The 273,776-nt window shown below is 42.0% G+C and overlaps 1 protein-coding gene across 6 annotated transcripts; it reads left to right on the forward strand.

Annotated features, from left to right (window-relative positions):
• The first annotated feature begins 4,972 nt into the window (after window positions 1-4,972).
• CDIN1 (CDAN1 interacting nuclease 1) lies at window positions 4,973-240,980 on the forward strand. 6 transcript variants are annotated; one of them, XM_069949763.1, is made up of 13 exons: window positions 4,973-5,061; window positions 8,351-8,427; window positions 16,623-16,725; window positions 52,667-52,712; window positions 55,420-55,484; window positions 56,564-56,624; window positions 78,030-78,102; window positions 122,698-122,777; window positions 123,980-124,029; window positions 131,676-131,743; window positions 136,553-136,618; window positions 137,816-137,921; window positions 240,235-240,980. In XM_069949763.1, the coding sequence occupies exons 3-13, from the start codon at window positions 16,625-16,627 to the stop codon at window positions 240,425-240,427; spliced, it is 909 nt and encodes a 302-aa protein (XP_069805864.1). In that variant the 5' UTR covers window positions 4,973-5,061; window positions 8,351-8,427; window positions 16,623-16,624; the 3' UTR covers window positions 240,428-240,980. The 6 variants fall into 6 exon arrangements, with proteins under 6 accessions (XP_069805864.1, XP_069805860.1, XP_069805866.1 ...); XM_069949759.1 differs by lacking the exon at window positions 4,973-5,061 and adding an exon at window positions 5,177-5,286; XM_069949762.1 differs by lacking the exon at window positions 4,973-5,061 and adding an exon at window positions 5,542-5,615.
• Window positions 240,981-273,776: the final 32,796 nt, after the last annotated feature.

Below are 273,776 nucleotides of genomic sequence, written 5' to 3' on the forward strand. Positions count from 1 at the left end.
TGTACTGTGACATGACTGTGTGCATAATGTGTGTACCATGATATCACTCTGAGCATTATCCCTGTACTGTGACATGACTGTGTGCATAATGTGTGTACCATGATATCACTCTGAGCATTATCCCTATACTGTGACATGACTGTGTGCCTTCTTCCTGTACTGTGACATGACTGTGTGCATTATGTGTGTACCGTGATATCACTCTGAGCATTTTCTCTGTACTGTGACATCATAGTGTTATCTTAATGGTTTTACATACAAAGATAAAATATTATATACCAGGGTGTATGTGGAAATGTCTGGCTAATTTATCCAACGGTCACAGTTCACACAACTTAAACCAACAAATAAATGATTATAAGAAAAATATAAGCGAATAATTCCTGTTTCATGTGGATTAGCCGCGCACCTTGTTTTCCATTAAACCAGAAAGTAGTTTCATTACATTTACTTAGTTGAAGCCACTTTCTGTTCCAAATAGGAGCCAGGCTGCTTCATTAAGAAACCTGATGGCTTCACTACATGAGATCTGAGTAGGTTTTATTGGCTGAATCCATCTACAGGTCTCAGGGCTTTCTCTGTACGGACGGCACAGGTGAGGACAGTAGGCTATTGAGGAGAGAAATCAGAAAACTATAGGGGTACACAACCTGATATGGATTTTACTTTTTGTGCACGTTACTGTAATGTTAATTGGTGTTAGCACAGTAGCAAAACCCTGCTTAACATACACAAACACACATTATTGACATAGACACTGACATACAGGATTTAGCTCTCAGTCTTCTCCCTCTTCCGCTCTGTCGGGTTGCTCTCCACACTGTGAGGTTGAGGACCTTCCGGACTTTTAGGTGTTAAGTTAGTCGCCTACTTATTAAAACTTAACACTAAACTACCTCTGTCTATGCACCAAGTGGCACAAGTAAATCAAGCATCATGTGACCTGTGTCTATATACACCCAGGTCATCTGAAGCAACCGACCAATCACTGCTAAGCCAGAAGTCAACATGGCTACGGCATAATAAGATAATGGCTAATTTAAGCTGCCAAACATGCGGGGAGGAGACTTGCTATTCTATACAATTACCTGGCGGTACTTGTTACAGTATCGAGTACTTTCGAGCACCCTGATACTCAAGCAAATAGTATATTCGAACGAGTATATTAGCTCATCTCCAGACATATGCCAACCGCTATGTTAAATTTGCCAATTTTCCTCCGCTATACCGCACCTAAATTTTGATGATTAGTTATATGATTTTTTTTACTATTTTTCCAAGAGTATAATCAGCTTGGGTCTCCACATCCTTTCAATGTCCATCCTATAGATTTAGTGTCTACACAGGTAACTACTGTATGTCATTAATAAAATAGTCAAATATGACCAGTAGGTTGCTCCTAAGAGAAGCAGGAAATGAGAACAATGGATTTGTTAACAATGCTAGATGTAAGAATATACAGTAATTGTACCATGAGAATTTTTAGTTTTTTTTCATTATTTAAAACAGGTCCATTTTGAAAAGGAAATGGACCTTGTCAAGAACCAAGGAAACAGGAAGAGTTGTATCATTCGCCCACCAGTACGACCCTGTATTGTGTACAACCCCAACCACTACAAATAGAATATTTTATCTCCAGGCTTTTTTTTCTTGTTGACGCATTATTAAAAATAACCATTTCGAGAATTGTGGAACAGATGTGGAGATTGTTCAATACAATGGTTCTAAAACTTTCATGGGTATGATGACCAAAATAAAAGTTACAAGCGGTAATTTATTCTGCTTAGCGGAAGTCACCAGAGGGCGTTTCTTTTAATTTGAAATCTACATTCAATGTAAGGAATGGTGATGGGCCCAGGAAATAACAAGAATAAGAGATTGGGTAATCTACTGTCTTAGTACAGGCCCAGACAGGAAGCCTCGAAACCTATTAAAGCTTTACCAAATAAATAATTTGGAAAAAAATATTTTGTTGGGTCCTTTTCCTCTTATTTTTTTTTTTTTTTTTTTAGCATTGAGGGTCCTTGCATGAGTGATTCTCTGCTATCCCTTCACGGATTTATTATATAATATTTTTAAATGCCATCCCTTCACGGATAAAATATTTTATATTCATTAATTTATTTTACTATAAATTCTGTATACAGACAGATGCCAGTTCACACGTGCCGTCGGCCGGGCAGGAAGTCAGCTATCACATAGAGTAAGGAAGCAGCAGGAGGGGGGAGCGGAGGGGGATGATGGCTGCAGTGATGAGCGGCTCCCCCTGCGCGGCATCGCGGCGGCGATCTCAGCCATATAACCCGGCTACTACTCTCCCATCACCTGCACATGCTATGAGCAGGTGGGGAGAGTAGTAGTTGAGAGTAGTCCACAGCGGCGGCAGTGGCGGGCGTTCGGTAGCGGCGGGCTTACTGTGATGTACTGATTGCTTACATTTATGGAATACTTTGGGGAGCAAGGACACTTGCTCCCCAAAGTATTTCATAAATGTATTCAATCAAAAACACTGTATATTACATTACATACACATCCATTGTAATTCCAATGGAGTGTCCAGCAGGGGCGCACTATATATAGAAGTCAATGGTACTCATTGACTTCTATTTATAGTGCGCCCCCTGCTGGACACTCCATAGGAATTACACCTTTCGTCGTGACGTCACTGCTTCTGAGAGAATTCTAACACTTCCTGGTACACTAAATTAAGGGAAATAGCAGTATAGGAGCATTTCCCATAATTAATGTACATTAGAAAATTGTATAACTTTCCATCAGTAATAACATATAAAAAAATTATTTTCGCCGGACTTCTCCTTTAAACACAGAAGGTCGCAAGTAAGGTCCCACAAGTGGACTTCTTATAAGATATCCCAGTCCAGAGCGTGATTGGACCAGCCCTCTGACATCCAGACCACACAGAGCAAAGACTGACAGGCAAAGGCAACTGTCAATAACTACTCAGTCTAAGGGTGCCTTTACACAGACAGATTTATCTGATAGATTCTTGAAGCCAAAGCCAGGAATGGATATGAAAAGAGGAGAAATCTTAGTCTTTCCTTTGACCTGTTCTCTGCGTATAGTCTGTTCCTGGTTTTGGCTTCAAAAATCTGTCTGTGTAAAGGCACCCTAAACCAGTGCTTCTCAATTCCAGTCCGCATGGACCATCAGAAGGTTATGTTTTGAGGATTTCCTTAGTATTTCACAGGTGATATAATTATAGTGCGTCAGGTATTATCACAGGTGTTCTTTATATGGGATATATCTAAAATATGACCTGTTGGTGGGCCATGACGACTGCAATTGAGAAGCACTGCTCTAAACCATCTGCAGCCCAGCACTAAAGCTAGGAGAAGAAACCAGACGGGTGTGGTGGAACCTGTCAATCACCATACAGCAAGTGCTAGAATAATGGTCCTTTTACACGGAACGATTTATCGTTTGAATTTGCACGATAACGATCGAATTCGAACGATAAGCGATAAATCGTTCATTTTGATCTTTCAACATGTTCACAAATCATCGTTGATAGTTCGTAAAAAATTCGCAGATCGTTCAGTGTAAACAGTCTTTCAATGATTTCACCTATGTGTGAGATAGGCTTAAAGGATCCCAAAACGATCGCATAGCGAATTTTTCCGTCTAAACGCTGATCGTTATAAAAAAAACATCGTTCATTCAAAATCGTTAATCGCGCGATCAGGCGAATTATCGCTCCGTGTAAAAGTACCATAAGATTGGTGCAGAAGAGGTCCCGCCTCGGCTGCTGACTGGCTGAGCGGTCCTAAGACATCACGTCCCGGGTCCGCACTCAGACCCAGAGGCCGGTACTGGAGCTGCGGGATACCGGCATCAGTGTTGGAGCAGGGGAGGTGAGAGGTGGCGTTCAGCAGCGGTAAGCAAATGCTAAATGTGATCCAGGGTGTTATCCAATTGCCACTTGTTGGATCAGGAAGGATTTTTTTTTTCCCTGACAGTCAGATCTCCAGGGTTTTTCTTCACCTTTCTCTGGATCACTCAGCAGTGACTCCTCAGGTTCACAGGTATTATTGGCACATTATTTAACAATATATAGGACCTCTGTCTGTCACTGGGTGAGTCGGGGGCTTAGAGGGATGTCAGCTTTCATGGTTAGCACTTGTGATTGTCCTATACATTTGTCTCTGTTATATGGCCCCGGCCAGGTGCAATTCCTAACACCCCTGTAAGACCTCCTTAATAAAATCCTAATAAAGTTCTTTTTTTTTTCCTTTAAGACTGAATAGATATTAGACATTCACATGTTGCAAGGAGCTCCAAAACTGTTTAAAGCAAATGTACCATCAGGTACATTCGCTTAAAATTTTGCCCATGGTTAGAACGGCACCAGTGCTGTTCTATTCACAGGCAGCGGCCGGGGGTAAAGCACCCGGCCGGCCCACCCCGTTGGAGGAAACCCTCGCCCCTCTATGACGTGGCTCCATTAGAATCAAAGTAGCCGCATCATAGAGGGGCGGGGGTTTCCTCCCACCGGTAGCCCACCTCCAGTGCTTCACCCCTGGCCGGTGCCCGTGCATAGAACGGTGCCGTACAGGGGAACCAGCGCCATTCTATCCATGGGCAAAACATAAAGCGAATGTACCTGATGGTACATTCGCTTTAAACCTTTGCGCTACTGTACTATGTCAGTACAGTAGCGCAAAGTTCTAAACCGTTTCAGAACTCCCAGCATCACAATGAATCATGATGCCGGGAACTCTGTCCCGTTATACACCGTCCATATATACGGATGTTAATAAATGCTTATTGCTGCGTCTTAGAGCGCCCTTGGAGTAAGAATGAGCGGTATTGCCCATGGCAACCAATCACGGTTCGGCTTTCACTTTGCCACAGCTCATTAATATATGAAAGCTGAGTCCTGATTGGTTGCTATGGGCAACATATCCAAAACGACCCTGTTGTCTATGCAGCTAGGCTGCCCCACCAGTGCCGTTCATTATTCGGGGTTTTAGTTTGCCTTCACACATGACTACTTGGTTGCAGAAATTTCTGAAGTAAAACTAGCGCCATTCATCCCTATAGGTGGTCAGCTCCTATATCTTTGTAAACCCCATCCACATAACTAGGACGCCGCGCTAACGTCTCTACTACTCTGAGCCTGACTCCTCCCACCGCGGCACGTGACTGATCACGTGGTTGTGACGTCACGGCAGGTCCTCTGGCGGGCTGGCACTGTGTACGCGTCCCGTGTTGCGGCTGTCAGTCCGGTAACCGGAGGGTCCACGTGTGTGCTGGGAGAGGACTCAGGTATTCATCCTGCTGTGTGATGGGGAAACTTCGGACGTCCAACTGCTGCAAAACTACCATTGGCTGCCGGTGCATGATGGGAATTGTAGTTTTTCAGCAGCTGCAGGGCCGCTGGTACCCCATCCCTGTATAATGATGTGGCTAGGGCAGGGGGCCGGCCTCGGAGGGGTTAATAAACATTATACATGAGGGCGCGTTCTTATTGGCCTGTTTTTGCTCCTGCTGATGCTTCTGTATCACGTGATCTCTGATCAGCTGGTGGAGAACCAGAGCAGCCACAAACGGGCTAGTCAGGAACCTGGGAGAGCTGGATGACAGCTGCAGACATGGTGATCAGGAACCTGGGAGAGCTGGATGACAGCTGCAGACATGGATGACAGTAAAGCTGCAGACATAGTGGTCAGGAACCTGGGAGAGCTGGATGACAGTACAGCTGCAGACATGGTGATCAGGAACCTGGGAGAGCTGAATGACAGTACAGCTGCAGACATAGTGGTCAGGAACCTGGGAGAGCTGGATGACAGTACAGCTGCAGACATGGTGATCAGGAACCTGGGAGACCTGGATGACAGTACAGCTACAGACATGGTGATCAGGAACCTGGGAGAGATGGATGACAGTACAGCTACAGACATGGTGATCAGGAACCTGGGAGAGCTGGATGACAGTACAGCTAAAGACATAGTGATCAGGAACCTGGGAGAGCTGGATGACAGTACAGCTGCAGACATGGTGATCAGGAACCTGGGAGAGCTGGGTGACAGTGCAGCTGCAGACATGGTGATCAGGAACCTGGGAGACCTGGATGACACTACAGCTGCAGACATGGTGATCAGGAACCTGGGAGAGCTGGATGACAGTACAGCTGCAGACATGGTGATCAGGAACCTGGGAGAGCTGGATGACAGTACAGCTAAAGACATAGTGATCAGGAACCTGGGAGAGCTGGATGACAGTACAGCTGCAGACATAGTGATCAGGAACCTGGTAGAGCTGGGTGACAGCCAGTACAGCTCCAGACATGGGGACCAGGAACCTGGGAGAGCTGGATGACAGTACAGCTCCAGACATGGTGGTCAGGAACCTGGGAGAGCTGGGTGACAGCCAGTACAGCTACAGACATGGGGATCAGGAACCTGGGAGAGCTGGGAGACAGCTGGTACAGCTACAGACATGGGGATCAGGAACCTGGGAGAGCTGGGTGACAGTACAGCTGCAGACATGGTGATCTGGAACCTGGGAGAGCTGGGCGACAGTACAGCTGCAGACATGGTGATCTGGAACCTGGGAGACAGCCACTACAGCTACAGTCATGGTGATCAGTAACCTAGGAGAGCTGGGAGACAGCCACTACAGCTACAGTCATGGTGATCAGTAACCTGGTACCGCTACGTGACAGCCAGTACAGCTACAGACATGGTGATCAGGAACCTGGGAGAGCTGGGTGACAGCCAGTAAGGCTACTGACATGGTTATCAGGAACCTCGGAGAGCTGGATGACAGCCAGTACAGCTCCAGACATGGTGATCAGGACCTTGGTAGAGCTGGGTGACAGCCGTACAGCTACAGACATGGTGATCAGGAATCTGGGAGAGCTAGGTGACAGCCAGTACAACTAGTAACATGATGATCAGTAACCTGGGAGAGCTGGGTGGCAGCCAGTACAGCTACAGACATGGTGATCAGGATCCTGGGAGAGCTGGGCGACAGCAAATACATCCACTGGCCATGATGATCAGGAACCTAGGAGAGTTGGATAACGGCCAGTGCAGCTACTGATGTAATTGGGAACCAGGGAGAGCGGGGTGACAACCTGTAAGGATACTAAGGTGGTGATCAGGGATGTAGGAAACCATTAGGGCCTATGTGATTGGGTATGAGAATGCTGTACATGTACCTGTCAAAGCTTTTGATCAGTCTGAGAGCTGAGATCCTCACCAGTCTCTAGGATGAGCGGGGAGAAGCTGCAGGGAACTGACTTCCTAAGCTTTCTGCAGTGAGGAGAGAGACAGTGAAGCACTTGGCTGAGCGCTTCTCCCTTCTTATTTTAGTGACCTGTGAGGGTCCTCATACCCAGACCCCGAGTGATCATGTCTCTATCACATATCAAGTTTTTTTTTTTTAAGTGAAAAATACGCGTTAAAGCGACTCTGTACCCACAATCTGTCCCCCCCCAAACCACTTGTACCTTCGGATAGCTGCTTTTAATCCAAGATCTGTCCTGGAGTTCGTTCGGCAGGGGATGCAGTTATTGTGCTAAAAATTTACTTTTAATCCGGCAGGGCTGTGTCTAACGGCCGGGGCTTATATTTGTATATGCATTAGGCTGGCACCACCTCTCTGTCCTTCCTCCCCACCCTCCTCATCATTAGGAATGCTCCAGGCAGATTGCTTCCTATTCCTCACCTGTGTGTATAATGAACCTGGGCTGGATCGTTAATACACCTGTGCAAAGCTCAAACAGCAGTAAATGTTCCTGGATCATTCCTAATGATGAGGAGGGTGGGGAGGAAGGACGGAGAGGGTGTGCCAGCCTAATGCATATACAAATGTAAGCCCCGGCCGTTAGACACAGCGCTAGAGGATTAAAAGTTGTTTTTAGGACAATAACTGCATCCCCTGCCGAACGGACCCCAGGACAGATCTTGGATTAAAAGCAGTTATCCGAAGGTACACGTGGTTTGGGGGAAAGATTGTGGGTACAGAGTCGCTTTAAAGTGGTTGTCTTATCATGACATCACTGTCGGGGTGCCCTTTTCTGGGGACAAATGAAGATTTATCAAAACTGGTGCAAGAAAAGAAAAGTGGTGCTGTTGTCCTTAGGAACCAGCCAGGGTGCTGCTTTATGGGGGTCCTCTTAAAATAACCTCATATATTGGGATACATTGGATGCAGCCTGATTACGGTTTTTTGCGAGCCCGAACTTTCGGCCAGTTTGCTCATCTCTAATGGTAAACACGGCCGCGCTGTATGGTAAAATATACGAATAGATGGGAACTCTGGTTTTAGCCAATAATGATACATTCTGCAGATTTGTCATCTCTCTGTATCCGTTTCTTTGTAGCGAGCTGTGTAGCCGTGCGATCGTCACATGACCTGGACATAGAAAACAGCGAAGACTACAAGCGGAGCTCTCAAAAGGTGTGAGATAGTGAAAGTATATAAAACCTATATAATGGATAGCTAATAAAGGGAGACTCCGGAGTCAAAAGGTATCAGATTTATAAATTATTTCTATTTAAAAAAACACAAGTCTTCCAGTACTTATCAGCTGCTGTATGCCCTGCAGGAAGTTGTGTATTCTTTCGTCTGACACAATGCTCTCTACTGCCACCTCTGTCCATATTAGGAGCAGTAGAAAATCCCAATAGAAAACCTCCCCTGCTCTGCACAGTTCCTGACATGGACAGAGGTGGCAGGAGAGAGCACTGTGTCAGACTGGAAAGAATACACCACCTCCTGCAGGACATACAGCAGCTGAGAAGTACTGGAAGCCTTGAATATTTTTTTTAAAGAAGTAATTTACAAATCTGTATTACTTTCTGACACTTTTCCTTTTCATTAAAAATTAGTTTTTTAGTACCCCTTTAATTGCCGAAACTGGAAGACCCCTTGTGAGCACTATACAGAGGGGAGTACAGATGATTTGTGCTGATCATGTCCAGGGTTATAGACTTCTGGTGAAGCTGTTTGGCTGCATAATTTAGTTGTTTTGGGCTTTTTTTTGCTTAGTATAATATAACAAAGGTTGTATAAATTAGGTATCACGGTAATTGTACTGACTGGTAAGAGGCCTCTTAGTAAATCCTGCGGGGTGTATGGGGGCAGGTAAGACGGTCTTGATAAATTCCACCCCCCCTTCCCTATGTAGCCTGGGCTCTGAGTGAGCTTCCCCTTTAACTGGAAAACATATGATCTTTGCAAGGAATGGACAAAATTCAGCTAATGTTACTAATGTGCTGACAAATTACAGCCAGTGTCTAATCCTGACAGTTCTTTTTTATTCACATTCACTGAAATCGTATCTTCTCTAATGGATTTTCTGGATCCATAAAGGGCTTTGTCCTTAAACCGCTGTCTATGTAATGTTACTGTCTGCACACTTCCTTTACACAGGGAAATTCAATTAGATTAAAAGTTTTCTCATATATATATATATATATATTGTAGGGATCTTCCCGGGGGATGGTGTGTTTGGACACAGTTCACAGCAGACTTGGACTTGTAAAACGTCGTTTATTTTCAGCATAAACAGTCCATAACAGAAATATAGCAACACTGTGCTTTAAGAACAAAACAAAAAGGTCTTGCCCGTCTGGGCGCTAACTAACAACGCAGGTTACCTCTCTGGCACTTCAGTGGTCAGTTTTGCGGGGTGTGAACAGGCCCCAGCAGCGGCTGTCTTCCCAGCTCTCACCAAACAGCATGCAGGCTGTTCACTCCTGGCTGAGAGACTCCCCTGCACACTGAGCTCACCTTTTGCCTTCTCAGGCTGATTGGGATCAGAGCTCACCTGATCCCAAAACCCATACTGGATCGAGGGGGAGGGAATGGCAGATCCCACTACCAACCTATCCACCACTCCAGTAAATCCAGGCCCGGTAAAAATAAATAATAACTCAGCAGCATAGCACTGCTGAGCAACAGATCCTTCCTGGACTTACCACCTCACACTACGCATCAGCCTAGGTGAGATGTACACCCCCTCGAACACATCTCCAGTGACATGTCCACATATCCCCCCCCTCTTCTTCAGACCGGAGGGCTGAGCGTTTTGTCCCCACAGGCAGTGTACCCTTGATAGGGCGTCAGCATTCGCCTGTAATTTCCCTGGCCGGTGTTCTACAGTGAAATTGAAGTTTTGTAGGGACAGAAACCATCTAGTCACCCTTGCGTTTTTTTCTTTGTTAAGCTTCATCCATGTTAGGGGGGCATGGTCTGTCACTAACTTGAATCTCCTGCCTAGCAAGTAGTACTTCAGGGATTCGAGGGCCCACTTCACTGCCAGACACTCTCGCTCAACTATGGCATAGTTTTTCTCGGCCGGGGATAGCTTCCTACTTAAGTACATCACCGGGTGCTCCTCGCCATTCACGACCTGTGAGAGGACGGCACCTAACCCTGTGTTAGAGGCATCTGTCTGTACTAGAAACTCTCGCCTAAAGTCAGGGGTAACTAGCACAGGTTGTTGGCACAGGGCAGACTTAAGGCTTTGAAAAGCCTTCTCGGCCTCTGGAGTCCATGTCACCATTGCGGACTTCGCACCCTTTGTCAGGTCAGTTAGTGGGGCTGCAACTGAAGCAAAATTCGGCACAAACCTTCGGTAATAGCCCGTAATACCCAGGAAAGCTCTGACCTGTTTCTTTGTGAGGGGTTGAGGCCAATTCTGTATTGCCTCAATTTTATTTAGTTGTGGTTTCACTAACCCCCTCCCAATAATGTAGCCCAAGTATTTGGCCTCCTCTAAGGCTAGTGCACACTTCTCTGCATTGATGGTTAACCCCGCATCACTTATGGCATCTAACACCGCCTGGACCTTACAGAGGTGACTTTCCCAATCCGGGCTAAAAATGACCACATCATCGAGGTAGGCAGCGGAGTAATCACGATGTGGTCGCAGAATCAAGTCCATCAACCTCTGAAAAGTGGCAGGGGCTCCATGTAACCCGAATGGCATCACTACGTATTGGAAGAGCCCATCAGGGGTGGAGAATGCAGTCTTCTCTCTAGCCTTAGGAGTGAGTGGGATCTGCCAGTAGCCCTTAGTGAGATCGAGGGTAGTTATGTACCTGGCATTACCCATCCTTTCTATCAACTCATCTACCCTGGGCATGGGGTAGGCATCGAACTTGGAGATCTCATTTAACTTTCTAAAATCATTACAGAACCTCCAAGTTCCATTGGGCTTTGGGATTAACACAATCGGGCTGGACCACTCGCTCTGAGACACCTCAATGACTCCTAGGTCAAGCATACGTTTTACCTCGGATGATACCGCCTCCCTCCGTGCTTCTGGTATCCTATAGGGCTTAAGGTTTACTCTGCTTCTAGGCTCAGTTTCAATATGATGACTAATGAGATGCGTACGCCCTGGTAGGTCAGAAAACTTGTTTTTATTTTTCTGCAGGAACTCCTTAGCTTCCTGCTTCTGGGACACTGATAGGGTGTCACCAATCCTGACCGGAGGGATTGGTGGTGACAGATGACCAACAGGATTTGTCGCCACCAAGGATTCCCTGTCTTTCCAGGGCTTGATCAAGTTTATGTGATAAACTTGAAAAGGCTTCCTTCTACCTGGTTGGTGTACCTTGTAGTTGACCTCACTGATCTTCTCTACAATTTCATAGGGACCCTGCCACTTTGCTAAGAATTTGCTTTCTACCGTGGGAACAAGTATGAGTACCCGGTCACCTGGGCTAAATGTCCTGATTCTTGCAGAACGATTGTAAATTCTGCTTTGGCCCTCTTGCGCCCTCTGGAGGTGTTCCCTTACTAGGGGCATTACAGTGGCTATACGGTCCTGCATTTGTGCTACATGCTCTATAACACTCTTGTATGGGGTGGACTCACTTTCCCATGTCTCTTTCGCTATATCCAACAAACCCCTAGGGTGACGACCATAGACTAATTCGAAGGGAGAGAACCCTGTGGACGCTTGGGGTACTTCCCTAATAGAAAACATCAGGTAAGGTAGTAAGTGATCCCAATCCCGACCATCTTTTTCCACTACTTTCTTTAACATATGTTTCAGGGTTTTATTAAACCTCTCCACTAACCCGTCTGTCTGTGGGTGATATACAGAGGTTCGTAGGTGTGAGATTTTAAACAGTTTGCATAGCTCTTTCATTACCTTTGACACAAATGGGGTACCTTGGTCGGTCAAGATTTCCTTGGGGATCCCCACCCTGGAAAACATATAAAACAATTCCCGTGCAATTGTTTTAGAGGCAGTGTTTCTTAGGGGTACAGCCTCAGGATAGCGGGTCGCGTAGTCCAACACAACTAGAATGTACTGGTGTCCCCTAGCCGACTTTACAATGGGGCCCACCAAGTCCATTGCGATCCGGTCAAAAGGTACCTCTATGATGGGGAGTGGGACCAAAGGACTGCGAAAATGCGACACTGGAGCGCTAAGCTGACATGTGGGGCACGACTCACAGTATTTTTTTATGTCAGCATAAATCGCAGGCCAATAAAACCTCTGGAGGACTCTCTCCTGTGTTTTATCTGTCCCCAAGTGGCCCCCAAGGACATGATTATGGGCCATGTCGAGTACCTGACGCCGGTACGACTTAGGCACCAGAAGCTGTTCCACAACCTCATCATTAATCTTAGTGACTCTATAGAAGAGATCATTAGTCATAGAAAAATGTGGAAATTTTTTCTCAGCTTCTGGCTCCTGAGGTACCCCATTCATAACAATGACCTGCTCTCTAGCATTTTTGAGAGTGGGGTCCTGTAATTGTGCAGTACCAAAATTATCCCTAGACACCTCTAAGTCTGGAACATTCTGCGCAGTGGGAGGAGCCTCTTCCTCACCAGCCAGGACCTGCAAAGGAAAAGCATCATTTTCATCCTGTACATTTTTATCATTTACCGTGGGTAATGCAATAGACTTAGGGGTCTCCTCACTCCTTTCAGGGGATTGTTGTTTTCCCCATAGAGCCCAGAACAAAGGAAAATCCCGCCCCAATATCACATTATGCATAAGGTTTTTAACCACACCCACTTCATATTGTACAGCGCCTAGTTCAGTCCCGACATTAGCCAGCACTATAGGGTAAACCTTTGTATCGCCATGTATGCACACCACACTCATATGTCTTGTTGGCACAAAGTCCCCAGTCACCAGACTGGCATGCACCAAGGTGACAAGGCTTCCTGAGTCCAGCAACGCCTTAACAGGAAAGTCATTTACAGTAATGTTGCAGACTTGTGGTTCAGTCTCTAGTCCAGTGACTGCAACAAAAGACGGCTCCGCAAATAGCGACTGACGCCGGCTAGCGTCACACTCCATGGGCTCAGTGGTAAGAGGGCAATGGGCAGACATATGTCCCGTCTCATGGCATCTCCAGCACTGGATAGGGCCTGGTCTCCTTGGCAGGGAGTCCTTTTTAGGGCCACTTAGCCACCGGGGACCACCACCAGTCTTTTGCCCCTGAGACACCTCCTGAGCGCTCTTCCCTCTATCAGCACCCCTCCACACTCCCCCAATAGATGGAAGTCTCTTACCAGCTGAAGGCACAGGTCTGGCACTCCGGGGAGGTGACGGTGCTGCAGGAACATCACGGAGGTAGTCCTCGGTCGCCTGGAACCTCTCCACAAGGCTGACGAGTTCGTCGGCACTCCTAGGGTCGCCTTGTCCCACCAAGCGTTGCAGATCAGCAGGAAGTGCGCGGAGGTAGCGATCCATCACGACCCTCTCTAGGATCTGTGCAGGAGTAGAGGTGTCGGGCTCCAACCACTTTCTTGCCAAATGAATCAGGTCGTACATCTGGGACCTCGCTGACTTGTCCAGACTGTAGCTCCAGTTGCGGACCCTCCGGGCACGGACAGCAGCAGTAACTCCTAGTCGGGCGAGTATCTCTGCTTTTAGCCGAGGATAGTCCTTGACCTCTTGCTCACTGAGGTCATAATAGGCCTTTTGAGGTTCGCCTGTTAAATAAGGCGCAATCACTTCTGCCCACTCAGTGGAGGGTAGCTTTTCTCGCTCAGCCACACGCTCAAAGACAGTTAAATAGGCCTCAACATCGTCATCAGTAGTCATCTTTTGCAGCGCACGCTGCACGGCTCTTCTCACAGACAAAGTCTCTGGCGCGGCTGCTGCCACCAGCTGGGGATTAGCACCTGCAGACGCCTCCTGCTTTGCTATCAGGTGCTCAATAAGTCTCTGTTGTTGAGCCATCGCTTGTTCGTGGCGCAGATTAGCGGCTGCCTGATCCTGTTTAGCGGCTGCCTGAGCCTGTTGTTGTGCGGCCAATGCTTGCTCATGGCGTAGGTTAGCGTCTGTCAGAGCCTGTTGTTGCTGCATATTAGCCTGCTGCTGTTGCAGACTCAGTTGCATTAACTGCTTCATCATCTCCTCCATGTTGCTTGACTGTTTTTGGAGTGAAGCCGCAGCCTTCACCCAGGACATAAGCAGCTGTAGCCAAGTTGATGCACACCGTTGCCCCTAGCAACCGTTTTGCCCGCATCCTCCACCAATTGTAGGGATCTTCCCGGGGGATGGTGTGTTTGGACACAGTTCACAGCAGACTTGGACTTGTAAAACGTCGTTTATTTTCAGCATAAACAGTCCATAACAGAAATATAGCAACACTGTGCTTTAAGAACAAAACAAAAAGGTCTTGCCCGTCTGGGCGCTAACTAACAACGCAGGTTACCTCTCTGGCACTTCAGTGGTCAGTTTTGCGGGGTGTGAACAGGCCCCAGCAGCGGCTGTCTTCCCAGCTCTCACCAAACAGCATGCAGGCTGTTCACTCCTGGCTGAGAGACTCCCCTGCACACTGAGCTCACCTTTTGCCTTCTCAGGCTGATTGGGATCAGAGCTCACCTGATCCCAAAACCCATACTGGATCGAGGGGGAGGGAATGGCAGATCCCACTACCAACCTATCCACCACTCCAGTAAATCCAGGCCCGGTAAAAATAAATAATAACTCAGCAGCATAGCACTGCTGAGCAACAGATCCTTCCTGGACTTACCACCTCACACTACGCATCAGCCTAGGTGAGATGTACACCCCCTCGAACACATCTCCAGTGACATGTCCACAATATATATATATATATATATATATATATATATATATTAGCCCTTTAGATAGGATATATATATATATTTTACCCCTTTAGGAAGGATATATATATATATATATATATATATATATATATATTAGCCCTTTAGGTAGGATATATATATATATATATATATATATATATAATCTCCTACCTAAAGGGGTTGTCTACACATGTAGTACATTTGTCTGACAGCTGGGAAAAAATACCCAATGATGTTAGATTCCTACAGCTCTAGCACTGATGCTCTCCACCAGTCTATGTGCTGCTGTGATGTGGTACCCCTATAGACATGTGACCATGGCAGATGATTGTCTGTCTCAGCAATCTCATGCCATACATGCAGGTATTCTCAGTATCATTACCAGTGATTGGCTGTGCCCGTCATGTGGGTTTATGGGCACTTCATCACTACAGCAAAGAAAACAAGTGAGCATTAAAGGAGAAGGCAAGTGAGAATTAAAGGAGAATTAAAGGAGAAGTCTGGCAAAAAAGTATTGTATTACCCCCCCCAAAAGTTATACAAATTATCAATATACATTTATTATCGGAAATGCTTATAAACTGCTAATTTCCCTGCACTTACTACTGCATCAAGGCTTCACTTCCACATGGTGATGTCACTTCCTGGATAATATGGTGATGTCACGACCCGACTCCCAGAGCTGTACGGGCTGTGGCTGCTGGAGAGGATGATGGCAGGGGGACACTGAGGGACACAGGGCACTAGAGAGACACTGAGCATCCCCCTGCCATCATCCTCTCCAGCAGCCACAGCCTGCACAGAGAGTCGGGTCGTGACATCACCATGTTATCCAGGAAGTGACATCACCATGTTATCCAGGAAGTGACATCACCATGTTATCCAGGAAGTGACATCACCATGTTATCCAGGAAGTGACATCACCATGTTATCCAGGAAGTGACATCACCATTCTTTCCAGGCCAAAGCTCTTTATAAGCATTTCCCGTAATAAGTGTGTATTGGTGATTTGTATAACTTTTTTTGGGGGGGGGGGGGGGGGGGGGGCAATACAATACTTTAATAAAAATTTTCGCCAGACTTCTTCTTTAATATAGAATGAATTGTCTCACCATGGACAGCAACATATGAAAAGTTTTGTTTGAGAGGACTACCCCTTTTAAAGACAGTAGAGGTAAAACAGAGAATGAATGGTACAACCTTTGCACAAAAATCACTGTGGTGAGTATGGAGCTGTAAAATAAATCCACCCCAATTACTAACATCTGTTTTATGAAAAATAACACCCCCACAAAGATGCCCACCAAGTGCCCCATGTGAGCCTGGCCCTCTACGGTATGTTCTGCTCACCTGGTTATATTATATATATATAAAATAGAATAAAAATTAAATAAATAAAAAAATAGCTTCAACTGCTTTAAAAACTAAAAAAAAAATATTTATGGTGTTAAAAGATGGATATTTGCTTTAAGATAAGACCCATAAGTTTGTGAAAACCTGAATGTCTTTTTTTACTGCTTTTACTTCTTTTGAACTCATGTTCCGCTTTGTCACAGAAATGAAGCTGAGTAAAGCCCAGTACGAGGAGATCGCCTTCTTCATTACTACCCTGAAGTCCACCAGACAATGCATGAAACTACTCAAGGCAAGATTCCCCCGGTATGTGTGGCTTATGTCCTCCATTCACTGACACAATAAAAGCTAAAGTTTTGTTCACATGTGTTTCTACAAGGGTTATGCAGGCATGTAAATGTATGGCCATTGATATTAAATTGCTGGTGGTTTAACCTTTGCCCCATTCTCTGCTGATCAACCGCTTAAAGGGGCTACAGCGATGCTACATCCCTTACCAGGCACAGCAGTGTACTATTTCTAGTAGCTTTTCCCGCTATTGCTGGCGTTTGCTGAGCCTCCTGCCCTGTACATTAATTATCAAGGAAGGGAGAGGTGGGGGAGGAAGGAGGTGTGCATGCTGTGGCTCAGCGTTGAGCTTCCAAGGAAAAAAGCACATTCTTAACTTTGCAAAGGACAATCAGACAAAGGCACCATCTTTTTTATCTCCCTATCACCTATCTGCTTGTTTAGGCAACTGCCTCAACCTTTTTTCTTTCTTAAAGTGTAACTATCATGATGGCCTGGGTGGAACCCCCATTGGATCCGGGGGGAAGGTGGGGGAAGTGCATTATGCTCTCATGACCGTCATGACAGGTACACTTTAAAATGGGCTCTTTTTGTTCCATTTAATGTGATCAATAAAATATTTATAAATCACTTAATGTACCTAAATGCCTCCTTAGCCTGGAAAAATAGCTCTTAAGTCTCTGCCACTAGGTGTCTCCCTTCTCTGCAATCAGTCATTAGGTTTAAGGCCACATAAGAAAGCCTGACCCATGGGTCTAGCAGATTGGCGCTCGCCTACAAAGCCTATTACCCTACTTGATAATCGTGCTGGCAGGGCTGCATGGATCTCATTAGTGATGTTCATGCAGTCTATGCAGTTAGTGCTGTCTGATTATGTGTCTTGCCACCATACTGTACTTGAAAGGTATATCAAGGCTTCCCTCTCATCTCAGCAACAGCCATTCACTGCTTGGTTTATCCCCTTCCTTGTTCTGCCGCAGTCGTTTTTTTCCATTCCTCCTCACTATTGCATTAGTAGCTCCTTCTCCCTCCACATGCCACCCATAGTAGTGTACTATAACTCATCCCCCAGTGACAGTGACAGCACTAAAATCACCTTGTTACCACTCTGAAGGGGTAAAGCAGGCAGGTGGGGGGCAAAAACCATTACAGGAGGGGGTGGGGGGAGGAAATAAAAAAAAACAAAAAAAAAACACAAATCTAACCTGTCCCTATGCCCGCCTTGTGCTGCATGACAGAGCTCCCATACCCTGCTAGGTGTCATCTTTTCAAGGGTTCCAGGTACGGCACAACCCAGCTGAAACATCGCAAGCTGGTAGTATTTAGCCTGCTCAGCCAATCAGTGACTGCAGCGGTGTCCTGCCCAGGTCCCTGACTGGCTGAGCGGGGAATTTGTCTGCCGGGTCTTGATGTAGTGGGAGTGGAGCTAAGAAGACAACCAGCTGGGGTCCAGGAGCGGGACGCTGCACTGCATGGGCACTGGGCCAGGTGAATATGACCTCTTAGGTCCCCTCCCTAAGACCGAAAAATTTTTTTTGCCCCGCGCTGAACTTTAATCTAACAAAACAAGAAGGGTTTATAACAACAGGCCTCAAGCTCAATAGGGGCCAACCACATAAAAAGAGTCTGGATAACCACACATATATTACTCCCTGTGTTTTCTGCTGTGTATTTTGGGTCAGTGTTGTCTTTTAACGTGATTCTATTCTTGTTACAATTTGTCCTTTTGCGTAGCTGCATTTACGGACAGTAAACCGTTGTATAGCTGAGTACAATAAATAGCACACCGCCATTACACTCCGTGCCCACAGGAAGAATTTTTTAATCCGACTGCTACTTAAGCTAATGAAAAATACCATTCAGTTATTTAGCATTGGCGGAGTTACCGCGGAAGGGTTAACAGCGACGCTTTGGATTGTAAGTGTTATTATGCAAATTGCACCCAATGGCTAGTGATTTTGTGGAGGTAACCACTCTCTGGCAATGCCCAGACGCTATGAAACCGATGGGTTATGTGCTCAGTGATAATCTCCGCGTTGCAGAGTGAAACTCTTCTCTGTTCTAGTGCCAGGAAAATGTTGGCAAGGGCCGAGCTTGTGTTTGCTCATCCAGAGTATTTGAAGAGGAAGCTAATATCATGTAGCATTAGCTTGCACTTCAGGGTCCATTTAGCTAAGCTGGCAAACGGGCCAAGCCTATACCAGTAACTAAAAGGTACATGAGGGAGTCAGTGTGGTTTTCCTGGCATAACAGGCTGCTTGGTTGTAATTATCAAATTGGGAGCCATTGACTGAGCTAACAGTCTCCGAGCGTCACACTGGATGTGATGTGAAGGGAGGAGAAGCTACAGCCTCTGTGTCTGGCGTATAGTGACAGTACCGCGTGTGCTATAACCAGCTCAATAATGCTCCTAAGTGTCTGATGCAGAATTGTTAGATTATATACACAAATAGGGGGAGATTTATCAAACAAGGTGTAAAGTGAAACTGGCTCAGTTGCCCCTAGCAACCAATCAGATTCCATTTTTCATTCTTCACAGACTCTTTGGAAAATGAAAGGTGGAATCTGATTGGTTGCTAGGGGCAACTGGGCCAGTTTCACTTCACACCATGTTCGATAAATCTCTACTTATATAGTATTCAGAGCATCCAAATAACGGACTATTCTTATAAGCATTGGACGTGTATGTGGTTCTGATAGGAATATGACTAGAAGCATGGGATATGGTCCATGTAGTCCGCCCTTATATTATTTCCTTTCTTATTACCTTAAGATAGATATATGTTTATCCCAGAAAGGTTTACATTCAGTTATTGTAAGTTTACCAACCACACCTGCTGGAAGTTTGTTCCAAGCATCTACTTCTCTTTCAGTACAGTAATATTTTCTCATGTTGTTTCTGATCTTTCCCCCAGATGACTCTTCCTTCCTGAACCTTTTTTAGTCCTTTAACCCTTTCACGACCATGGCTCATTAATTCCTCCATGTCCAGGTCGTTTTTGGGCATCAGCTTATGAGATCATAATGATCCCATAAGCTGTTGTCACTTTGTCTGCCCCCTCTCCTCTGTTCCCTGCCGCTGTTACAATCTTGTGACAGCAGCAGGGGAGAGAGGGGAGGGGGCAGAGCACCCGACTCTCACCCTGCCTTCCCTCCCTCCCCCCAGCACGCGCCCTGCCTTACCGCCCTCCCCCCCGGCACGCGCCCTATCTTACCTCCCTCCTCCCGCCAGCCTCAGTAGCCAGGAAACTGGAAGCCTGAGGCTTCCGATTTCCATGGCTACCATCAGGGCTCTGTGTTCACTTTGCAGAGCCCCGATGGACACCGGACAGAGAATTCTCCCTCTGTAGAGGGAAAACTCTCTGTCTGGAGCCCTATAGATGCTGCAGCCATGCTGACCGCAGTATCTATAGGGTAAACTCTCGGCACTGGAGCGCGGCTCCGGTGCTGAGAGTTGCGGTGGGTCCCCGGCTATTAGTGACCCACGGGGGATGACACAGGCGCAGCTTCTGCGCATGTGTTATCCTTGATCGTAAATTAACGTCACTGCAGCCTCAGGCATAGGCTGCAGCGAGGATTTACTGTGCAGTGGCCGGAGGAGGTTAACATATATAAAGGTTTTGATCATGTCCCTTTTTCCCTTCTTTCCTCCAGACTATACCGATTCAAATCCTTAAGTCTTTCCTGATGTGTTTTATGCCTCAGACCATCCACTATTTCTGTAGCCCATCTTTGGACCGGTTCTATTTTATCAATATGTTTATGTAGGTGACGTCTCCAGAACTGGACACAGTATTCCAGATGTGATGTCACTAGAGCTCTATACTTCCTACTGGCTAAACAGAATTAAAGAAAAAATTGGTAATCAGCTCACCTCAAAAATGCGTCTGATGGCCAGGGGATATCCAGGAGTGTGCACGGTCCCAACAGTAGCCAACCGCTAATTCATGAAAGACGTAAAGTGATAAAAGGCCCCTATTGGTGCAGATGAAACCAGCTATACAGCCCAGCATACGTTTCATTTTCCCTATTAGCTGGTTGCACTTGTAACTCATTTTAAGACATAAATCACTACCCCTAAATCCTTCTCTTCTGAAGTCTTTGCCAACACAGAACTACCGATATGATACTCGGATAGAGGGTTCCTTCTCCCTAAGTGCATTATTCCATTCCATTGTTTTGACCACATATCTAGTAAAGCTAAATCATTGTCCATTACAGGTACCTCCAGGAATATCAACCCGATTGATTTTCTATTACATAAGTTTCTATGACAAATCTGACACATACAAGAATGATACGTGGGATGGCGACTCAAGGGATATAACACCTGTGATCACTGATGTCACTCTGCAGCTTAGGCCTTGAAAAAAGTATGTCACTAGATAGAAGTAAGCTGGTGAGGCCACTATAGGAAACAAGCCATTGAGAGCTTCTGGACCTATTGAGCAATGCCAATGGGTCCCGTTAACAAGAATGGTTGTGTCTGGCTGCATCCATGGTACTTTAGGCTAGGTTCACACACTATATTTCAGGCAGTATTTGGTCCTCATGTCAGGTCCTCATTGCAACCAAAACCAGGAGTGGATTGAAAACACAGAAAGGCTCTGTTCACACAATGTTGAAACTGAGTGGATGGCCGCCATATAACCAAATATAACTACCGCCAAATAACTACCAATATTTCAATACAACAGCCGTTGTTTTAAAATAACAGCAAATATTTGCCAATAAATGACGGCCATCCACTCAATTACAACATTGTGTGAACAGAGCCTTTCTGTGTTTTCAATCCACTCCTGGTTTTGGTTGCAATGAGGACCTGACATGAGGACCAAATACTACCTGAAATATACTGTGTGTGAGCCCAGCCTTAGTATGTACGGTGATATGGATGGAGCCACATGGTTCAGCTATTCATGTATTTCGAGGAATAAGTAATATTTTTCCTGATGTATTCCTCTGATATATACTACTGTATAAGCATACGGCGGCATTTGTCGTCTTTATGTTCTCATGTACGAAAAAAAAACAAACATGTTAACATGACCAATGACCAATGGAGATGATTTTGGTGGCCTCTTCTTCCTTCTCCTTGGTTGGAATCGGTTCCTTTTGCTCGGTGCCTTTGGAGCATTTGCCATTCAAAAACTTTCCTTTGCAATCATATTTTCCGCTAGAGATGGACGTTCCATCAGTGAAATGACCCTGTTTACTTCCCATCCGCAGAACAACTCATTGTGGTAACTTTTCCATGGTTGTTGCACAGCATTACATTATCTTCAATGTAGCCACTCTAATAAAATCTATCAGCGATTGTCTCCGTATCGTACATGAACCTGGAATGGCCCGTGTCAATTACTTTGTGAACGCCGGTGTCCTGAGGGACTCAAAATTTCCAGACCAAGTTGATTTCACTTTGGACAAGTCACTTTGTCACGTTACACTGAATTAGATTGTATACTCCTTAGGGTACAGATACAGGCACTGGCTTTGCTATTAGTCCGTGCCTCCATTTGTTCACAATGGCAATCCATAGTATAGCGTCGGTGGCGGCGACTTGGGTATTGTTCTGTTCCACACTTCTCATTGACTCCAAATTAGGAGGAGCTGACGTGAGGCATCCATCATACGCTAGCCAGGCTGTGGTGTGTGTGAGGAGCACTCACTTAGTAAATACTCGCCTCCTACCGAGAGAAGCATTTGATGGCAGCACGTCTATAAGTGGCCTGTCACAGTCATTGCCTCCCTGCCATATACACAGCATTTTTAATATTTTATCCAACAGAAAGATAATGGACTGTGTGTTTTTTTTTTCTTAGCTGGAAGCTTTTAACTCATCTGTATCCTTAGTAAGATAAAGCTTTCTAGTATACATGTATACCAATAGCCGCGTTCCCGCTTCATTTCACCTATCTCCAGGTAGGGCAGCATTCACATCATTGCAAAATTCAGCAAAAAAGAAAATAGCACTACATATAGGGCCACTTTGTCCAATCAAAAGATGGACACAATGTCATAAACCCCAGTGGACCCCATTATAGTCAAGCACCGTCCTTGTATAATGGAGCAAATAACAGAAATACGTAGTGCATATACGAGCATGGCCTTTGTAGCCATTATACTGGTGGTTTTATTTTATGCAGACTACTTTTTTTGGGTTGTTTTCTGTTGAGATCTATGAGAATCCTCATTCCCTGGTTACTAATAAGATGGAACTCTCGTCGGCAGTGGGTTAGCTGAAAAGTCTACACTAATTTGGCTGTAATGCTTTACGAGTCTGATCAATTCCCAGGTAGCCAATCCTAATAAATTAGTTGCTGATGCCTAAATGGTTTGTTCTCTTTCAGTGATGTCTATTGAAGTTCTTATTCTCCGACTGCTTAAAGTTAGCTCCTTAAAGGGGTTGTGTCATCAGAACTGTTGTTATTGTTTAAATAAAATTTTTATGGTTAAAGGGGTTATCCAGCGTGGGGGGACCGGGAAGGAGGTGGCTGAAATAAAAGACGTCCACTTACCTCGCCGGTTCCAGCGGCGGGTCCCGCATCACGGCGCTCCGGTGCCCGATTCCCGGCCGCTTCCAGGTGTCTGACGCCGCCCGAGACGCTACGTCTTAGGGCCGCTCAGCCACTCATTGAAGGAGGCGGGATCCGAGCGGACTTCAAACGGATCCCGCCTCCTTTACTGAGTGGCTGAGCGGCCCTAAGACGTAGCGTCTCGGGCGGCGTCAGACACCCGGAAGCGGCCTGGCACCGGAGCGCCGTGATGCGGGACCCGCCGCTGGAACCGGGGAGGTAAGTGGACGTCTTTTATTTCAGCCACCTCCTCCCCCTCAAAAAAGTGCCCCCACGCTGGAGCACCCCTTTAACTTTTTAGAATTTTTATTTTTTTAATTCTAATTTGCTATCTATAGAAAAAAAATATCCTGATCTTATGGAGTTTTCGCTGTGCCACTGAACCTCCTAATAGGCTGTGTTGTTGTGTAAAGAAAACCTTCCAGCAGTCTCCTTATTGTCACAGACAGGATTACAGAGTATGGTGACACCAATAAATAAGTAAAGCCTCTATTACACGGGGCGATGAGAGGGAGCAAGCGGGGCCGACCTGTTAGGTCAGCGCTCGCTTGCTCCTTGTTCCCCACTCGCTGTCGGCGCGGGTAAGTGCTGGGGTTGGGGGAGGCTTGCCACGGGGAGGCTTTCCCGGGAAGCCCAAAGGAGATAGCTGCGGTCTGCTGCCATTACTCCTATTACACAGAGCGACGGCAGTAGACTTTCAACATTGCTATCTGCATTGTTGACTTTCAACATGTTGAAAAACTTCTATTACACAAAGTGATTATCAACCGTAACGGACGATAATTAGAGATGAGCGAACCTGCCGAGGTTCGTGTTCGTGTGAACCTGAACTCTCGGCGTCTGATAACCGATGTCTGCAGCCTCCGTGAAGAGGGTGGACACAGCCGAAGGACCGCCTGGAAAACTGGGATACAGCCTATGGCTAATACTGGGGTAGTTATTCATATGTGCCGCAGATCCTGACTGTCCGTGGCATTTTATGTTGAGTCTGGTCTCAAGTTACGATGGTCCAAAAAGGACCATTGTATGTTGAAAATATTGTATCTTGAGGCCATTACAAGTTGAAGGATCACAGTACTATAATATTACATTGGTAACTAGAAATTTTTATCCAATTTAAAGGGGTTGTTCTCAGCCCCCCTCCCCCACACACACACACTAGCACCACAAATTCGTAGCTTGTGGGTCTTCTACAATAGTGTTTCTTATCTCTGGTCCTCGGGTACCCCTAACAGATCATACCTATAACTATAGTGAGTGCATCAGGTATTACCAACGGTGTTCTTTGTGTGGTCTATCCTTAAAGGGAATCTGTCGCTAGGTTTATTCCACCTTAATTGAGGGCAGCATAAACTAGTGACAGAAATTCTGAACAGATCGGTGTAATACTTACATCATTTTGTTCATCCGTTCTCCTAATATGCAGGAGAATAGGATTCTTGCCACACCCCTTCCCCCGCCCTCCAGCTGCTGATTGACAGTTGACTGCCTATACTCAGCATGGGTAGATAACTGCCAATCAGCAACTGGTGGGCGGAGTTTTCTGCTTCTCATGAATATTGAGGACTACTCGGCTCACGCACATAATGGAAAGGACTACTTATTGTCCATGTTATTCAGGAGGATATCTCTGGATCTAGTCTTTCAGTATAGAGAGCCACATCGGTCACACTTCTAGTGTCCGAGGATTCCTCTAAATAGATGTTATGTAATTTTATATATCCCGTCCTTGCTTCTACTGCAACATCTTTCTTATTGATCAGTTTGCACCAACATGGTGATAAGTGCCCATAGGCCCTGGCGGGGCAAACAGATGGAGGGGGGGGGGGTAGGCTGGCTTCTAGTAAGTCCTTATGTTCTTGGCACATTTTTGCGACCACTGTTAAATATTAAATGGCTGGATTGATTTTGTTTTCTCTACAAGCACTAGCAGTTACGTTTAAGTACATAAAGAGCGCACTTCTAACTAGATTTGCCAGTAACATCTGCTGAGGGAGTATGGCATTGATCCGTGCAGAATAATGGCTCACATGAGTTGTGAGTTCTGATGTCCAGCTGATGTACTGCTGTGACTATTACTTTTACAATTAAATCATCTTTATCGTCCTAGACGTCACACCTACTAACCGGAAAGAATTTGTGTTTTCGCAGCGATTTCAGTCATTCCGGACGCTTTCCGAAGAACATTTTCTAGAATACAGGGCTGTAAACAAACGCTTTGTAATTCATCTAGATCCAGGGACTGTCTTAGGGTCCTATTTAAGGAAGCGATTTTTAACAATTAACGATAAACGATCGCAAACGAGATTGTTTATTGTTAACCTGAAATCGTTCACCGTATTACACAAAACGATAGTCCTTAGTTATGATCGTTACTACAATCGTTTAATCCATCTGATCCCAGCAGAAGGAACAATGTGCAATTACACTGAACGATTAATGAACAAATGCAGAATTACAGTGAACAATTAACGATTATTTTAGGGTCAGATCTAAATCAACGACACACGAACAATTTTTTGATCGTTGTCTGCAATTACACAGGACGATTATCGTTTGAATTTGAACAATATAACGATTTTTCGCATGTTCCGTGTAATAGGGCCCTTACAGATCCGTATTACTGAACTTCTCTTCAGTGTTGTTATTTTTTATGTCTTAGCTATGAGCTGTTTAAACCAAAAAATGCAAAGGAGACCGCACATCCAAAGAATCCTCACTTGTGTGAAGATCTTTTTGGATGTGCGGTCTCCTTTGCATTTTTTGGATTCCGATACGGTCCTGGGTCCGATCTGGTGAGACGTGCACTCTCCTATACTTTATGCTACATATAGTCTGGTGCTGCTTAAAGTGTCACTGTCGTTAACATTTTTATTTATTTATTTTTTTTGCAGAAATCAATAGTACAGGCGTCTTTAAGAAACGTTGTAATTGTGTATATTAGCCGAAAAATGCATTTTTATCATGAAAAAGCAGTTTGAAGCTTTCCCCCCTGTCTTCATGGTTTTCTAGAGGGAGAAGAGGGAGATGAGGCACCAAAACAGGACAACATAGAGTTAATTTACAGCTACATCACCGGGCTATCTTCTCTAAAGTCAGCACTGATCTCTATACGGCTTTTACACAGCTCCCACTGTGTAATTCTTTTGTTCTCTGCTGGTGACTAATCTCCCTCCTCCCCCCTCCCCTCTCCATAGGTTACGAAGGGCTCGACTGATGTAAAAAAGTCAAAATTTCCTGATAATGAGCAGTGAAGGAGAGAGGGGGGGGGGGCTGGGGAAAGGCTTTTTGAATGCAGATAATGGCATATTTGCCTAATAAACCCAATTAAAAAGTTTCTTAAAATTGCCTGGACTATTAATTTCTGCAAAAAATAAAATGACAGTGACACTTCTAAGTTTTCTCCTTTTTGGATTACTGTTTAAACCAAAGAGACCTAAATTACTAATTTAGTGTGATCACCACACTTCCATACATCACCATAACAAATGGAAAATAGAATAACTACAAACTGAGCATTGTCTCCAGCTCCTCCCTCACTCCTGTGACAACGCATCATCCTCTGATGTCACAGAAGGCTTCGCTGGATCTTGTCTCTGACCTCTAACCCTACCTCTTTAAGCAGTGTCATTATATCTGACCAGCCCCTCCAGCCTACATCACCACCTCCCTAAGCAGACAAGGAGTGAAAGAAGCAGGTGCTGAAGCCTCGGTACAATAGTCTGCAGTTAAATGAAATGTGGGTTTAAGGGATTACTAATTCTTTTTAAAGGGGTTGGCCACTTCATTGTAATAATAAGTGTAATACCTGCACTTACTGACAGCAGTTCCTTGTGTACCCGATTTTCCTGAGCAAAAATCATGCTCCCCTCCAGGCTGTGCTGTCCTGCTCTGTAGTGAGTCTGTCCCTGAGATGGTGGAACTTGGAGGAGCATGTGACCGTGTACCACCCTCTGTGTCCTTCATAGGCATATACAGGCTCAGTGGTGGACACAGGGGACGGGGCATAGTCACATGCTCCTTCATGCTCAGACATCTTATGGACAGACTCACCACAGAGCAAGACCACACAGTCTGGTGGAGGGGAGTTTAATTTTAGCTCTATGAGGTACACAGGATGCAATGTGAGTACACTTACTAATACTGTATACTGAACTATTTTATTATAAAGTGGCCAACCCCTTTAAGCAGAGTCGGTCATAAAGACGTGTGATATAAAAATAGCTCTTAAACCTTTTAGGCAAAAAGATGTCCTTTCAAGTCAAGTCTCACTCTACCTAGGAGTCTTAGAACATTGACTGGAGATTTGAGATATATCAGCTTTGGACAGACATCTGGCAGATGTGCTGGGGGAGGGGAGTAGGCAGAGTGCGAGGACTATAATCAAGGGCTGAGGGAAAGCAATGCGTTCTTGTACTTGTAGTACTAGGCAAATACTCAACCGGTAAGTACAACACCAAAGTACAGAACTTAATTAGTATGAGTATTCACTGCACTTACTGACAGCAGCTCCCTGGGTACCTCATAGAGATAATATCAGATTCCCCTCCTCCAGGCTGTGCTGTCCTGCTCTGTGGTGATTCTGTCCATAAGATGGGCGAGAAAGGAGGAGCATGTAACCATGCCCTGCCCCCCCAGTGTCCACCACTGAGCCTGTATATTCCTATGGAGGGCACTGGGGGGGGGCATGGTCACATGCTCCTCCATGTCGGCCATCTTATGGACAGAATTACCACAGAGCAGGGCTGCCCTGCCTGGAGCAGGGGAGTCTGAATTTAGCTATATGATGTATACAGAGAGCTGTTGTCAATAAGAGCTGTGGGATAATGTACTAATACTGGACACCAAGATATTTTAGTATAGTGGCCAACCCCTTAAGTTTTTTTTTATAAGAGCGGCAACATATAAAAATTTGTAAGTGCCGGATAACCCCTTTAATTCTTATTGCTAATCCATCAAGTACATTCTGTATTGTTTATACGTAATTTAGAGGTCCGTTGTATTTAGTTTGCAGTTTCTCTTTGAAGCACCAGTCCCGATAATGGATATGGAATAGATAGACATCTAGTAGGTAGAATTCTTGGTTGTTAAATTTCATGTGATGGAGAGATAAAAAAAAATGGTCCAAAAATATTGGTTATGATTAATTTTCAATAAATTACACACACACACACACATATATATATATATATATATATATATATATATATAGTCTTTAATATTAAAGAGGGCCCTGCCTTTTGTAAGGCCTGAGCTGTCCCAGACATTACAGGGTTAACCATTAAATAGTAGTTCCATATTTTTCGCGGCAGTTAACCAGGCGAATGTGTAAACTGGGCGGCAGCGGCGGCTGTAGCGGATTTCTTTTCCCTGCTGCTTTGTTTTTCGCCCTCCGTACACCACGCTCATATTGTTGGCAGGGTTTCAGAGGACCCCGTAATATAAATCATTGATTCTAGCAGCATGGGGGCAGCTGTAATGTGGCCTCTGGCTTCTTCCTCTCCCCAGGAAAGGATCCAATTGGCCTCATGGTGCAGTTAGAGGGAACGACCTTACCGGTGACACAAAGGATCAGACTCCAGGTTCTTAAGTGCACTATTTACTCTTTAACCTGTAACATCTCCAGCTCCCTGGTGGCGCCTGAAATTACACTGTACAGAGCTGTCACTTCTCGCCTTCTCTAATTTGATGTTCTTACAAAAAAAAAAGCTGTTTTGGTTTCTAATTAATCTGTTGCTTCCACCCAACCATGTAGCCGTCCTGTGAAAACATGTCATTACGTGACTAGATAGGGCTTCACATTGTCCGCACTGTACGCCCCTGGGTTCCTGCCTGATCTCTCTGAATATTATAGTGTAAGTATAGATAATGGATCTCTTAGGCTGCTTTCACACCAGCATAGTTTGCATCTGTATTTTATCCATTTTTTTACCTAACCATAATTTGTGGTGGGGGGAGTAATAAGCCCATCTGCTTTTCAGATGAAAAATTCACATTAAATTTATAGTGAGAAATTAAAATCAGTATTTACTGTACAGAAATACTGTATTACGTCCGTATTTTGGATTATAGTAAAGGCTCAAGTAAAACTGACCTTATCTGTCAATATGAGAAAATATTACTTTTCTGAGTAGTAGATGCTTGGAACCAACTTCCAGCAGATGTGGTTGTTAAAAATCTACACTTTGGGGACATTCACACATTCCATGCACAGTCCATAAATATGGACGATGTGCTACGGAACAGAGTTCGGAGCTCCCGCCATTATCATTCATTATGATTCCAGGAATTCCAAAACTCTGTAAATCTTCGCACTACTGTACTGACACAGAGTTTGGAGCTTCCGCCATTATCATTCATTATGATTCTAGGAATTCCAAAACTCAGTTCTGTAGCTCATTGTCCGTGTTTATGTAACGTGTGAATGTCCTCTACATTTCTGTGAGAGTGACAGTTTCTGTTTCAGTCTTCTGTAGACATGGGCAGATACAACTAGCGATACCGTTCTTTGTCGGCTGTTTACTTATATGTGCAGTTTTTATGCCTTCTCCCTTTTCCACCCTATTTGCCCTGCATGATGAATGTACAAGGCTAAGTGCTGGAAGCCAAACCCTGTAAACCAATCTGCCAAGGCAGTGAGGAGTGGGGGAGATAGGAGGTGTGCATGCTGCAGCTCAGCACAGACTATGTGACACTTGGGCTTAGAAGGAAAACAAAGTGATGGCACTTTGTTGGTGACGACTCTTAGATGACGGCCATTTGCAAAGTTAAAAATTGTGTTGTACTTTTACGGCTGGGTTTACACTATGTTTTTGCAGTTGCTTTTTTCATCCATTTTTGTAAAAAAACAGATGAAAAAACATATCCTTTTTGATCCATCGACTTCCATTATAAAAAAAAGAGGCATCTGTTTTTTAAAGGGGTACTCCAGCGGGGGGGGGGGGATACTTTTGTGCTGGGACCAGTGGCGCTTCCTGGTGTCTGACGCGGGCCCGAGACGATACGTCTCAGGCCCGCTCAGCCAGTCAGTGACAGAGGCGGGATCCGTTTCAAGTCCGCTCGGATCCTGCCTCTGTCACTGACTGGCTGAGCGGACTTGAGACGTCACATCTCGGGCCACGTCAGACACCAGGAAGCGGCCGGGGATCGGAGCGCTGCAATGTGGGACCCGCCGCTGGAACCGGGGAGGTGAGTGCCCCCCCGCTGGAGTACCCCTTTAAAGTACACAAAAATGTAGTTGGCCGTTGTGATCCTGTTTTTTTTTATTTTTTTTTAGAATTGAAGTCAATTGAAAAACTGAAACAAATGCATCCGTTTTTCCATCCGTTTTTTGCAAAAATGGAAAAAAAAATGATTTGCAAAAAAGCTGTAATTCTGCAGCATGCATGCCTCCTCCCTCCCCTAACCCTCTTCACCCTGAATGATTTATGTACATAGCTCAGTGCTAAAAATAAAGGTGGAGAGGAGGAGGGAGGAGGTGTGCATGCTGGGCCCATGCTTGCCTACAGCAAGACGACTTGACTTACTCCCTTACTTATGCATGGAGGCAGGAGGAGGAAGTAACAGATGATCCGCTTCTGCGTTATGTAGCGGACCACAGTGCCACGGCTGTGCGGCTTATCAGTACTTGGCATGCAATCTTGACATGACTCTCCGGGTGGTCGTGAACTTATTTTCTCTGTGATTTCACAGTTATGTTTATGGTTATTCTTAGGCTTTGTTTTATTGTCACAATGTAATAATAACAACAACAATCTGTCTCTTTATTTATATACGAGTGACCGTGCCTGCCTTTGCCTCCAATACTGTTTGTCTGCATTTGGAAACAGTTTGATGCAGTATCCAATACGTCATAACGCTGCTTGAATTATATAATACGTTTCGATTGATTTCTAGACTGTATTTTATGGTTGTTATTAGAGATGAGCGAACCTGGAGCATGCTGGAGTCCATCCGAACCCGAACTTTCGGCATTTGATTAGCGGTGGCTGCTGAACTTGGATAAAGCCCTAAGGCTATGTGGAAAACATGGATATAGTCATTGGCTGTATCCATGTTTTCCAGACAACCTTAGAGCTTTATCCAAGTTCAGCAGCCACTGCTAATCAAATGCCAAACGTTCGGGTTCGGATCAACTCGAACCCAAACCAGGTTTGCTTATCTCTAGTTGGAATGTGACTAGTTACTTTGGGCACATTCAGACCAGTTTTAGTCCTCAGATTGAGAAATCCGGGTCATGTCTTTATAGGCTGTGTTCTGTCCAGATGGCGTACTAGTAACTGTTTTAGTATTCTTGTTTTATTTTTAGTTACATTGATGTCACAGAGGTCAGGGGTTATCAGTGCAGTGAAGCAGAGATCTTTGTCTTCTGCTTGTTGTTGCGTTTTTGAGTTGCAGCATGTAAGTAAACACTGGGTCACTTACACACTGCAGTACATAAGGGCTTAAGCAGAAGGACACAAACTCTTACCTTCTCCCCCAGGCCCCCCTCCTGCATGGGCCCCATAGCAACTGCCTACCCTGCCTCTATGGTAGCTACGCCACTGGGTCTTGGCTATATCCCTTAGAGATGAGCGAACTTCAAGCATGCTCGGCTTCGTCCAAACCTGAGCGTACCGGTGGCTGCAGAAGTTGAATGCAGCCCTAGGGAGTCCTGGAAAGTATAGATACAGCCATATCTGTATACATGTTTTCCAGCCAGCCTTATGGTTGCATCCAGTTTCTGCTGCCACCGGTAATGCCGAGCATGCTCAAGGTTCGCTCATCTCTAATATCCAAATAAAAGCAAAAGAAAACAGAATATTTGCAGCAGATATGATCCAGCCTCTACTGTCGTGCTGAAAGTTTACTTACAATACCGGACTGGTTCACAGTAATATCTGCTGTTGGGATTGATCTGGGATTGTTTTTAAGAAGTTGCGTTGCGCTGTGTGAACTCAGAAATTGCTGTCCTCCCCATCCGCAGGTCTCTCCTCATTTGTGTATAGCACAACATACTCATTATCAGAATGCCGATAATTAGTATCATTAAGCCGCGCTCCGTGCTCATTATCAGAGCGGATGGATACATTGTGCTGAGGAGGGATCACCGCATGTGTACTATGCTACTTTGTGTATAGTTATGTTACTCAGCATTTACAGCCGGCCCTGAATGCACACAGAATTGGCCAATGCTAGTGATAATGTTCTGGCTCCTGTTACCTCTCTCTGTTCTTGCAAACAGGTCCTGACCAATGGAAATATAGTCAGGCAACGGGAACCTTTTTCTTAAAGGGGCACTCCAGAGGGGAAAAAAATTTATTCAAGTAGTGATAGAAAGTTATACAGATTTGTAAATGTCTTTTGTTTAAAAAAAACAAACAACTCTCAGTCCTTTGAGTACCTGTCATTCTTATCTTATTCTTTCATCTCAGGTATGTTTCTTCCTGCTGCCACCTCACTCCATGTCAGGAAGTGTCAAGAGTGGTAGCATCTCCCCAAAGCAAACCTTTTCTGCTTCAGTTCCTGTCGTAGGCAGAGGTGGCAGCAGAGAGCACCAAAGATCACACCTCTTCCTGCAGGACATACAGCAGCTGATAAGTACTGGAAGACTTAAGATTTTTAAATAGAAGTAATTTATTGTTTACATATGGCATATTGGGAACAACTAACATCTTCTGCTGCACCTCAGTTAGCATTTCCACCTTTAAGAACTTTTATAACCCTCCTTTATGATAGAATAGACATCTCTGGGTAGTGCCATGTTTTTTCTCAATAAACCAAGTCCCTTAATTATTTACAATTATTAAAATTTATTTTCCTTTATTGACATACAGCTAACTGGGAACAACTAACATTATCTGCTGCACATCAGTTAACATTTCCACCTTAATAAGCAGTTTTATAATCCTTTTTTTTTATACAATTGACATGCCGGGGTGGTGCCATGTTTTTTTCTTAATTAGCCAAGTCTCTTAATTATTTATAATTTTTTTAAATGTATTTTCCTTCGTTGTTTCGTTGTTTTTTGATACAACTAATAACTCTATTTATATATATATATATTATTATTATTATTATTATTATGATTATTATTATTATTATTATTATTTCTTTTCCTCTATTATTTCTCAGTAATTGCTACCACACACAGGCCTACCCAGTTGTGAACAGACCCTAACAAGCAGACATATTTTTTATGTCCTCCTTCCGGCTCTTATAGCTCTTAAGTGTCTGAATGAGCACCTACTAGAGGTCTAGCACGCTATCATCTGTAGTGGACTTGTCCCTTAACCCAGTAATAGATGTTTTTCACCATCTTACCAGGCCGAGAAGCTTCACTCTCCTGATGTATTGTTATAATTACACCTCGTATAATCTCCCATAATAATCTCTCCCCAGTATATATTGATTTCACACTTTTGAGTCAGAGGGAAAATCCATTTGTTAAAAGTGGTTTATCCACCGAAAGCCGGTCTTAGTAAATATTCATTTTTATGTTTTTGTCTACGAGTCTCGGCAATGGGAACGTGTAGACGGAAGCCGGCTACCGATAAAACACGGTTTTATTAATGTAACAATGTATTCCAATAGATGATTCATTCTGGTGTGATAAATAATCAGCTCTGGTCATATATATTGTGGTTTTTGTAGTGATTTGCTTAATATTGTTTACTGAGTCAGACGCTATATTGATGTATGAAAGGAGACAGGAGCGTGCTAAAAATGTCTTAATTGTGTTATGTTAAAATTAGAAATCCCTCCGTACATGTGACACAATGCATTAGTTCACTGATGGGATGGATGCCTGGTATATGGAGCATTCACGTTTACACTGTATATTCCTTAGAATGGTTAGATCATAAACCGAAGAGACAAATGTACAGCACTCGTCTGTCTCCGGCGGCTCTATAGAGAATGAATGGAGCGGTGGGTCACGCGCCGACCCGCGGCTCCATTCAAAACAAAGGAGTTGGGGCGCCGTTCTAGAGGTCCCTGGAAGACCCCGAGGTCTGATCCCCCGCGATCCCTTACTTGTCCCCTATAATTCCCTTCAACAAACCAGAATTTTTACAGATTTTAGGCTACAGGACAAGCAACTAGAAGGGGGGGCGTGGAGAGTGCATTGCTAAAAAGCCTGGATGATACTGTGACTAATATATAGTTAGGCAGGGTTTACATATATTTGGCGTCCTTCGTTTTTGACAACTGATGCCACGGCAGAACGCAACACGGCTTGGCCGGTCACCAGTGGCACTATCAACACAAAAGATTCTTTAAAGAGGATGTACCATCAGGATGTACAGAGGATGTACAACCTCTTTAATGTGAGCCAGGGATAGAACAGCGCCGTCATGGGGAAGCCGGTGCCGCGGTCCGTTTTTTGAACCATGGCCCGGTTCCCGTGTACGGCGCTTTTCTATCAGCGGGTCCCGGCTGGCGCTGAAGCACAGGAGATGGCCTGGCCCGCCCCCAGTGGGAGGAATCCACCGCCCCTTTATGATGCAGCTCCATTGTTTCTAATGAAGCCGCGTCATAGAGGGGAGGGAATTCCCGCCCCGCCTCCTGTGCTTCAGCTCCGGCCCGGGACCTGTTGATAGAACGGCGCCGTGCACGGGAACCGGGCTGCGGTTCAAAAAACGGACCGCGGCACCGGCTTTCCCGTGACGGCCCTGTTCTATCCCTGGGTCACATTAAAGAGGATGTACCTGAGGGTACATCTGTCCCATTGAAATGACTTAAAGGATAAGTTCAAAGATCCGTTTCCCTCACGTGGCGGATTGCCGGGTGAGTGTAAACCCGACTTAAAGGGGTTATCCAGGGCTACAAAAAAACATGGCCACTTTCTTCCAGACACAGCACCACTCTTGTCTCCAGCATGAGCGGGGTTTTTGCTTCTCATTTCCATTGAACTGAATGGAGCTTAATTGCAAACCGCACCTGAACTGGAGACAAGAGTCGTGTTGTCTCTGGAAGAAAGTGGCCATGTTTTTGTAGCACTGGATAACCCCTTTAAATCACGACCGATCTGGAGAATGAACTGGGGCAATGAATGGGTCCCGAAGTACAAAAGATCCAGCTTATTGCGTCCAGCGTCCCCATCTATTCCCTTTAGGGAGTTCCCAGACATATGTAAACCCAATTGTATGGACATGGCTAAAATTACTGCTTGCATCCAGCACAATAACTTGCGTCAGAATTCCCCCAAATGAAATGTGAACTTACACTAAATCCGAGAGAATATAGTATGTGTCTGGGAGATTCACATCACGTTCCTTTAATTTCATATTACATTGGCCAATTGATTGATCCCTTTGCTACAATAAAAACTCTATACAAGATCATGGCTTCTCCACCCTGGAATGGGTCATGTGTCAGGGTCACAAATGCAAAAGGGATCTCACTAGATTACAATTTAGTAGCCATAGTAGTGGAAGTAGCTGCAATAGTAGTGGGAGTAGTAGTAGTAGTAGTATCAGTATTGGAAGTAGTAGTAGCAATAGTAGTGGAAGTGGTAGTATCAGGAATAAGGGCCCTTTTCCACCCAACGATTATCGTTCAGATTAGCGTTAAATCGTTCGAATCTAAACGATAATCGTTCGTTTGAATAGCAGTTAACGACTAATGACCGAACGTGAAATGGTTGATCGTTTAATAAGACCTGGACCTATTTTTATCATTGCTCGTTCGCAAGTCGCTCACATTGAATAAGAGGTTGTTCGCAGTAGTGACGAATGCAATGGCGACGACTAGACGACCGTAAGAAGGATCATAAGTAACGATTATCTTTCCATGTACATGGACGAACGATTTCAGGTCTTTCGTAATAGCGGTCGTTTGGATCGTTTATCGTTAACGATTATGCGAACGATAATTGTCCCATGGAATAGGGCCCTAAGAGTAGTAGTAGCAATAGTAATGGAATTAGTAGTACCAGGAGTGGGGGTAGTAGTATCTAGACGGGGTAGTTGTAGCCATAGTAGTGGGAGCAGTATTGAGAGTAGTAGTATAAGGAGTGGGGGTAGAAGTAGCCATAGTAATGGGGGTAGTAGTATCTAGACGGGGTAGTAGTAGCCATAGATGTGAGAGCAGTATTGAGAGTAGTAGTATAAGGACTGGGGATAGAAGTAGCCATAGTAATGGGAGTAGTAGTATCAGGAGTGGGGGTAGTAGTATCTGGACAGGGTAGTAGTAGCCATAGTAGTGGGAGCAGTATTGAGAGTAGTAGTATAAGGACTGTGGGGGTAGAAGTAGCCATAGTAATGGGAGTAGTAGTATCAGGAGTGGGGGTAATAGTATCTGGACAGGGTAGTAGTAGCCATAGTAGTGGGAGCAGTATCGAGAGTAGTAGTATAAGGACTGGGGGTAGAAGTAGCCATAGTAATGGGAGTAGTAGTATCAGGAGTGGGGGTAATAGTATCTGGACAGGGTAGTAGTAGCCATAGTAGTGGGAGCAGTATTGAGAGTAGTAGTATAAGGACTGTGGGGGTAGAAGTAGCCATAGTAATGGGAGTAGTAGTATCAGGAGTGGGGATAGTAGTAGCCAAAGTAATGGGAGTAGTAGTATCAGGAGTGGGGGTAGTAGTAGCCAAAGTAATGGGAGTAGTAGTATCAGGAGTGGGGGTAGTAGTAGCCAAAGTAATGGGAGTAGTAGTATCAGGAGTGGGGGTAGTAGTAGCCAAAGTAATGGGAGTAGTAGTATCAGGAGTACTGGTTTTAGTTAGGTAGATGTGGTGGGGGAGGGGCGGGGCACCATGCCAAATCCTCCCCCGTACTCTCCAGTCCTCTCCAGTACTGCCCCAGGGGCTGCTCAGTGCCCGGCTACTGCTGCTGTAGGCTCTGTTGCAGGCGGGCCAGCAGCGATTGCGTGGGTCTGGGCATCTTGTGGCTGCGGGCAGCCAGCAGTGATCATATAAGTGTGGGTGGGTGAGTGTCGCCTGGAGCCCCACTGCTCCCCCTACAGGTCGGAGCGCAATTTTTTTTTTAAACTTGAAATCGGTTCACAAATTCTAGACAAATTAATCAAATTAATTTGATTAATCTCCCAGCCCTAGGGTCCATTTACACAGAAAGATTATCTGACAGATTATCTGCCAAAGATTTGAAGCCAAAGCCAGGAATCAATTTGAAAAGAGCAGAAATCTTAGGCTTTCCTTTATGACCTGATCTCTGTTTATAGTCTGTTTCTTGTTTTGTCTTCAAATCTTTGGCAGATAATCTGTCAGATAATCTTTCTGTGTAAATGGACCCCTAGTTATACCATTAAAAAGCACTTTGGTGAAACCTGTCTATGGTGCCGGAGATCTTTGGTTGTCTATTTGTCTATTGCTCGGAGAACGCGTTTCCTTCTCTACACATCTACATTCAGCCACAATGATGTCCTTGTCGAGGCTTTGCCTATTATTCCAGTTCTCTCCGCAATGACACTGACAGCAGAATCATCCAATGTCCAATGTAAATTATATAGTGATTGGTTCTCATGGTCGGCGTCTTTTACTATGACGCATCTTCATCTTCGCTTCCAGGCTGTTCCACTGCTTTCTTTTTTGTTTGCCTATTTGTATATTTTTTTCCTTCTCATGAAAGAGTGTCAACATCTACTTAACCCCGAATGGCTTTACGTCCCCATTGATTCCGATCTGCGTTGAGGGAGTTAGTTAAGTGAATCCATGGTTTTCCATTGTTCTACTTCATTTAAACAGCAGGCGAGGATCAAAATAGTGAGTAAATGTGAGTGAGGGCTGGAGAGAGATGACAGCTTATGAGCAGGAGCCTAAGCGCAGCCGGCCACATAACACAGATGTCTAAGGGAGTCATCTGCCAGCCAGGCCTATCCCATGGTGCTGTACTTTCCCTAGGTGAACAATTCGACACGGTGCTGTCAGTGATGCAAATGACACAATAGAGTAGGATGCAAATTGTGAGCCCCTGCCGGGTAACACTGCCCTATTAGCTACTGACGGCAAGTGAGAGGCTATGGAGGAGTGCTACTCCAAGAGCTCTGGGGGCCACCAAAGGTCAAGCAGGGCCCGGCATTAGAATTGGAAATTGTCTGCACTGATTCAGAAGGAGAGCAAACTCCAGGGACTGACAGATAGGGTGCTGTGTATACTGATGTATCTCTGTAATAGCTCCTATCTATCTATCTATCTATCTATCTATCTATCTATCTATCTATCTATCTCCTATCTATCTATCTATCTATCTATCTATCTATCTCCTATCTATCTATCTATCTATCTATCTCCTATCTATCTATCTATCTATCTATCTATCTATCTATCTATCTCCTATCTATCTATCTCCTATCTATCTATCTATCTATCTATCTATCTATCTATCTATCTATCTCCTATCTATCTCCTATCTACCTATCTATCTATCTATCTATCTATCTATCTATCTATCTATCTATCTATCTATCTCTCCTATCTATCTATCTATCTCTCCTATCTATCTATCTATCTATCTATCTATCTATCTATCTATCTATCTATCTATCTATCTATCTATCTATCTCTCCTATCTATCTATCTATCTATCTATCTATCTATCTATCTATCTATCTATCTATCTATCTATCTCTCCTATCTATCTATCTATCTATCTATCTATCTATCTATCTATCTAGATATCTATCTATCTATCTATCTATCTATCTATCTATCTATCTATCTCTCCTATCTATCTATCTATCTATCTATCTATCTATCTATCTATCTATCTATCTATCTATCTATCTATCTATCTATCTATCTATCTATCTCTCCTATCTATCTATCTATCTATCTATCTATCTATCTATCTATCTATCTATCTATCTATCTATCTATCTATCTATCTATCTATCTATCTATCTATCTATCTTCCATGCATCCATATAACCATTCTAATATCTTTGTTCTATCTATATGTCCATGCGTTCATTCATTTATCCATCTAACCAACCTAATACCTCTGTCTCTCTGAGCTTTTCCTCTTTTTCTCTGTATACCTGTATAACTTTTAGGCTATTTTCCCACACAATATTTTGGTCAAAACCAGGAGTGTCTTGAAAACACAGAAAGGCTATGTTCACATACTGTGTCAAATAACGTCCTATTAAAATTACAGTAATTATTTGTCATTAAAGGGGTTATCCAGCGCTACAAAAACACGGCTACTTTACCCCCTTCCTAGTCTCCAGTTCAGGTGTGGTTTGCAATTAAGCTCCATTTACTTCAATGGAACTGAGTTTGAAACCCCACCCAATCTAAAGAGACAAGAGAGGGGGAAAATGGCCATGTTTTTGTAGTGCTGGATAACCCCTTTAAATGGCGGCCATCGACTCAATTTTCAACAATGTTTTGCAACCAATACTTTTGTTTTTGGTTGCAAAATACTGAGCAAAAATACTGTGTGAGAACATAGCCTGGGTAGATCTTCAGATTGTGTCCTGTCTTAGGAAGTGTGGAAGGACCACACACAAGCGATGGCTGGATCGTTCATACTCTCATGTAATTTTACTATTGTCCTCTTTCCTGTTTCTCTAGTTTATGTGTTTGATTCACTTTTCTCACTTTTTGATCATAAATTCTACTTTCACATTTTCAAAAATATTCTCAAAAACCAGTAAAGATCCACCACGCTTCTCGTCTATAGTGTACAGCGGTCATCCAGCACTGTGAACAAGCTTTCCCGTATTCCTATTCATATGTCCCTAAACACTTTGCACAGTCACTCACTTAACGTGTCATTTTTTTTGCGGAATTCATTAACCGTGGTGTTTTGTTTTTTTTTGGTCCAGGATGGGAAATGACTGATTTGTGCACGAAGCGTTAAAATAAAGGAACAAAAGCTAAATCTGGCATCATTTTAGGTGCAAAGAATATAGAACCACAGATTTGTCACAGCTCATAGACAATTCCGGCTACAATTACTCTTTTGTAATAGGGGCAGCCCACAATATGGACATGTATATTAATAGTGCCGGGATTTAAATGAGAACAAACACCCAATGAATATTTTGAAATGTAATATTCAGAGTTTATCCGGCTTTCATTGACACAGAGCTGAATATTCATTTTTCATGCCTGAATCTGCATTATATTATATGGGGTCGGGGGGGTTCCAGATGATCTGGGCTTTCAATATTTTTTGGAACGGTCGAATTTATATCTATTGTAAAACTTATTAAACATGTTAAAAGGCTTGGATGCAATAGAACAATGAGACAAATGATGAATACTAAGCCGACTAGTTCACTTTATCGCAGCCTGGAAACTCCGAATAAAATTTGTGTTGCCCCTGATTTACTTTTTGTTTGTTGGGTGAAACATTTACCAGCAAAAGGTAGAATTTTAATTTTATGTTGCTAACTATACGGTTTACTTTAGTGTTGAGTAAGCACTAAAATGCTGAAGTGCTTGAATAACAAATTCCATTGAACTCAATGGGAGACTTGGAAGGTGTCTGGTTCACCTTTAAGTAACCTTTTGCATTGTTTCGTTCAAATTTTTGTATATTTCGTAGACACATCCCTTCAAGGGAAGAAATATACCAGTACAGAGGTAGTAGAAGTGAGCACCTTGTCAGACTGGAAGTTATTAAAATATGTCCAAATTTTTGCCCTGAAAATGACATCTGTCTAAAAATACGTCTGAAAACGGACATTGTGTGAGCATAGCCTGAGCGTTATTTTACAGCAGAACGTACCGTAAGGCCTTATTCACATGTCCCGTAATCTACGGATCCGTATTCGAGTTAGTGCACATTGTTGTATATTGGGCTATTCACACGATCAGTAGAACTACGTATGCACAATGTATGCCCAATCCCTAATTTTTAGCGGATTATACGGGTGGATAGAGGGAGGAATCTATGGACTTGAAAAAAATACTGAAAGTGTGCGTAAGGCCTAATTTTAGGTTTGTGCGAACCTGATCCTTCTGCATTTTAATCCTTCAGTTTAGAGAGGATGGATGCAGCCCTGGGGCTTTTTCAAAAACATGGATACAGCCTATGGCTCCAGAGCTGCATCCATCTTCTCCCAACTGCCTAACGATCTGATTCGCCCAAACGAGATGTACGTTTGCTCATCTCTATACATTTTTTTTATTTTTATTTTGTAAATATATTATAATAATATTTTCTTCTTTGACATCTAAAGTAAGGGTCCGTTTACACTACGGAATCAGCACCAAAAATTCTGTGCGGAACCCTGCCTGCTATCTGTTTGAATGCAGAGGGGGTTTTGCACAGAATTTTGGCGCTGATTCCGTAGGGTGAACGGGCCCCTTAAATCCCAACCATTTGAACCAAGTATTGTATTGCCCCCCTAAAGTTATGCAAATCAACAATATACACTTATGAGGGGAAATGCTTATAAATTGATTTTTCCCTGCACTTACTACTGCATCAAGGCTTCACTTCCTGGATAACATGGTGATGTCACTTCATGGCTAACATGATGTCATGCCCCGACTCCAAGAGCTGTGCTGGCTGTGGCTTCTGGAGAGGATGATGGCAGAGGGATGCTCAGTGTCCCTCCGGTGTCCTGTGTCCCTCAGTGTCCCCCTGCCATCATCATCTCCAGCAGCCACAGCCCGCACAGCCCGGATCGTGACATCACCATGTTATCCAGGAAGTGACATCACCATGTTATCCAGAAAGTGACATCACCATGTTATCCAGGAAGTGACATCACCATGTTATCCAGGAAGTGACATCACCATGTTATCCAGGAAGTGACATCATCATGTTATCCAGGAAGTGACATCACCATGTTATCCAGGAAGTGACATCACCATGTTATCCAGGAAGTGACATCACCATGTTATCCAGGAAGTGACATCACCATGTTATCCAGGAAGTGACATCATCATGTTATCCAGGAAGTGACATCACCATGTTATCCAGGAAGTGAAGCCTTCATGCAGTAGTAAGTGCAGGGAAAAAAGCACTTTATGTGCATTTCCTGTAATAGGTGTATATTGGGGATTTGTATAATTTTGGGGGCAATACAATACTTTCATAAAAATTTTTTCTAGACTTCTCCTTTAATTTTCCCAGTGCTTTATCTTTAGTCTCGTTCTGCAGAATCAACAAGCGACATCATGGTAACGTATCATAGGCTTAATAAGTGGAACGTTATAACGTATAATAATCTTTAGTATTGATATAAATCCAGAATTGTAACGGATGAGGCCAGACAGCCGACGTGCCTGACATCTTGGGCGGTGTCGTGGTGGAGAAGAGAGTAGACTTCATCTGGAGGAAGGACAGGGATACAATATGCTTTGTGCCTCTCTCTAGGGGCACATGAATGCAGATGAAGAATCCTCCCAGGCTTAACGTTTTCCGAGCAGTGTCAGAATAATGGATGTTGAGCACATGTCAAGCATTTGTTAATTTCTCTGTTATTTGGAGTTTATCTACCATGATCAATCTAGTAAACGAGCGCTTGGCTCCGGTGGCATGTGCCATTGAAATGGTGATTAGGCAGGCTGGCGAAGCCTTCTGCCTTCTAGTTTCCCCCTCTTTGCCAGGTAACCAGCTACGTATGAATAGCAATCGCTTTCCAATTAAGGGCCGGTTTACAGTTTAAATTGGTGGAAATGTATTTGGAAACTGCCACATTAACTTAATGCTTTGCGGCTAACAAAAGTCCTCGACTCGATTTTAATTCCGCACTTAACAAGGACGAAATGAACCCGGGATAATGCGATTAGGAAGGAGATAAATACGGATACCTCCCTCCGCTCTTCTCTTTCATAATTGCAAATATAATGCTGTTTTGTCTTTTGAAAATGTAAATGATGATTTCGGTATTTGCCAGAGGGAGATCAGTTTCAATTTGGTTTACACATGACAAAGAAAAAAAAAAAAAATGAGAACAATAAAAATAGAGTATGTATAATGCATATTAATTTACCTGTATTCTCCAATTTTTTCGATGAACCGGAGGAGTTCTAGTGAGGTGTGGATATAGGCCAATCAGCCATAACTTTAAAACCACCTGCCTAATATTGTGTACGTCCACCGACTCTTCAAAGCTGCTATCACACAACGAGGCATCGACTCTTAAGGTGGCCATATTGCTTTAATAACTGACGGCTTAATAATCGTTTATTCGTTATCTTTATAGACCAGTGCCATTTATGTGCCCAACTTGCAGTGTATTTGCCCTATAGTGCCACACAATAATTCAGGCTCTTTGCTTTGAGAGGCCACATTTAACAGTCATTGACAGACGTAGGCAGGGGCCTAGGCCTAGGGGTCTGGTTCAGTCTCATAGAAGACAAAAATTTACAAAAAAAACCACAATCTTACCATGATGGAAGAGTGTAATGGTGCGTTTACACGGAACAATTATCGTTCAAATTTCCACGATAACTCGTGTAAACACAGTGGATGATCAAGCGACAAGCAAGAAATCGTTCATTTCAACATGTTCTTAAATTGTCGTTGGTCGTTCGCTAAAAATTTGCAGATCGCTTACTGTAAACAGTCTTTTACCGATTCACCTTATGTGTGAGATAGGCTTAAGCGATCTTAAAACGATCGCAAAAACGGTTTTTCCAAACGACATATCTTTCCGTCTAAACGCTGATTGTTATAAAAAAACACATCGTTCTTTCGAAATTGTTACTTATTCGATTTATCGCTCTGTGTAAAGGCAGCATAAGAATGATTGCCAGCTTTCTGCGTAGCCACAGGCCTGTCAGATACCCATACTGACCACTGTCCTGTGAAATGCTCATACAATGACCACATGAGTATCATAATCGAACCATGGAGCTTAATAGATTGGCCTGGCCTGATCGTTCAGATCATTTTGGATCTCATATGGACACTCAGGTGACCAGAAAAAATGGGCAGGTGTAAGAGTATGAGCATTTCTTAAACATCAGGTCATTACAATCTAAGAAAGGACAGTTGGCAAACCGGCGACAGGGATATGAGTTGTCAGAGAGGACACAAAGAAGATGATTTTAGACGTCCGGTAAGTATGAGAAAAAACAGGGAAAGGGTGCAAGAAAGGTTATACATGTGTATTAGAAGTAGGGTGGTATTGAGAAAGGCGATAATTTAGAATATTGTTTTTGTAGGTAAAGAGTCAGAAGATCATATGTTACTGATTTAAATTCTGATTATTCTGAGTTTAGGAGTCCAGTGGTTGGTCTTAATTGATGGTAGTTGAATCTCGGATTTGGTCCACCCGCTCGACTCCCAAGCCCAGTATAGGGTTAGAGCTATAAATGACAAGTTCTACAAAATGTTTCCCCACATATCTATAAATGAATCCACTGAGCTCCTCCTGTTCTATATAATGTCACTGGTTGATTGTATTGCTTGTTCAGCATGACAGGTTCCCTTTAAATGGCCAGGCCCTTAAAATACCAAGGCTTTTAGGTCCCTATAGCCTTTCACACATCCTATCGGCATGGCTTATCTAGAAATAGATTTTGAAGGATAGTATTATGGTTAGCACTTGTGATACAAAGTATATATTTCAGTGTATTGTTGAAGTTAGCAATGACATCTGTGATCAGCTACTATTCCCTTGTGAAATTTCCTGTAAGGTTGTTGAAGCTCCACTGAGTTTTATGGCTCTGACACCACTAAGAGTCTACAGGTAAAGCAGAGCTGGTTACAGTGTGTTATAGCTTCATACTGAGTCCCCAGAATAGATGGCAGCAAATCCTAATCCTGTAAAATGATTAACATGTAAGGTTTATTCCAGCATCATTTTGTTCTGTGTTCAGAGCTCTTGTTAGATTCCTTAAAGGGAGTCCACCAGCAGGTTTGCCTATAATAAAATATATAAAAAACAACTGATCAATCAAAAAATTCCTCATGACCTTTCCAAGTGGCTTCAACATATGCCACATCTTACCTTCTCCGATTTGGTCAGTACAATATACAGGGCATACAAATTCCTTCTTGTCGCACCCTACTGGGTAATGTCGATCAACGATCAAGATCACACACAGGGCATATATATCTTCACATGGTAATCGCTTTATGGGATGGTACCGTCGTCCATGTGTCCCAGATGTCCTGCACTAAATGCTGATTTATACCATTGTTCCTGGGATTGTCCCGAGATCCAGGTCTTCTGGAAGCGGGTTAAAATTTTGCTGTATCCACCTACTCAACTTTGTACCCCTAGCCTAGTATGGGCCATTTCCGGTCCCATTGTCTTTGCTGCCCGCTCTTTCTCAAAAGAAGCCAAAAAGCCTCTCTATATCGTATCTGCAGCTGCTAGAAAGTCAATTTTACAGGAATGGCTCTCCCTGACCCCCACATCTCTGCAAGCTTCATGCAAAAACTAACATTTCTTTTTAGAATTGACTGGGTAGAAGCTACCCTACATAAAGAGTGCAAGGTTAAAAAAAAATTCAGGTAAAACCAAATGGTGCCAAAAATGACACAAAAATGACCTGGAGATTGCGCTCACCACCAAACAACGTAGTAGAAACCGATGTTCACATAAAACACGATTTATTCAGTCCAACAATAACGCGTTTCAGGGCTATGGCGCCCCTTCGCCAGATTCAGGACAAAAAAAAAATTCAGGCCTATCAGACTTAAGGCCCTATTCCACCAACAGATCTGATGACAGATTATTTGCCAAAGATTTGAAGCCAAACCCAGGAACAGACTATATTCAGAGAACAGGTCATAAAGGAAAGACTGGATTTCTCCTCTTTTCAAATCCATTCCTGGGTTTGGCTTCAAATCTTTGGCAGATAATCTGTCATCAGTCGTCACATCTGTTGGTGGAATAGGGCCTTTAAACAAAAACTATGGGACACATTCCAACATACCACCTGGTACTTAGGAAAATCAATTTCCTCCAACCCCCTAATTTAATCAAATTTGATGAGGAAACCTTGAGCATGCTTGAGCTAGTCCGATCACGAACTATCAGCCATTGATCACCGGTGGCTGAAGAAGTTGGATGCAACCCTAAGGTTGCCTGGAAAACATGGATACAGCCATAGACCATCCAAGACTCCTTAGGGTTTCTTCAGCCACCGATGATCAAGGCCAAGAGTTTGGGTTCAGAAAAGTGGAAACTGATGGTTGCTAGGGGCAACTGAGCCTGTTTCACTTTACACCATGTTTGATAAATCTCCCCCATAATCTTTGTAAGGGCTCACCATGACCATCTCAGGATACTGCACAGTCTGTAGGTACATCGCTTTAAGATTTTTACATCAATAGACCAGAACGGGGATGGATGCGGCATTAATTCTAATGGAGCCGCGTCACAGAGGGGAGGGCAAAACGTCAAAATGGGGGTGGGTGGGTCTGCCTTCAGGTTGGTGATTGGGAATAGAACGGAGCTGCATGGGGGAACTGGGCCGTGGTTCATAAAAGGACCGCCACGCTGGCATCCCCGCGTCGACGTTGGTCTATTGATGTAAAAATCAATCAATCAGCCACTGTATGTCCTGCAAGAAGTGGTGTATTCTCTCCAGTCTGAAAGCAAGAAGAGAGCTTCGGCGCCCTAGACCTGCAGCAGAAAGAGAGAGTCTAGGGCACTGTCTTTGACCCATCGCTGCCTGAATAAAAGATCTTTTTTTAACGGAATGCCGGCACTGGATGGTAAATAGACCCTGGCATTGGCCATAGATTTGTTAAAACTATATAACAGTACTGGTGGTTCACTAACGTTATCAGTTTGTTGCACATGGAGCCATGGTGGTAGTAGTAGTATTTTTATTGCCTGTCCTGACTTAAACATGTCTACAATACAGCTGTAAGCTAACCCCTCATTATTTCGAGACTTAGAAATACGTCCTGGTCATTAATCATCTTGAAATGGGTCGGGCCGATCCTGGTAACATTCATTACGTGGCCTAATGTTCTCCCAGACATGTCATTTTTTTGCAAATAAATGCTGATCAGAATTGACCTATTGCATTAACATATGTAGTGCTACCACTTTGTTAATATTATTAATACATTTGGATGGCGAGAGCGTATATCCTGTTCAGCTGGTTTCACTTCCCAAGTCTCCCACTGTCCAACCACCATACATATTTATCTCAATACATTTCCACGCTCTGCTGCTCCTTTTGATGCATGTCCCACACCAGGCTTGACAGAGCACTTATGCCCCCAAGAAGACAGTTCTGTACTCCTACGCACATTTGACACATGGTTATGCTAAATACTGAAGCAGCATGAGGCTCGTGTCATTAGCAGTAATTAACGTAATGAAAGCCACCTGGCCCTAAAAAAATAATTAATTGGTTGTAAATAATAAACTTAGATATAATTTATAGGTTCCGCTATTTGGTTTAGCACACAGACCCAAGAGGAATTGGTTAAAAAAAAAATACTCCTGAAAATCACAACACAGTCGTTAAAATCTTGCACGTCTATAGGAACCTTTTATAGGCGCTTGTTGCAATGTTGTTAGGATCAATTTGTCACCCGTGTGTTGCACTTTTGTGTTTTGTTAAGTGTGGTGCGTGTGAAAGTCTACATGGTGGGGATTTAGGAATAGCCATACTGCTTGTATTGCACACCACAGGTCTGTATAGTAGCCTGTTATTTGTGGTGTTTGTTTATTTGGAAGGTAGACATGAGCGAAACAACATTAAGGGGGTATTTATATGTTTAGTGATTACAGTCTGTGCATGGAAGATGTGCTACGGATCAGCATGCGGCACTCCTGGCATCATTATTCAAGAGAGTAGCGCGAAGGTTTAGGGTGCCTTTACAAGTACAGCAGCAAAATCCTCCGCTATACTCTGTAGTGTCTTTTAGTATGGCTCTACATTCTTAAAGCAGATTTTCATTCCGTTACAAGAATGTAGCCCCTACCCACTTAACCCACCAGCTGCCCTCCTAATAGATTAATAGTCTGCACTCCCATTTGCTTTTCCAGCTCCTGTCTCCCGGCTCCCTGATGTCCTGGTGAGCCAATTGGTGCGTTGTTCTGCCACACCAACTCATTGGCTGAACAGGACAGCTCGGAGAAGCAGACGGGAGCACAAACAGGTAATGTATTAGCCTGGCAGCAGTGGGTTAAAGCGACTCTGTACCCTCATTCTGCCCTCCCCAAACCATTTGTACCCTTGGATAGCTGCTTTTAATCCAAGATTTGTCCTGGGGTCCGTTCGGCAGGTGATGCAGTTATTATCCTAAAAAACTACTTTTAAACTTGCAGCCCTGTGTCAAATTGGCGTGGCCTCGAGTGTCTATGCTCTAACCTTGCACCGTCTACCCATCCCTCCTCCCCACCCTCTTTACCATTAGGAATGGCCCTGGCAGAATTTCTTCTATTCTTCACCTGACTAAACACTGCACAGGTGCCTTAACAATCCAACACATGTGCAGTGTTCACACAGGTGATGAATAGTAGAAATCCTGCCTGGAGCATTACTAATGATAAAGAGGGCGGGGAGAAGGGACAGAGAGGCGGTTGAAGCCTAATGCACATACACTTTAGGCCACGCCAATTTGACACAGGGCTGCAAGATTAAAAGTTGTTTTTTAGAACAATAACTGCATCACCTGCCGAACGGACCCCAGGACAGATCTTGGATTAAAAGCAGCTATCTGAAGGTACAAGCGGTTTGGGGGGTCAGATTGTGGGTACAGAGTCACTTCAAGTTGGCGATGGCTAAAATTACATCGTATTGTTTTAGAGCTTCCAACATCATATGAATTATGATGCCGTGAGTTCCGAGTCCGTAGCACATCTTTCATGCATAAACTGTAATCACGGAAATGTGAAACCCCATTGACCCCAGTGGCTGTATCCATGTTTTTCAGGCAGCCCTAGAGCTGCATCCATCTTCCTCAGCTTCTGGAAGTGAAATGCAGAAAGTTCAGGGTTTTGTTAACCCGAAAATACTCTCTGAACCCAAACTTACTACTCTCACCATGACAATATGGCTATATATATATATATATATATATATATCTATATATATATATATATATATATATATATGAATTAGGCGAGTGCCGTGGAGTTTCTCCTTCACCATTCGACCACTGTGTATACACATTGCTTACATGCAGTGTTATTGTGCTGACTTCACAAGCTTCCGATTCAGCACAAATGACAATCGCACCTTTAGAAAACCAGAGCATTTTTTGATATATACTGACATTGAGTGACATTTGTGCCCACAGCAATGCATTCTGATATGGGTGTTGGCCACAACAGGATTTTTTTTCGACATTACACGGCTACCATATAGCACAGGACGAAACGGTATAGTATCTGGAGGTACGGAGAATGTCGGCATGTGAACCAGGGCCATGGCTGTTGCCTTCTTAAATTATTGAAATGTCTCTATTAAGATAGATTTATATATATTTTTAATACTTATCTTTTTCATGTGAAAACCACAGTTTTCCATGTTGGTTATAATTTGTCTGATCAATTTGTATTTTATTTTTCGTTTTTTCAGATTTCCTACAGCCCTAAATTCTGTGTAATATCATAACAGAGGAGCCACCCATGGCTCTCATCCATTATAAATAAAAAGTATTGCTTGTTCCGTATACATGTTAAGGTGGACATGCACCATCAATAGCTATTGACTGGACATTATCACCCAATCTCTCTATACACATGAGCGTTCTGTGAGTTGGACTGTAATCTAACATGCCTGGTCCTTTTTCTTTCCTTGCACCCTCTGTCGGGGGAAAGTCAAGATGCTCCCTATATACTTTAGACCAAGCATGGGGAACCTTCGACCCTCCAGCTGTTGCAAAACTACAATTCCCATCATACCTGGACAGCCAAAGCTTTAGCTTTGGCTTTCTTGGCATGATAGGAATTGTAGTTTTGCAACAGCTGGAGGGTCGAAGGTTCCCCATTTCTGCTTTAGACAGTTGGCAGTTTTGGAAATTTTTGACTAAAGTTTATGGGGGCATTTAGTGGATTACATGGACAGCCCATTGATGTCAGTGGCTCATTTTTGTTCTGGTTCTTCAGGGAAAAACATTTCCCTCTCATTACCCCCGAGAATAACTGCTGACCTCTGAGGGTCTTATGGTCAGCTTATTTTCTCAAGATCCTTGGGCATGTTCAGCCATTGCAGCATTGTTGTCAGTACAGTACAGTGCTATTGGATGAAATTTTACAGAACTTTATTGATATGTATCACTTTTATTGGCCGCAGAACTTGAGTGTGCCCTATACATTATGGATTTACAGCCGATTTTACAGTGCAGTGAAGACGCTCTAACTGTTATTCAATTAGCTTAAAGAAGTCCGGGCAGACCTATTTTTTCATATGTTTCGGGGAGGGGAAGACTAAAAGAAATAACATGCATATACCTTCCTGGCTCGAGCGCTGCCAATCTGAATCCTGGGCTCTGGCAGCTTCCTGGAGACATGGGTCATGACCTGTCAAGTCTGTTCAGCCAATCAGCGCCCAAGATGGCACCCCATTACTGCCGCTGACTGGTTGAGCGGACCTGACACTTCACCACCCGGGTCCCTGCTCAGACCAGGAAGCGGCTGGGGACCTGAATAACAGAATACGACCACCAGCGATGGAGCCAGGGAGGTGAGAGCATGTTATTTCTTTTATCCTCCTTGCCACTTGTAAAAAAAAAAGAGGTCTAACTAAAACTAACTTAATTTAACACCTGTAGATAGGGGATAAGGGTCAAATTGTGTAGCGTCCGACCGCTGGAATCGGACCCCAGAACGGGGCGCTGAGTCTTTGTTATGAATGTAGTGGAAAATCGCTCATGTGCGCCGCTGCTTCATTCTCCCTCTATGGGAATAGCTGAAGGTAGCCGATTATTGTACCCTGCTATCTTTGTCAGCACCATAGACATTAAGGAAAGACCCATGATTTGAGTTTTTCTTTACCGTTCACACCTGCGTTGTGAGTTCCTTGCTTCTGTCATGTCATGCCAATGGTCGCTGACAATCCCTATTGACTTATAATGGAGTCTGTCAGGTTCCGTTGTGGTATAAGGCGGATTATTGTGTTGTTATTTGTGTACAATTTGATGGAGTGATCAGAACCTTAAAGCCCTCATTGATATGCACTAATATTGATCATCACCTAGAGATATGTATGATAAGAACTATCTGACTACCGATCCATTTATCCCTGTCTACATAGTAAGTATTCTATCAATCTGTCCACATAGAAGATCCCAGAGGGCTTCATGTTCTTTCCGGGAATTTTACAAACTGAAGAAGTGCTTCTTTGATGTGGTCTAAGTGGTACAGTCTTTTTTTTTTTTTTTTTGGACATGTGCGGAGAAATAAAACTTGGGGAACAAGATAATTAATCCTATAGAAGGCAGCGCCGAATTTTGTTTGCAGATGAGACGAGAGAAAACCAAAATATGCTAATGCCTCTCTCTCTTCTGCCATACGCTAAAAGCAGATTTATTGGAAATGTAATTTGTGCAAGTTGTGTCCAGTAGGAAAATATATCAGGAGTAATGAATTGTGTTTTAAGATGGGGCGAGGGGGTAGATCTCCACAGAGGACAATTGAGCCGAAGCAGTAACAATCGTTCTTATTGATCAGCATGAGAAGTTAGAGACTGTCCCATGTCTGCCTGGTAACACATTAGGTGCCGGAGCGGCTCAGCCTTGACCGATATATTGTGGAGGAGTTAACCGTGCCGTAGTCTGAGAAGTGCAAGAGAAATGAGATACAGGTTGAGAGGAAATCCCTGTTGGAGAAGCTGCTTCACTGCCAGGTGCCTGACACCGAGGCGAGTACTGGATGGATGAAGCCTTGGAAATGACCGACTGGAAGGGAAAGAAGCCCTCCTGCTGGGAAAGTTTCTATTTTCAAAGCCCCGTCAGTTTCAGTGGGAATGTTAGAGTCCCATATGCCGCTACTGACATTGAGTTAAGCCCCCCTCCGCCTCCCCCCCCCCTCTTCTGCTTTTTTCCCTGCTACCCTTTAATAAGGCACAGCTACCAAAGAGGTTTCCCTCACTGCTCACAAAATGAATTTCAATATGTTGCCAATGAGCTAAGCGGCATGTTCCCAACTGCTAATGGATCTGAATTTCCATCCATTATTAATAGGAAGTGTACTCTGTTTTCTTTTCAGCCCCCCCTTCTCCCTCCTGCTCCTTGTGTTTTACCAGCAGGACATGCCACTAATACAGCTTTGTGGGCCTGGAAAGTGAAAAAGGATCCTGCCAAAACATGAGCCTGCTGTATGTGCCTCTCCGCTTCGTTTCTTCAAAGTTTTCTGCTCCTTCCCTTCATCCCTTCTCCCTCTTCCCCGTTCCTTGACCTAGCCTTTGTCTGAGGTGTCCGTCTGGAACAAGTTTTGCGCACTTGTTTTCGTGTTCTCTTAGATTACAGGGCAGCGGGGCCTACCTTTGAAACTGACTAGCCTTTTGTCTCCCCCCATGCACTCCAGTAATTAACTTTGTCCATCTTTTATTTTGTTCCAGTCAATCGCAGTCCACTCTGCTGAGCATCTTCTCCCAGGAGTACCAGGTTAGAAGTTTCCTCTTTTGTGAAGCTTGACAGGTGCTTAATTGAATGATGAATGTCCCTTTATTTCTTTGTAATTGAACTGCCAGCCTGGTGATTGGTTTGGAAGATGTAAACCCCTCCGCCTCCCTCCCCTCCGCAGTACCCCCCTCCCCTTATCAAGCGTTGCCTGATCCTGAGTGGATGGCTGCCAAGCTTTACCCATCCATCTGTCTAATAACATCTATCCTTTGCTTATTTGGTGGACCCGTAATAAATTATGCTAAACCATTATTATTCTGACAATAATAATTTCCCTGCGTTGCACGGTTCCGTGTGCTAAATGTTTGCTGACTTGCACTGTCAGGGCTACTTTCCCTCGCTGACAGAGATTATGATAAACGACCCTCTCTTGGACTGGCAGAAGGCAAGAGAGGCAGAAAATGGAGTCATTTATCATCCGCTGACGGGTGTCACTCATATGGCAGCTCTCCAAGGAACCGTCACTGTTTTCTTTTCCCTTTTTTTTCAGTTTTTTTTTCTCCACTACTCCTACTATATATCTATCTATATATGTGCGTGTTAGTAAATGTATAATTTATAGATTTATTGAATCCAATATAATATTTGTGTTCTGATATATGTTTATATAAGTGTAAATATAAATATTTAAATTTAATATGTAAATAGAAGTTGTGTGTATCTATCTATCCATCCATCTATCTATCTATATATATATATATATATATATATATATATATGTATATGTATGTGTTTATACCGGTTTGTATGTATACTTGTATATATGTGTATACCTATGTGTGTATATACTGTATATGTTTATACCAATGTTTTTGTATGTGTGTTTTATATATATATATATATATATATGTATTATATGTACTGTGTGTGTGTGTATATATATATATATATATATGTATATGTGTGTGTTTGTTTACTGTATATATATATATATATGTTTATGTATACCTATATACAATATGTCATATATATATATATATATATATATATATATATAAACTGCATGTAGTTTTCTATTTTACACGTAGTGCATACGCTTTATTAGAGTCCCATTCACACACTTTAAAAAAAACAAAAACTAAAATAGCTCAAGTGTATTTATCATGAACAAATTGTTTATACACTTATTTATACACTTATTGTTTATACATCTCTACGAGGCCTTAGGATACAGTCACATATGGCCGCACCATTACCACACCACACGAAGAGAGAAGTTGTGAGAAATGATTATTGATGTATACCATGCAGTGGTCATGGTGTTTTAGTAAGGGATTAGTCCCGGGAACACTTCTCTATAACTGTGGTTTTTACATGTGGTTTTCAAATTTGCAATTTTCCCCATTAAAATCAGTTGGGAAAACAACAGCTAAAGTGCAGCCCTTAAGGAGTTGTCCAGTGAAAATCTTTTTCTTTCAAATCAACTGATATCAGAAAGTTATATTGATTTGTAATTCACTTCTATTAAAAAATCTCAAGCCTTCCCATACTTATTAGCTGCTGTATGTCATGCAGAAAATGTTTTATTTTCAGTCTGACACAGTGCTCTCTGCTGACATCTCTGGCCGAGACAGGAACTCTGTCTATGAATCCCCATAGAAAACCTCTCCTGCTCTGGACAGTTCTTGTCTCGGCCAGAGGTGGCAGCAGAGAGCACTGTGTCCGACTGAAAATAACACACCACTCCCTGTAGGACATACAGCAGCTGATAAGTATGGGAAGATTGGATTTTTTAATAGAAGTAAATTACAAATCTATATTACTTTCTGACACCATTTGATTTGAAAGAAAAATATTTTCGCCGGATACCCCTTTAACTTACTGAATGCCAAAGCCTAGCATCCAGGGGGCAGCTGCTGCACCCGGTGGGGGGCATCCAAAACTTTAAACTGTCACTGACATCTAAACAGAGTTGTTTTTGGAAATTTTGATTGACCAGGTTTTGAGTGCTAAGATCCTCACCAGTGCTGGAGGGAGCAGAGAGAAGTGCTTAGCTAAGTACTTTTCTCTCTGTCTCTCCCGCTGCATCTATGGAGCTTTATCTAGTCATTGATGGGGGTCTCAGCACCCAAAACATACTGATGAGCTGTTTACAGAATAGGTCATCAGTCACCTTCGCTGATCAACATTTTGACAGCTGCACTACGCAGTGGCCGTCTGTTTACTGTGCAGTGGTGGCTACACGTAACTGCAGCTCAGGTCCTGTTCAAGTGAATGGGAGCTGATCTGCAGTAGTTCTGTTTTAAAAATTTTTATAGAATTTTTTTTAAAATTTTTAAAATTTCAAAAAAAAAAAAAAAAATAATAATTTTAAACAGAACTACTGCAGATCAGCTCCCATTCACTTGAACAGGACCTGAGCTGCAGTTCCGTGTAGCCACCACTACACAGTGATATGCAGTAGTTCAGCCATCACACTGCTTCTGGCCCTGTTCATTGTGTAGTACGGGGACCAAACAGCTGAACAACATGAGTACTAGGTGCCCCGTTCAGTGACTGATAAGCTATCCCTTGGATATCCCCTTTAAGAAGAATTTCAGGGTTGCCTTACCGTATTTGGACAAAACATACAGACACCAGCCCACTCTATACATAGTCTTTCATGTGTTTAGTGCTTGCTTTCTTATCTTCATATCTGTGGATTAGAAGTTTGGATTCCTTTAGCTTCTGTGTTTTATTCCCATTTTAGAAGTTTGTAAAGAGGACCCATGCAAGACATCATGCTCCTGATACCATAGAGCTGTACTACAACCGGTACGTTGTTAAGCTTTTGACCTGTAAGTCACAGTAAAGGCCCTATTATACCAAGCGATTAGCGGCCATATTCGGCTAATCATGGCTTGATGTAATAGCTACTGTTAAATGGCAACGATCATATATACCATATACCGGAGCAGGGACCAGCAGTAGTATACAATGAAGAGGCTGCAGCACTTACATGAATGCTATGGTCCTCTCAAATAGATGATAGGCCCAGGTACCATGAGTCGGACCCCTGTTGATTGAATGTAGATGGGTTATCACTAGTCATAAAAAGGCTGAACAACCACTTTTAGTTATAAGTCTATGTATTTATATGACAATATACCATATTAATAACATTTATAGCAGATGGGAGTCCTGTATTCTGATACAGAACTGCATATCCTTCTTGTTGACATACAGATAACCTGCTTATAACATTGCTTTGTGGTCATTCTTACTTTAGGTAAAAAGGGAAAAATCGGCAGCACCCCTATGCCTCTGTACACACTGTAGGTTGCATGCTGCATGTGGCTTAAGTACAGACAAAAAAACTGAGATTGCAACAGCAACCTACAGGTGCAAGTGCTTACCGTACATACTCCCCCCGATGTACACCCGTTAAAAACCTGCTCTGTCGATGTTAAAAATTTTTGGATCTTAGCAAACTATTTCATCAAACAGAGTGTACCATGCCACCACGTTAAGGTGTCCTCAGAGACATGGTCCCTACTCTAGCATTTTTACACTAGCAATGGCCTCTCCTGGGCTAACAATGAGCCTACAACTGGGGAGCTAGGAGCCAAATCTTTATTTATAGCACCCTTGGGACAACAGAAGGAAGTCGTCCCCCCATTCAAGAAAAAAAAAAAAATTAGCAGTACTCCTATGCCTCTATTCACACCGTAGGTTGCACGCTGCATGTGGCTTAAGTACAGACAAAAAACAGAAAGTGTAACAGCAACCTACAGGTGCAAGTGCTTACCGTACATGCTCCCCCAGCATACACACGATAAAAACTTACTCTATAGATATTAAACTATACTTTACTAGATTTAAACCGTTACTTTAGGTGTCACTTTGTGTTGTAGGTACATACATGGTATAGCAGTGGATCCATCAGCACCTGTCTTGCTAAACCTGGCCAATGAGGTAAGACCACTGAATAAGTCACAGGGGTATCAAATGTTATTTTTATATATAAGGACCAGAAAATTTTCTACTGACAATATACATTTGCAAAAAAGACCTGGTACTTTATACCTCTAAGCAGTGTCTAAGACTTAGTTAAATGTATATGTTGTGTACAATAGCCCATGGTATTTGTCCCCTTGGTGAACATAGTTTTACAGCGGTCACTAAGGGGCTTTTTTCTGCCGCGGAGCCATTTTACACCTTATGACATCTAGGTCCCTGCTGTGACACCTTCTCATGCTGCACAATTAACCCCATAGGCTGAGCTCACACATGTTATTCTGCTCAGCACTTGCTCATATTCTGGATCCTCCCACGGTGAAACGTGTAGAAAGAAATACAAAGGGATTAAAAGGTTGTTCTTACCCCTAAATGTCACCCTTGAAAACTACAAAGAAAGAAAAAATCCCTCACTCAGCTCCATCGACAAAAAAGAAGACAAAAACAAATATTTTTAACCCTTTGAGGACCAGACCCAAAATGACCCAGTGGACCACGCAAATTTTGATCTTAGTGTTTTAGTTTTTCCCTCCTCCCCTTCTAAGAGCTCTAGCACTCTCAGTTTTCTATCTACGACCCATGTAAGTGCTTGTTTTTTACAGGAATAGTTGTACTATGTAATGGCATCTTTCATTTTACCATAACATGTATGACGGAATCCCAAATATATTATTTATGAAGATTTAAATTGGTGAAATCGTAAAAAAGAATGCAATACGGTAACGTTTGGGGGGTTCCTGTGTCTGCGTAATGCACTATATGGTAAAAGCGACATGATACCACTACTCTATAGGTCAGTCCGAACACAACCATATGCAGGTTTACACAGATTCTCTAATGTTATATATATTTTTAAAATGAAATCCTTCTTTTTGGCAATTAATTATAAATAAAATAGCCCTATTGTGACGCTTATAACGGTTTTATTTTTTCACCTACGCGGCTGTATGGGATGTCATTTTTTCCGCCATGATCTCTAGTTTTTATTAATACCATATTTGTGAAGATCGGACATTTTGATCACTTTTTATTAATTTTTTTTATATATAATATAACATTAAATTGGTAATCCGCGCACTTTTTTCCCTCTTTTCGTCTACGCCGTTTACCGTTCGCAATGACGCTTATTATATTTTAATAGATTGGACAATTACGCACGCTACGGTATATTATATGTTTATCTATTTATTTATTTTTATATGTTTTATTTATATAATGGGAAAGGGGGGTGATTTAGACTTTTATTGGGGGAGGGGTTTTGGGGTAGTGTGTTAGTGTTTTTAACTTTTTTTTTTACACATTTGAAGTCCCTTTGGGGGACTTTTACGTACATTTGTTTGATTTCTTCACTGATCATTGCTATGCCATAGGCATAGCATTGATCAGTGTGATCGGTGATCTGCACATTGAGCCTGCCTGTGCAGGCTTAGTGCAGCAGATCGCCGATCGGACCGCGCGGAGGAAGGTGAGAGACCTCCGGCGGTCCGTTTTAACGATCGGGACCCCCGCAGTCACACTGCGGGGGTCCCGATCGGTAAGTGACAGGGGACTCCCCCGTCACTTACACTTAAACGCAGCGGTCGCCGTAGCGTGTTATTACCGGTGAGGTGCCGGCTGCTGATTGCAGCCGGCCCCCACCTGCTATGAAGCGCGCTCCGCTCCGGAGCGCGCTTCATAGCCGGAGAAACACCCAGGACGTATAGTTACGCCCTAGCTCGTCTGGGGACAGACTTCCATGACGTAACTATACGTCCTGGGTCGTCTAAGGGTTAATTTTTTTTTTACATTTTTAGTAAGTGCTTATTGTGCAAAAATCAATTAAGTAAATAAAATAAAATAAAATATATATATATATATATATATATATATATATATATAAAATTCCCTGCTGTTCTTGTGCTGACACTTCCTCAATCCTCCTCCAATCTTCATCCGTTTGGCTGTAGTGATGTCTTGCCTTCTGAACTTGTACTGGCAGAAGTTCTGATGTCATTGTTGTTGACACATCATTATACTGCCTCATTATCATTTAAAGGTGTACTCCGGAGAAAAACATTGTTTTTAAATCAGCTGGTGGCAGAAAGTTATACAGATTTGTAAATTACTTCTATTTAAAAACTCAAGTCTTACAGTTCATATCAGCTGTTGTATGTCCTGCAGGAAGTGGTTGATTCTGTTCAGTATGTCTACAGTGCTCTCTGCTGCCACCTCTGTCCATGAAAGGAACTGTCAAAAGCAAGATTTAAAGTGTACTTGTTATTATAAGTTTTAAAATCTAAATCAACAGTAGATGTGATATAATGCAGGTTTGCCATTAACATTCATGATTATTTTTTAGTTATCGTGGAAAACACAGCACTTCTTGTGTTTGGAGTCTTAACCCAGGAAGTCCTGTGTTTCCCAGGTCATCTGCGCTCACAGAGATGGCAGTCATGTGACTGATAGACACATTGAGCCGTGACTCTTTGTACAGGTCAGACTTCATGTGTTTAGTCTCTTTTTTTCAACCAGCATAAGACTAAGGCTGGGTTCACACTACGTATATTTCAGTCAGTATTGTGGTCCTCATATTGCAACCAAAACCAGGAGTGGATTGAAAACACAGAAAGGCTCTGATCACATAATGTTGTAATTGAGTGGATGGCCGCCATTTAATGGCAAATATTTGCTGTTATTTTAGAACCACGGCTGTTATATTGAAATAATGGCCGTTATTTACTGTTATATGGCGGCCATCCACTCAATTTCACCATTGTGTGAACAGATCCTTTCTGTGCTTTTAATCCACTCCTGGTTTTGGTTGCAATATGAGGACCACAATACTGACTGAAATATACGTAGTGTGAACCCAGCCTAAAAATGGAAAACTTGCTTGATTTCATATCCCCTGTTGATTTAGATTTTAAAAATTATAATGACAGTGACACTTTAAGGCTGGGTTTACACTTTGTTTTTGCTGTCCGTTTTAAGGAAAAAAACGAATGAAATAACTGATGCCTTGGTGCACTTCTGTTTTGATCCGTTTTTCCATTGACTTTCAATATATAAAAAAAGGGATCAAAATGCATCATTTTTTAACGACCATGTTTTCATCCGTTTTTTCCATTAAACAGATCCGTTAAAAGGACAGCAAAAACGCAGTGTGATCCCAGCCGAAGGATATTACTTTATTTCTTATTTTATAAGATTGTCAGCTGTTTGTGCAGGATTTCCATGGTGCTGGAAAAAACTCCTCTAAATGGTATATATTGCCAAGTGGGATCACTTCATGTCTTCTTACCTTGTAACCGTTCTATAGATTAGTGCACAGTCCCTTCAGCCTTTGCTATGAAGCTTTTTTGCTGTGTTTAATACACTAAGCACATTCGCCTCCATCTCATTGGGAAACGCTTTAAGGGTTTAAAGTTTCTCGTAGGCCGATCAAAATAAAAATCCAAACAGGCTGGAAGGTTTTTTATTTTTAAGTTTATTTTATTGCAGTTATAAATATAGATAACACCTCAGAGTTTTATTGAGTGAAGCCCACGTAAAAGGTGGAGGAGGTGCGGTATACAAGAAGAAATCATTATGTGGAAAACTAAAATATTTATTTACAATAATAATATGGCTACTGTGTGTAGTCCCAGAACCGGCATCCCCCGGAGGATGAAATCACTGCGCAGGTACTGTCAGACTGGTTTCATTACCAGCTTTAATATGGGCGAATAAATGTTTAGCCACCAGTGTGATAAAGGTTGCAGATTGTCACCATTTTGATGTATTGTTTTTGATTATAAAATGAATGAGAGGATGGTTAGTTTTTACCATGGGGTTATCGAAAACTGGAGAAAAAAAATCCACAATTTTACTGCATGAGAATAAAACAAGCTGCAAATAAAAAAAAATGCTGTAGTATGTCCTGTAATAGTTACATACTTGATATGGTTGGGAAAAGAAAAAAAAGACAAGGGTGCATCATGTCCTACCTACTGTATTACACTACTGGTTGAAAAAAGACCTGTACATTAAAGCGAATGTACATTTGTTTTAAATTTTTCCCATGGGTTGAACGGTGCCGTCACGGGGAAGCCGGTGCCACTGTCCTTTTTGAGCTGCGGCCCGATTCCGGTGTACGGCATCGTTCTATTCCCAGGCACCAGCCGGGGGTGGAGTACTGGAAACCCCCTCCCCTCTATGACGTGGCTCCATTAGAATCAGGAATAGAACAGCACATTATGCGGGAACCCGGCTGTGGTTCAAAAAAGGACCGCGGCATCGGCTTTCCTGTACCGGCGCCGTTCTATACATGTGAAGGACTTAAAGCGAATGTACCACCTGTACATTCGCTTAAAGTCCAACCTAAGGGCCCTATTCCGATAATCGTTAAATCATTCGGAGCGAAGCGATAATCGTTCGGTTGAATAGCAGTTAAACGACCAACGAGAAATCGTTGATCGCATAATGAGACCTGGACCTATTTTTATCGTTGCTCGTTCAAAAATCGTTCGCATGGAACAAGACGTCGTTCGGTCGTTCACAGTAGCGACGACCGCAAGAGCTATCATAAGTAACAATCATCGTTCCATGTAATTGGGTGAACGATTTCAGGTCATTCGCAATAGCGGTAGTTTGAGGTCGTTAACGATTAACCGAACGATAATCGTCCTGTGTAATAGGGCCCTAAGGCCCTACTGTGTTGATTCAGACAAAGGCAAATATCCCTTATAAGGAGGATACCAGCTGTCCCCTATTAGGCAGAATCCCTTCCCAACTCCAAATATGACAGTAAGAATAAGGGTCCTATCAGACAAACCGATTTTTACCGATTAACGACCAACGATAAACAATCGCAAACTAGATTGTTTATGGTTAACCTGAAATTGTTCACCATATTACACAGAACAATAGTCGTTATTGCGATCGTTACTACGATTGTTTACTCCATCTGATCCCAGCAAAAGAATGAATTTGTGCAATTACACTGAACGATTAGTGAACGAATACGGAATTACAGTGAGTGATTAGCGATGATTTTAGGGTCAGATCTAAATCAACGATCGACAACACACAAACGATTTTTCGATCGCTGCCTGCAAATACACAGAACGATTATCATTTAAATTCGAACAAACGATTTTCACGTGATAATCGCCACATGTAACAGGGCTCTAAGTCTCTGGATCAACGTCCAATTGACAGAAATCTGGCAACAATAGATCTATTTATATGTTATATTTCTGCTTGAAAAGCATCCAGGCTCCTCTTGAAGATGTTCAATGAATTGATCAACATCAAATTGCTTGATAGAGCATTCATTATGGGTACAAGTCAAAGTTTCAAGTGTCACTGTCGTTTTATTTTTTTTCAGAAATCAATAGTATTGGCGATTTTAAGAAACTTTGTATTTGGGTTTATTAGCGGTAAAATGCATTTTTATATTGAAAAAGCAGTTTGAAGCCCTACCCCGTCTTCATGGTTGTCTATGGAGAGGGGAGGGTTGGAGGGAGATGAGGCACCAAAACAGGACAACAAAGAGTTAATTTACAGCTACATCACCGGGCTATCTCCTCTGAAGTCAGCACTGACCTCTCTGTCCTCTGAATACCGCTTTCATGCAGCTCCCTGCTGTGTAATGCTTTGTTCTCTGCTCTCTGCTGCCGTCTATTCTCCCTCCTCCCTTCTCCATAGAACAGACAGAGGCATGTCTGATGCAACAAGACACAATTTCCTGATAATTTGCAGTGAATGGAAAAGAGGAGGGAGGGGCGGGGACCTAGGGAAAGTCTTTTTAAATGCAGATAATGGCATATTTGCCTAATAAACCCAATTACAAAGTTTCTTAAAATCGCTTGGACTATTGATTCCTGCAAAAAAAAAAAAAAATATGGACAGTGACTCTTTAAAGATTAGACATGATCGAACCTGAGCGTATGGTATTTGATTATCAGTGGCTGTAGAAGTTGGATGCAGCCCTGGGGAGTCTGGGAAAACATGGATACAGCCTATGGCCTTAGGGCTGCATCCATCTTCTTCAGCCACTGGTAATCAAATACCACACGCTCTGTGGTATTTGATCGTGTGTGTGTGAATTGACCCTAGGGCTCCTTTTTTCACATGACGCTTGCTTGCAGTTTTTTTTTTTTTTTAATTTTTTTTTTTACAATGCAAGATTGCATGGCAAGGCCGCACGAACAATAGCTGTATCGTTCATACAGCCATCACATCACTGTATCGTTCATGCGCCTGCACATCTCCGGTTTACAATGAGAGATGTCTGGGCGATTCTGATTTTACCAGACGCACAAAAGATGAATAATAATAATTTTTATTTATATGTCGCCAACAGATTCTGCAGCACTTTACAATTCCGCAGCACTTTACAATCATCATACATGAAATCAGCCTATATTTGCTCATTCGTCCGCTGATTCCTGTCACATTTATACAACCCAGTTATGGGTTGAATGAGCGTTCCTAGGAACAATAATAATCAGCCTATGTAAAAGGGCCTTTAGCCTGTGTTCTGATTACTAAAATGATCTACGACTGGGGTATATGTGGCATACCAGCAGAAAGGTATACTGATATATACTGAGGCCAATGCCCTCCCAGGCCCATTGGGATCAGTGTATGTATCATCCTTCTTCTAAACTAATTTCCCCCTGACTTGATAACCTATCTTGGTACTGTAACCCACCCATTCCCTTGGTTTCCATCCTCTTCATCTTTTCCAGTTTAGTGTTTGTTTTTTTCTTGCCATAGGAAAAACAAACCCCTCTTCTGAATGCTTACTGTTGTTAGTATCCTTTGTACAGCTTCCACACCATGGCTATTCAGGCCTCCCACCAGTCTTCTGTTCATAATGGTATCCATACTGACATTGATTGGCAGTGACACTGTGTCATTTTGTTAGGGTTCCTTCACACCTACTGGATCCGCAGCAGATCTCATGCTGTGGATTAGCAGCGAGATCCGCTGCGGATCCAATCCCATTCGTTTCTATAGAGCACATACTCGCAGCGGGATCGACATCCCGCTTTGAGTATGTGCTTTAACCCCCTGTTGCCCGCAGCCCCGCCGCCAAGATCATACATTACCTGCTCTGCTGACGCAGCTGCATGTCAGGCTCCCGGCTCCCATCAGTCCCGCTCAGCGAATCAGCACCACTGATTGGCTAAGTGGGACCAGAGGGAGCCTGACATGCAGCCGCGTCGCCAGAGCAGGTAATGTATGATCTTGGTTGCGGGGCTGCGGGCAACAGGGGGTTAAAGCACATACTCAAAGCGGGATGTCAGTTCCGCTGCGAGTATGTGCTCTATAGAAATGAATGGGACTGCATCCGCAGCGGATCCACTGCGAATCCGCAGCGTGAAATCCGCTGCGGATCCGGTAGGTGTGAAGGCACCCTTAACGTAAGTTATATTACAATTAAAGTGTCACTGTCGTTTAAACTTTTTTTTTTGCAGAAATCAATAATACAGGCGATTTTAAGAAACTTTGTAATTAGGTTTATTAGCCGTAAAATGCATTTTTATCATCAAAAAGCAGTTTGAAGCTCTCCCCCTTGTCTTCATGGTTCTCTATGGAGAGGGAAGGGGTGGAGGGAGATGAGGCACCAAAACAGGACAACAAAGAGTTAATTTACAGTTACATCACAGGGCTATCTCAACACTGACCTCTCTGACCTCTGAATACTGGCTTTCACACAGCTCACACTGTGTAAGCCTTTGTTCTCTGCTCTCTACTGGCGACTAATCTCCCTCCTCCCCCTCCCCTCTATAGATTAGAAAGGGCACATCTGATGTAAACAAGACGCTATTTCCTGATAATTAGCAGTGAATAAGAGAGGGGAGGGGGGGGGGGGGGGAGAGACCTGGGGAAAGTCTTTTTGAATGCAGATAATGGCATATTTGTCTAATAAACCCAATTACAAAGTTTCTTAAAATCACTTGGACTATTGATTTCTGCCCCCCCCCCCCCCCCCCAAAAAAAATAAAAGAAAACGACATTAACACTTACAAAAGTTTTAAAGTCATCATAAATGTCATCTGATCAAAATTATCTTGAACATTTGCAAATAAAGTTACTGTCTAAATTTTCTACCACGGTATATGTTTCTAGTTGGGACCTTATTCTTTGAAGAAGAAAAAAAAAGTTTGACACGTCAAAAATTTTGATTGGTGTGGTGGTAAGATCGCCCACCGATCTTTAGAGCTGGGAGAAGTTTGAACTGAGCTTTCTTTTTTTATTATTATTTCTATTTTTAAAAAAATTTGTATTGTAATATTTATTACATTTTTCATAAAGTACAAAGAACAAACAATGAAAATATGGTAACAATAGAGTTACAGAAGATACAAAACATTCAAATTGTCTGTCCTTTTAAGAATCGGCAGTAAACTAGCGATAAAATACAGTAGAACAGGTGAATAAGAAATCATACAAGGAAATTGGAGGCGCATCTTAGTATTGTCAAAGTGGTAATGGGAATCTAAAACGTCAGGGATAGGGAACGAACCAAGAAGAAAGACGAAAGACATGAGGGACGAAGAGGAGAAAATAGAGGGCGGATATGGGTAAGGGGAAATTAGGTAGGGTATAATTCATATAGCATCAGTGATTGACAGGGAATCCCATGCATCCAAAATAGATAGGAAGAGGTTTAGTTTATCATTCCAGGAGGTTGTAAGAAATTTAAGTGACCGGATCTCTTTAATCCTAGTATAGAGGTATAGGCAGCAGGGAGTCAAAGCTTAGCCGGGCACTTCCGTAGGCCCCTAGCAGGGACTTTAAAGGAGAAGTCCGGTGAAAATTTTTATTAAAGTATTGTATCCTACAATTACGTCATGCATGTGAAGCGGAGGGGGAGGTTCTTGTGTCGGGGGTACAATATCTGCCGCCTATGAATATTGTTGGGGAATCGGATTCCACTAAGGGACTTATTTCCTGTCTATACCGCCACATTATCTCCAAGTATTTAGATAGGTACCCACTTACATTGAGGGAAAAATGGGAGGCGGATGTTGGCCCTATAGAAGAAGGTCAATGGAAAGAAATACTAGAAATGACACCTAAGCTGTCCCTGGGGGAGCATCACCGACTCTCACACCTATACCTCTTACACCGTGTGTATCGCACGCCACAATTCCTTTTCCGTATTAATGTCAGAGATACACCCATGTGTCCCAGGTGTCATGTCCATGAAGGGGGTCTTTTACATATGTTTTGGCGATGCCCCAAGCTGTTCCGATACTGGAGAGGGGTGGCGTCGGCCATACATAAAGCCTATTCAGTAGAATTACAGCAATCTCCACTGGTGTATATATTGGGCTACGTGGAGGATCTGGCATTGAATGTGGGGGAACAGACTGCAGTAGCTCGCATCCTGTTTATGGCACGTAAGCTTATTGCCCAACACTGGCTTGATGAAGCCCCTCCCTCGGTATCGGAATTTGTGAGAAAGGTTAATTGGTTAATTGGTATAGAAAAATATGCATATGAGAAGCAAAAAGCTAGCAAAAAGTTTGATAAGATTTGGGGTAGGTGGATGGCTGTGCCTGAGCTCGCACCCCCAGGGTCCCGCACGTAGGTTGCGTTGAACCGCGCGTAGATGGGAGAAATGGTATATATCTTTATCCTATGTTCACCACCTGTCAGTGGGCGTTCTGTACATTTGAGTTCAGAGAATTTTCTAACTATTTTCTTTTTGAACTACAGCTCAAGAACATTCACGGTGTGCATGGGCACATAAGGTTCTCGGAAAGTTGCACTTGATTTATGTTTACATAGTGTGTGGAGTTGGACGGTTTAAGGGGTGGGAGGGAGGTATGGGGGTTGGAGGGGGTGATTGGAGGGTATACCCTCCAGGGTTTTTGCGATTGTACGGGGATAAAATCTGTTTTGTGAAAAAGTTTTTTCAATAAAAATTATTCTGATTAAAAAAAAAAAAAGTATTGTATTGTGCCCAAAAAGTTATGCAAATCACCAATATACACTTATTATGGAAAATGCTTAAAAAATGCCCTTTCCCAGAACTTACTACTGCATCAAGGCTTCACTTCCTGGATAAAATAGTGATGTCACGACCCGACTCCTATAGCTGTGCGTGCTGTGGCTGCTGGAGAGGATGATGACAGGGAGACACTGAGGGACACAGGGCACTGGAGGGAGACTGAGCATCCCTCTGCCATCATCCTCTCCAGCAGCCACAGCCCACACAGCTCTGGGAGTCGGGTTGTGACATCACCATTTTATCCAGGAAGTGAAGCCTTGATGCAGTAGTAAGTTCTGGGAAAGGGCATTTTTTAAGCATTTCCCGTAATAAGTGTATATTGGTGATTTGTATAACTTTTGGGGGGCAATACAATACTTTAATAAAAAGTTTTGCCGGACTTCTCCTTTAAGTAGATAAATTAGATGGTCGATGGGGATGGTTATATGGAACTGAGCTCTTTCTATTATTCCTGTTATCATATTGGAAACTTAGGGTGCTTTTACATGATCCAATGTGCGGCTAAGCATGGATGAAAGTGAGCAGCTCTTTTACACTGGCCAGTTATCGGCTGAATGATTGTTCCTAGGAATGCAAATAAGCAATAATCGGCTGGTGTAAAAGGGCCTTTAACATTTGCTAAAAATTTTTTTTTTTTTTTCCCCTCTCATGTAATAGTGCAAGTAAGAACAGCACTCATGCAGCTTTGTGATTAGAACAAATAACGTTGCAGTTTTCATAATGTGTTGATGAAGAAGCATACTCATACCCGGCATAGGTGTCTCATTCCTGTTGGCGGCAAGCTTTTCTCGCCTTTCGCCCCTTAGATGCTGCAGTCCACTCTAACCACACCACCTAAGCAGTCTTACCAGTATTTTTGAGCCTTGGTAACTATTAGTGTAATCTGTTGCATGCAATGTAATAGGCAGTTTAAAGCACTGATATTTTGCTTGGACCCCATAGCCTGCTGGATAGAGTTGAGCTAACTTCAAGCACTGTCAGGTTCAACTAAACACGAGTGTGCGGCGTTTGGCTGTATCCATGTTTTCCAGGACTTTCTAGGGCTGCATCCAACTTCAGCAGCCAATGCTAATCAAATGCTACATGCTTAAAGGAGAAGTCCAGCGAAAATTTTTATTAAAGTACAGTGGTACCTTGGTTTAAGAGTAACTTGGTTTAAGAGCGTTTTGGTTTAAGAGCTCACAGTTTTTCAAAATTGTGACTTGGTTTAAGAGCATTACTTTGGTTTAAGAGCTCCCTGTACTGGGTGGGAGCGCGAGTGGGGGAGGGGCAAGGCCTGCATAGCGGGGTCTACAGCACTGTACTCTGACCCAGGAAGTCTCCCACACCTTCCAAATCATAGCAGATCCACTTCAGGCTGGGGCTTGCATCAGGGGACAGGACTGTGGGGGTAATCTCTCCATAGCTGTAACCCCTCTCTCACCGGACAGAGAGTGCTGCTATACTGTGCCCACATCTGCCCTGCTCATTCCTTCATGCTCCCTGCAGTCTGTCAGTCCTGATTGGTCCATGCTGAACACACACCCCTTCCCCATTGCTGTCATGTGAGCACACAGACCTCTGACAGCAGCCCTGCTTCTCTATTCTACCCTGTTGTACTACGCTACTGCATCATAGGGATCTGCAGTTTCATCCTGTATTTACAAACTGCTGCTGTTTTTCAGGTTTATACAGTTACTATACATTATACTCCACATGCTGATTGCTATACTGTATAGTAACTCGTAATATCACATATTCAGCTGTTTTTCATTGTTTGTTTATTTGTTTTACATGTTATTCAGAGTATTAAATCATTACTTTTGGGTTGTGTAACCAATTGTCTGCATTTCAATGATTTCCTATGGGAAAATTTGCTTTGGTTTAAGAGTGGATTTGGATTACAAGCATGGTCCCGGAACGAATTATGCTTGTAATCCAAGGCACCACTGTATTGTATTGTCCCCCAAAAGTTATACAAATCACCAATATTCACTTATTATGTGAAATGCACATAAAGTGCTTTTTTTCCTGCACTTACTACTGCATCAAGGCTTCACTTCCTGGATAAAAATGGTGATGTCACTTCCTGCATAACATGGTGATGTCACTTCCTGGATAAAATAGTGATGTCATGACCCGACTCCCAGAGCTGTGCGGGCTGTGGCTGCTGGAGAGGATGATGGCAGAGGGACACTGAGGGACACAGGGCACTGGAGGGACACTGAGCATCCCTCTGCCACCATCCTCTCCAGCAGCCACAGCCCGCACAGCTCTGGGAGTCGGGTCGTGACATCCCCATGTTATCCAGGAAGTGACATCACCATGTTATCCAGGAGGTGAAGCCTTGATACAGCAGTAAGTGCAGGGGAAAAAGCTCCCATAGTAAGTGTATATTGCTGATTTATATAACTTTTTGGTGGACAATACAATGCTTTAATAAAAATTTTTGCCGGACTTCTCCTTTAAGTTCAGACGAACCCAAGTGTGCTCGAAGTTCACTGAACTCTACTGGACCCTTGTTTACTGTGCAGGTTGCACATATTGAAAGCCTGTCTGTCTCTGGTTGGAGCCCAGTTGAGCTCAGTAATCTGGTCATCTACTATGTCCATTGAGTTAAGTGTTCTTTGGTCAGATAGTAGCTTTTAGGTAGATTTTAACTAATAATACAAATAAATGTCATTTTCGACCAATGGTTATTGGTTACTTATTCTTTCTCTTGTATCCTTTATAATCACTGCTTATAGACCGCCAATGTGAAGTCGAGTATACATTCACCTTGGATACCTTCTCGGGTCATGAAGCGCAGGGTGAGAGGTCTCAGTCAGATGATTACAAGAGCAAGGAAAATCTCTATTCAGCATTTACAACACCTTTAACAAATCCAACGCGAGCGAACGGCACTTTGCGGTGATCAATAACATTTAACCATCAGCTGAGTTGTAGAGGTGGCACCAACCTCCGCCGCCTATTCCTGTAATCTTATCCTGCCGGCTTCATACATGAATATGGATTACGTTGAAATTGAGAGTGCTCATAACATAAAACAAGGGAATATTTAATATCGGCATCACCTGAAAGAAAAACACAAGCCGGGCATGAATTATACAGAGAAGTTTATGTTTGGATTTCATTCTGTTTCCGAGGTCTTATTTTTTTCATTTTTTTTTTTATTTTTTCCTGCCACCATCTAAACTAGTCGGCATCTTTTCGCCCCCCCCCCCCCCCTTCTCCCTGCCCTGGGCCTTATTGTGTCCTCAATGTGAGCGCTGCTTAATGCATTAGGGAAATGTTGCAATAACCAGTAGCACATTATTACCTCCAAACAATCAAGCTGCCATTTTTATATGATACTTAATATTTAAATGACACCTCGCTGCATCTGCTGACGATTGATGTAACGGCGCTACTTTATGAGTCAATATATATTTAATCAGTGGAAACTGTAAAATCTGATGAGAGATGTATAACATAGTGGCAGGGTATGGTTGCAGAAGGCCAGTTAAATCGGCTGCTCTGTCCTATGATGCTGCTTTGCATGCAGCCCGACACACTGGTATATTTCTTACCTGAGCTCCTGTATATATTTGTCTGATTATATCTCTGTACACACACCAGGCAGTAGTGGAGCCGTAGACCGGGTTATTAATGTGCGCCAGAGTCGACTAACAAAGGAGGAAAGATGAATATGTCCGAGCGCCATAAACAGAAATGATAACTCAGTCTGTAGTTATGTTGTGTCCTTCCTTTATTTAGTAGCCTTCTTCCCAGTGGAGATAGGGCCTCATCATATTCATTTATTATCATCATGGCGTTCACTCTGGATATTGGGCTACTTCAGGGTAAGACTGGGGGAAAAAATTAACATGTTTTCCTGATTAATGATCCGGATTGTATTTGGTCCCTACAGTATAGTATTAAAATAAGACTGTAAGCTCACGGGTTGTTTTATCATCTGTTTTTTCGCAAATCCCTGACAAAAAAAAACTCTGGTTTTGCAAAAATTGGTTGTCAGCATAAAAGAAGTAAATGCCACATATACCCTTATAATGCTACATGATGCAGATTAAAGCTGTAGTATGGATTTTATATTATACAGTGGTACCTTTGTTTAAGAGCGTGTGGGTTTAAGAGCTCACAGTTTTTCAAAATTGTAACTTGGTTTAAGAGCATTGCTTTGGTTTAAGAGCTCACTGTACTGGGTGGGAGCGTGAGTGGAGGAGGGGCATGGTCTGCATAGCGGGGTCTACAGCCCTGTACTCTGACCCAGGAAATCTCCCTCACCTTTCAAATCATAGCAGATCCACTTCAGGCTGGGGCTTACATCAGGGGACAGGACTGTGGAGGTAATCTCTCCATAGATGTAACCCCACTCTCCATGTTGAATCACAAAGATCACAGTACCGCCGGTCTAATGATTGGCTGGGAAGCCCCTCCTGCAGCGCCCGCCCCCCCTAGCTGTCTGTGCGTGTAATAACACAGACAGTGAGCGGGGAATGAGGAGGAAGCAATCGTTCCTCCTCACATCGTACCATGTAATACGGCCTAAAAGGGGTTATCCAGTCCTTCAAAAGCATGGCCACTTTCTTCCAGATACAGCACCTCTCGTCTCCAGTTCCGTTGTAATTTGCAATTAAGCTCCATTCACTTCAATGGAACCGAATTACCAAACCTGCACCCAAACAAGAGCGGTGCTGTCTCTGGAAGAAAGTGGCCTTGTTTTTATATGGCTGAATAACCCCCTTTAAGATTTTCCATCAATCTGAAGATCTTTCTAATACATTCAAAGTCATCAGATTGACTCTTCATCTTTTATCTGTGGATTTTGCAATGTTACATTATTGTAAACCCTTAGTGCTTGCTGAAGTCCATAATGACGGTGGAATTTAAGGGAGCTGGTGGTGCCAGTGGGATATCATAGCAGCCAGCAGCCTACCTAGGCAGGGCCCAATAAGATGGCCATCAGTGTTATAGTTACAGGCCTGATATATTACAGGAAATATTGCAGTGTATTATGTGGGTAAGCTCATAGAGGTTCAAGACTAAAATGAAGAACATAAAATAACTCAAATTTCCCCATTAAAGGGGTTGTCCTGATTTATAACATTGATGGCCTATCCACAGGGTAAGCAGTCAATGTGTGATCGGTTGAATGCAGACGCCTGGCACCCCCATGCCGATCTGCTATTTGAGGGACTGGATTGGCCATCAATGTTATAAACCTGGGCAACCTCTTTAACTCGAATGTACCATCGGATGCATCGCTTGTGTTTTTTACCAAAATTCCCAAGCAGCGGCCCGGCATGAAGCACTGGAGGCGGGTCTGCCAGCCCCCGGTTTGACGATCTCTCCTCCCCTCCATGACGCGGCTCCATTAGAATCAGTTGAGCCATGTCACAGAGGGAAGGGGGTTTAGTCACAAAGGGACTGGCGAGCCTGCCCCCAGTGCTTCATGCTGGGAATAGATTGGCGCCGTGCGTGAGAATCAGGCAACGTTCAAAAAAAGGACTGCGTCACAGGTATCCCCGCACCGACACCAATCCATTTAGGTAAAAAACACAAAACCATGTACCTGATGGTACATCCGCCTTAAGGATGGAGGGGGGTCTGGAGAAGCGCTGTAAAGCGCAAAACAGCTGTCACCTGACATCATCATGACCGATTGGCATCTTCCCTGCTGAACTGTATGTAATCATGGACATACTGAATTAAACCGAGCACAAATTCTGCACAGATTGATGGTGAGTGCCGCCCCTTCTTTACGTCGATATTATTGTGGACATACATATTTTCTGGCCGAGCACCCCATCTAGCAGATCTACCTTTACACACCACTGCACCCAGCAATCCCCCTGTAATAGCAGGATCAGACTCCTAGAGGAATCACCAGCTGTGCCGGTCTGTGTCTTTGTTGTTTTAAGTAAATGTATTTATGTGTATAGTAGGCCAAAGCCAAAGCTAATAGACGTAGCCATTTATGTGTGGTCCGGACTGGAGTGTCTTAGCACCAGCACATGCCGCATGTATGCATGCATGCATTTTTAGTCGCTTTGATAAAAGTACCGTGAGGACCAAAGGCTACTACAGCAAGACGTATGAACCACATTGAACCCCTGAAGACAGGCATACAAAGTGCTGGTTGGCAAAAGTTTTTGGAGCAATTGCGCAAAAATTTTCAACAAATGTACACAGGTTCGCAGTTAAAGTGACACTGCCGTTTAAATTTTTTTTTGCAGAAATCAACAAGTACAGGCGATTTTAAGAAACTTTGCAATTGAGTTTATTAGCTGAAAAATGCATTTTTATCATGAAAAAGCAGGTTGAAGCTCTCCCCCCTGTCTTCATGGTTCTCTATGGAGAGGGGGAGGGGGGGTTGGAGGGAGATGAGGCACCAAAACAGGACAACGGTGAGTTAATTTACAGCTGCATCACCGGGCTATCTCCTCTGAAGTCAGCACTGACCTCTCTGACTTCTGAATGTAGGCTTTTACACAGCTCCTGCTGCGTAATCCTTTGTTCTCTGCTCTCTGCTGACGACTAATCTCCCTCCCCCCCCCCCCTCTCCTCTACATAGGTTACACAGGGCCCGATTGATGTAAAAGAGTCGAGATTTCCTGATAATGAGCAGTAAATGAGAGAGAGGAGAGAGCAGGGGACCTGGGGAAGTCTCTTTGAATGCAGATAATGGCATATTTGCCTAATAGACCCAATTACAAAGTTTCTTAAAATCACCTGGACTATTGATGCCTGTACTTAAAGAGGACCTGTCACCCCCCCCGTGCCGGGGTGACAGGCTCCCGACCCCCTGTTAGATCCCCCTATACTTATGTGATCCTGCGCGCTGAGAGATGAGTCCGATGCCTATAGAGAATGACGGAGCATCGGACTCCCCATTCATTCTCTATGGGCATCTGACTCTGCTGTCAGCGCGCGCGCCGGGCTTCGGGCGCTGATATCTCCGTGATCCGACCGGCTCAGGAAGCGGGACTCGGCGGGATCACGCGAGTATAGGGGGATCTAACAGGGGGTCGGGAGCCTGTCACCCCGGCACGGGGGGTGACAGGTGTCCTTTAAGCCTCATCTCTGGTGATTACAGCATTCTGCCTAATGCTGAACAATGCCACACGCAGAGGAGCAGTTAGGGAATACATCAGCTTTTGCAATCTTGCTCAGTGGAAAGAGACTTTGCAAATTTTTTGGGGTGGGGGAAATGGCAGGAGTGCCATAGGAAAGGGGTGGGAAGCCAGTGATAACCAGATGAAGGAAGGCAATGCATTCTTGGATTTGTTATACTAAGCTACTGCTCTACCAGAAAGCAACATGATTACCTGACATAGGAAGAGACACATAAAATAAATGACATTTTGGTTATTTTTGAATTCGGGCAGCAATGCTATATGCATCTGATGTATTTTTCCTGACATTGATATACCCTTCTGCTACATTCTGTAACCACATTTATATGGGCCAAAATGTAATTGGAGAAATAAAAAAATAATAATAATAATAAAAAAAAAAAAAAACTAGACTTGACCAAGTAATCTGGATAAGTGTCCATGAAATACTCAAGCTAAGATTTTTGTCTAGCTCCCGTACGCTTCTCCACGTCTCAGATCTTTACCATCTGCAAGAGTTTAGCCTTTATTTCTTATACCGCCGCTGAGTCGAGATTTCTCGGCAGTTTTGCCTAAATAGCGCATAGATATAATTAGGTTGAACAAATACTTTTTCTTGTGACAGGTTCACTTTAAAAGATGATATTCTAATTGTACTTGATGGTCGCTTTGAACACTGCTTGTCTAGACGCTGGGAAAATAAGACTCATTAAATGTGATACCTCGTTCTACGGTAAAATTGGTCGATATCAAAATAAATACCTGTGCTGGTTCCAAGCGGTATAGAAACGGTGATGTCACCACCACCATTAACTCATGTATGTGCCGGAAACCATTCAATACCTGTTAGAAGTGAAGATGGCGGCCAGGTCAACATCTGGTGGGTGACAGGACTAAGTTGAGTAAGTGATCATTTACTCCTCTCGGAGCTTTCTCTGTAGTGTCTAGATCAAGATGAAAGGTGAGATTATTAGCTCTGAAAAGCTGTCAGGGTATTCATTATACAAGTCCATGTCTCTACTTACAAAGAAGTCAACTAGAACTCCAGGCTTCGAGGATGGTGATTACATTTCAGCCTCATTCCAGAGTTGAGTATTTTGTATTAAATGTTTTTTTAGTTTTTTTTTTTCACATCATCTCCTCTTGTCATAGATGTCATGGTAAATCAATACTTTTATTGGGAAGATCAGAAGTTATCCAGGATCACCTCTATGTCTTAAAGGGAATGTGTCGCCTAAACTGTCTTTTACTGATTAGAGCCAGATGTTAGGTTTTTCCAGTTTTTCAAATTCAAATTTTTTTTTTTTTTTTGGGGGGGGGGGGGGGGGGGCATCTCTACTAAACTGTTTTTAACAGCATTCATTTACAGCAAGACTCATGGACATAGATGACAATTGACAGATTCTGTCCCCTTGAAATGTATGTGAAACATTACTGCGCATGCTTTGTAAACTTTAGGTAATGTTGCCACAATGTCGAAATGATGGCTGTTTTTTGGTGTTGTGTGAACATAGCCTAAAAAGACCAAGGGCAACATCTGCAAAGAGTTGGTATGTTCTCTCCGTGTTTACGTGGGTTTCCTCCGGTTACCTCCTACACCTAAAACATACAGATAGGTGAATTTAGATTGTGCACCCTATTAGGGAAAGGAAGCAATAATTGGCCAAAACCATGTAAAGGGCTGCGGAATCTGTGTGCGCTGTACAAAAAAAAATAATTAAAAAAAGCATTCCACATGGAGCTGCTGGTCTGTCTTGCAATTGTTCATACTTAAAGTGTCGCTGTCGTTTAAATCTTTTTTGCAGAAATCAATAGTACAGGCGATTTTAAGAAACTTTGTAGTTGGGTTTATTAGCCGAAAAATGCATTTTTATCACGAAAAAGCAGTTTGAAGCTCTCTCCCACCTCTATGGAGAGGGGAGGGGTGGAGGGAGATGAGGCACCAAAACAGGACAACAAAGAGTTAATTTACGGCTACATCACCGGGCTATCTCCTCTGAAGTCAGCACTGACCTCTCTGACCTCTGAATACGGCTTTCACACAGCTCCCGCTGTGTAATCCTTTGTTCTCTGCTCTCTGCTGGCGACTAATCTACCTCCTCCCCCCTCCATAGGTTACACAGGGCTCGACTGATGTAAAAGAGTCAAAATTTTCCAGTGATTGAGAGAGAGGAAGGGGAGGGGGGCTGAGAAAGGTCATTTTGAATGCAGATAATGGCAAATTTGCCTAATAAACCCAATTACAAAATTTATTAAAATCGTCTGGACTATTGATGGACGCAAAAAAAAAATAAAAATATGACACTGACACTTTAATAAAATTACAATATAATAATAACTTCCTTTAGTATTCCAGTATAGCTGATTCAAAAGTTACACAGATTTGTAAATTACTTTTATTTAAAAACACTCCAGCCTGACAGTACTTATCAGCTGCTGTATGTCCTGCAGGAAGTGGTATATTCTTTCTAGTCTGACACAGGGCTCTCTGCTGCCATAGTGGTTTTTTATGAGCTTTGCTATTTGCTACTGCTCTGGACAGTTCCTAATATGGACAGAGGTGTCAGCAGAGAGCACTGTGTCAGACTGGAAAGAACACACCACTTCCTGCACGACATGCTGCAGCTGATAAGTACTGGAAGGCCTGCGTTTTTGAGTTAAATAGAACAAGTTTACAAATCTGTATAACTTTCTGACACCAGTGGAGTACCCCTTTAACTGACAGTGACTAGAAATACATCCAGTTTACCCATAGTATCATTCTGTTCACTGACAACAAGCCAAAGGAAGAATTAAAATGGAAAATACTGTATATTAGAAATGGCCTATTAATGGGCTGTTCAAAGTATAATCCATCCATCTGATCTCCAGTAAAAGCACTTTATGGTTCATATAGTACATCTACAAGACTAGACAGTCCCTTTAAGTGGTAAGTGCTGAGTGGTGAGTTAAAATTAATAATGTGGTATGGTCACATATGGTTAACCTTGTGAATAGGAGTGATGGGCGGAATAAAGCTGATGTGTGGGAATGTACAATTACTTGTCAGACTGCTGCTCATCATTAATAATTAGTTACTACGTGGTTTTTGCCTGCATTACTGTATATGCTGGGAATCTTACTAACTAACTATGGGGCTGAAATCTTTGTCAAGTTATATCAATCTTACTGACCAATTTTTTTTTTTTTTTGTGCTTCACTGCTTCCAAAACTACAAATATAGCCATTTTCCAATTCGTCCTCAGTGTATACCCCCTACTGACTTGTTGCTACAGCTACCGATCAGTCCTGTGTGCTCATATACGCTGTCAGGCTATGTTCACATAACGCTTTTTCTGGCTGTTGTTCGATACTTAAAAACTGCCGTTGTTTTGAGTATCAAAAAATATCCGTGGTTTAGCATGTTTCACCGTCATTACAGTGGAGGCCACTGGAACGTTATTCTAGTTCAGGTGGACTAATAGGCCATTGTCTGTGTCTTTGTATTTAAAGGTGTACTCTGGGCTGGGGCTATTTTTAGTGTACAGCCGGAGAGGGGGTGGATATAGACGCCGCCGGGCACTTACCTCCCCGGTCCACCGCCGGGTCCCGGATCACGCTGCCTCGTTCTCCCGTCCCGCTGGGGCTTGAGACGTAACTTCTCAAAGCAGCTCAGTCATTCAGTGGTTGTAGCGGAGTCCCGCCACGACCGCTGAATGGCTGAGCCTTCCTTGAGACGTCGCGTCTCAAGCCGCAGCTCAGACCAGGAAGCGGCAGCGAGACGGGAGAACAGAGCGGCGTGATCCGGGACCCGGCGCTGGAACCGGGGAGGTAAGTGACCAGCGGCGTCTATATCCACCCCCTCCCCGGCCATACAGTAAACATAACCCCCGCCCGGAGTACCCCTTTAATAGTAAAGATGTAAATAATGTGAGTTAACACCTAAAAAAAAATAACATTGTTTGCCAAGGACGTCTGCGAATAATTGTCACAATCGTTATTTTGAGGTATGCGCTAACAACGTCCGTTATTTAATACACTGTGCACATTGGGCAGCCGTCATTACATTGACTTTAATGCATTTTGTGGAGGTTAATTAAAATGTGGTAATTTTAAATGTAAATGTGGTCTTTTTAAAAAGAAGTAGATGCCTTTTCTCTTTTTGTGTGTGAACATAGCCATACATTGATCCTACTTTTATAATCCCTCACCCACTCACATTCAGAGAGGTAGATGGAAAGGATTGCGAGGAATGCTGAGAAATCCTACTAAAAATAATCGCTGCATTCTCTTCTGCAGGTAGACTTTTCTCCAGCCTTGATCGCACGGACAATTTTGGAGCGGTTTCTTCAAGAACAGGATGGAGTCTTACGTAAGTCCTTGGCAAATTAATATAGATTGTAATTTATTTTTTAAAAACATAAAATATTTTACACCCCCCCCCCCCCAATGCTTATCGGTTGCCCACTTTAATGCTGTATGGTAGCACCATGAGATTCACATGGTGTAAAGTCGAATTGTCTCAGTTGCCCCTAGCAACCAATCAGATTCCACCTTTCATTTCTCAAAGAATCTGCGAGGAATGAAAAGTGGAATCTGATTGGTTGCTAGGGGCAACTGAGTCAGTTTCACTTTAAGCCGGTTTGATAAATCTCCCCCAAAGTTCTTTGTAACAAGCGAAAGCAAAGTGCATCCTGGGTAACTGTGACCATGTAAGGGGTTAAAACTGGGTTTGAAGCCTCTTGGTGAGTGCCGCACTTTGCTTTTACTTGTTACAAAGAATCACTACTTGGGACTATGTATTTCTGTCTCTGAGAACGACGACCGAAGATAGATTGTCTATCGCGTATATGTGAATAGTGCCAAGGTAGCTGTTTTCCATTTGAATACAAATATAATATAGATCCATCTCCTTTTTTGTACAGCTTTCGACTTGGCAACCAATAGATTGAGCTATTCATATGTGATTATTCAGCCTTTCATTGTCTTAGTGCATAGTATTAAGACAATATTCTGGAAAGGCCCTTTTATATTTTAGGAATGATCATTCCAGATAATCGGCCCATGTAAGAGGGCCAGCGACCATCCTACAAATGAGCAATGCTGTGTAAACAGATTATTTGCGTACCGTAAGAATGAATTTGACTGTGGCCTTGGTTTATATGTGAGGTTACCCCTCCCCCAAGGGTACGGAAGGTCAGCTGGGTACAGATTTACCTGACATCCCCTGTCCACACAGGCTGAGGAACCTCCCTTTCCACTAACAGCAGTAAAATGGTTTGATAATATTGCCACTAGCTCTTCGTTTAGATCTAATAATATATTGGGTCAGAAGCCAGCCCGGTTGCCTGTAGCTGTATTAAAGGGGTTTCTAGCGAAAATCTTTTTCTTTCAAATCAACTGGTGTCAGAAAGTTATATAGATTTGTAATTTACTTCTATTAAAAAAATCTCAAGTCTTCCCATACTTATCAGCTGCTGTATGTCCTGCAGGAAATGTTGTTTTATTTTCAGTCTGAGACAGTGCTCTCTGCTGGCATCTCTGGCCGAGACAGAACAGGAGAGGTTTTCTATGGGGACTCATAGAAAACCGAGACAGAGTTCCTGTCTCGGCCAGAGATGTCAGCAGAGAGCACTGTGTCAGACTGAAAAGAAAACAATACAGTGGTGCCTTGGTTTAAGAGTAACTTGGTTTAAGAGCATTTTGGTTTAAGAGCTCACAGTTTTTCAAAATTGTGACTTGGTTTAAGAGCATTGCTTTGGTTTAAGAGCTCCCTGTACTGGGTGGGAGCGCGAGTGGGGGAGGGGCATGGTCTGTATAGCGGGGTCTACAGCACTGTACTCTCTCCCTCATCTTCCAAATTATGGAAGATCCACTTCTGGCTGGGGATTGCATCAAGGGACAGGACTGTGGAGGTAATCTCTCCATAGCTGTAACCCCTCTCTCCCCGGACAGAGAGCGCTGCATGTATGTGTCCACATCTGTCCTGCTCATTCCTTCATACTCCCTGCAGTCTCTGTCCGCCCTTGTGTTTCCCATCCTCTCCATTACTGTACAGTAACCTATAATATCACATATTCTGCTGTTTCTGAATGTTTGTTTCATTAATTTTACATGTTATTCAGAATAATAAATCATTATTTTTGGGGTGTGGAACAAATTGTCTGTATTTCTATGATTTCTTATGGGAAAATTTGCTTTGGTTTAAGAGTGGATTTGGATTACAAGCACGGACCCGGAACGAATTATGCTCGTAATCCAAGGCACCACTGTATTTCCTGCATGACATATAGTAGCTGATAAGTTGGGGAAGACTTGAGATTTTTTAATATAAGTAAATTACAAATCTGTGTAACTTTCTGATATCAGTTGATTTGAAAGAAAAAGATTTTCACTGGACAACCCCTTTAAGAACAGAGGTATGGATTCAGGGATCAAAATAAAAGAACGACTCAAGATTAAATGGAATATAAGGTTATAACTAGAGATGAGCGAACCGGGTTCGGGTTCGAGTCGATCCGAACCCAAACGTTCGGTATCTGATTAGCGGGGGCTGCTGAACCTGGATAAAGCTCTAAGGTTGTCTGGAAAACATGGATACAGCCAATGACTATATCCATGTTTTCCACATAGCCTTAGGGCTTTATCCAACTTCAGCAGCCACCGCTAATCAAATGCTGAAAGCTGGGTTCGGATGGACTCGAGCATGCTCCAGGACCAGGTTCACTCATCTCTAGTTATAACTTACCAAAAGAGGTCATAGAGTGACAGTTTTGGTACCATCTGATCTGGCTGGGCTTTCAGAATGTTTGGAGACAAAACATGGCTTCTCTACGCAGCTTCGAATACTAGTTCCGCATATGCCCATACCCCGGGTCCTAGAAGGGAGTGAGACACAGGGGGGCATTCGGTCCAGAGATCTGCAAAATGTATCTCTTATGCGGCTAAGTCGTACTGTAACTCCATACCTCATGGACGTACGGTTTCAGGGCGTCTACATGTGCTCGCTGATCCAGCACAAGTTGGTTGAAACACCCGATCATCTAAATCTTGCTGCCTTTCAGACTATGAGAGTTGCGAGAGTTAACACCTGGAGAGTTAAAGATAACTGGCCCTGAGCGGAAGGCCTGATCTGTACAGCACTAAAACACTAAGAGTAGCATTACATGGGAGGATTTTTTTGTGACGGTAATGACTACTATGACGAACGGGAAGATGATCGTTACTTACGGTCGTTCTTGCGCTCGTCCTTTCCTGGCTGATGGACCAGGGAACGACTGAACGACGTGTTATTACACCCAACCCGACTTGTGAACGATCAACGATGAAAATAGGTTCAGATTCTATCAATCAATCAACGATTTCTCGTTGGTCGTTTAACCGATGACTGCTATTACATGAAACAATTACTTAAATCCGAACGAAAATCTAACGATTTTTCGAACAATAACCGTCCCATATAATACTGTCCTAAGGGGGAGATTTATCAAAGGGTGTAAAATATATAATGGTGTAAACTGCCCACAGCAACCAATCACAGCTCAGCTTTTTTTAGAAACAATATTCCCTACTCCTCCTCACATCGCCCATGTAAAAGGGTCAGTGACCATCGTACAAATGGTTCGACGCTGTATGAACAGGTGATTTGCGTCTGGCAAGAACGAATTCGAATCTAGCCTTTGTTCATCCCAGCCTGTATTTGTGTGTCAGTCACTTCTCTGGTCGCCCATTCTTTTTACACATTCGAGTCCTGTTATTATGACCATTTCATACTTTCATGAAGGAAGTATGGTCACATGTTGATGTGCAACAGTTCACCGAACACCGAAGTGCATGCAGCTCTTAAGCAGATGAATGGACACTCTACATTTGTTAAACGTTGCGTCGGCAGAAGAGGCTTCCATTTTCACAGCAGCATCGAAATTGAACCTCCACTGATTGACAAAGGGTTGTCTTCTCTGATGAGTCTAGTCTTCTTTATGGAACGGGTTGACGTTGGTGTATCAGATGAGTAACATCAAAGAACCAACATCCTCTTGGAAGAACACAAAATGGTGGTGGCAGCAGCAATATGGATTGTTTAGTGTTTTGGGGGATTTCTCTGGATGTACTCATCCATGTGGGGGGCACTCTCACCTGATCTGGGTATAAATCCATCCTTACAGATCACATACACAGAAACATTTAGGTTGTCTTTCCTAGTATGGATGGGATCTTCAAGCAAGTCAATGCAACGTCACACAATTATAAATTTCCAATGTTGGTCGGTAGAGCATCACCAAGATTTCCAAGTACTACCATGCTCCCCTAATTCCCCAGGCCTAAATCCATCTGTGGGACCACCTAGATCATCATGCCCTATGGATCCTTCGCCACACCCTCCAGCAGCTGTGGGATACACTGCAGTTAGCATGGCTCCAGATACCCTCAACAGCCTATCTGGATCTTATTGAGTCACTCCCAGACCATCGAGCTGAATACTGTGGATATTAGCTGTTGGTCATAACAACTTTTCAATCTCCAGCCATTCCTCTTTCCTTCTTCAGTATGCTGAGCTACTTTAAGACAGATATTTAGCGTTTTTTTTTTTTTTTCATAATGAACAATGTTAAAAAGGAAGTAAAGGAAGAGTTGTTTTTCTAATTGTTTTCAAAGTTTAGTATAATTGTTTATGCTATCGATTTATGCATGTTTTTTGTTTTCTGGCTTCAAGAGAAAAATATATATACGTGATCATAGTGAAAAGCCTTATGTTAGTATTTTACTACAAAAACTTTATTATAACTAATTTATTGTAGCCAGTCAGTTGGAAGTTTAGATGATCGCTCATTTTCCTTGTACCCCAATGCACAGTAAAGGTCCTATTACACGGAACGATTATGATCCAGCGATCACCCGGGCAGCCCTCCCCACGCCCCCTCCCTCCCCCGACTCACCCACTGACAGCGCTTGTTTGCCCCTCATGGCGCCCCGTGGAATATAGCCTTTACTTTCTGGTGACTGGGCTAATGCGGCTTTATGTACACTACTCCATTTACTGTAAAATATAGCTGGACTGTTGTACAAAACTAGCATTGTAAGCTCACATGAGCAGCACCCCCCCGCCTCTTTTTAGAGCTGATAGTTTTTTTGCTGTATAATGTCTGATTTTATTTAATTTAAGTTAATATCCACTACAAAGTGAGTCCCCTGCTCTGGAAGACTTAAAGGGAACCTGTCACCCCAGTTGCCGGGGCAGAGCACGCCCGACCCCCCCGGTGGAGCCCCATATACTTACCCCTTTCACGAATTCCCGCTCCTGGACCCATGCTCCACCGGGGTGTCGGGTGGTCTCTGCCCCATCAGACAGGGTGACAGGTCCTCTTTAAAAGGTAAGTCCCATGAAAGTAAAGGAGAAGTCCCACAAACTATGAAATCTGCAGACAGGTGAAATGGGTGTGAAATAATAAAAGTTAAATCACCCGTCCCCCATGCCTCGTAGAACCACAGCCGGGGTCGTGCAGGTCCGCTAGCTGTAACATCATAACCAGTGATTGCCCGCTCGGCCAGTCAGTGATTGGGGCTGGACACCGCCACAGTCACTTACTGGCTGAGCGGACAATCGCTCAGCAACACTGTGAAGTTGCTGGTGCAGGAGCCGGGTACATGGCGTACCCAGTTTCCTACAGAAGATGATGTTTGCTGGCAGTGCCACGAGGCACGGAGGAAGAGTGAGTTAGGTTGTTAGTTATTTTCACCCCCACCCCCGCCTGCATGCAGATTGAAAGGTTGGTGGGACTTCTCCTCTGAAGAAAGGCGGGGTGTGCGAGAGCACAATAAACAAAGTACCCATCCCTGTGCCTCTCACAGACGGCTGTCATTTTCTGCTGTTGTCCGGCTACTTCATTTACCCGACTCCCTCAGCTGCAAAGACACTGCCTGGCTGATCGATTGGCTGCTCCGCCAGTCAGAGACTGCAGTGGTGTTCTGCCCCAGTCACTGATTGGCTGAGCAGGCAATCATCATCTCGGACGGGACGTTGCAGCTGGGAGATTGTCTGTACTTTCACCACCTCTGGTGCGCTATTCATTCTCTATGTAGCCGCTAAATGCATTGGCTAGCGCAATAGACAATGAATGGAGCATGTTTGTGCTATCACCACCTCTGACTGTGGCAGATGTGCTGAGCACTAGAGATGAGCAAACCTGGAGCATGCTCGAGTCCATCCGAACCCGAACTTTCGGCATTTGATTAGCGGTGGCTGCTGAAGTTGGATAAAGCCCTAAGGCGATGTGGAAATCATGGATCATGGTAATAGTTACAAAAGTTTCAGCTAAAATTAAGATAGTTTAAATATATAGTTTAAAATATAATATAACGATACATGAACATAAATTAAAATCCATAGCGGTTAAGCGGTTGTATAGTTTTAGAGAAACCTGCCAATCTCATACATGTTTTTAAGTTGTATTGCAGTTAAAGGAGTTATGTGGTAATGGGTCGTGACTGGTATTGCAGCCCAGGCCATTCAGGTTTATGAGGCTTAAAGGGTTACTCCAGCAAAAAATCTTTTTCTTTCAAAGGAACTGGTTTCAGAAAGTTATATAGATTTGTAATTTACTTCTGTTTAAAAATCTCAAGTCTTCCCATACTTATCAGCTGCCGTATGTTCTGTTCTGCAGGAAACATTTTCTTTCTAGTCTGGCTCTCTGCTGCCACCAGCAGGAGAGGATTTCTATGGGGATTTGCTACTGCTCTGGACAGTTCCTGTCTCAGACAGAGGTGGCAGCAGAGAGCACTGTGTCAGACTGAAAGAAAAACAATATTTCCTGCAGGACATACAGCAGCTGATAAGTATGGAAAGACTTGAGATTTTTAAATAGAAGTAAATTACAAATCTATATAACTTTATAAAACCAGTTGATTTGAAAGAAAAATTTTTTTGCTGCAGTACCCCTTTAGGCCTCATAAACCTGGGCTGCAATACCAGTCACGACCCATTACCAGACGTGGCACTGTTTCCTAACCCCACTATAATTATGCAAGACTATTTTTTTTTTCTAATTGCTCATACCTTGTGCTTGTTTTTGCTATAGCCATTTTATTTCAATATTTTAACTCCAATTTATTTACTTTGTAGTGGAAATATTTCCCCACAGCCCGCCCATCACCAGAAATCAGACCTCGTCACCATTAAACGCCTTTGTTCTGCTTGTGAATTCTTTTGCTTGTGTTGTTATGTTGTCCTTCTGCCCTATCATCCTCCTCCTCCTCCTTCCCCGCACAGTATAACACCGGGCTCGGCGAGAGAGTAGGAGGAAATACTCTGCTGCTACTAATAATAATAAAAAAAAAATAAAAAAATAAAATGAGGGGAGATGAAAAGAGCAGCGCTTCAGGAGGAGGTTCAAACTTAAATTAATTTGCCACTGAAAAAATACATTTTGTTATTTTCTCCGTGTCAACTGCATGATTAAAACTGGCTGTTAAGTGAGCTCAGGGGATCTTCTCGTAAAAGATTTATGAGTAATGTTCAGTGCAATATTCAAAGTGAGCCATGAATATCAGGGTAATTGCTCTCTCTGCTGCTTCTTTTACTAGGCACGAGTTTGTCAACTACGCCATAAATATTTGCCTAGTCTGGTGAAAAAAAGACAGTTCCATCGCCTGCATTTTTTATTACCTGGTGTTATGTTTACCTTTTGAGTCCCGCCTTTAGGCACATAGGTAATCTAACAATAAAGAAGAAAGGCAGCAAATAATTCTTTGTGGGTTTCATCTTTCCCAATTTTTTTAGAATTCCGTTCGCTTTTAGAGCTCCATTGTGCTCGCTATACCATGCACGCTTAAACCTGGCTCGCCTGTACATCAATGGGAGACCTATGCTTAGCACTTGGCTTTTTATAGGCAACTAAATTACGCTTGTGGAACACGATTAAAGAGACATTTTGAGCTTTTTCCTTAATTTCTTAAATCTTTGTTTTATTTCCATACAAAAATTATATCTTTTTACTTTTTTTTATATTTTTTTTATTATCATCATTACTATTATTTTATATAAAATTATTTATATATTATTATGTATTTTATATTCTTATTTTATGTAGTATTATTTATATATTATTTTATTATTTATTTTATATTCTTATTTTATATAGTATTATTTATTTATTATTTTAAATTATTTTTATTATTTATTTTATATTCTTATTTTATATATTCTTATTTTATATTATTTTATTTTTTATTTTATATAGTATTTTATTAAAATAATTAATAATTAAAATAATTACAAAAAATTATATAATATATATATATATATATATATATATATATATATATATATATATAATTTTTTAAAATTATTTTTTTTTAAATTATTCTATAGTGATTGTTAGCCTGTTTGCCTCAACTGCACTATTATCTGCGGTTTTATATCAGACTGCAAGTAATTATTGTTAGCAGAGAAGGATTACTATAATGTGCAAACAATGCAGCCTCAAAAACTAAATCACACATTAAGATCTGCTACATCTGTTTGCGTCCATTGGATGTTTGTTATTTTTTTTATTGTTATCTTACTAAAAGTGCCTATAGTTTTTATTTTTTTAGGGTAACTCCTAGTCATTTCATCCTGGCTCGTTTTTTGCCTTCTTTTTTAAGGACCTGGATATGTAACATTTTATACCCAGCATGGCTGAAACGCGCCGACGCTTTGTGAGCAAATCACATGATGTCAGAACAGCACGGCTTTAGATTTAATCAAGAAAGAGATTAAAGTGAATGTGTCTCCACTCCCTCCCTCTCCACAAGTCTGCCGCAGCATAGCCATTTGTCAACGTCAGGCAGTCTGATTGCTTTGGACCTACTTCTATCCGACTCCCGTCAGCCAGCACAAGGGCAAAGCAGGCAGATTAGCCTGTATCATACCCAGTAAAGCAAAATTCATTGAGTGGGGTAATTGTAAAGTTAATAGACTGACCGTAAATGTGATGTCTATTAATATATTTCTTTTTCTATTAAATAGTGCTCTTCTTTTATTTTTGTGTGTATTTTTCACAGTGAGCATCCCGCAGATCTTTTTATTAGTCTTTTTTTACGCCTATTTTGAGGATTTTTTTTTTTTTATATTTCAGTTGATAACATAAAATATACTTCTTTTTTTTGGATTTTGATGCCTGTACATTGATCACGGCTTGTATTTGTATTGATTCCTATTAAATAGGGGTAAACAAGGCTTCGCCAAGCTGGTGACGTGGCCTGGTTATTTTTTATTTTTTTTAAAAAGGCTGTTCCAGATCACTAGCCTATAGTCATGTGCACTGCATACTGGCTTCTAAAGCCCCTATTACACGGGGTCAGGTCAGCGCTCCTCGCTTGCTGCCAGCGCTAATACACGCATTGGCAGCGAGCGCGTAAGTGCAGGAGGGCCGCAGGGAGCTGTGTGTGTGTGTGTGTGGGGGGGGAGGGGCTGCCCGGATGATTGCTAGATTGTCCGAGCAGCCCATAAGAGATAGAGGTGGTCTGCTGCGGTCGATCCTATTGCACAGAGCGACGGGAGCATATCGCTACTATCCTGTTGCATATTCTATCCTATAACATGTTAAAAGACATTGTACATGTCGGCTGATTGTTGTCTTCTATTACACTAAGCAATTATTGGCCGATAATCGCTAGTGATTGACTGCAGTGGTCATGCCTTGGTATAGCACATCATCACTCCAGGCATTTAGAAAAAAGATTTCCGGGGAATAGACATGGCCGCAACTTAAGCACGCTCAGGTCTGATAATTTGGCATTTGATTACCGGTGGCCAAAGAAGTTGGATGCAGCCATAGAGTGTCCTGAAAAACATGGATACAGCCTGTATCCGACTTATTCAGCCACCTGTATTCAAATGCCATATGACCGGACTTGAGCATGCTCAAGTTGCCCTCATCTCTAGTAGGGAACCCTCAGGTCATTTACAAACCTAAAGGGGATATCAAGTCTTAAAACTGAAAATTCTGAATAAAATTGATGAGTTGGGTGGGGGGTTTTGATTTAACTTTTTGGGCCTTTCTTGAGAATAAGCCATTAATTTTTAAAGGATGAGTAACTCCTCAAATGCCACTGCATGTAGTATGCAAATAAGAGTCCGTGGAGCCTCAGTTATGAGTCTCAAAACACGGAAATAGCCAGATATCCCTCCAGGGAAGGAAAACCTGTTGCCAAGCGGTGCCTCCCAGTGGGGAGATCACCAACCACCCTGATACATAGCCCCTTAAGTCCCACTCAGTTATGAGTATTGCTCCGACCGCTTGCTTCACTGTGTGCTATGGGAAGCTCTGATGCGGCCGGAAAGATCACCTGGCCAGTACTTATGTACCGGCCGAGATGATCCGGCCAGACACCGGCCGTTCCATGACCCGGCCGGGGTCAGGGAACGGCCGGTCTCATACAACGTGTGAACATAGCCTAAAGCTGCAAAGTAGAGTGACTAGAGTGCTAGGAAATATTTCTTCTAAGGTAGACGATCTTAATCTGAAGATGTTACTAGTGTGATACATGGGGTTCTTATTGTTACATCCATAGGGTTATTGACTATTCATGTGAGCGGTCAATGTGAACTGAGGCCAATTACTTTGGGACACCAACTACTTAGAGCTCTACAGGACAAATCCCAGTCCACCCAGGATCACATTAGTGTTTACCTAAATTATAGGGAGCAAACTCCCAACATCCCGGAGCTCTACATCCAGCAACTCTAAAGTCACTAAATGCAATAAATAATTCCAAAAGGGGCCACAATGTGATATCAATGACTACTTGAGTTCCAATTATCTAGGGCAGAGAACCGATACAAATGGGCTCTTCCATTTGAAGAACCTGACCTGCCCATGTATCCACAGCCATTGATTTCAGTAGCACACATATAATGTTTTGATGGTGCTGCATTGATATTGAACAGTTGCTGCAGGTTCCTTGGCTTCTCGTGATCAGCTGGAACCAGTCTCTTCTGCAGTGCTTCTCCAGTTACCTTAGTATGCGTGTAGCAGAAACATTTACTCATTTTAATAATAACAATGTGAATGGCCATTATTTCTCTTGGCTTTGGTTTGGCACAACAGTTCTTGATATCCTCTTATTAAAGTGAAACTTTACAGAAAATACCCATGTAAGGGTGCCTTCACACACCGGATCCGCAGCGGTTTTCACGCTGTGGATTTGCAGCGAAATCCTCCATTGCCACTTCATCCCTATGAGAATACATACTCATGCGAGTATGTAAGTTAACCCCCCAGCGGACAGAGCATACATCACCTCCTCCCCGCTCCGGTTTGCTTCCAGGGTGCCTGGCTGGACGTCCTGCTCAACCAATTAGTGGATGCAGCGGGGCAGCACACTGATTGGCTGACTGGCACGAGCAAACGCTGGGAACCCCTGAAGCAAGCCTAAGCAGTGAGCAGATGATGTATGCTCTGTCCGCTGGGGGGTTAACTTAGATACTCGCAGCGAAATGTCAGTCCCGCTGCGGGTATGTATTTTTAGAGGGATTAAGTGGCACTGGATGCGCAGAGGATTTTGCTGCAAATTCACAGTGTGAAATCCGCTGCGGATCCGGTGTGTGTGTGAAGGCACCCTAAGGCTGGGTTCATGTAATCATTCTGCCCTCTATGTCATGTACACATCATCAAAGTGTTAATATTATTGTTTAAAGGGATATTCCCAACTCAGCATGTTATCCATAGTATATGGGTTAACAAGCTGATCACTCAGGGTCAGACCACTGAGACCACCACTGACCCCAAGAATAGTAACGCAATCTCCCCACAATGAATAGAGCTCATTCCCTTTCAATGTGACTACACTGTCTGGCAGGAACTGTCCAAATCAGTAAAGTTTTACTATGGGTATTTACTGTTGCTCTGTGCAGTACCTGACACCAACAGAGGTGGCAGCAGAGAGCAATCTCAAGTCTTCCCATACTTTATCAGCTGCTGTATGCAGTAGTGGATTATTATAGGTCCATTTCGGACGGTAGCCTGGGGCCCTGAGCTCCTGGGGGGCCCATAGCCCCCCAAACAGACTTACTTACACTGGTGTATTTTCTTCGGGCTATAGTTCTGCCATGATTTGCATAAAAATCACTGCTTTTTACCACAAGTTTGCACAAATCAGGGCAAAACTGCAGCCGGTAGATAATGCAGTAACATTAGAGAACATACTGAAGGTTGCTTTATGGAGGAAAAAGACTAAAGCTAGTGCTGCCATAGTTACAGTGGGTTGAGGGGGCCCAAGCTTGGTGAATAGCCCGGGGCCCATGGTAAAGTTAATCCGCCCCTGGCTGTGTGTCATATAGTTATATGCTATATGGGAGGGTAAGCACAAGGGAGCTTTAAAACTGGGGGAGCACACAGCAGGGGTGCTATATACTACTGGGGGAGCACAGGGGGACTATATACTACTAGGGGAGCGCACAGGGGGGCTATATACTACTGGGGAGCACAAAGCGGGGATCTATATACTTCTGGGGGAGCACACAGCGGGGGGCTATATACTACTGGGGAGTGCACAGGGGGGGCTATATACTACTGGGGGAGCGCACAGGGGCCTATATACTACTGGGGGAGCGCACAAGGGGACTATATGGGAGGGGGAGAACACAGGGGGTCTATATACTACTGGGGAGCTTAAAGTGGGGGCCTATATACTACTGGGGGAGCGCACAAGGGGACTATATGGGAGGGGGAGAACACAGGGGGTCTATATACTACTGGGGAGCACACACGGGGACTATATACTATTGGAAGAGCACACAGGGAGGCTATATACTACTGGGGGAGCTCATAGGGGGCTATATACTACTGGGGGAGCGCACAGGGGACTATATACTAATGAGGGAGCGCATAGGGGACTATATACTACTGGGGGAGCGCACAGGGGGTCTATATACTACTGGGGGAGCACATAGGGGTCTAAATACTACTGGGGGGGCAACAGTGGTGCTATATACTACTGGGGGAGCGCAACACGTTTACTAATGATGTTCAGTTCGGACCTTCACCTGACAATAGACCCCAGTAAGTGGACCTTCACTTAAAGTTGTTAAGTACCCCTGTCATATGGGTTCCTATGAATAGGGGATAACAAGGTCAGATGAGATTAGATAAAAAGAACTTTACTAGTCTTTGATGCTCCTATTCTATTAAGTATAGCATCTTTGTCCGAAAACAAACCAGGACACTGCTCGCAACAGCTTTGTTACAGCAATCTTAACACCCACCATAGCTCGGGCCTTAGATAACAAAGCCCTTAGAGGAACCGGCCAATAATATCCTTCCACATTCTTACCATTTCAATAATTTCTATTTCAACTTCTGCAGAGATTCCTAATAACAATTAAACACAATGCAATTAAAATGATGAATGTCTTTCCTTTCAGTGCTTGCTCAGCAATGTGTAGACCGTATCTGTCCCAATTATGGAGCTGCTAAAGCAGAAGTGGCAGTGGAGGCGGCTGTATTTCCAGGAGTTTAGCTTCAGCACCCAGCCTTAGTATTTCTCTCCCTGGAGATGACATTTGCTGCTTACAATACAGTTTGGTCCATTTTAGTTTGTTGAGCGCTTTTGTGTGCCTTTACTTTGTACTTTTACTATATGTATATATATATATATATATATATATATATATATATATATATTATATGTATATTTTTATTTTCCCATGTGTTTCTTTGGCATGATCTGCGTAAACACATGAATAATCACATCTCTTCACAGAATGATCAATTAATGAATGAAACTGATTACGTACTTCATTGAAAGTGACATGTATTGAACATGTTCTAAGGGGTTATAGATTAACACCACAAAGGAGACATTAGAATTAAATTGTACATATTGTTTCTCATTTTAATCTGTATAGATCCAGTGCAGATTAAAACCAATATATATTTTTATAACTTTAGGTTCTTTTTTTTCCCCTGTTTTTCCTAATCTCCCATCTGATCATCACACAGCTGTACACTTACTTGATAATATTCCACTGACTAAAGCCACCACTAGGGGGAACTCTTTGTGACGACAGATTTTTATTTTTATTTTTATTCACTGAGGTTCTCCTTACTGAATGTTTTAAGCCGCATGGATTTTTCTCATTTGAATAGGCAAGAACAAATTAAAGGGGAATTATTAGCAGGTTATTCTAACCTGCTGATAGCCCCCTAATGCGCACAGGGCGTTGATGAGGAGGGTTTGCGGTTGAAACCACGACCCGGAGCACCTTTAGGAGCACTGCCCAGCCCCCATCGTGGTGAGCTTTCCCGCTTCTTCTAATGATAATCAATGGAGTGGGTGAACCGGATTGGCGTGATGGGGGCGGGGCAGTGCTCCCGGCCGTGGATTCAACTACTAAATGCATGGGACTGCCGCTAAGGAGGGAGGTAAGAGACATACCTTCCTCCTTGATGCCCCTTGCACATTAGGGTGCTATCAGCAGGTTATATTCGTCTAAATATGCAAAACAAGAGTCCGTGGAGCCTCAGTTACGAGTCTCAAAACACGGGATAGCCAGATATCTCTAGCCTGTTGCCAACGGGGTGCCTCCATGATGGGGAGAGCACCACACCACCCTGATAAATAACCCCTTAAGTCCCACTCGGTTGCGAGTATTGGAACATAGACAGGGAAACAACAGGGTGGCCCCTTTTGTCAATGTCTAACTCAAGGTGCGAGTATTGCGATCATGACAAGGGCTTGCAAAGGCAGGCCTCCACCCACAGACAGCCGTTTCGGGGGTTTTTGCCCCTCGTCAGTGTGGGGTAGGATTCTGGCTAGTTGGGGCAATGAAAAATCAACCAACAAAACACAGTAATCACTGAACTCAAGGAGAACAGCGAAAAAAATTTCAATGAAGTACTCAATCAAGAGTCTCCACTGATGCCCCCAAAAATTTAAATATGCAAAACAAGAGTCCGTGGAGCCTCAGTTACGAGTTTCAAAACACGGGATAGCCAGATATCTCTAGCCTGTTGCCAACAGGGTGGTGTGGTGCTCTCCCCATCATGGAGGCACCCCGTTGGCAACAGGCTAGAGATATCTGGCTATCCCGTGTTTTGAGACTCGTAACTGAGGCTCCACGGACTCTTGTTTTGCATATTTAAATTTTTGGGGGCATCAGTGGAGACTCTTGATTGAGTACTTCATTGGAATTTTTTTCGCTGTTCTCCTTGAGTTCAGTGATTACTGTGTTTTGTTGGTTGATTTTTCATTGCCCCAACTAGCCAGAATCCTACCCCACACTGACGAGGGGCAAAAACCCAGAAACGGCTGTCTGTGGGTGGAAGCCTGCCTTTGCAAGCCCTTGTCATGATCGCAATACTCGCACCTTGAGTTAGACATTGACAAAAGGGGCCACCCTGTTGTTTCCCTGTCTATGTTCCAATACTTGCAACCGAGTGGGACTTAAGGGGTTATTTATCAGGGTGGTGTGGTGCTCTCCCCATCATGGAGGCACCCCGTTGGCAACAGGCTAGAGATATCTGGCTATCCCGTGTTTTGAGACTCGTAACTGAGGCTCCACGGACTCTTGTTTTGCATATTTAAATTTTGGGGGGCATCAGTGGAGACTCTTGATTGAGTACTTCATTGGAATTTTTTTCGCTGTTCTCCTTGAGTTCAGTGATTACTGTGTTTTATATTCGTCTAACCTGCTGATAGTTCCCCTTTAAGAGTTTATAATATATCTTATGGGAAAAAAAATGTTTCTTCATAATAAACAGAGAATCCCCCAAAGCTGACTGCCCCTTTATTAGTTCAACTGGCCTTAATAGGGCCTATTAAAAGGGATTTTAATTCATATAGCCCCTTTAAGGCTTGCGGAGCTGAACACTGATTAATATTTTATCCTTACAGAGTAAATAAAATAAACAAAAGCTTGTAGACTGTGAGTGCAGACGATTACCCGATCAATACACAATTAAAGTTGTTTGTATTCGGAATAGAGCCGTGGAATCAGATTTGTGTACACGTCCCGCATGTCGTAGCAGCCATATGTATCAGGGATTCTGTGCAGTGCAAGATAGTATACGAAAGATGAGTGCTTAGCGGAGGGTCTTATGTGTAGTTTACCGACCATGATGAGCTGTCACCACAGTGCACCCACTTCCCCCCCGGAGTTTTCTATCTACTATAAAACAGCTGATATAAAGCAACGTGGTCTAATCTAAAATGGATAGGGAACATCCCACCAAGCAGATAAATGTTCTAGACTCATGTAGTGTGTATGTAAGGCCAGGTTCACACCATGATGGTGCCGTCTGGCACATGTACGTTGGCACCCTGATGCTGTAGATGTGCATAGACAGACACAGGCCCTATTAACTTCAGTGGCCTGAATGTAGGGACTAGGGACCAAAGGCATACTGTACATTGGGCTTTTATTCCTACAAACACATATACAGTAGACCTTAGGTAGATGTATGAAGATCCTGAAACGCGTTGCTATGTACTGTATCAATATACACTTTGTCTCTGCTGCTTGTTGAAGGTCTGCTGTGTCCTCACTTTTGGAGGTGATCGTCTTCTGCCATCCTGGCTTCTTCGAACCTCTGACTGGAATCTTTTGCTCAGATACTTAGGCATATAGATACATTTGCCTATACTTGTTATCTATACACTTGTTTTGCTGCAAGAAGAAATGTTACGATACAGTCCGCAGATCTGCCTTGTTAAGGTGGCCATACACATTAGATGATTGTTGGTCAAACCTGTCAATTTCAGTAAGCAAGGGTATAGGAGCCTCCTGACTCTTCCCCGATGGTTGCTGTCTAGGAGATACACTGGTGCTAGGCTTGTTCCACTCTCCCTATGGAAAACCCATACACAGTCCACCAGTCTTATATGTATGCCTTACGCTGGTGACAAGCAGACATTGGTTCTGCAATATGGAAAGGTGTCCAGTATTAAGACTGTAATACATGGCATGATCTAAAGTAGGAAGCAAGGGCCGATCTGTAAGGTCAGCGGCCGCTTCCTTCTTGTTCCCTACCCACTATCTTTGCTATTAAACATACAGACAGCATGCGGGAGGAGTTGTGGGGGCTGCGGGGAGCAGCGGGCGCGGCTGCCCAGGTGATCTTTAGATTGAACGGGCTGCCCATTGAAGTCAGTGGCGGTCTGCTGCGATGGAACAATGTGCAGGAGACCACTGCTGTCATTATCGGGATTTAGCAACCTGTTGAAAGACCACAATCAGCCAATGTGGATATGGTCCTTTAACAGGTGCTATTACACCAAACCATATTTGGCCGGAACAAGTATGGCCGATAATCTTTTGGTGTAATAGGGCCCTTAATGTTTTAAAGAGTTTTAGGTTAAAAAAAGTCCTTTGAAATCTAAATAAATTATAGGAAGGTAGGGACTGCTGGAAGATAATAAAGTATACTTACCTATCCTCGTGCCCTTTAGCACCGCTACTGGGTCTCCCTGGCAGCCGCCAGCCTCCTGCAGCTGCAACAGCACATACCGGACTGATGAATTGCCCACTCAGCCAGTCAGGGACTTGGTCAGGACACCATCTTAGTCACTAACTGGCTGAGCGGGCATTTAGTGGGGCTGTGACGTTGCAGATGGACAAGTCGGCACCTGTCGGCGAGATCTGAAAGCAGCGATACGGATACAGGTAAGTATACTTTGTTTATTATGTTCCCGCACCTCCCTGCCCTCCTGTCATTTTTATTTTCACAGGATGTCTCTTTTAATAAAATTGTTAGGTTTACTTTATATTTACTTTAAAAGCGATTATCCAGGATTAGAAACACAGCTGCTTTCTTCCGAAAAAGCGCCACCCCTATCCTCAGGTTGTGTGTGTGATATCTTCTGCTCTATTCACTTCAATGGAACAGAGCTGCTATACCAAACTGAGGATAAGAGCGGCGTTGTTTTTGCAGGAAAGTAGCCATGTTTTTCCAATCTTAGTTTCATGCCAGAAATTTCCAGCTACTGAATGGATTTTAATTGCAAACCGCACCTGAACTGGAGACAAGAGTTGTGTTGTCTCTGAAAGAAAGTGGCCATGTTTTTGGAGCACTCGATAACCCCTTTAAAACATATCCCCCTTTGTAAGTATATTGCCAAGTTGTGTTCTCAAAATCCTAAATAACATTCAAAGTTTTTGGTGTGACTTAAATATGTCCACCACCTATGGTGTACTAGTTTATTAGATTGCATTCTATAATTAATAGCTTATTTAGTAGGCTCCATGTTTGAATTCTGCCATGCCATTTCCTCACTCCTTTCAAGCTGGTATCAAGATTTAACCCACTAGTCCCTCCCCTGGCACCATCCATCACTCTGTCACTTAACGGCAGGGTAGGTCGGAGTAGGACTCTTGTTACTCCACTAGGATGTGCACTGAAACCGCTTCATATATGCTAAATGCCTCTTTATTTTATTTTTTGAGTAATGAGTCAGGAGCAGTTCATTAGCTTCTGGGGACAGGAAGACAAGTGCAGCGAGGAGAAGAGCCGCCTCGTATTTGACAAGTAACACTCATTTTTTTCAGCTCTGTGCTTGGATTCAGGTATAACTGGAATCTAAGGTTTTTTTTTCCCCTCTTGTTGTTTGAACATGTTATCCAAAAAAATTAGTCCAAAAATATGAAGACTGCCATAAATATAAAGAAGGGAGTCTGTCAGCAGGTTAGGTATTGAGTGCACTGAGGGGAAATACTTTGGCCTTTATTGCATCAATCTGCCAACTTGCTGGCCTCTACAAAACATCAGTCAATCTTCAGTGATGTCACATTAAGCCGCCAGCTGAATAATCATTATTAGATGTTCTGCAGGAGTCAGTGGGCGGGGGAGTTGGTGTACAGGAGCACCAGTTGTGCACCCAAAGCTCTAATTTACATAGAAACAAAAGTTAAAGGAAATCTGTCACTAGGTATATACTGCTTTAAATGAGGGCAGCATAAACTAGTGACAGAAATGCTGACCAGATTGGTGTATTACTGACATCATTCTGTTCAGCTGTTCTCCTAATATGCAGGAGAATAGGATTGTTGCCACACCCCTCCCCCCAGCTGCTGATTGACAGTTGAGTGCCTACACACAGCATGGATAGATAACTGCCAATCAGCAGCTGGTGGGCGGAGTTTTCTACTTCTCTTGAATATCCTGGACTACTGGGCTCATGAACATAATGGAGAGGACTACTTATTGTCCATGTTATTCAGGAGGAGATCTCTGGATCAGCTGCACAGAACAATGTAAGTGATCCATCATTCTGCTCAGTTTATACTATCGTGAGATAGGACAGCAGAAACCTACTGACAGTGTCTCTTTAAAGTTTCTCAATAACACCACAGCACACCAACATAACCTCACCTTTATTTAAATATTTTTTTTACAAAACAAGTTCAGAAATAGAGCTACAACCAACGCATTTGAAATCTTTTGAATTGTGTTGAATCTATAACATAAAGCGCTATTTCTCAACTTGTTTTTAAAGTTACCTGCATTTTTAGAAAGCTGTTTAAATTGTCCCTGTCGTTATAGCTTTCACAATCTAAAGAGTAAATGAGATACAAAGCAAGTTTGCAATATAGTTTTTTTTTTTGTAGTTATCTTGGAAAACACTGCGCTTAATGTGTGTAGACTTCTGTTTTTCTATTTTAAAGTGTCTAAACATTGGTAGTCCTGTGTTTCCCTATCCCATAGACTCAATGATATTTGCCAGTGAATTTCACTGTCTGCCCAAAGAAAATATCAATGAGTCTATGGAACTGGGGAACATAAATCGGAGGCTGTGCAACGGGCTCCACTTGAAGTCTCTGTGCCTATTCCGTAGTGGGAACATACCCTCACAGAGAAGGCAGTTATGTGAATGACAGACACATTGAGCTGTGACTCTCTATACTGGCAAGACTTTGCGTGTTTAGTCTCTTTTTTTCAATGGGAGGATGAAGCTGTGGGGGCGGGACAGTGCTCTTAACGGTGCTCCCGACCAAGGATTACGCCAACTAACAATGTGAGACCTGCGCTGAGGAGGAAGGTAAGACACATACCTTCCTCTTCATCGTCCGAGCACTATATACTATGTCATCATCTAACCTGTTCATTTTTTTTTTTTTTCAAAGTGGCCAGAACATACACTCATGTGCCTTATCCCTTCTGCTGGCGCCTGTTGTTCACCACTTCCCGGACATGAGGAAGTTGTAATATTTATACATAATTATCCTGACCTCTATTCAGAGGCACAACCTAAATCTCTTGGGGTTGGTGCAAGAGTAATAAGAACTTAACCATGCCCCGTATGTAATAATGATAATATATATATACAATCTATTAATACCTTGTAAATATATTTTGTCTGGTGTCTGGTATAGAAGATAGGAAGCTGATTATTGTCTTTTCACCATCTTTTTGGATGGCCGGCTTGGGCCCTCACGGTGATTGGGGCCAAGTTGCAATTGGTTCCTCTTCAATCCCTGTAGCTACACCGCTGCCTACACCAATAAGCTAAGGCCAACAAAAGAATTCTACTGAGATTGGCGTACATTTTTATTGATGGTTAAATTGCGCAGTGTGTACAGTTGTGTGCAACACATAGCTGTGAGCATACAGGTCTTTGCCATGATCCCGTTTGCCAGGTGAGCAGTAGCAGGTGGAAGGGGATTAGTTCTGCCAGAATAGCTTCCCCCCCTCCCGTGTCTGTCGCCTCCTGGAGCAGCACAAGGGAAAAATATCAGCACTTTTTATTTTTAGTGGGAAGATAAATTTAAAAGGAGTAAATTGGAAAATCAAATGAGGGCTGTGGAAGCCGGGGAGATTTGCAGAGCTGTCTCCCGGCGTTTGAATGAGCCATTCATCATCCCTTAGAAGTAGTCAATTCCTCTAGTATCTGTAAATGTTTTCAGATATTAGCCAATTTATATGCTCTGAGATTCATCATGGAAAATCAGCTTTACCGATGCGCATTATCTCCATCGGAGATGAAGTTTGATGTATGGGCATCTTTGGAACTCAATGAGATGTGCGTTCCGAGAGAGGGAAAAAAAATAAAGGGGAGGAATAGGAGGAAGAAAAAAAAACGTTTTTTAATTAATAAACAAATTTGCTCAGGAGCTCATCAGTGTCAGAAACAATAAGGAGCGTCGTTCATTACTGTTTATTGCGTTCCACCCTCAACAAATGTTGCCTTCTAATGAGATTTTGTTTCCTTTTCCCCCCCTTTTTTTAATTTGGTTAATGGCATTCTCGGAAGAGAAAAATGCAAATTTTTCCGGAATGAAAAATAAAATTGAGTTGAAACTTCATGTTTCTGGAACGAGAGTAAGATTTCTCATAAGGCTTCACTTGTCGCGTGGACAGAATGACGACGGGGTCAGCGGAGGTTTCTCCAACTGATGGGCCCTCCCATGAATGGACATCGGACTTTGATTGATTCTCTTGGCTCTTACGTTACATCTTTTTACCTCTTGTCCGTTGTAATAGATTTCCTGTAAACTTATTAAGTTGGCTATTTAATATGTACAGACAATGCTAATAATGAAGAATTACCGGATCACTCTGATATCTGGAAAAAGTCACCTCTATTCAGCCATGTTTAGGTAATATATGCAACGTATCTATTGAGGTATTGTAGATAATTTTGACATTAAGGAGGCTAATGAGAGAATAGACTTAAAGGGACTGTATTGTCTATGTTTTTTTTTTATTTTTTTACTACTTAGAACAAGATACTGAAATATTTTTTGTTATCTAATCTGTTTTTACTTTCCGATTGTAGATTATGGGGGGGATGTACAAAGGGTACGCCACAGTTTCACCCCTTCTCCCTGGCATACGCCTCCCGTGCGCCCTGCTCACCCGATGAGCGGCCTCGCAGAGCTTGCGGGGGTGGTGATGAGGCGGGGAGGAGGCGTGGCCTCCTCCCGCGCCTGATTTATCATGATTTACCCCTGCTTGCAGGTGCAAATCATGAAGCAAATCTACACCTGCTGGAAGCAGGTGTAGATTTGGTACGCTGGGCGCCCGCTGGCCGGATTCACTAAGAGGCGTACGCCTCTTAGTGAATCCTGCCACAAAAAAGGGGGCAGGGCAGGGCTGCTCCTCTGATAACAGCACTTAGAGATATGCTTTACAGCAGCCTCATGGACATGTGAAATCAGTGTCTAGTTGATGATTCATTGACTTCTGTGGGAACGTGATGTGTACATGCCTGTGACTTTTGCAGGGGACATTGTGCAAGCCTTAGCAGATCTTGTGTTATTGGCATTGGACTAGTGGTGGATGGAGCCCTAAGGAGTCCTGAAAAACATGTATACAGCCTATGGCCTATAGCTGTATCTATGTTTTCCAGGCAGCCTCAGGAATGCATCCGACTTCTGCAGCCACCACTAATCCAATGCCGCACACTCAGGTTTCGCTCATCTCTATAATACATATGTTATCTATAATAAGATGACTATTGAGAAGTGATCTCTACAGAACTGGAAGCATCAGCTTATTATAAGGCTCAGATTTCAGGATTATTTTAAAATATTGACAATTACATAAAAAATGGGAAAAAACACCACCAAACTTAAAGTGGTATACCTATATTGTACACTTTTATACTTTAGCTATGCCAAACCACAGAGTCTAGAAGCTATTCCCGAGATGTGCACTAATAAGTTTAGCAATAATGCTAATGCCCTATAGTAAAAATGTATACAGCGCTCTTCCACATAATATCATGCAGTAACACTTATGGCTAGTCATAAGCCACTAGTAGTAGCAATGGTCAGTAATCTATGATGTTTTAAATGGCTTCCGATCCTGTAGACTATGTAGTCTTCATTAACATATAATTGGCTATATGGATCAGAATTAGCAGCCAATCCCAAATGAGAGCGATGCACTGAGCAATAGAAATGATGTCAGACAATATTGTCTACATAAGTAGTAATCTCCGTTTATCTAGTAACCACCGTAATGGCAATACAGACTAATCGGATAGCCTGACACTTCCTAAGCCAGTATTGTTGGGGTTGGAGCACCTTTTCTATTGTTTTTTCTTCTGTTTTGTCCTTATCATTCCCGGTTATCCCTGGTAAATCACAAGGCACTTTGAGAATCCAGCACTTGCCTTGCTACTATGGCAGTGTACTTTACTGCAGACATTGTCGATTCCTGCCTGACCTGGACTTTCATCTGTACATTGTTACAAATTTACATAGTTTTTTTCTTCAAAAGACTTGTCAGTAATAATAAAAAAAAAGCACTCCTGCATTTCCCCCCATATAATGTAAACTTACCATCACCATAGTTGCTGTGTCATCTGTTTCATCACAGCTCTGCTGCAATAATACTTAAATTACTGTATATGGGTCATGTGACCTCCAATCAGCCACCATCTTTACTGTCACATTACAAACTGCATCCTCTCCCTTTCAGATTTGCTCTCAGTCCCATGATGCATCAGCTTAGCATCACATGGGCAGCTAAAGCCTTTACCAATTTTGCTTTCTACGAGGACAGTGTGACAATCCTTATCTCTGTATATCTCCTAATATGCCAGGAGACAATGGATACAGCCAGGGAAACTAAACTGTTATTAGAACCTGTATAAGTATCATCAGTAACTGTGGATGGACATTACGAAAAGTGTTGATTCTTATGGGTTTTGGATTGGCAATAATCAGAGATAAGCGCAACTAGACCATGCTCAAGTCAGATCGTTCGGCATTTGAATATCGGTGTCTGAAGAAGTTGGATGCAGCCCTAGAGAGTTTGTGAAAGGAACCTATGGCCTAGGGCAGTATCCATGTTTTCCTGGACTCCCTAGGACTGCATCCAACTTCTTCAGCCACCAGTATTCAGATGCCAAATGATCTGAGTTGAACATGCTTGAGTTGCGCTCATCTCTAGTAACAATCTAGACTCCTAATTTAACATGGACATCCTTGGCAAAATGTAACCAAACCATTAATTATATTAGGTAACATATTAGGAATAAATAATCTAACATTTACCTTGGAAAAGGCTAAGGTTGAAGATAAGAAGTACTAGGCTATGTTCACACTGCTGGATTTTTCAGCTATCAGTGCCGATGGACGTCAAAAAGACGTCCGATGTTTGCTTATGATGGCTCTCTATAATGATCTTGATCTTGATTAGTCTTTTTGACGTCTGTCGGCAATTACACCCAAAAAATCCTGCAGTGTGAACATAGCCCCACAATGTAAAAAAAAAAGACATTGGGGGAGATTTATCAAGCATGGTGTAAAGTGAATCTGGCTCAGTTGCCCCTAGCAACCAATCGGATTCCACCTTTCATTCCTCACAGACTCTTTGGAAAATGAAAGGTGGAATCTGATTGGTTGCTAGGGGCAACTGAGCCAGTGTCACTTTACCCCATGTTTGATAAATCTCCCCCAATGATTGTGTTTTTTTATTTACCGTTTTTTTTGTACATTGTTAAAGAGGCAGCCATCATGCCTATGCTGTTTTTAATAGTATTTAGTGACATGCTTTACAGCAGGACTCATGGACACAGACAACAATAGACAAGACCTGCTCCTTTGATATGAATGTGAAACATTACTGAGCAAGCTCTGTGACCTTTAGAGTGGTAATTCCACAAGGAGCTGCTGTTGTCTGAGGGCTGTAATAAACAGCCTGATGATTGGGGTAAGAGAGCACCAATCTGCTAGATCGACGGTCGCATACAGAGCACATTACACAGCTCGAGAATTGTCCAGCAAGGGCGTAATTGGCGATATCTTGTTTTATATAGAAAATAACAAAGTATACACTTGCTACCCTGGTGTCTTGCTGCCTTTTCCTTGCTCACCGCAGCCACCACTAAAGCTTCTGAAGCAGTGTCTGAAGTGACAGGCCGCTCAGCCAATCACTGGCTGAGACGGGATAGCACTGCAGCCAGTAATTGTCCGAGCGGCCTGTCAGTTCAGACATCACTTCAGAACTTTCTTTAGCAGCTGTGGTGAGTGGGGAAAAGGCACCAGGACACCGGTTTTGCATTTAGAGGTAAGAATATACTTTATTACTTTGTCATCAGTTGTTCGCTGCGCATTACTATTACGTGACTACAATGATTTTTAAAAATGTTGAAAGACAACGATCAGGCGACGATTGACTCCTCAACTGACCGTTGTCCACAGAGCTATATCTGCCCAAATTTGCCTGATTCAGCCCATAATCACTCTGTGTAATCAGGCCCTTATACTGATGCTATCTATCTACCGCTGTCACCTGTCGCTGTAATGCTGTACAGATCACTTTACAGCAGCCTCCTCTTTATCATCACACACAGACCAGGAATTCTCAGCTAAATTTAAAGCGATTCTGTACCCACACATCTGCACCCCCCAAACCGCTTGTACTGTTGGATAGCTGCTTTTAATCCATGATCTGTCCTGGGGTCAAATTGGTGTGGCCTAGAGTGTGTGTGCATCGCCTCTCTGTCCCTCCTCCTCACCTTCCCCTCATCATTAGGAATGGCCCTGGCAGGATTTTTCTTATTCATCACCTGTGTGAACACTGCTCATATGTTCACACAAGTGATGAATAGGAAAAATACTGCCCAGGACATTCCTAATAGTACGGAGAGGCGGTGCAGGCCTAGGGCACACACACTCTAGGCCACTCCAATTTGACACAGGGCTGCAAGTTTAAAAGTTGTTTTTTTTAGGATAATAACTGCATCACCTGCCGAACAGACCCCAGGACAGATCTTGAATTAATAGCAGCTATTTGACGGTACAGGGGGTTGGGGGGGGAAGGGCAGATTATGGGTACAGAGTCGCTTTAAGACCTAGTGGTGAGAATAAAAACTGCAAAATTTCAAGATTATTTTATAATATTGATAGTAAAATGGAAAATTAAAAAATATCACCAAAAATTCTTAAAAAATCGGTTTAACCTAAAAAGTCTAATTTAAACAGTAGGCCATTTTCTGCTGACACATTCCCTTTTAAGTTTGCAAAATTGTCAGTATGATGTGGATTATTACATCATTATTGTTGGTAATTTCTGATGTAAAGAGGAGTAAGCAGAGGGTGAATGAACATATGCATATGTATGTACACAGAGATTACACCGGTGATTATGTATAATTTATATTGAGAGATAAAGTGTACGGCAATCAGTTTTGCTTATTATCCCCCTCTCCCTATGCAGTTTATTTCCATAAGTCACGGCAGGAGATATTTTACATCTTGGGCTGACACCTGGCAGGGACTGCCTTCACCGTGCATGTTTGCCAGATCCAGGTGCAGCTCCTATTTACATCCCACCGTGTTGCTTCTTGCTTCAAATAATCCAGCTCCTGCGGTTTGTCATCAGTATCGTACAGGTCAGAGAGAACGCCACAATTTATATGTACAGGTGGTGCGGTGTATTTTCAGTTTTCTTTTACGTGAGCATAAAATGGAAAGCAGTGATAAATAGGATGTTAGCCGAGCTGTGGAGGGTATTATGTAATGCAGCATGCTGGGAAATAATATATAATGTCATAGGAGCCTATAGAGAATAATGCAGAGCTCGTTTTTCCATTGCAGAAACAAAATCATTTCTTCTGTTAAAGGTATAATGCTCTATTTAAAGAGATAGAGAAAATTCAGTTAAGGGCAATCTACCCTTCTAGATATTAGTTAAAGGGAATTTCCAGGACTATACGATTGATGGTTTAGCCACAGGATAGGTCATCAATCTCTGATTGGCTGAGTGCTGACGTGCGACATCCCTCCGTCAACCAGCTGTTCAGTACTCCGCACTACAGAGTGAATGAGGCTGGAACCCTACACTGTGCATTGTACTGTATAGTTGTGGCCAGGGGCGTAACTAGAAATCACTGGGCCCCATAGCAAACTTTTGATTAGGCCGACCCCTTCCCGACTGACCACTAAGCCGTTATGTGTAGCCACAACCGCATGCGCTCGCCAGTAGTGCTTTCAGTTAAAGGGACATTTGCAGATCACACTTGGTGCTGCGAATGATGACAGCTCAGGAGGCCCAATGTATTGCAGGAGCAGGCCATGGGGGCCGCCTGATTCGGTGGGCCCCATAGCAGCCGCTATGGCTGCTACAGTGGTAGTTACACCCCTGGTGGTGGCTCATAGAGATGATCAAACAGCGGAAAATCATAGGTTCTATAGAATTCGAACCTTGTCGAACCTTCCGCATTTGATTCCCGATGCCTTCCCGGTAATAGGCTGTTTCCCGGAATTCCAGGCGGTACCCGGGCTGTCTCATCCTTCCCCACGGACCGGGAAGGCATCAGGAATCAAATGCGGAAGGTTCGACAAGGTTCGAGTTCTATAGAACCTAAGATTTTCCGCTGTTCGATCATCTCTAGCAGCTCAGCCAATAACCAATGGCCTATCTTGTGCTACTATCTGTGCCCAGTGCAGTTGCCTGAAAAAAATTTCTCTCACTGTGAGCATTTATGGATCTGTAATCCAGTGACCGTAAAAATATATAGGCCCATACCGCACCTCTATGTGCCCCATATTTAAAATTAAAGTGATACTGTCACACCCTTACTCTATGTGTGGTGGACAATTTCGCCTAGGCAGGGCTTCACAGTAGTTGGGCCCCTCTCCCCAGCTGCCCTGAAGCTTTACCTGGTTGACACTGTCCACCGATGAAGTGAAGCAATTTTTTTTTTTTTTTTTTTTGCAGAAATCAATAGTACAAGCAAATTTAGGAAACTTAGTGATTGGGTTTATGAGGCAAATATGCCATTATCTGCATTCAAAAAGACTTTTCCCAGCTTACACCCCTCCCTCCCCTCTCTCATTAACTGCTCATTGTCAGGAAATCTGGACTCTTTTACATCAGTCGAGCTCTGTGTAATCTATGGAGAGGGGAGGAGGGAGATTAGTCTCCAGCAGAGAACAAAGGATTACACAGAGGGAGCTGTATGAACGCCGGTATTCTGAGATAGCCTGGTGATGTAGCTGTAAATTAACTCTTTGTTGTCCTGTTTTTGTGCCTCATCTCCCATCACCCCTCCCCTCTCCATAGAGAACAATGAAGACAGGGGGGAGAGCTTCAAACTGCTTTTTCATGATAAAAATGCATTTTTTGGATAATAAACCCAATTACAAAGTTTCTAAATCGCCTGTTCTATTGATTTCTGCCAACAAAAATTTAAACGGTGAAAAAGCAGTGCTGTGTTATACAACTATTCTTCTCTAGAAGCCTTACATGTGCCACTGTGTTGAATTTGCAGTGATTTTTACTGTCTGTAACTCCAAAATACATAAGTATAGTACACAAATCACATGCTTAAAATGATCTCTATGTTATAAAAAAGATTAGTGGAATTTAGGGGGAAAAAAACTTTCCTATAAACCTTATTAAGGGTTTCTGAATGAAATAAGAAGTCTGGGTCATATAATGCTAACTCGCCACTAGTATTTCTGCAGTGCCATCTGTTTCATCCCTGCTTAGCTGCATGCATACATTTCATTACTATAGCTTTGCTCTGCAATCCCCATTCTTATAACCAGAAAAATACTTTCTCTAATGTGTAGACAGGATGTTGTATAACTGATTTCCTGTGTATTACAGACTTACATCATCACTTGTCTGATCCCTTCTTGCATCTCACTCCTCCTCTTTCTGACCCTTTCATTCTTACACTACTGCTGAAGAGCTTACATCTGCTCTAGGAGACAAGAGGTGCCACTATATACAGTAGTTGAGTCCAGTCAGAGATTAGCTGCATGGTTATAGTACTCCCCTGATCACACTGCCTGCCTATACCTGCTGTAAGCCTATTTTTTGTGTCCTGTGCGATGCATCCTGATATCTGCACTCCTATGTGTATAGTTACATTCACATCACAAGTTTTCTGTCCGTTTCACAAATACGTCAGCAAAATCCCACAATTGGCTGCTGACTTCGGTGTGCATGTAGAGGCATGGGCCCCATTGCCTTTAATGGTCTTTTGAGATATTGCTGATGTACATGTGGATTGGTAGGCCGAATCGTAACGTGAACATAGAATAGGAGCTGACGGGGAGAAAAGGAAACAGACCAAAGCTGTATCTTATATAATACTGTATTGTGTGACTTAGAGGACACATGTCACTGATCAGGTGCTGCAGTAATATAGGTCTCTGGGCAAATGCATGGATGAGACTTTGCAATCCCTGTCTCTCAAAGCCAGGGGCATCATGAAAAATGTAGGTTGCATTAGGAAACCATATCAGAGAGGCAATAGGAACCAGGGTGGTAGACAAATCATGCACTCATATTACTTTAAATAGGTATGTACATCATATACACAAGAACATCTACATTGTTCTCTATTAAAGGGGTTGTCCAGCAAAAATCTTTTTCTTTCAAATTAACAGGTGTCAGAAAGTTATATAGATTTGTAATTTAATTCTATTTAAAAATCTCAAGTCTTCCCATACTTATCAGCAGCTGTATGTCCTGCAGGAAATGTTGTTTTCTTTATAGTCTGACTGGGGATTTGCTACTGCTCTGGACAGTTCCTGTCTTGGACAGAGGTAGCAGCAGAGAGCACTGTGTCAGACTGAAAAGACATCATTTCCTGCAGGACATACAGAAGCTGATATGTCCTAGGTATGGGGAGACTTGAGATTTTTAAATAGGAGTAAATTACAAATCTATATAATTTCCTGAAACCAGTTGATTTGAAAGAAAAAGGTTTTCGCTGGAGTACTCCTTTAATAGCCTAAGCTGCATCATATAAACAAAAAAAAGCGTCTTTAATAATATTAATCTCTTCAGAATTCAGGTATAATACATAAAACTGTGCTTCATTTGCCCATAACAAGTGGTTAACTTTTCTACCCAGAATCAATACATGACATAAACCAACATAACTATGTAGAGTGTTGATGGGTTAATTTTTATAACATTGAGGCCTCCCATGTTAGGCAGAGGATTGAAAAATAATGGATACACCCAGACCTATAGGGACGCTATGTCATGGAATAAATGATTGTTGCACATGGTAGTGTTGTGGGCTTGTACCCTTTCTATGGGACGTATTGTTGCTGGGTATACTTTGCTGCATGCAAAGACACGGGAGGACATTTATAAATGTTCCAGGGGCGTATACCAGGGAGAAGGTGCAGATTCGTCCCTTCTCCCTGGCATACGCCTGCCATATCCCTGCTCGCCCGATAGGTGGGTAGGGGAAGGTGTGGCCTCCTCCCGCTGCATTTATCATGAGCCAGGTGCAGGTTCGGTCGGCCGGATTCACGACGTGCGCCTTTTAGAAAATTCGGCCACTATGAGCACGCCGATCTTCAGAAATCCCCCCATGATGTCCAATTCCCAATATGATAATGTTGTGATTTGTTGCAGTGTAACCTAGTTGTCAATATTTTATTGTCCTCGTAATAAAGACCACTATTTTTGGGTGTAGATACATGGGTCTCCAAACTGCGGCCCTCCAGCTGTTGCAATACTACATTTCCCATCATGCCTGGACAGACAAATCCAAAGCTTTGGCTGGAGGGCCGCAGTTTGGAGACCCATGGTGTAGAAGACCTAGGCTTGACCATTGACTGGAAAACTTTTGCCTACAGAATCGAGCATTCTGCAACCTTCTGCACTCACAATTTAATTTGTGTTTCCGTCGTTTTGATTTGTAAACCAAGAGGCTGAAGGATAACCTGCCGGAGAAGGTGGCGGAAGGTGATGGCACAGATAGCTTAATCCGCTGCTTTACACCGCAGGATGTTTGTTGCACTCGACCCCTATAGGTTAATGAACCACTTTCCTTTTAAGAGGCCGAAGAAGAAGAAGAAGAAAAAAAAAAAAAGAATGGGTTGTGATTCGCACTGGGGACCACTTAAGTCATTTAACCTTTTAAGTGCCGAGAGACCTGCAATGCATTAAGTGAAGGTGTTAAATGGTTTTTATTTGCTTCAGGGTTAGTAAAGGCTAGACAACTTTCCTCCCCCTCCTTCCTCTTCTCTTCTGCAAATGGCATTGCAGCTATGATGAATGAGCATTAGGGTAACTCATTTTAAGACGTACTTGATTTATTAGCGCCAAGGTCTCCATTTTCCGGCAGGTCAGTGCTTTACTGAAACACCCAAAGTCATTGCCAAGGTCAGCCTGTTTATGATTTTTTTCCATTTTACACAAATATCTGAAAAGCATCTTCGTCTTCGTAAGCCTTGGATGCACTGATGAGATTCAGAGGGTGACCAGAGAAAGGGAAGGTATTTTGTATGTTTTTTTTTTTTTTTTTCTTTAACAAATCGAAAAAAATATATATCTTAAAAAAAAAAAAAAAACGAAAAGCCAGCAGCTGTGCGGGCCATGCTTCAATTATGACTCCCTAGTAAGACAAGGGCCTTAATGGTCAGTGTTTGCCTTCAGGGATGTTTATTACACACACAACTATTTTGCAGGAGCAGCGTCAAATCTATAAAACTACCATTAGGCTGAAAAATCAATCAAAATGCCATTAAAGTGGAATAAGTTGCCAATATTGCTGATGTGGTAGCAGCTCTTTCGATTTTCCTTCAGATTATTAGGTACAGCCTAGTAGTGACTTTGTTAAGGAAAATAAGTGTTGTTCAGAAGTAATACGTCTCTTTGGCTTCATAAAGTTTGTGGCCTCATATTTCCCACTTTATTGATTACCCATTATCATTTCTCACAAGGCGTCCTAACTCAAGGGGAAAATATAACTCTCTCTCTCGTTTCTCGCTGAACGGCCATGCCATTATAGATCGGGAGGAAGGTATTTCAGATGAACCAGTCTAGGAGAAAAATGAGCTGAAAATAATATGAGGAGTGTGCCTTCCAGGTTTTAGCAGTTAGAAGTAAGAACAAAGCTTTGTCAGCAATCTTCCCTTCAGTCGTCCCCCACCACTACCTCCTTTCTTCTTTCTTACCCTCCTCTCCTTGGTATACCACCCCCATACTGCTGCTGCTTCTCCATCCTATCCTCTCTTGCAAAACAATGAACAGCTGGAATGGAGTTCTGGAGCTATCCGTAACCTTAAAGCGTTTCTCTGGATGTTGTAAATTGCTCGGAAGGAGTTAGTGGGTTAACGATTTATACAGCTCCTAGAATTCTAAGTCAGCGGCTGTGATCTTTGAAAGGATTTTTTATTAATTTTTTTTTGTGTTTTTGCTATATTCCTTCCTTTTTTTATTTACAAATATATATTGGTTCATACCGCTCCTCTGGATTTCCCTACCTGATAAAAAAAAACAGGCGGTCAGGGCGATCAGAGGGTCTCCATAAAACACTTAGCAAATGAGATAATAGATTCATTGTATATTCATGATAAAGTCTTTTCTGGATGCATATGTATTGGTTCATCCATACCCATCTATGAGATCCAGCCTCAATAGATAACCGACTGTATATCCCAAAAAGTCTAGGATGTATATGAGAATACAGTATATGCCTCTACAATCGAGAGTTGTGTATAGGGCGAAGGCACTCGGCCTCTCATTTGGCTTCAGTATGGGGCTGTTCAATTACTTTTTTTTCCTCCCTTATGCTCGGGCTATATGTTAGGATCCTACCAAAATATGCTGCACGTACTGGTAACCCCGCTTGTCACTTTAATTTAAAGAACCGAGTTAAGTAGTGACTGTGGGGGACATTTATGAAACTTAAGGCAGGGGCGTCAGCCAGGGAGAAGGCGCAGATTCGCCTCTCTCCCTGGCATATGCCTGCTGTGTCCCCCACTCCTGATGGATGGGCAGGGGGGCTGGGGGGGTGGGGTTCGGCAAGGTGGAGAGGAGGCATAAATCATGGTACAAATAAACACCTCCTGGAAGTTATCCACCGTTTGCTGGAAGAAGCTATTGACTGAGCACTTCTCTTGCCACAGTCCTTTGATCGTCTATGGCACCCGCATCAAGCTGGGGAAAGAATCGCTAAGGTGAAACACGTAGGCCTAAGAAAACTTTTGATATTTTCTTTGACATGTTATAAAGAAAAATGTCCAGAAACACCAATTACAAGATTGTGGCAACATTTCAACCCCACTGGGTCTCCGGAAGCTTCCTATGAGAATGCATAGTGTGTTGATAGATGAATATGTTTTCCACCAATCCATTTTAACAGGAGTTAGATCCTATAGATATCCCCTGTCCTGAGGTTGGAACAACACCTTTAAAGGGGTTATCCAGCATAAGAAAAACATGGCCACTTTAACATGACCCACAGATAGATAGGCGCAGGGAAGCCGGTGCCGCGGTCCATTTTTTTAACCGCGGCCCGGTTCCCTTGTACGGTGCTGTTCTATCCACAAGTACCGGGCCGGGGCTGAAGCACTGGAGACGGGCTGGGCCGTCCCCAGTAGGAGTAACCCCTCGCCCCTCTATGACGCAGCTCTGTTAGAATCAATGGAGCCCCTTCATAGAGGGGCGGGGATTCCTCCCACTGGAGGCGGACAGGTTTGCCTCCAATGCTTCAGCCCCGGCCCGGTACCCGTGGATAGAACGGGAACAGGACCAGCTTCCCTGCGCCGGCGCCGATCTATCTGTGGGTCATGTTAAAACGAATGTGCCTGATGGTACATTTGCTTTAATTGCAAACCACACCTAAACTGGAAGAAAGTGGCCATGTTTTTGTAGCACTGGATAGCCCCTTTAAGGCAACACCATAGAGCCTAAATATTTTTTTCTAGCGGCCATTAGACAATCTACTGGTTTTTTTTAATATTGTTTGTACATGACGGTCTTGTAGTCCGCTGGGTATCCTATCTCTCAGGCCTGATCCATATATCATAGACTTTTCCTTCATCTAGTCCCCCTGGTATTGCCATCATTAGGTATGCCAATATAGCTATCCAATGGTTAACAATAAGGAAAGCCTGTTCTTTCTAAAGAGACCATCATTTTTTTGGGGAAATCGATGACATGACTTATTTATATATTTAGATTAAGCTAAAGTGTCCATTGCTTATATATGTAAAACTTTTAAGAGACAGACTGGCTCCCTGCATTGGCTAGGCTTGAGGATTTCCAGCAGCCAATGGCATTATGTCAAGACATTAATATACTGAATACATCACATTTAATGATTCTCCAAATACAATGACCTTAAATGTGATCAGTTTGTCATATAAGATTGACATAAAAGCTGTAGATGCTAGGCTGACATCATCGGGCAGGACTGCGTGCATCTCTATACAGTATGTAAGTATACAGTATACATGTACCCGGCAGATCAGCTCTGTATGTGCGTATTTTGCATGTTGCCGTGCAATGGGGCCAGTAGGTAATGTAGAAGAGCTGGTATTGTCCTCATATGACATATATAGCAGTGTGAATTATCTTTCTCATAAGGGTTACTAGACAGAACTTCATCAGTAGAAAAGCAGCCACTGTGATAGAATGAGTCCAAAAATGCACTCTCCGGCACTCGGAGGCAGTATATTTTTAACATCTCATTTTATTTTGCAATGATAAAGTGCCTGGATCCAAAAAGCAAGAATACCGTAATAGCGATGGAGAAGTCACCCAATATGAAATTGATTGTCTCTTCAGGTGTGAGATTTTTTATTTTTTTTTTTATTCATAGAGGCAACCAAAGTTTTTCTTTTCTTTTCTTTTGTACAAATTGGGGATTAAAAATAACTTACAGGATAAAGCTAAATTCACACGGTCAGTAGGTTCCCAGGACTGTATGTTATGTCTGCGGTCTTCTTCCGCAATCTGCAAAAAATTTGTCTGTAATCTTTGTTTTTTGCGGATCAGCAAAAAAAAAGGGAAAGTGATAGTTAAAGGAGATATCCAGCGAAAATCTTTTTCTTTTAAAGCGACTCTGTACCCATAATCTGTCCCCCCCCCAAACTGCATGTACCTTCGGATAGCTGCTTTTAATCCAAGATCTGTCCTGGGGTCCGTTGGGCAGGTGATGCAGTTATTGTCATAAAAATAACTTTTAATCCAGCAGCGCTGTGTCTAATGGCCGGGGCTTACATTTGTATATGCATTAGGCTGGCACACCCTCTCCATCCTGCATCCCCACCCTCCTCATCATTAGGAATGCTCCAGGCAGATTGCTCCCTATTCACCACCTGTGTGTATAATGAACATGGGCTGGATCGTTAATACACCTGTGCAAAGCTCAAACAGCAGTAAATGTTGAGGAGGGTGGAAAGGAACGACAAAGAGGGTGTGCCAGCCTAATGCATATACAAATGTAAGCCCCGGCCGTTAGACACAGCGCTGCTGGATTAAAAGTTATTTTTATGAAAATAACTGCATCCCCTGCCGAACAGACCCCAGGACAGATCTTGGATTAAAAGCAGCTATCCGAAGGTACAAGTGGTTTGGGGGGGTCAGACTGTGGGTACAGAGTCGCTTTAAGTCAACTGGTTTCAGAAAGTTATATAGATTGGTAATTTACTTCTATGCCATCTCCAGTCTTCCCATACTTATTATCTGCTGTATGTCCTGCCGGAAGTGGTTTATTCTTTCCAGTCTGACACAGTGCTCTCTGCTGCCACCTCTGTCCATGTCAAGACCTGCCCAGATTCCCATAGAAAACCTCTACTGCTCTGGACAGTTCCTGTCTCAGGACAGAGATGGCAGCAGAGAGCACTGTGTCAGACTGAAAAAAAAACTCCACTTACATACAGCAGCTGATAAGTACTGAAAGACATTACTTTTTTAAACAGAAGTATATAAATATAAATCTCTATAACTTTCTGAAACCAGTTGATTTGAAGGAAAAATATTTTCACCAAAGTACCCCTTTAAATACGTGGGAATGGTTAGCGTTACTAACCTTCCTTAAAAATTATGTATCCACAGAAATTACAGACACTTCCATTGACTTCTATGGGAGAATCTGTCCTGCAATTATCGTCTGTACTAGGGCCTGTCATTATTTTTGCAGCAGTAATTTTTGCAAATTGCGGACCAGTGTGAACAGTGTGTATTAAAATCAATGGGCCCTAAATTTGTCTGCAATTGTGAATCCTCAATAACGGACAAAATTACGGAACTTGCGAATGTAGTATAAAGCAACAATTCCAGCTTTTTGTATCCAGCAGCTACACTATTTCATGCAGCAATAAAAAAAGTGTACTATTTTAGCCTCCAGATTACGTGTCTTGTTTGATCCACAAGGCCTAGATAAGTTGCGGTTATGGGATCAGCTAGTGGAAATCCACCGTAAAAGCCAGATATAAGTTCATTATAAGTTAAGATCATATTATAAGAAGCCTAAAATCTGTAGAAAAAAGAGAAAAGAAAATACTAGTAAGTAAAGAAACAGCATGTACTGTAAAAAAAGAGAGCTTTGAAATGATATTGTAGCTACGGAACGAGTGGGGCTCCAGTGAGGGGGTGGTCATGTATATCTTATCGTATACATCCAGGTGAGACTGGTGAGACCCAACCAGGATGGAGGTCGGGCCCATATGCTGGGCTCATCTCGGGGATGAATGAAAAGGAGGATGGGGAGCAGGAATAATATTAAGTAATGTTTGAAACTTAGCCTGGAAAAAAATACTGTTTTGACTTGTCAAACTAGTGGAGGTCCACACTACTGGTTGGGGAAATAGGAAGCTATTTTGCTTGTAGAGGCTGGAGGGATCGGAGGACTTGTTGGTAATAGTCAATAATAGAACAATATAAGGTGTATGGGGGAGGGGGAAGTTGCATAAATAAGATCTGTATAGTTGTAACGGTGTTTGGGGAGAGGGGGGGGAGAATATTGTATTTATGAAACAAAAAGGAGATCAGTAAAATATTTTATGCTGGATAGGTAGATTTTTTTGTTTTGTCTATGCTATGTCCATTGTAATATAATTGGAATCAAATGAAAAAGATCTGTAAAAAAATTGTATGAAGGCCTATGGATATGCTTAATGAAGGCCTATGTGGATATTCACAAAAAAAAAAATCATCTGTTACATCAAATTACATCCATATTGCATCTGTAATCCGTATTTTTTGCAGATCAGCAAATAAGAGAAAGGTGATGGTTAAATAAGTGGGAATGGTTTAAAATGATTACTCATCCGTGTTTTTGGTGGATTCGCAGACCTTACAGACGATTCATCTGCAAAAGTTCTGAACATTTCCACGGACTTCTATGGGAAAGTCTGTCCCGCAATTATGGTCTATACTAGAGCTTGTCGGAAATTTTTGCGGATCTGTAAAACATGGATTACAGATCCATAAATCTATGGACAGTGTAAACAACAAAAAAGAAGTTAATGGGCTCTAAATTTGTCCATAATTGCAAATCCGCAATTACGGGCAAACTTACAGTATGCGTGAATGTTACCTAAGGCCCAGATTTATAAGGCTGGGTTCACACTATGTATATTTCAGGCAGTATTTGATCCTCTTGTCAGGTCCTCATAGCAACCAAAACCAGGAGTGGATTGAAAACACAGAAAGGCTCTGTTCACACAATGTTGAAACTGAGTGGATGGCCACCATATAATGGTAAATAACGGCCATTATTTCAACATAACAGCCGTTGTTTTAAAATAACAGCAAATATTTGCCATTAAATGGCGGCCATCCACTCAATTAAAACATTATGTAAACAGATCCTTTCTGTGTTTTCAATCCCCTCCTGGTTTTGGTTGCTATACATCCTCAAATATACAGCCTCAAATATACTGCTTTTTAATTTTACCAGAGCTTAAAGCTGAGCTGTGATTGGTTGCTGTGGGCCGTTTACAACAGTGTATATTTTACACCCTCTATGTATAAATTTATATATATTTTATTTTTATTTTTTTATATTTATACTTTATCTTGAAGAGCCCTTTTAGTAACTGTAGTATTTAGACATTATATATATATATATATATATATATATATATATATATATATATATATATATACACACTTTTTTTTTTTTACAATATTTATGCTTTTTCTTTATTTGTTTATATTATTTTAACTTTTTCTTTTATTATATATTTAGACTTTTTTTATACTATTTAGACTCCGGTAGAGCACCTTTGAAGCTGTAGTATTTGATTTTTTATTTTTTTTCTTGGGAACAGTTTATAGGATCTTGGCTTTCAGTTATTATAAATGTGGCTCTTTAAGTATCCTTGAGAATGCTCGGAATAGAGAAATTACAGCAACATTGCTACCGAACCTATAATCCAAATGAAATTACACCTTTATGGTTATGTAGAAACAACTTGGTATTTGAACATTTTTGTCTGTCAAGGTAAATGTGCATTTTTGCTCAGCAGTGAAGGATTTATCTATCACCAGTTTCTAATAAGATTGCCCTCTTAGTAAAACAGATAGAAACCCTACTGGGCATGCAGGATGCCAGAAAGTAATGCTTTACAGCTCTGTCATTTTAATAGAGAGAATCTTCCTTTAGTACAAGCTGAAAGGCTGGGAGATACATGGGTAAATGCTTACATTTGATATGAAGAAATACAGTAGCTACTTTATTTTTTTGCAGCCATGTATTTTTGAATGGGAGTCAACACCAGTGGCTCCTGCATGTGACCGTGTTGTTAGAGTGGCTCTCACTCTAGCCGAACATAGGGTACTCCTTTGAGCTGTGATCTGTATGTTCAGTTTCCCTGCAGCGCCTCCGCAGTAAAGATGAAATATTGCACTATTTGAATAAATTATGCAAATGTGAACCAGAGAGGATCACTGGACCCAGGACAACTCAAGCAAACAGTCGGGCGCAGGTATATAGTCTCAATGGTGGGTAGAAGACACCATCCGTAATCCGCAGGTAGAATATAATAGGCTTATTTCATACAATGACATCTAAGGGGGCCTTTCTCAAGCTAGCTGATGGTTTCCTGAAGGTAAAAACGGATTACTGTCAGGAAATCCTGATACTTTCCTGATGCCATTTGATGCCTCCTGATCAGGATTTTCTGACAGTAAAAACTGACACAGACGTGTAAATGAGGCCGAACAGATCGGTGTATTACTTCATTCTGTTCAGCTGTTCTCCTAATATGCAGGAGAATGGCCTTTTGCTGTGCTACTCCCTCCACCCTCCAGATGTTTATTGACAGCTGTCTGCCTATATCCAGTATAGATAGACAACTGCCAATCTGCAGTCGGTGGGCTTAGTGTGCGGGTGCTCATGAAAATCAAGGGCTACTAAGCACACGCACATAATGGTAGGAGAGTTGTTATATAGAAGGATATCTTCGAATCAGCTGAACACAACAATGTAAGTCATACAGAATTCTGTTCTTCTCTGTCACTAGTTTATCCTGCCTTTAGATAGTGAAGCACAAACCTACTGACAGAGTCAATTTAACCCATTCACGACCAGGGGGTCATTGACTCCTCAATGCCCAGGTTGTTTTAGGACATCAGCCGATGGGATAATAATGATCCCATAAGCTGATGTCCCTGTGTCTGCCCCCTCTCCTCTGCCTACTGCCGCTGTCACAATTTTGTAACAGCGGCAGGGGGCAGACCTCACAGGCTCAAGCCCCGCGCACCGAGCCTTCCCTCCCTCCCCCCACCAGCTTCTATAGCCAGGAAACCGGAAGCCTGAGACTTCCGGTTTTCATGGCTACCATCTGGGCTCTGCGATCACTTCGCAGAGCCCCGATGGACAGCAGACAGAGAATTCTCACTCTGTAGAGGGAGAATTCTCTGTCAGAAGCCCTATAGATGCTGCGATCGTGCTGATTGCAGTATCTATTGGGTTAACTCTCAGCACTGAATTGCGGCTCCGGTGCTGAGAGTTGCAGCGGGCCCCCGGCTATCACTGCTAGCCGGGACCCGCCGCGGATGACACAGGCGCAGCTCCTGTGCCTGTGTCATCTTGAATCGTAAATTAACGTCCCTATTGCATCAGGCATAGGCTGCAGCGACGTTATTTACAGTGCGGCAGTGGGAGGGGGTTAAGGAGCATCACCCATTTTAATTGTTGATCTCCACCAGTGATTATATATAAAACATAGAAGATTCTCGAGAGAAAAAAAAACACATGTCCATCTTGTCTGCCCCTTATAATATTTCCTTTTATTTTTTTTAATTTGTTAGGATGGATATATGCTTATCCCAGGCATGTAGAAATAACCTATATATATTCACCGAGTTAATGGCCTAATACAGGAATGTTACATGCATGGGTGACCTAATCGTGGTGGGCCCCGTATGTACCATGAGTTATTACACCAGCTAACTGATATAAATGCTGTTACTATTTCTATTCGCGTTCTTCAGATAATATTGGTGCGGCACAATTTCTACAATTATTACAAATGCCTGTTGTCGAGGTTTCTGACTTATTTAATAATTAATCCGGTACTTATACAAGTTTAATTAAACTTCAGATTATCAGTCCACCGACAGTGACGAGTAAAGAACATCTGCAAGATGTGAGGACGTCTTCTTTACTGGCAACTTATTAGCTTAATGAGAAAGGCATTAAACGCATTATATCACCAGCAGGATCGTCTCTTTCTTCTTCAAAAGAGGCTTCACCCTTCAGATTGAAGCTTTGGTATACAAATTATTTGTTTATGAATTGCTTTCAGCAAAGACGCTTCTTGACCAATTAAGTCACCAGATGATTTCACTTTATGTCTTTGCATTTGTTGTGTTGTTTTTAGTCTTGTATGTATTTCGCTTTACTTATCTCCGAGGGGGGGAGGGGTGTAATCCTCATCACGCTATGGTCTACTTAACAAGATTTATGGCTATGCCATGTGGTGTCTGACTAGTGCATGAGAGTAGAAGAAAATTTATGATTCGGATCATGGTGTCATAATTTTTCAGACCTATTTGTATATATACATCTGGATGACATTGCCCACTCCCAGTGTTACTGTCTGAGTCAATCAGTGGTCAACCAGTCAAAAGAATTGCCAATGTAGACAGTTGTTCGCCACCACCTTGGTTATATTATATAGATCATAATCAATGACATTTCACTAAACAGCTGTGTACACAGGTAACCGTTAGGAATTGTAAAGATTTTTGTAAAGGGTAAGGGCCCTATTCCACAATAACAATAGTCGTCCGGATCGGGCCATTTGGCCTGATTCGGCCGATTATCGTTCGGTGAAATAGAGAGAACGATCAGCCGATGATCGTGTCATCGGCTGATCGTTCATTTAGGGCCAGACCTAAAATCATTGTTCCCCCACCGCGCATCGCTACGGTTGTATAGCAGTGCGTGGCGGGCGACCGACGATTTGACAAGCAGCAGCAGTAATACATTACCTGTCCAGGCTTCTTCTCCGCGCTGTCTTCCTCCCCATGTCCCGCGCGCTCTATCTTCAGAATGGCCGGTCAGCTGACGGAGCGCTCAGCCAATCATAGGCCGGGACCGCCACGGCCTGTGATTGACTGAGTGTGGCCTGTCAGCTGACCGGCCATTCTGAAGATAGAGCGCGTGGGACCCGGGGAGGAAGACAGCGCGGAGAAGAAGCCTGGACAAGTAATGTATGATGCTGCAAGGACATCGGTAACGATGTCCTTGCAGCCCTCGCTCAACGATCATCAGGCCGTGGAATAGGCCCAGTAAACGAGCGGCGATCTGGCAGATCGCCACTCGTTTACATGGTTGATCGGGCCCTCCTCGGCCCGTGGAATAGGACCCTTAGTACTATCAATCCAATACAAGAATTGGGTCAAAAACACAGAATAGGTGCATGTATTTTCATTACAAATTTTCTCTGTACTTCACTCATGGTCAGATCTGTATTTAGAGATTACGACTAATGTTGAGTGGTCCTGTCAAACTGTTCGGGATCGGCAAAGTTCTCCGAACCTGAATGCTCATCGTTTGATTCCCCACGGCTGCAAAGGTTGGTTGCCACCCTAGCGAGTCCTGTAAAACATGCCACCTGACAAAGCCCTCTGAACCCAAACAGTTTGATAGGTCCGCCCAATACTATTAAGAACCAAATGCAAATATTACTAAAGAAAGGTTTCGGTGGTTATTTAGATCCTTGTTTGTTTGCACCTGTCACCACATCGCCTTCTACTCGTTGGTATGATATGATCGCTGTTGCCGATGGATTTCCATGTCCCCCACTGTCTGTCATCCCGAAAAGCTGGATACACAGCACTAGAATACTGTGTTTCCCTGAAAATAAGACAGCACCTTATATTATTTTTGCTCAAAACAAGGCACTGTGTCTTATCTTCAGGGTATGTCTTATTTCTCTCCCCCCCCCCCTTTTTTTTTCCTGGAATGGCCCTTTGACTTTAAAAAACTTTTGACATGTTATGTCAAAAGTTTTTATTTAGTCGAGGTCTCCGTGTTTAAGGGGGGTGGTGGAATTTATTGAAAGATCCTCTCCTTCAAAGAGATGAGGAGACAAGCACTGCAAGAACCTGATATGTCAAAAAAAATTTAAACAAAAATTTTAAAAAAGTTACAGCTTTTGGAAGACGACAGTGGAAAAAGGTAAGAAGTTGAGATGAGCGGACCTTGAGCACGCTCGAGTCGATCCGAACCCGAACTTTCGGCATTTGATTAGCGGTAGCTGCTGAACTTGGATAAAGCCCTAAGGCTATGTGGAAAACATGGATATAGTCATTGGCTGTATCCATGTTTTCCAGACAACCTTAGAACTTTATCCAAGTTCAGCAGCCCCCGCTAATCAAATGCCGAACGTTCGGGTTCGGATCGACTCGAACCCGAACCCGGTTCGCTCATCTCTAGTAAGAAGTACTTGGACATTAAGGCCCAGAATACATAATGGGGGAAGGGGTTTGATAAATGAAGCTGAGCTCATGGAAAAAGCGGCACCTTTTCTAATCTAGACAGACGCATTAAGGTTTTACTTGGCCAATAACTAATGTGATTGGCTCGGAATGCTGTGATATATGTTGTCACTTCATTTAAAAAAATGAGTGTATTATGTGTGTTTACAGTCATAAAAATAGATGACACCCACTCTATACTGAGCCATATAGAGTGTTACCTCTTTTACTTGTACATGTAATTTCAGTGGTTGGCAACCTACAGTCATTAAAAAATATAAGTTAGTGATTTTTTTTTTTTTTTGTCAGGAACTGGATGTTCGTCTATCTGCCTCTCGGGAGGTGACCTTGATAGCTCTTTACGTGTTTTCAAATGGGAATTGATGATTAGTCCAGGAAGGCAGGAAATAAGTCTTCTCACAAACTTAAGTGACACCTTCCTTTGTTTTGACTTCCACTGTCAACTGGTTGTAAGGCAAGGTCAGCCATGTACCGCTTCCCTTGATACGCTGCTCTTAATGAGCCCCTAAATGCTATATTAGAACTTCTCAGCAAAACAAGATTCGTATATGACAATTAGAGATGAGCGAAACTCGTTCGGCATTTGAATTCCGGTGGTTGAAAAAGTTGGATACGGCCCTAGGGAGTTCAAGGAAAGCATGGATACAGCCTATGGCTGAAGTCACAAATGGCAGAATTTTTGAGCTTTTTTGAAATTCTTCAACATTTACAACATGGGGGAGTTTATCTATGGTTTTTGTGTATGTTTTGGTGTAAAACTTTTGAATTTTTTTTTTTTGCTTTTAATTAACTGTTTCAACTTTTTCTGTGTTTGGCCAGGTTCACACTACGGCTGTACCTCATAACAATGACCGTTGTTGTGCAAACAACGGCCGTTATTTGTGAACTAACGTCCCGTTGTTTGCACAACTACGGCCGTTGTTATTAAATACAGTCGTTGTTTTTACATAGTGTGAACCTGGCCTAATAATGTGTTCTGTAAAGTTTATGGAAAAGTATACTGGATTGATATCTATGGAAAAGAAGCCATCAGTGATCACATTGTAATTCTTAGTGTTGGAATTACAGCTGTTTTTTTTTATACAGTATGTGCACAGACAGCTGCTTTTTCCATAGACTTTGATACAACGAAACTAAAACTAATTAAATATAATTCAACTATTAGATTTAAAAACAGCCGCTTTTTATACCTATTTTACAACTGTTTGTATTGCTGGGTTTACACACAGTAAAATAAAAGTTATATACGACAGTGAATGAAAATAAAAGCAATAAAAATTGCAAAAGCAGGTGGTAAATATTGCGCGTGTTCATTATTTCGACAGAGCGTCGGACAATTTCCCATTGACTTCAGTGGAGCACATTATTATATTGAAAATATGGATGTATTTTTAGCTCAAAATTACAGCTGTATTTAATTTTTACGGTGTGAGAAAACAGCCTAAGGCTCTGTTCACACACTGTCAAAATAACAACGCTCGTTATTATACGAATAATAGTGGTTGTTAAAAAATAACAACGTTAATTGGTGGCTGTCCAGTAGAAACAGCCGTCATTTTTTACGGTTTAAGAACATGGCCTGAGGCTGTGTTACCACTAAGTAATAATGTCAGTGGAAGGTGCCCATCTCGTTAAATAGATCACGATCATCATCATTATTAGTGGCCGTCTATATTACAAGACAGCTGTCTTCCCCAATGTTTTCATGAAGTGGGAATGTAGCCTAAATGTGAATACTTCCATACTTGGGCTATGTTCACACTACGTAAGTTTCCGGACGTAGGGCATTCCGTGAATAAGCGGCCGGAGATTTACGTAGTTTGCGTACAATGGAAAGTATACGATCTACGGCTGCACAGTTCACACTACGTAAGAACTTACGCCAGGATCGTACGCGGCGCCGTAAAAAATTACCCAGACCATTGTTTGGGGACGAAAATGCCGTAACTTACGCCTGTAGCGTAACATGTGGTCCCGTACGTAGTGGTGATTTCTTCATTTTTGCACTTTTCTTTGGCGATCCAAAAGGTTCTGTGGGGTGTCCGGGGCTAGCCGAAGATTTTCAAGTAAAAGACCGCGTAAGTTCGCGGACCGTACGTAGCCGGCTGCAACTTAAGTAAATCCCCGTCCGGAGTTTAACACGTATATGTCCGGCCGCGAAAATATGCGGCCGGACATATGCGTAGTGTGAACATAGCCTTATAGTGCGAAAGTGCCTTTACATACAGTATAAAACCTGACCTCAACAATATATATATATATATATATATATATATATATATATATATATATAATTTCTTTTTCTCTTTTTGCAGCCACAAAGCCTCTCCTGAACAGTATGCTGCGGGACCCTTCTCTTATTCCCGACCCTGTTCTTGCCAATCAGGTCAATCAGGTAACAAAGACTCGCTAACAATACAAAAATACAAATTTGCATGTAAAACAATGGGATTGCTCACCTCAGGTCTTTTAAGCACGATGGCACTCGTGGTGCTCTGCATGTAATAACGTAAAGTCCATGTATAACAAAAACCGTACAAAGGATGATCATGCAGCACTCACCATATCTTTGTGCATATTCTTTTATTATTTCATAGTAACAAAACAACCTCAAGTGCTGTACTGGTTACGTAGCAGGTGCAGGTGTACTCCACTAGAGCTCTACACCTGCACCTGCCATATAACCTGTACAGCACTTGAGGTTGTTTTGTTACTATGAAATAATAAAAGAATATGCACAAAGATATGGTGAGTGCCGCATGATCATCCTTTCTACAGTTTTTGTTATACAAGGACTTGCTAGCAATGTTTGTTCAGTTTTGTTGATATACTAGGTAGGGTCCGAACCGAGTTCGGTTTGGGTTCGTACAAACCCGAACCCTCGGTAATGATTCCCGCTGTCTGCCCGCTCCGTGCAGCGGGCGGATCCAGCAAGAGGACCGCCTGGAAAACTGGGATACAGCCATAGCCATAGGCTGTATCCCAGTTTTCCAGGCGTTCCTCCCGCTGCATCCGTCCGCTCCACAGAGCGGGCAGACAGCGGAAATCTGAGGCCGAGCGTTCGGGTTCATACGAACCCGAACCTCGGCAGGTTCGGTCCATCCCTAATACTAGGTATATAGATATTTTCTAAAAGGTTGCCTATGTTTAAAGGGGAACTCTGGGGCAATGTAAAAATATTGGGAGGGTGGGGGGACTATGCTTAGCCTTTCCCCTGCAGCACAGCGTCACCAGCTCATGGACCCCCACCAGTCTCCTGTTTCTCCCGGCTTCCTGCATCGCCACGACCCCATAGGAACTACCCCCTCAACCAATCAGTGGCTGCAGTGGTTTCCCACCTCAGTCATGGACTGGCTTAGCGAACATTTCTGAGCTGGGATGAGTCACTAAGAAATTATGCTACAAATGGGACATGGGGACAGGTAACCCTACACCCCTGCTGTTTGGCATTTTTACATTTCCCCGGAGTTTTCCTTTAATTGTGAAAACAAGAAGACTCCTTATTTTTGGTGTACATATATAACAGCTGTATTATTATTTGCTTTCTTTATCCAGTTTATGTTTCTTGCTGTTGTAATATCTTCCTTTCCTTTGTAGTGTATTGTCAACGACTGCTGCAATGGACCCTTGGTGGATTGCATCAAGCAGTATCCTTTACAGTTTGCACATCTTCCTCAAAAAGCAAATTCAGACAAATGTGCTCAGGCTTATACTTTGTCCTTGGAGTACAGTATTATACTATTTTGTGCTGAGGTAGTAAAGGTATTTTCTTTGGTTTGTCAGCTCGCTACAGAATAAGCTTAAAATGAGGCAACGTCTTATATCAGATGGTAACAGGGCAGTTGTCAGTTGTGCTCCTCCTCCCTTCTATCGGTCATGTTAGGTATATTAGACTTTGTTCACATTTTGGCTTTCGGATCATATATTTAATTTCTTACGTTCTAGCACAGCACTATTACACAAAGCAATTTTTTAACCATAAACGATCTTGAACGACCTGAAATTGTTTGCCCCATTACACGGGACGATGATCGTTCTTGCAGTTGTCTTGTCGTCGCTATTGCATTTGTTGCTACTGTGAACGACGTCTTATTCCTTGCGAACGATCAACGATAAAAATAGGTCCAAACTCTATCAAACGACTAATGATTTCTCGTTGGTTGTTTAATCGTTGTCTGCTATTACACTAAACGATTATCGTTCAAATTTAAACGATTTTTCAAACAATAATTGTCCTGTGTAATATGGCCCTTAGCATATAAGAAGACCCAACCGATTTTCAGGTTTTGATTGGATTAAATCCTGTGTTTCTCAATGAGTTTACATATTAAATTTAAAAAAAAATGCACGTTAACCCTTTGCCCCGCCCCAGTTAAAAATTTGGGCTTACATTTCTTCCTGCTCACCATCAAAGACCCAAAATGTTGTTGTTTCTTTTCTTTATTTTCATATTTTGCTAAATAATGTATTTCCAAACCAGAGGAAAAAATATTTGTAGGACAAATGTAGTTATACAAATTTGAGGGGAAAATGTTTTAACATACAACAAAACCGACATTCTAAATTTTTGCTACGTCAATATGAATCCAACATAACATTACCAAACTTAGGTAAATTAATTTTATTATTGGAGAAAAAAATATATTGAAAATAATAAAAAATCTTTGCATCCCCATGTTTTGACCCCTATAACTTTAGTATTTTTCCAACTACAGAGCTCTGTGAGTTCTTATTTTTCGAGGTAAAGAAGTGGTTTTTGCAGCACTTTTTATTCTGTTTTTTTTTCTGCAATGTGTTGTGACCAAAAATTTGGGACTCTGAGGCTGAGGGATCTTTTTTATGTTAACGAGTGTAAAAAAAACAAAAAAAAAAAAACTTTTTTTTAAAGTTCTCCTAGCAGACTATAATCATTCAATTACTTAAAGTGTTCCTGTCATTTGGATCATAGAGACATGTCAAAAGTTTTGATTGGTCCAGGTATGAGTGTTCACGATCAGGAGAATGAGCGGGAAGAAGACCGTGCTAAGCTCATCCTCTCCCGGCTTTGTGTAAGAAAAAAAGAGTTAAGCTCATGATGTAAGTCTATGGAGCCAAGCTATCTTTTTTCCTATACAGAGCAGCGTGGCCTTCTCCTCGCTTGTTCTCCTGATTGGACCCGTAGCAATCAAAACTTTTGACTTGTCAAAAGTTTTCCTAAACAACAATGACACATAAGTCTATAGTAGACCAGCAGACTAGTAACAGATTGGTGCCCTGAAAATATATTGCAGGGGGTGCCGATCAGGCTGCTGGACCACCAGTGACTTAGGCAACAACTGTTCAGATGCTCTAATCAATATTGATTGAAACAGGGAAATGACCGGCATTAGTGTGATCTCTGATGTCTTCAGATGGCACCTGCTAGGTATGATTTGGGTCTGGCACCCAAATACATGTCAAACTCCAGACCACGGCTGTTACGGTACTCCATGGGTCAGAAAGGGCTTAAAAAGCAGCAAAAACACACAAATACAGCATATAAATGTGCCAAACAGCCTAGGCCACTCTCATAAGTGCATATTTGGACTGTGTAGTCTACAGTTTACATTGTCTGGGCCTTACAGTATTATGTGCGACCACTTTGCTTTAGCCGCCTGAGACCTTAAATTTAAAAATTTGACAAAAAAATTGACTTAAAAAATTACAAAAATGACCCAAAAAATTTTACAAAAAAAAAGTACAGAAAATTTTTACAAAAAAAGGGTGTGTTTGAGGCATGCGTGGTGCCCTATACAGAGTTCAATGTGCAGAGAAGGACCCAGTGAGAATCCCACCACATGCCTTGTCTTATGTGGCTACTTGATATGTAGCCGATGGTAATGCACTATCCATGGAGTAATAGCAGCTTACTGGCAGCAGAGATTGGTCTCTTGTGCCTTTAGCTGGTTGGATCACTGGGATTTCCGCCACTCCATTGAAGAGACAAGTGTTTAGTATATTAGTTTGAAGTATTAATGCACTTCTCTTATGCCAAATATAGTACTCCTCCAGTGACCCTGCCTAAGCCTGTACACAGCCAGCAAACTGCTAGCATTATATCTGCAGCTATTGGCAGCGCACAATGACTTATAATGGGTCATAATGGCTTTGTGGTTTAAAAAAAAGCCTCCAGGCTGGTGAGGAAATAATTGATTAGCATTTGATAGAAACTATCAGGGAAATGCTTGATTGGCCTGTGGAGATATTGAGAAATATCATCCCTGTGATATGAAGTGGCATTACCTTGCTAGCTTTGACTTTGTGCATACTCAAGAGATTTAGCTACAGAAACTACATGTGACAGGCCATTAATAAATGTGTGTATTTGTACTCTCGCTAGCGTTAGTTGGACCTGATAACAAGGAAGACGTGCGGTTTACACACCGAACGCAAGCAATGAAGAATGAGTCCGTGAAACCTGTCTTGCTTGTGTAAATAACGGAGATTAGAGACGTTTTTTACTTATGAGCTTATGTCGGAGATCAAGTAGACGACAAGCTGCGTGTATGGTGTCTAGGAGCCGTCTACATTTGACTTACGTATAGGCAGTCTACAGTAGGTACAATGCTTAATAGAGCTTACTCTGGTCTGCGGGGTCCGGAGGCCACAAGGTTGGAATAGGGAGCATGACTTCTTCTAAGAGATGCCCTATGCCAGCTTGGCTGTCTCTTGTCAATTTTATGGGTATGAGTATAGATTGGAGAGTCAAGCGGGGGCGAGCGGCGGAATCCGTGGCAAGTTATCTACAAGAATTCCTCAGTGTGCATATACCCTTAGGGTGGGTTCACACTACGGAACCTGAGTGGAGAATTTCTGACGGATTCCATAGCTCGTACCCGTTCACAGCCGCGCGCCTCTTTGCCCGTGCCATAGACACCATTCTATGCACGGGCGGATTCCACATTCCGCCAAAAGAATTGACGTGTCAATGGTGTTAATGGCACAGGCGGAGAATCTCTAATTCGTAGGCTGATCAGATTTTTTGTGCATGCATAAAACCACTGGTAGTCGACTATCATCAAATCAATAGGCAGCAGGAATGATACAGTGATTATATGTGCATAGTCTCTGTAGTATATTATAGTCTATGTGCATCTCTGGATAAACCAAATCCTTATTTCGGCAGTAATAAGATCTCCTAGTGACTAACCCTTAAAGAGCTAATGCACAAATTAATTAAGTACAAATTTTTTTTTAATAAGAAAACACTTCTAGTTTGTTATAGTCTAAAACAAAATACTATGCATATTTAATATTGCTGTAGTCACACACACCCAAAGACTAGCTGGTTGATGGGACCCCCACTAGTCATGAGATTAGTTGTCCTTTTCCCTCACATGAATGAAGCAACAGCACATATTGCTTGTTGCTTCATTTCCTCTCTGCAGGAATTGGGAACATAGGTAAGTATACTGCTCAGGTAGGTTCCTGTGTGTCCTATAGAGAATGAATGGAGTGGTGACCGAGCATGCACACTACCCTTTCATTCACTTTCAAAACAAGGGGCCTCCGTTCCTACAATCCATGTGGGTGTCAGCAGTCAGACTCCCACCGATCCGCTACTTATGCCCTATCCTTAATGTGTGAATGTCATCATCATCATCATCATCACATTGCTTGCAGCTCTTTTACAAAAGACTAGTTTCGGCAGGCAGGAACATACATCGGCCAGCAATGAGCCAATGAATGATAAATTGCTTGTTCATCGTCAGAACGCATCTTTTGTGTGGGCATTTAAATCATTCCTAGTCAGCCGCACGTCTTCCTATGTGAACAGGAATCGGTGGCCCACTATGATGAATTAATAGGTTGCACAAACGATCCAACGATTGTTTCTGTGACCCAGCCACACACTTGTCTGTGGTCGCACATCCATGACCATAAAGAATATTAAGGCCCATTAAAACCAATGTGTGCATTCATACTATCCGTGCCGTGATCCTTGCCGTCTCTCACCGTTCCTGTCACCGATCCCGTCTCTCCCTGCTCCTGTCACTGCTCCCGTCTCTCACCGCTCCTGTCACCACTCCCATCTCTTTCCGCTCCTGTCACCGCTCCAGTCTTTCCCTGCTCCTGTCACTGCTCCCATCTCTCACCGCTACTGTCACTGCTCCCATCTCTTCCCGCTCCTGTCATTGCTCCAGTCTCTCACCGCTCCTATCATTTCTCCCATCTCTTCCTTTTCCTGTCACCGCTCCCATCTCTCCCCGCTCCTGTCGTTGCTCCCGTCTCTCACCGATCCTGTCGTTGCTCCCGTCTCTCACCGCTCCTGTCGTTGCTCCCGTCTCTTCCCGTTCCTGTCACCGCTGCCATCTCTCCCCGCTCCTGTCACTGCTCCTGTCTCTCACCCCTCCTGTAACTGCTCACGTCTCTCCCACTCCAGTCACCGTTCCACATCTCTCCCTGCTCCTGTCAGCCCCCCACACCGCCCCTGGACAAACCCAGCACCTCCCGACCCCCAACCCAGTCCATCCAAATGGATGAAATCAACAGACGGAGTGGACAAAATCACCCTCTGTGAAAAACACTGGACTAGAGCAGAATGAGGCCTTATAAAGACTTCGCAAACAAGCTCCGATCTCTCTGATCAGCACTTTATAGAAAATATCATTTTGATAAATTTCTAAACGTATAACTTACAAACCTGAGATGACAAAAGACATAAAAGCGTACAAGTACATTGAAATGTGACAACTGTTTTGAGTTCAACCGCTTCAACCCTGTAAAAGATACAGCCGGCAGGATATTTTATGGTCCCCCCCCAGAGCCTTTGCTGGCCAGAGCCACATAAGCCCTATGACTTATGGCAATATGAAAGTGTTACATCAGGGCGAAAGTTTTCAGAAATTACATGTTAATTTCAGGGCACGTAAAATAGTTAAAAATCAATGGAAAGTTTAAGGTTTTAAAAGCATAATGTCTTCTGAAGGATTGTGTATTGATTTTAAATATAACTCTCTAATTATATATGCACAGAGTAAAGCACGGAGACAGGCTCTTTGCAAATGGCAGGGGGCTATTTCACAGGAAGGGTTCTGAGGATTACGGGAAGCCAGGCCTCAGATTTTCGCTGGGCGGAAAATGGCCTGTGAGATTATTTACAAGTTTTGCCTTTTGGTCAGCGGGATACATCAATAACAGGTAGTAACATTATAGACCATCTCTAAGTGTTTCGGCCACCATTACATTAGGAAATCACTTTGAAGCTCCTGTATTAATCCCTGTTTGTCCTCACCCTCCATCCACTTATCTTCTTCCTCTCGCTTCTCCTCTCCCCATGGATCCATTTATCTATTTTTATTTTTCTGCTCTTCGGCCTGGTCAGGACTGAGAGTTTCATTGGGCAGTGTGCATACTATTCGTGGAATAATTTACTGTTACACAAGGAATTCATCGTCTAGCGTAACAGTTGTAATAAAATATTTTACTAGACGTCTTGATGGCAGGATTGTTTTTTTAATCATTGGATATGTCTTTACAGTCTGTTCAGTGGATTTGATTTATACCCATCAGCCACAGCATTAAAACTATATGAAATTGTATACCCCCCTCCTTGTGCCACCAAAAAAGCTCCGACCCACAAAACCATATGATATTGTATGGCCTCCTCTGTGTGCCACCAAAACTGCTTCGACCACAAAACCATATGATATTGTATGGCCTCCTCTGTGTGCCACCAAAACTGCTCCGACCACAAAACCTTATGATATTGTATGGCCTCCTCTGTGTGCCACCAAAACTGCTCCGACCACAAAACCTTATGATATTGTATGGCCCTCTCGGTGTGCCACCAAAACAGCTCTGACCCACAAAATCATATGATATTGTATGTCCCCCTCTGTGTGCCACCAAAACAGCTCTGACCCACAAAACCATATGATATTGTATGGCCTTCTCTGTGTGCAACCAAAACAGTTCCGACCCACAAAACCATATGATATTGTATGTCCCCCTCTGTGTGCCACAAAAACAGCTCCGACCCACAAAACTATATGATACTGTATGGCCCCCTCTCTGTGCCACCAAAACAGCTCCGTCCCACAAAACTATATGATATTGTATGTCCCCCTCTGTGTGCCACCAAAACAGCTCCGTCCCACAAAACTTTATGATATTGTATGTCCCCCTCTGTGTGCCACAAAAACAGCTCCGACCCACAAAACCATATGATATTGTATGTCCTCCCTCCTTGTGTCGCCAAAACAGCTCCAACCCACATGGTGACATGGACTTCACAAGACCTATGAGAAAAAAAACACATAGTATCTGACATTACGACAGTCGCAATCCTGCCTTTAAGTCAGGAACGGGGGAACCTTCGGCCCTCCGGCTGTTGCAGAACTACAGTTCCCATCATGCTAACTAGTAATATGCATGTACCACCTGCAGTAACTATGCAGGAAATATAGGGCAAAAGAACCTTCAATCAATATAAAGAAGAAGCGGGAGCGGGGGGGCTTCTAATACAAGATCCTTGGGAACTCCTCCCTGTAAATATAGTTTTCTGAGTTTTAGCTTTTTATTTAGGCTATTTAGTATTTCATATTAAGTCTGATGAATAGCGGCCATTCCAATAGTCAAAAAGGTCACCCCGTTTTTCCCAGAAAGTCTTGGAAACCTGCAATAGGTGACAAACCCTGCAAGAACCTCAGTGGTAGTAACTAGAGATGAGTGAACCTATAGTATGCTCAGATTTGTCTTCTGCATTTGAATACAGGTGACTGAAGAAGTTGGATGCAGCCCTAGGGAGTCCTGGAAATCATGGGAACATCCTATGGCTGTATCTATGATTTCAAGGCCGCCTTAGGGCTGCATCCATCATCTTCAGTCACCAGTAATCAAATGCAGAAGACGAACCCAAGCGAACTGGAGGTGCACTCATCCCTAGTAGTAACGTCATTATAATATAATAGCACTATACTGTACCAGATCAATCCCTGCTCCTGGTGCCAGGTAAGTAGTCATGCTACTAAGCTCAGCACTTAGGATGTTTATCAAGCCTGAAAGAGGAGCACAGAGGCATCATGACTCCTTACCGCTGCAGCTCCGCCCCCATGTCTACTTACTGGGAATCGGGGTTAAAGAGCGATATTTTGAAAATGCTGCTGTACCCTACCGGGCATAGTGTCATAGAGCCGTGCCAAGCAGCTTTAGAGTACTAAACTGGGGGGTGGGGGTTACATAGCACCAGTCATGTGACCAGTTCCCTGTAAGATGTGCAGCAGGACTAGTAATTGATAGTTGTACTGTTATTGATCCTTGATCACTTGTGCAGCTCCATTGGCCATGAACATGAAGTCATTTTAAGAGAAAAACTATTGGAGAAAAACTTAGCCTTTCTAGGTAAGACACATGAGATCTGTATCATATTTTCTAAACAAATCATGCTACTTCCACAGAGGTATTTGATTTTTTATTAGGATAATTTATTAGGATAATATTTGGATAATGTTTAGCTGCAAAATGTCCTGTATTCTGTTGTGCACGAAAAGTAAGTGAACCCTTTACCTTTTCTCTGTGAACTGTAGATGTTTACAATTGAACTCTCTCTCTCTCTCTCTCTCTCTCTCTCTCAATATATATATATATATATATATATATATGTGTGTGTATTCTTTCCAGTCTGCCACAGTGCTCTCTGCTGCCACCTCTGTCCGTGACAGGAACTGTCCAGAGCAGTAGCAAATCATAACAGAAAACCTCTCCTGCTCGCCAAATTTGAAAAAATACACCACTTCCTGCAGGACATATAGCAGCTGATAAGTACTGAAAGACTAGAGATTGAGCTCCAGTTGATTTCAAAGATTTTTTTTTCCCCGCTGGTGTACCCCTTTAATAAAAAAAACCCTCTATATACCTCACCCTCATTCCAGTGAAACCACCTGTTTACCGGGGCGTGTAGTGTAGGTTGAGATCTCTGCTTGCTGACTGTGAATGAAAACTTTTTAGTTCCTTCCAGACTCTAAGAACATATATAACAGTTACAATATACAAAGGGAGGGGGGAAAAGGGAGCTGAGCATGGTCAGAGTGAACCAAGAGTAGAGGATTTTAGACATCCATAGCGCATGAGAATGAGGAAAAAAAAGGGAAAGGGTGCAAGATAGGTTATACATGTATATTAGACATAGGGTGGTATTGGGAAGGATGATTGTTTGGATTGTTGTTTTGTTACCCAGATAACAAGCAGTTTTCAGTAAAAGGTGAAAATCCTGTTGTGTTGGTTGTAAATGTGTTTTTCTGAATGTCAGTAATTTATTCTCTATGAATGAGAAGGTGATGGATATCCTTCTCCTGTGCTGGATGCTTCAGGTTCGCCACTAATGGCATGGCTGCCGTCTCTGCTATTGCTGCAGGTAAGTTTTACGTATAAAGGGAAATGATCATTGTTCTGCCTGAATATTGGGAAGGAGAGAATTGGGGATGATTGATGCTGAACAGACTCTTATTGATTTAGGGCCAAGCAGGAACTCTGTTATCTAATCCGCTGTATAAACAGCACACCCTTGCTGCCGTGTAATTAATATTTTATACAATAAGTAGCTGGAGGAAGACGCTTCACTATGTGCTGCAGTATTCCTTTCCCTATGTAGAGATAAGACCCATCGTCTTAGTCATGTGACACCGGAGGAGAATAGGAAGAAATGCCAGACATGTCAGATCTCTCCCACCTCCACCCATTTTCATTAGCGAATTTTTGCTTTCCTTTAAAGCAGGATATGGCTGATAAATGCTGGTCCCGCCTCCTGGACCTGAGCCTATCAGGGGGCCCCCTGCATCCTCTGGCCTGCTTGCTGTGGTGGTCAGGAAGCCAAAAACTCCTTAGCGGGCTGGCAGTGCTAGACTGTTATTCAACTCTCTAAAATTAACACATAAAACAGCTTGTTCGGTTGTTTTCAGTTTCCTCATCACCTCCGGCTGCTGCAAGCTAGAAATCAGGGTTTCGGGGTCTGGACATGTACAACCATGTCAGTACAGTAGCACTGAGACTTAAAGGGGTCGGCTATTTTATAGTAAAAAAGTTCAGTGTACAGTATAAGTAAGTGTATTCCCATTACTTACTGGCAGCAGCTCCCTGTGTACTTCATAGAGCTAATATCAAACTCCTCTCCTCCAGGCTGTGCTGTCCTGCTCTGTGGTGAGTCTGTCCATAAGATGGGCGACATGGTGGAGCATGTGACCATGCTCCGCCCCCTTAGTGCCCTATGGAGCAGGGGGGGGGGTGTGGCATGTTACATGCTCCTCCATGTCGGCCATCTTATGGACAGACTCACCACAGAGCAGGACAGCGCAGCCTGGAGGAGAGGAGTTTGATATTAGCTGTATGAAGTACACAGGGAGCTGCTGTCAGTAAGTGCAGTGAGTACAGTTACTAATACTGTACATGGCCAACCCTTTAACTGTTTCAGAGCTCAATGCATTGTAATGGATTATAATGTACAGTAGTGAGTTCCGATAGTTCAGTTTGTAGCACACAGTGCCTGCACGGACCTTATATACAGAATTTGGGAATGTGACCTATAGCACTCTATGCGTTTGGCTAAAAACAAAAGAAAAAACTTAAAAACTGCTATAAAACACTTTAGAGCAAAATTTTTTTTTTTTTAAAAAAGTATGTGCCCTTAAAGCGGTATTCCAATATAAATCCCTTTATCCCCTGTCCACAAAGTAGATTGTGCGGAGTCCGATCGCTGGGAGTCAGAAACTGTTGTGAGAAAGTTATACAGATTTGTAAATGACTTCTATTTATAAAATCTCAAGTCTTCCAGTACTTATCAGCTGCTGTATGTCCTGCAGGAAATGTTTTCTTTTCAGTCAGACAGTGCTCTCTGTTGCCACCTCTGTCCATATCAGGAACTGTCCAGAGCAGTAGCAAATTCCCATAGAAAACCCCTACTTATTTGGACAGTTCCTGACATGGACAGAGGTAGCAGCAGAGAGCACTGTGTCAGACTGGAGAGAATACACTACATCATGCAAGACATACAGCATCTGAGAAGTACTTTAAGACTTGAGATTTTTAAATAGAATTAATTGACAAATCTGTATAACTTTCTGACAAAAAGTGAAAACTTTTTTTTTTTTTTTTTTTATTGTATTCATGTATAATTTTTTTTCCCAATCAAATTTTTATTAGATAAAGTGATACAGCAAAGAGCATGTCATAAACATAGAGGTCACGCAGGACCGTATGGAAACATGTATTCATATATCATAAAGGGGTTCTCCGGTGAAAATATTTTTCTTTCAAATCGATCGGTTTCCGAAAGTTATATAGATTTGTTATTTACTTCTATTTAAAACTCTCAATTCTTCCTATACGTATCAGCTGCTGCATGTCCTGCAGAAAGTGATGTATTCTTTCCAGTCTGACACAGTGCTCTCTGCTGCCACCTCTGTCCATATCAGGAACTGTCCAGAGCAGCAGCAAATTCCCATAGAAAACCTCTCCTGCTCTGGAAATTACATTTATACATGAAAAATATAATTTAATTGACAGCTACTTTATAGTGCTTTTTTGTTAACGAGTGTATGTAATAAATATATATATATATGTGTGTTTGTGTGTGTGTGTATATATATATATATATATATATATATATATATATATATATTACTGTATAAGATATATGTGTATATATATATATGTATCATTTCCTGTATGGACGTTCTGATGCTTCAGTGGTAATCCTTTCTGCTGTGTTTGCCCTTTACCTCAGATGGTTCGTATGTGTGGGGTGTATTAACACGAGGGAAGTTAGCAAATGGTCTCTGTGAAATCCTTGTCCCAGGCTGATAGATGGATGGGAAGCGAGCTTACTACCTCTGGGAACCGTCATTAATTCTAATCAAAGGTGAAGCAGAAAGAGCACGGGGAAGGCAGTGTCAGCAGCCCAGCAGGTGTTAGGACAGGACCACACAGCCTCCTGCCTTCCACATCCAGGTCATTAGTTAAGGATGGATGGAGACATGAAGCAAGGCCGTAATGGGTCTCTACAAAATGCTATTGCGTACTCCAGGGTTTCAGAAGTCAAGGGCAATATGTTATGACATACTGGGGGCTCCTGTGATCATGCAGTGACGCCTGGTAGGGATAAGATAACACTGAACGCTGTCTGATTAACCTTGTCATAGACAAACACTGGAGGAACAGTTATGTAGCAAGACAGATCTGGTCTTGGGTTGTTTCCTATGTGATCCATAAAGATATAATTAGAAGTGCCACTCTCCTGTCCTAAAACTAAAGCAGTAAAAAGAATAGGGGGAGATTTTTATCCTAAAATAAGTCCTTGAGACACCCGTCACTTAGACTCATGGAGTTCACCCAGCTTTTCCAGACACCAGATTTGCCTAGATTTTCTGTTTGTCTGTGCAGGTAGGCATATGTAACATTGAGGCTATGTTCATGTCCAGTAAAATAAAAGTAAAAAATATAAGTAATTTTGAGTGAAAAGAAAACAAAACAAAAAAAAAATGTTCGTTTTTTGCTAAAGCAGGACGGTCATCATCAATTATAGCTGTTCTATACCAGGGGTAGGGAACCTTGGCTCTCCAGCTGTTGCAAAACTGCAACTCCCATCAGGCCTGGACAGCCAAAGCTAAAGCTTTGGCTGTCCAGACATGATGGGAGTTGTAGTTTTGCAACAGCTGGAGAGCCAAGGTTCGCATCCCCTGTTCTATACTGTGTGTGCACTACTGACCGATTTCTCATTGACTTCAATTAAGCGCATTATTATATTTAAAATACGTCTGTATTTTCCCCTCATAATTACAGACATAATTTGCTTTTGATTTTAAAATACGTCTGTATTTTCCCCTCATAATTACAGACATAATTTGCTTTTGATTTTACAGTGTGTGAACATAGCCTCAAGATACTAAGAATCTGACAGATTTTTTAAGCCAAAGCCAGGAATGGATTCGAAAAGAGGAGAAATCTCAGTCTTTCCTTTATTACACATTCTCTGTTTATAGTCCGTTCCTGGCTTTGGCTCAAAAAAAAAATCTGTCAGATAATCTATTGGTGTAATAGGGCCCTTACTTGGGCCTGTTTTACAATATAGTGGACAAAGTGATAACAGTATAGTATTATATTTTCAGATTATTTTTTTTTCTTTTTAAATAACACGCTAGTTCTTTCTATTCTTTGTAGACGAAGACCAGCTGCGGATAAAAGGCTACGATAAAACTCCCGACTTCATTCTGGAGGTGCCAGTAGGTGAGTCTGACGTGGAGCTATTATAGAGCACAATGTGATATTCAGCTGAATGGGTCAAGCCCTTTTGCAGTTGCGGATATGAGCGTATACAGTTACAGTATACATATTGCTGTCCAGGGGAAGCAGGCATCATGTGACCTGAGCTGACACTGCTGAGAGTACACCAATGCTGACGACACCCCTGATACTTATACTAAAGTAGGCCTATGGATTGAGGAGCTCTTAGATGATCTTCCCTACATACATGGCAGATACTAGTATCTGCCACAAACTTCCTTGCAGATACAGATCACATTAATCTGGACCGTGTTACCAGGCCCGATATTGAGGAGGAAGTGAGCGCCAACCTGTCAGGCGCTCACTTCCTCCTCATTCCACGCTAGCTGCCTGTGCTATTATATGTACAGACAACGAGTCAGAGAAGGGGGGGTTGCAGGGAGCTGTGGGAAGGAGTGCCCGGACGACCCTTAGATTATCTGGGTCGCCCATTGAAGGGAGCGATGGTATGCTGCCGCCGCTTATATCGCAATCGTTATAGTTTTGAGAGATCATGTTTAAAGACAATGATCAGCCGATATGTCATGTGCATGTCTGCTGACTGTTGCCTTTTAACATGACCTATAATGTCCGATAATCGTCTGGTGCAATAGGACCCTTACTCTCATTGACCTCAATAACTGAGTATGATTGAAGATACTGACTGCACCTTCCTTAGGCTGGGTTCACACTACGTTTTTGTAATCCGTTTTTTTTTAATCAGTTTTTTGATGAAGTTCATCCCAACCTGTCATCCCCCGTACCGGGGCAGACCTCCCCGCTAGAGACCCTTATACTTACCCCGGGCACGAAGTCCCGCTCCTGGACCTGCTCCCGTTGCCGAGATATCACCGTTAAGTGCCCGGTGCGCATCAGAGATGAGTCCGACACTCATAGTGAATGACGGCTCCATTCATTCTCTATGAGCGTCGGACTCATCTCTGATGCGCGTGCCGGGCTTCAGACGATGATATCTCGGCAACGGGAGCAAGTCCAGGAGCGGGACTTTGTGCACGGGGTAAGTATAAGTGTCTCTAGCGGGGGGTCGGCGGGGCTCTGCCCCGGCACGGGGGGTGACAGGTTCCCTTTAAAAAAAATACATGAGACCAATGGCCGTTGTAAGCTTTTTCTTTACTAAGTTTGTTCTCTCTTGTCCTTTAGCTGTTGAGGGCCATGTCATTCATTGGATAGAAAGTAAAGCCTCATTTGGAGATGAGTGTAGTCACCGCACGTATCTACAGGATCAGTTCTGGAGTTACTGGAACAGGTAAGTCTTCCCTCATAGGACTTCATTAGGACTATACTGTATACACCGATCAGAAATTAAAAAGGGAAAGCGAAATAAATAATATTACAGCTGCAAGAAAAAGGTAAGCGAACCCTTTGGAATCACCTGGATGATAAATAAACTATGATCTGTTGTCTGCATCACAATCATGGACAATGTACCTCAACTAATAGCATTCAAACCGTTGTTCAATCCATCTTTTTTATCACACACATTTTGGCACTACTAACATGTTTCCGTCATCAATTTGTCTTTTTTTCCCCTATGTTTTCCCCATCAGTTTCTTGTTTCCCCACATTTACTAACGTTGTGCTCCACAAATATCTTTGAAAACTGACTAACTCGTCATTTTGTGCTCTAAAACCGAATAGTGGGTGTGTTCCTTTAAAACTGATATAACCGGCATATTTATTAAAGACACCATCATTTTTTATGGGTTTTGTATTGTAAGAATCTGGCACCACTGGTGAGGCGGTAAGGTCTGGTTTTGGTTTTGTCATGTAAAAAACCCTGCCAAATATACTAAGGGCAATCGGACACCTTAGTAAATGTGTTGGTATAGGTTATTATAAATCCTGACAATCTCAGTTACATAGTGAGTATGGTTAAAAAAAGACAAATAAACATCAACAATGCAGGGGAAAAATGAACTTCAATTCTTCTTCAATAAAACGTTTGGCAGCATGGTGGCTCAGTGATTAGCACTGTAGCCTTACAGTACTGGGGTCCTGGGTTCATCGAAGAGTTTGTATGTTCTCTCCATATTTGCCTGGGTTTCCTTCAGGTACTCCAGTTTCCTCCCACACTCAAAACATACAGATAGGTCAATGTAGATTGTGCGCTCTAATGGAGACAGGAACCAGAATTGACAAACCATGGTAAAGTGCTGCGGAATCAGTTGGCTATACAAATAAAAGCATTATTATTATTATTTTTATTATTTTTAAAGTGACACTGTCACCCCCTTCCTGTACGAGGACTTCTCTACACAGCTGTAAAGCCTAAATTCTGCAGTTTTCATGTCTTGCTTTATAATAGATTTATTGGTGCTTGGTCCAGTGAAAAATGCTTTTTATCGTTGGTGGATTGTGCCACCGGGGCGCGGCTTCAATTCTGATGTGCCACTTTTCCCCGCCCACATCGGTGGCAGAGGCCCTGCCCCTCTGTGACATCATCACTGTCTAGGCCTCGCCCTTTCAGCTGCATTTGGAATAGCCAGACTAGACGTCTAGGCCCCACCCCCTCTAGGTGGGCCCATTCCAATAGCCGCCGAGGGAGCTTTAAAGTTGTTTTATAGAGATGAGTGCAACTCACGCACGCTCGAGTTAGATAGTTTGACGTTAGAATACCGGTGGCTGATGAAGTTGGATGCAGCCCTAGGTAGTCCAGGAAAACATGGCTACAGCCAACTTTTTTAGCCACCCGAGTTGCACACATCTCCGGTGTTTCAGTAAAACCGTGGCTACACCGTGACTTACTGTAGTGCTACTAATTGATTTTATCCATAGAACTACAACTGTTGTCCAGATCAATACTTTAAACTATAAGCAATCCGGTGGACTTCAGCCGTCACTCAGTAGTTAAGATCAATCAGTAGCGCTACAAAAGTTGTCGTGTAGCCCCGACCTTAAGATGAGATTAGAAGTCTCTGTGTTTCACAGGTGTTTTACCCATTAAATAAAGGCACCTAAAGCCTGGTTACTGACAGATCTGGTTATCTCAAGAAAGACTGGTTAGTGGGAACCATGCTTCAGTGCAAACCACTTTCACGGGACCTTAGACAATGTTTTATAGCGATGCGGGAAAGTGGAGAACTCTACTAAATCCTCGCTGAAGATCTGGGTGTACATCTATCTGTGAGAACAAAAGAAAAAAATCTGGACAACCCACCACTATAGAACTATAGAAAAACACTGAAACAATGTTGTAGAAAATACATATAGTAACATAAAAAGAAAGGTGTACATGTGTTAGTAAAGATACAGCACAGTAAAGCAGGTGATACAAAAGCTGTAATTTCTTACACCATACTGAAAAAGAAAACATGCTCCTATACTTTAACCCTACCAAGAACCAAATAACATAGTAACAGGAAAATAAAAGCAAAAGAAGAAATAAAAATGATGACCAGTATCTGGGGATGGTTTTATATAGTAATACGCCTCTTAGCCTTAGGCCAGTGTTTCTGCTCATTTTAATAAATGGATACTTTATCAAAAAAAAAACCTTTCAGATGAATTAATGTCAGAAAGTACCAGATATTTGTTATTTACTTCTATTAAAAATCTCCTGTCTTCCACTACTTATCAGCTGCAGTATGTTCTGCAGGAAGTGGTATTTTTCTTCCTGTCTGACACAGTGCTCTCTGTTGCCTCCTCTGTCTGTCTCAGGTACTGTCCATAGATATTCTCTCCTGTTCTCCAGACTGGAAAGAATACACCTCTTCCTGCATTGGAAGTACTGAAAGATTTTTAATAGAAGTAAATTACAAGGATGACCCAATAATGTGATGCAGGGGCGTAGCTAAGATTCACAGGGCCTGCTTTACTGCTCCAACATTGATAACCCCTGACCTCTGCAGGGAGCTCTGCACATTTTCCTTTCCTACTTGATTGCTAGGAGAACAGAGGTAAGGGGTTACCAGGGCAGTGAGGCAGAGATCTCTGTCTTTTGCTTTTTAACCTTTTTTGTGTTGCATCATGTAAGTAAACATTGGGTCACTTACACACTGCAGTACATAAGGGGTAAGGACACACACTCTTACCTTCTCCCACAGGCCCCATAGCAACTGCCTACCCTGCCTCTATGGAAGCTAAGCCACTGATGTCATGGCTGGTTATCTCAGAATCATATGAATTGTATACTATCACGCTGTAAAAATCGCTTTCTCGCCCTGTGAGAGTATTGCTTTTTATAATTATTACTAACAAAGTTTTTTGTGTATTGTGGTGAGAGTTTCTACATCTGCAGCTTCCAATTTTATAAAGTGATTTTATGAACTCTTATTTTTTTTGTTTAAGGAAAAAAAAAAAAACTCAAATGTTTCTAAAATCAAGTTGCCATTTTGACATGAGTCCACAGCCAGCCAGGACTTCTGCCAACATTGTAACTGCTTTCATATGAAGAAGCCGATGCAGTTATGGCTCCCCGGTAATGTCTCTGCTCCTCGCCATAAGGAACACTTCATTTGCAGTAATTAAGAGCACTCAAGCATTTTCATTGCCCTGTTGATGAGAGACCGGGCACTGAAGTATCATGAAGGCCATGCTGTGGCTTCGCTAGGCACTTTACGTGCGGCTGACCGGGGTGTCTGTCTCCATCACTTACAGCTCTGTTGGTTTTTCTTACTAAATATTTTACAGCTTAAAATCTAATTTATGCAAATTATACATGAGGTGTGTGTATTAGATTTCGGTAGAAGATAAAGAATACGTTTGTTACTGTTGCGCTTAGACGTCAACATGCTTCACTGACACACAGGGCTATGCAGTGATCCGTCCCAGGTATCATCACTGTGGCTGCCACTGTTGGCATTGCTGTGTAGAGTCTGGGGCACGGTGTTCTTTATTTGTGGTAGAAGCTGAATTGATTTGGTAGGAATAGTAATGATTGACATGAAGCTTTCCTTTCTGATTATAAAGGCGTTATGCAGCAGGTGTGTAATTCACAACACTGTGTGCCAATACCCTCCAGCATTCTGGAATCTATGTAGGGGAGGGCATACATTGTTGTCTTTTTGTTGAGGTCCTATAAAGCGCCCATGTATATGACTCTTACAACCATTCTGACTGTCACTCAGTTCTCAGAATCTCAGTTTCTCATATATATATATATATATATATATCACTCAAAGCATTCCCATATTTTGTTGCCCTCAGCCCCATAATTTTTTTATATTATTTTCTATTTTGCCATGCTGCCTAAGACCCAAATCAGCCATAGTGCCTCCTGTATCCCATTGTAAGGGATTTTAGGGTTCTTATTATTGATGGCTGTATTTTAATAGCCTTTCTGGGAAAAAATTAGCAGTGTAGCCAGTAGGGAAGGCATACTTGTGCATAGCTAGAAGTATAGCCAGTAGGGAGGAGAGGGTGAGACCCCGTAACTGGTATAAATATTTAAAGGAGTTTTTCAAGTTAAAAGAACTTATAAACTATCCAAAGGATAAGGAGATAAGTCTAAGATCATAGGGGTCCTGACCTGACGTCTCTGACCCCCCTAACTATTTTAAGAAAGGGCTCTGACTCCTATGTATTCAAAGTGTAACAGAAATCAGCAAAAATAATCTGGAAAAAGAAATTTGTGGGCGGCATCTGAAAGGAAAGGGCTGCATGAACATTGCTAGCGATGTTTGTGCAGCCCTTACCATGCGATTATCGAGCTGTGTAACAGGCTCAGTAAGCGAGTGCCGATCTAGCAGAATGGTTCTCGCTTACCTCGGAGTTTGGACCACACATCCCTTACCCAACTGATTTTTAGGGTCACACAGTCCAAGCGATCATTTATCAACTGATCAGTGAATCTTTTATTTGGGGCAATAATCAGCAATAATTTAGGGAGGGAGGAAAAGGGAAAATGGGGTAGAGGGTGGATGCTATCTGTTATGAGAATACTCATAAGATTCTGAGTGTTCTGAAGAAAAGATAGAGAATGTTATGGGCCTATTACATGGAAAGATTGTTATATTGTTTGAATTTAAGCGATAATCTTTACGTGTGTATGCAGGTAACGATCAAACCTCTACCGAAATTTCATTCGTACTGTATGTCACCGATCGCAGCTTTTGGGCTGACCCTAAAATCGTCGTTAATCGTTCGCAATTACGATCACTCATTTACTGGAGTATATTCGAATGATCGAAATTGCACTTGTAATTAACACTTTGTAATTGCACTTGGAATTGTTCCGTGTATTATGATGAATGATTTCAAGTTGTTCCTAAAAGCGCTCTTTTGCAATCGTTTATCGTTAATCGGAGAAAACGAAAACTCACTTTAAGACCCTTACAATATAGAGTCTAGACAAGTTAACCAAGCTCTCATCTGTGACCAGTCACTCCATATCTTTGACAAAATAAAATGTCTTCTCAGTCCCCACTGGGATAGCTCTTGTAATTTGTTCATTAAGGTTTATTAGTTTATTATCTGAGGAGTGCTGCTTTGGGGTAGATGGGCGTTTTGTTTTGTTGTGAGTAAACTGTTGCCAAAATGCTCGTAATTCTATCATCCGTGCTAGGTGGCGCTATTTCTTCTGTATTTTAGCATATAGGGAGGTAATCGTTGGTGCCTGTAGCACCCCAGCAGCATTTGCTGGAGATAAGTTAATCTTTAGGTTTCTCGGAAGTATTCCTACTGTTAGAGACATGAAGCTCCCACTTTTCCTTGAGCTATAATAGTATATTGGCCCATGGGCTTGTATTATTGTGAATTTCTGGGACATATACCTTATAGTTGTATCAGTCCCCAAAATCTATATAACATTTTCATGAATCAACCTACCGAATCTGCTACAAGTAGTTGCATTTTATTCCTCGGCGGGTGGCTTTATTTCCTATGTAACTTCACATAGCCATCAAAAGAAATTGAGGAAGAAAAGCGGCCTGTGTGTAGTGTAAGTGTATATCCTCGGTGGACTCTAGAATATGTCTCGCTCTTATCCCATACTGAGTCATGGGTCACCTATACAATCAGGGAATCATTACAGCTAGAATTACATTTGGCCCATTACCGCTTCTAAGGGTTACTGTATGGGTGCATTGATTCCTTGCTTGTTCATTTCAATATCTCATTCTGTTCCTGTTAACTCTTCTTACTGTGATATATACTTTATTAGGGTTTTCATAGCAAAGTATCTCCATTCTATTCTGTATAATTTGTAGAGCACCAACATAATCTGTATAGGCACCAAACACAAATTGTAATTATTCTCATCAGTCCCGGACCTCCAACATACACCATGACCACCAGTATAGGAGACATTTAATCTGTTTGACTATGGAAATTTATGTGAGCCGACATTACAGTAGCTGTGTGACTAATACCCAGATAGTGAATGCATAGCACTGTAAATGGTCTTCTTCCGGACTATTCTATTAGGTACAGTCTGTACCAGCAGATCAGTCCTGGCAGGCACAGAGGCCTAGAATACAGGCTGCTGTGACAAGTGGTTACTATGTTACATTTGGACTTTTATTTCTCTGGGCTCCAGGTGACCACAGCAATCTTGCATGTGTTTCATTTGCAACCCAATTCTTTCTTCTTTCCAGCACTTGGCAGTAGAGATAAGGGAACCTCAAGTGCGCTCTGGTTCATCCGAACCCGAGCGTGTGGCTTTCGATTACCAGTGGCTGAAGAAGTTGGATGCAGCCATAAACCTGCCTGAAAAACTTGGATACAGCCATAGGCCATAGGCTGTATCCATGTTTTCCATGACTCCCCAGGGCTGCATCCAACTTCTTCAGCCATTAGTAATTAAATGCTGCACATTCGTGTCTGGACGAACCTGAGCTTACTAAAGGTTCGCTTATCTCTACCCAGCATTGGTTGTGGGTGGCAACCCTCATCTCCTTTGAGGTTGCCAAGGTGACTGGTGCCACGAGATTACGTCAGACTAGTTAGAAGCCACCCTTCAAACCACAACCTGAGGATCCACCTTCTGCACAGGCCACATCTGCCCACAAAGTCTAAATGGTGTAAACTAGAAATGAGCGAAATCGAGCATGCTCTAGTCCAATCTTTCAGCACTTGATGACTGGTGGCTGAAGAAGTGAGATGCAGTCCTTGGGAGTCCATGAAAACATAGATATGGCCTATGACTGTATCCATGTTTTCCTGGACTCCCTAGGGCTGAATCCAACATCTTCAGCCACCGGTGTTCAAATGCCAAACGATCGGACTCGAGCATGCTTGAGTTTCATTCATCGGATCGCCCTGGGCAATCTTGTATATGTTTCATGTGCAACTCGATTTTTTTCTTCTCTCCAGCACTTGGCAGTAGAGATGAGTGAACCTTAAAGAGGTTGTCCAGCGAAAAAATGTTTTCTTTCAAATCAACTGGTATCAGAAAGTTAAATAGATTTGTAATTTACTTCTATTTAAAAATCTCAAGTCTTCCCATACTTATAAACTACTATATATCCTGCATGAAGTGTTGTTTGTTTACATTCAGAAACAGTGCTTTCTGCTGACATCTCTGGCGGAGTCAGGAACTGTCCTGAGCAGGAGAGGTTTTCTATGGGGACTTGCTGCTGCTCTGGACAGTTCCTGACTCCGCCAGAGATGTCAGCAGAGAGCACTGTTTCTGAATGTAAACAAACAACACTTCATGCAGGATATATAGTAGCTAATAAGTATGGAAAGACTTGAGATTTTTAAATAGAAGTAAATTACAAATCTATTTAACTTTCTGAAACCAGTTGATTTGAAAGAAAAAATTTTTCGCTGGACAACCCCTTTAAGTACACTCGGGTTTCAGTGAACCAGAATGTGTGCGTTTTGAAAACTGGTGGCTGAAGAAGTTGGATGCAGCCATGAAGCTGCCTGGAAAACGTGGATACACTGGATACATCCATGGGCCATAGACTCTATCCATGTTTTCCATTACTTCCCAGGGCTGCATCCAACTTCTTCAGCCACCAGTTATCAAATGCTGCACGCTCGGGTTTGGACGAACCTGAGCATGCTCAAGGTTTGCTTATCTCTATTCAGCAGCCCTCATTGGTTGTGGGTCACAATCCTCATTTCCTTTGAGGTTGCCAAGGTGACTGGTGCCACCAGATGACGTCAGGAAAGTTAGAAGCCACCCTTAAAACCACGACCTGAAGATCCACCTTCTGCACAGGCCACATCTGCCCACAGTCTAAATGGTGTAAACTAGAAATGAGTGAAATCGAGCATGCTCCAGTCCAATCTTTCAGCACTTGTTGACTGGTGGCTAAAGAAGTGAGATGGGAGTCTGTGAAAACTTAGATATGGCCTATGGCTGTATCCATGTTTTCCTGGACTCCCTAGGGCTGCATCCAACATCTTCAACCACCGGTAATCAAATGGCAAACGATCGGACTCGGGCATGCTCTAGTGTAAACCAGGGGGATCCCATAGACTCCACACACCTGCTTAGCCAGCATCAGACAGATTGCAGAAGATAAGGCATATCTCATAGCATCTGCAAGTTTTATAAACATTTCCCAACATATTTTACAATGATTTATATTCTTGGAAAATGTTCCCTGGCACATTGACCTTAAAAGTCCCTGAATATACTAGGCATTCTTTCTTGACGGAGGTGAAATTACAGTAAGGAAGCATTTTTGCCCATTGTGATGCTTTTTTCCAGAACACGATGTAACATTTTCAGCTTTTCCTGCTTCATCTTCTTCACGTCAATATATTTGTTTGCTGATTTCTTTAAAGAAATTGACTAAAGAATATATGCAGCTTTCAGGTCTACGAGTGGCATCTGGGGTAAAGTACACGTAGTGGCACACACATGGTGCCATCGACAAGGGATGATGAAATATACAGGGGCGGCTAGATTTCCAGGAATCTGTCAGGTATGGAGCCGGTCATGCACAGGCAGTTTCCACTTCTCCACAGGCAGCCAAGGCTAGGCCACCAAAGGTCAGCCTTCATGTCACAGTACGTCAGCTGGTTGACATGTTGTGATGCCAGCCTGCCACGCTCTCCAGTTCTGACCCTGACTGCACTGGAGGATGGCACAATGAATATTCATGGGCGAGGACAGCCTTTTGTTAATGATCTTGTGACTGCAGCAGGTAGTGACTCTATACTACAAGTAATGGATAGGTGCCTCAAGATCTTCAACTACAGGTCTCCAGACTGTAATAAAATGAATGTAGTTTGCATGAGTTTGGGGCCTACAGGTAATTGGGAAACATTAATATTGTAAAAGCATTGATCATGCTAGACATGTGTTTGTGTATCCAAGTTGTGTGCATGCTGTATGCTGCCGGGAATAGGTTTCTTATACTAGTGGTTTAACAGTTTGCAAATCCTGAATAATAGAGATGAGCAAACTTGTCGAAAGTTTGGGTTCACACGATCCGTATTTGATTCCCGATGCCTGCAAAAAATCGATGCAGCCCGAGTACTGCCTGGAAAACATAGCTGTATCTCTGTTTTCCATGCAGTCTTTATGCTGTATCCACCTTCTCCAGGCAGCGGGATTCAAATACCCATCGTACAGGTTCGCGCGAACCCAAACTTTTGGCAAGTTCGCTCATTTCTTCTCAATAACCTTCAATGTCTTTGTTCACCACTAAGACCATATTTCAGCATAGCTTAAAAAGGGTCATCAGCTGATCAGCAGAGGAGAGCTGCTTGGAGTCTGCCCCCTTTAAATAATGTACAGTACCTCCAAAGCTGCTTTCCGGTCAGTTCTGCAAAGTTCAGCATGGTGAGAGGAAGCCTCTTAGGGGGGCATTCATGCGTTCCCTGCACAGTCCATATATACGGACAGTGTGCAATGGTACAGACTTCAGAGTTCTCTGCATGTCAGTACAGTAGCGCAAACAATTAAACTGTTTTTCAGCCACTGGCATCATAATGAATCATGATGCCAGGAGTTCTGCATTCCTGTTAATAGCCCATTTTACGGGCTGTAATCACAGAACATGTGAATGCCCCCTAAGCTTTTACACTGTTGAACAGGTTAATGGTCTGCCTATGTGTAACGCTAGGTTATTCTGACCAGGTCAGCTTACAACCAACAGGTACAGAAACTCAGAGGATAAAAACAATTGTCATGTCTTTAGCCGAGACATAAGAAAGACATATAGGCTATTCTGAAGTCTGTGAAGGCCCTATTACACCAAGCGATTATCGTCCGAACTTGGCCGATAATCACTTGGTGTAATAGCTAGTGTTAAAAGGCAACGATCAGCCGACATGCATGATGTTGGCTGAACCTTGTCTTTCAACATGTTGAAAAAAATTACAACAATAATGGCAGTTTGCCAGCTGGCGCTCTGTGGTATAAGAGCGATGGCAGCAGACCGTCGCTATCTCCAATGGGCCCCTCGGACTATCTAAAGATCGTCCAGGCAGCCCCTTCCGAAGCTCCCCGCGCCCCCCGTCTCTTACGCGCTCACTGTCGGTGCGGGGAACGAGGAGAAAGTGAGCGCTGATCTGACAGGTTGTCGCTCGCTTGCTCCCCCAGTTCGGCCCGTGTAATAGAAGCTTAAGAATGCAGTGACTGTGGCAACAACCTCCTATAGCCGAGGTCTGCCTGCTTGCCAATACCACATATACAGCTGCATAAACATAAATGCATAGAAAAGAATTTCTGTTTAGTTTCTACATTGTCAGATTTCTTTATCGTTCCTGTTTTATCCTGGTGATCCTTTTCCTTACATCAAATTATTTGTATAGTGAGCAAATTATTATAGTCATTTGTAGAATTTAGCATGTTATTTTTATATGTCATTTATTACATTGCTGTTTTACCATAGCAAGAAGAGGTTAATGCACCTTCTCCCTATATTCCCCCCATTGACTGGCTCAGTGTACGAGGAGCCGTCAGATTCTATCTAGTCTCCAGCCTTGGCCGTCTAAAGATGTAGGCCAGTTGACAATGCAAATGCTGTTTTTTTTTCCTTCTCCGTTTAATGTCCCTTCACCCAACCCTCAATCCCCCCCACCCCATCTCACTCTTTCAAATATTGTTATATCACCCAAGAGCACCGCGCCATTCCGACAGTGCTTTCAGCACCTATCTACTTTACCGCAAGGCTTCTACTCCACATCCAGCGTGGCCCCCACCAAACTCACATTCGACAAGCATCTCGCCTCACAAACGATAAGAGCTGACAGAGCAGATCTTGAAATTTCTTTATTTTTTTTCCCCCCTTCCTTATTTTGCCAAAGGCCCTGGTCAGATGTTCTCCTCCATGTCAGGAGAATGTCAGCATCCACAAAGCCTACCTTTCAGAACTCCTTGTAATTTCTTAATTGGCATTTACAAGTGACATTTCCAATGTGTGCTCGGGAACTGACCAGACAAGCTACTAAAGAAACATTTCATACACTGAACATCACAGACCTCTTCTCATCTGTTCTTCTAATGTCCAGATTTTTGTTCACATTACTTTATATTCTGTATAGTATAGTTTATATACTAAAATATTACTTTGTCTAGAATGTTATGTACTGAGACTGCACCAAAGGAAAGAAACCTTCAGGTAGTATTGGCACACAGAAAATTGTAGACATTGGTATTATAGGTGGCACATGGGGGGTGCCCTGGTACTGGTTTTGCGTTGCATTACACCTTATTACACTTCTGGAGCAGTGATTTCCTATGGACGTCTGACTTATCTCTGGTCATTTACACATCGGTCGTGGAGACCATCGGGCAACGATTTCTCAGCAGTAGAATCGGCTTCTGGAACGGGACTTGGAGGGCGGGGTAAGTATCCGGGACTCTACCCCAGTTCGAGTTAGCTCTGCCCCAGGTGTCGGGGTTAAAGGTTCCCTTTAAAGGAAAAGTTTGGCTGATTATAAAAACCAGCAGGGGGGAAATTCATGACAAGTACTAACTTACCCCTCCCCGTGCCCACGATGAGCGACGGGACCGGCCGTGGGACTCCCACCAGCCTCCGGGATCTCCTGAGCTGACATGTCACGACCCGCCTGATGGACTGTCCAGTCAGTGACTAGAATGGGTCCCCGCTCCAGTCACTGATTGGCCTTGTTATCACAACTGGGGGGGATATTTCTTGCAGCGGGGGGCACCACGGTTGGCTCTGCCTCTCACCGCGGCCACAGGGAGAGGTAATTTAGTCCCAGTTATATATCTTTTCCTGCCCCTGACGGCTGCAGGATCTTATAATCTGCAGGATTTCTCCTTAAGGGTGAGTTCACACCTACAGGATCCGCAGCAGATCTGCAGCAGATTTGATGGTGCAGATTTGATGCTGTGTTCAGTTATTTAAATGAAATCTGTAGTGCATCCGCAGCATAAAATATGCTGCGGATCCGGTAAGTGTGAACATACCCTAAAGGGGTATTCCAATCTCATCTAACATAGTTATACTTGTAGGACTAGTCAAGATAATTTTTTTTTTTGCAAATACATTCCTTTACCAATCTTGCCTCCTTCTCCAGATATCCTTCTCTTTTCCTCCCATTGTTAATAGCTTATTGTCTAGATTATCAACCACTACTCCGCTCTAACAGCAGTGATCTGGTGGTTAGTAATAGGGATGGTCCAAACCGAGTTCGTACAAACCCGAACCCTCGGTAATGATTCCCGCTGTCTGCCCGCCCCGCGGAGCGGGCTGATCCAGCGGGAGGACCGCCTGGAAAACTGGGATACAGCCATAGCCATAGACTGTATCCCAGTTTTCCAGGCGTTACTCCCGCTGTATCTGCCCCCTGCACGGAGCGGGCAGACAGCGGGAATCTGCTGCCGAGCATTCGGGTTCATTACGGACCATCCCTAGTCAGTAACCTAAACAGTAAGATGCCAACAATGGGAGGGAAAAGATCGGGTATATCAGAAGGAGGTGAGTTTGCCAAATAAATGTATTTAGGTCGATGAGCCCTACCAGTTTAACTATGTTAGCTGAGATTGAAATACCCCTTTAACTTCGATACAAAGACAAGATATTTATACTTTAGTGGTAATGGCTTGCATACTATCCAATGTAGCATTGACTTACTTGTCCTTGGGCATGACACAACACAAGTTTTGGGGGCTCCACGCTGCCACCAGAGAGATTTTGGTATAACAGTAAAGTATTTTTTTTTTTCTTTTGTGACCTCTCTTCCTCGCGACTTGCATTGTCTATAACAGGGATGGGAACCTTTGGACCTCCAACTGTTGCAAAGCTACAATTCACATCCAGTCAAGATGGGAATTGTAGTTTTGCAACAGCTGGAGGGACGAAGGTTCCCCTTCCCTGGTCTATAAGAAGAATCAAGGGTGACTTTCCTGTTTAGTGTTAGGTCTCTTTTACACAGGACGATTTTCGTGCGAAAAATCGTTATATTGTTCGAATTTAAATGATAATCGTTCTGTGTAATTGCAGGCAACGATCGAAAAATCGTTCGTATGTCGTTGATCGTTGATTTAGATCTGAACCTAAAATTATCGTTTATCGTTCGCTGTAATTCCATATTCGTTAGCTCAAGTTCCGCATTTTTTCACTAATCGTTCAGTGTAATTGCACATTGTTCATTGTTTTGCTGGGATCAGATGGAGTAAACGATCTTAGTAACGATCGCAATAACGATCGTAACTAACGACCATCATTCTGTGTAATATGGTGAACGATTGCAGGTTACAATCTCGTTTGCAATCTGGGGTAAAATAAGCTACTTCTCCAGTCCAGTTGTAATGCCCATTTACCAAATGTTGTACCAATACTATATACTGTACTACAACTACATGTGCATTTGTATTCACTGTTTGTGCTACTTCTTTCTAATCTGACATGGTGCTCTTTTCTGCCACAGTACTACTTTAAAGCGACTCTGTACCCACAATTTGACCCCCCCCCCCCCCCCCAAACCACTTGTACCTTCGGATAGCTGCTTTTAATCCAAGATCTGTCCTGGGGTCCGTTCGGCAGGTGATGCAGTTATTGTCCTAAAAAACTTTTAAACTTGCAGCCCTGAGTCAAACGGCCGTGTCTTGGAGTATCTGTGCCCTAACTTTGCACCACCTCTCCGTCCCTCCTCCACACCCTCTTCATTATTAGGAATGCCACTGGATCATTCACTAATGATGAGGAGGGACAGAGAGGTTGTGCCAGCCTAATGCATACACAATCTAAGCCCTGGCCATTGGGCACAGGGCTGCAAGTTTAAAAGTATTTTTTTTAGGACAATAATTGCATCACCTGCTGAACGGACCCCAGGACAGATCTTGGATTAAAAGCATCCATCTGAAGGTACAAGCGGTTTGGGGGGGGGGGGGGGGGTCAGATTGTGGGTACAGAGTCGCTTTAAGCAAAAGATTTGTACCAAAATTTGGCACATTTTTATTTCCTGTCTGACTTGAAGTCCCACCTCCTTTTTACTGAAGCCACTTCCACTTTATTTTATAAGCCACACCCTCTTGCCAACGTAGCACACATCTTCATTCTTTTTAATTTCAAGTGCATTGTGTTTAATAACGTGCGCCAGATTTAAACAAAAAATTTGGCACAAATGTTGCCAAATTCCAGCCCACGCGCTTTAATTTATCTCCGTCACTGTCTATATAAAATGGTCTGACAGTAAGAGTTCCCCTTCACCCTCCCACCCACAGTGTCAGCCCGAGCGCTGACAGAAACATTCGATCCTTTCCTCGAATTATGTGCTGTTTATGCCGCCATAAATAAAACCAACTTCCCTTATTGTCCCCTTTGTATGAAAAATTAACCGGACACCTAATATATTTAATATTCGCCAGCGTGCGAGAATAATTTTTATGCAACTCTGATAGTTAGAAAGATAGATAACTCAATTATTCTGTCATCTATCAAAATATTCAGCTCACTAGAAAGATTGATGGCAGGCAAAGTCCACTGGCTTCAGAGCCCTTAGAATATTCACGCATTTGGCTCAACAACTTTTTTTTTTTTTTACTTTTTTTTTTCCATGACTCACATTTTTTTTTTTTTTTTTTTTTTATCTCTATTGCATTCACAAGCAAGCTTCATTACCCATCACTCTACCGGAGAGGTTTTATTATAAGGATGCCATCTTGGCAAGGCTGTTATTTAGATGATAAATGTAAGGAAGAAAGAGTATGTCTAGAAATTCCACTTATTTATGTGTTTGGGTATAAAAGAGAGAGAGCGAGGAAGGGAGTGAGCTTTATTTTTTGACAGGTAAAACAAACAGCATCTACATTCCTAATGAACCTCGATTTTACAGATACAAATACAGGTCACTTAACTCCGTGATGTATGGGCCGGCTTTATTTTCCAGCAGGAATTTCATCATTAATTTGTAAAATGTAAATTAACTAATTAGAAAGAATATGTTTTATTTGTGACAATTTGCTGTTCATTCCTCTTCTCCCTGATAGATTTACCTCCCCTTTTATTTATTTATTTAAAAAAATTTTTTTTTGCATTTCCTTGTCTTGATATTATTACAATTAGCGCTTCCGTATATTTAATTCACAAGGTAATGGAGTACATGAGAGAGAAAAGGGGCTTTATATAAAAAGATTAGACTATATATATATATATATATATATATATATATATATATATATATATATATATATAATCAGCCATAAACATTATATTATTATGTTAGGTGCAGGAATTAAAGGGATACTTCAACAAAAATCATTTTCTTTTAAATCAGCTGGTTATAGAAAGTTATATAGATGTGTTATTTGCGTCTGTTTAAAAATCTTCCAGTACTTATCAGCTGCTGTATGTCCTGCAGGAAGTGGTTTATTCTTTGCTGACACCTCTGTCCATAATAAGAACTGTCAAGGGCAGTAGCGAATCCCCATAGAAAAGTTCTTCTGCTCTGGACAGTTTCTGACATGGACAGTGGTGGCAGCAGAGAGCACTGTGTCAGACTGAAAAGAAAACACCACTTTCTGCAGGACATACAGCAGCTCGACGGCTTAAGATTTATTTATTTTTTTAAAGTAAATCTATATAAGAAATCTATATAACGTTCTTAAGCCAGTAGATTTAAAAGAAAATTATTTTCTCCGGAGTACCCCTTTAAGGACAGGAGAAAGAGATGACTGATGAGGGCCACATAGAAAAACAGAAGATTGTCTGCAGAAAAAGACCTTCTTGTCTGCCCTTTTAGTTATTACTTTCTTATTATCTTATGATAGATATATTGTGATGGCTAGGTGGCTGGGTAAAGCTGCTCCAAAATGGGCGGTTTTGTAGGGTTTTCCTAATATGTTGGGATTAGTATCTTCGAGAAGTGGTCCAAGGGAGCACAGGTGGTGAACCAGTCACCCAAGACTCATTGTTGGAGACCACCACTTGCAGCTAACATGTCTCACAGCTTTTGCCACCTAGAACAGGTCACCCAGAGCACCCAGAATGTAGTGGCAGTGAACACACTCAACCACGGCAAGCCTGCACCATAAAAAAAGGCAACAAAACACAATAGATATATTTACCAAACTTCAAGCCAAAATGGAAGAGCCTCATGTGAAAAATTAAGTACACCCCGTTACTCAATAGCTTGTCGAAATACCTTTAAAAAAAAAAATCTTTAAGGGATACTCCCACCAGGACCCCTTTTTCTGGCATCCCCAGGGGGTGAAAACAATAACATCCGCTTACCTCCCTGACTCCATCGCTTCAGCCCCCATTTCACCATTACTGTCCCCTGGTATCTGCTTTCTGTAACCCCACCTCCAATCCACTTGATCCAAACACAGGGAAGTATGTGCAGGTCATCCACCACAAGGGGTTAGATAATATAGAATATAAAATTGACATTTTGTTGTGGGTTTTCTGGGGTGCTCGGTATCATTGTCCGATAGATGGTCTCACATACGGTTTAAGAATACTTTGTTATAATAAGGAGTCAACTTAATGACCAAGGTTATGTGGCTCCAAATAAGCCCAAATCATGACCCCTCCTCCACCATGCTTAATAGTTGGTAGAAATTTGTACTGATATGCTGTGTTTGGTTGTTGCCACATGTGGTGCTGTGCATTATGGCAGTCATCTCCACTTTGGTCTAGTCTGCACAATGGACATTATTCCATGTCGTTGTTGACAGTCTGTTTACGCAACGGGTGGCCGTTCTCACATCTGTACATTGCACTGACTTCTATGGCAATTTGTATTATAGGCCTTTTTTCCCCACTCTATGCCAGTCCCATCAAGCACAGATAGCACTGAACTGGCTTCGCAGTGCCTCATTTGCAGCCATAGTCTTCAAGATCAATCTTACACAATCAGATTTCATGAATTTAGTCCAGTAACATAATCCTAACTTGTGTTTGGTGTCCAGAAATCTGGTCTCTGTCTCAAGACTTTGCTTCTTTAGTCTTTCCATCATTCTTCTCTCGCACAACCTTTATCTGTCCTTCTACAGACTGGCAGTTCAGATGCAGCCTCCTTAGTTATATAAAATAGTACATAGGTCACATACAAAGGCACCCTGGTCCCGCCGCCTCGGAGAGCCCAAAGGTCCCTCCACCATATAAGACGACACTGGTATTATAAATGGTAGACGGGATGCCCTGTTATATATTTTTCATTCTTGGGTCCTTAACAGGTGACAACAAATGTTCTTTTTGTCATCTTGGTGACCACAGTAAAAAAAAAAAAATTAACAAAAAAGAAAAATCACAAAATGTCGGCATTCTGTAAGGTAATAGAACAGGACTCCCAATGTAATTTACCAATATATGGTCTTTTATTATATTCTGGTTAGAAATCAGATATTTGTGAGTAATCGGTTTGACGAATCATCTAGCAGGCCATGCATCACCACGATGGATTTATCTCGTGTCACCTAATGTTCCTGTTGGAGTGTATTTCTATCGTCAGTATTGACCTGCACGGTTTCTTATACCTTCTTGTCGTCCTGCTTGCACCTCATGCATCACTGGCCCGCTTTTAACCTGAAGAAATTGTTCATTGCAATTATTTCATTTCTAAAGGGTAATTCCACCCATTTTTCATGGTCACATTAGTACATTGAGTTGATGTGGTCGAAATGTTGTGTAATCTGTATAGTAAAAGCGCCAAATGATATGTCCAGATTAAGGTTACCGTTTGCGGTGTTTGCCTGTTTTATCTGGGCTACCTAAATGAAAATCATGATTATTTGAACATTTAACCTAGATTATTATTACTAAAAGACTATTTAGCCACACTTTTTTTTTTCATACCACACCACTATTTGCATACCACACGTTTATGTGCCACCCCATTAAATATTGGTTTTGATTATTTGTGATTAATTGCCCTGCTCTACTATGCCCCTTTATGGTCCCCATACAGTATAGTGCCCTATTATGGTCCCCATACAGTATTGTACCCCCTTATGGCCCCCATACAGTATAGTGCTCCATAATGGCCCCCCATTCAGTATAGTACCCCCTTATGGTCCCCATATAGTATAGTGTCCCATTATGGCCCCCCATACAGTATAGTACCCCATAATGTCCCCCCATACAGTATAGTACCCCATAATGGCCCCCATACAGTATAGTACCCCCTTATGGCCCCCATATAGTATAGTGCCCTATTATGGTCCCCATACAGTATTGTACCCCCTTATGGCCCACATACAGTATAGTACCCATTATGCCCCCCCCCATACAGTATAGGGCCCCCTTATGGCCCCCATACATTACAGTGCCCCATAACAGCACCCCATACAGTATAGTACTCCTTTATGGCCCCCATACAGTATAGTGCCCCATTATGGCCCCCGTACAGTATAGTGCCCTATTATGGTCCTCATACAGTATCGTACCCTCTTATGGCCCCCATACAGTATAGTGCCCCCTTATGGTCCCCATACTTCATAGTGCCTCCTTTTGGCCCATATACAGTATAATACAGTCTCCTTTAGTGCCCCCTTTTGGCCCCTATACAGTATAATACAGTCTCCCTTAGTGCCCCCTTACTGCACACTTACATTGTATAATGATATCAGGAGATATAACTCTTATTTCAGTCCATTGCTCCAACACTGAGATATTTAGAAGGTTTATGCATTCTAAACCTATTCTATTCTCCTGGGCGGCAAAAGCCCAGCAATGTTAAGACCCTTCTCTCCTAACTAATGATGCTATGCCTGTATGTAAACACCCACTCTGTTTACAGTAAGTTAACAATCTGGGGGAAAATCCAGAGAAACATTCCTGGGTATTATCTCTTAATTTACATACAAAATCCAAACTTAGTGCCCCCACAGCGCTGCATCATAGGCCACCAGGCTACTGGATCTGCCACTCCTGCAACGTCATGACCTGGGCTCAAGAATGCCCGCTCAGCCAATCAGTGACTGGGGCGGGACACCACTGAAGTCATTGACTCATTCACTGGCTGAACGGTCCCTTCCCACCATGTATTGACAACAACAGAACCCGAGAGAAAGTGAGCCTGTGAGGCGGCGCTACGAGTGAATTCGGGCAAGTAAGTAGAGCTTCTTTATTATGTGCCCCCTATCCCCTGGCTTGAGCTGATTTTTCACTTTGGCCGGAGTTCCCCTGTAACAGTGCTCATCTATTGGTACTGTCCATTGTGCCCATAAAGTTACCAACCACAGTAATCAAACAATACTACCATTGGTAATACCTATATATAGACTACAGCCCATAGCCATATAGAGTTCTCTGTCACTTATATGTGATGTCCTGTTGACTTCAGGAAGAGAATACTGCTTGATAGAAAAGGTAAGGTCAGTGGCATTACTGCCATTATAAGACACTGCGGTATATGTTGTATATATATATATATATATATATATATATATATATATATATATATATAGTTATAACATCATAGTGTGTATCTGTTCTTCATCTATCTATGATGACTGGAAGGAGCTGAAGTTGTGCTCACCTTGTGTTGTTATACTTTCTTCTACTTCTTCTTCTTCTTCTTCTTTCTTTTTTAAGGATATCTTAATGTGCCATCGTCTTTATTTTCCCACCAGCAATGAAAGTAGGGTTCTACCACTACTCCAGCAAATCTGCCATCCATTTCTCATCATATATACGCGGGGAAGTGATGTCTGGAATATGGTAAATAAGGCATGGGGAACTCCAGACACTGGAGAGGCTTAGTGCAAAGCCGCTGGAGTGCAGAATGAGGTGTGAAATGAAATAGCCACGGAGGCACCAGCTTAGCTAATAGACAGCAGTCAGATACAATATAGCGTCGTCTTCCCTGATTGAAACGTCTGTGCTTGAGAGCGTATGAGAGGCTCCTGCACATGTACCTGCTAGGAAATACATTTGCTGGGCACATGAGCAGAACACAGGCAGCAACCCAACAAGACGCATAATTGAATGCAGAGGCGTAAAAGTGAACAAAGCCGTTAGTGGGATACTGGATGGCAGCATCAAGAATTATGGCTCACCGTCCCGATTTATTAAAAAATAAAATGCTAATGGCCCTTCAAAAGAAGTGTATAAATAGTTTCTTCCCTCTGTACAATTGATTAACAGAATTGTTCATTTCCTGCGAGGGTATTCAGCATTCTTACTGTGACTTATGTTCTGTAGACATCTATTTACCCTTGGTCTTCAGGCTCTTAACCATTTGTAGTTGTTTATTTTTTTTTGTGTTCCTAATAAAATGGCATCACGAAATCATATGTAAATTAAAATATGCTCTTTGGTCACTCTTTTGGTAATATCTTTACATCTACACCACAGATTTGCCACTTTTCCGTGGCTTACGCCAGCTGTATCCTCCCGCTTGCCCAATGGGCAGGCAGGGGCGGCAAGGTGGGGAGGAAGCGTGATCTCCACCTATGCCCCCCATTTTCCATGGCTCCAGAGCAGGTGTAAAATTTTGTGTACTTTCTGCGTCAAGTGTAGGTCTAGGGGTTAATTGGGGGCAGGGCCTAATTTAAGACTGATGTGCAAGTTCGCCAGTCTAACTAAATTTTCCTATTGTGACCAGCAGTACGATTGAGCTTCATCCTCATTGTGCCCAGTGCTCCCAGTTCTCTGCCACTTACTTCTGTGTTGTAATGTATTCTGCCTGTCATTGTTACACTGACAGGTAGCTTATTGGGACCTACTACTGGCAAGGGCTTAGGTTCACAGCTGCTATGGGAACCCATAGGCATCTGAAGAAGCACCCTCCTTGTGTAAAACCACTTAGGTGCTGTGGTCACTATTGACTGGGGCATGAAAGGGGTTTAATGGGCAAGGTTGAATTTCTCTTGTGTCCCGGTTCCCACGCACAGCGCCGGTCTTTTCCCAGGCATCTGCCCGTGTTAAAGCACTTGAGGTGGGCCGGCCTGCCCTTAGTGTGCCAAACACCTCCTTTCTGTGACGCAGCTCCATTGATTCTAATGCAGCCAGGTCACAGAGAGAAGGGCAGAACGTCACACTGGGGAAGGCGGGCCAGCCTCCAGTGCTTCAGGAAACACACAGGAACTGGGCCACAGTTCAAAAAAAGGATCGCAAAACCAGAATCCCCGCACTAGCGCCAGTCTTTTGATGTAAAAATCTTAAAGCGATGATATTATTTATTATTTTTATTATTATTATTATTATTTAGAATTGTATTTGGTTTAATGTTCCTTCCTAGTTTATGTATTTACACTGCATTTTAATCCTTTAAGTGTTGTTTATTTTTTGGAGCAATTTGTTCTGGAATAGTCATGGCTAAGAAGAAGCCATATGAGAAGTGCATACAGTTCTCTTCTGAGTTTGTAAGCAGCGGGACACATTTCTCAGTTCAGTTGTCTTGCCTGCCATGATGCGGTGACACCCTTGCACTCCCCATTCTTTCTCTGCTTTACAAGCTCTGTCATTCAGCAAGAGGCAGTCTGCCCTAGGAGCGCTTCTACGGACCCTGAATGCTTGGTGCAGGCTTGTCTCTTCAAGTTTTGTTATTGTGACCTGATGCCTAGTTAGTTCTTATCAGGACTAATACCATGTGAAGCACTAGCCTTCCACTCGTCACACAAACCTACATCAAGATCCCCGCCGTCTGACGGAAATCGCTCAAGGCAGCGCAGCGTTTCCTCCACACAGCCAGAGATTTATCTTCCATAACTCCTTCCTTGCCACTTCCAACTAGGCTCACCAGTTCCAGCTCAACGCATAGAGCGCTGGTTTCTCCATCTGCATCGAACCACTTTGCAGAAATTGTTCTTCATGAAAATGTGGTTTTTGAAAAGAGAAAGAAATCAGTATGGTTCTACATCCAGCAAGGCTTCTTGGACACTTTATGTATAGAACACTGTTGCCAATAAGTTATTAAGAATATCAGGGATTCTTAGAGGAATTGTTATGCTTCTACAATAGAAAAAAAAACAGTGTGACTTTAAGGAGTCACCTGGGGACAGTTGTTGTGTTTGTTTATTTTTTATTTTTTTTATAATTGAGTCCAGTTGCTGCAAAAATAAAAAAGGGAACAGTACTCACCTACCCTGATCCCCTGATATTTTCCACCTCATCCTGCTTCCTACAATATTTATGCAGAAACTGATCACTAGGTGAGACAGGTCACCACTTAGGCCAGTAACTGGCTGAGCAAATGCACAAATAGGTCATCAAAAGAAGCAAAGAGTGCCAGGGACAGGGTGCAGTCTTGCAGCAGTGGTTGAGGATCAGTGCAGGTGAGTATTTGTTTTTATTTTTGCAGTTAAATGTAATGGAGAAATCAAATACTCAGGGTTGAAAATATAAATAACAAGCAAGCCAAGCCCTTCTACTGTTTCATCCTACATCCCTTGATACTTGAGGCTTATGTGGTCCTTTGCTTTCAGAATACAGTCTTTGTGAATACACCTCTATAGTCACACCATTTTGGGTTTTTCTAGTGATCACTATATTATCTTTGGAATACAAACGGTGAAACATACACCATTCGCTTTTTGCAAACACACAAGTGAAAAACAACTATTGATAAATTGTTTGTAATAGAGGATATAGTTTAGCATTTACGTGTATTAGGATTCCCATACCCACCCCTCCATAAAAACATATCTTTTAAAAAAAACCCTGAAGAAGCCGGATATGGAAATAAGCATCGGGGGGGGGGGGGGGGGGGGGGGGGGGTATAGGTGAGCGCCAGATACCAGCATGCCTACATCAGCTGTGATATACATGTCTATATATAATATTATGCAATAGCACAGAGGACTAGACATATGCCGCAATGTTTAGCTGATATGATGTTTGTTTCATAACTACCTTTTCTGCTATGTGGGCTCCCCATTGCTTTTTTGAGGGGTATTTGTTGTTTTTTTTTTATTGGGAGGGTTTCTGATTCATGTTGTCTATTGTAAATTTTATTGAATAAAGGTATTGTTTTCACTATGTTGTTGATGTAGGTTTTGTGATACTGTAAGGTGACTTTGGATGGTGAATCTGGAGGGAATTGCAGGTTTTTTTTTTAACACTTACATGTGAATAAATATAGACCAGTGTAGTCAAGGCCTCTGGCGATTTCCCCATAAATAAAAAAAAAGCAAGGGCATAGAACAAACCTAATTAACACACTGACACTTTAGTGTCGGGTACACTTTCTAGTGTTTTTTTTATATATCCTGATAAGTATACTTTAAGGGGGAAAATATTCCTGATTCCCATTTTAAAGGGGTACTCCGACGATCTTTCTTTTTGTCAAATCAATCGGTGTCAGAAAGTTATACAGATTTATAATTGATTTCTATTTAAAAATCTCAAGTCTTCCAGTACTTATCAGCTGATGTATGTCCTGCAGGAAGTGGTGTATTCTCTCCAGTCTGACACAGTGCTCTCTGCTACCACATCTGTCCAAGACAGGAACTGACAGCAAATTCCCACAGAAAACCTTTACTGCTTTTGAATAGTTCCTGTCAAGAACAGAATCAGCAGCAGAGAACACTGTGTTAGACTGGAAAGAAAATACCATTTCCTGCAGGACATACAACAGCTGATAAGTACAGGAATACTGGAGATTTTTAAATGGGCGTAAATTACAAATCTGTATAATGTTCTGAAACCATTTGATTTGAAAGAAAAACATTTTCACTGTACCCCTTTAAAATATGAATCACTGGATCAATGACCCTTCTCTAAGGGGTGTATATGTATGTGTGTGTGTATATATATATATATATATATATATATATATATATATATATATATATATATATATATATATATATATACAGTGGTACCTCGGTTCTCGAACTCAATTGGTTCCGGAAGGCAGTTTGAGAACCGAGCAGTTTGAAAACTGAGCAGTGTCTTCCCATAGGAAATAATGTAAATGTGATTAATTGGTTCCAGCAGCCACCAATATTTCCCTACAATCCTCATTTATTACACTGATAAGTGCTCAGTATAATCACTACAGTACAGTACAGAACAGCATTATACTGTACAGGACATTAAACCAGCAATTATAGTACAGTAGTCACCAACTCCTCACCCATCCTTTACTGTATAGCGTCCCCCCCCATCCAAGCACTGTAATGTATGGGAGATGGTGGTGCACTGCCTGTACTACTACTGCACTGTATATGCACTCCAGCAGTCTTATACAGCGCTGTACTGTATGTGAAGCCTCACCCCTGCTTAACTCGCCAGGTACAACCCACCATCCACACTCGGAAAAACGTTCGAAAACCGAGCAAAGTTCAAATTCCAAACACTACTTCTGGGTATATATATATATATATATATATATATATATATATATATATATATATATATATAAAATCTCAATTAAGAACTGTTTTAGTGAGTTCACCATGATGGTTAGCATGACTGGATGCTGCTGACTGCTCAATGACTGTCAATACCTAATCAGCTGATGTACAGATTCACTATTGCTTATGACTATTGGGGCCATTGACTTGACACACTAAAGACAACCCCCGGACACACTTTAAAACATGTAAAAGGTACTGTGGCAGTGTGGGAAGCTTAATTATTTTTTTTTATTCTATTTAGTATTGTTTACTATATTTGTTGTCGAACTATTAGATTATGGATTTCTAAAACATCAAAAAAAATTTTTAGGACAAGCTTTTTTTAAAAAAAAAAAAAAATAAAATTGTTTGTTCTGTAATTGACTTGCATATAAAGGATCATTTCAGCTGAGCCTTCCAGAGATTTGGTGGCTTTGCCTTTCATCTGATACCGCAGCTATTATATTATATTTGTATCTGTTTAAAGCACTTCTCAGATACAATTAAAGTATCACTAGCATTGGATTACACAGGTTATTACTGGCTCCCATTTCATCTGTTTCACAAAGTTGAAAGGCTAATTGACCTCACTGAAGTCTGAACCTATGACCTTGAGGTCACACAGACCCTTTCTGTATGAAGCTTTATAGGTGCATTCTATATGTATTTATTGCATTGCGTCTTTTAGTATGCCACCGCTTTAACCCTGAAGGTATCTGCTAAAGTTGCTCTTTCTTTCTAGGGAAATGAATACGTTTCCTTTTGTACTTTTCTGCCTGCGATCCTACGCTGTAAATTGAGTTCATTGACTTTGATTGTCATTGCACGAATCTCCTAGAAAACATATAGGGGGAGATTTATCAAACATGCTGTAAAGTGAAACTGGCTCAGTTGCCCCTAGCGACCAATCAGATTCCACCTTTCATTCCTCACAGACTCTTTGGAAAATGAAAGGTGGAATCTGATTGGTTGCTAGGGGCAACTGAGCCAGTTTCACTTTACAGCATGTTTGATAAATCTCCCCCATATTATATATACAAATACAGTAAATCAGGGTCTAGGTTTTTTTTTTGTTTATTTGTTTTTTAATTAGCATTTTTCTCTGAAATCCACTGCCTTCAAGTTATAGAAACTTGTATGTAACTTTGTAGATCTGCTACTTGTGAAGCACTGTCTGGTACTAAGGATTGCACCATGGATGGTATCACATATGGCCGCCCTATCTATTCTACATACTTGTTCTAAAAAAAAAAAAAAAATATATATATATATATATATATATATATATATATATGCTTTCCCCTGATCATAGGACTCTAGTTTGCCCATTGTATTGATTGACTTCTAGTTAAAGGGATTGGATTGTCCAGTGTGGTGAAAGCTCAATTTCATGTCAGGTAACATCCCTTGTTCTTTATACAACCCTGGCTATGACCCCTGGTTATTTTATGAAAATGCCTTTGTTAGGCTAGGTTCACACAACGTCTTTGTGGACGTCTGTTATTTGGAAATCGAGGACATCATTGCAAAATAATGGATGTTCCTCAAAATTACAGACGTCCAAAAAGGCGGCCGTCGATGGGGCCAAAAAAGACGTTGTGTGAACCTAGCCTTAGGCTCTGTTCACAGTCCGCAATTCTGTCTGCAATTGCGTATCCGCAATTACAAACGGAAGATAGGATCGATAAGATCAATGGATGAAATGGAATCAACGTACAGAAAAAATCTGCAAAAAGTGACTAAATTATTATTAACCACACTTCTTTATTTTTGCCAATCAGCAAAAAATACGGATGCAATATGCCTGAAAATTTTCGGATTGCTAAAAAATAACGTGTGAATAGACCCTAAGTTTTTTATGTTATATAAAGGTTGTGTGGAGTTAGATTTTCCTTAGAACAGTGATTCCAAATACTATGGGGAGAACCAAAACTTTTTGATTTTCTAAAAAACTGTTTCTCTTTCCTCAAAGAAAGTTGAAATTTTGGACAATAAACCATTTTTAATTTAATATTTTGTAATATATTGGCAAACTGCTGAAGATACTCATACCTTTTGCTTGACCCCTTTGTTTTTAGAAAGATAAGCCAGTGTCAAAAGTGTCTGGTGGTGGCTTACCCCTCCCTTCCCCTTACCTCTAAATTAATTTAGGCTCCAAACCAGAAATCTAAATGAGTTTAGACCCTCAACCTACCATAAACTGAGAACTTAAACCACAAATTCAGACCCCACATCAGGGCCCTAAATCAGTCAGCCTATGTACATAGTGGATCTATTTTTAAAGTGACTATTCCCACCCCAAACCACTTGTACCTTCGGATAGCTGCTTTTAATGCAAGATCTGTCCTGGGGTCCGTTCAGCAGGTGATGCAGTTATTGTCCTAAAAAACAACTTTAAAATTTGCAGCCCTTTGCCAGGCTGCCGTGGCCTAGAGTGTCTGTGCCCTAACTTTGCAGCACCCCTCCGTCCCCCCTCTACTCCCTCTTCATCATTAGGAATGCCACTGGCAGGATTTTTCCTATTCCTCTGCAGTGAACACTGCACAGGTGCCTTAGAGATCCAGCCCATGTGCAGTGTTCACACAGCTGATGAATAGGAGAAAATCAGCCTGGAGCATTCCTAATGATGAAGGGGGCGAGGAGGAGGGACAGAGAGGTTGTGCAGGCTAATGCACACACATTCTAGGCCACGGCCATTGGGCACGGGGCTGCAAGTTTAAAAGTTTTTTTTTTAGGACAATAACTGCATTACCTGCCGAACGGACCCCAGGACAGATCTTGGACTAAAAGCAGCTATCCTAAGGTACAAGTGGTTTTGGGGTGGACAGATTGTGGGTACAGAGTCGCGGGTACAGATCTGAGACAATCTGTTTTTGGATATTAAGAGTCCGCTTATGTGTAATACCGACTGAGGTGGCTTCCATTACAAACTTCTACCTTACTTTACAAACTTCTATTATACTTTTTCTACCAGTGTATGCATAGATTATTACTTGCCCTGTTTTAGGCAAGTATTGACTATTCCTCGTTCCTGGATTTTCTAGTCTTCAAGGTCCCGTATATTGCACAATATACTGACGCTACATGAATCAACCTTGGCATATAATGGGGCATTTGCTCATGTAAATTGGGCATTTGCTCCGAAGGGTCTCCTGGGCTATAGGGCCTCATCTGGAATGCAACTCCAGGTTAAAAGGAACTCTTAACTTCTAGATTTACAAACACATTCTAGTGCAGGCTATGTATCCAGTCATATGTGTTTTGTTAATATAAGCCGTAATACTGTATGTCCAGATTTATAGTACGCAAGTGGGATGGAATCTGCGGCTGACTGCAGCTCTGTAGGGGTGTTTTCTTGATTCATTGCCACAACCCGTATAATAAGTGAAGATGGGAATGTCACCATAGGGTGCAGCTATTGTGGCTACGCCTTGAAGTTGTTAGAGCATAGCTGGCTGCTTTTATTGGGCAGTGACTTGTTGTACAGCAGAGTTAAGGGCACAGAGAATATGTTCCTTAGACTACATTTATTTGCGTATTTTTTGTTTAATTTCTGTTGCTTTTAGTCGTTTCTAAAAAGAAACCGCGCCACTCTTGTCCGCTGTTCATGTGAGGTATTTCAGCTCAGTTCAGTTAGGGTGAATTGAGCATGGTTGTAATACCCCATAAAACCTGAAGCATTGGTGTGATGCTGTTTTTGAAAGATTGCAGGTGTATTTTTTCTATGTCTCAGGGGCAGGAGAGTAACCCGATTATCATATGTGGGAGATATCACACCTGTGCACAACGTCCAATTGCTGCTCCCTAGACAACCTCTTTAGGGGAGTATTAGGCAATTATGATCAAATATGCGATCTTTCTCTGTGTAAGGGTGGGTTCATACTGAGGAATTCTCGCAGATAAACTCGCTAGCTACATAGACACCATTCTATGGGCCGGCGTATTCCGCTATCTGCCGAAAGAAGTGACATGTCACTTCTTTCGGCGGATAGCTGAATACGCCGGCCCATAGAATGGTGTCTATGGAGCCGGCGGAAAGGCGTGCGGACAGCCGACGGAATCCTGCGGATATTATCCGCGAGAATTCCTCAGTATGAACCCACCCTAACAGGGCCAGTGACCTGATGAATGAGCAGTTGCTTGTTTGTCAGCAGATCAGGTCTGGTTTTCTGTGGATCAGGTTTTCTGTGTAATGGGGGAAATGCGGCCTCATGAATCTTAAGCTTAAAGGGGTTATCCAGTGCTACAAAAACATGGCCACTTTCTTTCAGAGACAACACGACTCTTGTCTCCAGTTCAGGTGCGGTTTGCAATTAAGCTCCATTCACTTCAATGGAACTGAGCAGCAAAACCCCACCCAAGCTGGAGACAAGAGTGGGATCCAACAAAAAAACCCTTCAAACTGATCAAAAAGAAAGAAAAATTGAAATTTTATTAATTCATAAATCCCCAAATCATCCCATAAAAACAACATGAACACTAAAGACACTTAAAAACAAGGTGCAGAGGAACATACCATAATATAACCATTGGAGACAAGAGTGGGGCTGTCTCTAGAAAGAAAGTGGCTATGCTTTTGTAGCGCTGAATAACCCCTTTAAGGTTAGGGCTACACACTGGCTTTGGTCGTGCGATACATAGATCACTGAACGATCCGAATATTAGTGAATCGCAGTGTATGTAGTGGTCGCACATTGCATGCATCTTTGCTTCCATAGACCTCAATGAGGGTTGTGTGCAACTGTGATTGCTTTCAACTTCTCTGTCACCTGGCTGTTTTGTAAACAGCCAAGTTGCAGCTGTAATAAAGTTACGGGATGTCTCAGATAAGGCTTGGTGTCTCCGGTGTAGGCTGTGTAAATAAGAGCCAATCTACAAGAACTGTCTAGTAGGACCCTAAGGGCTCTATTACACGTTCCAGGCAATAATCCAGGCTATAATAGTTAAAAGACCATGATCAGCGGACATGAAACCCCCACCCACGGACTCCGCGCTGAATCCCGAATGGCGCAGAAAGCGGAGGCACGTGAGGCCTCCCATTGAAAAGAGATAGAAGGCAGGGCGGGGGTTCTGAGCAGAATCTCTGCGTCGATTCCATAGTGTGAATGGGCCCTTTTACTCCAGAGCTGTATTCACAATTCTGCTGGTTGTTACTGAAAGTCAAAGTGAATGTCTATTATGGATAACAGTTAGCACCGTCTTACACGGCCGATTCCATAGTGTGAAGGGGCCTTAATGCAGAATGCTGCTGAGGCTCAGTACAATATTAATAATGCAAAGCCACCAGTGTTTTATGTTTATCATTTATACTATTTATTAAAAATATATATCAGTCATATTTTTTTTTTCTCTACAGAAATCAATAGTACAGGCGATTTTAAGAAACTTTGTATTATTAGGCAAATATGCCATTATCTGCATTCAAAAAGACTTTTACTAGCCCCCCCCCCCCTCCTCTATCTCATTCACTGCTCATTATCAGGAAATCACGACTAGTTTACATCAGTCGAGCCCTGTCTAATCTATGGAGGGGGGAGGAGGGAGATTAGTCACCAGCAATGAACAAAGGATTACACAGCGGGACCTGTGTGAAAGCTGGTATTCAGAGGTCAGAGAGGTCAGTGCTGACTTCAGAGGAGATAGCCCGGTGATATAGCTGTAAATTAACTCTTTGTTGTCCTGTTTTGGTGCCTCATCTCCCTCCACCCCTCCCCTCTCCATATATAACCATGAAGACAGGGGGAGAGCTTCAAACTGCTTTTTCCTGATAAAAATGCATTTTATGTCCAATAAACCCAATTACAAAGTTTCTTAAAATCGCCTGTACTATTGATTTCTGCAAGAAAAATTTAAACTGTGACACTTTAATTGTATAAACAAACAGAGAATTGTGTTCAACCGATAACATTCCCGTACAAAGTTTTAAATTTGCAATAACAAATAACAGATCCCGTCCAGATTCCTCTGTCGAAATATCCGTTGTGGAGAATTCCTCCCTGAGCTTTTCCAAACCGTGCTACATTACCAAGTGGCACCATGCATTGCTGGCTCCAGACAAGGAATACAGCTGGAGCAAGACAATGAGAGCGGCGAGGCGCTGTCCTGACTTAATCAGCTGCAGAATTTGTAAACTGCACGTGTCATAGCTGGAAATGTTAGCCCTTTAGTAGAAGCTTGAAAAGGTTAGATCTGATAAAAGCCGTCAGCAGAGGAGGAAAGTGATTTATGAGGATGTAATGACACAAAATGCCTCATTTATCACTCCTATGCAGATAGGTTAACGTCTCCATGTCATTCTTTTAAAAACTGGACTGCTTAGAATTGTCAAAATAGGCGCTTAATTACCCTCCCCGCCTTTCTTTCCGAATTACTTTGCTTTAATTTTTGGTCATTTTTTACTCAGATTAATTTTCCAAATTTTCATATGGTTTTACTTAAAGGCATTCATATTTCAGATTTTTGCCGTTCTGTATTACTAGGCCGTTTGAAGTTTTATTAGCTTAAGCTGTTAAGGAAGGGGGGGGGGGTACTGAGTCTGCGCGAGTCACGTCCATGCCTGAGTTTATATTTTGCTACAAGATAAATGGGGTGTAGAAATAGGAATCATTTTGTAGTCAAGGTTGTTTTTTTTCTTTCCTAATAGAAAGTAATTTTTTCCCAGTTGGCACCATTTATTTTTATTTTTTTATTTTTTTTTGAGCGGAGTCCAATGATTGTCCTTTATTTCAAGTGAATAAATATGGCAAAAATAGGGGGAGAAAAGTATACTGTATTTTGCTCTGCACGTTCTGTCAAGTGAAACAAGCGTAATCCCATTGCTGGGAACGTCTTGGTTTAAAAGTTATTTGTCATAATTGCATTTTCATGTCAGTCGTGGCTGTTCGAATCCCATGAGCTAGTTATCCATGATGCCTAAAATTGTTGGCGCCTAGCTATTTCCTTAAAAATCTCTTTTTACTGATTCATCCTTTTTCTTCACTCCTAAAAAGTGAAGTCAACTTTTTTGCTTTGCCTCTTGGCTGCATCAATTCTTTGAAAGTAAAAATTGTTCCAGTAGTTTTTAAGTTTTTTTTTTTTTTTGTTTGTTTCTTTTTGGACATTGAATTCTAGCAGAGCTGAGCTTTGTCACTTGGTAAAGTGTATATGATGTAAGTTATGGTATTTTGTACTAATAATTGTGGTATTATTTATAAGAAAATGAAGAAAGAATAAAGTATTTTTTTTAAAAAGTGTAGTATTAGTTAATTACGATAGAGCTGTGGGTAAATCTACTGAGTTATATGGGAGATTTAGCTCTGCTACATATGTATGCATATGTATATGAGTTCACATCTGGGAAAACCGGATTCCATGCATGGTGCGGCACTCGGGTCGTAAAAGAATAAGGCCATGTTCACATGGCTTAAGAGACTGGCCGTTCTGTGACCTGGCCAGGTCATGGAGCGGCCGGTCTCTGAAAAGATCATCATCAAAGATGATCTTTCGGCCCGCAAAGTTCTGATGCGGGCGCATCCCTGCGCGCCCGCATCAGAACTCACCACTGCACACTATGAAGCGTGCGACCGGAGCCACTTGCTTCATAGTGTGCACTGACATTGTTTTCTACGGCCGCTATTCACTAAATAGCTGCCGCAGAAAACTGACATGTCTGTTCTTTGCGGTGCCACGAGGGATCCCGGCCTGAGCGTATATGATGTGTATACGCTCCGTCCGGGATCCCATAGAAGGCTAAGCAGCGTATTTTTTTTACGAAAAGTTACGTTGTGTGAACATGGCCTAAACGTTTATTGGCATGGAACGACGTATTTCAAAATCGAAATGATCTCTTCCTCAGGTAAGTGCCTAAATTTACATCTGCACCTCCATTGTTTTTCCTGTTCATCTGTACCATCTGGGAGCAGGAAGGAGAAAAAGTGGAACAGGCATCCACTGCACATTGAACAGTAACGTAGCCTAGCAAACCCCTTTGACTTTAATGGGGTCCTAGGGTGCCTGTGATTTTATATGGTGCCATAGATAGGACTTTGTTAATGAATCTGAATAACAGGTGTGGGATGGTCGAAAGCTGCCGTGGCACCATTGTCAGTAGGTGAACTTTTTCATATGAGCTACTTTTATCTGTTTTGTGTTTTGGGAATAATTTAAACATGGTGTAAAGTGACACTGGCCCAGTTGCCCCTAGCAACCAATAAGATTCCACCTTTCATTCCTCACAGACTCTTTTGAAAATGAAAGGTGGAATCTGATTGGTTGCTAGGGGCAACTGGGCCAGTTTCACTTTACACCATGTTTGATTAATCTTCCCCTATGTACCTACGTGTTTTCTATTTGTTCCTGTGAGACAGCCCATACACATTACTGATCAATAGTACAGGAAAGCTCAAAATGTTGCTGGCCAAACAAAGTGCTTTTTAGAAAACTCTAAGAAGATTAAGATAAAAAAAAAAAATCATTATATACCTTTTTGGCATCAGGAATTCTTTCTGCCTTAACAACAGAAGTCTTCAAATTATATTTTTACTATGATAAAAACCCCTTCTTTTAAGGCTACATTCACACGTTCCGTAAGTTTGACAAATTAAGGGCCCATTGATTTCATTTGGCCTATTCACACTGTCCATAGTTTCACTAATCTGTAATCCTCAAAAATGACTGCCGCAAAAATCACTGCCAAGCCCTAATACGGACCATAATTGCGGCACCGATTCTCCCATAAAAGTCAATAGGAGGATCCGTAATTTTTTTATGGAAGTAACATCTGTAACATCTGAAAATTCGTAAAAAATATGGGTGATTAATAGAGATGAGCGAACCGGGTTCGGGTTCGAGTTGATCCGAACCCGAACGTTCGGTATTTGATTAGCTGGGGCTGCTGAACTTGGATAAAGCTCTAAGGTTGTCTGGAAAACATGGATACAGCCAATGACTATATCCATGTTTTCCACATAACCTTAGGGCTTTATCCAACTTCAGCAGCCACCGCTAATCAAATGCCGAAAGTTCGGGTTCGGATGGACTCGAGCATGCTCCAGGTTCCCTCATCTCTAGTGATTAATCATTTTAAACCATTCCCACCTATTTGACTATCACTTTCCACTTTTTTGCTGACCTGCAAAAAAGACGGATTACAGGTACATTATGGACACATTTTTGGACTATGGCAGATATCATTTACGGTCCTGAAAAACATGTGAATGTAGCCTAATGCATTAGGGGTGCTGGATTGTCCGAGGAGTGCTGTATGTAATACAATATGGACCTGAAAACTGGAAAACCCTTTAAGCCTTCTGTTAAAAAGATATATATTTTTTTTAACTAAAGCAATGTTATACATTCTAAACAGAACTATATATATATATATATATATATATATATATATATATATATATATATAGTATATTTCAGATATTATAAGCTAGGCAGAACATACCCGGAATCACTATAGAACTTCTTTGACACAACAAAACCAATAGAAAAGTCAAGTTTTGTTCCACTAAAAAGAGCTTCTGCCATTTGATCCCCGTGCATACCTGAAGCAGCACTGAGCTGCGCAGTATTGAAGCGTAATTACAGGGTTGGGAAGAGGAGAAAGCTGCACTGTCTCCTACCATGCGATCTCTCAATTGTTCTGCGCCGAATAAAAAGAGCATTCAGGCATGCGGGAGTATAACTGTCAGAAATCTTCGGCACCCGGCTCTTTGTGAGGCTTTTAAAGACCTTTCAGGGAATTACATTTAATTAACACAAAAATAAGTGGGAGAATGAAAGAACCCTTGTTTCAGGGAAATGTAAAGTGTTATAAAATTTCATAATGTTAATACATTAGTAATGTAACCAGAATAGGCGACAGCGGAGAAGTGATGATGTTTGACTCACATGGTACTTATTAGAGAAATATTTGTCTTCCTTTTTACTTTTTTATGAAGGGTAACTTAATGTCTCTAATGCTTCGCCTTTTTATCCCTGTCTCCATTGTGGAAATTACAAATTGAGCTTGTGACATAATGGATCATCCTTCTTTGCCTGAAAGTGCTGCGTGGACTCATCTCTGCTCGCTTCGGAGAAATACTGGATTTTGCTCTTGGAGGATAGATCTTCTCTTTCACGATCGCAACCCAGACTTTACCTCGCGTAGGGTCATTTATCCTCAAGTTCATTTTTCTGGCATCAGTTCCCGGAACTGGGTGCATGAAACTTCTGCTCATCACGCAGAGATCATAACCTAGATTTACCCAGATCTGAATAATATCTCAATTCATTTGCGGCTGTAGCTTTTACGGTGGCATCGCGAAGTGTGTTAATGCTTGGGTACCTAGGCTTTGTAAATTTCTACTGACAGCACCGTTCCAACTTTCCAACTTAAAGGGAAACCGTCACCATAAAAATTCTATAAGCTATCGGCACCAAGTTATAGAGCAGAAGAAGCTGAGCAGATTGATATATATCTTTATGGGAAAAGATTTAGTATAACTTGTAAATTATTAATTGAATTCTGTGATGTTTTCATGCTAAAGAGTCCAGTCCATTGAGTGACACCGCCCACTGGACTCCTTATCACTGATGAACAGGGATTTCAATCAACATGGTACAGGTTATATTAAATATTTTCCCACAAACATATATATCAATCTGCTCAGTTCTTCCTGCTCTATAACACGATGGCGATCGATTAGATAGAAGTGTCTTGATGACAAGTTCCCTTTAATATTAATTTTTTCTTTAAACCAAAATTCTCCGCAGCTTCCACAATGGTTAACTACTGAGTTTTCACACACTACTGACTGTGAGGCCACACTATTGTATTAAACCATCATATTGGCAAGGATGTATCTGTGGGAAGTCGAAGCGACAGTCCATAAAGGACTTCCAAACAGAAAGATCAGCTACATACTCGACAACCTTATACAGATGAAAAGTTCCCACATAGAGTACATTAAAACGAATTCTAGTGAATTAATTGTAATATTCAAAAATAGTTAAAAATGCAATACTATGTTAAAAATAATTGTATATTTGTAGATCTATATTGTATAATTGTAGATCTATATAGTTGTCACAGAAAAAAAAACAAGAAAGATGGTGGGACTCCGCATTTACAAATGTCAGAATCACACCTATATGGAAAAATACATGTATGTTCAAAATGATAAAGTGGTGAGGAAAAAACAAACAATTTTAAATAACAAAGTACATGTTAGGAAACCATGAAAGGTGATAAATGCCCCAGTGGGATCCAAATGAAGAAAATTCTTTGTCATATAAATAGTACAAAGATGAACATGCGCAGTGTGCACAATATTTATGCAAGTCAAATATACTGAAGACTTAAAGTGACACTGTCACCCCCTTTTTGCATTATGACTCTACACAGGTGTAAAGGGTAAATCTTGCAGTTTTCACACCTTATTTTATATCATACGTCATGGTGCTTGTTGGTGCTCGCTCCTTGACCATTGGAACAGGCCACCCTAAAGGACTAGGCCCCACCATACCAATGGCTGCTGGGGGGGCGGGGCCTATGTGCTGATTATGTCACAGGGGCGGAACCAACGTGGCATTGTGGGCGGGGCTAAGTGGCACTTTGGTTGTGAAACCCTGCCTAGATAGCACAATCCGCAAATGATAAAAGATCACTTTTTACTGGAACAACAATGATGTATAATATAAAATAAGGTGTGCAAACTGCAAAATTTACCCTTTAACCCTTACCCCGAGTAGAGAAGTCAGAATGCAAAACGGGGCTGACAGTGTCACTTTAAGTAGTTACCACTTGTCCTGAGAGACCCAACATGCCCAATGCAGGTTTTGCATTATTAGTTTCATCAGGGGATGGCTGGTCTGTAGGAAAGTAGGCCTTATAAATGTATAAGACCAATCAGAATGTGGAAACATACAAAGGGTGCAATGAGTGAAATGAAGAAGGTGTAATGTTTTCTGATAACACTGCAAGGGTGAAGATCTGTTAACCTAGATTCATCATTGACTCCAGCTGAATGAAGCCCCTAGTGGATAGAGTAAAATGGGGAATAGCTTGTCTGTGCATTCAGATTTTAGGCCATGTTCACACACTGTATTTTTACGTTAAACAATGGCCGTTGTTGGAGCATACACCAGCTGTTTACTAAGGGTTCTATTACAACAACAGATATCTTACAGAATATCTGACAGCCAAAGCCATGAACGGACTATAAACCGAAAACAGGTCATAAACGAAAGACTGGACACAAAGGCCATGGTGTATATACACTGTATACACTACAGCCATTGTTCACTGCGGCTGCAGAAAATAATTGACATGTCTATTTTCTACAGCCACAGCTGAACAGGTGAACAGCGGCCACAAAAAATAGTCTGTGCTTCCACTGTACAGTGCAGCTCCGGATTATTGGCACTCCTTATTGTGCTCGCTTCCCAATTAAAATAACATGATGTTCATGTCAAACAACAGTCATTGTTCTTACATAGTGTGAACATTCTCCTAATTTTGATGTGCTTGTCAGTCTACCACTAAGTGACAAGCTTCACCTGTATTGCTTGCAATCAGTGACAAACTGCAGATACAAACAACTTTAGGCTATGTTCACACTTTGTAAGAGACTATGATTACTGTGGAATTTACGTAGTGGGAACCAGGGCTGTTTTTTCTGTCCCCCTGCTCCCTGGTGCTGCCCCCCTGCAAGGTGCTGCCCTAGGCACCGGACCACGGGTGCCTAGTGGTAAATACGGCCTGGTGGGAACATGGCCTTAGGCTTACTACAGGAACATAATGGGGGGAGGGGTAAAGCGGCCATCTTTCAATAATGATGATAATGATCATAAATATTACGAGACGGCTGCCTTTCCCTGCTATGTTCACATAGTGGGAACATAGCATGACACTGTTAGGTCAAGGAGACACACTTTCATATATCTGTGTCATAATATAGAAAAATGCTTTTACCCTCTGGGACAAAGTCAAAGAGGCTTCCCCAATCTCTGAAGTGCACCAAGCTGGAGTAGCTCCTCACTCCTCCTCCCATTAATATTTGATTGACAGCTGGAAGTTGTTGACTCTCAACCAGGGATAGAAGGGGGAGCAAGGAGACCTTATAGCCTTCAGTACTTCAGGAGCTTGGTAATACCTCTTTGCCTTTTTGCACCAGAGAAAAAAAAGTTTTGAACGCATAGTCAGATATATGAAAGGTCCCATGTGTCCCATTGACCTAACAGCATATAACCGTGTCAGCAGTTTGTAACCTGAATTGCAACTGTAGGGTGCCCATACACACCCAAGTGTAAAGTGCTGGACCCACCAAGTTCAGTGGGACCAGCCGACCACCTGCCTGCCCCCAAGCAGAAATTTTGTTTGATTTTAACTGCCTAACTCCTTTGTTTTGGGGAAAAGAACTGGGAATGAGCGCAACTAGAGCCCAATTGTTCAGCATTTGAAAACCGGGGTCTGAAAAAATTGGATGCAGCCCTAGGGAGTCCAAGAAAACAGGGATAAAGCCATAGAATATCTATGTTTTCCTGGACTTCCGAAGGCTGCATCCAACTTCTTCAGCCATTGGTTTCCAAATGCTGAACGATCTGACTCGAGCATGCTCAAGTAACGTCAGCCGGAGCATCTTACCTCTCTTCGTTCCAAACACAGGAACGTTTGACCGGGCCAAACATTCATGTTTGGAGTGAACAGAAAAGCTATTGAAGGTGTATCGGCATCTTTAGACTTGGTTCACATACAATATTGTGGTCAAAAATTTTTGCCAAAACTAAAAGTTGATCTAAACACAAAACAACGTGCAAATCTTTAGGCTTCGTTCACGCATAGTATTTTGGTCAGTATTTTGCTAGTACTTTGATCTGGAATTTCAGCCCAAACCAAGAATGGACCCAGACACAGAAAAGAGTGCTGATCTTATTGTATTATAAGGTGTATTATTTTTTATTATTATTATTTTTTGTACTGTGTTGGTTTCTCTTCTAGTTTTTGCTAACAAAAAAAAAAAATACTGATCAACTCGCTATGTGTAAACCCAACCCAACTAGAAATAATTTACAATACCGGCCATTATTTATGCCGATTGAAAGCAATTATATTGCCTTATGCTTTCTCTCATGTATTCTTGAGTACAAATTCAGCTAATTCACTGTACCTTAATGTTAATGTATCTTCCTAGCATTGTGCCTAATGTTACCGATATCATAAGTGTGGTTTCTTGTGCTTTGTAACAAAGTGGCATAGAAGGTCAGAGCGGCATTGTTTGTGTTCGTCCTGTTATATTGCTTTGTATTGTGCTGGTGGGAGCATTAGAATCTTGATTTTCCGAGACTATTGGAGGTTGGTAGGAACATTATGCAAGAAAGAATGTGCATTAGTCCCAAGCATAAAGCATCCAGTTCTAGCTGTCACTATTTTAATTAGATGAAACAAGGCCGAACACTAATGAAACCTGACTCTCTCATTAACATTCTGAAGGGTTTGGGATACATGTCTGAAGGGGAATCTGGTGAGGGAAACATTGTTTGTTTCTCCTGCACTGGTATACAGTGACGTTCCACGGAGCCTCAAATATCCTGAAAAGCTTCCATTTTTACCATCTATTCTAGAAATAGGATTTTAGGATTAGAAAGGTTGTAACAGTGTGAAATATATCATACTGTTGTATGGATTGTGTGCATTCTGGATCCATTGTAGACTATTTTCATTTCATAAAACAAAAGCTATCCATAAATCCACTTATATAATGTATTTCGCATACTAACTACTATTTAAAAGGAATCTGTAATTTAATACAAACACAAAAATGAAAAAAAAAACATGTTTCTGCTACAATACCTCCCGCACGTTCAGGCTGCTCCATATTCTTTTTGCCTAAAACGGACTTTGTGTTGATTTGTTCAGTGTTATTGTCTTTGTTGCTACCATGATACCTTTCTAAAATGTTTAATAAAGACCATTGAAGGGACAAAAAAAAACAAAACAAAAAAAAAGAACAACCTGCTATATGTGTAAGATCCTCACCTCGCCCCAGTAAGCTGATGCACCAGTCCACTTTCTTGTCTCTATGTGAGGGTATGCTCCAGATTATGTACTAAACCCACTCCAGCAATTTTCTAAGGTTGCAGTCAGTTTGGATTATCATCAGCAGAGCAGGGAGAGCGTGTTATCAGAATAACTAAACTTGCTGCATGAGGTGAGTATGCTCAGTTTAATTTAACACATATAACAAGGTCTAGTTCGTTAATTTTAGAAAACCCCTTTAAATATGGCTGGTCTAAAAATAATTGAAAAAATTGTATTCACTTACTTGTGACAGTATGGACACCAGTCACAAAAGGAAGTGGTGAGCACTGTCAGTCACTGGCTGCAGTGATAACCATAACTGTCATTAGTTGAGCGTGCACTTCCTTGTTTCGAGTCTGGAGCGAGGAAGTGCTAGGCAACAGGACCAGGCATCATCAGAAAAGCTGCAGTAGGGTTGGCTACACTTTTTTGCCTGAATATAAATATAAAAAGTTTCCAGAGAACTCCCTTTAAAGCAACTCTGTACCCACAATCTGACCCCCCAAACCGCTTGTACATTCGGATAGCTGCTTTTAATCTAAGATCTGTCCTTGGGTATGTTCGGCAGGTGATGCAGTCATTGTCCTAAAAAACAATTTTTGAACTTGCAGCCCTGTGTCAAATTGGCATTGCCTAGAGTGTCTGTGCCCTAGGCCTGCAATGTCTCTCTGTCCCTCCTCCCTGTCCTCTTCACCATTAGGAATGCCCCTGGGTAGGATTTCTCCTTATTATCACCTGTATGAACACTGCACATGTGCTGGAATGTTAAGGCCCAAGTGCAGTGTTCAGACAAGTGATGATTTGGAGAAATCCTGCCTGGGGCATTCCTAATGATAAAGAGGGCGGGGAGAAAGGACGGAGAGGCGTTGCGGGCATAGACACTCTAGGCCACACCAATTTGACATAGCGCTGCAAGTTCAAAAGTTGTCTTTTTAGGACAGTAACTGCATCACCTGCCGAACGGACCCCAGGACATATCTTGCATTAAAAGCAGCTACAAGAGGTTGGGGGGGCGATTGTGGGTACAGAGTAGTTTAAATGGACCCCACAGTTGGGGCACAGAGATGAGACACAGTTTGTTAGATCTGAAGTATGTCCTATGACATAGCCCCAAGCTCCACCCTTTTATCAAACATGCAGTTTTCATATGTACTAGCACACAGGGCTAGATATTAGGGATGGTCTGAACCTGGTTCGGTTCGCGTTCGTACGAACCCGAACTCTCGGAAATGATTCCCGCTGTCTGCCCGCTCCGTGCAGCGGGTGGATACAGCCGGAGGACCGCCTGTAAAACTGGGATACAGCCATAACCAAACTGTATCCCAGTTTTCCAAGCCGTCCTTCCGCTGTATCAACCCGCTGCACGGAGCGGGCAGACAGCGGGAATCTGATGTCGAGCGTTCGGGTTCATACGAGTCGGACCATCCCTACTAGATCTAATAATACCTATGCTACCACAATGGTCAAAGTAATACCAGACAGTACCAGTGCCAAATAATATATCCAATGCCCACATAATAGTACGCTCTACAAGTTTACCAGAGTGCACACATAACAACGTAGTAATATACAATGCCCAAATAACAAAGAATATCATGAAAAATAGTGCGCATGCTTTTCGCCTTCGTTTAGTTTTAGCTTTAAATATGTGTGAATTATACGAGGTAGGACATCACTTATTTTTTTTTCAATCAAATAGTGTTTATTTAAAAGTTTTGCATTTTATAGACACACAAACACAGGGATGGCGATAACATACGTCCAGTCCCTGCACAGAACCAAACATAACGAACAATACAAACATTACTTTGGCAACATCCCACAAGTCACGGAAAAAGCCCTTCCTGGAGAGGGAGTGCACTGTGATAAAGAATGTAAACATATAGACATACACCATGTCTATTCTCATGACTAGAGAAACCAGGATGGTAAATGATGAGGAAAATGGTGTGGGGACATCCCAACGGGACCATCCACAGAGAAATGCTTAGGTGGTCGTTGAGGGAGAGAGCCTGCCCCTAGTAAGCGACGACGGTGCCATACCAGGGGTATCCAACCAGTGAGCCCAGATTTTTTCAAATTTTTTCATCGCCTCCCGCTTTTCATAAGCATATTTATCCGTGGCAATGAGCCCGTTAACTTTAGCTATAAAGGCCGCACATGACGGGGGAACCTGATCAAGCCAGGACTGGGCTATCAACTTTCTGGCCATATATAATATCCTAGCAACAGCCAGTTTTTCAGGGCTAGGCAAAACTAAATCCTCCACGTAACCCAAAACACAGACTAAGGGAGACTGTTCAATGCGAATAGAGTAGACTTTGTAAATGGTGGAGGCAACATCCTCCCAGTACCTGGTCAATTTTGGGCAGAATCCCTCCGCCAGAACATGTGCAGGATTCCTCCCTCATCTCTCCGGCACCGAGGACACAGGGCATTGGGGCGAAGCCCCACTCTAAATAAAAACTCGGGGGTCCTGTAAACACGGTGTAGAAGGTACAGCTGGGACAGTCGGTGCTGCTCCCCCACAGACAGCTGGGGTGTCATCTCCAGAATTTCCCTCCACAACCCATCCTCCAGGGGGCCCAAGTCAGCCTCCCACTTCTCCTTGATGGTCAGCGGGTGTTTCTCTAAAAATTTGTCATGTAAATGTATATATAATATGGAAATTAGACCAGACGTGGATGTGGACTCACCCACTATATGAATAGGCGGGATAACAACTCGCTCCCGGGATAGAATGTCCCCCTCACCGTCGCACGCGTGGCGCAACTGAAGATATTTATAAAAGAGTGTCCTAGGGATGGGGAATTCTTCACACAGCTGTTGGAAGCTTTTTAGCTGGCCATTAGTGTACAACTGCTCTATTCGTCTAAGACCGAGTGTCCGCCATGGTGTGAACCCTTTCAAGAAAAAGAGCTCGCTTAACCAAGGGGTATCCCATATAGAGGTGTATGCAGAGCACCCAGGTAACCCATACATGTCTCTAACCTTCCACCAGATCCTATGATAAAGCTGAATTGTAGGCATACCTGTTGCGGCCGTGGAGAAACGTTTAGCCTCCAAGACCTCAAACAGCCTCTCCGTACCAAAGTGAGCCTGCAACAATCGAGAAGTAGGGTCTATTAGCCCGTCGGTCTCCCACCCTCTAAAATGCTGCAGCTGGGCGGCTAAAAAATAGATCATGGCATTGGGCACTGCTAACCCTCCTGATGTTTTAGCTCTTTGTAGGGACTCTAGCTTTATACGAGGGCGCTGGGGACCCCATATGAGGTCTCTGAATAGACTGTGCACTTTATGAAAATACCAAAGTGGGATCCAGATTGGGGAGTTGTGCAATGCATATAACAATTGAGGCATCCAAACCATTTTTATCAAATTGGAGCGTCCCACCACAGACAGAGGGAGCTTACGCCATACTCCCAATTTGGCTTGGAATTTAGATAGAATCGGCGTAAGATTCAACCTCTCGTAAGCTCTAATGTCCTTAGAGATCATGATCCCTAGGTATTTGAATTCCGTGACAATCTTAAGAGGGAAGGGGAGGACGGGCATGTGTGCTATGTCTACATCCAGTGGCAGCAGCACCGACTTGTCCCAACCAATAGACAGTCCCGAGAACCTACCAAAATCATTAATGAGCATAATAGCCGTGGCAAGAGATGCATCAGTGTCATTCAGATACAGCAATAAATCATCTGCGTATAACGCAATTTTCTCCTCCTGGAGACCTCTAGCAAAACCCCGGACGCCCGGGTGGCCACGAATCAGGGATGCCAGCGGCTCTATGGCTATCGCAAAAAGCAGCGGCGACAGAGGGCACCCCTGCCGTGTACCCCGCTGCAAGTCAAATCTGGCCGAGAGGCCGCCATTTATCTTCAAACGGGCACAGGGAAAGGAGTATAACAACTGGATCCAAGAGATAAATTGTGGTCCAAACCCCATCTTGTCCAGCACCGCCCATAAAAATGTCCACTCGACGCTGTCAAAAGCTTTGACAGCGTCGAGTGAACACACCGCCCTTCCCCCCGGATCTCCCGAGGGCAGCTGGAGATTAACATACAAACGCCTAATGTTCATGGCAGTAGACCTGGCTGGAATAAAACCCGTTTGGTCGGGATGTACCAGGGCGCTCATATAGGACATCACTTATTAATAGATACATAAAGTAACAGTACAGAATGGGCAGAAATGTTTAACGGCCGTCAGAACTGGCAGCGAGCCCTGAAGGGTAACCTGCAGAATTATACTGATCATAGACCAATTGCCTTGTTATAGCAGAGGCCCAAATTTGAATGACATGCCCAATAATTATTTTATTGTAATGGGTAGGATCCCTATTGAGCAGATCCATAAATGTGATAAAAATGATATATGGATCCCTTTAGACCTATAAGCTTTCACCTTTATACCGCATTAATATGCTCCAATCAAACCTCTACAGGGGTCGAATGGCTACAAGTATCTAGCTGGTGTAAAAATGTATGCTGCTCAGTGTATTGATTGTGAATATTTAAGGGAGTAAGAACATTTTTTTTCTCAAGTACAGAAAACACTGACTGACTACTATACATGACTGGGTATTGAATGACAACGTATAATCCATAAATCAGAAATGGCTTTGTCAGCAGTAGTGTTTCTCATCTTACTGGAGTCCGGATAACAAATCAAAGCTGTTCAATTTTTGCTAAGTTTAAAGAGATTTTCAGACTTCAGTAACTGCCTATGACTGTGTAAGGTTGGGGCTTGATAGAAGTTGTCTACCACTTTTTCAAAAACAGATTTTTTTTTTTTTGTAGGATTACAATGGTGTCAAATGGTGTCATGCGCCCGTTGAAGCACATGTAGCGTGAAACAGTCTTGACTCTTTCTTTTACTGGTTTGCACTGTGTATTGTCTGTTAACTGCCTGAAATAAAACGTTTGAACCAAGCTGGTGAGTGCCGCTACTGTTACCTATGTTGTGGCTATACCGTTTGTGGCTTCAGCTGAGCACCACCATTGATGTTGTGAACTGTATAATCTCAGGTGCAGAGCCCATGGCTGCGTGGAGAAACTGGAGTGCCTGCACGCAATCTTGTTGGTATGATTTCTGAAAATAAACTGCTTACACCAGTGACAGTCTTGGGCGCTTGCATGCAATTTTGCGTTTAAAAGGAATCAACAGGTTAGGTCATCTTATTTATTAGGGGCATGGTAAGAGGACTATGTTGGTGGCCTCTTAGTGCACCAAGGGTTGAAGTACTGCATCTAATGCACAATACAGTCTCATTACGAAAACACTTTTTTCTTAAAAACATAGCACCTGCATGCTGTATTATACCACTAGATGCCTCTGTCTAATGTGCTACATTGGACTTAAGAATACAATAACCTGCTGATTGACCCCCTTTAAAGGGAACCAATCAGCCCGATTGGGCTGATATGGTTCCCAGGAGCGCTGTAATCCAAGGACTGTTTTCTTCATGGTGGAGGCCAGAAGACTATAGCTCCCAGCATGCAGTGCGCTTCCTCCATCTATTCATGTCTTCCTTGATCTATTCCTCCCCTCCTGTATGTTGTCATTCTTTCTTTCCTCCTCCATCTTCTCAGACATTGGGGAGTAGGCTGATGGAGTGAGGAGATATGGGGGAGCAGGCTGATGGAGCAAAGCTGTGAGGGGATGATGTCTCCAACGTCCCAGCAGTGGTCCGGGTTATCACTTTTATCCTGGCCCACTGCTGAGATGTTTGAGACATGGGTTAGGAGGGACATGGTGGTATATCCATCTAAGTAGCCTTACAAAGGCTCCCAGCTCCCACTCACTCTTAGTACCGGCAGGCCACCTGTGCTTCCCTCTGGTGTGCCCCAGTCCGGGTACCTTTACTTCTCAGGGCTGAAATCTGCTGCCGTCCTATAGGCTGTGATGTGCAGCTTCTGGGGCACTGACTGACGTTGGCCTGGTGTGCGAGCTGAGGAGGAGGTGCTCCATTCCTGTGCCCATCTGACGGTGATTTGTGGCACCAGTTGCTGTTGCACACTTCGGCTTGCTGAGGAGGAGGTGCTCCAGTCCCACACCTAACATCCGGTGGTGTATGCCGGCACTCAGGTCCCCACTCCAGTGCATCTCTCTACCACTCCACCTGATTGGCGTGTGCATTAGAGAATGCTGCTTGTCCATCTACTTGCTCCGGTCGCCTTTAACGGTGGCTATGGGGCTGGGGCTCCATGATTGTAACTGTTGATGGGACAGGATAAGCTCCAGTGGTGTGCTGTGTCCATCCTGCTGCCATTCAATTAGTGTGCTCCAAAGGGTCTAAAGGAGGACATAGGGGAGCAGGCTGCCGGAGTGGTGTAACATGCGGAAGCAGGGAGACACGGGGGGACAATATGCACATTGACTCAGCCACTCAATACACTATAGGCAAAGGCACGTCCACCGAGCAGCTCACACAAGTGATGTCAGTGAACCACATGTCCTCCGTCTTCTCAATGGGCAGGGTTATAAGTGCTGGCCTGGCCCACTGCAGAGACGGAGGACACGTGATCCATGTCTCAGAGGGGTGGGGGAAAAGAGCAATGAGTAAGATGAAGAGGACTCCGTCTATTGGCTTTCCTGCGTTCTGAGGGGGTAAGTCTGCCGGCACAGCTCTGAAACGGCCGTTATTACATCCTATTGCAAGTATATAGCAATAGCTAGTTTATTGCTATTAAATTATGCAAAAATGTTTTTGAGTTGAATGACCCTTTTAGTTTTTCAGATTGACCCCAAATCATAGATGTACAACGCCTAAAATTAAAAATTTACAATGTACATAGCTCGTATAGGCCATATAACAATCTCCAATCCAGATGCTGTGAAGTATCTGTCACAGAATCGACAAATGGTTATTAGGGAGAGGAGTTGTTTTTAGATGTGCTCATCTTCTCACTCCTCACCTCCAATATGTGACAATCAGACTGCTCATATCCTCTCTAAGGGCCCTATTCCACGGGACGATTATCGTTTGGATAATCGTTAACGATTAACGATCTCAAACGACCGCTATTGCGAAAGACCTGAAAACGTTCACTCATTTCCATGGAACGATAATCGTTACTTATGATCGTAATTGCGATCGTTTCTCTTCGCTATTTATTCGCTATTGCGTTCGTATCTATTGAGAACGACCGAACGATGTCTTATTCAATGCGAACGATTTGCGAACGAGCAACGATAAAAATAGGTCCAGGTCTTATTAAAAGATCAACGATTTCTCGTTCGGTCGTTAATCGTTAACTGCATTTCAACCGAACGATTATCGTTCAGATTCGAACGATTTAACGATAATCTGAACGATAATCGTCCCGTGGAATAGGGCCCTAACACTTAATGGGGGTTGATAACCTGAAGTCTAAAGTCATCTCCCTGAAGTCATTGAGAAGCTATACAGTAGACAAGATGACAGGGATCTGCTTTGTTTTTCCGCCCCTTCCCCTCCATAGACACAGAACCAGTTCCCCCCGTACCCTCCTATGTGAATGCATGAACTGCTCCCCTAAAATTGAACAGTCGGTGGTAGAATCTGTGGGCATCCCTATCTCTTCTCGAGACATCTCGTCATTTCCACTTTTTCCAGGAGGCAGTTTTTGTTAAATAATACCGTAACCCATTAGCTTGACGTTGCTATTTTATTCCTAATTTAGCTCTAAAGCCATTTTGATCTGGGGTTTATGAGAAGCGCACACCTTGTAAATCAGTACCAGCTAGTTCACTTTTTCCATCCTTCTTTTTCATGAGAATGATGAGACTGTCACAACCACGTCTGTCACTACCATCACTGAATACTAATATGTTAGAAGAGCTGAATTTGTCATTTAACCATTTCTTTTATCAGTCTCAATCCTGCTACATTACCAGCATAGCTCTAGAGATCTGTGTGCTGCCCACGATGCCTTCCTGGTGAGTGTGCAACAGGAGACTCAGTCATAGTGCAGACTGCACAGTATTAAGGCCTGTACACACTAGGGAACTGGCATCAAAATTCTGCTCTAAACCGCCGCCTGCGGACTATTCGCCAAATCCCCCCCCCCCCCCCCGGCTATCTCTTTCAGTGGGAGGCCTTGCACGCCGCCGGTAATGTAATGGTAATGTAGCAGGATTGACATGTCAATTCTTTGAGCGGAGGCACCCAAGGCCTCCCATTGAAAGATATAGGAGGTGGGATTCAGCGCAGAGTCCATGGGCAAGGGTTTCCAATTGAAATTTCGAAGCTGATTCCTTAGTGTAAATGGGCCCTCAGAGGGGAACTAATAACAGGTTAAACAAATCTAATGGGGGCTATTGCATAAGAGACACCAATGAAAAAGGGATGTGTCTTACCTTGCTCCTCTGCGCTGTTGCACTGCAGTTAGTAGTTTGCTCCACAGTCTGGTAAGACCATTAAGAGCACTGGAGCACCATTGGGAGCACTGCCCGCCCTCATAGCTCCAATCTGGCCTGCCCCCCCAGTCAGCCCGACCCTCTCTAATTATTATCAATGGATGGGGCCAGATCGGCGAAATGGGGGCAGTCCAATTGTGCTAAAGGACCCCTAGGCCCCAATTCACTGAATGGTGCCTTATAGCTATAGGCCAGGAGGTTTTATTGCTAACAAATGTCGACTTTTAATGTGATGGTACCAGAGGTGAGCCTAGGAATATCTTACTGCTGAAGCTTTGCCTATAGTACTGCACCAGAGGCAGCAAACAAGGGTGTATTGAGGTGGTCTGCTACTTGTGCTTTTGGTTGCAATGTGACGTAGAAGCCAAATAACTCCAGAGCAGAATGCACAGATTTTCAGAACACGACGAGAGATGAGGAAGCTTGAGTCAGATCATTTGGAACTTAAATACCAACAAAGTTAAATGCAGCCATTGGGAGTCCAGGAAAACATGCATACAGCCATAGGTTATGTTCCCACGTGTTTTTTTTTTTTTTTACCCCTTTGACGACAAATAACGGGAGCATGCTCGAGTCACTTTCATCTCTAAACGTCACAATGATATTAAATATAATATTAAAAATAAATTTAAAAAAAATGAAATCACCAAAATCACTGAACATAGAATTGTAAACATGTACAAGAAGGAAAACCAATTAATTCCTTAATATATTCTGCAGTTTAATCTTTTCAATTTTAATATAATGCACGGAGGGAGGAGGAGTCCTCTATTTGAGTATCATATCCGCAGTTCTGTGTTAGCAAAGACTTCAGAAGAGAATGATTTAGGGGTAGTGACTTCTTAGCAAAGGCTTTAGAAGAGAAGGATTTAGGCATAGTGACTTCTCAGCAAAGGCTACAGAAAAGAAGGATTTCTGACAGACTTAAAATGAGTCACCAGTGTAACCAGGCGATAGAGAAAGCAAATCATATGCTGGGCTGTTTATATATAATGGTATGCTGGGCTATATATATATAATGGTATACTGGGCTGTATAGCTAAAGGTATAACCAGTAGGAAAAGGGAGATTGTGATTCCGCTGTATAGAGATCCAATGACAACACGTCTATAATACTGTGTCCAGTTGTGGAGACCTCATCTACAAAAAGGATTTAAAAAAAAAACGAGTCCAAAGACTATCTACAAAAATGGTGGAGGATTTCAGGCATAAAACATGTCAGGAAAGAGTTAGGATTCTAAATCTGTATAGTTTTGAGGAAGGTCTGTCCATTGTGGGACATGGGAATAATAAGTGATTAGTATCGGATCAATTGATTATGATTCTGTTAGTAAACTAACAGATAAGCCTTTTAAGTTATGATCAAAAATGTTCTTAGTATGTATTATCCGCCTACATATTTACGGCCATATAGGCGACATCTCCTTATACAGTATGTATATCTTTGCCTCCTTGTCCTGTGTATCATCTTAATCTACTTTATCCCGCAGTATAAATTAGCTTTAATAATTATTAATTAGCTTTTATTTTACTGTTTTTTTTTTTCTTCTAAAAACAATGCGATGTGTAATGCAGACAGACACGAGTGACACGGTGTTCCAGTTTTCACACTGGGCTCTAGAATAGTCATAACAGGCTGACACTTCCTGTTCTCTGCTGCCCACTTGACAGCTTTGCTGTAGCAGGATGAGCAGAGTCATCTCATTATCACTAGACGGTGGCTAATTTAATGACAGACATGAGGCAGGATACTAACACTACACATGTAGGTAAGATATTGTGGATGACTCTGGGGGAGGGGATGGCGTCTATGATATATTTCTCTGACAGCTGACTCCTTTTAAATTCAGCTGCCAGAAAGCACACATGCCTTTACTGCATTAAATAGTACAGGACATCTCCAATATGCTTGCCCTCAGGATATATATATATATATATATAAATATATATATAAATATATATATATATAAATATTTTTCTCTCAAATCAACTGATTTCAAAAAGTTATATAGATTTGTAATATACTAATATTTGAAAGTGCCCAGTCTTCCCTTACTTATCAGCTGCTGTATATCCTGTAAAAAGTGGTGTATTCTTTCCAGTCTGACACAGTGCTCTCTGCTGCCACCTCTGTCCATGTCAGGAACTGGCCAGAGCAGTAGCAAATCCCCATAGAAAACCTTTTTTAGGCTCTGGACAGTTCCTGTCTCGGACAGAGATGGCAACAGAGAGCACTGTGTCAGACTGAAAAGAATACACCACTTCCTGCAGGACATACAGTGGCTGATAAGTATGGGAAAACTTGAAATGTTTCAATTGAATAAATTTACAAATCTATGCAACTTTTTGAAACTGGTTGATTTGAAAGAAAAAGATGTACCCCTTTAACACACCCATGAAAGCTACTTACTAGGTATCGTATATCTGTAAAAACTTCTTTTGATTGTTACAGTGACAATCACATTTTTAGTTTTTATATGGCTATGATTTTAAGGAACCCAACGTGCAGTTTTTACTTAGGCTTTATAGTTCTAAGATTTATGCTCATTCATCACCATTTCCCGCCGTCATCTCGTTTTCACAGTACAAGTGAGTTCCCCATGCGCGCTGCATTGGTGGCATAGTATTTGGTTTCGCTGTGTGGGAGAAATATGATTTTTTTTAAAAAAAATAAAAAATTTTTTTCTATCTTCAAAGTTTCCAGAAATTACGAGGCGTGACAACAAAACAGTTGCATTTTTTTTTTGTTCCACAGACCGTGTGGACAGATTGCTACCTGCTGCCCAGACAGATGGTCACAGCTTTACTGTCCATGACATTGCAAGTGTTTGCCTAGAGACACCATCCAGCCCTTCACAAGGTTTGCGGGGAGTTCTCGGCTTCTCTAAGAGAAACAACCCTTGTCAAGCCTCATTTAAAAGTTGCAGATTGAAACTCATCTGGGGCTCCAGCAGGGATGTTGAAAGGTTTGCCTTTCAGTAAAAAGAGAAGGGCCATCCCTCATCATTAATCTGCTCCATCTCCAATTCACAGATTTTGTTCTTTTTTGTAAGACATTTAGAGCACGATGCTCCTAAAGGGCAGAATGTGCCAACAGATCTCAGCATGCCTCAAGTTGTAAGAGTATCGGAGGCTTTCCTGTTAGCCTTTTCGTCAACTTTAACCTTCAACCTCCTCCCGCATGCATCATTGCAAATAAAAAACCGCTGCACTTTGACAAGAGGATATAAAGTCAGGAGGCCATCAAACAGAAATCTCAGTCTGATTTCACTAAGCTAAACTTAACTCGAACACGGCTCCCGCCCCGCGCGAGACCTTCAATGGGAAGTTAAACACTCAGCCATATCGCTTTAGTTTTGATAATCCCTTCTTTAATAGGAAGAAAAAGGAGAAATATACATAATAAATTATGTTTGACAACTGGAATTCAGTGGTCTGGTTACGGCTTGTCTCTGCCTATTATACAGATTTCTGGTCTTCATTTTAGAGAGTACTCTTTCCAGCAAACTTCATGTGATATTCATATAAACATGGCATTTTGTATACAGAGGCTGAACCCAGATTCTACTACGAGAGTAAGGCAAACCAGATGGGAAAAGAGCACAAGATAGCTGTTGTGTTCTGGATGGCCCCGAATAGGGACCCCCCTTCTTTTATTATATTTCTTGGTTATGTGGTTAGGAGACTAAAAGTAGGGAAACCAGCTCAATTTTTAGTGGCATGACAAGTGACATGTAGTTGTATCAGTGGGTGCTTTAGTGTCCCTTTTGGAGAAGAGCACCACTCGAGCACGCTCGAGTCCGATTGTTGGACATATGATTACCATGGGCTGAAGAAGTTGGATGCAGCCCTAGGGAATCTGAGAAAACCTTAAACCAGCTATGGACCGTATCCATGTTTTCCCAGACTCCCTAGGGCTGCATCCAACTTCTTCAGCCACCGGTATTCATTTGCCGAACGATCAGACTCATGGTTCATCTCCAGTCCCCGTATGTTCATATTCTGTACGTGGAATATATTTTTTAAATTCATTTTACTTGTTATTTAATATGACCATTGAGATCATTAACAGGATCTTTTCTTTGTCATCTTTGTTCAGACTTATAGATATAGAGGCCGATTTATCAAGTACAACATGCCGGTCTTAAATTAATACAAGTACGCTGGTCTTAAATTAGACCCCCTTCCCTTTTCCCTGCCGAATTTACTAAGAGGCGCACACCCGACCCTGCACCCTGCTGGAAGCAGGTGTAGATTTGGTTCACCATGATAAATGAGGTACAGGAGGAGGCCATACCTCCTCCACACCTTGCCACGCCAGACAAACGGCAGACATATGCTAAGAGCAACTCTGCACCTTCTCCGTGGCACACGCCCTGGCCGTAAGGTTCATAAATGTCCCCTATAGATTTTAAAAAGTAGAAATGTTTGCTTGTTTTTTTTTTTAATTTTTGGCTTGTTTGTGCCGCCGAGGAAATATAGTATTATGTTGTGTCCATATAATGCATGATCACGTTGTGTCTAGGGCAGAAGCCACTCTTTGCTGTAATACTCCTGACTGGCTTGTGGAAGGAAAAGTGCAGGACCCCTTAGTCGATTCGCTCTAAGGCCGGGGCTACTTTTTGTAGAGTTACAAATTGATTTTAAACTATTGAGCTGCAGCTGACGGCAAAGCCACACACTGTGGACTTGTGTACCGCAGCTTTCACTCCATTGTTACAATTAGTGCTGAGCTTGTTGCTCGGTCAAGCACATTGTGTTACTTCAATAACCGATCGTTCGGTTGTCAGTTATGCCTATAAAAAAAATTTTGTTCAAATTTTTGTAGATTTCATCCTTAAAGAGATGTTTAAATGAAGGCTTAACGATGGCTGTATCCATGTTTTCCAAGCAGTCCCTGGGCTACAAGAGTGTATCCATTAGTTAAAAAGGCACTGTCCTCAGAAAAAAAACTATCGACATGTCATAAGTTTTGATCAGTAGGTGTTAAAGGGGTTGTCCAGCGCTACAAAAACATGGCCACTTTCTTTCAGAGACAGACCCACTCTTGTCTCCAGCTTGGGTGGGGTTTTGCTGCTCAGTTCCGTTGAAGTGAACGGAGCTTAATTGCAAACCGCACCTGAACTGGAGACAAGAGTCATGTTGTCTCTGAAAGAAAGTGGCCATGTTTTTGTAGCACTGGATAACCCCTTTAAATCATGACCGATCTGGAGAATGAACTGGGAGAAGTTGCACTCCTGGCTTGGTCATGTTAGGGGATGGACACATGATGGAAGTCTATGAGGCAGGTTTTCTCACATAGACACAGAGCGGGGAGAGGATCGTGCAACAGCTCGTTCTAATGATTGGTCAGGGTGTGAACACTCAAACTCTGAATGATAAAAACTTTTCACATATCTATCTGACATGTCAAAAGTTTATTTTTTTCCTGATGACAGGTATGCTTTACACCTCTGTTCATATCAAGTAAATATGTTGGATGTCATACACTGGCAGCCACCGCCTATAGGGTCCCATTGTAATAAATCCTATGCGGCATTTGTTTTTTATCATTGTCATTGTATAGTAATATAATATATGGTAATATATAATATGCTGTTCCATACCTGTAATAAAATCTATGTTAGACATTGTTTGGAGGTCCCAGGAACCAGCCACCTAGTCCCTGCAGCTTAGTTCTCCGCTCCCATTGATAGTCCAGGGCCCTGTGAAGCTATTAGTAGGCCACTCTTTTGTTTGTTTTACATTGTGTCTCAGTACAATAGACTATTGCTGCTTATCTCTGACAATGTCCCTAGGGAAGGAGAATCTCTGTCCCATTGTAGTCCAGGGGCATAAAGTCAGAGCCCTTGACATCCCATACAATGCATTTTTATAGAGTGAGACCTACAGGGAGCGGTTTAATATGGGTCATGCTCTACGATTGTAAGATACACGAAATTTCAAAAATAAATGCAGAATATGAATAGTAACTGTCTAACTGTATAACCATTTACAGGGCTTCACCAGTCGACAGGTTGCAGCTCAGCCCTATTCATTTCGGTGAAGTTGAACTGCAATACCAGAGACAACCTATAGATAAGTTTGGCGCTGTTTCTGGTACAAACTGCAATTAATTTCTCTCATTGCAATTCAGCGTTGCTGGAAAGACGGAATAATACAGCAGGGAGATCTCAGAAGAATTTATGGCAGCATGTTATGACGTTACCAGTAAACAGCAGTCTGTATTCTACTCATGGACGTACAGGACAATAGCAGAGACTTTGATTTCCCTGTTGCTGCTCATATTTATTCCAGATCACTTCTGCTTCCCTAAAAATGTATTTAAGAGAATTGCTGAAATACATGTTAAGTAGCTAAAACTTCACTTGGAAATGTTACGTGCCGCAGCTGACACCTTCGTTGTGCTCCATCTATTTGTTTCTATATAACATTAATATAAAGGATGAGTTCTTGTTGTGAAGTCTCAAGATATCTGTTTTATGCATTTGTGTTTTTACACAACCAAGGAACAAGTACTGTCGGGAATAATCCCCCCCCCCCTCCCCATCCAAAAAAAAAAAAAGTTTATGGTTCTGTAGAAGGGGTAAGCTCTTGTGGGAGGGATAGGGGGGGGGGGGGTTGGGAAACGGGTTTTGTTGTAAAACTGATAAAATGTTTAATTAAAAAAAAAAGAAGGGGTAAGCTCAGGGGCAGATCAAATAGAAGACATACACCTTACACCGCAAGCAGCAGGCTCAGCAGTCAAGTATATAAAGTATATAGTTAATAGAATGGTTTTACTTGGCCAGTCGTTGTTGCACTCAGTGGCTGTAAAATAACTTTTTTTCGCATTATTCTTCCCTATGTTTGTAAATTACTTTCCAGGGTTGGGATTTGAAATCCAAAGATCTATTGTAATATTTGGAGTCGGGAAGAAATTTGGAGTGTGGGGCAATTGGCCTCTGCCCATAACAGTGTTTTGCCTTCCTCTGAACACAGCAACGTTATAGGTTGTTGTCTTTTTTTGCCCTTTTTTGCCCTACTTTGTTACTATTTTTTGCCAGTTTAAAGTCATTGTACATTCAGTTGAACCATGTTTGAGTTCTCTTCGTCTAGTACTCCCCATTACTTTATCAGCCATCATTCCACATACCCTGAGTGGTATAAAGTATGCATTGTTATAAACAGTTTCTAACTCATTCCTCGTGTTGTTCCTGTCTATATGTCAGACTTTACTCTTGAAGAGAATGATGGTTGACCTCAGGGAGATCAACCAAAACATCACGGAGATACCATCACATGTTTCTCAACGTCAGTGAATATTAAATATGCAAAAGTCTTGTGGAGCCACCATCTCAATGTCAGTGAGGTAGCCAGACCTTCCTCCGGGAAGGAACAACCAAGCCAAGGGGGTCTCCAGTCAAGGAAACCACCTTCCAACAAGCCACAATCAAAGAATGACTGGACTTGCAAAATACTTGAGTAAAGTATCCAACCACAGACAGCTGTTTCGGGGTATTTGCCCCTCATCATTGAAGAGTAGGATTCTGGTTAGTGGGAGCAAAGCCAGAGATCAACCAAAACACTGTGGAGACACCCATCACGTGTTTCCCAACGTCTTTACTCTTGGACATTTCTTGTACTGGATCAGAAATTGTTGGAAACTTCTGCAGTTCACAGACTCCTGGAAGAGAAGAATTTCAAAGAAATGCCAAGATTTTTAACAACCATTAGCAATCAATGCTGTTCAATGTCGTATGTATGGAAGCAAGTGCTCCGCGATCTACGAGCGCCTCCTGGAATAACCCTTTAAATTTGTTTTCCTTTGTTTTATTTTTATTTTGCACATGTACGACTTTGCGTGGATCAATATTTGTATGAATTTTCATCTATATATACAGATCACTACAGGCAGTCGCAGTGCTCAAAGCCGGCATATTTCTATTTCTCAGATTTCGAAATCTCAGCGAGCTACAGAGAGAAGCCTTAACCTGCAGCACGCTGCTGGAGAAATATGGCTGGAGGTTTCAGTGCAAAGAGACCCATTGTTTAGGATGGATGAGCGAACGTCCTGCAGAGTCACAATCCCAACTTGTTGATTTCTATCTCGGCTTCTGTTTTGGAGCTTTATTTCAATTTTACTTTGGTTTTCCAGTGTTCCCGCTGTGCTTACCCAGCCGTGAGACAACATGAGGAGCAGCTGAAGACGTATACCTCTCTGCTTTAAGGAGCACTAAACTTAGGTTTTATTCTACGGCGCTAAGGAACGGCAGATCTTTCACTTATAACTTAGTCATTTAGACAGCGAGGTTTTCATCCTCTTGCCTGCTGTCTTTTACGTTGTCAACTTGACGTGTAGTCCTAAAATAAACTACTTGTATTGGGATTTCGGATGCAAATATTGTATCTTTTGTGAAGACTGTGCAAGTGTAGGGGTTTTTTTTGGCCCTTCCTGCCACCTTATTGTAAGGGTGTGATCACACATTTTTTCTGGTGTATTTTGGGGCAGAATAGACGTAATGTGCCCCCAAGCTAGGCCCCATTGATTTCAATGGGAAATACTGGTGTAGCTGATACAGTGTGTATTTCTACGCTTCTGCATTGAAGTGCCCATTTGATAAAAAATATGTGTATTCAATGTGTATTATATGGGGCAACAGTCTCAAAAATACATTTTTTTTCTTCTGATTTCTGAAACATGACTAAGAAGACATTATCATTCTATATGCTCTATTAAAGTGTGCCTGTCGTTATAACTTTCAAAATCTAAATCAACAGTAGATATGATATAAAGCAAGTTTGCAATTTACATTCATTATTTATTTTTTATAGTTATCATGGAAAACACTGCACTTCCTGTGTTCTGACAGTTTTTTTCTCAAAGAGTCGGAAAACAGAAATTCCTGTTTTTCCCAGGTCATCTGAGCGCTCACAGAGAAGGCAGTCATGTGATTGATGGACATATTGAGCCGTGACTCTCTGTACTGGTCAGACTTTGTGTTCAGTCTCTTTTTTTCAACCAGCACAAGACTAAAAATCTGCCTTCAGGAGACTGGACCTGGATTTCTGGTAAGTATAACTTTGTTTTACAGCATGATAACAAGAGAAATAAATAATGAATGTATATTGAAAGCCGTTTTTATTTCACATATACTGTTGATTTAGATTTTATGTTATAACGACAGGGACACTTTAAGAAACATTTAAGGTGGAGGAAGTTCTCGCCTTGGGCCCCCCTTCTCTTTTATCCAGAGAAGAGAGCTGCTGGAAAGAGTGGCCAATGCTTAGCAGGACTTGGCGAAACTATGTATTTGTTATATGGCATGTCTTCTTTCGCGTTTTTTTCTGAATAAAATCAAACGGTTATCCGTGCCTTTAGCAGCTAGAACAAAAACTATCGACTGATAGTTCTCAGTGCAATTTTTGAAGGAGGCTTTGTGCATTCCATTGCATAAATCAATAGTATAAGTTAATGTAATATATCTTACTAGATAAAAATGCATTTTTCTCCTCTTAAGGTCTGTATTTTATTTAAAAAGATGGCTTATTTCAACTCTTTGTTTACAGGACAGCTCCGTGTGAGATCATATTACATGTTGCTAATACAAGTCTATGGAGAGGGGGGGGGTAAGGAGGGAGGTGGGCTAGGGAGTCAGTTCAGAGAGCACAGGCAGAGAGAGAGACTGCAAAGAGACAATTGTAAATAAAGATCTTACAGATTAGACTGTTTGGTCTGTTTTATTTTTATCCATGCTTCTTTAGGTGTATAGAGACAGGATCCATCTGTGTGTGTTTGTGCAGTGTTGAAGCTACACTCCACCACTAGCTTAAGGACAACTAAAAATTAAAGATAGAGTCTGGTGAGAAGCGCCATATACAAATTATATAATGGCCACATGTACATACAATGGACAGATTACGCTGAGAAGTCAAGTCACCTGAAACAATGGGTGGTCTTTGAAGCTATGTTCCCATTTCAGGAACATATCGGAGGAAGGCAGCCATGTTGTTGTTATCATGATCATTATTAGCATCCGTCTTTATAATAAGATGGCCGCCTTCCCCTGACATGTTTCCAGAGTGGCAACATAGCCTAAAGAGGACTTGCAGTGAGTCCTAAAAGACTGAGTTATTCATATCACTCTGTGGCTTTGGATACCTTGATTCCAATTACTTTCTTGCTATGTACCCTGGTTCCCACGATATAGGGATTTTACTGTTTGTTTGATTGACTATCTCTACTTTCAACAGAGCTTTTACATGGACAGGAACTATATTGCAAAAGGGTATGGGTAGCACTGTGGCTCTGTAGCCTTGTGTTGCGTTCATATCCCACCAAGGGCGATATCTGCAAAGAGTTTGTATGTTCTCTCCGTGTTTGCGTAGGTTTCCTCCAAGTACTCCGGTTTCCTCCCACACCAAAAACTTACACATAGGTCAATTTAGATTGTAAGCCCTAAAGGGGACATGGACCAAAATTGACAAACTATGGGAAGTGTTGCGGAATCAGTTGGTGCTATACAAATAAAAGCATCATAAATTAAAGCATTATATGAATACTAGGCTCAGGAGATATAATGGTGCTCTTTGGGAGGTAAAGCAGGAACTTAAAGTAGCAGTCCAGTTTTTTTTTAGTTTCTTTTTCAATTCTTCCCCCCTTCCCCCCCGCAGGCTGACACATATACTTACCAATGATGATTGGTGCTTCACGGGGCTGCTTTGTTCCAGTCCTACGGTGCCGCTCGGAACCCGCTGGCGGTGACGTCACAGCTTTTCTGACCCCTCTTCTTTCTACTGGTCAATTGGAGGCTCTCTCATGAAGATGCATTGGAGGCCCTGACTTCCAGCCTCCTAAGCTGCAGAGTTGAAGCTGAAGAGGTCACTTGGGCTCCAGTGAGATCTAAGCGGCACCATAGGACCGGAACGAAGACACGCCACGGGACACCAATCATCATTGGTAAATATATGTGGGGATGAATTTTTTTAAAAAATCATCAGAATCCCAGCATCTGAGGATACTACATTTTTCCCCAAGACCAACCCCTTGAAGACAGTTTCCCAAGCTTGTATCGATGAGATGACATAATTTAATGCAATTTATTCTAAATGATATTTCCACTTTCTAATTCCCTGAGAGAGGAATGGCACACACAGATTCATAAAGTGCCCTGAAATTGTGATGGAAGTGATGACATGAACAGATATTTCCCTCCATTCAGCCAGCCATCGTAATACCCAAACAATGCAGTCCTAACAATTGTCTTAATATAAAGTACTTATATGCTTGCTGGGCACTGAAAGGGTTAAGCTTCTCTCTGTGTTAATTAGCCGGAGATCGGCAGCATTTGAATTTCCTTGGCCTGTGGCTGCCGCTGCCGCCGCTCACTGAGAACATACCCAATTATTCCAGCCTGTGACTCGCCCGCTGCCCCTTCTCTATTATTACACATAGCGCGTGGCAATGACTTTTACACATAAACACTTACACAATACCGGATCTCACAGCAGGCACACGTATGACATAGCTTACTGCCAGAGCAGCCGTAACTCCGTCAGAGCTTTCTGCCTGAAAAATAAGGTCTCTGGGTTGATATATATAATGCAGGAGTATAAAGCAAATCTACGCGGAAGTTGTTGGTCGCTTGAACAAGTAAAGATACAGGTGTCCGACCATCTTGATTATGAAAACTATCTAGATGGGGACACTATTATTTTATGTTACCTATAAAAAAAAAATTCCCAAACAAATTTTTTTGTCCTTTGCATTAACAAAAAATTTTTTTATTTTTTTTATGCAATTATAAACTCGTATGAAAAAGACCTAGAAACAAAGATAAACAGAGATCATAAACTATGCAATCTCATGCCGAAGCAGACATATCGTGTAAGATAAAGCTTTTGGATGACAATAATAAGTAGATAACAACAGCAGTAACTAAGGAACCTTGTTTTTACATGGTTGTTTTGAAACTTAGTTAAGATTGGATTAAATGAGAGAAAGGAAAATGTAAGTGAATGTCAGTTACCTACTAAAATGGATAGCTTCAATGTTCTTTAGTCACTCCTACTTCATTTAGTCACCAAACACTTTATGGAGTTGAAGGTTCAGATAGGTATTTTTTATAATAATTAATCCATGGCTCCCATAGGTTAAGATACTTGTCATTTGTTCCCATCTCCCAACTGTATAGCTCCTCAAGGCGAGCTATTTACTGCACTTTTTCTACCCATGCATTATAGTGGGCGGGGATTCATCCATCCAATGAATCGGAATTTACAATTTTGCCGCTGATAATAGGAGAGTTGGTAAATAATTTTTGGCTAGAGTAAACAAAGGTGAGGGTACCCATAGTAGAATGAGAGCTGGATCAATTGGGAGATTACTACCACAGATATTTAAAATGTGTAATTTACGACCAATAATTTTTTAGATTTGGGCAAGTTAGCCAAATATGAGAGAGTCCCTGGAAGTGACTTACATCTCCAACACTTATCATCTTTAAGAAATTTCATTTTCTTCAAGAGATGGGGTGTTCGGTTCCATCTAGTTGTTAATTTATAGGAATTTCCTTGGATTTTGACACATCTGGAGAAGCCATGTGAGTTTTTAAAAATTTTGGAGATTGTGGATCGGGGAGAATGTCATGTTAAGTTTTTTCTCCCACGATAAGATGAAGGATGGTTTGGACTTGGCTTCATTCATTAGTAATCCCTTATAGATTTTAGAGAGTAAGGCTAGGTTCACACTGCGTTTTCAGCATCCGTTTAACGCATCCGTTTTTTGCAAAAAAATGCATGAAAAACGGATTGCGAAAAACGGATTGCAAAAAACGGATTCATTTGTGTGCATCCGTTTTTCCATTGACTTCCATTATACAAAAAAACGGATCCGTTTTTTTTGGCGGACCAAAACGGACCAAAAAACGTTGCTGACCCTATTTTTCTGGACGTTAAAAAAAACGGATCCGTTAAACGGATGCTGAAAATGCAGTGTGAACCTAGCCTAACCCCCTAAGGGAAGCGTTCCATATTAAGATAGAATTCTAGCCAAGAAGTATTTCTATAATTTGGAAATTCAGTCAGAAATTTATTGCAACATTTAGTAAACATCTCCGATTGTAACAGTTGTATACCACCGGGAGGGGGTTTCCCAAGTAGAACCTCTAAGGTCGGGATCTCTTTAGTTGACCGTATATGTGGGTAAGATGGGAGATGTAATAGGTTGGATGCAAAAACATTATTGCAAAAAGAGGTTTATTCTAAATTTTATAATTTTTTTATTATTTAAAACACGGTCATTCTTTGGCTATGTTGTCATGATGTTTTTTCCTTTCCCGTTTATTATTTTTTTTAATGGTTCTGGTTCAGGTGGGCTGATTGCCCTTTGGGTGTTTCTTTGATTGAAAAGTCCATTGAATTTAGTAGTAAAGACGGTGAAAGGAAGGTAAAAAAATGAAAACTGTGTGCAAACAACAAAAAATTAAGATCCGTTCATGATCATTATTTTGATGCCCACGTTAACAATGCCCATTATTTAATACGCTGTGTGCATTGGGGCGGCCGTCATTCCATTGACTTTAGTTATAATTTGGAAATAATGGAAGGCTTTTTAAAAAGAAAAAACAGATGCCTTATCTCTTCTTCTTCTTTTTTTTTTTTTACTTTAGTGTGAATATAGCCTTAGGGCCCTATTCCACGGGACGATTATCGTTTGGATAATCGTTAACGATTAACGATCTCAAACGACCGCTATTGCGAAAGACCTGAAAACGTTCACTCATTTCCATGGAACGATAATCGTTACTTATGATCGTAATTGCGATCGTTTCTCTTCGCTATTTATTCGCTATTGCGTTCGTATCTATTGAGAACGACCGAACGATGTCTTATTCAATGCGAACGATTTGCGAACGAGCAACGATAAAAATAGGTCCAGGTCTTATTAAGCGATCAACGATTTCTCGTTCGGTCGTTAATCGTTAACTGCATTTCAACCGAACGATTATCGTTCAGATTCGAACGATTTAACGATAATCTGAACGATAATCGTCCCGTGGAATAGGGCCCTTATAGTCCTGAGCTTAGCAATCCAAGAAATATGCTTAGGCCTCGTCCGTAGTACACTTTACTGTGTTAAACATATACATTTAGAAGAGGGGAAAAAAAACCTATACCTCAACATGGCCATTGAGTAACGTAAGCCAATGTATACTGTACCTTAACATACCTTAAACATCTATCTATTTGTTCCCTTTTACTTTTGCAGGATACAAAAGTGCAGCCTAAAGAGATTGTGTAGACATTTAGGATACGTTCTCACAACGGAACGGCCATCTTTAAAATAAATTACGTCCACAAATGTGCATGAACATTATTGGCAGCCGTTGTTTTCAAATAATGGCCGTTATTATAAAAACAATGGCCAAAAAGACATTGCTGCAACATAGCTTTAACCCCTTAGCGACCCATGACGTATCTGATACGTCATAGTGCCGCTCGGGGTGTTCAGAGCGGGGTCCCGCCGGGACCCCGCTCTGAACGGCGCTGATCCCGGCTGACACGTGCAGCCGGGCAGTGCCTCTATTAGCCGGCGCGGGTCCCGTTGCCGCGCTGGCTAATTAAGCCTCTAAGTGCAGCTGTGAAACCTGACAGCTGCACTTAGAGGCTTCAGACCTCACGTCCCTGGTGTCTAGTGGGACGGATCTCCCCCCCGCGATGCGATCACTGGGGGGGGGGGTACCCGTTCTTCTGCCCATGCCGGGCCTCGGCGTCGGAATGACGCTTATCCCGGCTCTGCAATAGATTGCTATGGCCTGCAGCAGGCCATAGTAATATATGACCGATCTAATCGATCTTTGCCGTGTATATACACAGCATTGATCTCTATGAGAGATCATTGCTGTCTATATACAAGTCTATAAAAAAGTGTTTTTATTAATAAAAAATCCCCTCCCCTAATAAAAGTCCAAATCACCCCGCTTTTCCCATTTTATAAATATAAATTAATAAATAAATAAACATATTTAGTATCGCCGCGCGCGTAATCGCCCGAACTATTAATTAATCACATTCCTGATCTCGCACGGTAAACGGCGTCAGCGCAAAAAAATTCCAAAGTGCAAAATTGCGCATTTTTGGTCGCATCAAATCCAGAAAAATTTAATAAAAAACGATCAAAAAGTCGTATATGCGCAATCAAGGTACCAATAGAAAGAACGCATCATGGCGCAAAAACTGACACCTCACACAGCCCCATAGACCAAAGAATAAAAGCGCTATAAGCCTGGGAATTGAGCGATTTTAAGGAACGTATATTTGTTAACAATGGTTTGAATTTTTTACAGGCCATCAGATACAATATAAGTTATACATGTTATATATCATAGTAATCGTAACGACTTGAGGAACATGCATAACAAGTCAGTTTTACCATAGGACGGACGGCGTAAATGCAAAACTCCCCGAAATCAAAACAAATTCGTTTTTTTTTCAATTTGACAGCGCAAATGATTTTTTTCCGGTTTCGCAGCATATGTTATGGAAAAATAATGCCTGTCATTGCAAAGTACAATTGGTTTCGCAAAAAATAAGCGCTCATATACGTCTCTAGGTTAAAAAATGCAAGCGCTATGGACTTTTAAACTTAAAATGGAATAAGCAAAAGCGCAAAAATGAAAATAGGCTTTGACCTTAAGGGGTTAATGTAGCCCCAGAATGCAGTGTGAATAGGGCCTTAGTCTTTATGTGGTACAGGGTTCATAAAATATGGTAAAAAAAAAACTAAAAGAAAAAAAGAAAGGTTTTGATATTTTTTAGCATTTAGTCAAACACCAATTTTTTTGGGGCTATATATATATAATTTAGTTAGTTTTAGGCTATGTTCACATAATGTTTTTTGAGGCAAAAATAAAATATTACAAAAGAAAAAAAAATGAACTTTTCAGCCAGTGAGACCTGACCACCTGACCCTTTAAATATGTCTCCAACTCACTGGTCGACCTCCTTCCATGCTTCTTTCTGTATAGGTCTGGAGGATTTAACAAGTACGTAATAGAGAGAAAAAAAAAAAAAACTTAATAAATAATTTGTTTGCTTTTCTTTAGCCACGGTCCTGCTTATTTTCTACAGCGCCATTCTTGCCGCAAAGACCTTTGCCACGCTCTTAACCTTCCTCCTAGGCCCTTTGCGGCACCTTCTTGACCGTAGGAGAATTACGCTAGTGTTGGATGTCGAGGCTTAATCACCGACTTCGAATCCTTTGTTAACAATCTAAATAGTGGCAGATCTGAAACTTCAAAGCCAGGCAGCTCAGTGTGTTTATGCCTCCAATATGTCAGGGACTTAAGCGTAATGTTTTATGTATATTGCCATTATGACAGTTGGAAAGGCTAAAAAAGAAAAAAGCAATTATATAATTGCTTCAAAGAATTATGCATGGGGGATGGAGGCTTTTAAGGAACGCCAGAACAGCCTTAATTATTATATCACCTGAAGTCGAGCAGCGAAATTATGTCCCAATTATTTGTGATAAGCAATTAAGCCTCGTGTTACAAGGCTTGAAAGAAATTCCTGTAATATTGTTTTCCTTTCAGAATCAGGCAAGGAAAACACTCGGCTTTTATTTTTTAAAATAGTGCGTGGGCTCGGAGAGTGGGGGTCATTCAAATCTTTGTAGCTTTATTTATTTATTTTCCTGTTGATACTGTGAAAGCGTTGTTTGTGATGTTTCGTTCACGCAAAGACGATGTATTCTGCAATTCTAATTTTATTCCCGACCCCCCCCCCCCCCCCCTCCTCTCCCCGGCTGTTTGAAGCCTAGACAGTGTGTTATTTTTTTTTTCCTCCTTTTCTTCTTCTTCTTTGCATCTTTCCTTTGCCAAGCGGTATTGACAGGGTTTCCATTTCCAGAATGACAGCAAAGGTAAGGGATCAGTAATTATTAAAATTGCTGATGTGTTTAGAACCTTGATGAAAGCCGAGGAAAGAAAAGAGCGATGATAATGGTATAAGAATATACACGTAGGGCTAATACAGTGGTCGGAGGCGGCATCGTCAAGGAACGGCATGGCGTAAGTTGGCCCCAACAGCTGCAACTCTCTTACCGATTGGTTGGTATTGGGCGATTGCTGTTTATTACAGAAAGCCTGTTTACGGGACTTGTGCTGGCCCACTTTATATCTGTATAGAAGGAATTTAGCTGTGTACGAGGGGAGGCCTTTATCACAGCTCCTCTTTTGTATGTGCGCTCTATTCTCCCATGGATGGCGGTTAAGTATACAGAAGCCTACTCGTTCCTTGCTGTCAACAGGCTCTGAATTTAGTGAGTATTTTCCTGCTGTGACAACGCAGGATTAACATCCCTGCGATCACCCAGGCCCCAAACCCTGCAATTTAATAGCTTTTTAGGTTCTCTTCTTTTTCTAAACAGCAATTAATCTCATTTTAGCACAATTTATTCGTTTCTGAAGTCCTCTCATTGAGGAGCTGTTTTGTTCATATTTGGCTTCATCTACTCTGCATAGTCATTAGAGTCTCCAATTAATGTCACCTTTAGCTGAAGAGTACTCATTTTTATTGAGAAAATGACAGTTGCTACCATGAGCAGTGTAGTGTAATATACATTAATTGCCCCGTAACACTGGTAATTACCAGTTTTTTTCAGGGCTCTCAGTAAACCGTCATGCCTAGACAAGACTAGAGCAGATACAGAGTAGTCATTAGTCAGAGGGGCCAGTCCTGTTTTCTGTTAGTTTCTCATTTTGGCTTAACCCTTTGCCTAACAGCAAGAACTAGAAACTCCCGAAGAAAGGATCATGTCAATGACAGAAATGGCCGCCTCGTTTTACGACGGCGCGATCCATTATCCTTATCAAATCTAAAGTTTAAAATTTTCTTGCACTTATAAAGATGTATACTATCGTCTTATTTTGTTTCCCGTACATGTTCTCTTTCAATAGGATTTTTGCAAGGTGCTTGAACTTGGATCCATCTGTACTCGCGAAAACATTAAAGACTGTCGGCAAAAAACGACCACCCGGTCTATCTAGTCTGCCCTTATAGTATTTCCTTTCTTATTATCTTAGGATAGATATATGTTTATCCCAGGCAGGTGTAGATTTACCAACCACACCTGCTGAAAGTTTGTTCCAAGTATCTACTACTCTTTTAATAAATATAGTATTTCCTCATGCTATTCCTGATCTTTCCCCCTGGTAACCTCAGATTGTGCCCCTTGTTTTGTTTTTTTATTTTATTAAAAACACTTCCCACTCGAACCTTATTTAGTCCTTTTAAATATTTAAAGGTTTCAAGCATGTCCCCCCCCCTTTCCCTTCTTTCTTCCAGCCTATAACTCCAGGTGCACCTGATAGCCTGGAAAACACATTACACTGTTTAATGTGTCTTGTAGTCCCCTTTAAGACTAGGTTAACCTTCACATTAAAAACATATACATTATAGAGTAAGTAAAAAGAATTATGCAATTTAGCAAATTTTTTCTGTACACAATAGTGAAGAATACTACGCTATACTATAAAGAAAATAAAAACTGAATAAAACAGAAGCCGGTGAAATGTAAACAAATAGAAACAATCCCCGTGTCTCCATTACATTACGTCTATGTTTTGCTTTTGTTTACGTATAAAGATAAACATGTGTACATCAAACGTAAACTCAAAACACAGTGTCAGCCTAGCCCGAAAAAAAATCTACACAGCTGCGTAAAGGATATAGTGGTGTTCCACCAAGTGATTTATTTGCTTATTGGTGTAGAGGTGTAGCCAGGAAAAAGAAGTCATTTAACGCTGTGGGATCTAATTGTTTATACACCATGAGGACTCAATAATTTAAGATAAAGCAGTAGGGTCCTTTTACGTTAGCAGAGTTGTGCCCGATATGAGTACAGATCTAGAAGATTGGCACAATAAGTGTGTGCCAGGGCCATATGAAAAATTGCACGATAACCCATGTAGAGGAGAATGATACTCCAGTGGAGGTCTAGAGACCTGGCGAAGGAGGACACTTTGAAATGTGTTGTTTTTTATGTTTGCTACTACTTCCCGAATCATCTGTGCAGTAGTAAACCTACCTGCCAATCAACAACTGCGACTCCCGGGACCTGACACCAGCGGACCTCCACTGGAGAATTTAAGAATTTAACTATTTTAGGACCTCACAATCCAAGTGGCAATGACTTTTTGGTCAACTGATCAGTGGTTCATTGAACAGGGCATTGATTAGTCTCTTTGGCCAATAATTGCCCCACGTTAAAGTGTCACTGTCGTTATAACTTTCAAAATCTAAACAAAAAGTAGATATGATATAAAGCAAATTTGCAATTTACATTCATTATTTTTTTTAGTTATCATGGAAAACACGTCACTTCCTTTTTTCTGACTCTTTTTTTCTGAAAGAGTCAGAAAATAGGAAGTCCTGTGTATCCCAGGCCATCTGAGCGCTCACAGAGAGAAAACAGTCACGTGACTGATGGACGGAATTCCTGTGTTTAGTTTGTTTGTTTTTTTCAACCAGCACAAGTCAGAAAATCTGCCTTCAGGAGACTGTACCTGGATTTCTGGTAAGTACAGCTTTGTTTTACAGCATAATAACAAAAAAATAAGCAATGTATATTGCAAACTTGCTTTATATCACATCTACTGCTGATTTAGATTTTAAAAGTTAAAATGACAGGGACACTTTAAAGGCTATTTATTTACTAGAAAAAATACCCAATAAATAGGTTGCACTCATATTACCACACATTGAATGCTGGACTTGTCTTGATAGGTGGCAGTGCCCAGAAAATTCTGTGGTCACCATTAACACAGAAAGTTTCAGCCACAGGTGCAAGAAATGGATTCTCTAGCTAAAAAATGTAGAAATTCACATTAAAAGTTAAGCGTACAAAAATAAATAAACACACATGCTTAAAAGCAAAACTCCTTGACGCATTTCAAGTCCTTTGGGACTCTCATAGGATACATTTATTTACTGCATATTTCTATTGACAGTTTGCATGTATAAAAATGAGTTTTCTCCGATGACATCCCCCACTTCATCAGTTACACCTGTACATTTTCTATAATGCTTTCTCTTATAGCCTCGTGTTTACTTTACTACACCTAAATGTTTATTGTTATTGCTCCCCAGCGTTCTCGGTTCGGATGCCTCTGTAGCCTGACAGCAGCATTGTTCACATGCCAGGCTGGAATATCGATGATACGGTATAAACACAAGGGAAAAGAATAGAGAAAATGTTGATATTATCTGAAGTATGAATATAATGTGTAGGATGATTTCAGCTATATACTGTATACAGATTACACCCAGGGGATGTTATCCTAGGACCGAGCGGTTGGTGTGGTATAGGGGTCGGTAGTTTCCGCAGACTATTATCAGTCCACCTATAGCCGGCCGAGTAACGGAGACCTTTGTTTTATCTTAGTGATAACACCTGCTTTAGGCAATCACGTCTCGCTTTCCAGCAGTCTCCCTAAATGAATTTTGTCACAAGCTTTCACATTGTGTGGCGGTGATGAGCTAATGGAAGTGGATAGGACAATTTGTACCGAACAGGTCCTGATTTCCAGCTCACAGCCGAGAATAGCTCATAGCCCGGCTCTGGAAACACAAGACCTCATGATACAGCTGATTTCCCTATTACTGATCATTAACAGGAGAGATGCGCCGGTGTTTATCTGTTTGTATTGGTGTGTGGCTATTGAATTGTTTATGACAGGACTAATTGAGGTAATTGCGGAGCCCGAAATTACCTGTCAGCTGTTTGTTCGCATACTCCCTTCTTCCCTGACAAACAATGACAAGTGAGGGATCCCATAGCATTGCTCATGATGGCTTTTCCGAGTGGTAATGAGGACAGTTGGGGCCCGGGCTAAATTGACACCTGCTGCCTTCATGTCTGCTAGCCGGTTAAGTGACTTGTTGGCTCGGGAAAAGTAAACCATCCCATTGCCTTGGTCACTAAGTACGGAGGTTATACTGATGGAGCCGTGTAGATTGCCCATTGTCATATTTCTATGGACTATCACCAATTCCATCCGTTCTCTTTTGTCTGTAGCATAGTTCAGGGCCTGTTTTAGGAAATTTAAGGGGTTCCCTTCCAGATTATTTAAATATGCAAAAAAAGGGGTCCATGGAGCCTCACTTACGAGTCTCAAGAGAGAGAAATCCCTCCAGGGAAGGAAACCCGTTGCTAAGGAGTGCCTACTGGTGAGGAGATCACCAAACCACCCTGATATGTAGCCCCTTGGTTGCGAGTATTGGGACACCAATAGAAATATTTGGTATTTTAAGAAGAAAAAAACAGACATGATAGCACATCCATATACTAAGCACTGATCTTTTTGCTTCTCAGCATTATATGCTAGCAACATCAGGAGCTGTTTTGATCAAAGTACATAAGCCCACACACCCACAAGGTTCCTGATTTGTGTGGGTCCCTAACTAAAAAATGGCGCAGCCCAACGGGGCAACCACCATCACAGCAACAACGGTGCCAGAGGGAGGAGCGACCCAGGCATCCAGCAGCCACAATGCTGCTAGACATAGCCCTCCTGGGCTCTGGGCCACTTTAGTTCTTTGTAGCCCATGTAACACCTACCACCATATAGTGTCAAGACAATATTGCCATGTAGAGCCCACATAGTACCTAAATGAGACACAACATTCGAATATCACTATAAAGAGACCTCAACTGCTGCTATATAGATGCCACATAATATGGTCTTTTTATTACAAAATAATACCAAATATATAGTGTTTTTTTTATTAAACAACAAACCAAAATTAATACAAAGTGCAAGAAGAGATCTATGTACATAGAAAAGACCATATAAGCATTTGCAATTTGGTTGGTTTTAGGACTACTTTAGCACTGGTGTTCCTCATCCATAGGAACAGAGGGGACGGGGATATAAAAACTGTTTGGCAAGTTTTCTTATATTATAGTCGACATATTTTTTGAGGCATAAAAAGCATCAAAAGCAAAAAAAAATGGTTTTAAAGGTGTTAAGGCCTGAAAAAGAAGGATCAAAACCAAAAAAATGGCTCTCACACCCAATGTCTTGCCTGTTGCAGGGACTACTGACAAAGACACTGGTATATTTGGTAGCTAGAGATGAGAGCAGCCTATGGGGATGTTCACACAACGTATGTTTTACATAAATCACGGCCATTGTTGCAATTTGCAACAACGGCTGTGATTTATGCAAAACATACGTTGCATTTGAATGAATGGAATCACAGTAGAGATGAGCGAACCAGGTTCGGGTTCGAGTCCATCCGAACCCGAACGTTCGGTATTTGATTAGCTGGGGCTGCTGAACTTGGATAAAGCTCTAAGGTTGTCAAGAAATCATGGATACAGCCAATGACTATATCCATTTTCCACATAGCCTTAGGGCTTTATCCAACTTCAGCAGCCACCGCTAATCAAATGACGAAAGTTCGGGTTCGGATCGACTCAAGCATGCTCAAGGTTCGCTTATCTCTAAATCACAGTATACGCTCCGGCCGGGATTCCATCCGGCCGCACTTAAAGGGGTAGTGCGGCGCTAAAAAATTATTCACAGAATAACACACATTACAAAATTATACAACTTTGTAATGTATGTTATGTCTGTGAATCGCCCCCTTCCCCGTGTCCCACCACCCCCGCCCGTGTACCCGGAAGTGTTGGTGCATTATACATTACCTGATCCGTGTCGCGCATGTCATCCATCTTCGCCACCTCCGCCAATCGCGGCTGAGCACAGTTATGACGCGGCGTAGGGGGGGGGGGCGGCGCAAGCGGCAGCGATTCAGCCGGAGGACATGCGTGACACAGATCAGGTAATGTATAATGCACCAACACTTCCGGGTACACGGGCGGGGGTGGTGGGAAACGGGAAGGGGGCGATTCACAGACATAACATACATTACAAAGTTGTATAACTTTGTAATGTGTGTTATTCTGTGAATAATTTTCTAGCGCCGCACTACCCCTTTAAAACTAGCATGTCAGTTTTCTATGGCCGCTATTCATTGAATAGTGGGCACAGAAGACATGTCATTTCACACATACATTTCACACACACTCCATTGTGTGCAGCGGGAATCCTGATGCGGGCGCGCTAGGATGCACCCGCATCCCAATTATTCAGAAATGAAGAGCAGACTTTAGTAACGGCCGGGATGATCTTCTCTGACACCTGCCATTCTGTGACCCGGTCGGATCACAAAACGGCCGGTGTCTTAAGCCGTGTGAACATGGCCTATGACAGTAATCATATACTCCAGGACTTCCTAGGGCTGCAGCCAACTTCTTCAGCCACCGGTAATTAAATGCTGAACAATGGGAGTCACGCATGCCCAAGTCACGCTCATCTCTAAGGGCCAGTTCACACTGAGCAAGATCATCGGAATTCCGACATGTAAATTCTTCAAGCGGAGAGCTGCGGCAGCGGACGAGCATGCGCCCTCTCCATTCACTTACAGCAGCACACTGAGCACGGCGGGATTCCCGCCTCGGAATTCCGACGATCTTGTGAACTGGCCCTTATGGTAGTTTAACTCTTAATCTGGACTATCTGTGGTTTGTTTTGAGGGGATGTTCACACACCGTCAAAATGACGGCAATTTTTAATAGCTAATAGCAGCCGTTATTTGCCGTTAAATGGCAGCCGTCATTTTGACGTTGTGTGAACATAGCCTTACACAGTAAAATATCAGTAAGAAAAATTACCTCTTATACCATAGTTGGCCCACGTCACCCTAGATTGTGTTGTCTTCTTTACAAATGAGAAGTAACATGGGAAGAGTTGAAAGTAATAAGTGAATTCCCTCTTATTCCGCTATTAATTTAGTTTGTCCTTTCGCAGCTTCTCCGTCTTTCTTCTCTTCCTCTCTCTCTCTCTCTCTGCCTGAAGAAGTGTATGGTGAAAGTCATCAGGAGACATTGAAGCATGAAATGATTTCCCCTCTGCATGCAGCTGTAATATAACCTGTCCCACCGAGGTCCACATCTAGGAGGTTTTATTAGAGAGATTTATTCCCTCAACCTCATCAAAACAAAACAGATGCAGGAGGAGGAGAGAGGAGAATCCCCGGCTCTGGGTGATTGTGTGAAGAGAACTGTACAGGCCCTCTAAATTGATGGGGGCTACTGCCTGCCTCATCTATATATATGTATATGTATGCGTGCGTCAATGCTCGTTTTATATGGGATTGTCACTAACTCGTGTATAAATGATACGCTAAATTCTCATTTTACAGCATCAAATCGTTCAATCTTTTTTTTCTCACATGAGCTCCCTTGAATTAATAATTATCGCAATGTACATATACCCCCGGAGATTTTAGGTGTCACCTATTTAATCAGCAGTGAAAACCATTATCACATATGGCAGCATATCACAGCAGGGTTATAAACAGCATAGGATGTGTTGGAATATGAATCGAAATGATCCCATATTGTGGTTGGCTTTGGACGAGTAGGTGATTTTTTTTCTGTTACTTTGTCTATCAAAGGGTTTGGGTGTACAGTATTTTTCTTTCTTGGAAGTATGTATATATATATATATATATATATATATATATGCAAATAACACCCATCATTTTACAACAATGGCCGTTATTACAGGGATAGCGTCCATTATTTGCCATTGAATGATGTCCATGCAACAAAAACGCCTATCGTTTTGATGGTGTGAACATAGCCAAAGGGCCCTATTACACGGGGCGAAAAATCGTTAAATCGTTCGTATTTAAATGATAATTGTTCTGTGTTATTGCAGGCAACAATCGAAAAATCGCTTGTGTGTCGTTGATAGAGATGAGCGAACCGGGTTCGTGTTCGAGTCGATCCGAACCCGAACGTTCGGTATTTGATTAGCTGGGGCTGCTGAACTTGGATAAAGCTCTAAGGTTGTCTGGAAAACATGGATACAGCCAATGACTATATCCATGTTTTCCACATAGCCTTAGGGCTTTATCCAACTTAAGCAGCCACCGCTAATCAAATGCTGAAAGTTCGGGTTCGGATCGACTCGAGCATGCTTGAGGTTCGCTCATCTCTAGTCGTTGATCATTGATTTAGATCTGAACCTAAAATTATCGTTAATCGTTCGCTAATCGCTGTAATTCCACATTCGTTCCCTCAAGTTCCGCTTTTGTTCACTAATCTGTCAGTGTAATTGCACATTGTTTATTGTTTTGCTGGGATCAGAAGGAGTAAACGATCATAGTAACAATCGCAATAACGATCGTAGTAGCTATCATAACTAACGGCCATTGTTCTGTGTCATATGGTGAACGATTTCAGGTTAACGATAAACAATCTCGTTTGCGATCGTTTATCGTTAATCGTTAAAAATCGCTCAGTGTAATAGGTCCCATAGAGTGATCAAGTTTTTATGTTTTATTTTTTGTATTTTCTATTGTACTGTCTATGTGATGAAAAAAATTCTAAAAATTCTCACCACTAAAACTAAGCTGAGTTTTCCGTTTCTGTCTGCGATAAGTATGACACTGTTGTAAAGTTATATCTACAGAATTAATATTGTTCCTTGTACAGATCAGGAATACCGCACTCAGAGTTCCTTGGTTCCATGTAATACCATTGTGTGTCTTCAATTTAGCTTCTTCCTATGAAATTTTTAAAAATTGCTGCTTTATAGATGGTTAAAACAGAGTTTCTGAATGTGAAATATAACCACCTTCTCCCTATGAATGCATGGATCTCTCAGGTAATTCTAGGGTTCATCTCTGTTCTAAAATCTGGAAAATCCCACAATACTTCTGTACTTGTCGTGTGCAGTGTACAAAGGGATTGCATCATTTGAGAATAGCCTATTGTTTAAATCTAGTTTTTATGGTATGGTCCCCAGCCAAACTATAAATAAATCATCAATAAATTGCCTATATTAAGCAATGTATTTGGGATATTTCAAAGAAATGAGACTCAAAACACCCCATAAACTTATAGATGTTGGAGCCACCAACATAGTCGAAACTGTGTTAGTCTGTTGATGTAGTGCACCACGCTCATGGGCCAATAGTTCTTGAGTGTGAGTGGTAACGCATATAGTAGTGTAGGCCTTGCTCACTCCTTGTTTAGCGAAACTGCAGAAAGGTGAGCAAAGATGTATACAGTACTGTATGCATCTCCAGTGGCCCCACATTCACCAAAGCCAGGTGTAAGAGCTCCCTGTCTGTCAAATGTATACTAATCTACTGTACAGTGCCTGTATGTGCCAGGCTCTAAAGGACCAAAGATTCTGGGACCTAAGTAGATGTATATACCTGCCCATTCGTGTCATGACATCCCTATCCTGCTAGAGACATGCATGACCAAGGACTTGGTGCACGGATCCTCTATGCCTTGCATCCCCCAGTGAGATTACATATTTCTTATAACTTACTGGGGGAGAGGGTCAGGTAAGTATAATAGCTTAATAGAGATGCCTACCATAAAATAACATAAACCTATAAAATAACATAAACCTATTCCCTAACTCACCTGTTTTAACCTGCAATGATCTATCACAGGAACTCCTCTGAGCGCACCAGTCTTTGTTCACTAGTGGTCATCCTATTACCATTGTAGCCAATCACTGGCCTCGGCGTTCATGTATAGTGTTGATCAAACTTGTCGAAGTGTTCGTATTTGGCAACTTTCTCTGAACCCGAACGCTGAGCATTGGACTCCTGGTGGCTGGAGAAGTTGGATGCTGTCTTAAGGAGTCCTAGAAAACATGGATACAGCTATAGGCTAAGTTCACGCTACGTATTTTTTCATTTAATAATGGCCTTTCTAACACCAGCTGTTATTAAATGAAAAATACATTGCATTGATTGTCATGGAATCCCAGTCAGGACATGTCAGTTTTCTGCGGCCACTTTTCAATAAATAGCGAGCACACAAGGCTGACAGAGCAGACAAGGTAAAGTGCGGCTCCAGGCGCTCTTTACATTGTGTGCTATCGGTAATTGGGATGTGGGCACACCCGAATGCCAATTCTAAAGAAATGAAGTTCATCCGTCTGTCCAGGATAAACTTCACTGACACTGGCTGTTCTGTGACACGGCTGTGTCACAGAACGGCCGGTGTCATATTGTATGTGAACCCGGCCATAGGCTGTATACATCTTTCCCTGGCATCCTTGGGGTGACATCCAACTTCTCCAAAGCAAATGCTAAGCATTCGGGTTCAGAGAACAATGTAGAACTCAAACGCTTCAGCAAGTCTGCCCAACACTATTCATGTTCCATACAGCCAGCATCATGGCTTCCATCATTGAATTGTGACGCCAATAATACTGCACATGGCCGATGAGGTCGCTAACTAGTTGCAGTGGTCACGTGTTGACTGCTAGTAAATAGAGACCGGGCGACCATTCTGCAATGAATCATGAATCATTTGTGTTATTTTATGACATTTTAGCCTCTCACTTAAAATCTTTTAAATGTTAAATAATCACTTTAATATACTAAATACAATCTGCCACCCACGTTCACATCTAAATTTTCCATGGGCTGTGTCGCTCTTGCAGCTCAGCCCCATCACTTTGAATCAGTATGAGCTAAAATGCAATATATAACCCATGGGCAAAATTGGCTGTTTCTGGAAAAACTCCCAGACGGCTATTTTAAGCCGTTTTGAAGGCTCCACGTTTCAGCCTAATAAACTGAAAGCTATTGTACAATACCTGTGTACGTCTAGGTAAGAGCAGGAATTTTGGCTGGTAAGTAGTACCATTGTCCTTATTGTTAGACTTAATGTTCTGCTCTGGTTAATCACAACAATGAACATCTCACATTCTTGCCGCTGATGGTATCTACAAGTCTGCTCACTTCTATGAAAGGAGCATGCCAAATTATTTTGACCCGTCAAATTTTGAACAAAGCAATGATAGCAACCTATAAGAAAAAGAAAAAAAAACACACAAAATCATGATGTAGTGAAGAAAACTAGCTTCAATAAAGACGAACCATAGATAAGGTTTTGGTTTGTCCATGTCTGGATATATTGGGAATATCAGCTAAAAACAGGAAAATAAAACAGAGAGTGCGGGGCGCCATTGGGTAAGTACGTCCAGAGAAAGCATAAACAATGTGTCAAGGATCAAAGAGGCTAACCTTGTATGGCTGTGCTGCAATATGCACAACACAATGGGAATGCTGGGCTGATGCTGCTGGCATCTGTATCCGAGGAAAACTCGGATATTCTCTATATCCCAGATGTGTAGATATCTGCAAGGTTTTTATGCCCTGGATAGAGGCAGGAATCTCAGTTGTTGGTGCTTTGTTCAATGGGGTATTCCAGAATAAAAGGCTTGACCCTATTCGAAAATATACAATACAAAGTAAAAATAAAAACTCTGTATATATCTATATATAGTAATTTTAACCCCTTAGTTGGACAAAATGTCATGTTTATAACTAATTGCCCAGGGTTACGACCTGTCAGCTTTAGTTGTGAAAACACAGAAAGGCTATGTTTAGAGATGAGCGAACCTGGAGCATGCTGGAGTCCATCCGGACCCGAACTTTCGGCATTTGATTAGCGGTGGCTGCTGAACTTGGATAAAGCCCTAAGGCTATCTGGAAAACATGGATATAGTCATTGGCTGTATCCATGTTTTCCAGACAACCTTAGAGCTTTATCTAAGTTCAGCTACTATTCATTTTCATGTATCTTCCACCATCTTGGATGATGACAATTTTGCAGGCAGGAGAAACAGGCTATCGGGTCTTTGACTGAAATTTGCCAATCTCACATATAGGTGTTGTGCCCTCTGTATAATGCCAGTAGGTCAGCAAGTTTCTTTCTCCCTCCACTCGTTCACCCTAGATTTTTTGGGTGTCGTACTGTAATGAAGTGTCAAAGAGGAGTAATGGTTTGGCAAACCTCTTACTTCCTCTCACCATTATCGATGTATATACATGTGACGCAAAGGCCCAGGCCATGCGCTTTATATCATCACTGCGCATGGGGGTGGCATAGACCAGGAATGCAACGCATGCATGAACTATTGAGATGCTGCGTGCTGCCTTTGCCAGCAGCGGCGCATGCACGCACGGGGATGATGTTAAGATAAAACAGGAGGCTGGCCAACAGAAAATATTCATGAAGAGGTAGAAGGAAGAAGTGGTGAGGTGTGCCAAAGTGCCAAACCACTACTCCTTTTTGACACTTTATTACAGTACGAGACCCTCGGACACATTCACAAAAGGTACCATACTCAGAATGGCCTGCCACCTACAGTACACTGTCAGCTCCTAGAGTCCGGTCCGGGTGCTGACAGATCCCCTATAAGCCTTGAATGGGGTCTACCTTATTGGCAGTTTGCCTTTTATTCATCTACATTATGGACTGTCTATATGTAGACATATTAATACACTGACACATCCAATCTATTTTTTTTTTTTTTACATGTTGCCGTTTGAGAAAATTAGATTCAAATGTTAAGAAAAAAAAAAGAGTAAAATATTTTCTTGAGCATAAAACGGCCGATAAATATGTAATGTAACTCATCTGCGAGAAGATTAAATGTAAAAATGCTTATTTACAAAGGAATAAACTGTCAATTTAACAACTTGTAAAGTGCTTTATCACAGCATGAAAGTGAAATCAATACAAGATTGCCTGAGGAATATTATTGATGACCTTCACCCAACGAGCGGCTTTTATCACCTTGTATTTGAGGCCGATCATTTGGTTTCCTTTTTGAATTAATTAGTTTGCTTTGCTTGGCTGTAAATACAAAGCTCTGCTAATAGAAGACACTTGTCTCCGAGAAGCCAACAACATCCGTATTTCCTTCAGGATCAATCAGCCGTTAAATAACTCATTGAACTTTCTGTTTTTTCAACTAATTTATTTTTGGAAGCGCAACAGGATTTAATTTCCCCGTCCCACTTTTCAACCTTTCTTATATAAAAACAAATCTGGCCCCCCTTCTGCAACAAAGGGTTAAAAGTTGAATTTATCAGCCTGTGATCTCCTTTGTTACAATCTCCTTCGGGTCTTGGATCAGGGAAGGTCGGAGTCTCTGGAACATGTGTTTTCTTTAAGCTCCTTTACACATGTTGCTGCTTTTGAGTCCTTTGGTGAATTTTTGCAGAACCTTAACAAGGTCTCAGCTAGGTCAAGGGGCTGGAATGAACATGTCGCTCACTTTGCCGTGCCGAGGACCCGATTTAAAACATCCCACTGAGTTTAGGCCTTTTACAGCCTCTGATTAGATTAGCTTTACATTTGTCAGCTTCACTGATATGAATGCTTAACCTTTAAACTTGCAGAGTCTGGAACCTTGCTGCATCAAAGTTCACATTTACAAAAATTTTTAATTTTTGTCTTTTTAAATTTTTTTTTTTTTACTGGGGCACATTGGTATTTGTGTCTATACAACATACACATACCGATGCATTTGATATGTTTCACTTTGCTGTATTTTTAAAGTATATTTAAATATTATTAGAAAGGCAATAAGGCAACGATCAGCCGAAAACGTTCATGTCGGCTGATCGTTGCGTTGTTTCTTTTTCAAACATGTTGAAAAACAAACGACCAGGATAGCAGCGATCTGCTGCCGTCGCTCCGCAGAATAGGGGCGACGGCAGCAGACCGCCACTATCCTCTATGGGCTGCCCGCATGATCTAGCGATCACCCGAGCAGCCCCCACCGCAGCTCCCCTCGGCCCCTCCCGCTCTCCCCCGCTTACTGCTATCGCGTGGAATAGCGGGGGCTCCACTCCCTGCCGCTCCTTCCAGAACACCAGGAAAAGCTGGATCCAATCCTTGGAAACTTCTTCCAATTTCCCTGAATTGGATCCAGCTTTTCCCTGGCACCTGAGGCGGAGCTGCAGGGAGCGGAGCAGCACTGAAAGGCTGCGGGCTTGATGAGCGGAGCCCTGATCAAATGAATCACTTTGCTTCTTTGAGAGCAACAATTTGCTCATCTCTAGTCTCTTTTTTTGTTCAGAGCTTCAACCACACAGTACCAGCCTCTGTAGGTGACCAAAATGGTTGCCAGTAAAGGTATTTTTTGCTTACTGGGTTCCAGAGTCGGGGGGGCTCACTGACAGTTGCAGTCAGTCACTTACAGAACATACATTACATCTTTACTTAATAAAATGGTCACTAATTTATAGACAAATTTTGTAAAAAAAAAAAAAAAATTGTGAAATTTTTTTGCAAAAGCAGGTGGTTCTTTATTTCTTCGGTCGTAATCAATTACAGCCATTATACTATACGGCGTGTTCACTGCCAGCTGAATTCTCATTGAATTCAATGGAGTGCCTTAATAAATTAAAAAGTATAGCTGTAGTAGATATAGGAAACTTTGTAGCAATTTACAAAATTAGAAATTTAAAATTGACCATTCTTTGATACCCAATGCTATGTTACTGTAGTATCATGTTTTTTTCTACCATTAAAATTAGAAATGAGTGAATTCACATTGAGTTTGGGTTTGTGAAACCACCAAACGCTGTACATTTGACCCCGTGACTCTCAATATCTTCTCGAGCCGCCAGGAGTCAAATGCTGAGTGTTCGGGATTTCTCTTACCCAAACTTACTGTAAATTTGCTCATCTCTGGTTGCCCCTAATTATATTCTATTACATTAATGCTTTTTGCATTCGTGTTTCTATATCTTTCGGGTCGAAATGCACTTGACACAATGGGTCTTGTGGATGGCCAGTGGGATGCCATCTCTGTGATGCTTTCTAATGCTCAGAGTCATTACATTGACCTCTTCTAATCACGCTAATTCTCTTACATTTGCTTAGAATATTAGATAGAATGACCATACAATGTCTTCCGTCCTGGGGTGCTACTCCTTATATGAAGTACCTAATAAATTGGTCACTGACTATGAATTTCCGATAATGAAACACATTCATAGTGTGCATGTCAGGTTTCTAAATCTGAAGGCCCAGAGCAGATGTCTTCTATACCTCGCTCCTGACATTTAAATGTAATAGATGATGGTGATGCTTGTTAAAGTGAAAGGAAAGTGCAATTTACTGAAGTGCTACATTTAAAGTGACAGCCAGGCAAGTTGTAAAGTGATGTCCGTTAAATGAGGCAGAATAAGACGCCCTGAATAAGGAAACTGTGGCGTGATGTGTGCATCTACTTCTTAATTGATTTAATGCTCCCAGATAGAACCGCTGTGCTTCTCTTACAATAAGGTAGAAAATCCCAAACTCTTCAGTAATGTCAAGAAATAATCCCCCAGCATTCCTCTGTATAGAATTATGAGGTCACATGATGCCTTAGAAATAGTTTTATTCCAAAAAAACCTTTTCCGAGACAACCATCATTCATGTGCGGATGGGAGCGAAGCTTTACTTGGTGATGGTAGATTACATGACGAATGTTACCGCAAGGGAAAAATAAAACAAACAAAAAAACAACAACTGTTTGCATGACAGTCTGGGATGTACAGTGCGGCCAAGATGGAGCGTCAGCTATTTAAAGGGGAACTATAAGCAGGTTAGACTAATCTAGCTCCCTAATACACACAGGGCACCAAGGAGGAAGATATGTCTCTTACCTTCCTGCTTGGCTCCATTCCAGTGCAGTTAGTGGTTTAATCCATGCCTGGAGCACCCTTAGGAGCTATGCCTGCCCCCATTGGGCCGATCCGTCCCATCTGCCCCATTGATTCAACTACTAACTGCATGGGAACAGAGCAGATGAGGATGGTAAGGGACATATCTTCCTCCTTGGCGCCCAGTGCGCAATAGGGAGCTATCAGCAGATTAGATTAGTCTAACCTGCTGATAGTTCCCCTTTAACAGTAGGGACTGTCTGCACTCCAGCCTAGTGCTGAAAAATAGAAAAGACCCAGATAAGTATTTTTGTGGATTTCTATTATTTTAATCATCACTCCCGACCAGTCTTAGTAAATATTTGTATTCCCCATGAAATGACAATTCTGGAATATTTTTTTCTTAAAGCTCTGTAACATGCCCTTACTCTGTCCTTCTTATTGAAATATATGACCTAATAACCATAACCGAGTTGGCGTGACCAGTTGGGCTTGCGTCCCCTCACTGTCTAGTACTGTGAGCTCTGATTGGATAGTGTTAGCCAGTGTAAGGACATGCCCCCAATAGGTAACGCCCAGTTGTTATCGAGTCATACATTTTTTAGGAATAACAAAGGAACGGCACATCATAGAGCTATAACAATAGGTGATCCAGAATTGTTATTTCATGGACATTGCATGTAATTGCTAAAACAGACAGGTCAGTGTTGGCAGGTCATCTTTAAGGAAAAAGACCAAGATCTAGGTCATGTATTCCCATTAGCCAATTTGTGGTCTCTTTGGTTTTAATATCAATGTGGCAATTTGAAGAATGCTAAATATACCTGGACTTTTAAGTCCTGTGTGGACATATAACCTCTTCAGATGGTCAAGTTCACACAGTGACAGCCCCATCTCCTAATAGCAGCACAGATATAGCAGTAATAGCAGCTGCCATTAATGTTACAATCATAATTTTCTTGAACTTTGCTTCTTAACATTGAATTTTTTTAAACCACTACTTGCCCATAGCCTGCTGTTTTAAGTACCCTCTTGTTAGAAAAACATAATTGCCTGAAAATAATATCACACTTCTGGGGGTATTGCAGATCAACTTCATTAACCCGGTCCCGTGTGCCGCATGTAGCCCGGGATCGTGGCTATTACTGAGAGATCAGTGTGCATTTGAAAAAAGGTTGTATTAATTATAAATAATCCCCTCCCCTAATAAAAGTTTGAATCACCCCCCTTTTCCCATGTTATAAATAAAAATAAATAAATAAACATGTTTGGTATCGCCGCTTGCGTAATCACCCAAAATATTAATTTATCACATTCCTGATCTCGCACGGTAAACGGCGTAAGCGCCAAAAAATCCAAAGTGCAAAATTGGGCATTTTTGGTCGCATCAAATCCAGAAAAATTGCAATAAAAAGCGATCAAAAAGTCGCATATGCGCAATTAAGGTACCGATAGAACACATCATGGCGCAAAAAATGACACCTAACACAGCCCCATAGACCAAAGGATAAAAGCGTTATAAGCATGGGAATAGTGTGATTTTAAGGAACATATATTTGTTATCAATGGTTTGAATTTTTTACAAGCCATCTCATAATATAAAAGTTATACATGTTACATATCGTTTTAATCCTGCTGACTTGAGGAAAATATACTGTATAACATGTCAGTTTTTCCAAAGGACACATGGCGTTAAAACGAAGATCCCCCCCCCCCCCCCTGCCCCCAAAGAAAAAGAATTGCATTTTTTTTTTTTTTTCAATTTCACCGCGCATTTAATTTTTTTCTGGTTTTGCAACATATTTTATGCAACAATTCAGCCTGTCATTGCAAAGTACAATTAGTGACGCAATAAATAAGGGCTCATGTGGGTCTGTAGGTGTAAAAATGCAAGTGCTATGGCCTTTTAAGCACAAGGAGGAAAAAACAGAAACGCAAAAATTAAACTTAGCCCGGTCCAGAAGGGGTTAAGTAAAATGGGCTAAACTGCGATAATAGATGCAGCCTGTAGACGAGAGTGCCACTGTGGTTGGAAGATGGCAACATTGTTTCACTAAAATAGTCCTTTTAATAAGGGCTTTGGAGTCTGTAAGTTGCAGCTCCGACTTTGACTCATGGATTTTGGTGTAAGGTAGATCTGGCTCAGCAGCTTCTTCATAATGTCCTACATGATCCTGAGGAGACTTCTGAGGGAATAAGGCAAAGATATAAAGCAGATTCTCCTGTGTGTGTGTGCACTGGATATTCACCATACACAAAGAAAAACTGCTAACAATGCCAGATACCTGTTATATAGAGGTCAGCCATAGTGATATAGATGTCAGCTATAGGCCCAGACTTATCAGCTCTCTGTCAACGTCTGTGCTCCTAAATCATAGTGGCCCCACAAGAACTACCCGTGCAGCCAGTCAGTGACTGCAGCTGTGTCCCGCCTCATTCACTGATTGGCTGAGTGGGGCCATGACATCACAGGATCTGAATGGGGATCTGGGATGTGATGTGTCAGGCCCACTCAGCCAGTCAGCAGCAGAGGCGGGACACTGCTATGGCCGCTGACTGGCTGAGCGGGCTTGGAACATCACGTCCAAGGTCCCCTATCTAACCAGGAAGTAGCAGGAGACCAGGGAGGGAAGCAGAGGACCTCGAACACCAGGGCTAGAGCTGAGTCGGTAAATGCATGTTTTTTTTCATCCACCCCCTCCCCATCAGTTTAAAAGAAAAAAAAACCCTGCCTGGACTTTTCCTTTAAAATCGCAACCTACAGGAATTTTACTATACTGAGAAGTAGTTTATGAGATTATAAAAAGTTTTACTGAGTTCAGTTCAGGGTTGTAATTTTAGCACTTTTAGACTATTTAGCAAACGGTAATTTCTTACATTTTAGAAAAGGGATGAAATCTAAAATATCCTACATAGAGAATAACTTAGTGGCAACAAACTGGGACCGTTGTTTTTGAAGAAACCTGGATAACCTGAGACAGGATGAGCTTCATCAACAGTATCGAATTCTGGGCGAGAAGGATTAAGGAATTATTAGGATTTTGCATTGCAAAAAGAAAACGATAGAGTTGGTAATGTGTCCAGGACAGAGGAGTTGGGATTAGTCAAGACAAATATCACTGAACACAAATCCTCTCTTTGAACAATATCTCCAGTCTTCTTCTTAGAATATATCTTTAAAGAAGACACCAAGCAGACATGAGATCTTCACATACCTGGCATTATTGTCTATGAATGAGAAGCTCAGTTTTCCGGCCTGGCGATTAAGCTGTCTTAGGGAGGTCAACACGACTTACTTCCGACCACTTTTTTTTTTTTTTACTATGTATTGTATGGATTGATTTATTTTATAATAATAATTCAAACACCCACAGCCCTTAATTCTATTCTCTGCCTTCAATGGATGTAACCAGGTTATTCCGAAGGGAAGTCTTGGGGGACAACATAGTGTGCTGCTTCGACTGTTCTCTCTGGCTTTGCAAAACCGTGGCGTATGTTGTCTGTAAAAGGTGTAGCAAAGGGTAAAGAAAAGATCTAAGCACATGTCTTTATGATGAATGACACTCTTGTATCACAAGCGCATGTAACTGTATCACAAAGTAGCAAACCTAGCTTATCGGGTAGTGGCAAGGTCCTGCCGGGATGACATCCTCATACTCAATATTTTTATGGCATTAAAGCTATGGATTTACCAAGGTCTTTCTAAATAAAACCGTCCTTATCTAGGAAGTTCACATTGCAGTTATTACCCTGTAATAGTCTGTAGTGTGGGTAATGACATGTCTCAGGCACAATAAAACTCGGGAGCTCCTATACTAGGGATAACGGGGCTTTGTGCTAGGAAAGTTACTAGTGGTAGAAGAATAATTTTCATTTTAGCTTTAATAAGGCTTAGATATAGTCTTTGTTTATTTTATGCTTAGGTATAGTCTCTGTTTATTTTATGCTTTGGTATAGTTTTTATTTATTTTATGCTTATATATAGTCTGTTTATTTTATGCTTAGATATAGTTTTTGTTTATTTTATGCTTAGGTATAGTTTTTGTTTATTTTATGCTTAGGTATAGTTTTTGTTTATTTTATGCTTAGGTATAGTTTTTGTTTATTTTATGCTTAGGTATAGTTTTGGTTTATTTTATGCTTATGTATAGTCTTTGTTTATTTTATGCTTAGGTATCGTTTTTGTTTATTTTATGCTTAGGTATAGTTTTGGGTTATTTTTTTATGCTTATATATAGTCTTTGTTTATTTTATGCTTAGGTATAGTTTTTGTTTATTTTATGTTTATATAGTCTTTGTTTATTTTATGCTTAGTGATAGTCTTTGTTTATTTTTAGTATACTTAATATTGCACCCTGTCATAATAACCTGCCACTATTAGGGAACTTCCCATTCCCTATAGGTTCCCAGCAAACCACTGTTTAAAGTGAAACTGTTACCTGGAAATGCAGTACCAAAATGCTGACAATGTTCATGTACATAGTTCTTAAAAATAGCATACACATATGACCTCATTTAGGTGTGTGCTGTTTTATATTGCAGTGAAGTGCCAAGGGGGTGTGGCTTAGGCAATTTAGAGCGGTTCAAATGAACACATGCTGAGATACAGGTTCCTGTGTACAGGTTATAATCAAGAGTGGGAGCACGGGTTCGGCCGAATTCCTGGGTAGAGTGTACACAAGAACAGAAAGTCCATTAAAGGATGTACACCAGACAAGAGGTTGGACTAATGGAGACCAACAGAGCAGAGAGTTTGCATCTAAAGTAAAAGGAAAGTATTAAAGACCACAGAAAGGTATTTAATTAACTTTGTTTACCAATATTTGTTAATTTGAAAAAAACCCGTTCAGAATTCCTGAGAAATATTATAATGATTAGGGAAAACTGCAAAAGGTTAGAAACTGCCATTTTGTCAGCAGGTTGTGGCTTATATTCTGTTAATCGATCTTAGCAACATGAAAGTTTTCCGTTTGTACCATTGTGATAGTGAATGTACAGCATAGAAATAGAAAGTTGTATGGACTTACTCCAGGTTTACGCTAGATTATTCATAATATTTACCCTCTAAAAATATTCATAATATTTCTTACCCTCTAAAAATATTCATAATATTACTTACCCTCTAAAAGTATTTTTCTATAATAAAACACTAGACCGGTGTAGTAATGACATTATTTATATACAGTATATATTGTTTGAACTACATTTTTTTTAGGTCTTCACATTATGTTTCAGGTTACATGATTTTTTTTTATTTTTTTTTTGGGGGGGGGGGGAGAGGGCTGGGGTTTACTAAGCAAAATGCACCAGAATTCTATTGCAAAAAATAATAGCATTTATTACATATTGATTTCTTAATATTTTTTGTTACCATAGCACATGGACCACTGAGAATGAAGAGAATATTCTTACCTTCCTCTTACCTCACTATTTTCACAGAATCTTGACTTTAATATGTAAATTAGGTGGTTTGGTGCTCTGGGGGCGGGGCAACCACCCTCACAGCACTGATGTGGTTGCCGCTCCTCCTGTTCATCCAGCGCTCATCACTGCAGCGTTAATCACACGAGTGTTGCATATATTCTCCTTTGTACTCTTATAATGTTTCTATATATTTACATATTCTTTCTTTTTTAATGATTCATGGAAAAGTGTAAAACATTAGAATTGAATTTTTATGTGTTCACCACCGATGCTATTATTAAAGGAATTATATAACATTGATTCATAGTGTTCGTAATGAAAAGCATAGAACAAGGTAAGAAAAGGAAAATGGATTGTATTCAATAAAATACTGTAGATTAAATATAAATATATAATTATTAAATAAAATAAGCTTCATGATGGTTAAAAATGTCTAGGAAGCACTGCCTTTCAAAGATTGTATTAAAAACCATTATAGGGGTTATCCAGGATTAGAAAGCGCAGCTACTTTCTTGCAAAAACAGCGCTAGGTTGTGTGTGGTATTACAATTCACCTCCATTGACTTCAATGGAACTGAGCTGTAAAATTCACCCTGTTTCTAGGAGAAAGTGTCCACGTTTTTCTAAGCCTGGAAAACCCCTTTAAAAGGTACAGTATGTATAGAAAGTAATTTGGTCCTGAAATAACTACACATTTCACAATTTGACTGATAAAAAGGCATATGGTGATATTTATGGACAGCTTTGTTCCTATTTTTAGATGAATAATTTTTTGGTCTAGGATCTATTTATGCACCAGTATTCGATGGGTTAATATTTTTAGATGCTGTTTTTTTTAATCTGCCCCATTATTTAATCTCACCCAAAAGTTTACATAATCTTCGATTAGCACCCAGTTTATCATTTGCAACTTTTAAAAAGGTCGTACAAACTAGTGCAGGCCTACGTCTGGTCAGTACCAGGTTGATTTGTTTACTCAATTTTTTACTTTTTGCGACAATTTTTGCAACTTTTTTTCTTTTTTTTTTTTACTTAGATGCATTCACTAGGGCAGTGCTACATTTTAATAAATCAGTCACAAAATATTGGAACAGAATATACACCAATCCTCATTAGATGAGTCACATAAATTAGACTCCTTAGTAGAGATGAGCGAACCGGGTTTGAGTCGATCCGAACCCGAACGTTCGGTATTTGATTAGCTGGGTCTGCTGAACTTGGATAAAGCTCTAAGGTTGTCTGGAAAACATGGATACAGCCAATGACTATATCCATGATTTCCACATAGCCTTAGGGCTTTATCCGAGTTCAGCAGCCCCCGCTAATTAAATGCCGAAAGTTCGGGTTCGGATCGACTCGCGCATGCTCGAGGTTCGCTCATCTCTACTCCTTAGTAAATGTCCCCCAAAATCTATTTCTATGGTAGTTTTTTTAGAATTTGAAAGGTTTTTCCAGGGAAAATCCATTGATGGCCTTTCCACAGGATAGGCCATCAGTAACCGATTGTCAGGATGTCCTACCGATCAACTGATTTGTTACGATTAGAGATGAGCGACCCTTGAGCATGCTCGAGTCCATCCGAACCCGAACTTTCGGCATTTGATTAGCGGTGGCTGCTGAACTTGGATAAAGCCCTAAGGCTGCATTCACACGTTCCGGGATGTTGTCCGTGCTCACGGATCCATTGCTTTCTTTTGGGCTATTCAGATGTTCCGTGATTTCACGGATCCGTGATCCGTTCCGTTAAAAAATAGGACATGTCATTACTCGGAACGGATGCACGGAAAGGATTCCCCATAGAAATCAATGAGATCCATGTTTTTCACGGATGTACACGGATGTGACATCCGTGTTCATCTGTGAAAAACACGGATGTGATGTAATCAATGTAATTTAAAATGCTTTAACACAGATCCGTGAAAAAAACAGACACGGATGCAAAACGGATGAAAAACAGACTGTTTTGCACGGATCACGGAGGTAGCTGCCGGACCACAATCACGGACCGGGAAAAAAACACTGAACGTGTGAATGCAGCCTAAGGCTATGTGGAAATCATGGATATAGTCATTGGCTGTATCCATGTTTTCCAGACAACCTTAGGGCTTTATCCAAGTTCAGCAGCCCCCGCTAATCAAATGCCGAAAGTTCGGGTTTGGATGGACTCATCTCTAGTTACGATACTAAGTAAACACAGTATACAGAGCCTGAAGCTTCCGCTCCATATGTTGTGTAATGGTAGTGCCTAGAAACTTCATCTTTCATTGAAGTGATAGAAAACTGCCCTCCAGTAACCTGGCACCATCACTGCTCAATGTACAGAGCCACTGGATGTGGGGTTTTATTAAAGAATATCATACGTACATAATTCCGCCCTAAGTTTTGATACCCTGTTAGCAAGGGCTGGCTTTTTAGTGAGGCCATCTTGGCTTTTTTGGTTTCTTAATGTGCAGTATTTAAAGGGCAACGCCATTGAAAAACTTTTTCTTTCATTTCAACTGGTGTCAGAAAATGGCCAAAATTTGTAATTTACTTCTATTTAAAAAAATCTTGTCTTCCAGTACTTAACAGCTGCTGTATATCCTACATATCTATGTCTATGACATACAACAGCTGATATGTACTGGAAGTGTTGAGATTTTTTAATAGAAGCCAATTACAAATCTCAAATCTCAAAGTCAAATTATGGAGCATTTAACGATTATCGGTTAAAGATTTTATCGATTATCGCAATAACGATCGCATTTGAGCGATAATTGGCTACTGTAAACATAGCAAGCGATCAAGTGACGAGCGAGAAATTGTTCATTGTGATCTTTCAACATGTTCTCAGGTCGTTGTTGGTCGTTCGCTAACAATTCGCAGATCGCTTTGTGTAAACAGTCTTTCAAAGATTCACCCTATGTGTGAGATGGGCTTGATCTTAAAAACAAGCACAATAACGATTTTATTTGTCTAAACGCTGATCGATTAACGCTAAACGATCGATTGGGCGAATTATCGCTTTGTGTAAACGGACCATTACAAATGCCACTTTGACACCAGCTGATTTGAAAGAATTTTTTTTTTATTCACTGGAGTTGCCCTTTAAGGGTGTTAGGACCCTTTTAGATGGGGGGGGGTGGATGTCCAACACGAAAGCCATCCAATAGATCAGTGCTCTTTTAAAGAGCCTTTATACAGTTCAACTATTGCGCAGGTTTGGTCTCGCACAGGATCGCTGGATCGTTCTTGCCGCCCTTCAGATATTACCAGTCTGGAAAAGAAATAAGAAATTGGGTGAAATTGCCCTTTCATAATGTATTGTATCTAGTATAGCAAAATAGTACCGTTAAATAGCAAGTTAATTCCGTATGTTCTGTAAAGATTTGAGAATTGATTGTCAATTTTATTGATTGCTTCTTAATTGTGGAATTTTGAGTAAGTAGCACAATGAATGTAGCCATGTCCAACCTGGTTGATGTGAGTGTAAAACCTCGCACAATTCAACCCAGATTGCCGGGCCACCTTAACACCCCTACCGACCTGGACTTTTACATTAAGGAAGGGAAAAAAGATCCCTTTAGTTTGATGTTTGAGCTAGTGCACATGATGATTACCAAGTAAATAACCTTTAATCCCATCACATTCTTGTCAGGAGGCCTGAATGATTGATCTCTGCTCTGAAGGCCATAGGGAACATAGCAGAAGCATGCAAAAGGTTGATTCCTAGAGGAATAAGCCTTGGAAATGTAAGACAGGCCAATTACTCGTTGTGCTCTAACATACGTTTACTATGTGGAAAAGGCCTAAGGACACTGGAAGACTTCTCTTCATGGGGAACAATGTTCTGTAATATAGTAGAACAATTATGGATGAATACAACTTGAAGAAGGTTAATACCAAAATCAGTATATAGAGACGATAATATAAAAATCTGTATTGTTATTGGCGTTACATTTTTAAAGGGGTATTCTGATGACAGATAACAAAAATGCAAATTCTGCAGAAGCATATAACCTTGCTACCTGCCCCAAATCTGAAACCAACAAAAATCAATTTGTTTTCTTCTGTAATCCTTTCCCCTACCATGTCCTCTCACTACTTTGAAACATAGAAGACTGTAGGAAAAAAAGACCACTGGGTCCATCTAGTCTGCCCTTATATTATTTCCTTTCTTATTATCTTAGGATAGATATATGTTTATCCCAGGCATGTTTAAAATCTGTTATTGTAGATTTACCAACCACATCTGCTGGAAGTTTGTTCCAAGCATCTACTACTCTTTCAGAAAAGTAATATTTTCTCATGTTACTTCCTAAGCAAATAAAAAAAAAAAAACAGCAGCACATTGCAAATGCTAAGATATAGGCATAATACAGATATTTTTAAATTGTAATACTTCTATAAAAAAAAAATGAGGTTCTTGGCTCACCATGTCACTGTAACGCCTGGAGTAGTGGATCCACTGGACCATCACTAGCGATGGCATTAACCTCACCAGGGAGCGGAGTCTAAGGGGCCGCTGGTTTTCACCAGAGCCCGACGCAAGGCGGGATGGACTTGCTGCGGCAGGCGACCCCCAGGTCGCTACCCCTGGCTTGGTTGCTAGTGACGGCAGGCGAGGCGTGGCAGGAGCAGTAGGCAGGAGATGGTGCTGGCAGAGGTCTGTAGGCGTAACCACAGGTGACAGGCTCAACACAGGAGCAATAGTGTAACAGAGGAGCAGGAACCAGGAACGAGGACTAGGGACCAGGTAGCGGACAGGAATCAGGAACAAGGACTAGGGACCAGGTAGCGGACAGGAATCAGGAACAAGGACTAGGGACCAGGTAGCGGACAGGAATCAGGAACAACAGGGAGCTGGGCCAAACGCTATGGAAAGCATGTAGAGGCTCCAACACCTGGAAGGGGGCAGGGCTGGAACTTTTAGGGGAGTGATAGACATACAGGCCAATTAGGAGCGCACTGCCCCTTTAAGTCTGAGACAGCCGGCGCGCGCGCCCTAGGAGGTGGGGACGCGCGCGCCGGCCGGCACAGCGACGGACAGGAGCGCGGTGAGGTGAGGCGCCCCCCGGGGCCGAAGCAACAGCAGCGCCGGGTTCCTGCCTATGGACACCGGCTGCTGCAGATGCGGGAGAGAGGGTGCGGCGGCGGTCCGGAGCACGGGACGCCGCCGTGGCCCTAACAGTCATCAAATAGTGTGTACCATCCCACCGAGATAAGGTGATCTCAGAATGGAAGCTATAGATATGCCTTTTCCATGCTGGCAAATACATTTTTGTATATTTCTGCATTATATGCCTTCATTCAAGGCTGTGGAACTTTGCCTATCCCAAAAGGGAAGAACTAGGGCTAGAGCTCAGAGAAAAGATCCAGCCAAGCCTCCTTAGATAATGTGTTGTCTCTGGAGACAATACCACATTGAAAATGAAGGAAGTACACAGCTTCCTGTTAGGGCTCAGCCAAGCAAAAACACACTGAAGCCACTATAATTTGTGATAACACTATATTATAAAATCATATATGTAGGGATGATTTTTTTTTTTAAGTTGATACCGGAATACCCCTTTATGCATCAGACATTTTAGCAAACATAATTTTACATGTAATGGTGGAACACAGAGGCTCTGGGGACATGACCAAGGCAATATGAAGTTTAGCTCCCTATGTTTTAAAACTAACTTAGGGTTTGTCCACACTACGGAATCCCGGCGGATCACCCGCCACAAATTCTGCAGCTCGCCCCCGCTGGTCCCCTAGGCTTCATTCTATGGTTTGGCAGATTTCGCCAACCACCCGGAGAATGAACTTGCTCCTTTTTCGGGCAGACAGTGTAATTTGGCAAACCATAGAATGAAGCTTAAGGGACTAGTGGAGATACGAGCGGGGGCGAGCTGCAGAATCTGCGGCAGGTGATCCACCGGGATTCCATAGTGTGCACATGCCCTTAGGCTAAGTTCACACATAGTATTTCTGTCAGTCTTATTTTCATGCAAAATCTGGACTGGAACTGAGATGGCAAAATTATAATGGAAAGATTTGCAGATTTTCTTCAACACGCTCCTGGTTTTGAATGAAAAAAGACTGACCAAAATACTGACAGAAATATTATGTGTCAACATAGCCCTAAAGTGATTTGTCTCAATAATGACTAAATATAACCAGTAATCATATAACATTGATTTCAGTGATTGACTCTTAGATTGCTACCACAAGTGCCAACATATTCCTTAATGGTGTACAAAGATTGTCTTCATTCACATCACTCCCTATCACCATCTCACATACCAGTTTTCCTATCCCAGAAACAAACACACATACATACATACATATACACTAGGGTCAAATTGACAATCATTGGTAACTATATTTTTGGAGTGTGGGAGGACCCCCCTGCAAAAACGGGGAGAATATGCAGACACCATTTTGATGTGGAAAAAGAGGTCCAACAGCATCCAGGGATGAACTTCAATTTTTATTAAAAGCCAAGCTTACAGAAAATATGACGTTTGCCACCCCCATTAGGGTCAAGTACGTTGTATTTTCTGTAAGCTTGGCTTTCAATAAAAATTGAAGTTCATCATTGGATGCTATTGGATCTCCTTTTCCACAGGTTACGGGAGCCCTCCTTAGGGCTCTCCAACTCCATCCACTTTCCTGAAACCATTTTGATGTTGTCCTTGGTCAGAATCGAACCCAGAACCCCAAGAAATACATTTTGGTTAATTGATCAGCAGAATTATATTTAGCGCTCCACTGGTGATAGGTGGGGTGACTTTGGGGCATTCAGAAAATTGCCTACAAGCTCAAAATACTGTCACAACTTCAGATGGAATAGATAGAAGCCATTTAGAACGGACTGCTATTTTGATGATTTATTCTGAAATTACATTCTTGAGTTTTTCAGCAACATTAGTAACAAGGTTCAGCAAAACACCACTTATTGCCGATGCTTTTCCATTTACAGGAAGGAAAGCAAATATTCTTGCATATGTATTGTTAGAGTAAGTGCTTCTTTAAATGTCACTTAGGCAATAACTGTTAGGATTGTCTTCAATTATATGGCAAATAGAGAGACATGCCTATTTTCTCTCCAAGCGCCATTTGGACGGGTTGTATACTGTGTATATAGGTAAGCCGCTAGAAGAATTTTCCTGTTGTAACTAGCCGATGGATTCTACTCGGAAGCTAATGAACTGGTCTGGGACCTCTTCTTTTCCTTAAAAACAAGTTCAGTGTAATACGCCGAGGAAACATCTCGTCTCCAAAGATGCGAAGGCGCCGTTTCGTTGTCTCGTTAATAGTGCCGGGCTTGAAAGGGTCACTTAGCTTGCAAGATGTCTGGGAAACCTCAAACGTGCTTTAAAATAAGCCCTAACCCAACATACAGAACTGATATTATGTAACCACAAGGTTCACTCTCAAGTATTTCTAGGAGGTTTGCGTAAACTGGAATTGACTTTTTGAGGTTATTTTGTGGTTTAGATACAGTGGCGAGAGCCTTGTGTAGGCTTTAACTTACATCGCTTTGCTGCAGAATTCCAGCTAATTTGGAGGGTATGGGACGCTATCCAACAGTAACCTACAAACAAGCCTGGTTCTTGGACGTAGTTCCTCCCTACATCCTGATAACAGATCTGCTGACTCCACGTCTCGAAGGAAGAAGCATGAGTGCAAAAGACATGTTGAAATAGTGTGCCACTACGTTTACTATCGTTGTCCATAAAACTATTATTTTCAGTTAATATTTCGGCTATTTAGGATGTATACTTTTTCAGTCCTTGTACCTCCTAGTAGAAGATCTGGGCCAAATCACCAGCTGTAGTGAGGCAGACACATTTGCAAATGTAGGAGACGGCATAAGATTATCCAGAGATCAGCGAGCACTGGCCTCGGCATGGCATGTTTCCAATCAAACCCTAAAAAAAAACACCGGTTGAGCATGAACTGACCAGAGCTCTGACAGTCTAAACCAGTCCCTGAATCCTTAGAGAGCCTGGAGCCAATTCTCTGGTTATCATCCAAAAAAAAAAAAGTCTTTATCAGATACCTCAATGTTATGTAGAGGATAGCATCGGCTTGTCTTTGATGTGATGAATGACACAAATTGCAAACACGAGTAACGTTTTTCTCGTGTGATTGTTGGAGTATCATTTATATTTTGTTGCTGTGAACCAGACTATAGTAATGGAAAATATAGTAGGCTTCATGCTTCTGTGGCGGCACGCAGGCTCCATAGTTTTAAGCCATAGGGTCCTATTAGATGAAGCAATTTTTTTAACGATAAACAATGGCAAACAATCGAGTGTTTATCGTTAACCTGAAATCGTTCACCGTGTTACACAGAATGATAGTCGTAATGGTGCGTTTACACGGAGCGATAATTTGCCCAATCGAACGATTTCGAAGTAACAATGTGTTTTTTATAACGATCAGCGTTTAGACAGAACGATATATAGTTTGGAAAAATCGTTATTGCGATCGCTTAAGCCTGTCTCACACATAGGGTTGAATCGGTGAAAGACTGTTTACACAACGCAATCTGCGAATTTTTAGCTAACGACCAACGGCGATTTGAGAACATGTTGAAAGATCACAATGAACGATTTCTCGCTCGTCGCTTCATCGTTCGCTGTGTTTACACAAGCCGATTATCGCTGGAATGCGATATGAAATGCGTTATTGCAAAAATTTCGAACAATAATCGTTCCGTGTAAACGCACCATTAGTTACCATTGTTTCTACGCTCGTTTACTCCATCTGATCCCAGAAAAAGAAGGAACGATTTGGAATTCCACTGAACGATTACTGAACAAATGCGGAATTACAGCGATCGATTAACAATGATTTTAGGGTCAGATCTGAATCAACAATCAACAACACATGAACGATTTTTCAATCGTCCTGCTATTTCACAGGACGATTATCTTTTTAATTTGAACGATTTACATAACGGAGGGTGCCCGATTACTAATGCTTTTACAGTTCTTGATATGGCTTCAAATATCCCAGTATTTTTGGATTTAAAGGGGTTATCCAGCAAAAATATTTTTCTTTCATATTAACAGGTGTCAGAAAGTTATAAAAATTTGTAATTTACTTCTATTAAAATATCTCCAGTCTTCCCATACATCAGCTGCTGTATGTCCTGCAGGAAATGTTGTTTTTTTCCCAGTCTGACACAGTGCTCTCTGCTGCCACCTCTGTCTGAGACTGGAGCTGTCCAGAGCAGGAGAGGTTTTCTATGGGGATTTGCTGCTGCTCTGGACAGTTCCTGACATGGACAGAGATGGCAGCAGAGAGCACTGTGTCAAACTGGAAAAAATTCACCACTTCCTGCAGCTGATACATAATGGAAGACTGGAAATTTTTAACTAGTACATTTCAAATCTATATAACTGTCTGAAAACAGCTGATTTAAAAGAAAAAAGATTTTCGCTGCACAACCCCTTTAAGGTTTGACAGTTAAGGGAATCTTCAGGTGGATGTGAACCTAATTTCAGGTGATGGGCGTGAATATACAGTCAGAATTCTGAGTGTTTTATATAGCATGTATCCCTAATACACCCACCCCCCAACTATATAATCACCCCCGTTACCTGATTATTAATGGGGTTTTCCACTCACATGTTACTAGTACCGGAGCGTCGACCGGGTTTCGTTTTCAGAGTTGTCACTTACGTTTGAATAGTTTTATGGAACTCATCCACCATCGCTATTACGTGCATGGATAATGTACCGATATTTCCTGAAGAAATAGTTACACCATGTAGGGTTGCTTTGTTCACGGGCTTTCTCCTAAGTTTACATCAGCGGGAATTAGGAAATAATGGGAAATACGCGAGACTGTCTGCGCCCTAACATTATACTGTTATTTCGCATTAAGCACAGCTCCTTATTAAGGAAACAATGTCTGGCTTAGGAACGCTGTTACTTGATATCCCAGGTGATCCGTGTCACAAGGTGAATATTATACCGATCGTGTTGTAAACATTCTTAAAAGGAAGAGCATAGGCTTTCCCCTCCCATCTCCCTTTCTAATTTCTTCTTTTCATCTGCTGAAAACATTTTTTGGTGCAGACAAAAGAGCAGCGTTGTTGCCAAGTCTGCGCCACGCATCTTTTCAGAGAAGCAGTGTGCACCAGGAAATTCTTCCCAGAAGGTATAATCAAAGCATACTTCACCCCGCTCCGTAATGTATCGGCGGCTTTTCACATTCCTCCAGCACAATGCCTAAGAAAGTGAAAGCATGCACATGGGGAGACTGCCTACCACCTATTTGTCATGCAGCCCAACAGTCTGTAATCAAGCTGCGGCTTAAAATGCACACCGTGTAATTTGTGCCGAGATTAAGAGGTGTTTAAGAGCAGGAGATGTTTGAGAGCTAATGGCTTTGCGGCTGACACTCCAGTCTCCAGTTCTGCAAGCTCCTCTGACACCTGAGGCCTGACACCCGCTTCTTTATACGGGAACAGGTGCCTTGATATTGGGCTACTGACACCTGCAGTAAATTCCCGGCAGAATTTTTTTTGTGCAGGCACTAAACCTTGAAATTCACTGATCGGTCTGTACCAATAACCTTAGGACAGGTCAGACAGACTGATTTACAAAATAGTTTTCGATGCCGATTAGTTGTCCCGTGCTTCATCCTTTGATGTCTTTGATGACCCTAAAGCTGTAATGGCGGGCCTTGGCACTCCGGCTGTTGTAAAACTACAATTCCTACTATTCCGAGACAAGATATGGCTTTGGCTGCCCAGGTATGATGGGCAGGTTTAGTTGCAGATCCATTCATGTGCAGATTTAAGTTGTAGATCCGTCTACAGGTGGTCCTCGACTTACGACGGTCTCGAGTTACGTTGTTTCGTGGTTATGACGCTTTATTTGACACCTTATTCTGACGTATGGTACTGTACTGTACTCAGTTACGCGGTTCTAGACCGAGGAAGACGAGTCTCCTGCATGCCATAACGCCCTTCATTATGCCTCCCAAACGTAAGCCAGACTCTACCCATGCCAGTGCATCAAAGAAAAGGAAGGCCATTTTATTACAGTACACTGTTTATTACTGTTACAGTACTTACAGTACAATATTTCATTATTAAACATACTGCACAATATTTTACCGTACCTATGTGTTTGTTGATAATTATGTAGGGTACTGTGCTAAGGCTAAGTGTTTACAGTACTGTTATTATGGTACAGTACTGTATGAACGTATGATGCGACTTACGTCGAAATTCGATTTATGTACGTAATAACTGGTCAACGTCGTAAGTCGAGGACCACCTGTATTTGTTTATTTGCTAATTTGGCTAATAGGCGAGTGGGTTTGTCCCTATACTGTCCCTACTTCCCTAGGTAATGTAATTGTACAGCACACCATTGCTTGAAGTCTGTGGGTGCCAGTCGGTTAACCCTGACCAGGGTACGGTTCAATAGAAAGGAATATCTAACGGCATTCCAATGTAGTAAAACAGTAACTTCGTAACTTTTTCCATCAAACGTGAATACAGCACATGCAACGTTTTTGAGGCCTCCTACCTCCATCTTCAAGTATCATTAGTGCTTTAAGATGGAGGCGGGGGGCCTCAGAAATGTACCTGATGTTTGCTGCGCTGTATTCACGTTTTGACGTTACAAAATATACTGTTTCACTACATTTGAGTCCTTTCTACTTTAAAGGTTCCTATCTCGTAAAAAGAAACTCTGACATGATATAACATGGGTTGGGACCTTTACCCAAAAACATTGCAGGCATCTTTGAATTGATAAATGAATTTGACAATTACCATGAATGAAAACTGTTCATATGTACTTCCTTTGTATTCTTGTTATGTAAGTCTTTCTTGCATGCTGCATGTGAGGTCTATGTGTTCAGGGGTCTAGAGTTTATTGTTGTGCTCTGGGTTCACTATACTTGTACACAGCCCATATGGGATTTCCCTTTCAAAGTGCTTGTGTGTGCTATCCTCCCTATCTACAGCCAGTGTGAGCTGTTCTCCATGTATGCACTCTTTCTTCTTGCATCAAGATACTGTGTACATCCTCCTCCACCTCCTTGATGCTGTCTCTAACACTGAGAGAACAGACCGGGGGGGGGGGGGGGGGGGGGGTCAATAAGCCCATTTGATGGGTTTTTTAATGTCTTTTTAAGCAACATTAAAATGGTCACAAATGTTTAATAAAGACTATTTAGTAAGTTGCTTAATTTTGCATTCTCAAGACAGAAAATAATAAGATGCAAAGGTGCCCATAGCCTTTTATGGCCTATCCTTAGGCTAGACCATCAAGAACAGGATTAGATGAGGCGTAACTTTTTAAGTAAGTTCCCCGGGAAGCAGAAAAGGTCCAACCTGTCACTCATTTCCACCCTTCGATCAACTAAAAGTCAAGATCAAGATAAAAGTCGTGATCATCTGGGCAAAACCTCACCCTTGCATGATGTCCAATAACCACCCAATGTTGCTGATGTTGCGGCCACATCGGGCAGCCATTGGACCTTATTTGCAGGATACCCTCTTCCGTAGTGACAGGCTTTGTTGCCTAAATAAATGCACTAACAAAAGCCATCTTATGTCATTACTTACCTTTGTTAAGGGGTCGTGATCCAATCCATATGACAAACATGCCGCCATAAGAATGTGGGATATTCTTCTCCTAGCTCATTATGTTACATGTATTTTCATCTGGAATGGTGTTATATGGAAGTGTTGGCTGTCAGTAGCCACCACAAATAATCTGTATAGGAATTAATGATGGCCCCACCTTAGAGTAAGCAACAGCTTGCGTTCTTTTGTGTGTGGTTAGTCATTGTGACTTTCCGTTTTGGTATTGTAAGTTGACATTGATAAATCATAGAACAATGCAGCCTATTTAGTGAGCTGGTAGAAGAGCCAATCGGGCAAAACAACTCCATACTTCATGCATGCTGTTTTATCTTGGCAGAGTAGCAAAAGGCATCGTAACCCACAGCTCATTGTACAATATGAACTTTGAGGATCGTAATGAGGAACTGTAAAATGATACTGGGTTGTTTGTGGTCTATGGCTATCTTTTGAGTTTATTTTGTTTTTTACATTCATGTTATTGTACTAAGGGGGTGACTCGTGAAGACAACCCCTATTCATATCTATATAGGGATATCAACACATAGATGGGGGGGTACCTTGTCTGAGACCCCACTATGATCCAGAATGGAGATCTACTCTCCAGGAAAGCCAATGTGGATAGAGTTCTGACATGTGATAATTTACCATTAGGTTATAATTGATCAGCAGTCATACAGAAGTGTCGAGATGCAAAAGTTGCCAGCACCAAATTTTCCACTAAAAGTTACTAAAGCGGCATGCATATAGTTGTATTTGGCATGGTGATCAAACCTATCAGCTTTCGGCAGTCTCCAAGCTGTCAGCAGCTGTCAGTTTCTGATGTGGCGGTAGATGTAGCCCCCCCATAGAACACTCTGTGGAGTAATACAAGGCAGTCAACATGTTTCTGTCAAGATATGAAACTATGACCTTCCAACACAAATGCACAACACAGTGTAGGTATATAGGTTACAATAATTATTCAAGAAATACATTAAAACAGATAAAATGGGAATCCTTAACTACCGTGTTTCCCTGAAAATAAGACGCCCTCCTAAAATAAGACACCCATACTACTCTACCCTATAGAGGCACCTCCTGAAAGTAAGGCCGCCCACCGCCACCCAGGACTCACCTAATCCCCTCGTGGAGCTTCACTGTTGCCGCTGTAGGCAGCTTGGTCCATTGCCCCCAACATCTTCTGCGCGTCCCGGCATGCAACACCGACGCACGTCCCAAAGCACAGCGTCTGCACTCATCCCGCAAGGATGTGGGTATTCCGGGGGGGTTGTCTTATTTCTCTCCCCCCAGCAGAGGGGAGAGGAATAAGATATGCCCCGAAAATAAGACATAGTGCCTGTTTTGGTGTAAAAATTTATATAAGGCACTGTCCTTTTTTCAGGGAAACATGGTAGGGCTGGGCAATATGGGCCAAAAATTTAAAAAAATTGGTTGGTTGGGGCATCAGTTGTATTTCTTCACACAGTAACAGTAACTTCTCTGGGCCATATTGGGCAAGCAGTTATGCCCAATATGTGCTTCCAAATAGTATACAGGCTTCTCTGTACCCCCATATAGTATCTAATCATAGAGTATAGTATAGTATCTATGCATCTAACCACTCCTTCCCCCGCTTGTTAGCCCACACAGTAAATAGTATCTCCCATGTAGCTATCCTTCAAGTAGTTGGTCTCCCTTATACAGTTCCTATTTTTATTTAGATAACATACAATAGGTACATACCAATATACATAGTTATAAGTATAACGCCCATAAAATCCAAAAATGAACAGTCATAGGGCCATATAAGCTACCCCAATAACTGGGGGATTGAATAAGTAGAATAGCACAGTGCACAAACTAAGTAGTTTACAAGGGTCACAAGTGATAGTACAATGGCACATAAGTACAGAAAATAAGTATGTAAAATAATGAACTACCAAGCAGTATAGTAAGTGGCACTGCAGTAATCCCCCATACCCAATGGGTGTTTCGCACCAACGTGCTTCATCAGGATTCTTGAAGCCAGACCTATTTTCATAGGCAGACAATCCCTTTAACTGGATCACCTTATAGGTTCATTGTTTATGTTCTGCTTATCATAAGCAGGTAAAATTTATTAACCAGTAATTTCCAAATTATTTTTCTTATGCTTGAATGCCAACACAAATTTCTATTTACCGCAGTGAATGACTGCTTCTTAACCTTTGTGTTTCTGTCTAGTAACTGTATTTTGACTCCTCGCTAAAAATAATATGCCATTTTGTTATATGTGAAAGGGGTTTGTTGTGGTTTTTGACATGACAGGCAGTGAACAGGTTAACCCCTGGGCAGCTCAGGTTTGGGTGGTTTAACTTCTGATTAGTTTAAAAAGACAGACTATTGCTATGAAATTTAACTTCCTCGCTGTTGAAAGCCCCGCCATAAATCCACGTATAAACTGTTACATGACATTGCAGTGAACTCAACGGTTCACATTGTAACAGGCATCTTCCCCCGCAGTGTTTTCTTTGGCAGGATCCCCCAGCAGGCTCTCGTAAATCACCTGGTGAACCCTTGCTCATACTAAGCTGGGGGGACGGCTTCCACTCATGAAGCTCCAGGAACTGACTTAAAAAACGGATTACGTTTTTTTTTTTTAAGTGGGACCAGGATGTGGCATTGACATGAACACCAATTGGGGGATTCACAATCCCAACCTGGGTAGAAATAATTTGATCAACACTTTGCATTGCAGTACAATAAGAGTTAAAAAAAAGTCTAAACATATATATATATATATATATATATATATATATATATATATATATATATCACGTATAAGCCATGTTCACCTTTCTGTGACCCGGCCATGTCACAGAACAGACCGTGTCAGAGAAGATCATCCCATTCAGTACTGCAGTGTGCACCCGCAACCCAACCCACCGTTGCACACAATGGAGCGTGCTGCCGAAGCTGCACGCTCCATTGTGTGAACTGACATGTCTGTGTGGCCACTTTTCAATGAATAACAGCCGCAGAAAACTGACATGTAAGTTTTTCGTGTGGCCATTTGGAATGCTGGCCTGAGTGTATACTATTTCTATACACTCCAGTCGGGATTCTATTCATTCAAATACAATGTATGTGTTGTATAAATCATGGCCGTTGTTGGAAATTGCAACAACGGCCTTGATTTATGCAATACATACGTTGTGTGAGCATAGTCATATATTGCAGGAAATACTAGTCATATGTGACAACATGGGGAGTTATCACTTTAAATGTACCCGAAATGGTGGTGGTGGGGGGAATATAACAATATGGTATGAGTCCATTAACAGTGATTTATAGCCTCATTCCACCAGAATATTCTAAATGAAAAATCTATGACAGAGCCCTAGAGAAGAGCGGAGTAGTCCATTCTCAAAGTGTTCTCAGTAGGGGAGAGGGGGCCAGTTTAAGCAACCCTCATGTATGTTTATATAAGTGAGGTGAGGTTGATGTGTAGTGCAGCGCTCTGATTGATGGTGATTACTTGTTTATGAACCCGAGGCTGAAGGTCTGAACTTCCTCGAGGGCCAAATAGTTCAGGGGGCTGTTTCCTGAGGCTGCCCGAGGGATCTCTCCATCTGAAAGAAGGGAGGAATGGATACACAGTCGCAGGCAGACAGCCAAGTCTATGTGTAACAAATGCAGAACGATATTGATATGTCGATCTCATATATTTGTTTTTAGAGTAAAACTGCAGGGATCTCGGACTAAAATTAGATTGCGGTTGACAGCCCCTTATTGCCGTATTTGGAAAGCCTTCAGATCAGTCTGTTATTTTTCTATGGGGCCGGACATTCAAAAATATATATATTTAAATTTTTTAAAAATAAATAAAACATATTTCATTCTTGCTTGGTTTCTATAATGAACAGTCATCTCCCCAACCTCGGTAGACGTTCAGGCTTCTTGATCCTCACCAATGTGATGCATGTCTGTATTTCAGGTTCGGGCCTGGTCTCGTCATCTACTGGTATGGGTTTATAGAAGAACTTGACTGCCACAGGGACCGGGGCATACTGCTGAAGGACGAGTTCCCCTCTGATATAGTAACATTGCGTGGCTGCATGGCACTTGGAGAAGAGCAAGGCCAGCAAGTCCGAGAGTGCAAGCCAGAGAAAAGCCAGGAAGCACAGTAATATTTCCATGCAGATTTTAAATACTGAACTCCAGATGAACTGCGGGACGAGGTTACAGAGCTACCTTCTCATACAAACACTCAGACAATCTGTTTACCTTCCTTCCCAGCTGCCCTTCTGCCCTATGCTACAGCCCAAAATCCACACACTATCTCTAACACCTCTGCTTCTGCAGATGCTCTGCGGACATACACGCTGGCCTTCCTTCCGTCTGCACCCTTTTACCCTCAGCCAAGAGGAAACCAATGCTCTTCTGACGCCCCTTACTGTTATAACTCGCCAGATATATTCACAGAGGACACGGACTATTGGGTGTGTAATTCACTAGGACAATGACACAGGGTGAATATAGGAAATTTACGTAACACATCCAGTAGAAGGTCATCAATAGCTAATATCTGCTTTATCTTCAGATATTATTAATTGTAATACACATGAAATGTTGCCAATAATAAAGTGTAGATATATACAGTAAAGCATGGGATCTCTGAACAGTCAGACGTCAGCAGGTACTTGTTACATTATAAGGGCTAAATGTTAATGTATGTTTTTAAAAAAAAAATACAAATAAACCTTTCACATTTGTATATGTTGTTGGTGGCTTTTCTGCCGATTTCCGTACATTAATCTGTGTGTGTGAGGTCCACGTCCTGTTTCCAATGTGTACAGCCATATGCCATTCAGAGATATAACAAACCAGCCAATGCCAAAAAGACAGTCAACATCCATTGGGCCCAATGGGGTCTACAGGCTCATTCATTATATTCGTTTATTATGAGCAGGCCTAGGGAGTCCTGTTAAACATGAATTAAGCCTATGCATCCATGGACTTCAAGGACTTCCTAGGGTTGCATCCAACTTTGTCAGCCACCGGTATTCAATTGCTGAGCGAGCAGACTGGAGCATGGTCGAGTCGTGCTTATCTTTAGTGTCTATATGTTCTTTCTTATTGGTAGGGTTGAGTGGAGATGTCGAACTGTTCACCATCAGCAATGTTCTCCAAACCCAGTCCTGGCTAGCTGTATCCATTTTTCCAGGACTACCTAGTGCTATATCCAACTTCTGCAGCCGTGGGGAGTCAGATGCCAAGGGCTCGGAGAACGTTGCTGAAGCCAACAGTTTGTCACCTCCTCCCAACGCTATCTATTAGAGATCTGTGTCTCATTATTGCAATAGTTCAGGATATCACAGCTGTTTCCTAGGTCTTTATAGAAAGCCCAGGATCTTGTAGATCGTAAGCCCTTCCGGGCAGGCTCCTCTCTCATTACTGCATCACCTGCCGATCAGACCCAAGGACTGATCTTGGATTAAATACAAGTATCCGAAGGTACAAGAGGTTTGGAGGGGCAGATTATGGGTACAGAGTCGCTTTAACTCCCTGGAATAATGGGTGACTAAAAAATATATATCTTATTGGAGCTAAACAGCAGAGGCCTCCAAGAGGTTATCCTCATATTTTTATAGTACAGTATGCAGTGTTATTACATAACATATCTGCATTAATAATTGCTGGGTGGAGCATGTCCCTTCCTATTGTATCGGTTTATATCACCTGAGAACTGTACTGTTGTCCAACTGGTGGCTTGGAATGTCTTATAGATTTTAGTTTGACCCTTCCTTGTGCTATGATGACAGTTCATGTCTCTGTAAGCTTCCAGCAGATATTTATGACCTCCAGTCCAGGCTTGAGTGATACCGGACAGCACGAGGGAGCAGTATCATTGGCTCAGATGGGCAGCAATATGATAATACCAAGTAAAAGCATTGAATAACGAAGCCAAGGAAATAGTAATAAGAGATGGCATATTGTGTTGATAATAGTATAAGATTAGACGGAGATCAGGAGTACGGAGAGGTGTGAAATTCTGCCATGAGATTTTTTTAAGAAGTTATGGTGTCTTCTGAAATATTTGATCTTGTCGGCAGCAAAACAAATATGTGGACGCCTGCCAGAGAGATTACCGACATTAAAATATTTAGTTGCTTTTTGTGTCCGCCGTCAGTCGAGCAAGTAAAAGAACAGAGAGGTGACTGCGTAAGCGGGGTAGTTAATTTCCCACCATCTGGAAAACGGCTGATACTGAAAGATCAAGCATCCTCAACATCCAAACACATTCTAAGCTGGACTGTTAATACACGGAATCTTTTCCAATACAAAATATTTGGCAGCACTTAGCAACCAGCGAAAGTCCACCCAGTCTTGGCTCTTTGTCATTGAGTAAGTCACTAGAGTGAGAGACACATGCAGTGATTGATGCCGATGTCAGGAGACAAAACATCATGGTAATCTATCATCTGGCTGAAAAATATTACAACGCTGGGATAGGTTTATGTCATCTGAATTATTACGTATATAAGCAATGTCACATATGGTGACCAGGCTGTCCAGGACTTCAAATGACGAGAAAGTATTCCGCTCCATTCTGCTGAGGGTATTGGCTAGTAGTCTATAACACAGGAGAGAATTTATTATCCTCTACCAATATCGTTGATGAGAGATCAGCGAACTTGCCGAACACTCAGGTTTGCATGAGCCCGAACAATTGGCATTTGAATCCCGCTGCTTGGAGGTGAATGCAGCCCGAGGACTGTCTGGAAAACATGGATACAGCTATAGGTGAACCCAAAGTAGGCGGAATGTTTGCTCATCTGTACCCTTGAATGTTTGTAACTGGGACTACATTATGACCTTTCATCTCTGCTGATGGTGTTGGTGGAAACTTTTTAAGATTGGTTTGTTGTGTGTTCATAATGGAACTTCTCAAACAGCTCATTAGGTTCACTTGACCACCCTGGATAGGTAATGAATAGGCAACAACTATGTATACTATTTTGAGGCCTATCATTGCCAAATACAGTACTCCTAAATTAGCATTGATTACTCTGAATAACTAGTCAAAACAGTGAACTAGGCACTGGGCTGTTGTATACAGAGCATTCAGTTCTGACAAAGGTCATAGAATTTATGGATCAATCATGAAGACCGGACAAAGCTATTTTTCTTAGCAAGTGCTGTGGATGGAGAGGATAAAAGAAATAATGTGCTGTTACCTCCTAGTGCTGGTGGCCATGTACCGCCACTTTGGTCCCCAGCTATTTTCTGGTCTGAGCAGGGACCCAGGTTGTGACTTGTGCAGTCCGCTTAGCCTGTCGGCGGTGTAGCAGGGTCCCGCCTCGGTCACTGACTGGCTGAGGGGACCTCACACATCACGACCTGGATCTGGCTCAGACAAGAAGCGCCCAGGGACCAGAGTGGCACTATGCGTCCACCAGGGGCGGATTAACCTTACCATGGGCCCCAGGCTGTTCACCAAGCTTAGGCCCCCTAACCCACTATAACTATGGCAGCACTAGCTTTAGTCTTTTTCCTCCATAATGCAGCCTGTACAGAACCTTTGGTGACATCATTGTCACATCATAAGGTCCTTCAGTATGTTCTCTAATGTTAATGCATTGTCTCCTGGCTGCAGTTTTGCCCTGATTTCTGCAAAATTGCAGTAAAAAGCAGAACTGTAGCCAGGAGCGAGGGAGGTAACAGCACATTATTTCTTTTATCCTCCCCCTCCCCAGCACTTGTTAAAAAAAATTGCTTTGCCCGGACTTCTCCTTTAAACCAGCAGTTAATGCCTCATCTTAAAAGACAACTGGCTCACCACAACAGGGATCCCTCGGCATGTTTGGTGGGATAGAGCATGTGTGTCCACCTTGTCACATTTACTAAGATGGACACCGTGAAACTGTTAAAAGGAAACAGCAGGTGGCGCTACACTGAAATTATTCCAGGAATATTCAATGATATGAGCATTTTTCCAGTGTAAAATAAGAGTATTAATAATTTTGTGCAGGACAACCCTTCAACGTTCAAAGCTTCAAACCTGTGCCTTTCTATTGTGTACTTAGCGGCACCTAAAAATGTAATAATAAGCAATGAAATTACATGTGTACAACAAAACAATGTATAATCGCCTCTAGATCTGGGCTTTGAAAATTCTGGAAATAGTTGGGCATAATCTGTTTATGTTATGGGGATATATTTAAATAGAACTTCTGAAGTTCTTTTGATCAGGCCCCGAGTTTTTTGGACACCATTGTATGCATCTCTGCTATAATTTATTGTGCTGACCCGTTCTACTCTTTGTGTACAAGCCATGGCCGAAACAATAGCAGGAAGGTGGAAACCACAAGAGGAACTGCAGCAGGTTTGTTTATTACGGAGTTCATAATTATATCTTCCTTATTTAAATGTTTTCATTGCTGGCAGAGTATTGAATAGTAGCAGCTTACATAATATTTCCTTTTACAGAGGGGTTATACTGAGGTAGCCTGATCTCATGAGCCGACGTCTGTGTAAGTCCTAACCTTTCCCTAACCTTCTTTATTTTGTTTATAGCTCACTCACAAGGACGTTGGTGGGGATGGGGGATGTACGTCTGCAGTACAACACATTGTCTTTGGAGGTGAAATGATTTTGCTGCTAAAAACACTAATGAATATAACATAATGTATAGCTTAAAAAATAGAAATATTAAAATACCTGCAACCATAGAAGGTGACTATAATATTTGTATAGTGCCAACATATTCCGTAGAGATGTATAATTCCAAGGAAACATATACAGAAATGACTCAAAAACTTACTAATGAACATAAAGTAGAAGTCCAGCAAGGGGACTTTAAAAAATAAAAACAAGCTTAACTCACCTCTCCCTGTGCCTCTCCAGCGTTGGATCGCAAGTCCAGGACCACTGCCGTACTCCGGGATCTTCTCCCAGCCAAATTCACGACCTGGTTAATTGACCGCTCAGCCAATCAGTGACTGGAGTGGGATGAGAGGCCAATCCATCAGCTGGGAAGTAATTTCCCCCTTGTTGTGACATCATCAGGATTCGGGGGGGAAATTCCTCAGGTGGGGGTCCAGGAGCCGGTGTAGCTCCACGGCCACGTGGAGAAGTAAGTTAGTGTCCTTTAGTAAATTCCCCCCTGCTGGCTGTTAAAAAAAAATTCTCCTTTATTGGAGAGGAGGGGGGCCCTGGTCCCAAGAGCTTATAATCTACAAGAAGAAAGGGATGAGATTGAAGGCAGAAAATGCTCCATTTACACAGTGGTCCATCGTTTATATGGTTGAACCAGTCACCAAGCATTGTCTGTATGTGCAGGCATAAGTGTAAGTAGATCATAGAGAAGAATGTCCAGCTCCAATAGGTGCGTTAAAAATTGAAGTTTATTCCCAAAAATGTAAAATATAAAAAACATGGATATCCAGGTCTAAACCAACGCGTTTCAGAGCTTAGCGCTCCTTAGTCACGGCTTGACTTTCTGAACTAACCAACAGGTTATATATACACACAGATAATGGTAACACCTTGGGCTTCGACTAGTAACAACACAGGAACCTCCTTGCAGTCTATGTATGAGAGCAATATTAGAATCAGGCGAGTGCATGATGAGTCCATGCATTCTGTTTCTAGAACAAAGTGGCTATGTTTTCCTAAGCTTGGAGAACCCCTTTAAGGCCAATTAAGCTGAGCATACTGAGGTGGACTTGGTTATCTACAATGACAAATTCTGTAAAGAGATCTAGAAGATTTGGTATAGAGTAGGTGGCTTGTGATTTAGCCCTCATTAGATAATAGGAGACTTTAGTTAGGGCAAATTCTGTAGAGTATAAAGTGCGGAAGCCACACTGTAACGGGTCGATAGCAGATCGATCAATATACCCACCATACTTTCAGCACAATATAATGGCTTTGATATCATACATAAAAACACGTTTAGTCACTCCAGATGGCTTTGGCGGTGCACCTGTCGACAGGGTGGCATGCCTCCAAATATTGTACTGTCATATGGAAGATGTATTCAAAACACATGCAAACCGCATGAAATCCACACAAGTGTGAACACGCCATAGCTGTCTGCCCTAAACGTTGATTGTCACACTCGTCAGCAGTGATTTAAAGAACAGGCGGTGAAACCTCTCACAGTCCCAGTACGACACTGGACACCAATTCACTTTATTAAAGTTTACACTTTACAGTCATAAGACATTTCGGCTATACTCCCAGTACAGCCTGTGTGCAGACCACCTCGGTTGACGTGATGTTCAGCAATAACTTTACCAGTTTGGTCATAGTAGCTAACACAATGGCCTCCATTTTATAGACTCGCAATCTTCCCATGACTCCATGTGTCGGAGCAGATGCTGGGTGAGCCTGTACACGCCGCTTAGACTATCTGTCATTTTAATGCATTCCTGGCGTGGGATAATTCATTAGAGCCGTGCAGAATATCCCCATAAAATTCTGGATTTGTAACGTCCAGGCGTACCAACAAGAAAGAGGTGCAAAAAAACATTAACAAAGGACACGAATCTACTGGAAGGTTTGTTATAGGAGCAGGAAAACTATTCTACCTGTTACATTGGATACTGCTCAATTCTGAAGCATAGTGCGAGTGCAAGACTGATCATATAGAGAACTTAGTGAAATCACCTGTATATCTGCCAGAACAGATATCAGAAATACACGCAAATAGTTACTGTCACTTTAAAAAAAAAAATCTCAGGCCCCCACTGATCTCAAGATGGTACCAGGAGAAGCGCCCAGCTAAGGGCTTCAATCCTCAGGCCATTGCAGTCAGGCTCCACTGGGGGCAGGACCGGCGCTCCACTGGGGGCAGGACCGGCGCCCCCCCCCCCCAAGTGTGACGATAACTCCCTTTCCCTGACCATGTATCCCTACTTGATTCTAACGGAGACACGTCACAGGGGGAAGGAGTTATCGTCACACTGGGGGGGGGGGGGCGGTCTGTGTCCTTGCTCCCCAAAGTATTACATAAATGTATTCAATCAATACATTTGGAGGGCACCAAGCAGGGAGGGAGAGAGGAGCCTGTGCATCTAACTACCTCCCCCCTCCCTCTCTGCTCGGTGCTGTGGGATACATATATACTGTACTACTCCTCCCATCATTTGCTCCTGTAATATAATGTAAAGCTGGAGTACCAGTTCTACAGATTTACCACTAAATTTATTATTTTTAAAACCTTCCATGGGAGCAGCCATTTTGGAAGCGCACACTTTGTGTGCCTTGTAAAATAAATAGGTGTCAACTGACAGTTTCCAGTAAGTAGCGGGATAGAGACCAGGAAATGACAAATGGACATACCTGACCTGTGCGTGTATATACTGCTGCTGACCTGCTTTATCTACAACTACAATACAGCTGCCATTAATATACCTGCCCTTGAATGAAATGACTCTGCATGTCAAGTCCAATCTACACAGCAAAGTTTGGGTGAAAGCAACAGAACACTGGAAAATTTCTGAATAAAATTTTTTATTATTAGTATTTTTTTTTTTACAAAATGTTATGAAATCCTTCTAATTAACATAATGAACAATTCTTTCTTCTAACAAATTCTAAATTCAGCTGCCCGTATATTTTATGTGGGCTCTGTCCATCCTACCTGTCTGTAATGTGACGGTATTTTTTTTTAAGTGTCATTCTTGGTTCTTAGAAGATGTAGGAATCTTCTGATCCATGTGCTGCACTGTGCGTTCTTTTCCCGGCCGCTGCAGGATCTGGCTGACACTCCTGCACTTATCACTCAGTAACATTTCCTTCCCTCACCCACAGTTCCAGTGTCTGTTTTCTTCCTGCAGCTCAGGGGTAGGACATTAAGCTTTCAGATGATGTGCGTTGCAGATTCCATGTGATCACGCTGTTCTACAGCGGACAGCTCAGCAAGAATAATAACATATGTTAATTATGTGCCATGGTTTTATATGGAAAGGCCAGTCCGAGGAGCACCTGTCTCATTTAGGAATACAGCTGTTTGTTAACTAGTGTTAACCCCGTCATTAGCTGACAAGCTTGGATTGCATTGCACTGGATTTCCATCCTCCCTTAGTAACTGTGTGCACTGGGTAATCTACACGTCCGCAAATGATTATTATATAGAGGTCGGATGTAGAATATTAACTCTTTACACTGTGAATAAATATTTAATACTAAAACAAAGCTACGTAACAATACAAATATCTCATATTGTTAAAGGGGTTATCCGAGTTACAAGAACAATGTTCTAAACAATCCCCCTTCCCAATACCACCCTATGTCTAATATACATGTATAACCTTGCACTCTTTACCGTTTTTCTTCTCATACTTATCCGCTCTAGATGTCTAAAATTCTCTACTCTGGGTCCACTCTGACAATGCTTAGCTCCCTCTTCCCCCACCCTTTGCAGTCGTAGGACATGTGATCTCCTCTCTGGGGGCCGGGTTAGCTGTCTATTGACTTGGTAACCCGACCCCCAGGAGACATTATCTGCATCATCTCCATGCACCTGTGCTGCTTCCATAGACTTACATGTGTCCCTGAGCCAATGTTTCTGTAATATGAAAAGTTATTATTCTAGCTCTGCTTGCTGGCAGTGAATGCAGGCATATGTACCTGTCTTTGTGTCACAGCTCTGTATATTGTAAGTGTTATAGATGTTCTTAGAGTCTGGTTGGAACTAGAATTTTTTTTATTCACAGTCAGCAAGCAGCGATCTAAACCTACACTACACCCCCACCCTGATAAACAGAAGCCTGTTATGCAGCACATATCTACACCATACGCACGTCAGCTCTGCTACATCATCAGCTAGTATGGAGTACATATTGTATGGAATACAAACTATCCTGTGTTTACTGTGCAATAGTAATGTAAAATTCCCAAAAGTTACAGTTTTTATTTCCCACAAATGATTCTTCTGCACAAATAAATGTGAGGCTTTTGATGCCTGAACCCAAGCACATAATACATGGATGAGATCTTAAAAATGACATCCACACGTTGCAAGGAGCAAATTTCTTAGCACAAATCTGTGCAATTTAAAGGGGTTATCCAGCGAAAATATTTTTCTTTCAAATCAACTAGTTTCAGAACATTATATAAATTTATAATTTACTTCTATTTAAAAATTTCCAGTCTTCCTGTACTTATCAGCTGCTGTATGTCCTGCAGAAAGTGGTGTATTCTTTTCAATCTGACACAGTGCTCGCTGCTGCCACCTCTGTCCCAGACAGGAACTGTCCATAACAGGAGAGGTTTTCTATGGGGATTTGCTACTACTCTTGACAGCCCTTGACATAGACAGAGGTGGCTGCAGAGAGCACTGTGTCAGACTGGAAAGAAAACACCACTTCCTGAAGGACATACAGCAGCTGATAAGTATGGGACGACAAGATTTTTAAATAGAAGTAAATTACAAATCTATATAACTTTTTTTCCGTTGATTTGAAAAAATATATATATAATTTTCGCCGGAGTAACCCTATAATACACATTACTGCAGATTCTGGTGTCGCTTTTCTGCTATGGAAATCTAGTATATATGGGCCTATCCACAATCAGGCTAGGTTCACACTATGTAAAAACAACATCTATATTTCGTAACAACACCTGTTATTATGAAATACGGCTGTTTTTTTGTTTTTTTTTTTAAGGGGTTATCCAGCGCTACAAAAACATGGCCACTTTTCCCCCTCTCTTGTCTCCAGTTCAGGTGCGGTTTGCAATTAAGCTCCATTTACTTCAATGGAACTGAGTCCCAAACCCCACCCAATCTGGAGACAAGAGAGGGGGAAAAGTGGCCATGTTTTTGTAGCGCTGGATAACCCTTTTAACATAGTGTGAACCTAGCCTGAAACTGCAACCTGTGTGAACACAGCCTAATAGAAGGGACAGTTAATATTTAGCAACATAAGCTAGTCTCCAAGGTAGCCATTCCAGCATTTGGACAACTACAACTCTCAGCATGCCCTCATTGACTGAAGGTCTTTTTTTGCCTATACATTTGGCTAGTATTAGGGTCCTGTAGCACTGTTCAATCCATCCACGTACAGTATGTGCGCTGCCAGATTGTGATAGATCTAGAATTCAGGCTGACTGGGTAAGTGATCTTAGCAGGCCGCTTATTACGGCACATTGATATGATAAAGATGCGGCAGCTGGGGGCAGAGACCGTTCCATAGACAGATTACTAGGTGGCACTAACATCAGTTTGTTTGTGGCCGACGCTACATATACGGAGACACCTGCAAGGCCAGCCATGTTCCAGATGTGTTAGTAATGGATGGAAATGAGCACACACATGATTAAATGTAATTAGCTGTAATGGATGAAATGCATAGAAATCACTTTCTATTAGTAGGGGCTATTTATTAGGACGGGGGTTTTGTGGTCTGGTGTCCCCGGGGAGTGTTAGGGTTAAGATGTGTGACTGCACCTGTTGGGAGCCCCCATCCATCTCACAATGGCACATTACAGCCCAGTCAGTGTCCTGTGGAACTGTTCTTAGATGGCTATTTATTGCCGCCAGCTGCATTCTAAATAAATAGGTTGTTTGACACCCAGCAATCCTTCCACAGCAGCAGGGGCTTCCGACTGTTCCAGGGATTCACCATATATATATTTTAGTTCCTATTCACTGTCCATCATCCTGCTTGTCTTAGAAATATTCCCTTCCCTATAGAAAAGAAAAAATTGAGCGCTCCCTTTTTTGTCGTTTTTTAAAATCAAAGAGGGACAAATAACACCGAAATATGTTTAGTCTCATGTTATAAATAAAAGGGGCACTCCATGGAGAAAAAATGTATATAAATTATCTTCAAAAGTTATACAGGTAATAAATTAGTTCTTTTTAAAAATCTAAAGTCTTTCAGTACTTATCAGCTACTGTATGTCCTGCAGGAAGTGGTGTATTTTTTTCCAGTCTGACATAGTGCTCTCTGCTGCCACCTCTGTCCATGTCAGGAACTGTCCAGAGCAGGAGAGATTTTCTATGGGGATTTGCTGCTGCCCTGGACAGTTATTGTCATAGACAGAGGTGGCAGCAGAAAGCACTGTGTCAGACTGGAAAGAATACACCATTTCCTGCAGGACATACATCAGCTGATAAGTAATGAAAGACTTTAGATTTTTTAATAGAAGTAAATTAGAAATCTATATAACTTTCTGAAACCAGTTGATATAAAAGAAAAAGATTTTTGCCAAAGTAACCCTTCAAGTGTTGCCCCATCATCCCTGTCGCCCTATTCTCAGGCCATAGTAGCAAATATGACCCTGACTGTGTAACACTGGAAAGAATACATCACTCAATGCAGCACATACAGCAGCTGATGAGTATTGGAGAACTTTTTTTTCTCTAGAGTACCCCTTTAAACTAATAGTCACTGTCTTATAATGTAGCTTCTAGTATATAGTATATGCCCACAAGCACCAATTCAGAGCAGCGCACAAACCTTCTGAATAATAAGCTCTCTCCTCCACTCCTGTATTGATCAACCAGTTGTATATTCATTTCAATGAGACTGGTTCTGGCAGCACCTTATCTCCTATTAACCCTTTGAGGACCAGGCCCAAAATGACCCAGTGGACCGCGCAAATTTTGATCTTAGTGTTTCCGTTTTTCCCTCCTCCCCTTCTAAGAGCTCCAGCACTTTCAGTTTTTTATCTACAGGCCATGTAAGGGCTTATTTGTTACAGGAATAGTTGTACTTTGTAATGGCGTCATTTATTTTACCATAACATATATGATGGAATTCCAAATATATTATTTATGAAGATATAAATTGGTGAAATCGCAAAAAAGAATGCAATATGGTAACGTTTGGGGGGTTCCTGTGTCTACGTTATGCACTATATGGTAACAGCGACATGATACAATTATTCTATAGGTCAGTCCGAACACAACCATATGCAGGTTTACACAGATTCTCTAATGTTATATATTTTTTTTAAATGAAATCCTTTTTTTTGGCAATTAATTATAAATAAAATGGGACTATTGTGACGCTTATAACGGTTTTATTTTTTCACCTACGGGGCTGTATGGGGTGTCATTTTTTCCGCCATGATCTCTAGTTTTTATTAATACCATACTTGTGAAGATCGGACGTTTTGATCACTTTTTATTAATTTTTTTATATATATAATGTAACATAAAATCGGTAATCCGCGCACTTTTTTCCCTCTTTTCGTGTACGCCGTTTACCGTTCGCAATGACGCTTGTTATATTTTAATAGATCGGACAATTACGCACGCTACGGTATATTATATGTTTATCTATTTATTTATTTTTATATGTTTTATTTATATAATGGGAAAGGGGGGTGATTTCAACTTTTATTGGGGGAGGGGTTTTGGGGTAGTGTGTTAGTGTTTTTAACTTTTTTTTTTTTACACATTTGAAGTCCCTTTGGGGGACTTTTACATTCACTACTTGGATTTTTACACTGATGAATGCTATGCCATAGGCATAGCATTGATCAGTGTTATCGGCGCTCTGCTCATTGAGCCTGCCTGTGCAGGCTCAGTGACCAGAGCGCCGATCGGACCGCACGGAGGCAGGTGAGAGAGCTCCGGCGGCCCGTTTTACCGATCGGGACCCCCGCAGTCACACTGCGGGGGTCCCGATCGGTAGGTGACAGGGGACTCCCCCTGTCACTTACACTTAAACGCCGCGGTCGCGCCGCGATCACGGCGTTTAAGGAGTTAATGACACGCGGCAGCGCGATCGCTGCAGCGTGTCATTACCGGTGAGGTCCCGGCTGCTGATTGCAGCCGGCCCCCACCTGCTATGAAGCGCGCTCCGCTCCGGAGCGCGCTTCATAGCGTGAGAAACACCCAGGGCGTACAGTTACGCCCTAGGTCGTCTGGGGACAGACTTCCATGGCGTAACTATACGCCCTGGGTCGTCTAAGGGTTAAAGGAGAAGTCTTGCAAAAAAATTTTATTAAAGCATTGTATTGCCCCCAAAAGTTATACAAATCCCCAATATACACTTATTACGGGAAATGCACATAAAGTGCTTTTTTCCCCTGCACTTAGTACTGCATCAAGGCTTCACTTCCTGGATAACATGGTGATGTCATTTCCTAGATAAAATGGTGATGCCACTTCCTAGATAAAATGGTGATGTCACTTCCTGGATAACATGGTGATGTCACTTCCTAAATAAAATGGTGATGTCACTTCCTAGATAACATGGTGATGTCACATCCTCGATAACATGGTGATGTTACTTCCTGGATAACATGGTGATGTTACTTCCTGGATAAAATGGTGATGTAACGACCCGACTCCCAGAGCTGTGCGGGCTGTGGCTGCTGGAGAGGATGATGGCAGGGGGATGCTCAGTGTCCCTCCAGTGCCCTGTGTCCCTCAGTGTCCCCCGCCATCATCCTCTCCAGCAGTCACAGCCCACACAGCTCTGGGAGTCGGGTCGTGACATCACCATTTTATCCAGAAAGTGACATCACCGTGTTATCCAGGAAGTGACATCACCATGTTATCCAGGAAGTGAAGCCTTGATGCAGTAGTAAGTGCAGGGAAAAAAGCTCTTCATAAGCATTTCCCGTAATAAGTCTATATTGGGGATTTGTATAACTTTTGGAGGGGCAATACAATACTTTAATAAATAATATCACTGGACTTCTTTAACTTCTTCTTACTTCTCTTTCCTTCCATTTGTTTTGTCAGACTTTAAAGGGGTAGTATGGAGAGAAAAAAAAACACATTGTTTTCAAATTAGTCAGAAAGTTATACAGATCTGTCTATTACTTAAATAAAAAAAAAACCTAAGCTTTCTAGTACTTATCAGCTGCTGTATGTCCTGCTTGAAGTGTTTAATGTGCATGCAGACATCTGTTATTGCTTTGATCTCCTCCATGTTATATATGCCTCCCTGTGAGATCAGGGGCTCCTCTGTAAGGATGATATTGCCCTCCATGACTGGATATTAACACTGCTTATTGTCTGATTTCCGATATAACACACACAGTCCCTATGGATTCCTCTGAGAAGAGATGACAGGGAGATGTTACAGGGCATTCCTATGTAGTACAGGGAGGAAAAGTGACAGGGACACAGGTGCTAAATGTTTAACGTTACTTAGCTGTGATCCAGCATCAGATGTCACATGTGCCCTGACCCCATCTTTATGTCAGTGACACACAGATACTTATTGCTATTCCAGATGATGGCCAAGCTTTCATCTTCAAGGAATATCCCAAGGATACAGCGGATACTTGTAACACGCCACTAAATGTGAAGCCCAAAATGTACCTTTGTGGTTAGAACGTCATCGTTTTATATCCACTCGTGTACTTGTGTATTTGTGTTGTAGTCACCTGATCTAACATTGACTTTGTGAAGTCTTATTTAGTTCTACAGACATACTTAGGAAGTGACTGGTGGATACCAAAGGCATAACTATAGCAGCTGTCAAGGGGTCTATATACAATTAAAGGAGTGCTGGGGAGAATTGTCTCTTAAAGGGTTACTGCCATTTGTAGTAACTTTTGACAAAAGATACTGACCGCATCGGATCTTGCTCCTGAGACCCGCTGTGATCTCAAGATACAGCCAGCACACATCTTTTTGTGGCGGTTAATCAAATCTAACTTCTTTTCTTCTTTATGGTCTATGGCATGGGTCTCCAAACTGCGGCCCACCAGCTGTTGCGAAACCACAACTTTCATCATGCCTGGACAGCTAAAGTTTTGGATTTGGCTGCCCAGGCATGATGGGAAATATAGTTTTGCAACAGCTGGAGGGCCGCAGTTTGGAGATCCATGGTCTATGGAGTGAAAGGGCGGATGTTCGGCCGGTCAGGGAGTGAAGCACACTTTCACACACTCCCCTGACTGTGGGGGTGAGACCTGCTGTGATCAGTAACTTTTGATATGAACAGTTTTCAGTGCTTTCTGCTCTTTTATTTTTCAGTATGATTGTACACAATGGGGGAGATTTATCAAACATGCTTAAAGACACTATCTTGGTAGGTTTGTGCTTTGTGCTGTCCTATTTAAAGGGAACCTGTCACCCCCCTGTTCCGGGGTTAGGGCCGCCCGACCCCCTGCTAGAGCCCCGGATACTTACCCCATCCCGCCAAGTCCCGTTCCTGGAGCTGGTCCCAGAACGGAGCTATCCCCGTCTGAAGCCCGGCGTGCGCGCTGCTGGCATGAGTCCGACGCCCATAGAGAATGAATGGAGCTGTCATTCTCTATGGGCGTCGGACTTATCTCAGTAGTGCGCGCCGGTAATGTTTTTACCGTAACCAAGGCACCAGGTGCATTTTAAAAAGACACAACCTGGATTGACTTACTGTCATCAAATGGACGGTACCAGCTGTTTGAAGGGGTGGGTTGGTGGATACAGTATCGCTTTAAGGGTAGCAAACTAGTGACAGAGAAGCTGAACTTAATGATGTATCACTTGCATTGTTCTGTGCAGCCGATTCAGAGATATCCTCCTGAATAACATGGACAATACGTAGTCCTCTCCATTATGTGTGTAAGATCAGTAGTCCTGGATATTCATGAGCACCAGCTCCCTCTGCCCACTGGCTGCTGATTGACAGTTATCTATCCATGCTGCGTATAGGCAGTCAACTGTCAATCAGCAGCTAGAGGTAGTGGAGCGGCACAAATTCAATTCTCCTGCATATTAGGAGAACGGCTGAACAGAATGATGTAAGTAATACAATGTTTTGAAGTATTACACAGTGTTCATTCAAATTAATAGGTCCTTCAGAGTAAGGGTCCTATTACACGAAGCGACTTTTAATGATTAACAACAAACGATAAACGATCGCAAACGACATACAAATGATTTTTAGTTTGTTGCCTGCAATTAACAAAACAATTATCGTTTAAATTCGAACTATATAACGATTTTTCGCATGATAGTCGTCCTATGTAATAAATCCCTAAGGGACAATAATCGACCAAATCGGCCCCATCCCGCCGATTATCGTTCGATGTAATAAACACAACGATCATCGGCTGATCGTTGATATAGGTTTGGACCTAACACTGACCTTGCACTGCTACGTATAATTGCGGTGCGTGGCCGGTGGCTGACGATTTGCAAAGTAAATACATTACCTATCCATGGTCCAGGGCTGGTCCTGCGCTATGCTTCTCCCTGGGTCCGGCACGCTCCAGCTTCAGAATGGTCTGTCTTAGCTGACAGGCCACTCAGTCAATCAGCCCTGTACCAGCCCTGGACCATGGATAGGTAATGTATAGAGTTTAGCATGGGCTGCAAGGACATGGGCAACGATGTCCATGCAGCCCTTGTTAAACGATTATCGGGCCGTGTAATAGGCCCAGTAAACGAGCACCGATCTAGCAGATCGGCGCTCGTTTACAGTTGTTGGGCCCCCATTGGCCCATCTAATAGTACCCTAAGGGTTGTCCTTTTTAACTACTCTCCGGCCACGAGAAGAGGATCCTAAACAGACGATTGTCATTTATCCTCTTCTTCATAGACTCATCTGGGGGTAACAATACGAATACATAGTAAATACATTTTTTTATGTCAGATCTATCGTGAGCGACGGTGGAAGTGAAGGAACATTCAGAGCGGAAATAAAGTCCAATCTATTTTTATGGTTCCGGCAGTATCCATTGTGATGGGAGTAGCTCTTTAAGGAAGTCCTATTTTACACCCCACCCATTCCAAATAATAAATTCTATTTTCCAACTTTTCCGAATAGCTTCACATAGAATAGCCAGATTGTTACAGTTTGGACTCCTGGAATGAGGTATAATCTCCGCCGCTACCAGCCGTGTGCGGTTAGTCATTGTGCATTGTAATATAGTCATTTAAAGCCGGAATCGGTGACACTGCATTACTGACGGATCTATTTTCCGGTGAAATTACAAATAAGGACAGCGAATAAACACTTAGCAATTAAGATTCCAGCCCATTAGCATATCCCCTAACATGTATAAACAGACTATAGTATAAAAATAAACAATGGAACATTTGAGAATCCATATGAACATCACTGCCTTCCATATGTACGGCAAGACGGGCCGTGCTGTTTGCATATAACTCCAGCTCTCTGGCTGGTGATAAGCTTGACAGCCAGGAATCAGCATCGAGCTGCAGTGTGACTGTGCAGAAGGGGGAGCTCCGCTGCTGATCTCTCCACCGTGACTTGGAGTAACTTGCAATCTGTGATATTTTTTATTTTTAACCAATGTTTCTTTTTTTTTTTTTTTTTTTTTTCCCTCTAATATGCAGACACTGAGCTGGAAGCTGCCAGACAGATGGAAGGAAAAAAGGAGATTTATTTCTAAATTCCTACCGACCTTCCTAAGCAGTGACTGCTCCTTTAGTATCCGGGTAAACACTGCGATTCTTTCTCTCGCTGATATTTTGCCAGTAACTGTGATGAGCCGCAGAGATAATGGACAGTAAAATGTAATCTTACCACAAGCAAATAAAGGCACAGAAACTTGGCTACAGTGTTCTTACATATCATTTACATAATGAGACCCCCCCCCATCCATCAAGCATGACAATAATACTGAAAAAAGTTAAAGGAACACTCCGTATAAAACCTATAGCCTGTGGTATGTCTTGGGTACTGTATGACCTTATGCCCTCTAATAGGCATAACATAGTTTTACCTGGAGTATTTCTTTAAAGCCTGAACCATCTTGGACCTCTTGTTGCTGGGTCAGGACTTGTGCCTATCGGAGGGTCTCTTGGGGAACTAGTCCAACCATGTTAAGGTATGGTTGGAGTCCAGCTAAGGAAACATGGTTGGTGTTTGGTGGAGGTAAGTACTGATAGTAGCCGACAAGCTAAAGATGGCTAAAGGCCACCTTATATGTCAAAGACAAGTCCCCCAAACCCACCGATTGTCTAAAAAGCATGGGGACCTTTGGGCATGTTGGGTCTCAACTGGCCAATCCTTTTATTCTCAGGGAGTTAAGTCTCCACCAGGCTCCTCTGGCAGAAACTTGGGGCCCTATTACACAGGGCGATTATTATGCGAAAAATCGTTATATCGTTTGAATTTAAATAATAATTAGAGATGAGCGAACCGGGTTCGAGTCGATCCGAACCTGAACGTTCGGTATTTGATTAGCGGGGACTGCTGAACTTGCATAAAGCTCTAAGGTTGTCTGGAAAACATGGATACAGCCAATGACTATAGCCATGATTTCCACATAGCCTTAGGGCTTAATCCAACTTCAGCAGCCACCGCTAATCAAATGCCGAAAGTTCGGGTTCGAGGTTCGCTCATCTCTAATAATAATCGTCCTGTGTAATTGCAGGCAACGATCGAAAAATCGTTCATGTGTCGTTGATCGTTAATTTAGATCTTAAACTAAAATCATTGCTAATCATTGGCTGTAATTCCACGTTCGTTCACTGTATTCGTTCGTTCGTTCCGCATTTTTTCACTAATCGGTCAGTGTAATTGCACATTGTTCATTGTTTTGCTGGGATCAGATGGAGTAAACGATCATAGTAACGATCGCAGTAACGATCGCAACTAACGATAATCGTTGTTTGTAATATGGTGAACAATTTCAGGGTAACGATAAACAGTCTCGTTTGCGATCGTTTATCGTTAGTCGTTAATCGTTAAAAATCGCTCCGTGTAATAGGACCCTAAGTCTCCACCAGGCTCTTCTTGCAGCAACTTACTGTCCATACACAACATATGAACTCTTGCCTGGGTGTGTAAGAGTATGAGGGGATAGGGCAAAGGTGGCCATACACCTTCAATACCTGTTCAGCCAACAGTTACCTCTCCTGTCTTCCCCATTCCCCATGTTTTTGAGTTCTCTATAGGAAGGGGGTAAGCTGCAGTCAGAGTGGCTTATCTCTCTGAGAACAAAGAGATCAGCCAATGAAAATCTATTGCGCCAAACTCATATCTCCACAAACCTCATCTGATGGTGGAAAGTCAGGAGGCCCCATACACCTTATAACGCCAGGGTGGGTTTCTACTGACCTTAGTATGAAGTATATAGGCACCAGTACATAGCTGACTGCTATCGTCTGTGTTGTTAAGATGACTGCTTATGAGTTGAAAAATCAGAAGGGAAATGATACACAGAATTAGCTTTACTTTCTGTATCACACTTGTAATAGGGCTGAACCAAGGAACAGGAAGGGTTGCTAGCATTTTGTCCTTTACATTTTGTTCACAAAAACTTTTTTTTTTTTTTTTTTTAAGGCAAAATAACGTCCGTTGTTTGGTAATGAAGACCGTAAATAATGAGCATGAAAAATATTTTAAAAACAACGGCCATTATTTTGCATAAAAAGAACATAACCTTAGCATGATCCAACACATTGCGGTTTTTGGCTAATTTCAAACCCAGTCGAATTACCTGGGCTCTTGCCATGATGGGGAACACCCCCTGGGCACTTGAACTTCATTTACATAATAACATAGAAGCTTACACCCCAGTCCAAGGAAAGGAATATGCCCCATACAAATTTTTTGGGATTCACATTCATTGCACATGCAGTCCAATCTGCAGGCATCATATTATTAAGTAGGAGGAGCTAAGTAGATACGTATATACAGTGTGTATAGATAGATAGATAGATAGATAGAAGATTTTGTTTGAAAAGTTCCAGGATAACTTGTCATTAATTCATGTAAACCTCTCCTCATTCTGTGCAAAGTAGACAAGTGGGCGGTCCTACATAATGATTGACAACTATCTATATGCACACGTATACATTAATAGCTGACAATCACTGTGTAGGACCACCCACATGACTACTTTGCCCAGAATCAGCAGAGGTTTATATGAATAAATGATGAATGTTTTAAACCCCACCATGAATTACCAGAACAAGGACCAGGTTATAATAACTTAAAGGGAAAAGTGGGAACCTTCTAGGTTTTTCCCCGACCCTCTAACCTTGAATAGTTTTCTTTGTTAGTGCTGATTTGCTGCTCTATAGACTATAATGGGAGAATTGATCTGGTCATTATTCTCATGAATTCACCAAATGTGAACCTGAAGCCTGGCAAATTAATTCACCAATACAACCGAACTGGCAAAACACAACTTGGAATATAAAGTCCCTCACTTCCTATTAGTTGTCCAGGAGCGGACATCCCATGTCATAGATTATTCCCATTATAAAAACTGAGTCATTAGGTAGCAGGTGAGGATATTTGCATCCACAGACTAACAGGATACTAAGGAAGGTCAACTTTGACTATCCTGACAATATCCTTATAATTACCCTATTGATTAACCATTATCCAGACGACACTCTTCATGAAATACATACTGAGTCCTAGTATTTACTACAATCTCCATCCATACATCAAACCTACTGGCCTCCAGTCTATAAGCAGCACAGTGATATTAATGGGTCAAAAATAGGTTTTAGCCGTAATGTACGTGTGTTATCTGAGTTACGAAGACAACCTCTCTGCTGGTGTTTATTCTTCTATAGACTTCTCCAGGACTCAAAAACACCTTGCAAGCAATGTGAGCACCACAGATCATATATATATATATATATATATATATATATATATATATATATATACACACACTCACCGGCCACTTTATTAGGTACACCTGTCCAACTGCATATTACCACTTAATTTCTAATCAGCCAATCACATGGCGGCAACTCAGTGCATTTAGGCATGTAGACATGGTCAAGACAATCTCCTGCAGTTCAAACCGAGCATCAGTATGGGGAAGAAAGGCGATTTGAGTGCCTTTGAACGTGGCATGGTTGTTGGTGCCAGAAGGGCTGGTCTGAGTATTTCAGAAACTGCTGATCTACTGGGATTTTCAGGCACAGCCATCTCTAGGGTTTACAGAGAATGGTCTGAAAAAGAAAAAACATCCAGTGAGCGGCAGTTCTGTGGGCGGAAATGCCTTGTTGATGCCAGAGGAGAATGGGCAGACTGGTTTGAGCTGATAAAAAGGCAACAGTGACTCAAATAGCCAACCGTTACAACCAAGGTAGGCAGAAGAGCATCTCTGAACGCACAGTACGTCCAACTTTGAGGCAGATGGGCTACAGCAGCAGAAGACCACACCGGGTGCCACTCCTTTCAGCTAAGAACAGGAAACTGAGGCTACAATTTGCACAAGCTCATCGAAATTGGAAAGTAGAAGATTGGAAAAATGTTGCCTGGTCTGATGAGTCTCGATTTCTGCTGCGACATTTGGATGGTAGGGTCAGAATTTGGCGTCAACAACATGAAAGCATGGATCCATCCTGCCTTGTATCAACGGTTCAGGCTGGTGATGGTGGTGTCATGGTGTGGGGAATATTTTCTTGGCACTCTTTGGGCCCCTTGGTACCAATTGAGCATCGTTGCAACGCCACAGCCTACCTGAGTATTGTTGCTGACCATGTCCATCCCTTTATGACCACAATGTACCCAACATCTGATGGCTACTTTCAGCAGGATAATGCGCCATGTCATAAAGCTAGAATCATCTCAGACTGGTTTCTTGAACATGACAATGAGGTCACTGTACCCAAATGGCCTCCACAGTCACCAGATCTCAATCCAAAAGAGCATCTTTGGGATGTGGTGGAACGGGAGATTCGCATCATGGATGTGCAGCCGACAAATCTGCGGCAACTGTGTGATGCCATCATGTCAATATGGACCAAAATCTCTGAGGAAGCTTCCAGCACCTTGTTGTATCTATGCCACCAAGAATTGAGGCAGTTCTGAAGGCAAAAGGGGGTTCAACCCATTACTAGCATGGTGTACCTAATAAAGTGGCCGGTGAGTGTATATATATATATATATATATATACTGTATATATCCGTATTAACAGCTGCTGCTGCCCTAGGCACTAAACCTGAAGACACCACATGAAACTCCAGTGTAGACAAGGTTCACCAGCACTACCTGGCTAATGGGCTTTTACATCTAGGTGCAGGATAGGACTATGTGGATTTGTGCTTCATGGAGGTGCTCCCCATAAAAGACCACTTTGTAGTACATATGCCAAGAAAAGATTGAGGGCACCAACCATTTCTCGTACACTGTCTTTATTCTATGTGTAATCAACAAAAGTATAGGCAGATAAAATTCATGTTGGGCACGGACGCCAAACACTCATTAGTGCATGTAGTTACGGCTGTATTGTGCGCATTCGCGCTTCATCAGACAACCTCGTAACCCGACTTCCAGTCACACGTAGTATGAGACTGGCCGTTCCGTGACCCGGCCGGTACTGCACCGCTGAGTTCTGATGCGCATCCGTGTGCGCCCACATTAGAACTCCCCAATACACACAATGATGCATGCGACCAGAGCCGCTCGCTCCATAGTGTGCACTGACAGGGTTTTCTGTGGCTGCTATTCACTGAATAACGGCTGCAGAAAACTGACATGTCAGTTTTCTACAGCGCCGCTAGGGATCCTGGCCGGAGTGTATACTATGTGTATACACTCTGGGCTGGCTGGGATTCCCTCAGTTGTAACAACGGCCTTGATTTCTGCGGAACTTACTTAGTGTGAACATAGCCTGAGGTATAAAAGGAACAGTAGAAAGATCTCTGTTCTGTCCATACATCTGTACTTTATGATCAAACTGCCCCTAAGGGCCATATTAGATGGGACAGTTCTGTGCTCGCTCTCCGAGCCTGTTACACTGCACCTGATCCACTTTTACTTTTTTTTTTTTTTAAGGAAAGTTTGTGAGTTGCCCCCCCCCCCACACACCCCCGTTCCGCTATTTTCCAGATGATTCTGCGTCTTGTAAGGATTTGTTGTTGTTGAAGGAAGGTATTTCCCATCACACTTGTGATAAAAGCTGTTACTCGCAGTTGTCTCTAAATTGGTGGCGTGTTTCGCTCATCTGCATACGAGTTCTCTTCTCTCAGATTATACTAAATGTGTTACATTCATGCGAGCAGAACCAGGAATTAAGGTGATAAACACAAAGAGAATAGAGAAAAAAAAAAAACAGATTGAGCAGCAGACTCTTCAGACAGCAGAAGTAGCATTGACCAGCTGTTAAAGAACTAGAAGCCCCAGTATGGCTTACCAAGCAGAGGCTTCTATGGCATGATGGGACTTTCACACATTGCTTTATTCTGCACCATATACCAAGCAGAAGTAACTTCCTCATCTGCATCACTTCTATGTACGGCAGTCACTTATTAGATCCCTTCTTCTATGACTAATTGTGCTATTATTAATGATGTTTACTGTGCAGGAACACAATGATGGCGCCAAGGATGAACAACACTCTCTAAATTCTATAGAAAGTGGATTTCATGCTTTCATGTAAAAGCCATTTACCATTTATGATGATTTCTGGGAATTTCAGGTTCTGGTCCTGATGATAGTGAAGGAAAGCGATGTGCACACTACATATGGATTGCAAAGGAAGAATATTTGTTCATAGGACAAGGTTGTGATTGGCAATCAATAGATATGCTTTTATTGGCAATCAATATTTTGAGTGCAGAATATATTCTTCCATTACTTCAAGGAGTAACTATCAGTTTTATATAAGATGAAGATGAATATATATTTATTTGTATGTGTGTCAATATATATATATATATATATATATATATATATATATATATTTCACAGCCAAAATAGCTATAAATCCCACTCCACACTGATGAGGGACAAATACCCCGAAACAGCTGTCTATGGATGGATACCTTGCTTGGGGGGTTTCTTTGATTGGAGACATTCCTTGGCTTGGTTGTTCCTTCCCGGAGGAAGGTCTGGCTAGTTCACTGACGTCGAGACATGTGATGGTGTTTCTGCAGTGTTCTTTTGCATATTTGATTTCCCAGGGGGCAATGTCCTAGAATACACTGACGTCAAGACACGTGCTGGTGTTTCTGCAGTGTTTTGGTTGATCTCCCTGAGGCCAACCATCATCCTTTAAACTAGCTATAAATACCTCTGTAGACCAATGTAGACCTCTAAATAAAAGTCAGAGTGTTGCCAAATACCAGTATATAAGGAACAAATATTACCACCATACTGATACTGAAGCCAATATTACCAATCATATCACAATACAAATAATACCTCTACAAAATGACCCCTTCAATCACCAGATCCTGCCCAAATTACCATCCCAGTTATGAAATAATACCATAACCACACATTACCACCAGTTCTGTTATGGCAATATTCAATACAGTAAAGGGTCTCTCTCTGCCCTCACACAGTAGTTAAATGTCTTTTGTCCTTCCATACTGTAGTTCTCTATTTGTGCCCCCTTTTCAAGTTAGGCACCCTCTTTGTGCCCCTATTCTGTAGTTAGCTTTTCTCTTTGTGCCCCTATTTTGTAGTTAGCTTTTCTCTTTGTGCCCCTATTCTGTAGTTAGCTTTTCTCTTTGTGCCCCTATTCTGTAGTAAGCTTTTCTCTTTCTGCCCCTATTCTGTAGTTAGCTTTTCTCTTTCTGCCCCTATTCTGTAGTTAGCTTTTCTCTTTGTGCCCCTATTCTGTAGTAAGCTTTTCTCTTTGTACCCCTATTCTGTAGTTAGCTTTTCTCTTTGTGCCCCTATTCTGTAGTAAGCTTTTCTCTTTGTGCCCCTATTCTGTAGTTAGCTTTTCTCTTTGTGCCCCTATTCTGTAGTTAGCTTTTCTCGTTGTGCCCCTATTCTGTAGTAAGCTTTTCTCTTTCTGCCCCTATTCTGTAGTAAGCTTTTCTCTTTCTGCCCCTATTCTGTAGTAAGCTTTTCTCTTTGTACCCCTATTCTGTAGTTAGCTTTTCTCTTTGTGCCCCTATTCTGTAGTTAGCTTTTCTCGTTGTGCCCCTATTCTGTAGTAAGCTTTTCTCTTTGTGCCCCTATTCTGTAGTTAGCTTTTCTCTTTGTGCCCCTATTCTGTAGTTAGCTTTTCTCGTTGTGCCCCTATTCTGTAGTAAGCTTTTCTCTTTGTGCCCCTATTCTGTAGTTAGCTTTTCTCTTTCTGCCCCTATTCTGTAGTAAGCTTTTCTCTTTGTACCCCTATTCTGTAGTTAGCTTTTCTCTTTGTGCCCCTATTCTGTAGTAAGCGTTTCTCTTTGTGCCCCTATTCTGTAGTTAGCTTTTCTCGTTGTGCCCCTATTCTGTAGTAAGCTTTTCTCTTTGTGCCCCTATTCTGTAGTTAGCTTTTCTCTTTGTGCCCCTATTCTGTAGTTAGCTTTTCTCTTTGTGCCCCTATTCTGTAGTTAGCTTTTCTCGTTGTGCCCCTATTCTGTAGTTAGCTTTTCTCGTTGTGCCCCTATTCTGTAGTAAGCTTTTCTCTTTGTACCCCTATTCTGTAGTAAGCTTTTCTCTTTCTGCCCCTATTCTGTAGTAAGCTTTTCTCTTTGTGCCCCTATTCTGTAGTTAGCTTTTCTCTTTGTGCCCCTATTCTGTAGTTAGCTTTTCTCTTTGTGCCCCTATTCTGTAGTTAGCTTTTCTCTTTGTGCCCCTATTCTGTAGTAAGCTTTTCTCTTTGTGCCCCTATCCTGTAGTTAGCTTTTCTCTTTGTGCCCCCACCCTTTAGTTAGGCCTTAACACTGTAGTTTGGCTCAATTTGTGATCCCAAAAGGCTCTCTTTTTGTGCCCCCTTTCTTAATTAAATTTTCTTATGAGGAACAAGTCCTCAATAATAGCCTTCTTTCCCAAGTGGCATAAAATCTAACTTTTATTAATTATTAGTTAAAATTAAATGGGTGATTTGTTTTTGTATATAGTATTTGGGTTTAAAATACTGTTACTATATGTCACATGAGGTGCTTATACTCTAACTCGCAGGGGTTTGACAGGAACAGACTTAGATACCCAAGTGAGTCCCCCGGTCAGGGGTACTCCCATGTGGAACTCTTGTTTCTGAACAATCAAGTGATATAACTTGAGACACACTCACAGTTCTGGTCTGCCTAGTATATAGTACTTAGCTTCCTCCTAGCACAATGGAATCACTGCAATTTCCTGACCCTATAGCAAAAGTCTTTAAAAACTTTCCTTCTTAAATTCTATAAAAACTATCAAGCGTGATGCAGTGATACTGTCCTGTCTTGGTTGTGAATTGGCTGTCTACCATCATCTTGGAAAGTTCTAACTGGGGGGGGGGAAGTGGGCCTGTTTTTTTTCAGAGACTGCTTGACACCCAAAACTGAAGTAATACATACACAAACTTCAGTTGTCCATCTATCATCTAAAAGATGATCATGAGAGAGAGAGAGAAAGGTCCCAAAAATATATTTGTAGTGTTAAGGTATAGGGTCTGGATCGTTATGTCCATGCAAAATGTTAGCTTTGTAACGTTCAGTATTTCTGTACTGTGACTTTGTGGGTTTTTGCCTATTGCGTGTCGCTGTGTACATTACTTTATCATCACTTTGAGCACTATCTAGGTTCTATGACATCACTGTGTGCATTATTCTTGTACTGTAACATCACTGTAAGAAGTATCTCCGTACTATAGCATCACTGTGTGCATTATTCTTGTACTGTAACATCACTGTAAGAAGTATCTCCGTACTATAGCATCACTGTGTGCATTATTCTTGTACTGTAACATCACTGTGAGAAGTATCTAGGTGCGGTGACATCACTGTGTGCATTATTCATGTACTGTAACATCACTGTGAGAAGTATCTCCGTACTATAGCATCACTGTGTGCATTATTCTTTTATGGCGACATCACTGTGTGCATTATTCTTGTACTGTAACATCACTGTGAGAAGTATCTAGGTGCTGTGACATCACTGTGTGCATTATTCGTGTACTGTAACATCACTGTGAGAGGTATCTCCGTACTATAGCATCACTGTGTGCATTATTCTTGTACTGTAACATCACTGTAAGATATATCTAGGAACTGTGACATCACTGTGTGCATTATTCTTTTATGGCGACATCACTGTGTGCATTATTCTTGTACTGTAACATCACTGTGAGAAGTATCTAGGTGCTTTGACATCACTGTGTGCATTATTCATGTACTGTAACATCACTGTGAGAGGTATCTCCGTACTATAGCATCACTGTGTGCATTATTCTTGTACTGTAACATCACTGTAAGATGTATCTAGGAACTGTGACATCACTGTGTGCATTATTCTTTTATGGTGACATCACTGTGTGCATTATTCTTGTACTGTGACATCACTGTGTATTATTCTTGTACTGTGACATCACTGTGCGTTATTCTTGTACTGTAACATCACTGTAAGAAGTATCTAGGTACTGTGACATCACTGTGTGCATTATTCTTGTACTGTGACATCACTGTGTGCATTATTCTTGTACTCTAATATCACTGTGCATTATTCTTGTACTGTGACATCACTGTGTGCATTATTCTTTTATGGTGACATCACTGTGTGCATTATTCTTGTACTCTAATATCACTGTGCATTATTCTTGTACTGTGAATTAACTGTAAGAAGAATCTAGGCACTGTGACATCACTGTAAGAAGCATCTAAGTACTGTGACATCACTGTGCGTTATTCTTGTGCTGTGACATCACTGTGTTGATTATCCCTGTACTGAATCATAGCTTTAAACACTATCTTAGTACTGTGACGTCACTGTGAGCATTCTTTCTGTGCTGTAACTGTCAGTCTGTCAGAACTATGTAGATATGAGCAGATATATCGTTGTCAGCTTTTCATGTGTTGAACCTGATTCTGTAGTTGGTCATGGTGTACAGATGGATAGCAATACATTCTACATCAGGATTATTAGAGATAATTAGATTCTATATGTTACCTATGTAGGTAGCTCTGTGATAGATAGATAGATAGATAGATAGATAGATAGATAGATAGATAGATAGATAGATAGGAGATAGAGAGATAGGAGATAGATAGATAGATAGATAGATAGATAGATAGATAGATAGATAGATACTGTAGATAGATAGATAGATAGATAGATAGATAGATAGATAGATAGATAGATAGATAGATATAATAGATAGATAGATAGATAGATAGATAGATAGATAGATAGATAGATAGATAGATAGATAGATAGATAGATAGATAGATATAATAGATAGATAGATAGATAGATAGATAGATAGATAGATAGATAGATAGATAGATAGGAGATAGATAGATAGATAGATAGACAGAGATAGACAGACAGATAGATAGATAGATAGATAGATAGATACAGTAGCATCTATATGTGACATATGTAGACAGATATGTGACCCTACACTACTATATATTACAGTGCTGTACACCTCATGAAGCTGTATACACATGGATTTATTTAGATGGACATGATTATAGTAGTATTGGTAGATAATGGATGTGACCTATGTATGTAGCTCTATAGGTGTAATACATCCTTAGAATCAATCAAATAATGTCACCTATGTATGTAGGTTATATGTTACAGCACTGTACACCTATCTAATGGATAACATAATATATACTGTACTTCAGCTTCACTCTACTGAGATTAGTATAGTACCATGTAGGACTCAGTATATATATATACATGCCGTGTATACTGTCCCTTCCCTCCAGGCTCCGGCTTTCTCACCTAATAAATAACCAGGAGTAGCAGCTTAGTGTCAGTGTCAGCTCCTCGGCTCTGCTACATGTGTATCCTGGAGGTCAGCAGCCCTGCACTGCTAATACACCTTGTCTACAGCTAAATATAGCAGGAAGGATTGTGCGGAGAGTGCTGCGGTACCGGAGCGGGGGATGCGGCTGTGCAGCCGCGCTGTGTGTGCTGCAGCCAGAGCCCCGGCTGTACTAACGTCTACTATATATATTATTTGTATTCTTTTACACTCATCCTAAAAAAAACAATTATTATTTAATTTGATTAAATATTTCTAGAGGATATAAAATAATCTGTATGTGTGATCCTTGAAATCCTATCTCAGTGTAGTCACCTAGAATATGTGTATTATACAGTGTATAGATAGGAATAGGGAGTATACTGTGTGTGTGTGTGTGTGTGTGTGTGTATATATATATATATATATATATATATATATATATATATATATATATATATACAGTGTATAGATAGGAATATATATATATATATAGTCTACATATAGTCTATATATATATATATATATATATATATACAGTGTATAGATAGGAATAGGGAGTATACTGTGTGTGTGTATATATATATATATATATATATATATATATACAGTGTATAGATAGGAATATATATATATATATATATAGTCTACATATAGTCTATATATATATATATATATATATATATATATATATATATACAGTGTATAGATAGGAATAGGTAGTATAGTGTGTATATATATATATATATATATATATATATATATACAGTGTATAGATAGGAATATATATATATATATATATATATATATATATATATATATATATTAGGAATAGGGAGTATAGTGTGTGTGTGTATATCATCAATAAGAAAATAATCATAATGACAACCATAATTATGTTACATATTATAACATAATAATAATAATTATTATTGTTATTATTATTATTATTATTATTATTATTATTATTATTATTATTATGTTGGTGGTCATAATTATTAGTTTAATTCTGTTACTGTTTAATCCCATTATTATTGCTATTGTTCATATGTATAATCCAATTTATATTATTAATTTTGTTGTTGTTATTATTATTGTTTCGTCTATAATCCCATTATTATGAATATTTTATTATTCCAGCCCATAATCCTATTATAGCTATTATTCCAGTATATAATCCCAATATTATCCTTATACCAGATTAATATCAAATCCTTATCCATTTATGACACTGCCCTGTAAATTATTATTATTATTATTATTATTATTATTATTATTATTATTATTATTTATTGAGTCTTTAATCCTCCAGCTATTATAATCCCCCTTTATGACTAATAATCTCCCCTCTGTGATGGATATCATGGAGGAGGCAGCAGCAATGTGATGGCTGACACACAGTTACTGGGGCAGAACAACTGGCGCTGCTGTTAACCCAATAATGTCGCAGTAGAGTAACAGGTCAGTCTGCTTGCAGGGTTGCAGGGATGGTTGGGAATGACGTGCAGACAGAGGAGTGGTGTGTATGCTGTGTGGAGGGATAGGATACATGGGGAGGAGGCTGCACTGGGTGAGGGGTAAGAGTCATATGTGGAGGGTGAAGGATCAGAGGCTGCATTGTGAGTTGGGGGCACAGGGGCAGTCTGCATTGGTGGATGAGGGGGGTAGGATGACTGTAAGGGTTACAGAGTGTGTGGGCAGTGCTGAGGTGTGGGGGTCCACAGTGCCAGGGCTCCCCTGTACTCTCAGGCTGCTGTGTGCACTGCTTGTCTCCTGGGGCAGCCAGTGGATGCTTTATTTTTATTTTCCTTCTATTTATTTGCTTTAGATGTTGAGCTCTTGCGAGGAAGTTGTAAAAACTCCCTCTGGTGAAAACACAGAGAAAGTCTGCAGCCTCTGGCTACAAGTACCGGGAGTGGCCGGCAGGGGTCGCCCGGAGGTTGTGTCTGCTGCTGCTGCTGCTGCTTCTTCTTCTTCTTCTTCTTCTCCTTTTCCTTCTTCTTCTTCATCCCAGCACTCCACAGAGCAGCTTGGATTCTTTTGTCACTTCTCTACTTTACTAAATGTACAAACATAATTCCTGCTAATGAGAAAATACCAAAAACTGGGATATGGAGGTAAATATAGGGTTAAATGGATCACAAGAGGTGAAAGGACCTCAGCTTCCAGGTTTAACCATCTCCTTAGCTGTTCTGCTCCTTTCCAGGCTTATATTTATGAAGGATTGTGCCTGGTCTGTGCTGGGTGTCCCTGGCAGGTGGGCATCCTCCTGTATATATACCCTACAGCAGCAACCTCATCCAAAGTCACCGCCCCCCACTGAGCCTGGCCTGCTGAGAGCAGGACATGATGTATGGGGGTATGCTGCTGCAGGTACACCACTCCAATGACAATGCAGCCACCTCATTATCCACTTATAATCCACAATAAGATGCAATTTCCCTCTTTCAAGGACAAGTACAGCCATCATTTGGAGTCACCTCAGTTCTTTCTTCTTCTTGGCCACAAGGTCCCCAGTAATGATCATGTAGCTGAATGGGCTATAAATATTATATTGTGTGTTTTAGCTGACTCTTTGCTATTGGGAATAGAGGTCTGATCAGTGGTCACCTCTCCCAGCAGTGTCCTGAGCTGACCTAACAGGTGAACACTTACTACCCTAATATACTTGTATGATGGGATCCTCACCCTTTGCCAACAAGAATGATCCAAACATTAAAGGGGGGGATGGGGGCACTCAGAGTCAGGATCTTTTATTGGGTCTCTTTTAATTTTTTATTGGCTTGCTTGATTTTTTTATTTGCTTTATAGACAATTTAATTTTTTTTTAAATTTTCCAAGTTTAAAAAAAAAAACAAAAACTCATGGTAAAATCTCTTAAAATGAGTGTGTGTATTATACATAAGACACACTGGATAAAAAAAACATCAAATGTGGATGTGAATACTTTATTTAAAACTTATATTACATGTTAAAAAGAAAATAATAATAATAATAATAAATATATATTAATATATATATAATTTTTTTTATTTTTATTTTTATTTTTTATATATATACACACACATATATATATCTGTGAAGCAGGCAGCCTGGGGCTACTAGAACTTTCTGGTAGAAGGACTGAAACTCTGGTAAAGATCAACATTGCCAAGATGGCTTTAGATGAGGGGGCTTCTCCCCCATGCCATGGCTGTGGACATTATAATCTTTTCAGGTTATTATGGGATTTTTAGGAAAGTTTTTAATATTAAGTTTAATGGTTGATTTTCTATATGTGCTCATGGTGTGTGTATATAGCAGGAATGGGGAACCTTGGCTCTCCAGCTGTTGCAAAACTACAACTCCCATCATGCCTGGACAGCCAAAGCTTTAGCTTTGGCTGTCCAGGCATGATGGGAGTTGTAGCTTTGCAATAACTGGAGAGGCAAGGTTCCCTACCCCTGGTATATGGAATGTTAAGGGGGTTCACAGACTCCAGAAATGGATCTTGAGATGTATCAGTCCTTCCTTTTCCTTTAGAATCCACTTCAGGTTTTAGCTCAAAAAGCTGTGTGCGTGAAACCTCCTTAGGGTGCGTTCACACCTACAGGATCCGCAGCAGATCTGCAGCAGATTTGATGGTGCAGATTTGATGCTGTGTTCAGTTATTTAAATGAAATCTGCTGCGGATCCGCAGCAGAAAATACGCTTCAGATCCAGTAAGTGTGAACGTACCCTTAAAGGGATTTTCTAAGATTTTTTTAGACACGTTCTACTGTGACGATTCATCCAGAGAAACAATATATGAAAGTGGCAGCCAGTTATAGAATGGCGCTACCATGGTGGTATATCAGGGCAGCCATTGCTAGAATACTGCGACTATTTCCAACCAGTGTGGTGTGACTGCTATTACCCCATTGATTGTTGGAAGCAAATGGCAACTTTGCTAGGACATCACTGCGCCATCACCTCTGACCATGCTGGCTCCAGAGAAAGTCTGGTTGGATAAGAATAGATATGTACCATGATTTAGAGGACTTTCTATGACTTTCTATGAGTAGGAAAGACCATAAGGAAGATATATATATATATATATATATATATATATATATATATATACTGTATATAAATATATATATATATATATATATATATATATATATATATATATATATATATATAAAAAACACCATACTTAGGGTATGATAAAAAATAGTAATTGGCCTGGACCCCCCCAAAAAATGTGCATTCCATTTTTCATTCTAAATTGTTGTCATGTGACATTTGTCAAAAAATAAAATAAAGTATTCTGGAAAAAGAGCCACAAGAAAGTGAAGATTTTTTTAAAGAAAAATAAATATATATATATATATATATGTCCCAAGTACAATAGATGCTACAATTATTCTCTGTGCCCACATAGTACAGAATTTTTAAAGCATGGCTGCCAATGGCGCCACACCTGTTCTCAGGTTGTGACTGGTATTGTGCGGCTTTTTCTCCAAGTACTCCAGCTTCTTACCACACTCCATGAGATACTGATGGGTGAATTTAGATTATGAGCCCAAATGGGTCCATGGAGTCATGACAAACTTGGTACAGCGCTGCGGAATAATTTAGTGCTATATAAACATGGGGGGGGAGATTTATCAAACATGGAGCACCACCCCTGTTCTCTGCTTGTGTCAGGTATTGCAGGTCAGCTCTACTGAATAGGACTGATCTGCAATAAGAATCCTGGGGGGGGGGGGGGGGGGGGGGGGGGGCATTTATCAAACATGGTGTAAAGTGAGACTGGCTCAGTTGCCCCTAGCAACCAATCAGATTCCACCTTTCATTTTCCAAAGAGTCTGTTAGGAATGTAAGATGGAATCTGATTGGTTGCTAGGGGCAACTCAGACAGTTTCACTTTACACCACGGGGGAGATTAATTAAACTGGTGTAAAGTGAAACTGGCTCAGTTGCCCCTAGCAACCAATCAGAGTCCACCTTTCATTCCTCACAGACTCTTTGGAAAATGA

This window comes from Dendropsophus ebraccatus, chromosome 13 (assembly GCF_027789765.1).
Source record: "Dendropsophus ebraccatus isolate aDenEbr1 chromosome 13, aDenEbr1.pat, whole genome shotgun sequence".
Lineage (NCBI taxonomy): Eukaryota > Metazoa > Chordata > Amphibia > Anura > Hylidae > Dendropsophus > Dendropsophus ebraccatus.

What these genes read in the sequence shown, in the direction of transcription:
- CDIN1 (XM_069949763.1), top strand. Translation starts at nt 16,625, where the DNA reads ATGAAGCTGAGTAAAGCCCAGTACGAGGAGATCGCCTTCTTCATTACT. An exon ending in CTCAAGGCAAGATTCCCCCG is followed by an intron (nt 16,726 to 52,666) that starts GTATGTGTGGCT and finishes ATTTTGTTCCAG; the next exon opens with TCAATCGCAGTCCACTCTGC. An exon ending in TTCTGGAGTTACTGGAACAG is followed by an intron (nt 137,922 to 240,234) that starts GTAAGTCTTCCC and finishes TCTGTATTTCAG; the next exon opens with GTTCGGGCCTGGTCTCGTCA.